The sequence below is a fragment of the Desmodus rotundus genome, chromosome 5, assembly GCF_022682495.2.
Source record: "Desmodus rotundus isolate HL8 chromosome 5, HLdesRot8A.1, whole genome shotgun sequence".
Classification (NCBI taxonomy): Eukaryota; Metazoa; Chordata; class Mammalia; order Chiroptera; family Phyllostomidae; genus Desmodus; species Desmodus rotundus.
Genome location: NC_071391.1, coordinates 37,347,399 through 37,584,347, shown reverse-complemented (window position 1 = coordinate 37,584,347; position 236,949 = coordinate 37,347,399). Strand labels below are relative to the sequence as shown.

The 236,949-nt window shown below is 43.4% G+C and overlaps 1 protein-coding gene across 2 annotated transcripts; it reads left to right on the top strand.

Moving 5' to 3' along the window:
- Positions 1-1,263: 1,263 nt before the first annotated feature.
- On the top strand, positions 1,264-156,801 carry PARVA (parvin alpha). 2 transcript variants are annotated; one of them, XM_024558837.4, is made up of 13 exons: positions 1,264-1,553; positions 100,069-100,158; positions 100,240-100,310; positions 101,822-101,924; positions 125,503-125,643; positions 129,728-129,843; positions 133,302-133,360; positions 135,540-135,559; positions 136,899-136,960; positions 137,708-137,776; positions 141,171-141,272; positions 142,046-142,118; positions 155,264-156,801. In XM_024558837.4, the coding sequence occupies exons 1-13, from the start codon at positions 1,418-1,420 to the stop codon at positions 155,338-155,340; spliced, it is 1,119 nt and encodes a 372-aa protein (XP_024414605.1). In that variant the 5' UTR covers positions 1,264-1,417; the 3' UTR covers positions 155,341-156,801. The 2 variants fall into 2 exon arrangements, with proteins under 2 accessions (XP_024414605.1, XP_045049976.1); XM_045194041.3 differs by lacking the exon at positions 1,264-1,553 and adding an exon at positions 2,005-2,294.
- Positions 156,802-236,949: the final 80,148 nt, after the last annotated feature.

The following is a 236,949-nucleotide window of genomic DNA, read 5'->3' as shown; positions in this document are numbered from 1 at the left end:
GCCAACCCAATAGTATTCTCATTAGCTCCAGTTAAGGTGGATGGTTATGAAAAAGCTTTAGGAACATGTCCTCCTAAGGACACACAGCTGGCCCTTGTGGGCAAGTAGGCACTGGGAAGAGATTCAAGGTCCAGGCAGGTACTCCCCGCAGGTTTTCATTATTCAGACCACATGGTTTCTTGAGACCACTACTTTGCTCCGTTCTTTTGGTTCTCTACTCATCAACATGCACGTGCCTAAAAATGGATACCCAGTCTGAAGTCTGCACGATCATCACTAACTTCTTAACTTCTGGCAAGTCTCTCTAGCTTAGTTCAGATTCTTTAGGGAGACGATCTTACTGGCTGCTCTCCAGTAAAGCATTAGCAGTTCTTTGGGTCAGGTCAATCAACTACTCGGAGGAAAAAACACACTCGCTAAGGGGCTGTGTGAGTGTGTGTGTGAGAGAGAGAGAAGAGCCCAAAAAAGTGGTCAAGCAAAATAAAACAGGCCTGTTAATCCTTTCCAGAACGAGTCTTTGAAATATTGTGTCAAGGACACCCTTGTTATCCCAAATGAGTCAGGACTCACTCTGTGGCTTAGACAAGGTAAGTTTGGGGAGTGGGGGCACACTGTCTCAGAGGGTCCCATGGTCATACTTTCCCATTTAAGTTTATACCAACATTTGAGATCCTCCTTTGCACAAGCCATTGAACTGCTAGAAACAGGGATGTTGCAGCCCTGTGCTCATGAACTTCAAACTTCTCAGTTTCGAACATGAGGGTGAAGAGGGGGCTGGAGTGCCCAGCTGTGGCATAGCTATGAATAAGTGAAGGAGCAGTCGGATGTGCCCAACTGGTGGGGCCTGAACACATTTTGGTTCACTCGATTTCTTTCCACAATCCCTTTTGGGCACAAGACACGGGCCTATTAACTGTGCAGGTAGAAAATCTGTGGAAAAGCCAGTGCCTCATCAAGCCGCTCAGGTGAGACACTGGGAAACACAGTAACAGGTGGGTTCGGTTCAGCAATCACTGAACCCAGGATTTGTGCAAGGATCTGTGCTGGGTGCAGAGTCAGAGGAAATGAGGCATTCAGACTGGAGCACTGCCAGGCTGGAGGGTCACTCACACACAGAAGCAGATAAGGCTGCACGCCCTCCGAGGGGCAGATTTGGGGCATCCTCTCTGCTGGGGCAGCCAAGGGGCGCAGGGAGCAGGCCTGGCCTGGCCAAGGCAAGGGCCCGAGCACACAGCTCCCTGCAGGGCGGAGGGCGGCGCGAGGGAGGGATAGAGGGAAGGGAAAGGAGAGCGTGAGCTGCCTTAAATGCTTGGAATAATTCCGCTTCCGTTTGGGAAGCCGCAGCCTCAGTCCCGACGCGCCCGCCCAGCACCAGCTCCGCGTCCCCGACCGGTCTGCGGCTGTCCGCTCCACCACCATGGCCACCTCCCCGCAAAAGTCTCCCTCTGTCCCCAAATCCCCTACTCCTAAGTCGCCCCCGTCCCGGAAGAAAGATGACTCCTTCTTGGGGAAACTCGGCGGGACTCTGGCCCGGAGGAAGAAAGCCAAAGAGGGTGAGTGTGGCCAGGCCGCATGGGCGGCAGGGGCCGGGATAGTGGGCACGGGGCTCTGGCCGGCCGGGAGCGCGCCGCGGAAGCCCGGCTAAGAGAGGGGCGCGGCGACGCGTGCGCGCGCTTCCCGGGAACGTCGTGGTGGGGGCAGGCGCCCTCCGCGGGCCTTGGCTGTCGCCCTGCCGGTGGTCTCACTGGAGCTGCTCTCCGGGGCCTGGCGGCGCCGGAGTGGAGCGGCCCTGGCCTGGGACCAGGCAACGCCCGAGGTGGGCAGGGGGCCGGGGCCGCGTGGCCAGAGGGCCCAGGACTGCGGACCGCCAGCCCCAGCCGGGAGGCGGCGTCCTCCTGTAGGCCCCAAGTCCCCGCCCTCTACGCGCCAGAAAGCTGGCATTTTCGACGTTTCTGCTGAAACTTTTCTGGGCACCGTCACTTTCACTCTTTGGCTTTCGTTGGTCTTTGAAAGCAGGTTGTTTTCTAGACCTGCTGAAGTCTAGTTGCAGGGACGGCCTCTTTGGATCTTGCCTATCCCCAGGACCCAGTGGTGCTCTATTAATGAGTAGATCAACATCCAATGTTTGTTGAATGAATGAGTGAAAAGTGACTTTCCTATTGTCGTGTAATAGTGAAGAACTCGAGCCCAAGAACACCGGAATGAGCCACGCACACTCAGCAGCATGCCGTGACCCTTCTGCGAGCTCAGGATTTGAGAGCTCTTGCAAAACCCATTTCCGTTTTCCCACTCCGGTGAGTTGAAGGGCTCATTTTTTTTCCAGGACAGTTTGCCTGTAAAATATTTTCTCTCACCGGCAGACTTCGCTTCCTGGTTTTTCGTTTGAAAATGAGATGACAGGTCTGAAGAAGCTAGTGATAGATGTGTAGACAGAAGTTGCTTGATTCAGTTTTTTGATAGAATGCTCAGTGTTGTGGGAATAACATTGTGATATTAAGATACAAAATAAATTTCGTGTTCCTGAGTTACCTTAAAGCATAAAAAAAAAGTTCATTGTTGAGAATGACCCTACTTGACCCAAAGGGCTAGACTTCCATTCTTTATCTTGAAGAGAGAAACAGCAAAACACATCCCCCCAAATATTTTCCCCAGTTTGGTTATTTTGGTAAACCACTGAGTCATGTGCAGTTGGTAGCAAATCATGAAATCCTGACTTGGAAAGTCCTTTTCTAAACTACCCCTTGTTTACCTACGGTATTGCTGAAATGGGCTCTCTAGTTTAAGACTGGGCAAGTCAGAATTTCTGGAGCTTATGACCTATCAGGAGAGCTCACCTCTCCCTTGCTGACTGTTTGGAAAAGTTTACTTCACTGTGAAAGTGAAGACTTGGTCTCTGTATTGACTGTACTACTGTCTTATTCATGGAGCCAGGAGGATGAGTCTAACAGTGGCCCTTCACTTGTTTTAGGTGGGCTCGGCCGTTTCCCGCAGTCTTCCGTCACCAGGCTGCACGTTTTCTGTTCCTGTAGCTGGTCCTCATAGACAATATTTTATGGCTCGCTGCCATCCTGTCTCTTCTGTTTTACTCAGGGTCCCTGCAAGAAACAGAAGGTCACCTTAGTTGGGATTTTGAAAATAATGTAGGGAAGGGACTATTTACAGAGGTGTAGGCAGGGTTAAGTGAACCCAAAGGGATGATGCGGAACCTAGGGGCTAGCAGCAGGCAGGGGGAAGCTGTGACCACTCCTAGACCCAAAGGGACAACAGGAGCAAACCAGAATCCATTGAGGGCTGGAACTCTGGAAGGGGGGCGGCCTGACGGGGACTGCAGCTATAGAGGGACAGAGCTACTGTCGGAAACGTGGAGATGGATGGAGCAGGGAGACATGGCACAAGGGACACCTGCATTTTCTCTTTCTCCTTGCCCTGAATCTCTCACTGGTACTTCCAACTGACTGGGTCCAGTGGGAAGTCATCAGGGCAAGGGATTCTGGGTGATGTAGGGGTCAGCTCCCTCAGGGCACAGAGCAGTGCAGACAATAAATCATGAAGGGGACAATGGAGAATAACTAGTAGACCCTCTCAAAGCAAGTTGCCCAGAAGTCAATAAAGGCAATAGTAGTCCAGTGCAGCCAGCCGGGTGTGGACCACAGCTGTCACCTCCTTTGTTCTCGCATAGACACCATGTTCTGTTAGTGCAGCCAAGTTTGCTTTTCCTTATTTTGTCAGCTATATCATACTGTTGTCTTTCATGGAGTTTGTTATCAGCTGAAAGATATTTTTACGTTTGTTTCTCGTAAATCATTCCCTTTCCTATCTCCGATTTATTCAATTGGGTTTTTGAAATCAAGTGCAAGATCTTCTTTAATCCTTGTTGTACTAAACTGTTAAGTCCTGATTCTGTCATTCAGTCTATTAGCTAACCCAGGGGGTTATAAAGGGGTAAGTTGAAGAGCATATGCTTCTCCTAAAGGGGCCAGCCTTCACCCAGCCCCAGCTGCTTGCTGCTGCATGCCGCCAGGAGCCCCGTCAGAGAAGGCAGTGGGGTTCGTCTGAAATGACGTGCTCTTGGTGAGTGTGTGCTGGGTCTTGGCGATCAGTGCTTTACCTTGCCAGGGGCCCACTAACCATCACTTCAGTAATCATAAGGTTAGATCTCGCTCTGGATCATGCATCATCTCGCGGCTCTGTGCTTTGTAGAAACCCCCTTCTTCCACTTTACCTCTAGTGTTCTAGAACCTCCCATTCTTCACGATTCCTCAAGATCACTGATGTTGGTCTATCCACAGAGTATTTCAATGCTTTGGCATAGAAGTCTCCTGACCCAGGGTCTCAGTCGTTCGTTGGATACCTGTTGTGTCCCACTGCAGGACACTAAGATTGGAAGGGCATAATACATGTACTTAGATATTTAGATCAATCATTTTATATGAAAATATGTCTTCCTATGAATACTTATCAACTACATCATAGACTGACTATAAGTCTCCAAAGAATACATTAAAACTAATCATCACTCCAGTGTTTTCATAAGAAAAAAATAGCATTAGAGAGAGGCAAGAGATAACAGAGGTTGAAAGCCTGGTCTTTGGGACTAGACACTTTTGGGTTTCATTTCTGGTCTAACTCGTTATTTATTGCAATGATTTAGGATAAGTTCCTTAATCCCTCAAAGCCTCTGTTTCTTCTTCTATAAAATGAGAATAAAACTTTCTTCCTTACATGGAAGTGGTGAGGTTAAATGAGACAAAGTACATAATATGCATAGCGTGGCACAAATAATTGTAGCTATGAAAACTGACAGCTCAATTTCACACAGTCTTTATATGTTGAAATAGTCTTTTCATTATGGACTGCAGAGGATTCTGCAGGTTCTGCAGATAGCCTAGTAGCCCATAACTGTATGAAGCCCATGTAAGCACCGCTTTGGTCTCTTCGGAAATTAGGAATCTTTTCTTGCAAGTCAGATCCTCATTTCCAAAATGTCACACTTCATCATTTAAAAATATTTGGGCCCCTTCTAGTGAGTTGTAGCTAAGAGGCTTTTGTTTTTCTCTATGGATCTTCTCTTTGGGGTTTCTAGTCCCCATTTATGCCATACATGCCCTCCTGTGTGGGTTCTTAGACTAGCCTTTCAGAGTCCACTTGCCAAAGGGCTACTTTTCACCTTTCTTCCTCCAGATCCATCCTCAAGACTTGCTCTTTCCAGGAACACCATCTTGAAAGGTGTTTGCCAGCCAAAGGCACCCTAAATGAGTTCAACAGCAATGGTTATTCCTATCATTTGCCCATTTATTTCTTATTCCTCAGTCTTTTACATTTTGCTTAGTGTCTGAAGTGTTTAATAAGGGCTTTAATAATTCTTGTAATAATCCTAAGACTTGCCACTTTGGTTCTTGTTGGCTGTCCAGTACAGCTGGGGGAAACCCCCAAACTCTGCAGCTGATTTATGGTTCCTAGAGTGACCCGAGCCCTCGGCACAGCTGAGCAAGCCTTCTTGCCATGTCAGCTCATGTTCTCATTTCCCAAAGTGCTTCCTCAAACCCTCAGCGCGCAAGCTCTTCCCCAGACCCCGAGATAGAGAACTAAGTACCAGGTATGATCTTATTCAGTTTCCCTTCAATCCCACCTTTCCCCATATTTACACCTCTCCTTCCATGCTCCCTTCCTGTCCTAGTCCCTTCTGCGGAGGTGTCCCTTCTCCCCTTGCTCAGGGGGCCAGTCATGTCCCCCTTCTTCCAGACTTGGCATAGCAGATGCCCTTTTCTCATGTCCTCAGTCTTTTCATGCCACTCTGTTCCCCTTACATTTTCTGAATCTTTGAGTCGTTCCCATTTGAAGAAAATCTGGTACTGGTTTCCTCCTAAGCTACTCATCAGGGATCTTGAAAGTGTTGAATATACTGGGTTTCCCTTTCTTGTCTCCTAGTCACTTCCTGATCCACTATTCCCATTCTTTCTGCACTTATTTGAGTGCCTTGTATATGCCAGGCACTGTGCTAGGTGCTGGGATACAGCAGGGAAAATAACAGACAAAAATCTCTGCCCTCTTGCAGCTTACATTCTAGTAGGGGAGGCGGATAATAAAGGGATAGATTCGTAAAATATGTGTATTTTGTATGAGTGGTGATAAGTGCTCTAGGGTGAAATAATGCAGGAAAAGGGAAAATGTCGTGGTATGGGATGCTTGGCAATTTAAGTAGGATGGCTAGAGAAGACCTCACTGAGAAGGGTATATTTGAGTAAAGACCTGAAGGAAGTGATAAGAGAGCCATTGGTGTATCTTGGAGAGGAGCACTGCAGGTGGAAGGAATGGCAAATTCAAAGGCCCTGTGGCAGGAGTGGACCTGGTGGACTAGAGGAGAGAGTGAACACATCTGTGGAAGGTGGTCTGGTCTCGGGGGTAATTAGTCAGGGTGGGGCAGGTTGCGTAGGACCCTGGAGGCCCTTGGAAGACTAGGGCCTTTAGTCAGAGTGAGGCAAGGAGATTTGGGAGGGTTTTGCACAGAGGGTTTTGCAAATAATATCACCACCCTTGTGTTTTAACAGGATTACTCTGATGGAGTTAAGTGACTAAGGGGCTGGGGGATTCAGGTGAGAGAGTGGTGGCCTAGAGCGGAGAGGTAGCAGTGAGGGGCTGAGCATAGAATTCTGGATATAGTTTGCAGATACAGCAGATGGGACTTACTAAAAGATTGGATGGAACATGAGAGAATAGAATGAAGATGATTGCAGGGTGTGAATGGCTGGAAAGATGGAACTGATTCTAACTGTATGGAGAATTCTGCAGAAGAGCTGGTTGGAGGAGAAAGAGCAGAAGCCCCACTTTGGCACTGTTCAGTTACAGGTTCCTGCTGGACTTCCCAGGGATGATGTGTTCGTGGTTGGGTCTAGGAGTCTCGTTCAGGGGAGAGTTTACATACACCCATCACAGTGTAGGTGTATTTAAAGCCATGAGACTGAACGCCGTCATGTAGGAGAGGAGCGCGAATGTAAAGTAGAAGTCCAAGGACTGGGCCCAAAGGCTTTCCAGTGTTTAGAAGTTGGGAGATGAGGAGGAGCCAGCAAGAGAGGCTGAAAAGGAGTGGCCAATGTGAGAGGAGGAAAACGGTGGCAGGGGAGGGGAGAGTGTGGAACCCTGGAGGCCCCTGGGGAGACCGTTCAGTTCCCACTATTTAAGCTTCCCTGGCTGAGGCTTCCAAAGCCACTCTTTTTCATCCCTGACACCACTTGGGCCCTTGGTGGCATCTGATATTATTCAACTTGGTCTTTCCCTTGAAATTATCTTCTCCCTCGAACTTACCCACACGGGATTTTCTCCCTGTGTCTCCCATGACTTTCTCAGACTTTCTCTCAGGCCTATCTGTTTGCCCCTGTGCAGCATTTCCTGTTTTTCTCTCTGTTTCTTTTTTTCCTCTATATTACCTCATCTACTGTCATAGCTTCAATGCCCTGGAATCTACCCGTTGATGATTCTCAAATCCTGATCTTCACCTGTAGTCCAGTTACATCTTTCCACCATCTCCCGGCTGTGCCATAGGGTCCTGAAACTCAGCAAGCCCTCGATGGAATGATTTGTCCCACTTGCCCAAATGGGCTTCTCCTCCAGCATCCTACCTGCTGCCCAAGGCTGAACTGTTGTGGTCATCCTTTATTTCAGAGGTCAGTGACTTTTTCTTAGTGGGCAGATAATAAATAGGATTTCCGACTTTGCTGGCTCTCTGGCCTCTCCTCAGCTCTGCCCTCGTTGCCATGGACGGTAGATAAATGAACAAGCATGGCAGCATTCCACCAAAACTTGAGTTATGGGCACTGAAATTTGAATTTCAGATAATTTTCGTGTGTCACAAAGTATCCATGTACTTTTGTTCTTTTTTCAGCCATTTAAAAATGTGAAACCTAGTCTTACCACCACCCCCAGGCTGAACAGAAATAGATGGCAGGCCGGCTGGCAGTGGGCCCCCTGCCCCCACTGTTCCGTTCATCCCTACACCCAGTCATCTCTCACGGAGCCCTGCTAATTCTGCCTTCTAAGTATCGCTGCCTTAATTCAGGCCTCATAAGTGCTCTTCGTTGTCTTTGAGATTGTTTATTTTTAAAATATTTACTGTATTTTCTACCTGAAATAACATGGTATCCACCCACTAGTCTCCCTCTCTCTGGCCCTTTTTTGTTTAGTCCATCTTTCATCCTTTTGCCAAAATGTTGTTTTTTTCAAAGATAACGTCTTCCCAGGACAGACTTCTTAGCAAGGCATTCAACACCTTCACAGTCGCTCATTAGTCTAATCTCTTCTATTTCCCTTTTAAGAACCTCCGTTTTAACCATGCCAAACCACTTTGTATTCCCCAGACACATCATGTTCTTCCACATGTTTTAACCTTTACACATGCTGTTCTGTATTTCTGGAATATCCATCTTTCCTTCTCTGTTCAACAAACTCCTATTCAGTCATTAAGACCCAAGTCAGACATCCCCTTCTGCGTGATGCTGTCAGCAGCCCTGCCAGGAGGAGTGACACGCATCCTTCTCTGTGGTGCCACACCACCTTGTCCCTACCCCTGCGGTGGCACCGGCCACACTGCATTGCAGCCACCTGTGGGCGTGTGTATCACACACTGCGGTGAAATCCCTCCTCCCGTAGCCTTCCTGCCTCCCGTAATATTGAACACATAATGATATTGGAATTTCTGTGAAATAAGTTTCCCCGTGTTTACCCTGGTGAGAATAGCCCACCACTAACTGGTTGTGTAATACTAGACAAGTCTCTTTCCTTTTGCCCACCTCTAACATCAGGGATTAGGCTAAATAACCTCAGGGGACCCTAGCCACGCTGGTATTCTGCGATTTCTGCACTCTCATTTCGCCAGGCTTCTCTCAAATTCAGTTTTATTGTCTGTGTGGGGTGGTCTGGGAATGACATCATCACAAAGACCTCTTTCTTTCCTCCACTAATGAAGGCACCTCTGTGTCGGGAGGAGGAGATGGAAGCCAGGATAAGTGGGCCCCGGCCCAAGGACACCTCCATATTAGGAATCGGTCTCCTTGTCTCATGGAATATCTCTATTTGGTTAACAAGTGCAGTTCGTAATTATGTTTTAGCCATTAGCACAGGGCGAGGGCTGAGATCCTCACGTAAACATCTGTGAGCATCCAAAGTCTCCACTCACTGTCAGGGACAAAAGAACACATTCGGGGAAAGCGCTACAACAATTTCAAGACTAAAAGACGTTTAAAAATGAAATGAAAATAAAATACTTAAAAAAAAAGTTGTAAACGTCCTGTTAAGTTCAATGTGTTCTGTAGCCTGAAATCAGTAAGAAATCCAAAGGAGGGCTTTGCCTGAGGCCCAGAGCCCCCAGGACAAGGAAGCTTCATCTGGCTTAGACCCCGGCCCTCATCCTTCCCTTCCTTTTTCCCTGTAGACTCCAGGTGGGCAGGAGTGAGTGTGTTCTGCTCACGTTTGTGTCCTGAGTGCCTAGCACAGCAGCAGGGTCTTACCAGGAGCCCTCAAAATGGTTCTTAACTAACTGCCTGAATCACCACTGGGCTTTTTATTCCTACTGAGGGGGTGCCCCGCCTCCTTCAAATTGTGTTCTAACCTCAGATGATGTTTTCAGTCCCCTGATTCCAACTGCTAGTTGTGTGTGTGTTTTATGAAACTGCCTCCTCCCTTGCCCAGGAATCATTTTACCTTTTGTGAAAAGCCATTATCACTTAGCCCTGTTGTTTTGACAAACACATGTAAGCCGCCAACACCAGAGGTTTGGCTCCTGGGTGGCAGTGAGCCTGCAAGGAGACCCGCTGGTCAAGGGTGGTGAGGAGCCCGAGTGTCCAGGCCAGCGTTCTTTGCCTTCACCCAGAAAAGCTTGCTTTGCAGAAACGGCATTGCACATAGTCATGTTAGATCGCTTGCGTGCCGAAGGGCTGAGGCGAGACAGCCTCTTTCCAGAGTGTGGAGGAGACAAGAAATGGGCAGACTGAAACTCTACTCAGCTTCGTTTACTCACTACCTACAAAGTTAGGGAAATCTGAGTCAGTTAGAGCAGGGCCACTATCAATACTCCTTAGCAAGAGAGCCCCATCTCTGCAGCTCTCCCCTGCTCATGAAAATGAACCCACTGCAAGGAGAGAATGGCTCAAGGCCACGCCTTCGCTGAGCTTTGCTGTGTTCATTGCAGCTGCTTGGTTTCTGCTCAGGCCTGGGACATGTTTGTGTGGTGTGGATTGCTATAGGACTCACCTGAAATCTGATCCTATCAGCATTTACTGAGTGATAACTCTATTTGCTTGGAATGTACCAGCCTGCCAAAGCCTTAGAGAAACCAAGCTTTGCCACCAGCATCACTGTTTTCCCTTCAACCAGAGTTAGGGAAATGTCAGGCTGTGGGAAGAAGCAGTGAATTTAATCAGAAATATTCTGAACTACGGCACACTTAGCACCTGGCTTTTTTTTACCGGCAGTTTGTTTTTCTTCCCCATTATAAAATTAGCCCATGCTTACGGAGTTTCTGGGAAAATCAAGAAACAAAACAATCTTGAAAATACCAACTCCCAAAGGCAATCACTATTAGAATTTTGGTTTATTTCTCTCTACTCTTTTTCTTTATTATAACTTTTTTCTTTTTTTATAATTGTGAGTATACCATGCATATTAAATAGATAAACATTCTGTATAATTTTTCATTTATTATAAGGTAAATATTTTCGTGTTGTACTAATCTTATCAAATATACTTCGTATAGGTGCATGGTATTCCATCGGGTGAATGTCCTATTATTTATTTAACCATTTCTTTTGGTGCCTTTTTTTTTTTTATTCTAGCAATAATACTGCCTAAAGCTTTTTTTTTTTTTCTTTTTATTCAGAATAATTTCTCATGCATGGAGCCCCAGAAGTGCTGTTATAGCATCAGAGGCTGACAGTTGACTTGCTTACTATCAATAGTTTGTAGTTGATAATGAAGGGACAATTACTGCTTTTGGTCTGAGTGGTCTTCCTGGTGGCTTCTTTGAAAGTAAAGCAACATTGTTAGGCTGAAAGTTTCTGTTTGCTCCTGGCTGGCAGGGCCACCAGGTCCCCTAAGGGGTGGGGTGGGAAGGCGAGGCCTCAGGAGAGTGCAGATTGCCGTCATGGCCAGTAACATGGTCAAAGTAAGCTCTGGGACAGGCAGGTCTTTACTTCAGAACATTATCTTATAGCCATCCTTCCATCCACATAGGCTCCGTGTATCACCCCCACGGTGCTTCCTTATAGCAGAGCCCAAGGTGTGGCCACCTTGGCAGTAGTCATCCTTGAAGCTCCCCTGGGCATCCCGGCTATCACCCCCTGTCCTACTGGAGTGGGACCCAGTGGAAGTTTGGTCAAGAAGTCCCTCTTTTCTTTGATCCCTTCCTCCTGCCTCCCAACTTAAGAATTCTTGGGCTTGCCCTACAACTTGGTAATCACAGACAAATGGGAGGGAATTGCGAGAAAGTGGGCTAAGTGCTATGTGGACAGCTGTAGGTTCACAGGGTTGAGGGACCCTTAGGAGACAAGGTTCTTGGAGCCAGAGGAAGAACCTTCAGGCTGACAAGAGAAAGGGCAGGATTTGGGGAGCCGTCTGCGTTTTAGTTGGATTTTAACAGAGTGGGTCGTTGTTGTTTGCTGTTGTTGTTTTCAAGCTGACATGGGGATTTCATTTTGTAGAAAAGCAACATCTAGAGAATGCCCCGGACAGCCCTAGTTTGTTTAAAGTCCTATGTGTAAACATAGTTGCTCATAGCGACAGCACTGACGCATGGAAAGATGCCAAAGTACTTCCTGAGTCCAGAAGTCAATCAACACTCAGTATGGTTTTAATGTCCTTATCTCAGAATTTTAATACGCTGACATTTGGTAAACCACATAACCGTCCAATCATACCTTTGTGATGCCTAAGTCTTCTGGGAATACATAAACTTACTCATACTCGTCTGGTATACCTCAGGGGCTCAGTTTTCCTCAACCTGCATTAGGAGTCAGTAGTCAGGTGTCTTATTTCATCTCCTAAGAATGGATCTGAGCCAGCTGGAGCATGTAATTATCGTGCCAAACACCCCAGGGAATGTTTCTGGGGAGTCACCCGTGGAGGCAGACACCCTCCCTGGGAGTGCCGTGTCGAGGGCGTTTGTCTCATCGCTGAATCATACACATTCCCTTCGCTCACTCCCTCATCTCCTCTAACATCTAGAGCCAGCTCCCCTTGCCTGCACTGTGAGCAACACAGCCTGACGCTGAGGAGCCATAAATGATGTTCTCCACGAAAACATAGCAGATCTCCTGGGTGAGGGTGAGGTTGGACTACAGAGGGGCAAGGCTACTGGCCTGTTTTTTTCTCTCAGTGACATAGAAGTGGGTGCCAGGGCTCCCAGTGACACCAAGGGGCAGGCTCTGCATTTGTTTCTTTCCAAGGTGCGTTCATCAGTTGAATAACTAATGTACCATTTGCAGTATTGCATTGACGTCTCAATTCAAAACAGTTGTTCCTAAAGCAGTTTTTGTCTTGGCCAATGTGGCTTTGGCTGTGGGGCAGGCTGGGAACCCCTGTGGGGAGGCAAAACGAGTCTGAAAGAGGGTCTGCAACCCCAATCACGAGTTTAGGCGCAGGGCACTCCAGGTCCGATGAGGTGGGCCCTGAGATGGCAGGGTGCAGAGACTCTTGGCATCTGTTGGGTGCCTGAATCCCGAATCAGGGAGGCTCATCTGAGTCCAGTGTGGGGTCTCAGATGCAGAACCCTGGGGACAGAAGCTGGCCTAACTTAGCAGGCATGTCAGGACCCTAGCTGAGCAGGTGAGGGGCCGTGACAGCCTACAGTCCCGGGGTAGACTCAAGATACCGTGGCCCCACTGAATGGAGGCGGGTGGGAAGGCTGCCAACGCCCACATGGGAACCTAGGTCTTGCCTCTCTCCCTCCAGCCCCATACATTCCAGGCTTGGAAATAAACTCCCTGCAAGGTGGGGAAGGGTTTTCCTGTTTACCATAAGGCTGAGTCCCTCCTGGCTCCCCACCTGGTGTGGCAGACCTGCAGAAGACAGGTAGTTTATCGTGACAGCTGGGAGAAGCAGGGGCTGCAGGAGCAGACCGTTTGCATCAAACACAATTCTGTTGAAAGCAACTCAGGCTGCATGCCCTCTGCAAGGAGTAGCAACTCTCTCTTGGCTGAGGCTTGCAAGGCCTCTCTTGGGGGGCTCAGTAGCCCCTCCAGCACCTCAAGTGCCCAGAGAACGGAACGATCCCTTCCCCTGCTTTTCCTCCATGTCTGTCATTATGGTAAATTACAGGGCTCCTGTGATGACTATGGAGAGGCAGATTGATTTGTTCCTTCTGATTGTCACTGCTGAACTGGGCCAGGGTGATGGGCACCCAGATTTCACACCTTATAATGGCCCTGCCAGGGGTGGATGTTAGCACAGTCGGGACTTGACACTTCAATAAATCAGAGACATTCTGCCGTGAAGATCAAAGTTCAGAATTGCTTAAATTGGTGTTAGGGCAGGTGGGAAACAGGAATCCAGGGCCATGAATTGGATACATGGTAATTGTCATTCAGTTGGTAGGGCCTTACTGTCAGCTTTTCAAATGATATGACATCAATTTGAGTAATTTGGGCTGCCCGTTACCTAGCCCTTTTGGTATTACTGATTCTGGGACGTATGATTCATGGTCTGGCCTGTGCTCCTTGTGGGGAAAACAGACAGGACACACGGCCTTGCTTGTGTCTCTGGTGTCAGACCATTGTGTGCGTGCAGCATTGCTATCAGTGGGTCGTCAGCTTTCGCAGGCGTGTGGATGACGATTTCACGTCCTATTTGGGTGTGCTGTTACCTCCCCAAGCCACACCTGCAGCCACGACCTCTCTCCTGAGCTTCAGACTCATTAGCATGTGCGTGTCACGGGACTGTCACTTGCACACAGAGATGTACCTGGGTTTTCACACAGGGCACCTAGTTCCCAAAGGCTTCTGATGGGTTGGGAACATGCTCTGCTTTCTGATGGCAGCTCAAGTCCAGAGAGAACATCTGATCCAAATGGAGGAGTATACACTTTAAAAAAATATTATAACTATATTGAGATACAGTTCACCCATTTAAACTGTGAAATTTAATGATTTTTTTTAGTATATTCCCGCTTATGCAACCCTTCACACAGCCAATTTTAGAACATTTTTGTCACCCCCAAAGGAAACCCTGTACCCATCAGCAGTCATTCCACCTTCTGTCCCCATTCCCTGATCCCCAAGTAACCACTAACCTATATTCTAATCTATATTCTATGTCTATAGAGTTGCCTACCCTGCACATTTCATGTAAATGGAATCGAATAATACGTGGCCTTTTGGAAGTGGCTTCTTTCACGTGCCATTGTATTTTGAAGTTGCCTCTGTGCTGTGGCCTGCATCAGTAGTTCGTTCCTTCTTATGACTGAAAAACGTTCCAGTATATGAGTACACCACGTTTTTTTATCCACTCATCGGTTGATGGGCATCTGGACTGTTTGTACCTTTTGGCCGCTAGGAATAATGTGACTGAATTCTCATGTACAGTTTTCTGTGTGGACGTATGCTTTCATTTCTCTTGGGTAGATCCCTAGGAGTGTCATTGCTGCGTCACATGGTAACTTTAGGTTCAATGTTTTGAAGAACCGGGAGGCTGTTTCCCCAGTGGCTGCACCATTTCACATTCCTGCCCGTGGTGGGTGAGGGGTCCAATGTCTCCGCAGCCTCACCAACACCTGCTGTTCTCTGTCTTTTTGATTGGAGCCATCCCAGTGGGTGTCGAGTGTGTTTCTCGTCTGCGATCCCCTGATGGCTAATGATGTTGAGTATTTTTTGGGTAGGCCATCCAGGCGTTGTTTTTTAAAATTCCATAGAGAGCAGCGTGCGTCTCCTCGGTCCTGAGCATGATGAGAGCTCTGGCCGCTAACCCAGAAAGGTGCACGCCGGGGAAGTCTCCTGCTCCCATTTTTTTTAACATTGGCTGGGAGCACCGGAGACGTGCTGCATCTTGTATTAGGTGAACTTTATTCTGCGGAATGACTGTATTCCTGAAATATTTCCTGTTAAGCAAATTGTCATAATCTTATTAGCCCACTAGCTTTCATTATTAAATTGGAAATTATTTGGCTACAATACAATTTTAGCCCCAAATTGTTAAAAAAAAATCATACCAGGAAATAACAAAGATTTAAAACTTGTATGTTTAAGTGAAATGTAGAGCCCTGGCTAGTTGGCTTTTTGGTTGGAGTGTTGTCCTGTACACCAAAAAGTTGTGGGTTTGATTCCTGGCCAGGGCACATACCTAGGTTACGAGTTCGATCTCTGGCCGGGGTATGTATGGGAGGCAACCCATCGATATTTCTCTTTTACATTGAAGTCTCCCCTTCCCCCTTCCTTTCTCTCTAAAATCAATTAAAAAATTTAAATGAAATGTAGAAATTCTTAATGATATGCTCTGACTTTTCAAATAACAATAGTAACACTGGTGATAATAATGACAGAAGGGGCAAGCCCTTGTGCTGTGCTATTGGGGGCCAGGACATGTGGCTTTATATATATCAACTTACTTGATCTTCCCAACAACCCCATGAAATAGGTTTTATGAGCATCTTTGCCCCTTTACAGATGAGGAACGTGGAGGATAGGGAGGCCACGTAACTTGCCCAAGGTCAAGGGTAATTAATGTACCAGTTAAGGTAACATTATAATTTATGTGCTATAACAGATAAGCCCCAAATTCTCAGAAGCTAAACACAATAAAAAGTTTATTTTTTGCTTATAGCAGAACTCAGTGGCATTGTTCTTGGTTGGGTTGCATTCTACCTGGTCATTCAGGGACCTAGGCCCCTTTTATCTTCTGGCTCTGCCTTCCTCCAGGTTCTGAGTCCTTGCCAGTCAGGTGGTGGGTGAGAAAGAGAACCAAACTGCAGTGGGAGGTTTTTATGGTCCAGGCATAGACATGATGGAGATCACTTCTGTCCGCTTACCCCTGGCCAGAACTCAGTTATGTGGGCACACCTGTGTGCAAGACAGGCCAAGAAACATAGCTGAGATGTCTGCCCACAGGGAAAGGAAATGAGTTTTGGAAAATACATGCATTGTTCTGCCATTACTTGCAAGTGGAAGACATGGGATTTGAACCTGGGCAGTCTGGCCCTAGCGATTTACACTTAACTAACACATTCTACTACCTCACTGTGAACAGTAGCTCAAGGTCTGAGAAAAATGTGCAGAACTGCACAGGCTTTTACTCAGTTTTCTTCCCATACGTAACTGTATTTGGTGGCCTGCATGCTGTGCCTGGGAATTTTGCTGAAGTCACCGTCTTTCAGAAAAGAGTAACCATGAGAACTAATTAATTGGGTGTTCACTTTGCACTGGTACTGTTCTAAGTTTTTTATACATTCTATTTCATTTCATTCTCACAGTAACCCCATGAGATAGGGAATTTGTACTCTTCCCATTTCTCAGCAGAGGAAGCCGAAGCAGAGAGCTTGGTTATGTGTCCAAGGCCATGGAAGCAGAGGCGTCTCTGGGCCTTGCTCGTCCTCGCACGGAGCCAGCGTGCTAGGTGGGGCATTGAAAGAGAGAGGAGGAAAGAAAGCCACCAAAGGTACAATTCACAACTGAGCCAGAGCCTTGTTTGAATTCAAACAAATCAAGTCATTTAGGACACAGGAATATGGAAACACTCACTGGAAATTTTTCAACATTCAAGAATCATTGTTAATTTACAGGGTGAGAGAATTGCAGTGTGGTTATGTTTGTAAAAAAAAAAAAAAAAAAGTCCGTATCTCCTCGAAATGGATACTGAAACATTTGCAGGTGTTGTGATAAAATGTCTAGGGTTGGCCTCACCGTGTAGGGGTGAGGTGCAGATGGGCGAACGTGGCCACGAGTTGCTTACTGTTGTCGAGTGATGGCGGGTCCAAGGAGCACTATTGCTCTAGCATCTCTACTTTGGGGCATATTTGCAAGTTTCCATAATTATAATAAAAGAGAAGACTCTGATGATGTAGACTTTAATGAATAGTCTTTCTGTAGCTGCCTAGGGAGTGCATGAAGTCATGTGGGTGGGCTCAGAGCACAGGACACGTTTGCCGAAGGACGGCCGAGCAGCCTGTTTTGTAAAGCGGGTATTTGGGCCCTCAGTTTGGGAGCCATTGTCCAGTTTTTGAATTCTCATCCTGAGGTATCCCCGGAGGCAGCACTTAGAAGAATTAAGCTTCCGAAGATGAGCCCTGGGGACTCCAAAAGGCTGGAGCACAGGCTTCCCGAGTGAGGGGGAGACCAGGCCAAAGTCTGGGCTCTGCCCTGGCCAAATGGCCTCGGCACAGGCTAGTTGTGCAACCTGCAATGAATATCTTGCTGAAAGGTACAGCACGGCCCCAGGCCCCAGCTGCACTTTAATTAAACAGTGAAAATCCATCAAAGACTTGGCCTCCTTAGCCAGCCAGTTCTTCTGAGTCCCAGGTGAAGCCGGCTCTGGGCTGGCCACCGGCCAGGAGGAAGGTGGGCTACGGGCCCTCCCGAGTCCCTGCCCAAAATCAACAGCCAACGCTCAGCAGCCCGGCTTCTGACCCGATGCAAATTAAACATGGCATTTGGAGATGGTATTAAATGTCCTAAATCAATATGCTAGAGGCAAGATCAGAACAATTAAAAACCCTGATTTCCTCCTCAGATTATTGGAGTCTACATAAATAAAAGTTTTTCAATTCACTTTTTAAATCAGCAGATTGAGAAAGATGGGCTGTGCTCCGCGCTGCTCTGAGCATAGTTTATTTTGTCCTCAACGTCTTTTCCCATTTTTACACGTTTCCAACACATGCCAAGCACCTAGGGCTTTCATATAGGATGTCACATTTAATCCCTACAGTAACCCCAGGAGGTCCTGTCATCCCCATTTTACAGGGGAGAAAACTGAGGCTTAGAGGGAAGGGACTTGCCCAAGGTCTCTCAGCTACGAAGTAGAGCAGAGGTTTCGATCCGTGTCTTCACACTAAAGTCCAGTGCTTTTCCTGCTGTAACGCAGCTGACGGTTCTGACGTGTTCATTTTCCTTTCATCAGTAATAATTAACAATGATGAATAAACAGTACAGTAGTAACTGTTTAATAATTTACTTGTTCTCTAGCCAAAAAGATACTGGTTTTCTGATCTATTTGTTCAACAAACGTTTTTTGAGAGTCAGCCTCAAGAAATGAGGAGGTCTCTGTGTTCTGGAGCCCGCCAGCCTGCCGGGTGCCATCACACATTGGCTGTGTGATCCAGGACGAGCTCATCAGTCCCTCTAGACCCTGCTTCCTTATATGCAGAATAGGATGCTCCTAAGACCAGCTCAGAGGGCCGTCATGAAGAGGAAAGGAGTTGATGCCTGCAAAGCGCTTGAGGCAGGACCTGGTCCTCAGTGGGCGTTCCGTGAGCAGACCACTGGGCAGACACAGGCCACGTCCTAGAGGAAGAACTGTGTCTTTGCTGTCACCAAACCCCCCTCTTCCATTTAGCCAGTTGAGATTGTCACTTATGTTTTTTTAACTAAAAATGCTTATGTTTATATAAAAAATTTGAAGAGGCCAGAAATATAATTTTAAAAGTAAGGGCCTCTTTCTACTTTTTACTCTCAGGTTTTAGAGATAATAGTGTGGCCTATTGTAATACAAGAATAATAGTGATAATAGAATGTATAATAGTATTACAATGGCACAGGATCATAAATGTTCAATTTTGCAAGTGTGTGTACTTGTTCTGGTTTTTTACAACTGGAATACATGGTCAAGAGCGTTCTGCTTATATTTTCCACATACCTATTCATCTTGAGTATCTTTCACACATGAATTTACCTCATTTTTTTAATGATTTTGGCTATTTATTTTTAGAGAATGGGGAAGGGAGGGAGAAAGAGAGGGAGAGAAACATCAATGTGTGGCTGCCTTTTGCGCACCCTCGACTGGAGACCTAGCTGGCAACCCAGGCATGTGCCCTGACTGGGAATCGAACCAGTGACCCTTTGGTCAGCACTCAATCCACTTAGCCACACCAGCCAGGGCTCTTTTACCTCATTTTTTAAACAACTTTATGACTTGCCTGTGTGTGCCGTAGCTAAATTTAACCAATTCTTTATCAATGAACAGTTGATTATTTTGACAGTGTTTTGCTACTCCAAACAATGCTGCATTAAACGTGCTTACAAACAAATAAAAACATTCTATACCTGTTTATCTGTCCAATAAATTCTTAGAGGTAGAATTTCTGAGTCAAAAGTTAGGTTTGAATTTTGTCAGATATTACCAAGTTGCCCTTCAAAAAGGAAATATGAAGGAAGAAAAATGCCTACCCAAACTTTAAAACTCTTATTTCTTATTAAGAATTCAGTCTTGAAAAGAGAGGGTGGAAACTAAAAGTTAGCCTGATCTTTAATTTTACTGGAAATGCTTTTTCCTTAGCCACAGATTTTTAGGCTTTGAATTCTTCAAGCATCTGGTACAGACAGCAAGTTCTGGATTTCAAGGCAAAATCCCTTGTGTTCTTAACTGCCCACTCCCAGGCCTCCTGTTCTCTGAAGGAGGACTTTTGTTTGCTCCCTTCAGACGTCAGGATACATATTTAGAGATTCTGTACTTTTCTGGAATGGGCGCTCTTTGCTGCAGAGGGCCCAGATTTCTCACTGGTGGAGAAAGTCACAGAAGAGCATCCCCAAGCAGATGTCCAAAGCCAGTGTCGCAAGTGTTCAGCCCGCCCGGCCTAGTTCTTTCTGCCTCCTTGAATTCCGACAGGCCCGGAAACAGCTGGGTCCTGCCAGTGTCCTTCCTTCTGCCTCCGGTCCCTTTGGCAGGGAGAGATGGGACTTGTTAACAGACTGACTTCCTTTTAGGGATCATTGCTCCACCAACCGCCAGCCAACCAGGAGCAGAAAACCTGGTGACGAAGATGATAAATTGTGTCCAGGACCCCGGCGAAGAGGGGGAGAGGAGTGACTCACAAACCCCTGTATCCTCTGGTTACGTTCCAAAAACTGCCTTCCTTGGGACTTAAATCACTCCCTAAGAGCAACCCCCGACCAGGCTGCGGAGGAAGGCCAGCGGCTGTTTGCTGGCTGGGTGTGGGGACCCAGTGAGGGCCCTGGCTGGAAGTGAATCCTGGAATATTTTTTTGGCCAAGTCTTTTGAATAGGCCGGTGACCCTGGCTTCCCCTGGGGACAAGACAACACATTTCTGCTCTCAAGGGGCACAGGGTCTAGTCCATGCCCTGGAGAGAAACAGACTAACAGCCTGGTGACCCTGGGCTAGTCACTTCATTTTTTCTGCATCTCAGTTTCCCTCTTTACAAAATAGGGGTGAAGAATAACTTAGTACCAGTTTCTGGGGTTATTAATAGCAATTAGAGCGAATTCATATCAAGTGCTTAGTGTGGAACCTGGCACACAGAAAGCACTTAATATTACTTGCTATTATATTACTGTTATTTCTACCATTTCTCTTGACCCATTTTGCAAATAAAAACTTGGGAAATGTGATCTGGCTGTGGCTTTGCCCTTATCCATGATTTGTAATAATGCTAGTGAACATTTATATACAGTTTACTGTGTTTCAGGGTTTTGTATATGTTGATTCATTTCATCCTGCCAAACTCTATGAGTAGCTGGGTAATAAGTTTTATTGCCCCTGTTTCATGCATGAATAAACCAGGGCACAGAGAGTTGAGCAACTAGCCCACAGTTAGTAAGTAAATGGTGGAGCCGGGATTCAAACCCAGATTGTCAGCTCTGGAATGTATTTTCCTAACCAGTATGCCATCCTGCCTCTCAGTATTTGTTTGTACGTTACTCTAGGAAAGTTTTCCAAAGATACAGTAGTCAAGTGGCATTTGTTTTCCTCGTTTTGCTTGCATTAAAAGAAAAATAAAGTATATTGGTTTTTCTTATAATAATAGCAATAATGCATTATTAAAAATTGGAAAATATAGAAGAAGAAGATAGAAGTGTGTATATAGTGCTACCACCTACATCAGTGGTCTAGATGAAAGGCCAGCTCTTTTTTATTTCTAATCCTTTGTGGGCTGTGATGTCCTCCTGTGTGTGGCTACCACACAGCTCACATAACCTGTAACTTTGCACTCAAATCTGACGGCACTGAAGCTGGTATGTACCCTGTTCAACTACACAGTTCCGTGGACACGCACTGGGATGTCACAGCAATACCAAATTGATAAAAGTTTCTGAATGCGCACCATAAAATGATTCTCTCATCTCGGCATGGTAGACAGGTGACACGCAGTTCTCGGACCAGGGCTGGTCTGTGGGTCACACCGCCAGGGGTGCTGCCTTGGCAAGCACTGTTTGCATTTTAGCATTCAGGTTTCCAGTGTCTTTCCGTTTGTGGTTCATTTTCAGTCTATTTCCACATTTCTTTTTTCCCACTGCATTTCCCGTTGCGAAGTCACTGTAAACAATTCTTGCATATAATCTTTAATGGCTATAAAATAATAATAATATTCTGTCTGAAATTGGTACCATAGATTACCAACCTGTTCTCTCTATCATGGAGTTTGGTGTATTTCCAGTTATTTGCCCTGATAAAAATACTATGATAAGCAGTTTTAGTATAATTATTTTTGTGTCTTTAATATTGTTTCCTAGAATAAAATTACTGAGTCAAACAATGTGAAGCCTTTTAAATTTCTCGATAGATGTTACCACATTTCTAAAAGAGACGGGCCGATATATGCTCCCAGCAGTAGTCTGAGAGTCCCTGTTTAACTACATCCTTTTCTGCATTCATTATTATAATTTAATTAATGGAAACAACCTTAATCGTTTTTAATTTATTTGATTACTGGTGAGGTTGAACAGTTTCCATGCATGTAGCTGTTTATATTTCCTCTTTTGCTTTAGACTCAGTTGGATACTAGAATAAAATTATCTTACCTTGAACAGATTTCAAACTACTTTAAATTGAAAGCCAAGCCAATCTGTATATAAAGTCTACATGTTGACATGTGGTATTAACATTGTCTAGGTCCCTCCCCTTTTCTTGGCTGCCACACCTGGGGAAAGCTTTTATATGACTTTGACGGTCCTCATCTTTATATTCTGCGGCAATAATGTAGCCAAGTCTATGGGACTGCTATCGTTCAAATGTTTCTATCCCCTCAAAATTCGTATGTTGAAATCCTTACCCCTAAAGCAAGGGTATTAGGAGCCAGGACCTTTAGGAGGTGACTGGGACATTAGGACCTTCATAAAAGAGGCCCCAGCGAGAGCCCTTGCCCCTTTCCACCAGGTAAGGACACCACAGCAAGGTGCTGGCTAGGACCCCGGAAGAGGGACACACTGTGCTGGTCTTGATCTTGGACTTCAACCTCCAGCGCTGTGGGAAATATATTTCTGTCCTTTGTTAGCCACCCAGGCTGAGCTGGGAGGTTGCAGCAGCCCAAACGTTTTAGGACAAGGACTTCTCCTGAGTGTTTCCAGTCATTTCTTCGGCTATATATTTCCTCTTTTTCTTTCCCTCGTTCTCATGTTTTTCTCCCTGTATGATTTGAGCCTAATGTATAAGTATTACATGCCGGCTTGAATGAATCAATTCTGGAAACTACAGATCCATTGGATTTCTGACGTGTTTTTGTGAATTATGGAGTAAGCAGGACGCATTTTTGAAATGTGGATGACTGTAGGAAATTCTAGATGCCTGAACACAAGCAGTTACCCTCATCCCCGTGCTCTGTGTACTAGTCTGGCAGTGGGGACAAAGTGCGGGCGAAGGAGTGGCGAGGGAAGTTTGGGTGGAAGTCTGGCAATAGATGTTGGCCTATATTCCCCTTAAAGGGATTTTCTGAAGACTTGTGTGCTCTTCAATAGCAATAGGAGATATTTGTCAATAGGACAATGATTTGTCAGTGTGCCCTGAAGTGCACCCCTTCAAAATGTGCGCCAATGGCAGAGTGTGGCGTTGGGGTGGGGGCAGTGATTTCTACCTTAACAAGCCTCAGGGCCCCTCCCTGGTAGCAGGTATTTTTAAGCAATGCAAAGGACCACAGTTGGAATATATAGCGACTTTATAGGCAAATAATTCTAAGTAGCTAAAATATGTGGACATTAAGGGAAATCAGAATGAACATTTATCTAATTTTGTATTTAGGAAAGCTATTAATAAGTGTCCACAAAAGGTACACTATGTTCAAATTAGTTTGGAAAAAGCTAGGTTAAAGGAGCTTCTGTTCCTGTTATTAAGGCTCAACATGCTCTCCAAACTTCCAAAGCAGCAGCAAAGTGAGATATAGTGTGCACTTTTCCTAAAACTTTTTTTTGCCTATGGGATCTTATCTTTCAAGAAGCTTCTACTAACCTCTTGCAAACAGTGTTTTGTAGCTCATAATAGACCATAGAAAATGCCGGAGCCAGCCGAGCTTCTGTGGCATTGATGTTCACATTGGTCACGAATCTTCTGAAGCTGGGGACCGCCGTGCTCCGGTACAGGCTCATCTGGGAAATGGGAATGATAGCCCATATTTATACGGGTTGGGTTTTGAAATGCAATTATTTACCACCAGCTCTCCTTTCTGCTCAGTGGTAGACCAGTAACCTCGGGGAAGAAGAGGATTGGGAAACCATGACCGCAGGTCAAGTCTTCAGTGGCCCTAGAAATGTTTCCTTCTCCTATTAAAATTGGCCAATCAATACAGCTCAGTAAGTGAAGACATTTTGCACAATTTAGGTTGGAGGGGCCATACCACACAGGAGTTAAGCAGAGTGTAGACACAGGAGTACACCTGCCTGTGTCCCACCCAGACTCTGCCATTTAATGAGCTCTGTGACTTTAGTTAGATGTGTCAACTCACCAGGACTCTCAAGGTCCCCAGCTATAGAGTAAGGGTAATAATAATGCCACCCAGGAGGGTTGAGGTAGGGATGTAGGGATTAAAAATGCCCATAAAATACTCGCACTGTCCCATATTAGTTGAGGTCCTGGCAGGCGCAGATGGCACGCTCCATGGGGCCATTGACTAGAGTAGTGAAGGGGCCAGGACGGAGGTGTGGGAGGGCCTGAAGAGAACCAAGGAAGGTGAAGCACCCCAGGGCTGACAACAGCAGGTAAAGTCACTACCCTTGGGCCTCAGGGGCAAGGAGATGGGGTGTTGACCAGCAGCCAGGGAGAAAGCTGTCAGAGAAGAGCCTCTGTCCACTCACGGCCCCGTAGGGAGGGAGTCGGGAATAAACATCCCGACCTCATCCACTGGCCAAACCATGGCAGAGCGTGGGTGTGGAGCGGCAGATGGATAGCTTGGATCACAAGGGTTCAGTATGCGTTAACTAATTTTGATGGGTTCTATGCAGTTAGTTCCCGTTTCTCCCCTTGCTCACAAGAAATCTGCAGGATCACTCTTTCTTACTCTTTATGTAACTTCTGAAAAATTGAAAATTACTTAACCTCATTGTGCTGTAGTTTCCCACTCCCTGCAAAGGTGAGGCGGGGGCACCGCTAGCGCCTGTCTTACGATGTAAGACCGTGAGTTAACACATGCCAGACACGTAGAACAGAGCCTCGCACATAATGATCTCCCAATAAATGTGAAGCGATGAGCTATTTCCCTTCTCGTAGTTTCAGAGACGCCGACGTGTGCATTCTGCTCTGTTGCGGATAATATATCTAAGAAGGAGCTTGTTTTCATCCTGAGTCTGGCCTTCTGTCTGAAGGTTTAACACCTTTTGGAGTTTGTGGCTCAGCTGTTGAATCTCCTCCATGCTGGGCCTCAGTTCAGTCCCAAAGACCCAAATCCATTTTCTGATGGTAAATTTTCTGTAACGTAATCCCTCTCTCTAACCCGTGGTTACCACCGCCCATTAAATCTTTGCGATAAAATGTGCCTTTGACCTCACTAGCCGGCATGACCCCACTAGCACACCTCTCCGCCTGCCTTCCTGCCTCTCCGCAGACGCCAGCGTAGGGCAGCTCTCCTGCCCTACTGTTTACTCTTCTCTGTTTTGTTTCCTCTCTCTGCCTCTCTTCAAGGCTTTGTTATGAAACCCCTTCTCCACTCTGCCTTCTCCTTTTCCCCCCACCCCTGTCCTCTGCCATTTCTCTCCATAATCATAATGGAGGCAAGAGAAGCAGGAGGAATCCTCTGGCTTTTCCAATTTTGCCTGAATCCTTGATTTTGAGGTCTCCAGGATGGAGAGCAGTTCCCTGATGAGTCCCCTAGAGGGAGAAGGGGCACTAGCTAACACTCAGGGGGGCTGATTCCCCGAGGAGCCCACGTGCTGATGACAGGGGTCCCATTGCCTTCCCAGTGTCCAGCCAGTGCACTGAGCATCCTGACCGTGCCTGAGGGATTCTGATGTGACACCCAGATGGTATCAGCCAAGTGCTTGAGGAGTGCGTTCCACGTCTATGCAGTGGGGCTGGGGAGAGACTGGTATTTGTGTAAATACAGCCACTAGGCCTGTTTCTTTATACTCAGAGTAAGGGATGCCAGGTATTTATTTCACGTGAGTTTCTGAACTAAGCAACATCTTGCAAAACATAGTAAAGGAGTTAAAATTCAGTTACGGTAGTATATCACTTATTCCCACTAAGTAGCTCTAATGTCTAGGGTTAGTTTGCCGTCAGTGTTTCAGCTGACGGACCTGCTGACTTCAGGGTCCCCTCAGCTGACTGGTTTCAGGGTTGGTGGCATGGCCTCTAGTTTTACCTGGCAACTTGTGCATTTGGCGAGGCAAACATGTTTGCCCAAACTGCCTTTCAGAGAGGACTGTGCCTTTTTATCCCTGCTCACCAAGTGCACTATCATCTCTGACAGAAGTGGGACCAATACACACTTCAGCAGTTGCGGAAGAAGCAGCATGTGGAAACCGGAGTTGACTGGGACTATATTTCCAACTACTCCAGGGATGTCTTAACATTTTTTTATAAACTTGTACCTCAGGCGGCTGCCCAGATGGCTCACCACTTAACATGTCTCTCTTTTTCTTTTTAATGAGTGGGAAATGCTTAGGTAGGAGACTTACCTTAACTTCTCAGTTATGGCCTATGTGCAGTACGTTTATTCATTTGTTCAGCAAACACTGGGCGGTGTTCCAGCCTAAATTGCTACTGGGTCTTAGGATTGCATGTTATAGCAGAATATTCCTTGGCACCAGTGCCTGGGGGTGAAGGGATCATGTTTTGGGGAGATCAGCCCATCGGTTGCAGGGATGCTGGTAGAGCGGGGTCCGTTTCCCTGGGGATATCAAGGAGTGTGTCAGGGCCCCAGGGAAAGCGTCCAGTTCCAGAAGGGTGGGAGAGTACTCTCAGCCTCCACAGGCCCAGGAGGAACGGACTGGGGAAGCCCTTGGTGCTGGAGTCTAAGAACTTGAAGGTGCCTGCAGTGGGAATGGCTTTTGTGACCTGATTCTTCTGCGGCGGGGCCATCCCTTCATGGGCACAGGGATGACGGCTGGCCAGGGCCATGTGCCAATAATTAGGTGAGGACTGGGGAGGCCGGTGAGAGTGGAAAGTGCTGAATTTGGCCCGCGTGGGGCAGTGCAGGTGGCCCTGCTGGCTTCCAGCTGTGGAGCTTGAATCACCGGGGGTCCTTGGCCTGCGTGCTTTGGTTATGTGACTGAGCTCAGACAGAGCCTTTTTGGTCCTGGGACCGGACCCTGGCCATCCTCATCCTCCCTAGAGTTTTGGGAGCTGCTGTCTGCATTCACTGAGGAAGGCTGTGGAAGGCCGGGCAGAAGACCTGTAATGCGATCACCACGGTTCTCACACGGTCCGTGGGGAGCATTAAAGAGACTCACTCACATGTGCCTAGTTTTATGGTCCACAGCGGAAGGGATTTGAGTCCGTTACCAGCTGCATATCTATGTACAAGCCACTTAAACTCAGCCTCACTTTCCTCATTCCAAAACAGCGATAGTAAAAGTCACTGTCGTGCCCATCTAATGGGCGTTTCATTCAAGAGAGTGAAGGAAGGGCAGGAAGCAGAATGGGACACAAAAAAGGTGGGGCTGGGCCAGATCCAGAGGAAAGACCAAGAACACGAAGTTTGACTTGCAGAGCTGGTGAGACCGTAAAGAAAGGAGTTCTGTTCTCCAGGTTGCTTAAAATTGCACAGTATACCTTTTGGTGGACATTGGAATTGCTTTGCTGAATTCAAATCATTGTAAGTATTTTTTTCCTGATTATAAATTTAACACATGCTGATAGGGAAAAAAATTAGAAAAAAAATATTAAGTATAAATAGAAACATTAAAAGAATTGTCTTTTCACTGTTGATATTTGGATGCTTCCTTCTCATTATTCATATATCTAATATTTTAATGATAACGTGAGAATCATAATATATATTCAGCTATGGGACCCAAGCTTTTTCAGTGAAATTTATGCATATTGAGACGGTCCCTGACTTACAGTTTTTCAACTTTGCAATGGTGTGAAAGTGATCCTCATCCACCCCGCGGACTCTGGATGTTGATCTTTTCCCGGGCAGTGGTGTGTGGTAGCAACTCTGTCGTGACTCGGGGCGTTGGCAGGGAGCCACAGCTCCCATTCTCCCATTTGGCGCACCCTCGCAGGGGTAAGTAGCGGACGGTCTTGCGTTAGCTGGTTTTGCCCAGCAGTAGGCTAGTGTATGAGCTAAGTGTTCTGAGCTCATTGAAGGTAGGCCGGGTTCAGCTATAATGTTTGGTAGGTCAAGTGTATTAAGTGTGTTTTTGACTTAGGATATTTTCATTTATGATAAGTTTATCTGGATGTAACCTCATTGTAAGTTGAGAAGTATCTCTGTATTTTTTTAGCTTTGTTTTTGCAAAATCTGAATCATATTTTGTATCAATCAGGGTTTTCCAGAGAAACAGAATATGTGTGTATACATATATACCCATCTATCCCATACCATATATATACATATACACACACACACATTATATATATACATATACATGTATACACACGTATACATATATACACATATTAAGCAATACACACACACACATGAAGAGATTTATTTAAAGGAGTTGGTCCCCATGATGGTGGGGGCTGGCAAGTTTGAAATCTGTAGTGCAGGTCTGCATGCTGGAAACTCAGGCAGGAGTTCATGCTGTAGTTTTGAGGCAGAATTCCTTCTTCTTAGGGAAATCTCAGTTTTTGCTCATAAGGCTTTCAACTGATTAGATGAGGTTCACCTACATTTCTGAGGGTAACCTCCTTAAAGTCCACTGATTGTAGATATTAACCGCATCTACCAAATACCTTCATAGCAGCACCTAGTGTTTGATTAAATTAACTGGGTGCTATAACCCAGCCAGGTTGACACAAAACGTCACATATGGTATACCAATTTTGTATTTTGCTTTTTTCCACGGGTCACGAATATTTTTTCATAGTATCACACATTTTATAAGAACTTGGTATGTAATGACTACATTATTTTTTCACCAAATGGGCTTTACCATGATTTATTTAGAAATTTTCCTGTTGTCAGATATTTAGGTGGTATCTAGTTTTTACTGTAGATATAATATTGTGGTAAACATCTTTGGATGCATTTTCTTTTTATGAATTTCTTGTTAGTCCCTAGAATATATCATGAACGGGAAACTACTGGGCCAAAAGTGTGGAAGATTTTAAGGTTTTTGATACACATTGCTAAATTCTCTCTAGGGCATTGCTTCTTAAGCTGTAATCCTTGCCATCTTTTGTGAGAAATGCAGATTCTTGGGTCTTACCCTAGGCCGACTGAGTGAGAATCTGAATTTTAATGGACCCGTCACATGACTTTTATGCACACTGTAGTTTGAGAGGCACTGTCCCCCCAAATGTGTGTGATTTATAATCTCATCACGCTGTGGTCTGAATGTGTGTGTCCTCCCAAAATACGTGTGTTGAATTCCTAATGTTGGGTGTGATGGTATTTGTAGGTGGGACCTTTGGGAGATGCTGCAGTTATGAAGTGGAACCCTCAGGAATAGGCTCCCTGAGAGATCCCTAGCCCCTTTCACCATATGAGACACAGCAGGAAGGGGTTAGCTATGAGTGGAAGAGGACCTGACCATGCTGGTGCCTTTACCTTGGACTTCCAGTGTCCAGGACTATGAGCAAGAAATTTCTGTTGCTTATAAGCTATCAAGACTATGGTACTTTGGTATAGCTGCCTGAATGGACTAAGATGTACCAGAATAGATAGCAATAACTGTTTCTGTTCACTCCCATCAAAACTGGGCATTATTTTGTTTTTCATTTTTGTTAATTGTTAGCCAAAATGATATTTTATTATTTTGGTTTATGTTTTATAACACATCGATTGAATAGGCTGACATCCATAGGAGTTCAGTCAGGGAAAAGCGTTTATCCCCAAGCTCTGCCTTAAAACATGCTCTGTAACATCTTAGATGGATCACACAACTTCCTGGTTGCTTCCAGCTAAAAGGGCAGTCTCGTTTTTTGGTAACCATGACTCGCTATATAGGTATGAATGTCTAGTGCAGTCTGAGATCAAGACTTCAGTTTCCCATCCAGTTCAGGCTCTTCCCCTCCTCCTCTCCCACCCTCCTGACTCAGACACCACCAGCAGCAGCAGGGCTGGGGGATGGGTGGGCCTGCTGTGGTCCTTCATTCTTTCTCCACTTTCTTCTGTTGTTTCTCTTATCTACAGCCGGGGCAGGGAGGGATATCAGGAGAAGGACAAAAGTCTCCCAATGTTGGTGCCATTGTTATAATTCTGTCCAGATTGTTGCCGTCTTGCTGGCTTGTTGCTTTTGCTCCATATTTAGTTCTTCAGAGGCCCTGCAGGAATTTTTGAAGAGCCCTTCAATGTGGTGAGCTTGGTTGGGATCTCAGTGTCCGGAATCCATGATGCAATGGCCTCCTTGTCACACAGTGAAATAATGGCACTCAGGACTGCTGTTGCTATTGCTCATAGACAAACACAATGGCACATGAGTTCCTCACAAGGGACAGCTAAGTGAAATGAAATTCTATTGTTTAAAATGTGTGTATCTGATTATTAGAATACAGAGAGATCAATTTCTTTGGAGGTTGGAACCACTTTTTTCTTTTGTAAGGCTTATTTCTGAAGCCTCCATTCTACCTTGGATATCTTCAGGAAAAATAACGAATAAGTAGTTTCTACTGCAGGTGTTCTACATAGAACTGGGGAAAAGACGTAGAAATATAGATTGTTATTCTTTGGAGTTGAAGCATAAAGGAAATAAACCATGAAGAGATATTTTTGAAGTGTTTTATTTAAAACATGCTTGGTGAATCAAAGATACTTTCCAGCCAGCTTTTCGAGTTGTTTCTCAAAATCAGGAAATTGTAAATATTCACTTTGGGGGTTGGGGAGAAGAGGGGATTGCCTAGGCTTCAGTTACAGGTCACAGTTCCCAATTTTTCTCCTCTTGGTCCCTGTTAGTACCCTCCCAGCTGCCCCATGGATCACCCCACAGAGGGAAGAAGCTGGGCATGCCCATGGCCTGGAAATGGTGGGTTTTCTCTGCATCAGCCTCTTGAAGGCCCTTAGCATGAGGGCAATGCCTAACCCACTCTGTGAACTTGGCTGTGTCACTTCATTTCCTCATTTCCATGATTGAGATTTGTTCATTAATAAATATATAATAACTATGTATTGAGTACCCACTATATGCTAAGCCCTATTTTAGGAGTTCAGGATGCAGAATGGAATGGGATAGAGATCTGAGTAATGAGGGAGGGCCAACTGTGTAAAGATACTGGGGGTGAATGTTCCAGAAAAAGGGGTCAGCAAGTGCAGCCACAGATGTTCAAGGACCTGAAAGGAGGCCCACAGGGTTGAGCATGGAGGTCAAGGGGAGGCCTGCAGGAAATGGGGCCGGGACTTGGGCCAAGGCTAATTCCACAGGACCTCACTGGGCCATCAGAAGTCTGTGAGTTTGTCCTAAGGACATATGGGAAACCACTAGGGGATTTTAGCCTGTCAGGGACACAGTCTCTGGTTTATTAACAGGGCCTGCCCCATTGAACATTAAGTACAATTAAATAAGATAATATATATAAGGTACCTAGCGGCATGCCTCGTACATAATAGGTGCATGATAAGTAATTATCATTTTCATATTTTGGGGAAAGAATGGTTATCTCCTATTGTTTGACCTTAAAAGATGAGGTTTGTAATAAACTGAATAATGGCAGCTGTGTCCTAATCCTCAGAGCCTGGAAATATGTTCCCTTACATGGCAAGGGAGGATGAAGGGTACAGATGGGGTTAAGGTCGCCAGTCAGCTGACCTTAAAATAAGGAGAGTGTCCATGAGGTCCAATGCAATCACAAGGGTCCTTAAAAGTGGAAGAGGGAGGCAGAAGGGAGTTGGGGGGGACATGACCATGGACGAAAGAAAAATGCATCCTTCCTTTGGAGATGGTGTAAGGAGCTAGGAACCAAGAAGTGCAGGTGGCCACTGGAAGCTGGAAAAGGCAAGGAAATGGATTCTCCACTAGAGCCTTCAGAAGGGGTCGCAGCCCTGCCAACACTTGTATTTTACCCCAGTGAGACCCATTCCGACTTCTGACCACCAGAATTGTGAGACAATAAATTTGTATTGTTTTAAGCCAATAAGTATGTGGTAATTTCTTACAGCCTCTGTGGGAAACGAATACAAGAATTTTGCACCAAATATTCTAAACTCCAGTTCACTACACTCCAGTGTGACCCATGACCCATGAATGTTAAACTCTGTTTAGTTCGTTATCTGTGGGTGATGCCTGCTAACTAGCACTTGCCAAGCTGCCGAACGTGGGATCTGTGCGTTAGCGGAGCTGACCAGCTCAGAGGAGACTTGCTGGTGTTTTCCGTAACTTCTAGGCCAGGGGTGTCAAACTCATTTTCACCGGGGGCCACATCAGCCTCGCGGTTGCCTTGAAAGGGTCAAAATAATTTTAGGACTGTATAAATGTAACTACTCCTTAACAGTTAAGGAGTTGAAATTACATCAGGCCCTTTGAAGGCAACCGTGAGGCTGATGTGGCCCCCAGTGAAAATGAGTTTGACACCCCTGGCCTAGGGGTACCAAATTCCTTATGTGCCTCTAGGTGGCACATTGTAGCTTCTCAAGCACACTGGTGGAGTGAGTCATGCTTGTCACTGATCTGAGAGGGCAGAAGAAGCCACAGAAGTATTGTTAAGAGATTGGGCTCTCAGCCCCAGTACCCTCTGGCTGGGAGATACAGGGACTGCAGCCCTGGGGTGGGGGATAAGGGTTGGTGGTGGGTATCGCCTTGTACTGGCCTTGGACTCTACCTAAAATGCCTCCATCTGCCCTTATCCAGTCTTCAGGGCCCAGCCCGCAGGAAGCACTGCCAGGAGACTCTGCCCCTCCCCCGGCAGGGCCTCCCAGCTGGACTACTGCACTGCTTGGGCTGAGCTTTTTCTCCTTTGCTAAGCATCCGTCCTGTCTGTGGAAGTGGCAGGCAGGGAGCACCTGGACGCAGGCCCGGGCCAGGCACACAGTTGGGGCTCAGCGTTGCCTGTGATTCAGTCGGTTGGGGCTGGACAAGAAGGGTTCCTGTGCAAGGGCTTGTGCTTTATCCTTTTAGGGAAGCTGATTCTCTCTGGTTGCTCCTCCTCCTCCTTTTGGAGGCATTGCTAGAAACACTCACTGCAGAGGCCCAGAGCCTGCACCAGTCCATCCCCACACTGTGGCTGCCAGACATTTGTTCCGACACCCAGCTCTGACCTAGTTCTCCATCCGACCCACTCCATGTACAGCTGTGGTTTCCAATGTTCAAAAGGAAAAAAAAAACCCCATCAGTACCTAACCATCTTTTTCAATGAAATATCAGTATATAAAACTGAAAGTCAGGAGGCAATAAAGTAGAATTTAGTCATCAAGCACTCCGAACCTGGTACCAGATGGACGTGGGATCAAATCCAGGCTCTGTCACTTACACTTACATAACCTCAGGCGAGTTGCCCCTGCTCGGTGCCTCACTTCCCTGTTCTGTGAAAGGAGGGTGCCGACAGAACCGGTTTGTGGGGCTGCTGCGGAGATGCTAAGCAGTAAGGTCTGCAGAGCTCTGGGAGTAGCTGGCCCAGCTCAATAAATGTCGGTACTGCTACTAGAGTATAAATTGATTTTTCTAAGTTCTCGTTGATAGTATTAATTGTCATAAAGACCCTCAGGGACAATCGTTTGACTGTTTGGATGAACACAGAATTTTTAAAATAAATTTTATTTTTTTGAACAGTTTTAGATGTCCAGAAAAACTGTGAGGATAGTATAGAGAGTTCCCATCTTATGTGCGTACGGCACATTTGTTAGAATTAATGAACTGGTATCGATATATAATCAATAACTAAGGCTCATACTTCTTCAGGTTGTCTTAGGTTTTCCCTAATAATGCCCTTTTTCTATTTCAGGATTCCGTTCAGCACAGCATATTACACTTAGCTGTCCCTGCTCCTGAGGCTCCTCTCGGCTGTGACAAGTGCTCAGACACTCCTTGTTTTTGATGACCTTGTTGGTTGTCAGGAGCTCTGGTATTTTGTAGAATGCCCCTAGACTGGAGTTTGTCTGATGTTTTTCTGCTGGTTACACTGGAGCTGAAGGCAGAAATTTGTAGTCAGTGGTCTGTGGCTGGCTGCCACAGTTTTCTCCTTGCCTCAGCATTCATGAAGTGAGACTCCAGTGTCTGCGGGAAGCCTCAAGCACAGTTTGGACAATCACAATGGGGAAGGTGAAGTACACGCTCCTTAGTGTCGCCTACCAGGTCCTTCTCGGTCTGTCCTGGGCGCTTCACCAGCCTCCTTGCCTGGCTGTGAGCACCCAGCTTCCCCGCAGACTCTGAATAGGTCTGGGCTGCGGGGCCTGTCAGCCATTCTACCTGGAATGCTGCCTTCCTTCCTCTGCCTGGCTAACTCTTTGTCTCTGGGAAGACTCTAAGATCCTCCTCCCTGATGCCTCTCCCTAAGGAGACTGCCGCTGTCCCCAAGGTTTCCGCAAATCTTGGCAAATCTCTTTGTATTGTCCGTTTTGGGTCATGTCTCTGCCTCTTTGTCTATGGCGGAAACTTCCTGAGAACAGGGACTGACCTGTTATCCTCTCTCTATTCCTCAGGCCTGACATGGGGCCGGGCACACAGTGGGTGCTAAGCAAAGCTTAGTGAATGACTCTGATATTGGAGAGATGTGCTATGCCAGCCTGAGCACAGCGCACATTGCCTTTGTTCTAAGAACATGGGGTGCCTCAGTGGATGATGGGTGGCAGTGATGAATCCGTGGCTGGATCTTTTAAAGCCCTTCCCCAAAAGGGTGTGAGAATGTGGCGTGAACATGCAAAGGGCCACCAGGGGGCTCCAGGAAGCAGTTCACCAGCCCAGCCCCACGAGACTGCTCGGGGGGGTGGCCTTTGCAGCAAGCCTTGGGCTGGGCAGAATCCACAAAGAAAGTGTGTCAAGAGAGAGGTCTGTTTTCTACTAATGTGCCGGCCTATGCAGCAAGGACAGGGTGTACCAGCCTGTTCTGAAAACACGTGTAGGCCCCAGCAGTCTCCTTCCTGCCCCACCGCCCACCCTGAGGTCTCTGCCTGCAGAAACCAGGACGAAAGATACTGATAACCAAGCAATAATATTTGCAGGACCAGATGGTCTGTTATTGGCACCTGCAGACCTTCACTTCATTCAGATTTCCCCCATTTCTGCCTCCATTTCAGCGTTAATCTCTTTGAATCATGAACTCTTAATGGATATGCCTAAAACCCAAATTATCACGAGAAGTTGGAGCCAAAATTTCAGGACCTTTTTAAAAAAATAATTCTATGAGGAGGGGAAAAAAATAGTTGAGTTAATTTGAGATAATGAAGCTCGAATTAGAAATTGCTCTCTGGGGTCAATAACATCTATTATTTTGTTCTTGCAGCTGATATTATTCACAGTAATAATAATAACAATAGATCTCATGTATTGGGTGCCTACTCCATGCCAGGTATTGGGGTGGAGATGTCTGCCTGGGCTACACATTTACCGTTGGGCATCCGAGGGGGATCAGAGCAGCCTAACCCTGCCCATTCAACCCCAGAGACATTAGCTCTACTTCACAGATAAGGAAACTGAGGCTCAGGCTCATTATGTGGTTTGTCAAGGCTGAAAATCAAATTCTATCTGGCTTCAAGACCTGAAGTCCTGTCAATCACCCAACCACACCCCAAAATGATCTAAGAGAGTTGCCAGTCATGAAACGGGACTGTGCCCCAGGGAGAAGAAGGAGATAATCACACAAGAGAGAATCTTATAGGCATTACAAGTAAACCCGCCATTACTAATAATGATGATGAAAAGAATGATAACATCTTATTCTTCTGGGGTCATGAGCTTCTTAGCATTTGTGATAGACAAGAAAATACAGAGGGCATATCTGCTAGAATTTAATACTTTGTGTATTGAAAAGACCCTAATAGTTTGCTTTAAAAGCAAAGTTTAGATAGAAACTGAAAAGTTGTACATTTTTAGGGGCAGATTCCTTCTAATGGTTGACCCAGCCGCACATGGTCCTCCTGTACCCTCCTCTGTTTTGGACCCCTCAAGTGCGACGGTGGTCAGGGGAGACGCCCATCAGACAGGCTCCAGGAAGCTGCCACTGGCGGCTCCAAGTCCCCAAGTCTCTCTCCCCTCCATTTCTAAGGATGAGAATGCTGAACGGTGGAGCCCAGAACCAAGCTTGGAGAACACTCAAGCCCCCAGCTGAAAGGCATTAATCGCCCTTGGACAGCTTTCTGAAGTAGGAGAGGGACTGTGACTGGAGAGGAAGGAGATTGCTGCAGAAAACCCTGACTGCAGGAGGACGGGCAAAACCCTTGGACCCTTGTCCCACGCAATTGCTGAAGCCCCTTTAGAGGCCACCATGGATCGCAGGAGCTGGTGTGCGGCTGTGCTTTTGGCCGGGCCCTGGGGGTCTGTAGACACACAGCGGCCACCCCTGGCACATCCTCGGCAAGTTCACTTCACTGCACTCGGGGCCTCATCCAGGGCCATCGTGGAGCTCTTACTTATTTTTCTTTGTCAAACCTTTGTCAGCAACTTCATCCCAAAAGGAGTCGTTTATTTTCCCTTTGGCAGTGTTTGTGACTCTAGTAAATAAGAGAGACTTACACTCCGGTTTTAAAATTAAAGCAAAAAAAGCTAGAGATGCCAGTGAGGAGTTATTTACATCTCACAGCAGCACACTTCCCCAGTCAAAGACTCAACAGGCTTCGCTAACCGGCTGTGCTGCGTGCAGACTCGGAGCGCCTGAGTGGCTGAGTGTTCACTTTCAGGGACCTGAGACTCTTTCTCTTTTGCTTCAAGTTAGTGTTAAATACTGCTTCTGGTTCTTTCATATTTTAGCTCCTCTGGAAAAATCCAAGGCTCACAATCCGCAATTAAATTGTAGACATTAAAGAATTGCAAGATTAAATGAGCGAATGTATGAGAGAACGCTGGAAGATGTTTTTATTGCATCATGTTCTTTCTCTGTGCATCCTGCTCGGATTTGGCAGAGGGAAAAACGATCTTGACTTATGGCTGCTGAGAATGTCTTCTTTTTTTTTTTTTTTTTTTGTCTGCTAGTTTGTGTTTAGAAAGTGAAAATACATTCAAATGCGTCCTTACAAACATTTGATCTTGTTTTCATAAGAAATGAAAGGAATTGTGAAAAGCAATTTTAAAAATGGAATTAGATTCTTAATGCTGCTTGGCCCGTGAAGCCCTCTGGGGGTGGGAGAGGAGTTCCGTGGGGAGGGACAGCCCTTGATGGATATTAACAAAACTCTCACTCGTGGGCCTGGTGAAGCTTTGCCACGTGAAGGCTTTTCGGAGGAGAGGACATCTTCCTGCTGTGTCAGAGGAACTAATACCACAGATGAAAGGGCCCTGTTCTTTTCAGAATGTAAGGCCGGACAGACAACCCCCCCCCACCCCCGGGCACTGGCAGGCGGGGTTAACCCTCTGTTTTCACCCTCATCCCCCACCCCCTGGATGAATTCAAGTGCCGAGGGCAGTAGGGCAGCACTGAGGACTTCCGGACTTGGAAAGAGAGTTTACTTCTGACAAGTGAGCTGCTAGCTGTACTTATACAGATGGGCATTTGGGCACTGGAAATACCCCCGAAACACACTATAGGGCCCATGGGAGCAAAGATGGAATGACGATTCCAACCTGGCAGAGTAGGAAGAGAGTCAAGTTTTGTGTGCAATATGTTAAGCTTTCTCCTAGGCCTTTTATTTCTATAAATCGTAAGAGAAAGTCATCTTTCAGCTTTTAAAATATACCGACCACTTTGATATTAAGTGGCAGTACCCTCCCCCCCCCACCCCAGATGTGCTTTGATAAGCCGGCAGCGCACCCTGATGTCATCAATACTTAAATTTATTTGGAAAGATGAGGAGGGTTTTAGTCCATGAGAAACAACAGCCAATGTATACTCTAAAGGGGAATCGGCCTTTACATCATCTACTCCTAACACGTTTTCTGGACTGCAATATATATTATCACAGACCTTAATTTGAGGCATAGATGTAAAATAATTTCATTTTGAAATACGGTGGTAGTAAAATTCAGCATTAACATGAGGAGTCAATAACTTTTATTTGCTCTGATATCAAAGAGATATCTTTCTGCTCCCATCAGCCACAGGGAAAAAAAGAGAGAAAATATTAACATTTTGCTGGTAATAGTACTTTTTTGGCCCCACTTAATTTTTTTCTTAAAGAAAAAGCTTTGTAATTGCTTCGTTTGGTCTCTAAAATCCACAAGACTCCTGCATAGCTCCCTGGATCTTTATGAAAACACCTAGGACCTTTTCCATGTAGCTGCTGGCGCATATCTAGGCGCGTCTTAATAGGGGCAGAAAGTTTGAAAACTTCGGAGAGCTGTTTATAATCTTCATTTGTTTGCCCTTTCTGCATCTTAATGACGTGGTGAACTGGCAAAGAGGTGTGAAGGGGAATGACTGAGGGGATTTTCCCTCCTAGTGAAACCGGTTGACTCGCCTGTGTGACTGGCTTTGGAAAAATTTTCATCCGTAGAATAATTTTGACCATTATGAACACAAGTGGTTTTGTCACCAGTTAGCAGGCAGATGGAGCATGTGTTTCACATTATTAATTCGCAGCAGTGTTAGGGCTGGTTGAAGCAACTTTTAACAAAGCAGAGTCTCCGCGACCCCATCTTGCTTCCAGTTCCACGGCAAAAGGCAGTGTGAAAATGGTCCAGGGTTGTAGAACAGCCCCTTCTGATGGGAATGCTGGGCAACACAAACCTTGCCAAAAACTAATGGATCATTTACAGGAAATAAGAAGTTAAAGAGGAGGATGAGTCAGTAGACTTCAAAGCTAACCCATTTCCAGAGAACTTAAATAATGAATACCAAAAACTGAAGATTTCACAGACAGTTTCTACAACTCCGTGCAGCTGGAGCCTTCACCCAGCTCGGGCACCATTGCTTCCAGGAAGGGGCACTACTGCTTCAGGAAGCAGGGGGAGATAAGGAGGGAGGGAGGGAGGGAGAGAGGGAGGAAGGAAGGGGAAAACTAGTTGGGAATGGAAAAGAAAGAAGGGAAGCAATTTTGAAAAGAAAGGAGAGGAAGAAGGATGGTTGGAAGGGAGGGAGGAAGGAAGGAAGGGAGGAGGAGAAGGAAAGAGGGGTAAGGGTGGAAAAGGTGGGGGGCGGATCAGAGTGGGGGTCAGACAGTGGGTGGCTCAGTCTAATTTTGCACAAATAATATTTAGCGTGGCAAGTGTCCTGGTACATCTGTCATGTGGGTCTCTGTTTAGCAGATTACTAAAGTCAAAATAAAATTGTGTATCTTTTAAACGCCACTGAGTCATTTATGAGCTCACAGACAAGGGGTTTAAGGAGTTTTATTTTGGAACTACTTATAATGAAGAACTGTGTTTGAGAAAACCAAGGGCTGGTTCAGATTATAGGCACAGAGCAAAGGTCTGTTACTTGAAGGAAATGTGTATATCATTGAAATAGCCTCGTTAGGGAGATTTATGCATATCACAAAAAACATTTTGATCCAGCAATTCCACTTTTAGGAGTTTACTCTTAAGAAATCATTGGACAAGGGTGTAAACCCTGTGTAGATAACAGGCATTGTTCATACTTGTATAAACCTTGAAATAAACTATGTGTCTAATAAGAGGCTGGTTAAATAAGTTACGATGTATCATATAACATATACTGTATAGTATAATGTATACTATAACATTATTAAAATACAAATGCAATTTTATATGGTTGACATGGAATGATATTTATAGTATATTAACTGAAACTTTAAAAAAGCATCTATACATATTTATTAAAAATACATATCTATATTTGCATTGAACAAAGTCTAGGAATGTATACCTTACCTGTTAGCAGTGATTAAATCTGGGAGGTAGGGTTTGGAGTGATATTAATTTTCTGATTTATTTTCTACCATGAGTATGTATGACTTGCCTAATATACAGAACACGTGGGAGGAGAGGAGGATTTTTCACTCTGAGAGAGGATTTATTTAAGCTTTTTCTTCACAGAGAAGAGCCCAAGTTGAAGTTTGTGTTTAAAGAGCCCCTCCCACCATCAGGAGGGGGGAAACAACTTTCCCAAATGTCAAAACTCTGGTTTTGGATTTTTTGTGCTTCTAGGACCAAGCCTTCCTTCTTGCTTAGAGCCAAACCCGCATCTTCTGGGAGGGCAGGAAGCAGCAGACACCTTCTAGATGGGCAGCTCTGGGGTGGGGGTTGGGGGGCAACAAGGCATATTGGCCCGATGATGCCCTTTCCTCCGTATTCGAGACCCCACCACTGACTGCCAGAGTCTGATGGGAAGTAAACCTAGGTCACCCAGGGCAACTTGGATGTTTTAAAAGACATAGTGGGGTGGGGGGGAGAAATCATTTATTTCAAAGAAAACAAGCTCCAAAGTACAAGTCATTGGAAGGTTCCTGCTGACACATGTATCCCTCTGGACCCTGAAGAAAGTCAGGAACTGAATTCCTGCCCCAGGCTCAGAAATTCTCCAAGGAGTTGGCACGGACCAGTGAGCATCCAAGGTGGGAGTGCAGGCTGCCTACCTGGGCTTTTGTGCTTCGTGATAGATGCTCCCCTGTCTCCCACTGGGTGGCAAGGGTGTTGCTCCCTTAGTCTGGGTACAACATGGAGCCCCAGCAGGCTACCCCTCTGGATCTTGCTGTCCCATCTGCTTGGGGGCCTGGTGACCTTGGGGACCAGCTTCCCACTTTGGTCCTGTGTTCTCTTTGTTGGATCCAGCTGGTCTCATCCCTGGGGCAGGATGGGTGTGGGAGGATTACAAAGACAGTTGGGATTCTTCAGCTGGTGGGTTGCAGGCCTGAAGCAGAGCTGAGCTTCTCAGCCATCCCTGCCACAGCCTCCCCCGCCCCTGGTTCAGTACTGGGACACAGCTCCAGTTCCGACTTGATCTGGAGCTGTACCTCACTGGGGCCAAATTTAATCTTTATCCTGCCACCCACTAGCTCTGTGACTCTGACAGTTCACTTAACCTCTCTGAGCCTCTGTTTTCTCGTCTGTCAAATTTCAGCTTTGAGTTTTCCTGGGTATGTCCCATGTACACAAGAGGTATACGTTTTATTTAACTTCTGTTTTTCTCCTGTTATGATGTCTTTTAGTACAGGAGAGGCCTCGGCCAAAAACCTGGAAGGACAGATGGAATAATTATTTTTGAAAAAATAATTTTTATAAGGAAAACACATTAAGAATTATGAATATGACTTTATAAAAATTTTTGTCTATTTTGATTCTATAATACACAATTACATTTCAATTTACATTTTAATATACATTTGCTCCCCAAACAGAAATCTAATATATACCATTTATATATTGGCAAAGCATGCTTTTTCTCACATAATTAATTGGAATTGAATAGCATTTCAGATGGGAAAATAAGGGCCTATATTTTATAAGTATGTAAGATATGCAATAAAATTAACTTAAAATTTGTAATGCAATGTTTAATAAATAAAATAAAATTTTAGCTTTATTGAGGGTTGATGGGGCTGTTGAATAAATGCCATTATACAAGAGAGTGCTTCGGATAGCACCGCACACAGGTAATAATGATTATTGCTATTACTGCTGGGATAACTGACATTGATGGAACGGTACTCTGTGCCAGGCCCTCTCATTAACAGTTCAGGTGTGATAATTTACTTAATCGTTACAGTGGCCTAAGATGGGTACTAACTAATCCCGTTTACAGATAAGGAAATTGAACCAGGGGGGAGATTGAATAACTTGCCCAGGTGAGTAAGTAAATTCGTGAAGTAACCAGGTAACCAGGCTGTGACAAAGTTCTTTTGCTTTTTTAATTGTGGTAAAATACCCATAACTTAAATTTTACCATCTTAAATGCGTTTGAACGTACAGTTCAGTAACGTTGTGCACAATCCCATTGTTGTGCGACTGATCTCCAGAAATTTTTTCCTCTTACAAAGCTGAAACTCTATACCCCACTCCCCGCCCCCCCGACTATGGAAACCACTCTTCTACCTTCTGTCCCTGTGAATTGACTACTCTCCGTACCTCATACAAGTGCAACTTTTGTCTTTTTGTGACCAGCTTATTTCACTTAGCATAATGTCCTCAAGGTTTAGCCATGCTGTCACATCTGGCAGAATTTAGTTCCTTTTTAAGGCTGAATATGCCATATTGTACTTATCTACCCATCTGTCAACGGACTCTTGAATTGCTTCCACCTTTTTTATTGTGAATAATGCTCTTATGATCATAGGTGTATTTATTCAAGTTCATACTTTTAATTCTTTTGGGTATCTACCCAGAAGTGGAATTGCTAGATCACATGATAATTCTATTTTTAATTTTTTGAGGAGCCATTACACGGTTTCCCAGAGCTACTATACCGCATTGCGTCCCCGCCAGCCGTGTGCCAGGGCTCCAGCTGCTCTGCATCCTTGCCGATACTTGTTGTCTCCCGGGGCTTTTGATAGTAGACATCCCAGTGGGTGTGAGGTGGTATCTCAGGGTGGCTTTGATTTGCATTTCCCTTAATGATTAGTGACTTAAGCATCTTTTAATATCCTTATTGGCCATCTGTGTATCTTTGGAGAAATGTTTAAATGCCTTGCCCATATTTTAGTCAGGTTGTGTGTGTTTTCGTTGTTGAACTATAGGAGTTCTTTATATATTCTGGGCGTTAACCCCTTATAAGATATACATTGGTAAATATGTTCTCCCATTCCATAGGTTACCTTTTCACTGTGCTGATTGTGTCCTTTGATGCGCAATCAACAGATTAGAATTTTAAATTTCGACACAGTCCAATTTATCTATTTTTGCTTTTATTGCCTGTGCTTTTGGTGTTGTATCCAACTAAGGGGTTCTTTTGGAGTGATCTGTAGTTGAGGTAAGATGAGGAAAGATCAAGTTCTACCCATTTTGTGTGGAAAGTAAGACACGAAGACAGAAGCAACCTCTCTGCGTGGTGTTGAGGGTGCAGAGAGACCTAATAAAAAGGAAGAGAAAGTATAACTAAGGGGAGGCAATTTGGGATTGGATCACAGCCCAAAACTGAGAGAAAAACTGAGGAATACTGTACTACCAGACACTATTTGAGGCAGAGAAAAAGAAAGGGCCCTAAAGGGCTGACAGCCAGAAAGTCCAAGTAAGAGTAAACAATTAGGAGAAGAGAGGGAAATGATGGGCTTCTGATGATCCGGGGGCGGGGGGGGCGGGGGCTACAGTGGACCTGGTGTGCATTAGGGAAGGAACTATGGGTTGAAATTTAAGAGAAGTTGAAAAATTCTCCTGGCTGGGGAAAAGGGAGGTTTTACTGACAAGTAAAATGGATTTTGCAATGGTACAGGAGAAAAAGCAGGATGGAGAGGAAGCTGAGGCTGCTAATTAAGAGAGAGAAGGGGGGTTGCTTTTTCAGAGACCCAAGGAAATGACTGCAGAGCTAAATTCTTAGTCCCTTTCAGCCTTCCCTGTAAGGGGTTCCAGTGGCAATGAATGAGCACAGCCAGAGTAGGCGAGGGAATGGAAGGGTGTGCGAAGAAATATCTGAAGCCCATGCATGTCCTGCGCTATTTATTGTAAAAAATGGACAGAACCACACCTTGGCAGGAAAAATCCCTGGCCACAATTACTGCTGCAAACCCCTGAAGGGCAGGGAAGGTCTAAATGTCTGAGGCAAGCAGACTTAAGAGCACAGCAGCACCAGGAGGAAGTGCAGCTAGAAAGAGCTCTGTGCTGGGAGTCAGAGCCCTTTGCCGCCCCCGCTTCAGGGGTTCCTCACATCTTCATCTAGAAGACAAAGGCTTTGGCTGGTTGACTTTAGTTTCACAGGCAAAGATCTTATTCAAATGATCTGAGTAATGGGGGTTTATTTTCTGAAAAAGCACAAGTCAGACCCCGGTAAGCAGGCTCCACAGGACAATTGGATCTTAAGGAGGAAGGAACAAGAAGGGTGTTGAGAACCTACAGCAGCGGGAGAGGCCATGGAGGTAGAAGTCTCTGAGCTTTCAGTTGGGTGTGCTGCCATTAAAGTGGCTTTGTTTTGTTTTCTTACTGCCCTGGGCATTCTCACCCTCCACTCCAGATCCTTTCTCTCCATCCTTGCTTCTGCTTACCCATCTTATCTACTAGAAGATACTTGAAGATATCTACTTGATTGTTCTGGGGGCTCAGATCCAGAGCCCAAGGCCTGTTCTTAGTGGATGATGAGGACTAACACTTATTAGTGCCTACTATGTGCCAGGCACTGTTCTAAGCGTTTCACAGGTCTGAAATCACTCAATCTTCTTACCAATATTGTGGGGTGAGGACCATTATTATTCCCAGTTTATCAATAGGAAAAAAGGTAAAGCAATTCAGCCCTGGTCACCCAGCTAGTAAGTGGCATAACCAGCATTCAGGTCAAGACAGAAGGCTCCAGAGCCTGTGCCCTTCACACTCCCCTACTGCCTCCCACCAAGGGTGGAAGGAGTTAGCTGTCAGAGATCTTAAATTCCTGTTTCCTTCAATGGTCCTCCAAGCAGCTGTCAGCCATCTGTTCATCTCAACCTGTATAGGACTTTTTAAAATGTTTTTTAATCTGTACCAGCTCCGAGAAGTGGTGCCATCCTGAGTTTACTATGTGTTATATCTTGACGGATGCCGGTGCTTGCCATTTTGGATTGCTTAACGTGGAATAGCCAAGGAGGTGGGCTGGCAAGGGGGCCACCAAGGATCTGACCTAGCTACAAAGGGTGGCACATCCAGCATGGTGACAGAGGGGTTTACAGACATCTCAGCCCTAAACAGGAGTTTACATTATATCCAATTAGGAAATCTAGGCAAAGACATGAGACTAGAGTTCAGGTTGGGGGCGCTAGTGGCAGCCAGTAAGCCCTGAGAAGGGATGAGCTTCCCTAGAGAGAGCGTCCAACCTGGTGACTCCCAGCTGCATTTATCGCATTCTCTCTCTGTGCGTCTGAACACCAGTGAGTCCCCCAACAGATCCTTTTCCTTTAATCTGCCTTTTTGAACCTACTTTACCAGTAATTGCAGAGCAGTTTTCCTGAAACGGACGTCACATAGTCTTAGGATATCCACCAGGGTGTATCTCAATGGCCCACCAGTGGTATCAGGCTGCTCAAGCTGTGCCCGACGACTGGCTGGTGGTGATCTCCAGGACAGTGACACATCATCAGTCTCTCGTGGGCAGTGCTTGAGTTGTAGTGCTTTTCATCCCCGAGGTATTTTGGTGGGAAACAATGGCTTAAATTCTTCAACTAGAATTGTGCAAATGTAGTTGGTACACTCCATTCCTTAATCCACAAAATAAAAGGAAAAACCAAAAGGATGCATTTGAAGAATATTGGGGCTGATCAAATCTTTTTCTGATTATGTCCTTTTGAAGTCAAACTACGCTCTAGAAATATTGGAACAGGTCAGGCCTGAAGCATTCTTGATTGAGTAGTTCAAGATCTATTGATAAATTCAAACTCTTACCAGGTGGTTGTGCGAGCCAGATGCGAGGCTTTATTTAACCTGAGTTCTTCCTGCATTTGGAGGGTTTTCCAGCCAGGTGAGGGCTTTGACTCACAATCGTCTTCGGTGTGTAGTTTGAAATGTTTGCAATGTGCTCCTATTTAGCATTTCTTACACTTTTTTTTTTAAAACTTAAAATTGTTCCGTATTTACCTTTCTATCCATAGATCTACTGACATGACCAATTGCAGTTCTTAATAACTTCATAAGACCCCATGGAATTGCTATGCAGAATTTACTTAACCTGTTTCGTGTGGTTGGTCACTTAAAACCAATTCAGTTTTGGTTCTTATTGATATGCTGTTGGAAACGTTTACATTGCTTACTGTTCTTTTTTTTTCCCAAAGGTTTTATTTATTTATTTTTAGAGTAAGGGAGGGAGAAAGAGAGGGAGAGAAATGGATAGGTTGCCTCTCATGTACCCCCAACCAGGGACCTGGCCTGCAACCCAGGCATATGCCCTGACTGGGAATCGAACTGGCAACCTTTTGGTTTGTGGGACAACACCCAACCCACTGAGCCACACCAGTCAGGTCTGTTCTTTCTTTCTGTCTCTCTTTTTCCTTTTGGGTATTTTCTTAGGAATGTAGTCCCAAAGAAGAATTAAAGATCAAAAGGTTCTGTAGTTCGTGTTCCATATTGTCGGACAGCCTACAAAAACACCGGCGTAATTCAGTGCCCAGCGATGCTTGAGCCCTACAACCCTGCCAATGTTGGTCTGTCACTGTACCTTATATTGTTTTTAAATAGGCATACAGTTATTTTGATTGGCCTTTCTTTTAATTATCAGTGAGACTGAACATCTTCCCATGTGTTGGTTTAACACTTCCCGGTGGGCGCAATGCATGTGTATAAAGTATTTGGTCCATGGTTACCCCTCATTAATGTTCCTTCTTGCTCCCTCTTTTCCATTTTCCTCTTTAGCCATTTGTCAAGTATGGTTTTGTTACTGATGATAATATGTTTATATCACAACGTAAGACTTCATGCCTAGTTTGGATTGTAAATATGTATTCATTACATTTATCAAATTTAAAACTTTCTTTTGCCTTCTGTATTTGTTTTGTTGCTTTTTATGTAGGAGACTTTAAATAGACTTTAAAATATTTGAATCTACCTTCCTCTAGCCTTATAATAAATAATATTATTTTGTGTTTCAGTTGTTATGAATATCTCTGCTACAGCTGTGATAAATACACTATCCTTCAAACAAAATGTACTCTGTGTTTAATTGGTTCATTGACTTATTTGGATAGTATTATCCTATTTGATTAGTTATAGATATAATCTACTTTTTCCATATTGATCCTGATTGTTCCACCGTCATCTACTAAATGGTGATTCTTCATTCATTATTACGATTCTTAGTTTTTGTTTGTTTGCTGAATCCTAAAGACACGTAAGTGCTTAAATCCATCTCTGGAATCACTATCTTATTAGAGTCTTTGTCCTGGTTTAGAACCAGCAAAATTCAGTTTTGATGAAGATCACTTTATAATATAACCTTGAATTTGATTATTATGTCCTCCTTCAATCTTCTTTGGTATTATAGTGTATTTGTTTTTTCTTATTAATTTTGCCAGTGATTTATTACATCCTGGTTCATCCTAGCAGGAATTTAATTGTTCTTATGTTAATCTATTTTTTTGTTTTCTGGACTAATGTTACTGATACCACTTTAACATTTCTAAATCAGGAGCAATGGCTATAACTTTGTTTATTTAGGTGTTTCTTTATTTTTTCCCATTGTGATTTTATAATTTTTACTGCACTAGATATCTAGATATATAAATTCTCAGGGGTTTGTTTGTTTGTTTGTTTCCAGGACTGGGAATAGCACCATTTTTCATTGCCTTTTCTAGCTTTATATCATCGGTATGCATTTGGTTGATCTTGCATTTTCTATTTACACTATTATATCATCTGCCAGAAAAGGTGACATTTCTATGTCTGCCTTTGCTGTCTTTATTCTCTATTTCGTGTTGCCTCCAACAGGCGTGCTATAGGAGAGGAGCATCTTTGGCTTCTGCCTGCATGTGCAAAGGGAAGCCCCTGCGCCTGTGCTGTGCTCCGTGGTGGCTACTCTCTGCTGGTGGCTGTGTAAATTTAAATTTCAATAAATTAAAAATTAAGTAGAATAAAAAGTTCAGTTTTTCAGTCACATCAGCCACATTGAAATGCACAATAGCCGCACACGACTAGTCGCTGTTACACTGGGCAGTGCAGAAATGCGTATTTCCATCCTCGCAGAAAGTGTTAATGGACAGTCCTCATCCAGGATTTCCACATTAAAAGGAATGTTGAAACTCAGATTTAAAGCTATAAAGATTTTTATCTTAAGGAGTAAATGTCTTTCCTATTTCAGAGTTCTTATAAAGAGTTAATATTGAATGTTAATGATGGCTTTTTCAGCATCCATGAAAAGAATTCTTAGATTTAAACAATATTTTTTTCTATCAAAGTGGTGAGCTATCCAAGTAATTTCCCCCATGTAGTGCTAGTTCTGTCTTTGTAGGATAGTTCATACTTGCTTGTTTTGGGAACATTTCCCCTTTCTGTTTGTAGGATATTATTTATGATTTACTAAACTATATTCTTGAATAAGATAGCCCTATAATTCACCTCTCTCTCTCTCTCTCTCTCTCTCTCTGTTGTACTTATTAGGTGTTATAATTCCAGATCGCATTTACTTCCTAGAATGAGTTAGATAACATACTATCATGTCTATATTTTGAAACCTTTCATGTAACTAGTATTTGAAAATTTGAAGATGTTCTCCTCAGAATCTATTAGGGCTTTCTTGGGAAAATGTATGGAAAAGATAGAACTTTCCCTAACAGTTCCTCCGACATGAGTCTATACACGTTTATAATTTTGCATTCAGCATAATTAGTTCATAGTTACACCACTGAATGCAAACTTCCTGTGGAATACTAGGCGACAGGCTGGATGACAAGACGAGTGTATTGTTGGGCATCAGAAAGAGTGAGGATCCCGCCCCTCCCCACTGGAGTCTTCAAGGCCCTCCTCCCCTCAGTTCCCCTGACTGCTCCCTCCAGCGTGAATCACCAAGTCAGCCTTCTCATCCTCCCCACCCCGACACTCTTCCCAGCTCTCAGTTCTCTGGCAGAGGATGCCCTTTTCCTTTTCTCCGCTCATTCATGTGGAGGGACCCGCCCAGGGTCCCCGTCGTCGTGATTCCACGGGTGATTTCTCTCCACTCTCATCTTAATGTATTTCTTGAGTGTGTCATTTCTTCTTTTCGGCAAGGACTGTTCACAGCCTTGTCACATTGTCTCGTCGCTTCTGCGTTACTATGTACGTCTCATCTGTCTAATATGCCTGTAGGGGTGGGGATGCAGAGAGAATTCAGGTTTTCTGTTTCTTTTGTTTAGTGCTAAGAAAGTGGCTGGCATTAAGAGATATTTATTGAGTGTGTTGACAAAGTAATGATTCCTACTTCATTCCAGGCAAAGTCAATACAATCTGTGGCCAACGGTAGGTTTTATTAACTTTAGTAAACTAGCCTATTTGAAGAAGAAGGTGAAAGAGTTTCTTCCGTAAAGGACCATATGCATCTCCCAAGTCTGTTAACTCAGCCACGCATTCCCACTTGTTCAACAGATAACTTCCGAGCAGCTCCCCTGTGCTCGCTGTGGACACAGTGTTCGACACAGTAAGCACAGCCCCTGGCTTTGTGGTGTTCACAGTCTACTACGGAAGGCTTGTATTCAACAAGGAAACCAACAAAAAAGTGTATACTTACAAATTGTGCTAAGTGTTATAAAGGAAAGAGAGAGCTATGGACAATTAAAGTTAGTCCGGGTGGTCAGGCAGGGCCTCAGTCACATTAGGAAGTGACATTTAAGCTGAGAGCTGGAGGACAGGTCGTTAGCCAAGTGAAACCGGGTGAAGGAGCTGGGCAAAGGGAATAGCATGTGCGAAGGCCTTGAGGGGTGAAAGAGCCTAGTGGGTTTGAGAACCAACCAAAGGCTGGTGTGTGGCTGGAACACGGCGAATAACGGGGGAATTGACAAGGGTTGAAGCAGGTCCAGATTCAAAGGGTACTTACGGTCCAGGGTTGGGTATTTGGGTTTTAAACAATCTGGGATATGTTTTAAGAGATTTTTCTAAGATAATTATGCACCCATTACTGCTCCAAGGAATACAGAGATCTTACTTAATACTGAGAGCATCCATATGACATAGGTACTCTTAATATACCCATTTTCCAGTTGAGGAAACCAAGGCCGAGAGATGTTAAGCAACTAGTCTGCGGTCACATGGTATGTTTGTCAAGGAGCCAGTATATAATCAGGTTGTCTTGAGCCTCTAGAGCCCAAGCTCTGGCCACTGATGGCCTTGCCATCAGGTCACTTGGCCACTGTGTGGCTGATAGGGTTGGCAGTAAGGAGCAGGCAGATAAATTAGGGGCTCTCTTAGCAGTCCAGGTGAGAGGTCATGGCGGTGAAGGGGTGCTGTGTAACTGAGGAGAAACCCAGTATCCCAGGGTCAGGGCAAAGGGAGAGGCAAGGAAACATGATGTAAGGGAATATATATATATATATATATATATATATATATATATATATATATGATTTATTTAGACTTTTTAAAAAAGCTTTGAAGTATTGTTTTAAAGAATTTAGAATTTAGAAAAGAAACAAAACAATCAGGGAAAGCACAGCATGAAAAGGAAATAAAAATTGGATCAGAAATGAAGTACAAATCACACTAATAAAAACAAGGTTTTGGGGGGGGCTTTAATTGATACAGTGGGAAGAAAAAACAAAGTGCAAAAGGAAATATGACAATTATTATAAAAGAAATGTGTCATTTGTAAGGAATTTCTAACTCCTTGCTAAATTAGCTCCCCAAGCTGGAACAGATAACTGCTTAACTAGAGTGAGATAATGAAATTGGTCAGAAATTTATTTTCATGAAACCCGATATGAGATCTGCCCTCGATGGGGCCTACGTTTTTCCTTCCTTTCCCCTTTCTTCCCCTGCCTGTTGAAGTCTAACCAGTCTTCATGACAACGTTCAAATCCTCTCCTAAAATAGAAAAGCAAAACCATCGACATGAATACGTGATTATGTTAGCCCAGATCAACAATTACCAGAAGTACAGTTGGGCTTGCAGGAGAGGAAGCAAAGGTTACGTTGCATTCAGCCTTTTCTGTTGAAGAGAGCAGGGACGGGTTTAATCTGCTTTAGAAATGTTTTCTACCACAACAGACACATTTTTAAAAGGCAAATTTTGCAGCATGAAGGCATAAGAATTATCTAGGATTTTCATTATGTGGATTACCGAGTGGGCTGAATAAGGCTGGACTGAAGCGTCTGTGGGCGAATTCAGGTTGTACACTTTTAGATAAAAACCTCAAACGTAGTTGCCATGTTCCTAACTTTCATTCTTTTGAGAAAAGGCAATTTACGGTGGTTAGAAGTGAATTCCCATCAGGCTCTCCAACCAGGATGCAAAGCCAACGTGCTGCCGGTTCCAGTGAGCAGGACCGTGTCCAGACTAGGTGTGTGGGCCCCAGAAGCCTCTGTAGTGACGAGGGCAGAAGAGAGTAGATCTCCAGGGTGGCTGCCAGTCCCCACCTCCCGCCCATCTTCTCCAAGCCTCCCTCATCCTGGGAGACGTCTCCCAGCACTTGGGGACAGGACTCACTACCAGCCTATGGGGGCTTCCTTACAGAGTGAGCAGATGCTTTAAATGGTACCAAGTACTTTCCATGAGGGGAAATTTGCGGAGCAATGGTGGGAGGCAGCAGAGGATCTGGCAAAGGTGGAGTCTTACGCGGTGTGCATTAGGCATTGCTATATTGCCACAGGTCTCAGGAAAGCAGTCTCACTTTCATGTATCAGGTTCAGGCCACTCCAGTTTCTTTTCCATATAGAGTCCCAGATGGGAAAGGAGGGAAGGAAAGTAAGGTAAGCGGAAGGAAGAGAAGAAACAGAAAGGATGGATAGCCGGCTGCTAATACTAGGCCGTTCAATCATCTATCATGCACACATACAGGCATTTGCCATTGCTAAGCCAGGATGGAGCAGGGTCCAGAAAACTGAGATGACCAAGGTACAGTCTCACGGTTCCTCCTTTGGATAGTCAGCCACATGTTTGCAGACACTGGCATGTCTAGATGTTATGTGCAAAGTGCCTGGCATAGCATCCAACACATATTTGGTACTGAGCAAACCCTGGTTGTCATCAAATCACCACCTCCATCACAAGGCTGTGAGATCCTGGAGGACAGATGAGCTGCTCTTGCATTTTGGGTTCCCTGGATTGGCAAGGTGTCTAGCAAAGAGGTCAGGGTCTGTGAACGTACTTTGACCCACTCACTGAATGAACACATGTTTGAGCACCCACTCCATGCGGGGACTTTTAAAAGGCACGGAGAAAGCTTCTGAGACCAACCTTTGTCCTCAAATGAAATGGGGCATAAAAAAAAATGTAGATTAAGAAGCCCATATAGGGGTAGCGTTTGCTAGGTGCCAAGTGAATAAAAACAAAAGGAGTGTCAGGAACTTGGGGGAAGAGGAAATGCTGTGGATTGGTAGGGAGAGGGTGACAAGTGTTAATCCTGGATCTAGTCAGGTTGAGAATGTTAAAAGCAGTGCTAACCCTTTAACCCTTTGGCAGTGGAATGGGGAGAGTAAGCCCCTCCCTAAGTCTTGAGTTTGCAGGCACCCTCATTTAGTTGCATGCTGGTAAATATTTAACAACCTGCTCTCCAGAAGAAAAAAAAAGTATGTGAATGAATGCGTATATTGGGTTAGCCAAAAAGTCTTTTAGTTTTTTCTGTAAAATAAAAGACACATTTTTTCATTTTCACCAATAACTTTATTGATTTGGATATTTTGAGTATGTTGGCTATCGCCGACTATAACTTCTAGTGGGTAGAGGCCAGGGGTGCTGCTAAACATCTTCGAATGCATAAGACAGCCCCACAACAAAGAAGTATTTCGCCAAAATATCAATAGTACCAAGAAACTTCACAAACCACTTTTGACAGGTTCAATCAATCACAATACCTTCTCCATACACTGCACAAATCTTTTTTCGCCTTTCAATTGCATTTTTACCTTTCTTAAACTAATAAAGCATAATGCACAAAAAAATGTTGCGTATTTTCCATCTTTAATATTAAATGGCTGCAGAAAAATTCACCAATTTTGATAAGTTTTTTTAAATGCACACAGATAGGACAACAGTCACAATACAATCCAACAAAATTGCTTCTAATGAGGTTAAACACAACTATGCACTACTAAAGCCATCATAAGGAAAAAACTAAACAAACTCTCTGACCATCCCAATATAAATTTAAATTTTACTGACAAAGGATCAGTAGCACACAATTCACTAACAATAATAAAATACCCTGTACTCGTACTTGTAAATCCCATGAGCCAGTTGATTCTCACAGGATGTTTTTGTTGAGCTGTCGTGTCCACAGTTAACCTGATGTTGCGTTTCTACAATGATTCGACCAGTAGAATTTCATCCCTGTCCGCTAACTCTTTCCCAATACGTTTTTTCTCATTAAACCCGATATATGATTCACTAAACTGTTTCTCACCTTTGTGGGTATTATGTTCATTAAGCTGAAATCTCTTTCATCTTCGGTGCTAAGTATGCCACAGCTTATTCACAAATGACATGAGCACCTTCTTGGCTGAATCAGACAATAGTTTTCTAATACAGAGAGAATATTTTCCTCTTTTTTCAATGCTATTTGCCATGTAATGACTACAGACATGACCCGCTTTCAAGTTTAATCTGCATTATTGACCATCTTAACTCTAGATAATCAACAAAACAAAAAAAATCAAGCCCCGGCTGGCGGTGTTGGTGGGTTTTCAAAGTGTAAATACACCCACCAGGTCAATTTTGTGATATCCTTGGACGTGGAATTGGGAAGAGGGATACCATTATCTAGTATTTCTGCCAGGGAGATACTGTAAATGTAAATAATCTCAGGAGTATAGATAAAATAAGTGATGAGTTTTGAGTACTTATTACCTTTGTCTTTAAGCATAATTCATTTAATTATAAGTTTATGCTTTAAATTTTAGTAATGGCTATTTTTAATAGGCAGCTTCAACACACCCGTTGCCCTCATTCCTAACGAGTGTAAGAGTCTCCCCTTTTGGGTGAGGAGCTCTGTACTTTTCCTCTCCTTGCCCCTCCCAGTCGCACAGCTCTTAGTTGCTCACGCTGCCTCCAGCAGAAAATCTCACACAGAGACTCATTTCTTTCCTGATACCAAGCATGCCCTGGGGAGTTTGACTTGGATTTTGCCTAAACTGCATTACTCACCCTGATCGTGCTGTTCCGTGCAGTCCCTACAAATGTTACATTTCACACTTATTTCCATTATATCTTTCTTTAAAGACAAAAACAAAAAAGCGGGACCTTGTGTGGCTATGACAGAGGATGACTATAAACTGAGCACTTGGGCTGGCTGTCACATTAGTCACCCCATAGTGCTCTGCGAAAGCTCCCTCCTGACTGCCTCCGACAAGAACCTAAACCTGCCTAGCAGGTCGGAGAAGTTGTCCGACCTTTAAGTCTCTCAACCAGAACAAAGAGGCCCAATTCCTAATATCAAAAACACAAACTTTTATCAGCAAAGCAAACTTTTATTGAAAGCAAGTTACCCTGGCTCCACCCTGGGCCTCCTTTCTTATGCAATATCCCTTTCACACAGATGTGAACAGTCTGCCAAGTGGGAGGCGAGCATAACCTGTCTGCCCCACTCCCTGGGGGCAGTTAATTCTCGAACTGCTTGGTAAATAGCTGACCCCCAGTCCCACCAGTGCCCCCACCCTTGCAGACAACCTCGTCCCTCCCCAGGCCCTGGCTGGGCCCTCCCACCATCCTGTGACAAGAGTCACCTCCAGACCTGCTCTGACATCTGACTGGACAGTGCCCAGGTGTTGCCCGTTGTTAAGTATTTTGACTAACACTCCTGCCTACACCCTCCTAATCATAGGGTCTGAGCCACAGTAGACCCTACGTGCCACCCCCACCTCCATATCCAAGCCAGAAGGCTCAGGACCTGGTCTGGCTGTGGGATCCATCTTTTAATAGAGAAAAACTCAACAGCTTAGAATCAAGTGAGGGTCTTCAGAATCCAAGGCTCCTTCTCTAATGTGCCTGCCCTGCATTTCCAGTCCTTGGCTGGTTCCCACGTGGCTTCGCTCATTCATCCCCACATCCCAGTTCCTTCAAAACCCCACATCCCAGTTCCTTCAAAACCCTGGTGCTTTCACCCACCCTGACAGGCCCCCATCCCATGCGGTGGCCTCCCCATTTAGAACTGGACCTTCCAAATGGTGACTTCTGCCCGGCGGGGCCTCATCATGCCTGTGTCCAGACCCTCCTAGGCTGATGCCGCATGCCCTTCCTCTCTCTCCTCCAGCTTCCCTGACTCTTGCTCCTCTCTTTGTGCCATCCATCAGTGCTTAGTTACATCACTTGCCCATGGGGACTTTATCTCATCTCCTGCTGTGAGTTTCAAACCCAAGCACTCATCCCAACCCAGCAGTTGTCGGGAGTTCCCCTGTTCTGGCTACAGCCCTGGTCCTCGCAGAAGTAAGGCTGCTAGTTTACATCGTGCTCTCCTGGCCGTTTAACCAAAGCCATAAAGGAGACGGAACCTACTTCTCCAAAGGAAAAGGGCTCTGCAAAGGACCTATATATACTGTGATCAATATCCAACCATCAAATCATAATAAAATCTTCTTTTCAGCTAATGTGAACTTTTTCCTACTTTGCTTTGGGTTGTGTAATCTCTATTACAATTGAGTAATGATTAAATTGTGGGTTTTTCCTCATTTTTTTCTTGCCTGTTGCTTTCAAAATATTACTCACAGAGTTTAAGAGTTTACATTAAAAGTGAATTCCAATAAAAGGCCTATTAATGAAATTTTTCAGCCTGCTTCCATAGCTCTTGTTCAAAATAATGTGTCTGTCCGGGACAGGAGGGTTTTCCATGTCACTTCAGGAGATAAGTGCGTTGGGTAATGAAGAGAGCATCAGAGGACATGAACGTCATTTTATCTAATTGGAGATGAATGCTGAATTTGGGGAGCTGGAGTAGACTGGAGTCCTGGTTCAGACTTGCCTTGAAAGACATTCATGATCATGGGATATGAAGCTTTGTCTCCCAAGGTCTCTCCTGGTGACCATTAACTCCCGCAGCTCGGTACCTGCATCCAGAAGAGGCAGCTTGCAAGGTGGATGGGGGGAAAGGCAGGATGTTGCAGTGTGTTTGATAAGTCAACAAAACAAAACAGAAACAACTGCTTTATTCAGGCCTCTGGAATTTAAAGTGGTTTGACAAGCTAAGAGCCGCATACTATCCTATGTACAGCATTGCCAACTGGCCTTCCCTTGGGCTTTTATGTCTTGTTTTTGTGTTTGTATCATTGAGATTTGCCAGAATGTTTTTTTAAAGGGGGAATTAGTAGTAGCTCTTGCATAGCTGGTTTTAGACATTTTTGTTCTAAAATGTCTAAATGGCCTGGCATGGCCACTGTATTTGAGCTTGTGTTGTACCTTGGCCTCTGAAACCCTTTTCCCAGAGGACGAGCAGTGGAGGTCTGCTCTGTGGGTGCACAGAAAGGACTTGGTGGCTAGAAGTGAGGCCTCTGTCATGGCTGTGACAGTGGAAGATGCTTCTCTGATGGAATACTGCATACCTGGTTTAAATATGAAAAGGTGTATTAAACTGAATTGTTGCTGGTTTTAGCACCCTTAGAGGTTGCTGGGGAAAGCTAGAGTCCTTCGTGACTGACTTAAAGAATAGAATGCACGTGGACCTCTAGGTCAAATGCTGAATTCCTTCTGCAGGTGGAAATGCTGCACCTTACAAGGGAGGCCAAGTCTCATTTTTGTGATGACCTTACCCATTTGAAACTTTCCCGGAATCTCTTATCATTAGCTCCCCACCCAAAGGATGAAAAACACCATCTGATTTCCAATGTTCCCATCTCTTATTTGAGTTTGCAATTTTCTTGACTAACAGATGGCCAGAAAATGTGTAAGCCCAAATAAAAGCAAAGCATGAGCTTGACTGTGTCCTCACTGGTGTCAGTTGCACTTTAAAATTAAAAATATGTAAACAGTCCCCCGGCTTTACGTAGGAGACATAGAAATGAAGGAAACAACCTCAGCACTGGGGAATATCTTAGTTTGGGTTGTATGTAGGCTGGCTTTCTTTCTTTTCTTTTCCTTCTTTCTCCCTTTCTTTCTTGTAAATCTTTTAATGTTCCATTTAAAGAGAAAGAGGAGAAAGGCATTTGGTAGAAGCATTTTTGTTAAGTTGCTCATTCACAAAGCTCATGGTGTTTTCAGCCTAGAATATTAGGACTTGTGGAGACCTTTGAGGTCCTTGTTTTAATTGACTTGAAAAGGGAGGAAAAGGTCCTGGAGGAAAAAAACCAAAGGAGGGCCAGGTCTCTCCAAGTTTGGCATTTTTCTTACCTCAAGGAGTTAAAAGTCAGCGGCTGAGCCTGATCAACCAGATGGTCTTTAACAGTAACATGGTTCATATTGTTTAGATTATCCTGTTGCAAGTACCGTTCCTCGTTTACCTTTTATGGAATAAAGTGTGGAAAATTGACCACAGATGTAAGTAACCAAGAATGACGGGGAAGCTGTTGTTACCAGGCCTCCTCTTTTCTCTTTAACACGCCTGATCCCACAGATAAAAATAGAGAAACGGGAGGCAGGCCAAGGAATAGCCAGCCTTACCTTGATGGCCCGGTCTGAGTGCCATCAGCCCTCTGCTTTACATTTCCATAAACCCGTGGTTGGCCTCAAGACTCACACGCAGGCTACCCTCAAATTCTGATTTTCCAAGTGCCCTCCAGGTAGAATATCATACCATGTAAGCAGTTTTTCCATCCTGTTTTGAAAGGCAAGGGGGCAAAGCCAGCAGACTGACAGGGAGGGATTTTGCAGCCCTCCCTTCCCTGGAGGAGAGAAGTGAGTGTCATTTTGCAGCCTGAGGAGCACAGATAAATTCTGCATTCCCGTTGCTTTGATTGCTATCTCAGCTGCAGACTGGGCTAGATTAATTAGAACTAGGCCCTTGTTATTTCTGAGAGTGTATTTCTGAGTTTACGAAAGAGTAGACTACCCAGAATGGGCCCAGTACAGAAAGGAGCTTGTGGAGACAGGCCTATGCTTTCCTTTACAGCAGGCTTTTCAGGATTATAAAGTCAGTTATGCCTTTTTAAACCTTCAGAGAAATACTCTGCAACCAAAGGAATAAACTGGGTTTTATGAAGTCCCTTTGTTTTCAGTCTCTCCTCTCCACTTTCCTCAGTTCTGTGCACCATTGCCAAGGCCACGCTGACTTTGGCCTCTCATCTTTCTGTGTGGCACTTGCTGCCTTTGCCTGTGGGTATAACCACAGTCAGGTGACAAGACCTCTGCTTGCAGGTCTGCTGGAGGCAGTGAGGACCAAAATTACCCATGGGCTGTTCCAAGTGTCTGAGAATTAAACACCGTTTCTCCCAGTGGTCTTCTGTGCTGCTTCCCTTTGTGTGGGGCCCAGCAGAAGATGGGGCCCACTCCTTTGGTCATATGTACTTTATGTCTTCTTATTCCCATCTAATTCAGCGCCCCTTGCTCCTGCCAGGCTGCCCTACACATCCTTCTGCCATCTTCCTTCTCTGGAGTCCTGGCTCTACAAGAATCATTGCCTTGACAGTGTGGCTTAGTTGGTTGGGCAGTATCCAGCAAAGCAAAGATCATTGGTTCAAGGTCAGGGCACATGCTTGGTTTGCAGGTTCGGTCCTTGATCAGGACACACGCCAGAGGCAATCAATTGATGTTTCTCTCTCACATCTATATTTCTCTCCCTCTGTTTCTCCCTTCCCCTCTCTAACAGTAAATTTTTTTAAAAAATTATTTATTTATTACTTTTAGAGAGAGCAGGAGGGAGAGAAACATCAATGTGTGGTTGCCTCTCTTGTGCCCCCTGCTGGGGGCCTGGCCTGTAACCCAGGCATATGCCCTGACTGGGAATCAAACTGGTGACCCTTTGGTTCACAGGTCGGCCCTCAATCCACTGAGCCATAGCAGCCAGGGCTAAATAAATAAAATTTTTTAAAAAGAAAAGAAACTGCCCAACACTGGACTTCCTAACCCATTCCTCACACATTTTCCCAGAAACCTGGGCCTGTCTCCAGGACATTGCTTTCTTCCCATGCTTCCCTGGTTTTAAGTTCACTGTCCCCTATGACCACTTTGAAACCTCTCCTTTTAAGCTGAGGCGCCTGGTTAGCTCACTCCCATCTTTCTCAAACTCCTGGTTGCTTCCTCACACTCACTGAGGACTTTGGCACTTGGAGTTGTCACACTCCTCCCTGGTGAACTCAGTAGCCTCCCTGCTGACCAGTCAGTCCACCAACCATGTAATCCCTCTGCCTTCTCTGCTCCCATGGCCGTTCCATCCACTCCACCACGTGACTTTGCCCCCATGCTCGTGTCTGGAATCATGAACATTTGCCCTGTGAACTTCCCATCCCTGATCACAGCCTTCCATTTCACCATCTCTACTACTCTGTAATTTCCACGAAGACATGCTCATCAACCTCTGGCTCCTGACCCTCTATTTTCCCAGATCCTCAGTCTGCCTGCCGTCCAGCCTGGTCAGTTCTGGATTGGTTCAGCCATCTTCTCCAGTATCAGTTCCCCCAAGTCACCCTCACACCTTTTGTTCTTTCATTTCTCCCACTGGGCAGCCCAGCCTGAATCAACTCTGCAGGCCTTCCTCCTGAGCCGGGCAGGGGCCTGCTAGGAGCTGCTGGAGATCATCCCTTAATCTGCCTAAATGACCAGGGACAAACCCCTGACTTGTAATGTTACCTCAACCCGCAGGGCCACCCCTACGGCTTCTCAAGCAGTTCCTCTTCTTCCCCGATTCACCGAATGTCTTGAAAACTCATCTCTTGTGCTGCCTTTTCACTTCCACTCATGGGCCGAACCACAGTCCGGCTTCTGCTCCCATGGAAATTGTTCCCGCAAAGGTTACCTGTGGACTCTCAATTTCCAAATTTTCTTTCTATGTCTCATGTGATCTCTGCTTCTTAGAGCACTCTTCTTCCTCAGCTGCGACACTCGTCTCTTCAGGTCCCCCTCGCTGTCCAAAAACTTGTTCCATTTTCACCAGTAACTCTTCCTTCTCTTTCTATTTAAAAATTATTACTCCCTGAACTCCTATCCCTTGCCTCTTCTCCTCTCACTCTGACCAAGACTCGGATCCTGCAATGTGGGGAAAAAAAATAAAGAGGGTTGACCCTACCAAAGGCCTCTTTTGAAAACATCTCACTCAGCACAGATGGGAAGCGGAACCCCCCAGATTACTGATGGTGCTTAGCAATCTGTTTCTGAGACGATGGACTTGAGTCCCAGGACTGAGAAGCATTTGCTTTGTAGTGACAGCAAGTGTCAGTGCCCGTGCGCTCTGGATCGGCAAGCCTGTGGCCTTAGAAGAAGGTTTGAGCTGCCGTGTTGGGTGTTCAAATTCTCATAGGTACAGTGAATAGGTCGTTCCCAGAACCTGGAGAAGAGTTTCCGTTTCAGAAGCTGGGTGTACAGTGGAAACAGTGCAAGGTTTAGAATTAGACATTATATTTTGAATCCTGCTCTTCTCTCACCAATTATGTGACCTTGGGCAATTGACTGTTCTCCTGGCTGTGTCTCAATGTTTTCAAATGCAAAATAGATAACATTATCTTCCTCTTTGGAGGATTATGGATACTGTACGTATTAGAAGGATATTATTTGCTAGACTTAATTCAGTAGGATAATTGGGCTGAATAGGGATATTCTCTTAGGTTAACTATAAACCTGACAAACCTGGCAACTCACCAAAAATTACCTAATAATCTCTTTCATGGAATTCACATCAAGAGTGGAGGAAGAGAATGAGCAGAACTGGCCCCTGCTCTCAGATTGACGGTCACGGACAACACAGTTAGGGCCCATTCAGCAACAATCTCTCCTCCAGGTGTCAGTGATGTTGGGGAGCAGAAGTTCAGGAGACGGAGAGATCGGTGTGGGCTGCAGCAGCTGAGACAGATGGCCTTGGAGAGCCTTTGGCTGCCTGGAATAAAAAGGTCATATTAGTATAAAGCAAGTATAGTCATGGGCTTCTGTTACAGTTAGGTGTGGGGATTAAAAGCTATTCCAAAGGCCCCAGGGAGCCACTGACTATTTTAGAGTGAGGATGCCGTGAAACAAATATTTTAGGAAGGTTGGTTTAGGGTCCTCATATATAAGACACTTTTGATTGGGAGGCTGGGGCCCTGGAGGACATTGGACAGACTTTTGCAGGAATCAGCTGTAAAGGAGTACAGGGATATTATGAAAATGAAAGAGAAACTTTTCTTGTGCTGAAATATACATAAGTTTTACCATTTTAACCATTTTTAAGGGCCCAGTTCAGTGGCATTAAGTACAGTACATTCACATTGTTCTACCAGTACCCCCAGAGGGGACACGCCGACAGCAGCCTGCCGTTGCTGTGACATCTGAGCGCCTGATCAGCATGCTGGTACTTTGTATGCTTTGTTGTCGGGACATTTTCTCGTAATGGATTTTATCATAGATTATAAAGTTTCAGTTGCACTGATTTGGTAATTATTAAAAAAAAAAACTGGTCCTTTTGTTCAGATGCTTGAGAAGCGTTCTGCTGAAGGAAAGAGAAGGTACAGGGTGAGTGGGAAGGAAGAGGGGAGGTATAGCACTGGCATCCTCTCCCCTCTCTGCCAGCAAGATCCTCTTCATTCTCAAAGCTCTGTCTGCTCCCAGGTCCTGAGAAGCCATCTCTTCTCTACCTCCCCCCAAACTCCCAAGCCTCACCCGAGGTTAATCAGCTTTCCTGTCGCCCCCATGCTATGGACAGATCTCTGTTGCTGCCATCATATACTGTTGGATCTGGCCATCTTAATTAGCGGTCCCCTCCCCCAGTGGCATATGAGCTCTGAAGTGGAGACCGAGGCTTTTCATCTCTATGTCTGCATTGCCTTGCACACAGTGGGTGCTCAGTGAATGTTCACATGAATAGAATCGAATTTAGAGAGCAGACTTGGAGAGTGGATGCAGAAGTGATGCTATGCGGGAGTGAAGATAAAAGAGCATCAGGTCTGGTTAGGGAAGGAGGAGGCCATTTACCTGCTATGAGTAGGACGTGTGGGGAAGACATGGAAACCGGGCAGCCTGTGTGGGGAGTGTGCTGGGGAGGCAAAGAGAGAGAATAAAAGGAAAAGACAGTAGATGGCCTCTGCCCCCCATTCACTCTTGGATCTTGTACTTCTGCTGAAGCATTCATCACAGTGTCTTCATCAGTATCCAGTCATCAAACATACTTTACACCTTGCCGTTCATTTATTCAAGAAATCCCACTAAGGGCCTAGTTGTGCCCAGCTTTGTGTTAAAGACTTTGTTTACGTTACCCCCAACCCTGGAACACCCTTTCAAGGGAGGTATTATTGTCTCCATTTCATAGAAGAGGCTCAAGAGGTTAAGTTTTTTGCCTAAACTAAGGCAGCTAGTCGGTGGCAGAGTCAAGCCTGTAATTCAGGGCTTGAATCCCTCCTGCCTTGCACAGTGTCACAGGGCTAGTGCCTAATAAATGCTTGTTGGATCAATTTCAAGAAAACTTGGACCAGGATGGGAAGAAAGAGGAGAGAAGAGGCAGTTTGGGGTTAGGGATCGGCTTGGCCAGTGCAGAGGAAGGTTGAGGAAGAACGGTATTAGTGTCGACACCATGCAGCCTAGACTTGCTGATGTTTTGGTGAAGCGGAGGCTGCAGGAGGAGACTGTGTTTGAGATGGGGAGTGGGCAAGTTTGGGGATGCCAGAGGGGACCTCGCTAGTTCTGATGGGCACTTTATAACTAGTAACTCTTTTGGAGTCTCTATTCTAATTTCTGAGTTGAATGTGACTTTGTGCATCTTCTCTCTTGGAATGCAAGGATGATGAAGAATGGGCCCACTCCTTGACCAGTGGTTCTGTTGGTTCTTCTTTAAAACTACATGGCAGAAGCAATGTAAGGAGGCCCAGCTGTCTGAGGGAGGAGCCTTTGATACAGACACCCTCACTGCATCCACCAGTGACCCATTCCTGCCTGTGGACTTCACTCCCTTCATTTACTCCTCAGACTTCCACTTTAGCAGGTGGTTGAAATACGATTGAATTAACCAACATTGGTCTTGGCTATAATGGGAACACAAAGTAAATATCTAGCATAAGTTACCCATCACCCCCGCTTTGGGAATGATGGCCCCCAGAGGCCCAGCTGAAGGGGCAGGCCAGATCTTGTTTGGATCTCTGAGCCAAGACCAGTCAACCCATGTCACTGCTTTGCAGTCAGCTCTCTAATTGTTGTCCACAGTGCGTACCATGGCCTCTCGGCCTTACTTGTGTTGGCTTATGCTCCCTTCCCTACTTCATTTCCTGCCAGCCTCCCCCTCGCTTCTTCTGTTCTAGCGCCCTCCACTGGTCTCCTTGGTCCCTTCACTTTCCGAGTAAATTTCCCCCAAAGCCTTTCACTTTCTGTTTTCTCCTTCTGGATGTTCCTTCTGCCACGTATTTGTACATCTGGCTTTTTCACTTCACTCAAATATCAGTTCAAAAGCTCCCTTGTCCCCCCAGGCCTGTGATCACCTACTTAAAAGTAACAATTCCTATTTCTCTTTACTCCACTGCTCTGTGCTATTTTCCTTGATAACCTGTCATTGCTGACATAACACGTGCTTACTTGCCTTTTCATCGTCTCTCCCCTTCACTAGAATGCAAACACCCTGTGAGCAGGAGTTTATCTTCTCCTTTCCTGTATCCCCACAGCACCCAGAACAATTTGTATCATGTAGTATGTGCTCCATTAATATTTGTGGAATGAATGAAGGACCAGTGAACAGCTTCTCTCTCAGGAATCTGAACTAAGGACACAGTGACTTTCTTAGTTGTTCTTGCCCTGCGCTGTTAGTCAGGCCAGGGGCTGACAGTCATGTTGGTCACACGGAAGCCCTGACGGGACAAAGGGTTGAGGTGTCCCCGAAAGGGGAAGAGAAGGTTTTGCTGCTGGGGGCTTCAGTCTTTCCCTTTGTGGCCTGACCTTATTTCTGTTTCTTTTGCGCATTGACTTGTCTGGGTATCTGCATGTGTTTTCGTAACAGATTATCACAAATTTAGCAGCTTCAAACAACACCCATTTATTATCTCACAGTTTTGTCTGTCAGAAGCCCTGGTGGGCTGCCTTGGGGTCTCAAGACTGAAATCAAAGTATATGGTACTGGCTTCTTATCTGGAGGCCCCGAGGAAGAATTCACGTCCAGGCTCATTCAGCTTGTTGGCAACCTTCAGATCCTTGCAGTTGTAGGACTGAGGTTCCTGGTGCCTTGCTGGCTTTTGGCAGGGTCAGCCCTCAGCTCCTTGCCATGTGGTTCATCCACGACAGCCACAAAGTGCCTCTGCACTTTGAGTCCCTCCCCCAGGCTCCCTCACTTCCTTTTCTGCTGCCAGCAGGAAAAAAACTTTTCTTTTAAAGGGATCGTATGATGAGGTCAGGATAATCTCCTATTAACTCAAAATTAACTAGCAGTAACCTTAATGCCATCTGCAGAATCCCTATTGCCTTGTAACCTAACATTGTCAGAGCATAAGATCGCAGCATACTCACAGTCCTAGCATTGGGATAGAAGAGCTTAAGGGACCATTTTGGGATTCTGCCTACCACAGTCTCTCTTTTTAAAAATCTCCTTTAATTAGTTTGAGGAGTGGGGCTTGAAAGGGGGTGGGGAAAGGGTCTGTTGCTAGCAACTAAAGAGCAATGGCCGTAATCCGTAATCCGCAGAGGCCTGGCCTTGGGGAATAGAGGGGGGAGTGGGGGTGGGGACTGGAACTGCAGTTAAAAACTTTGTCTTCGTGATTTCTGCTAAGTTTTCGTTCTTTATTTTTCCTCTGGAATAGGGTTCAGAATAGAGAGATGTGGAAGATTAGGCCATCTGCCATACTTCAGATGCCAAAAATAATGAAAATAGCCTCTTGCCTCTAAACTCTCTGGTAGAAAACTTTTTTTCTTTAAATGCTTTTCCTTGCAGATCACTCTCCAAGTGAGATCATTGGTGATCCTGAGCCTTTTCCCATGACTTAATTGATGAGGAGAGGACCGCCCAGCAAAATCTCACAGAAGAGTTCTGGGGTAATTGGCTCAAAGCCTCCAGGCTCTCGTTGAAATGAGTGATTTTGGTTAACCCACACCATGAAGCCGAAAAACTATTATGTATGTATCTTTTCATCCTGAGGTATTATCAAGAAATTCCATGGAGAATGGAATAAACTATACTTGGGAATGAAAAAAATTTTAACGAAAAAGGCAAGAAAAACTGTTTCCTACAGATATAAATCAGAGCAAGTTTTAAAGCCTTTGGTGACTCAGAGAGAGGTCACCGACCAAATCTGCTGATGGAGGCAGGGTGAAACAAAAACGGTTACATTTTTATGAGGTTTTCCTCCTGCTGCTGTTAGCTCTTCCATTTACCCAATGTAACACAGTGCTATAGGAAATCAGAGATACGGAATTGCTATCCAGTTCACTGCCTGGCTTCAAAAAATGTGTAGTAGTAATTGAGTGTCAAAACATAGCATGTGGTAAGCTGGGGCGGGTGGGGGGTTGTCACTGAGAGGGGAAGCTTACTATGTGGAAAATTGCCAGCAGGTTGAGAGATTGTGAGATTATGGAATCAGAGAGGCTCAGAGTTGCAGGGGGCCTCACCCCTCATAGCCGAGGCCAGCCCTCATTTGATGCACAGACCGACCCAATAGCACAGGACAGCAGGATAGCAGTGCAGCTGGATCCTACTCTGTCGATAGGGTGAGCAGAAACAAGGAAGCAGGAACTCTGAATGAAGATGAGGAGTCCTAGACCTTGGGTTGTGCCAGGTGCTGCTGCTGGCCGGCCTGGCACTTTTGGGCCTCGGGGTCATTTGGAGATCACAACACCTAGTTAGCAGCGTTGCTATAGCATTAAATAAGATGCTTGTGTAAACTTTGCAAATCATTAAGCAATTGTAAGTTATCATTACTATTAACAGGAAGGCACTGAGACTTTCACCTGGGATGGTGGATGGTCAGTGCCCAAAGAAAAGGGATGTGGGGGCAAAGACAGAAATGCAGAGAAAGGCATTGTTTTCAAGGCTAATAAATGTAACACTAGGAGCTTGAAGCTGCTTTTAAAAAGGGAGGAGGGAACAGCCCCTGTGCCGGGCAGAAGCCTCAGGCTCAAGACAGAAAGCCCGCACTGTTTAGGTGTCGGTAGGTACACCAGTTGAGTTCTCAGTCCTGCAGCCTGAGAGCAGAGCTCTTAGGAGCTACTCACCAGGGTCCATGAGAAACTTGATGTCAAGTCTGAGGACCTGAGGGGAGAGCCTGCCCTGAAGCTTCACGAGGGGAGAAGGCAGAGGGCTGCCACAGCCCCTAAAGGAAATGAAGGCAGTTTCAATAGGCACTGGGAAGCTGTATCCAGGGTTTCATGATGCTTGTTGACGTCTTAAAAGCATCCATCTCTGGGTGACACAGCCTCCTCTCTTGGGTGATGCTTTCCCTATGCAGATACAGGATTGAAAGATAGAAAGCTGAACTCTTGGCTTTTGGCAAAAACAGGATTGATGTATTTGTTCATTTCTGTATTCAACAAGCATGTATGGATGCCTCCTCTTGCTCAACCCTGTTCCCCTAGAATTCCCCTGGGGATTCTGAGACACAGCCTAGTGGGAGTCAGATAGGAGCACATTGGTACTGGGTTGGAAGCTGGTGTAGCTTTTTTTTTTTTTTGGCTTTCTGTCCTGAAGGCTCTCAGCCGACAGTGATTTCATACAGTCACCATTGCTGCTAATTCCCATCCCTAAGACCTTTCTCCAGATTTGCTTTCTCTCTTGTACCTTCAAGTTCTAGGTTGAGCCCTGCTTCCCCTCCAAAGCTTCACCAAATCGCATGCACCTGGGCCCCCACTTCCTTGTTGTCTGTGCCCCACATTTACTGTCTCATTATTTCATTCCTGTTTGCTTTGTCCTTTTCAGTATCTTGGGTGGTCCTGAGCCTGGCTCCGTGGGTGCCTGATGCGTTGAACCTAGATGTCATCACGTCTGGGGCTATGGGACAGCTGCAGGGAGGCAAGTTTAAACTCCTTGCTCCCTGGCTTCTCTCTGTTTGTGGCTTCCCCACAGAGTGGGCACATCATTGTCGCCACCAAGTGGTGTGGACTTGGCCGAAGTGGAATCTGGGTTGTTGATGGGAACATACATCAGGCAGTGCTGAGGGTAAGAGGTGGACTGGTAGACACTGAAAGGTACTCCAGACAGCACCGTGAGCCAGCGTTCAAAGGCCAAGAAGAAATGGGTCCCCACTGATGAAGGTGTGGGGAACCAAGAATAGGCAGCTCAGACAATTATAACCTAGTACTTGTGATGACTGAACCATTTTTTTATGTCGCATGACACTCAGCCCAGTGTATCTTAAAGGCGTTATATGGTCTCAGGCGTTCTGGTTGCCCCTGAAGAAAGAAGCCACTGGTTGTTGCCACGTGGATGAACCCGGAGGCATTCTGAGACTTAGCGCTGGCCTGGGGAAAGAGAGAGCAGCGCGTGTCGGGAAAAACCAGGACAGGAAATTCAAGATTTCAAGGTGGTAGGAGCAGTTAGATTGCAGTACCTGGTGGTCTCTCCAGGGTCGAGCGGTTCTGCAGTGAGTGGGTGGAGGTGATGGGTCCTGCCTTCCAAGGAAGGGGCTGGCAAAGTTGTCAGGTAGGCTGTGGCCTAGGGGGAGGGCACAACCTCTAAAAGAAAACTGGGTTTTTAACCATGGGTGCACAGAGCCAACTTCGCGATGGGGTCAGGGTTGGGGGAAGCCACCTGCAATCGCACGTGTTCTTGTTCACTGAAGTGGCCTGGAGCCTGGCTGTGTGGTTAGGGTCCCCACACACTCAAATTGTACAACTTGAATACAGTTTAATAAGGGGTGTATTTAAAAGAAGTAAGCTAAGTATATGCTCCATCCTTGGGCCTATAACCTTGGGGTGCTGTTACCAACTCCTAGATCCGAGTGGTCATTGAATTCCGGACATAGGCAGAGTGGTGTGAGGAGGGCCACGCAATCAACAGAGCCTTTGGTCACGGTGACTCCACAACAAGGGAATCAGGAAATCAGTACCCTAGGCTCCTCCCTCTCTTCCGTCTTCTTGGGGTCACTTTCCATTGGTCTAACTTAAGCTGAAGGCAGAAGGCAAGTGTGCTCACTGATGCTGCCACTCCTGTGCAGGGAGCAGGGTGGGGAAGGCAGAGAGATAGGCCTGCAGGAGTGAACATGGGGCTTTTGCAACGTAACTAATTCTGGACCCTTCCTTCTGGTGAGACTGACCCTATTGACATCCTGCCTGCCCTGGTGAGGTTGAGTTCAGGACTCCGGTAAGATGAGCCTCCGGCTAAGAATCTCTGTTGCTGAGAGCAGTCAGGAGCTGAGAAAAGCAGGGCCTGGAACTGTGTCTTTAAAATAACAGCTTGCTCCATGCATACGGAGGCCATATGTCCTCAATTTTCCAGGACAGTCTCAATTTCAAATATTCTGTCCCATTTTGCCCATAAGAACACTGGCACTTAGAAGATCACGTGTTCCAGTTTTTGATTCAGAAAATATGGTCACTGTACCCCTACACCACAACACATGCCATATGGTTTAAAGAGCTAATTTTTTTTAATGCTATACTTATCCCAATTGTTGAGAAAAGACAATTTTCTGCCTATTGAAGCAATTGAAGAAATTATCAGTGACAGGTTTGATGGGTTAAATTACATTTAAAATAACCCACCTCTTTTTTGTACGAAGAAAATCAACAAAACTAAAAGGTAAAAAGAAAAGCAACAGATCAGGGAACTAGTTGCAATAAACATAACAGACTAAGACCTTAATATCCAGATACTTTGGGGGAGTTTTACATAAATCCTAAAGGGTGCAGTGAAGACTTCATGGGACAGATGGTCAAAGGATATGAATAGAGAATTCGCGCAAGAGAAACATTCGCTGTAAACAAATCCCAGGGAGGCCACTGAATACATTCAAGTTAAAACAACTGTAAGGTACATATCACACCCATTACATTATCAAACATAAATAAAAGTACAAAATATAACACAGGCACGGCTTTGTGGAAATAGATATATTCATACATTGCAGAAGTCATTATAAATTATCTTTATTTTTCTCCCAGAGAACAGTATGATGATATGTAAAATAGCCCACAAAAGCAATCCTTTACTTTGACTCAGCAATTCCACTTACGGAAATATTTCCCAAGGAAATAACATTAGGAAAAAGGACTACATATAAATATAGTTTTACCTACGTTGAAACATCCCAAATTACCCATAATTGTGATGACTGAAATACATTATAATCGTCTAGGATAAATAAGAATTATATTATCATTAACGTATCATATATGTTCACGTCATAAGTCCGAGGGTAGATATTGTAGAATGTTAAGTGACAACAATGCAGTGAAACTCGATGGCAGTGATGACCGTGGTCAGGTGAAAGCTAGTTTTGTCCAATTATAAGGATCGGATAAGGGTCTAAAGTGCACAGTGCATCGCTTTCCTCTGGGGAGAGTGGGTTCGGTCGGTGGTTTCTGGTTCATTCTTTCGTTACTGTTGACTTCAGACATTGTAAATGTAGCCACGTTTTTTATAAAAGTGAGAGATGTGAGAACATGGCTCTGCCTCCTGTAGGTCTGTAGGTGTCTCAGGGCTGAGTGCTGCTTGCTTTAGACAGACCTCCGTGTGGCGTGGGTAGTTGCTTCCAGCATAGCGTCGTGTTTGCTGGCTGGGGCACCCTCTGTCCTCTGTCTCTTTTTTTTTCCTCTCCTAAATATGACCCATGAATACCCAAGCACCTGGTTCTAACAGGTGATAAGGGTCCATGTGTTACTCACATTCTCAAATGTAGCACTTTATGCTCCACCGTGAAATCATTTCATTTCCATCCACGTAAGGATCAATCTGTGGGGGAAAAGCCAATACAATCTCTAGTGTATATTTTTTGTGTGGTATTTTTAAAGCCTGAAATGCTAATCTGTTAAAAATAAAAGTGGGAGAGGGAGAGAGTTCATTGCACCTTACCCCGTGTCCCTCCTATAAACGTGCAGGATTGAGAACTGGTATGCAGCCACCTCTCAGATCTCATGTCCCCAGCAGGGAGACGGGGCCAGAGTGCATGGCCAAACCCGGAGCCCTGCAGACAGTGTCCCAGTCTGTCTGGGTGCATTACCCTCCTCTGGGAAATCCGGGTCCCACTGGTGTCGTGCTCCCTGCGGCAGCTGCTCCCAGAAAGGTATATAAGCAGCACCTGTACGCAGACCCTTGAGAGGGTTTGTGTAATTCTACATTTCATCTTCTGTGTGACCTCGGGCCAAGCACTTGACGCCTGGATTTTCATGGTAGAAAACACCTGGGAGAGCAGGCTGAGGACAGTTTGTGTGAGTGCCGAGTTCAGTCACTGGCTCTGGAAATAGATAGCTTGTGTAGTATTAAAATTTATAGAAGGAAAAGAGTAGCCAGAGAGAAAGGATAGAAACCGTGTTGGGTTCCTGGTACCCATCACAAAGGCCACTCTCAGTGTAGGGAAATGAGCATAAGTTGTTAGGTTTGGGTTTGGGGTTTTTTCCCCCCTTTAAAAAATACGCATTTATTATTTTACAGTTCTGTAGGTTAGATGTCTGATGTGGGACTCAGTGGGCTTAAATCAGTGTATCAGCCGTACTGTGTGTCTTTCCAGAGGCTGTTGGGGAGAATCCCCTCTTGCCTTTCCCATCAGAGGCTGTCGGCATTTCTTTCCCTGGGCCCTTTTCTCCATCTTCTAAACCAGCGGCATCTCTCTCTCTCTCTCTCTCTCTCTCTGTCTCTGTCTCTGTCTCTGTCTCTCTCACCCTCTCACCCTCCTTCACTTATAAGAACCCTTGTCAACCCAACTAGATAATCCAGGATACTCGCCCCCACTTTGAGATCTTTAACTTAATTATATCTGTAAAGTCCACTGTGCTGTGTAAAATTACATATTCAAAGGTCCTGGAAATTAAGACATGGACATCTTTGAGGGGCCATTATTCTGCCTACTACAGCTTTGGCACAAATCTCTTTTTTTTTTCATTTTGTTTATTCAGTTACAGTCGAGATACAACATTGTATTAGTTTCAGGGGTGCAACATAGTGATTAAGCTTTTATATAACTTACAAAGAGATCGGCCCAATAAGTCCGGTACCTACCTAACACCACGCATAGTTACTACAATATTACTGACTATGTCCCCTGTGCTGTGCTGTATAATCTCCTGACTATATTATGATTGCCAATATGTATTTCTTAATCTCTTCACCTCTTTCCCCCAGCACCCCAATCCCTTTCCCATAAGGCAACCATCAGTTTGTTCTATCTATGAGCTTGTTTCTGTTTTGTTGCTCGTTTATTTTGTTTTTTAGATTCCACACATAAGTGAAATTATATGGTATTTGACTTTCTCTGTCAGACATATTTCAAGTAGTGTAATATCCTGTAGGTCCATCCATGGATTCACAAGTGGTAACTTTCATTTTTTATGGCTGAGTAATATTTCACTGTGTATATGTACCACCTTATCTTTGTCCATTTATCCATCAGTGGACACATTGGTTGCTTCCATGTCTTGGCTCTTGCAAGCAATGCTGCCGTGAACATGGGCTGCAGAGGTGTTTTCAAATTAGTGTTTGGACCTCTTCAGATAAGGACCTCGGAGGAGGCTTGCTGGGTCATTTGTGGTTCTATTTTTAATTTCTGAGGAACCTCCATACTCATTTTCCATAGTGGCTGCACCAGTCTGCATTCCCACCAACAGTGCATGAAGGTTCCCTTTTCTTCACATCCTCCTCAGCACTTGTTGTTAGTTGATTTATTAATGATGGCCATTCTGACAGGTGTGAGGTGATATCTCATTGTGGTTTTAATTTGCATTTCCCTGATGATTAGTGATATTGAATATCTTGTCATATTCTATTGGCCATTTTTGGAGAAATGTTTATTCAGGTTCTCTGCCCATTTCTTAATTGAATTATTTGTTTTAATGATGTTAAGTTATATGAGTTCCTTATGCATTGTGGATATTAGCCCCTTGTTGGATGTATCATTGACAAATGTCTTCTCCCATTCACTAGGTTGTCTTTTCATTTTGTGGATTCTTTGCTGTGCAGAAATGTTTTAGTTTGATATAGTCCCATTTATTTATTTTTAATTTTGTTTCCCTTGCCCAAGGAGACATATCCAAAAAAAAATTATTACTAAGAGTGATGTCAAAGAGTTTATTGGTTGTGTTTTCTTCTAGGAGTTTTATGCCCATCAATATTGGTGTCATATATTTATTTCTTTTTAAAGAGGGGAAGGGAGGGAGAAAGAGAGGGAGAGAACCATCAATGTGTGGATGCCTCTCAAGCACCCCGAACAGGGAACCTGGACCGCAACCCAGGCATGTGCCCTGACTGGGAATCAAACTGGCGACCCTTTGGTTCACAGGTCAGTGCTCAATCCACTGAGCTACATCAGCCAGGGCAAGAGTTATATCCTCTTGTTAACTCAGTCCCTTTAACATTATGAAATGCCTTTCTTTGTATCTTGTTATAGCTTTTGTTTTAAAGTCGACTTGGTCTGATATAACTACTGGTACCCTGGTTTTGAAAAAATTTCCATTTTCATGAAAAATCTTTTTCTATCCCTTTACTTTCACTCTGTGTGTGTGTTGATCTGAAGTGGGTCTTTGTAGGCAGCGTGTGTGTGGATCTTGTTTTCTTTTTATTCTTGGGTAAAATACTATTTTTAAGTATATTTTATTGATTATGCTGTTACAGCTGTCCCAATTTTTTCTCCCTTTTAACCCCCCTGCCCTTCACCCCACCACCCTCCAGCATTCTACCCACCCCTTAGTTCATGTCCATTGGCCGTGCATATAGTTCTCCAGCTTCTCCATTTCCTATACTATTCTTAACCTCCCCCTGTCTATTTTGTGCCTACCATTTATGCTTCTTATTCCCTGTACCTTTTTCCCCATCCTCCCCCACCCCCTCCTCACTGATAACCCTCCATGTGATCTCCAGTTCTGTGATTCTGTTCCTGTTTTAGTTGTTTGCTTAGTTTTTGTTTTTTAGGTTCAGTTGTTAATAGTTGTGTGTTTGTTGTCATTTTACTGTTCATAGTTTTTGGTCTTCTATTTCTTAAATAAGTCCCTTTAGCATTTCATATACAGGCTTGGTGATGATGAACTCCTTTAACTTGACCTTCTTTGGGAAGCACTTTATCTGCCCTTCCATTCTAAATAATAGCTTTGCTGGATAGAGAATCTTGGATGTAGGTCCTTGCTTTTCATGACTTTGAATACTTCTTTCTAGCCCCTTCTTACCTGTAAGGTTTCTTTTGAGAAATCAGCGACAGTCTTATGGGAACTCCTTTGCAGGTAATTATCTCCTTTCCTCTTGCTGCTTTTAAGATTCTCTCCTTATCTTTAATTTCAGGTAACTTAATTATTATGTGTCTTGGTGCATTCCTGCTTGGGTCCAATTTCTTTGGGGCTCTCTGGGCTTCCTGGACTTCCTGTAAGTCTATTTCCTTTGCCAGATTGGGGAAATTTCCCTTCATTATTTTTCAAATAAGTTTTCAATTTCTTGCTCTTCCTCTTTACCTTCTGGCACCCCTATGATTTGGATGTTAGAACATTTAAAGTTGTCCCAGAGGTTCCTCAGCCTCTCTTCATTTTTGGGAATTCTTGTTTCTTCATTCTGTTCCGGTTGGATGTTTATTTCTTCCTTTTGTTCAAAATCATTGATTTAGTCCTGGTTTCCTTCCCTTCACTGTTGGTTCCCTGTATGTTTTCCTTTATTTCACTTTGTATAGCCTTCATTTCTTCCTTCATTTTGTGACCGAACTAAGTCATTTCTGTGAGCATCCTGATTACCAGTGTTTTGAACTCTGCATCTGATAGGTTGTCTATCTCCTCGTCGCTTAGTTCTTTTTTTGGAGTTTTGATCTATTCTTCTGTTTGGGCCATATTTCTTTGTCTCAGCACACTTGTTATGTTATAAGGGGCGGAGCCTTAGGTACTGGTCAGGGTAGGGCAACCCATGTTGCTGTGTCGTGGCGCCCTGTGGGGGAGGGCTCTGAGAGGGAACAATGCTGCTTGGTAGCATGCTTGGCTCTTGCTCCACTTTCCATCACTTCCCTCGCTTCCCACACGTGGATTGTGCCCTTTCAGGTGCTGATTCCCAGGTGGGTGGGCTTGTGTACATTCTAGGACCCTGTGAGTCTCTCCAATGGACTCTCCTGTAAGACTGGGAGTTTCTCCCGCTGCCACAACCCCCACCGGTTTTTACAGCCAGCGGTTTTGAGGCATTATTTCCCCATGCTGGAACCCTGGGTTGCACAATTTGTCTGCCTCCCCAATTGTTCCTTCCAGCTTATCCATATGCAAATGTGGGACTGCTCACTTCTCCAGCCACTGCCTTGCTTCCTGTCCTCTCCACCCCAGCTGCCTGCCTCCACCCCTCCAACCAGTCTGGGTGAATGTTGTTCTTTAACTCCTTGGTTGTCTGACATCCATGCAGTTTCATTTTCTGGCAGTTCTGGTTGTTTTTTGTTTTTAAATTGGTTATTATCCTTCTTTTGGTTGTGCGAGGAAGCAAAGCATTTTTACCTACACCTCCATCTTAGCCAGAGCCCTGGATCTTGTTTTCTTATCCATTCAGCCTGTCTGTTTCTTTTGATTGGAATATTTAGTCCATTTACATTTAAGGTAGTTACTGATAGGTATGGAGTTATTGCCATTTTATTGTTTTCTGATTATTTTTGTTGTATTTCCCTGTTCCTTTCTTATTCTCTTGCTCTCTTCTATTGTATGCTGATGATTTTCTGTAGTGTTGTGTTTGGATTCCTTTTTCCTTATTTCTTGTATATCTCTTGTAGATTTTTGTTTATGGTTACCATGTGCTTCCTATATACAAGCTATGTTTATAGGTCTATTTTAAGATGACAGTTGCTTAAGTTTGAACACATTCTAAAATCAGTACCATTTTACTCACCCCTTCATGTTTTTTTGTTATTCTTTTATATTTCTTTTATGTGTTGTGTGTAGCCCTTAATTTATTGTTCTAATTACACATCTTCCTATTTTTGCCTTTTAACCTTTGTACTAACTTTATCGTTGGTTGATCCACTGCTTTTATTATGTGTTTGCCTTTGTCAGTGGGAATTTTTATTTTTGTTTTATTTTCTTACTCGTATTTTTTCTTTTTCTATTCTTAAAGAAATCCCTTTAACATTTCTTATAATACTTGTTTGGCAGTGGTTAACTCCTTTAGTTTTTTTTTATCTGAGGACAGATAAAAGCTCTTTATCTGTCCTTCGATTTAAATGATAGCCTTGCTGGGTAGAGTAATCCTGGTTGTCGGTCCTTGTTTTTCATCACTTTGAATATTTCATGCCAATCTCTTCTGGCCTGAAATGTTTCCGTTGAGAAATCAGCTGACAGTCTTTTGGGAGCTCCCTTGTAGGTAACTAACTTCTTTTCTCTTGCTGCTTTTAAGATTCTCTCTTGGCTTTCATCTTTGGCATTTTAATTATGATGTGTCTTGGTGTGGGCCTCTTTAGATTTACTTTGTTTGAGACTATCTGCACTTCCTAGACTTGCATGTCTATTTCCTTGCTTGGTTAGGAAAGTTTTCAGTCATTATTTCTTCAAATGGGTTTTCAGTTCCTTACTTTTTCTCTTCTCCTTTTGGTACCCCTGTGATTCAAATGTTGGTATGCTTGATGTTGCCCCAGAGGTCCCTTAAACTATCCTCAGTTTTTTTGATTCTTTTCTTTTTGCTGCTCTGGTTACTTTTCTGCTACCTTGTCTTCCTGATCACTGATTCAATCCTGTCCTTCTTAAATCTGCTCTTGATTCCCTGTAATCTATTTTTCATTTCCATTACCATGTATTCTTCATTTCTGACTGGTTCTTTTTAATGTTTTCTATTTCTTTGTTGAAGTTTCCACTGAACTCTTCTATTCTGCCCCTTAGTTCATTGAACACCCTTATAACCTGTGGTTTAAACTGTTTCTGGTAGATAGTTTGTCTCTGTTTCATTTAGTTCTTTTTCTGGATTTTTGTCTTGTTCTTTAATTTGGGGCATGTTACTTTGTCTCCTTATTTTGGCTGTCTTCCTTTGTTTGTTTCTATGTATTAAGTAGATCTGCTACATATCCCAGTTCTGGCCAAGCAGCCTCATATAGTGGGTGTCCTGTAGGGCCTAGTGGTGCAGTCTTCCTGGTCACTTGATTGGGTGCTTCTTGGGTGTCTTTTGTTTGAGTTGTATGTGCCCTTCTGTTATAGTTGAGCTTTGATTGCTTTTGGCACATCAGTGGGTGGGGTTGTGCCTCAGGCTGACTGCTATGAGGACTTGCCGTGACTGGAGTGGACAAGCTGGTCTGCAGGAGCTGACCCCATGGAGTGAAATTTTTCTTAACAGGGTTCTGGTGCCTGCTGAGTCTGCCCTTTGGGTGTGTCATTTGTGGAGCTGGTTGGGTGGTCCTCTGCTGTTGTCTGAAGCTGTTCACCAGATGTGTTGATTCCAGGGCCTCTTGGGAGAGGCTCCAGTGCTGGTCCAGGTCAGGCACTGCCTTTGCCTGGCTCAGGGCCACCTATTAAAAGCTACAAAGTGATCTTCAGTTGGTAGCCACCTGTGCTGGGCTTGGAGGCAGCAGGGAGAGGCTATCCTGTGAGCTGAGGCCGGCTGCCACTAGTGCTGGGCTTGGAGCCACTTAGCAAGAGGACAGGGCACAGTGAGGTCACCTGCTGCTTTTTGGAAGTTTGTGGACTTTTGAGAGATTTTAGGAAAGTCTGCAGTGCAAGCTGAGGCAGGCTATCAACACAGGTTTTAAAGTTAGCAGGACTGCTGTTCAGATCTCTACCTGATGCCTCGTTGACTCTCTCCTCATCCAGGAAATGTTAATGATGAGAGCTACCTCTTGGGGTGGGTGTGAGCTAAAGTTATTATCTAGAGCATATGAATGAATAGCTGTCACAAAATAAACCTTAAGTAAGCATTAGTTCTCCTCCCCTTTCCTCATCTGACAGGGCATCTTGCATATGGGAGTGCTCCGGTTGTAACATGTATACATCACAGTTGAGTTATATGTGCAGGGCTGCCAGCTAATTCACCTATCACAAAACACAGATAATCAAACTCAATAGTGGAATTTCTGTTGGTCATATTGGGGCATGGCCAGCTGCCAACAATGGAAGGGGGAAGGCAGGGAGGGCTGGGACTTGATATGACTCTTCCTCGGGGATAGGATTGCACTCAGATTGATGGTCCACATACTAACAGTGAAGATTCAGTCTGGCCAGTATGGGGTACAACAATCTCTGATCACTGTTCCAAAAAATCAACAATAATGAGGAAGGATCCAAGATGAAATAGTAGGGTGTCCCAATGAGTGGGCAGAGCACAGCAGCAGGAACTCAGGGGATGGTGCTTAGATGTACAGAAAGGCAAGTGGCAGCCTGGGGGCAGTCTGGTGTTTTAGCCCCAGGCGCTGGGCAGGGTACTTAGGCAGGGCCCTGGGATGGGGTGCCAAGCAGATACTTGGACAGAGATTCATCAGCAGGGACCGAGGTTGAAATTCAATAGGAACCTGTGTCATAGACTGGGACTCTTTCAAGTACTGGAATGAGCGCTGTATGAGGGTGAAGTGATAATGCTGTTGAGTCCAAGACAGCCTCAGGTCAAGCTGGATCCTGTAAGCTGAGTCAGGACTGAGTTAAAGATGAGGGTCAAATGGTCTCAATTGTGGGGATGGTATGGGATGCAACATCTTGGGACCAGGGCAGGCAAGACATTGTCCCTCTTGAAAACAGACTCATTTGCTGCTTCTTGGCTAAACTTTGGATTCATCTCCACAGATGCCAGTGGACATTGCTCCAAAGTCCTTTAAGAGTAACCTGGAAGCTTCCCTGTCCTACTCCCTTCTCCCCTCTACCCAGCTTATTTAAATCAGTGTGGGGTGCCATTTAGCTAAGAAGCTCTATCAGAATTTTGGTGAGAGGCTGGAACTCTACATAATGGAAAATTATATTAAGTATCTTAAGGTTACTTTAATTTGGGTTTAGTCATGATGTTTAATTTGCTTTGAAATGTCAAACCTCAATCAAGTAATTTTTAGGTTTAGCAAAGGGACATAGATCCAACATCATCGTGAAGCACCATTGATGGCCTCTCTTCTAAGCAGCCTCCCCTGGCTGCCTGTGGAAGGACTCCCCTCACTGGCTTACTGCCGCTCTTTTTTCTCTCATGGCTGAAGATTCTAGCTCTGCATTGTCTCTCTTCTAATCAGTACATTATAATTTCCAGTAGTTCTCCATGGAGGCACTTTTGCCCCCAGGGGACATTAAGCAATGCCTGGAGACATTTTGTGTTGTCGTGATGGAGGGGTGGATGCTCTTGACATTCAGTGGGTAGAAGCCAGGGATACCACTAAATGCTCACAGTGCACAGGACAGCTCCCCACAACAAAGGCTTACCCAACCCGAAGCATTGATAGTGTCTCCGTTGAGAAATCCTGGGCTAGACTGTATGCATATTGTGAGCTGACGTGATGCCTTAAGGTTCTGGCAAAATAGTAATCACCACTAGCAACTAACATTTGTCAAACTCTTACTGTATGCCAGGCATTGTTCCAAACACTTTCTACATATTAACTCATTTAATCTTGTTCTTTAGGAATTATTGTCATCCCATTTAACAGATGGGAAACCTGAAACATGAGGAAATTAAGTAAAATTGCCCAAGGTCACACAACTAGTCACTGGTGAAGCCATTCATTAGGAGTAAGGATGGTCGTAGTCATAGCAGTCAAGTTTCTATTGCATTAATCCAAAAGCTTCGTACATACTGACTCATTTCATCGTGCCGCAACCTCACGGAATAAATGTTATTAACTCATTTCAGATATGTAGACACAAGGACTTGGTAGAGCTTGCCTTGTATCTATAAAGCTGTATATTTTGAAAACTCGTGTCTGTCTCCTCTGTGGACTGTAACCTGAAGAATGCAAGGACTTTGTTGCTCTCTTGCTCCCCACAGCGACCCCACTCTGCAGCTCAGGGTCTGACAGTGTTGCACATTCTGAAAGTGATGAAGGGACAAGGGAATGGAGAGGCAGGGTGTTAGATGCCCGTGGATGGAACTGTGGAGGCCATGGGTCAGCATGTGTACCATGTGTTTCTGCCCCGGTGCTTTCCCATGGTTCCTCCCCTCCACTGGACCTCAACGCTGCCGCACGAAAGGATTGGGTCCTTATCTCCCTATAGAGTCCCCAGGATGGTGGGGACAGGTTGAAAGCATCCACTCTCTGGCCTCTCCTGGGCTTTGTCAAAACACGCAGCACATGATTGTTGGCAGCAGTATAGGAGACCATTCTGCGTCCCCCAAATCATGACCCGTTGAACCCCAGATTTTCAGGTGCCTCTGAGAGCCTTTACGATCTGCTCTCAGAGGAGGGGTGGGTTTCCTTGTGGCTGGGTGCTCGCATCCCTACCTAATGAAATTTGATGACACGGGTGGCTAGGTAGAGATACGTCTTTCATTCTCATATCTGGATATTTTCAGAACTTACATAATTTTATCCTATTTACATCAAACGCACAGGTAACTCTAGACTTTTACATCTGTATTATTTCTGGGGAGGTATAATATGATTATGAATGACAGTAATTGACATTACATGCTTTAATTAAATTTCCTTTGCTGCGAATCAAAACCTTTCAGTCCAGTCCTGCAGTGCTATTTCTGGACTTCTCTTTAACATACTCTGATGTGTTAGGCAGCAGGTATGACATAAATTCACTTGCACAAATCCTGCCTCCCGTAGATTAAATGAGGTAATGTGTGCAAGGTCAACGTAATGCCAGCCACATAATAATTATTAATCAAAAATGTTAGCTCAATTTCTGCCTTTTCGATATTAGCTATTTGAAAAACATGGTGCTTCGTAGATGATAAGTATGAAGCTGATAACTGTGAAAAGGCCCCATCTTCAAATGGTCATGGGTAGCATAGTAATTAGATCCCAGATTTCTCCTCCCAGGATTTTTAAGTGGCTTCTGGGGCCTTAGAGTAGTGCCTTTTGAATAGGGAAAAGTGCCCCAGATAGCATCCCACTCCCGCCCCATCCCCCCCCAATCCCAACAACAGTAAAAACCTCACCTGTCACCTGTAGCCGCCAGCCTGCTGCAGGGAACTGAAAAGGAGGGTTTGGGTCAGTTCCTTGAGTGTAACCCCTCTCCCTTCATTCACATGCACACAGCACCTTGCCTGCGAAGAGGCACCTGTAGCCATTTCCAGGTGTCTGATGCTCCTGGGCTTTTGAGCATCCCCAAGCACCTCTGCAGCACTGTCTCCCAGCATGAGCCACACTTTGGTTTTGGGGGTCAGATGGAGTAGGAAGTAAGAATCCCATTTGATTTGCCATGGTGCCTCCTTCCAGCCCAGAGATTTTCCCTAGAACTCACTCTCAGCAGGGCCATCTTTGTCCCCACCCCTGGGGCAGTGTGACTTGGGCACAGGGTCCTGGAGGACTGACCACAGTGTTGGGATATCTGCCAAGGTCCCCAAGATCTGGCATCTTGGGAATCATCCTGCGTCTCCGCAGGGGTTTTCCACCAGAGCACAGATGAACTGGTCCCAGTGTCTGAGGAATGCAGTCAGCCCAGCAACGGTGCTGGGTTACCTCCCTGCTTTATCTGCAAGTGAAACAGGTGCACAGTACGAGGGCCTGCCTCCCCCGGAAGGACTTGCATTAAACCAACCAGCCAACAAATCCAAAGTGACAGATATTCAAATATGAAAAAGTTTTCTTCTTGTCCTTTACACATGCTTAAGATTATAAATTCATACTTATGATGTGCGTGTAGATGCCCTTACATCTTCATTATCTAACTGCGAGTTTAGCTTCTCTCTCCTGGATGGACACGTTCCCCCACAACAACTGAGATAAGGCTGGAGGGTACCGCATGGCTACTCTGTGTCCAGCGCTGCCTGGGGTCACATAGCTGTGCCCACAACTCGTCCCTGCCTAAGGAGATGCTTATGACCTGAGTCTGTGGGTGCACTAAGAAGTTGCAGATCCCAGATGACACTTCTCAGCCACCCCCAGAAGTTGACCCCGTGAGAATGCTCAGCCTCCACCCCTGTCCAGCTCTGAGAATAACTTGAGGTGTATACCCAGGCTGAGCAGCAACAAGCAGGCACTCCCGATTTGCAGTTGCCAAGAGGCAAGAGGCAGACTCCTGCTTGCTTCGCGGCAGGTCTATGAGTCTCCTGTGGCATCATATTAAATTATATAGGCAGCCACTTGTTCTCCACCGGAGCACTGAGCAGACAGTTGCATCGAGCAGGCAGCATTCTCCTCAGGAAACGGTTGAAAGATCCTATAGCTCTGCAGCCCTCCAGGCCTCTGAAAATTAGCCTGAAAGCAGAGGGGTGTGGGCCACCACACGGACAGGTCAGCTCTGGGCACAAGGTACCATGACTGTGGCTGAAATCCTAGACCATGGGCTGCGGGGCACTTTGCCCTAAAGGTAGGTCAGAGCCTGGACAAAGTTGGGCATGCTACTGTGGGGGCAATTCTCTGTTGGGGGTGCCCTGGCCAGCTCCTGGCTCATCGCTGGTGTTTGGGCTTCTGAGATGGCAAGAGGCAAAACCTCCTCTTGCTTCTGAAGGTTTTTAAATATCAATGTGACCTGCATTAGCCTAGTTCTGTTGTTGGAGATAGCTGTGGAGGAAGTGTGAGTGTGTGTGTGTGTGTGTGTGTGTGTGTGTGTGTGTGAGAGAGAGAGAGAGAGAGAGAGAGAGATGTTCAGGGGTAGAGGAAGGAGATGAGGATGAACAAAGAAATCAAGGGATGAAGGACTTATGAAGAAAAGCTCTGCATAATTTTACTGCTTGTTGTCCTCTGCTCCTACATAATGGTGAATCTAAGCTTGCATTCTGGAAGTGGAGACAGACGCTTTTGGCCTCTGTGAGCTATTAGCCTGCTAAATGCTTCTCCTAAGACCTAACAGCCAGCTCAACTCCATGCCGGAGTGAGAGGGTACTGTAATTCTCATTAGTGACAGCAATATGAACAGGACAAATATCTTTGTTTTAATCTTCACCCAAGAACATTTTTTCTTTGCTTTTAGGGAAGTGGGGAGAGAGAGAAACACTGTGTGAGAGAGAAACATCTGTTGGTTGCCTCCTATTTGTGCCTCTACCAGGGATCATACGCACCTGTGCCACAACCTAGATAATGTGCCTTGACTGGGAATTGAACCCACAACCCTTTGGTTATGGGACAACGCTTCAAGCAACTGAGCCACACTGGCCCAGGCCAAATATCTTCCCTTAAGAGCTCATAGTCAGTAATGCCTCATGGGACTTTCCACTTCCCCCAAATAGTTTGGAATAAATAGATTAAGACAGGATCTGAAATGGGTTTGATTGATGTCCATGCAAGTTCTTGGCAAGATTTTCTGCTCAGTTTTCACCCTGCTTAAACATGGTGTGAAAATTCACATGTTTGGGTTTGTGGCTGGGCTGCTATGCATCCCCACGGATTTTGACACAAAGGTTGCATCAGTTTGGGCTTCTTGATCCGAATTCTGAAAGGACCACAGTTAATAAAGGAGTAGAAGGACAGCCACGAGCAACTTTCAGCCCCATGGGAGCCTGAGCAACGGCCACGGTGGGCTTCGCCGTCTGCCCTGCAGATGTGAAGGGGGCTCGGCTCCTCCCTGGGGTCCACAGTGCTTTCATTGCAGATTAACAGCCCACTCCCGGTTGATGAATGAATAAGCCCCAAATTCACTCATTTGCACCCTCTGGGAAGGCATTTGTGTAGAAGGTCTCAGCTGGAGATAATAACAGTTCTAGGGGAAAACCAGGAGACTCTCAGGCATCCAGGGGTTTTGAATCCTGGAAAGCTCCCAAGCAGGGCTGGTGTTTACCCTTTGGGTGGTGGGTGGAGCATGAGGCAGAGGGAGGAAGGTGCTGAGAGGTCCTGGCTGCTGCTGATAAGCATTTCATTGTTGTTTTATTCACATCTCTGTGGAGACCAATGGAGAGGACTGTTTCCCCCAATATTTACTAGTTACTTATGTATCTTTTTCTTTATATAAATTGCCACTTAATATATTTTATTAGCTCGCCTTAGGGGCTTTGACAGGCTCTTGTTATGGATTTTTATAATGTAGTCATTACATATCAAGAATATTAGTTTATGCGTGCCGCATCGGTTGTTTTATTTTTTCCAGATCGACCTTATTCTTAGTTTCTTGCCCTGATTTGTCGCCTTAGTTTACAAAACACGCTGTGGTTTTCTTCTCCTTCCCCCCTATCCAGAACCTAGTTCTGAAGTACCATGAAAAAACCCCAAAACAACAGCAGCAAGAACTTCTCATTGCAGAAAACGTCTAACATAGGCACATAGAAAAAGCGGCGTGACACCCCCTCAGGGAACACAGCCCCACGGCAGCAACGATCACTCCGTGGCCGATCCTGTTTCATTTATACGTCCCATCTGACCCTCAGGCCCTGCCAGAAAATTCTTTTGCAGTGAATTCCAGACATATTATTTCAGTATATATGTTTTAGTTATAGCTCTTAAAGATAAGGATTCTTTCTACAAACACAATTATATGACATGCAGACAAAATTTAATAATTCCTTAACATCTTCAGCTATTTGGTCTCATAATTTTGATGGTTTCATGTATTGTTTTTACAGTTTGTTGGAATCAAGATCAAACTAAGGCCCAGACATTGCTATTGGTTGACATTCTCTCAGATCTCTTCTACTCCTGAGATACGTTTGTCGAGGGAACCTACAGAGTTTCCCACAGTCTAGATTTCCCCAGCTACGTGTTGACGGTACCAGTTAACATGTTCCTCTGACCCTGCAAAATCGGTGGGGACACCTAGTGCTGATGAGTACCTCTCTTTGGGAGTGGGGAGCAACGGAGGCGTTATGTCTGGTTTTCTGTCCTTTGTTTGGAATCATCGGTGATGGTTGCCTAGATATGTTCATTCATTAGGGGTTTCCAAATGGTTATAGTCTAATTCATTTAGCCCATCATCATTTAATAGCAAAAATGCTTTATAAAGATACACGTCCCTCATTAAGTGTTTGGTCAACCACGGGTACATTTGATTTAGAGAGATAGGGTAAATATTATTTCCCCTTTGTTTACCAGTTTTCAAAATGATTTTCTTAGCATCCTCCAGAAGTGACTATAGGTGTGTTGCTGTGTTTTGTTTTTCTAGTATCACTAACAACTCATGGGTTTAAATATATTCAGTGTGTCTCAAGCCATTACAGTTATTTGGCTTACTGGTGCTCAGATTTTTCTGTTTTCGGCCAATGAAGCCTCTTAGATATGACCCAACCCAGTAGAAATTCATAACCTACTGGTTTCTGGCAATGAGTTGTTCCAGGCTCATCTGGTATGTTTTCTGCCTCAGATCTGGAATCGGCCATTCTTCCAAGGAGTTTTGATTCCTTCCAGTGGAAAATGGCATTATTATTCAGAGTCCACAATCCAGGTGCCACGGGTACTGAGCACCACTATTTTCCACCCTGAAAATTCATCTAAACCGCAATCACCACTATCAACAGCCCCAGCGCACATTAAAACCTCCACTGCCAGTCACCCTCTGCGTCTCCACAGAAGACCCACGTTCCTGCAGTATCCACCCTCCAGCCTCTGTAACAGCCACAGTATGGTTCTTCTCCAACCTGCTGGTACTCCCAGCATGCCACTTGCTCCAAAGTGTCCTGCTTCGTAAAGCATTTTGTGGACCTTTTGCTTTTCAATCATTCACTATCCTGTCTCTTTTCATCTGTTTGAAACCCAAGACAAGGGGATAGATCATAATTTCTTAAAGTCTCCTCCAACTTTGTTTTTGAGCTCTTTTGGCTTGCTAAAGTCATTCTTGTTTCATTAGATCATCTCTGAGCAGTTCCTCCCTCTCCCCGGGCTGATACGCATTACTCAGGCACACATTGGGAAACGTGGGGAAGGACAGACTGACATACGGGAGCGTACTTAGGCATGTCCTGCTAGGCTGGGCATTGTGTGTGCGTTACATTATCAATGCTTCATTGCAAACCTGTGAGCTAAGTATTATGATTCCCATTCTAGAGGGGAAAGAAGTTAAATAAGAGGTGGGGCTGGGATTAATCCAAACTCTCCCTTGATTGGCCATAGCCCAGGCTCAAACAGCCTTATCCTGGTGTATAGCCCTTCCCAGGAAGATTTCTGCTTAGATGAGTCCAGAGGGGAACCTTTCCCCAGCCACTCTACGAACTTGCAGGATTCTGCTTTTCTTACCCTTCGTGCCTCTCCATTGCTTTCAGGATTAAATCCACACTTTGCATGTTCTGGCCCTCAGATTAACTCTCTGACATCCCACAGATGCATTACTCTACAGTGGTCTTATCGAGAATGTGCCTGTTCTCCTGTCTCTAGCTCTTTGGTATGTCTTCCTCCCAACTGAACTACTCTTTTAAGATGCAAATGAAGTATCTCCTTTGAGAAGCCCTCCCTGATTTCCACTCCCAGATGAGTTAAGCAATATTGCTTCAGCTCCCACCAGACACTATGCTGTACACTGAGGTTGGGTATCATTCATACCTTTGACCCCAGGACCCAGGACAGCGTCTGGCCCAGGAAAGTTGCTCCGCAAAGCTGTTGAATGCATGTTTAAGCAAATGAGTAAGTGTGTGCATGGTACCAACTACCCCACGCCCACTCACATGAGTAAAACGTTATCTTCTTTGAAATAGTGTGTACAGTTTCTGGTGGCCTCTTTCCCTCTCTGCTTCTGCTGTGCCCATTTATTTTTGTCCATAAGTTAAATTATACTTGGGGCCTGGAAGACACACAACTGGAAGGAGGCCCCAACGCATGGCCTCGCACATGGTCAAGACGCAACAATTATCCGTGGAGCGGAATCAGGTAGAAGGTGGTACAAAAGGAAGCCACAGTGGAAGTGTCAAGCTTGCAATCAGCAGGACGCTAGACAGACAGCATCTCTGATTTACTATGATTTCTTTTAACAGGTTATCTATACAGATTTGCTGTCAGCATAGATTGTTGGTTTACAAAAAAACAAAACAGGGAGCTGCAATGGTTCTTGTGAGGCACAACCGACAGCGTTTTGCTACTTCTAGTGCGGTGGGTAATGGATTTCCATTCTGGGACAGGACTTAGTCGTGAACGCTGAGGAGGGCTAAATGATTAGCAAAAATGCTTCCAGCTAGATGTCTCAGACTCCCACACTCAGAATCATCACATACTTGTTCTCTCTGCTCTCTCCTTCACTGCCTCCGTTTCCTAATCCTTCTCTTCTTAAAGCCCAGATCTGCCCAAGTTTAACGTCTGGCTCTGATCTAGAAGGTGGAGCTGTTCATTTGGTGGGGGGACTGCTGGAAGGGGAGGCCTGCTCGGGGTCAGCGCTGCCCCGCCGCACTGTGCACTGGGCACTGGCTGTGTGGCAGGTACTGGCTGTGCAAGGTGCGCAGGGCCGGAGCCCTCTTGGAGCACTCAGAATAATGGTGGGGACAGGTGTTCTTCAGATACGTCCACAAAAGGTTCTGGCACCACCTTCTCCGTGAAGCCCACCCTGGTCCCTCCTGATAGTGTTAGGCTAGTCTGAGGCTCCCCTGTCACCTGGTGCCATGCCTGTGTCAGCCCTCAGCCTACTGGGATGCTGGGTGTACATGACTGAGCTCCTAGGGTGAGGGTTCGTTCTTTCCTAGAATAGTGAGTGGCATACAGCAGGTGCTCAATCAGTGTTTAAGGGTGGGAGGAAGAGAAGGAGCACATGGTACAAGTCCCCATTCCATCAGATGAAGGAGTCAAAGGCTTCTTGACACACTGTGGTCATGATGGTGTGATGATGACCTAGTTCCAAATCCTCAGCTCTGTCCCCCAAAATAAGGCACCTCTTCTCCAGTAGGCCCGTAGACGATGAATAATGAACAGAAACCCTCCACACAGGGCCTGGCCTGTGGCCAGAGCTCAGCACAGGTTGCCTCCCTTCCCGTAATATCCAGAAACTTCCTCAGGATGGTGTCGTGCTCTCATGGAAGCAACCTGCCCATCCACCATTACCTGAGGTCCTCTTAGACTAGACCTGAGCAAGGTCAGGGGCAGGACTCATGTCTGGCTCATGTTCGAGTCTCCAGCACGGGCATGTCTGAGTCAGGACTACGGAATGTTTATTTTGAATGGCACTGACCTAGGGTCATAATATGAAGAATAGGATTCATGCAGCTCATCCATTCTTGTTTGCTTCTTTCTTGGTGAAGAAGAGGATGTTCCCCTCCCAGATTTGGTGCTAAAAATATACTTTAACTCCCACTACATCTCCTGGGATTTCTCTCCTAGGGGGAGATGAGGCAGGGCCCTGGCCCCCCTGAATCCTGGGTGAATGCAGCAGATACTTTTCTACTGCACGTCACATCCCCCGGCCACCTCTGGCTTCAGCCCGGCTGTGGTAGACAGTTTGGCTCACACAGCAGGCTCCCACCTGAATCTGGCACCTCCACTTTTCTGTCCAGGGCTCTGGCTTCTGAAGCCCTCTCAGCTGGCACCCAGCACAGCCTGCAAGTACGAAGATGTAGCACTTGGGGGTAACCTCAACTAACGGGAGGCCTGCTGGGGAAACTGCACAGTTCCTCAGAGAACCCTCATGGGCTTTGAGGCTCAGCTGCCCACTGGTGACCAGATCAATAACATGCACCCCTTCCACTGGCTTTCCCTATGTCTCTGTCACTCTCTGTCACTGCCCCTGCCTCTCCCCTTTCCCTGGGATTTCTTCTTGCTTACAAACTACTCCAAACAGAGACATCTGGGAAAGGAGATGGCTAACTGTCAGGATTATCTTCAAGGGAACTTTTCAGGGAAGTCTCTTAAACTTTCGGGACTACAGCTCCCTCACCCGTGAAAGAGAGAAGGTCCTTTGGCCTGGCTCTCACATAGGGCCATGCATCTCGTCCCCCAGAGGCACTGCACTCTGCACTTGCCGGTCCCGCTCCCCGAGCCCCCACTCACCCTTCATAGCTGGCGGATGACTCAACCTTCCAGACACAGCCGCCTCCCCGCAAGACTGGAAACCACCTAAATGTCCCACAGTTATGAGACCGTTAAGTAGCATATGTGTGTACCTTCAAGAAAGATTGAGAAAGCCATTTAAAGTGACATTTTGGTGGCATAAGGAAAGATAATGGGATTCTGTACTACTATAAAGGCAGGCCATATGTGTACCCAGTATGTTAGTGTGTGTGTGCATAAAACAAAAAAGCTCGCGAGAAAATATAACATGTTGCCCTGGCTGGTGGGGCTCATCCTGTTGGTTGGAGCATCATCCTGTAAACCGAAAGGTTGCAGGTTCGATTCAGGGTCAGGGCACGTGCTTACATGGTGCGTTCAGTCCCGGGTCAGGGCATCTGTGAGAGGCAACTGCTCAATGTTTCTCACACTGATGTTTCTCTCCCCTCTCTCCCTCCATTCCCCTCTCTCTAAAAAGTCAATAGCATGCCCTTGAGTGAGGATAAAAATTAAAAAATTTTTTAAAAAGAAAATATAACATGTTAATATTTTGTTTCTAAATAATAGAATTCTTTTCTCTCTTAGGTTTCTTTTTTTTTATATTTTCAAAGTTCTCTTAAATGAACATGCTTGTCTTTTCTAGCCAGAAATAAATCAACCCATTATTTAAAACAAATAAAGATATTGTTCAAATATTGTCTCCTTTTTAATCTGTCCCCGCAGAGGCTGAGCCCCCAGTGGAGTGGCCAGACAACCGGTGGGGCTCAGCATACACAAGATTATTCCCCGTGAGACCCTCTGGCTTTCCGTGGGAATGCAGTAGTGGCTGTTGTACATATTGTTCTATTTTTTGAAGAAAGCTGTTACATAAAACCGAAACGACATACAGAGTCGTGTTAAGGATGTAAACTCTAGAGCCAGCTGTCCTGGGATCGAATTTTCATTCCACTTTCTAACTGTGTGGCCTTGGGCGGGTTACATAACCTCTCTGGGCTTCAGTTTCCTCATCTGCCAAATGGGGATGATAATAGCACCTACTTGTGGGATTGTCATGAAGATTAAATGAGCTAATATATTTTTTAAGTGCCCCATCTGCGTGCCCAACGCAAAGGAAGTGCAGTGTGAGTGTGTGTGTTCTCTCACTGTCGTTGTCGTTCTTCACTCAGGAGAGTCCGAAAACTGCTCCTTCAGGACAAACCACCGACAGAACTTCAGGCAAACCCAGGCTTAACCCCCCAGTGATCTGATCCAAACAAAACACACCAGTGCCTTATTCACTCCCCAGCCACACCAGAGCCCTGGTCTCAACAGAAGCCACCACTTGGGAAGTCACGTGGACTAGTACTAGACGTGGTACTGTAAGCAGCACTGGGCCACTGCAAAAATGAATGACAGACTGTTCAGGATTAATAAGTAAGGCCGAAGGGCCAAAGAGTGTGAGGTGAAGAAACTTGACTCAGGTGATACCCAAAGATAAAAGCAGGTGAGGTGCAGAGGCAGCCTCTGCATCTCCCACACCCCCTCTGTTGCTCCCTCCACCTGGGAAGGGTGCTCTGCTCTCGGGACTCTGGTGGAGGCCCTTACCACACGCACTGCATCTCGGTTTGCACGCCAAGTCTTTCCCTCCCCTCCCTAACTGAGGCACCCTCTGAGCTCTCGTGGAATGTTCATCCTCGTGCCTGCCACTGGGCTGGCACCTACGGACCCCAGAAAGGAAGTACTCGTTTATCTTTGTAATCACTGCTCGTGGCCCGGCCCCCCGCCACCGGAGATGCCCATACATGTTTCCGAATGAAAGAGAGAAGTAATGCCGGTTCCACACTGGCTGTCCTGGGTCTCCCACTGTACCCACACTTCATGTGCAGTTAGCCCGCCTACCAGATCAAGTGCTGTGGTCTCCCCAAGGCTGGTCCAAGTGCTCAGAGTACATGCACACACACAGATACACACGCATGCACAACAGTTGTGTTTTCTGTTACAAACTCCCACAACCACATCACCCTCTGCTTTAGGAGGGGCAGGCCTTTAAAACCAGGGAAACAGTTCTGATTCTCACCCTGAAGAGATAACGGGACACGGCATGGCAAGCGAGAAAGAACGGTGGTATATTTGGTGGTGGACCCTCTGAGCTGTGCAGAGTTTTAACTAAACTCCCATGGCTTACTTAAGACCTCCTCCAATGTTTCAATTCAGACTGTTTTGACTGCCTGAAGAGCCAATGGTGCATCCGTCTCCCTCGATACTTACTTTCCATTGGAGGGCAGCTGAATTACATGCTTGCCGGTGCAATGAATAAATGTCTAGGGGCCGTTTGCTTGGCAGCCTTCCAACTCTACAGAGACTATAAAACTGACCAAGACAAAGGCGCTCATGGAAACGATAAGACTCAGGATTGTAGATCCCCCTGTCAGCTCCCATCACAACACCAGCCTCTAAGTTCCCTTTTCTGGCTGTGCTCCAAGGGCCGGATGTCAGACCCTGGTGACTAAACAGCTGCGTCAAGTAGAGGGGAGTATGGTGAGACCCTGACAGTCCGCGGAGGCCACCACGACCTGCCTGCCATGCTTACCTGATGCTTTATATTATGGCTGCTAAAACAAGTCTCCTTTTAGTTAAAAGTCATAAAGCCCCCCTGGTTTAAAGGCTGGGATGGAGAGGGTTGGGCTTTTGCATGTTCTTTTGGCAGTCTCACACGGAGGAAAAGTGAACCCACATGTTGCAGGCAAGAGTGAGTATTGAGAACAGAACCTGTCCCCTTAACCAAGAAAGCTGCTAGAGGCAGAACGGTGCCCCACCCTACCCCATAGATGTCCAGGTCCCAATCCCTGGAATCTATGAATATGTTACCTTATATGGCAAAGGCAAATTAAGGTTGCTGGTTAAATTTTTGTTGCTAATCAGCTAACTCCAAAATGGGGGGGATTATCCTGGATTACTCAGGTGGCCCAGTGTACTGATAGGGCACTTAGAAGTGGAAGAGGAGGCAAGAGTAAAGCAAAGGGAAAGGATTGGACACCCTCCCCCACCCCATTACTGGCTTGAAGCTGGAGAAAGGGGCCAAGGAATGCAGGTGGCCTCTAGAGGCTGGAAAAGGCAAGGAAATGGATCATCCCCTAGTGCTTCCAGAAAGGAACACAGCTTTGCCAACACCTTGATTTAGCCCAGCGAGACCCTTGTTGGACTTCTAACCTACAGAACCATAAGGATGATAAATCTGTGTTGTTTCAAGCCACCGAGCGTGTGGCGATTTGTTACTACAGCAATAGAGAACTAACACGAAGGCCCACCAGGGACCCTGAACACACCTCGCTTCCAGAGCGGTCACAGAGAAAATCATTCAAGAGACCTCTGTGCCTTCAGTGATTCTTATACCAGTAGGATCAGCCCCTTCCTGGGAAAGCAGAAGTGAACCTGCTAGGCATCCTTAAGTTATGAAGAAGCTCTCTCTTCTCATCCCAGCCCTGGAGTCACGCAAAACACATGCACTTCTTCCTGGAAACCTGGCCTCTCGCTTGGAAATGAGTACAGCTTGCGCTGTAGGGCCTTTAAATGGTCCTCGTGCTTTGCCTCTTCGTCTAAAGCTTCCGTGGGGCTCAGCTGATGTTGAATAAGTTACAAATGTTTCCTTAGTGGTGGGAAGAAACATGTGTGTCCCATAAAATCATGGATTTCTCCCCAGTGAGCACTATATTTGGTTGGAAACATAGAAAATTTGGGGTTGATTTAAAAAAATAGACTATTTTTGTAATAATTTTAGATTTACAGGAAAATTACAAAGATTGTAGAGCGTCACATGCCCTACACCCAGTTTTTCTTCTTATTAACACCTTCCATTAGTGCAATATAGTTGTTACAATTCGTGAACCAGTACTGATATATTAGTCACTAAACTCCATGGCTTATTCAGATTTCTTTGGTTTTCACCTGATGCTCTTTCTGTGTTCCAGCATCCTGTATCACATCGCCTTAGACTCCTCTTGGCGGTGACATTTTCTCAGCCTTTCCTTGTTTTTGATGACTGTGAAAGTTTTGAGGGCACTAATCAGTTATTTCTAAGGAGGTCCCTTTACTGGGATTTGTGATGCTTTTCTCATGAGTAGGGTAGGGTTATGGGTTTGGGGAAGGCAGAGCACAGAAGTGCCACTTTCAACATCCCATCAAATCCTATGACTAACCATGCTTGCCTGGCGGAGGTGGTGGTTGTCAGGTCTCCCCGGCGTGAAGTGACTCCTATTCCCCCTTCCCACACTGCACTCTTCAGAAGGAAGTCACTATGCAGAGCCTACGTTTGAGGAGTGAGGGGTTATGTTCTCCTCCTTTCAGGGCATGGGAGCTACATAAATTATTTGGAATTCTGCAAACAAGATTTCCCCTCTTCCCCATTTATTCCTGTATTTGATCATTTATATCAGTATGGGCTCATTTATTTTGTGGTTTGGGCTATAATTCAATACTTTATTTGGTTACTCAAAATGTTTCAGCTTCTTTACTTTCTGTTTCCAGACTCACCTTGTATATTTCCTGTATATTTTCTCTTTGACTAGAACACGCCATTTTTGCAAGGAGATCTGGTTCCTTTTGTTGGAAAATGGAAGTAGAAACCAAGATCTGGGTGCCAGGTGAATTCATTGCTACTGAAGTGTCCTTTCTTTTAGACCCTTTCAGCTAACTGAGCAAGGCAATGCGTGTGTACACTGACCCATGTACATACACGTATCTCCAAATATTTCTATATGTAATATAGAAATATTACATATAATATTGTAATATCTGTATCTACAGCAAGATGAACATGAGTTCTTACTGATATCCCCAACTCTACTCCATTACTACATGGATCATCCCAGCCTTTTCCCCTTGCTTCCTTGTAACCTCCCGCTCCAGCAGTAAGAAACCGGTCTCTACCATCCACCAACCATTTAATTAATTGTTCAGTCCCAGTATACATGTACAGCAGCATCAGAATTGTTAACCCATACCCCAGTGGGAAATAATTTTATTAACCAGAGCACGCTGCTTACGTGCAGCCCCTTGGCCTTTGGTCACAGAGACGCCACCTGTTTCCAGTGATGCTTAGGTCAGTGCTGCTCCCCAGCCCCTTCACAGAGGCCGTCTCCTCCATTGTAATACAGTTAGATTCTGTCATCACATCTGCACTCCACCCTTGGATCCCCAACCTCCTTTTCTGTTTGTTTGTTTATGTACGTTAGGATATCCACCTTACACTACGCAGTTCTATGGTTTGACAAGTGCATCCAACACATATCCACCAGTGCGGTATCTTACAGAACATTCTCACCACCTTAAATTTTTCTGTGCTTTGCCTCTTCAACCTTCCCCTTAACCCCTGGCAACCACTCGTCTTTTTACTGTCTGCGTAGTTGCACCTTTCTCAGATGTCGAATGGTCGAATCGTGTATTATGTAGCCTTTAAAGACCAGCCTTGCTGACTTAGGAATGATACATTTAAAGTTCCTCCATGTCTCTTTATGGCTTTATTGCTCATTTCTTTTTATCACTAAGGAAACATTTCTTCATATGGATGTGCCAGAATTTTATTCATTAACCTATTGAAGAATGTCTTGATTGCTTCTAGTTTGGGGCAATTACAAATAAAGCTACGATGAACATTCATGTGCCGGGTGTTATGTGAATATGTTTTCAAACGAAGTGGGTGAATATGTAGGAACATGACTGCTGGGTTATATGGTAAGCCTGTAGCTTTATAAGAAACTACCACACTGTCTTCCAAAAAAGCTATGCCATTGTGCATTTCTACGCGTGATGAAGGTTTCTGTTGCTTCACATCCTCATCAGCATTTGGTGCTGTACGTTTTTGGCACGTTAGCCATTCCAGTTAAGTGGGTAGTGGGATCTCATTGTGGTTTGACGTTGAACGTCCTTTTACATGCTTACTTGCCATCTGTACATCTTCTTTGGTGACGTGTCTGTTCAGATCTCTTGCCCATTTTGTAGTTGAGTTGTTTTCTTACCCTTCATTTTTAGAGTTCTTTGTATATTTTGCATACAAGCCATTTATCAGATATGTGTTTTGTGAATATTCTCTCCCAGTCTGTGGCTAGTCTTTTCATTCTCCTAAGAGTATCTTTGCAGAATAGGAAATTTAATGAAGTCCAGCGCATCCATTTTCCTTTCATGGATTGTCCTTTGATATTGTATGTAAAAACTCATTGCCAAACCCTAAATCACATAGATTTCTATTTTTTTCTAGAAATTTTATAGAATGGTTTTATACTTAGGTCTGTAACCATGTTGAATTAAATTGTGTGAAAAGTGTGTGGTCTCTGTCTAGATTAATTTTTTATATGGACTCCCGATTGTTCCAGCACCATATTTTGATAAGACCATCTTCTTTGCACAGAGCTGCCTTCGCTCCTTTGTCAGAGATGAGTTGAATATATTTGTATGGGCTTGTTTTTGCGTTCTCTTTCACTTTCATTGATCTATGTGTCTGTTCCTCAGCAACACGGCATCTAGATAACTGTGGCCTTTTTTCTTTTTTTTTTTTTCTTGCATAACTGTGGCTTTACAGTGAGTCTTAAGTCTGGTCGTGTTGGTCTGCCCACTTTTTCATTCTCCCTCAGTATTGTGTTGACTACTCTGGGTCTCTCGCCTTTTTGTGTAAACTTCAGAATCAGTTCATCAATACTCACAAAATGTCTTGCTGTGATTTTGACTGGGGAAGCTATAGACGAAGTTGAGAAGAATTGACATCTTAACAATATTATGTTTTCCAATCAATGAACACTGACTATCTCTCCAATTACCTAGACCTTCTTTGATTTCTTTCATCAGAGTTTTATCATTTTCTCCATATCCCTGTTTATATTTTGTTAGAGTTATATCTCAGTATGGCATTGGTTGGTGCTACTATAAATGATACTGTCTTTAATTTCTAATTCCAATTATTCATTGCTGGTATATAGGAAAACAATGGACCTTTGTACATTAAACTTTCATCCTACAACCCTGCTATAATTGTTTATTAGTTCTAGAGTTTGTGGGGGGTTCTGTTCTGTTTTGTTTTGGTCAATTCTTTGGAATTTTCTACAGAGACAGTCATTTAATCTACAAAGAAAAATGGTTTTGTTTCTTCCCTCCCAATCTGTATATTTTTTATTTCCTTCTCTTGAATTATTATAATAGCTAGAATTTTTAGTATGACTTTTAATAGGCATAGTAAGAGGAGATATTTTTGCCTTGTTTCCAGTTTTAGAGGGTAAGCATCCAGTTTCTCACCATTAATTATGTTAACTGTAGTGATTTTGTGGGTGTTCTTTCTGGTTGATTTTTCACATAAAGAGAAATTGTTGGGAGTTGCTTACCAGACAATGTAGTTGTCTCTAGCTGCCGAGATCTTCTGTGGGGGCCCTTGAGCCATTTAGAAATTAAGTGAGCTTTAGTAGCTTTCAAAAGAACCAGAAATAAATCATCTGAATCATGATAAGGATCTAGAGCAGACTAAATATCTCACTGGGGCCCACTTTCACTGAAGGAGAGAGAAGGCCCTAGCTATTCTCTTGCCCTCCCTTGGCACGCTGTTTGTTTGTGTTGTCTGTAGACCCAGGAAGCATGGTCCAGGAGTGCTGGGGAACAGATAAAGTCACAGCCGTTCACACTCTGGACACTATCTATTCATCTGCCCCCCTGTCCCTTCCCTCCCCGCTTCCCCTGTGCTCTCCCTGCATCCCCAGTGTTCAGACATAACCACCACTCCCCTAACCTTTGCCCTCTTTGGCCACACCTTGCTGTTTTTACACATCATGTGCCTTTTGTGTGGCGCCCGAGTCAGACGATAATCTACATTTTTCCGAGTTCAACTCAGATGTCCCCCTTTCTGGAGATCCTTCCTGGCCCTCCCCATCCAAAGTCAGCCTCGTTCTGCCCAAGCTCCCACAGCCCTCAGGTTACACATCTCTCACCCCTCCATGCAGTATTCTGCATGCTGTGTTCTGGGCCTGCCTCTGCCACCTGTGAGTAGACTGAGACAAGTAGGATGAGACCCAAGGCACATCCCCACACCTTATTCCCCTTGTTGACACAGGTCTGCTTTAGAGGAGGGTGCTGGTGATTGGCTGAATGAACGAACTCACTGGACTTGCATAAATGGGCCCTTTCATACTCTCAGAAACCTCCATCCATTCTTCTTTCTGTACTTGTTTTCTGCCTGGTGTTCTTTGAGTCCCTGTACATACTTCTGGAGTGGAAGAGATGCCTACACCTATTCTGTTTTTCATGGAAAAAAGGAGAGGAAAGTTATCATTCACTGCAGACCTACTGTACTCATCCGTCAACTTTACCATCCTAGTGTCTCATATTATTGACTAGGGAATGTAGGATCCAAGCCTCAGAAGACACCAACTTAACCAGCTTAAACAATAAAGGAACTTATTATTGAATATATCTCTTATAACAAGACATAAAGCTAGGGTGGCTTCAGGGATGGTGGCTTAACTGTGTCAACAAAAACCCCCTTCTTTCTATCTTTCTTCTCTGCCAACTTTAACTTACAAGCTTTTTCTTTGGGCTGACTTACCTCAAGGCAGCAAAATGGCTGCAGCAGATCCAGGCATAACATCCTGATGCAATAGTGGTTAGAAGGAGAAGGATAGCTTCTCTTCCTTCGGCCTCTCTTTAAAGTGGAGGTAAAAACTTCAAGAAGCTTCTAGAAACTTGGTCTCATAGCTCATTTACCAGAATTGGATCATATGACAATGCTTGAGCCAGTCACTGCTAAGGGAAATCAGATTGTCTTTATTAGTATAAACCAGTTAGGTTCTCACCTAGAGGCATTGGAGGGAGGAGTTTCTGCTGCAATAAAATGAGGGTCCTTTCAGCAGGGAAAGAGAATAGAATAAATGTTGGGGAAGAAATCAGCAGTGTCAGCTACACCCTTTTTCACAGAGAATTAATTTATACCGCACTTCAGGGAGGTTAAGTCACTTCCATAAGGTCCCAGAGCTGATAAACAGAAGTAGGATTCAAATCCAGGTCTTTCAAACTCCGGAGCCCAACCATGTACTTTTTCCGCTGTGCAGCTGGACGCAGGGTCAAGCTTCATTTCCCAGAAAAGCCAGTGCCCCCGTTCGCATGGTGAGCGCTTCAGGAGTTGAGGCAATCACCCTGCTTTCCCAAGCCGACCTTCAGCCGGGCATTTAATCTGTTTATTAAGTTATGACTAATGGCGCTGCGAGACACCGAGGGCTGCACATTCAGACCTAGTTTTAGATTGTTAGAGGAGGCTCAGGGGATAAACATCACATTCATATTCTATGCCGAGAAAATTCAATTGCAGCCCTTTCTCTTTCAGAGGGCAGGACTGGCAAGGGGCTTCTGCTGGGCCTTGCTTTGGTTTAATAGAAATGAAACCTCCCAAGCAGGCAGGCTGTTTTGGGAAAGTGGCCGCTAATGCGGCCCCATGGGGCGGGGGCCAGGCCTGAACCGGGCAGTTTGCATATTCACTTTTACAAACAGTTGGCTCCGAGTCAGCAGTTAATGGGATGGGAATGATGTTCCTGTACCAAATCATTTCCTGAAAAAAACATTTTCAATTGCAAACATATCTCAGCCTTTCTTCTTGGGTTTGTTTTGTCTCTGTGAGTGAATTAAAGAGGCAGGGCAGAGGGGAGTGTTTCTGACTGGGGGTTTTTTATCTGAAAACATTTTTTAACAATGATCTCCATGTCAAAGAGATCCCCTTCTGACCAACCTTTAGGAGTCCTGGCCGCAAATATTCTGTTTCCAGCCACTCTTGAGAGGTGGAAATATCTCTATATTCACAAATTGGCTCTGGCTGTACTAGTCGTGGGACACGCGGCTTTTCTCTCCTACCAACATGTGAGCTGAAAACGCTGCCCCAGCCATGTGTGCATGTTTGTGTGCGTGTGCGTGCGCGTGTGCGCACACACACACACGCACACACTCAGGGTCAGGCCAAAGGGCGACTTTCCCTTTCCCTGAGGACAGGCTGGGACCCTCCTGTGCACTCTGTACTGTTTTGGCAGATTGTACTTCAACTCATAACCTATGCAATTGAAGGGGGGTCTGAACGGGTTTTTAGTAGTTTATTTGTTATTGTATTTCTTCCATTACCATGTATCCCCATAACAGTTCTGATTATACATTTATTCGGCAAGTAGTTCTCGAGTGCTTATTGTGTATGAGGTATTATTTTAACTAATAACAATAGTGTATATTTACATAGATGTTACCAGGTACCAGGGACTCATCCAAATGTGTTACATACATTAACTAATTTGAATCTTCTCAACAAGCCCTAGGAGCTTGACAATATTATTATCATTTCCAGTTGGCACATACGCAAACTTGAGGTATAAGAGGCTGATGAACTTGCCCGAGGTCACATAGCCTAGAAAGTGATCCTGGATTTGAATCTAGGAAGTTTGGCTCCTCTTTGGGCATCTAATAGTGAATAAAAGGGAAAAGGAGCCAGTGTTCCCACAGCTTACATTTGGTGGTGAGGGGGTGGGGAGTGGAAGATGGAGAACAGACTGTAAATAATCATGATTTCGGATCATAAGGAGTGCTTGAAGAAAATGAAACAGGAGGGAGGCTGGGGGCTAATTAGAGGGTCTCTTAGGTCTTAGGAGTTGGGGTTTATTTTGAGTGTAGCTGGAAGCCACAGGAAGTCTTAGAGAAGGAGGATGTCTGATCCTATTTACATCCTTATGTATCATTCTAACTGTGTTATTGGCAGTAGCTGAGGGGTGGGGAATAAGCATCAGAAAGCGGACCAGTTAGAAGGTGGTTCTGGTTGTCCAGGTGAAAGGTAACAATGGCCGGAACCATTGGATGATGGTGGTGGTGAGGGTGAGCAGCTGTTGGAATTGGGTCCTGGTTTGGAGGCGGAGCCTGCAGAACTTGCCAATCTATTAGAGGCAAAAGGTGAGGGGGAAAAAGGTTACAGATGACTCTTTGGATTTTGGCTTAAACCATTGTATACATGGTGGGGCCACTTACTGAGGAGGCTAAAAATAGGGGAAGAGCAGTCTTGTGTCGATGTTCTGGGAGTGAGCGTGTTGAAAATCAGAGTTCTGTTGCGAATGTGTAAATCTGACACCTCTGCTAATAGACATGAGAAGACAGCAAGTGAGCCTGCAGCTCAGGGTCAAGTCTAAGCTGGAGATTTAAATGAGGGCCTTAGCGGTTAGATGTATGGGATGACCTAGGACAATGCCATCCGTTCCTGTGATGATGGAAATCTGCACCTGTGGCTATCCAGTATGGTAGTCACTAGCCACGTGTGGGCCATTGAGCACTTGAAATGTGGTAGGTGCAACTAAGAAACTACATTTTTAATTCATTTAAATTGAAAAAGCCACATGTGGCCCAATATGCTTACCATATTGGACAGCATAGACCTGGAGGAGAATGTGGGTAGAGAAGGTCCTGGCCAGGATCTAGTTTCTTCCCTGTCCAGGAAGCCCGGCCTCTCACCCACATTTATGCGTGACTTTGTCTCCTCTGCCCACTGCTTGCACAGCAGTGCTTGTTAAGTATGGAAATCTTGCTGCTTTGTGAGAAGCAGCCTGGAAAAGAAGCAAACTGCCAGTCTGAGGAGGACTATTAGAAGAAATTATAGAAGTCTAAGGAAACAATTGTTCTTCTCTGGAAAGCAAATACAATCCTATACCTACAGAATCGTGTAAGTCTTGAAGGTATCGTTTATGTTTTCCATTATGTTTTATGGGGGAGAATTATATAGAGTAGAGGGTATCTGTGAATGTGGAGATTCAAGACGGTGACTGGCTGGTATCCCATATGAATGTCAAGGGTCCACAGCCAGGGGACTAAATACCAGCTTTATAATGCAAGTTGTGTCTCTTTGGGGTAGAGTTTGTTTCACTCTTTGTTAGGCAATCGCATTCTCCATCCAACTGCAGCCATCAGTGAGTTTGCTCATATGAAAGAAATCTTTGTGAGCATTGTAAGCAGCTGCCTTGTGCTGAAGAGTTCTTGCAAGCACACACTGGCAATCAGTGAGGCCAGAGTCAATAAAAAGTGAAATAAAACGGAAAGATGGGACATTGCTTCTATGAAGGTTGATTGCAGCTGCCATGTTAGTTAAGAACCTTTTGCTGACCAACACTTTCAAAGAAAATGCTGTGTGTGTGTGTGTGTGTGTTTGTGCTTAATTGGGAAAAAGTAACTGTCCAGAGTGGACTTGAGTAGAGGTGAGAGGATTTCAGTCACTGTGTTGAAGAGAGGCGGCTCCCAGGGTCTGATCGTTTGAGCTGGAGGGACAGGCCCAGAGCTCTGGAACGAGGCTGGACTGGGGCGTTCTCCTGGGAGGAAGGGGGGAAGTAGGACAATCAGAAAAATACTCAGGGAAGCCAAATCAAGAGAAAAGTCACACAGAGGTTGAGCCAAGGAGGGAGGTGGCTTACCACATAAAGGTTGCCTTCATGTGGTGACCTCCTTCACCCAGGTGCCCAGGGTCCCAACAGCAAGCCCTTTAAAGGAGGGGTGGCAGGAGGCAGAGACTAAGATGCCACTTCACTTTCATTTATTCTGAGATCGTTTCTGAGAGGAGTCAGAGGCCTCCCTATTTCCCGAGGAAAGGGAATGAGGTGTCCATTGGAAGAGGTTCCATAAAAGGGACAGTTCAGCTTTTTTAGCAAGGTTAAGTGGGGAATTGATTGCAGGCTGAGCAACAGCTGTAATAAGCACCTTAGTGGTCTTGTTTCTCAATATCAGTATCAAACCCATCAGAGATCCACTCCCCTGTCGTCAGCGGGCTGTGACGTGACCTGTGCTTTCTTCTCCTTACAGTGTCAGAGCTTCAGGAGGAGGGCATGAACGCCATCAACCTGCCCCTCAGTCCGATCCCCTTTGAGCTGGACCCCGAGGACACGATGCTGGGTAACTGGGTCTCTTGTTCTCTGGGGTAGCCTGATGCCTGCCAGCGGAACCGCCCCCACTGACTTCCTTTTCTTTTTAAAGAGGAGAATGAAGTGCGAACAATGGTGGATCCAAACTCACGCAGTGACCCCAAACTTCAAGAACTAATGAAGGTAAGAAGAAATTAGGGGCCTCAGGTGCGTCCCAGACTCAACAGGTGTCTCTAGGCCAACCACCCTGTGCAGGCACCACATGAGCCACAGCCAAGAGAATGAAGTCACGTCAGCCCCTGCCTCCAGGCAGCTCATGGTCCAGTAAGTGGACATCTAAAATTTAACAAAAGTGGCACATGGCAAATGCCCAATGAATTATGTAGATAACAGGGATCAGAGAAGTTAGTGCAAATAAGCTCACATCTGCCAGAATCTTATAATCTACACACTCCTTTCACTGCTTTTGTTAAGGGCCCTCCGAGGTTCCCTGTGAAGTAGGAATTAGTATCAGCCCATTTTACAGATGAGGAAGCAGTCTCAGGAAAGCCAAGTGGTTTGTTTATGGTCACAGCTGAGTGAGGTGATGGAATTCAAATGGACATAAATGGGGTTAAATGAAATACTGTGCATAATACAGCTGGTGCTGGGGTTGGCATGTGGTCACCCCTTGAAAAATGTTCATTTCATACCCCCTTCTCACTCCCCATCTTGTGTTTTTCTTCTTCAACTCCTCCAAGCTTCACTTAGGACAAATGGGCACTGGATCCCAGAATGATTCATTCAGAATACAAATCTGAATATATCATTTTCCTGCTCAAAACCTGCGTGCAGTTTCCCAACTGACGCCCACACCCCTGAGGGTGGCATTTGCGGTCTCCATGCTCCAGCTGCCTCCTCAACCTCAGACATCCCCTTACTGGCAACACAGGGACACCAGGCCCATTCATGGTGCCCCCCATACCCACCGTGTTTGCTTCCAGCTCTCCCCACTGCCAAGCCTTCGCTCATGCCATCCCTTGCAACCAGATGCCCTACCTACCCTTCAGAGCAGGGGCAAAGTGGGGGTGCATCCCCCAGGGAGCCTTCTACAAACCCCACCATCACCTCAGCCCCTCTGCTTGTTGCTCTGGTCTCTGGATTTGGTTCTGTCATCGCAGTCACTTATGATACTTCTCTGTCTCCTTCACTAATGCTGAGTTTCTTTCAGTTCGACTGTTTCTTTTATTTTTATTTTTTATTGTATCCCCAGGATCCAGCACAGCGTGACATACAGGAGGTATTAATAAATGCTGGGTGGGTAAATGGAGGCAGAGAGGAAATGGGGGGAGGGAGGGAAGGAGGTACACATGGAGGGCCATACAGGTGGTGGATAAAGCCGGGTTTCAACTCCAAAGCCTGTACTCTGCTCAGCACAAAGCCCCATCCAAAGACTTAGGGTAAGGAATGGGAGGGGGCAGAAGATATTATCAGGGACACTCGTGTCACCATCACAAGAAGAGCAGGCACCTGAAGATTAACAGGGCCATTGGGGCTCACACTTGTAACTACTTGTCCACAAACTGGGCCATGTGGATAGCTCTCCTGCTTTCAAAATCTGAAGTGCATTTAGATTGTATTTGTCCAGGATTAAAAAGCCGGTCTATGAGAAAATACTTTATGACTCTTCTTTTATTTTCTCCCTCTCTCCCTAGGTATTAATTGACTGGATTAATGATGTGCTGGTTGGGGAAAGAATCATCGTGAAAGACCTGGCTGAGGATTTGTATGACGGACAAGTCCTGCAGAAGCTGTTTGGTAAGAGGAGAGCCGCCTGCTGCAGTGGGTTTTTCACAGCAGGGGATGGACTGCTCACTCCTCGTTCGAAGGAGTTGTTCTCGGTTCCCAGAGGGTCACCGGGAACGGAATATGAATGTGTACAGTGTGGAGTAACAGACCCCTGGAGCCTTTGCATGTCCCCTGGGAATCAGTTCAATATGAATGAATTGCAGAGGGAGTCTCAGTGACCAGCTGGGGCTGCTGGCCCCCCGCAGTCAAGGGACATCAGCTCAGTAGATGAGAAGACTTTACCATACACTGGAAAACGTGCCTCACCCTCTCCAGAAAATTGTGCGTTTGTGACCTCTGTAGGTGTATTTACCTGTGTCTGGGTGGGTGTGTATATCTCTAACCTATGGGAACGTGTGTGCGTGCACCTCTGCGACCCCTCTCCAGGTTGGGGGTGGTGTGTGGTGTTCAGTCTCTGTGTGTGCCACCTCCATGAAGGTGCGTATCCCTGTGTGGGTGCGTTACTCGTGTGAAAACGTAAGGCCATGGGGGAGGGAAAGGAGAATTTGGGGGTGATCCTAGTGTCGGAAAGACAAATTCAACTTGAATGAATTTGGACTTCCCCTCACTCTTGTCCATTTTTTTCTCTTGTCCAAATCTCTTCCCTAAGTTCTAGACTTTGGTGCGTAACTGCCCGCCACACACCTGCACACAGGGTTCTCTTCCACTTTAGGGGTGTGGACTAGAAAAAATAATTATTGACGCTGCGCATTGCGGGAAGAATACCACCCAGGTGATGGGACCCTCTCGTGGTAGCACATCAGGGAAGACAGGGTGCTAACCTCTGATTATTGGTGATGTTAAACTTCATCACTTGATAAAGTGGTGTCCGCCAGACTTCTTCACTGTAAAGTTAGAATTAATTTATTTGGGGGGAGATAGGTTAAGACTTGCAAATACCTTTCACTGATTTTAACTGGGGAAGCAGGCCTGCCTCAGTTATTGCTGTGGGGGTCTAGTGGAGATGTTCTGTTTTCCTCATTCCTTCCACGTGTGTTAGTTGGGATTCTTCTGTAAGGAGACATTGTCTCCTATTCCCCATTTGCTAATTTATATCAGTATGGACACATGGATACTTTTTTATACATTACATTATAATCCAATACTATCATTATCCATTTTTTGCTGATACACGTCCAGCTTTGAACCTTGGGAGCTCTTTCAGGCTGGCTCCAGTGCACTTTTGACATGTTGCCTCATTTTTTTTTTTTTTTCTCTCAGCACTTTTTTACTTCCTGGCATCATAAGATACACCAGGCTCAGCTTGTGTTTGACTTCCTCCAGCCCTGGAAGCAACCACTTCTCCAAGGAGCCCTGATTGATTTCTTTCTTTTTCTTTTTTTTTTCCTTTTCCTTCCTTCCTTCCTTCCTACCTTCCTTCCTTCCTTCCTTCCTACCTTCCTTCCTTCCTTCCTTCCTCCCTCCCTCCCTCCCTCCCTCCCTCCCTCCCTCCCTCCCTCCCTCCCTCCCTCCCTCCCTCCCTCCCTCCCTTCCTTCCTTCCTTCCTTCCTTCCTTCCTTCCTTCCTTCCTTTTTTTAGAAGTGGTATTTAGAAATCAATATCTGAGCATGTTAGTGAGTGGTGATTTTTTTCCAAGTATAGTTGTCATACAATATTATTAGTTTCAGGTGTTCAGTGTATGAAGCGATCATACCATTTGAAATCTGGTACCCACCTGACACCATATAGAGTTATTACCATATTATTGACTATGTTCCCTATGCTGTATTTATATTTCTGTTCACTGTTTTGTAACTACTGATTTGTACTTCTTAATCCCTTTTACCTTTTTGACTGAATCCCACAAACCTCCGCCCATCAGACGGTTACTAATTTGTTCTGAGTCTGCTTCTGTTTTGTTAACTTTTTTTAGATTCCACATAGAAGTGAAATCATATGCTATTTGTCTTTCTCTAACTTATTTCACTTTCCTTAATACCTCTAAGTCTATCCATGTTGTCACAAATGGTAAGATTTCATTCTTTTTATGGCTGATAATATTCCATTGGAAATATGTACTGCCTCTTCTTTCCCCCGTCGTCTATGAATGGACACTTAGGTTGCTTTCCATATCTTGACTAATGTAAATAATGCTTCGTGGAACATAGGGGTGATATCTCTTTTCAAATTAGTGTTTTGGAATTGTTTGGATAAATACCCAGGAATGGAAGTGCTGGGACATATGGTAATTCTGTTTTTAATTTTTGAAGAACCTCCATAGTGCACAGTGTTTTCCACGGTGGCTGCACCAATTTACAATCCCATTAACAGGGCACAAGGGTTCCCTTTTCTCCACATCCTTACAACGTGTTTGTTGATTTGTCAATAACTATTCTAATGGGTGTGGGGTGATAGTTCGTTGTGGTTTTAACTTGCATTTCCCTGGATCACTGATGTTGAGCATCTCTTCACATGTCTCCGAGCCATCAGTGTGTCGTCCTTGGAGAACTGTCTATTCAGGTCCTCTGCCCATTTTTAAATTGTATCCTTTGCTGGGGCTTTTTAGCGTTAATTTGTATGAGTTCCTTATATAGTTTGGATACTAAGTCCTTATGTGATGTATCACTGCAAATATCTTCTCCCATTCAGTACGTAGTCTTCCTGTTTTGTTAAAGGTTTCTTTCTCTATGCAGAAACTTTTTAGTTTCATTTAGTCCCATCTGTTTTTTCTTTTTTCTTTTGTTTCCCTTGCCAGAGACTTAGCCCATAAAATATTTTGCTAAGAGCAATGTCACAGAGTTTACTGCCCATGTTTTCTTCTGGGAGTTTTATGGTTTTGGGCCTTACATTTAAGTCTTTAATCCACTTTGAGTTTATTCTTGTATATGGTGTACAAAGTGACCTAGTTTCATTATTTTCCATGTATCTGTTCAGTTTTCCCAACACCATTTATTGAAGAGACTGTCTTTGTTCTATTGTATATTCTTTCCCCTTTTGTCATAGTTTAATCGATCATATAGGTGTGGGCTTATTTCTGGGGTCTCTAGTTTCCATTGATCTATGTGTCTGTTTTTATACCAGCACCAGGATTACTATAACCTTGTAGTATCGTTTCATATCACACAGTGTGATACCTCCAACTCAGTTTTTCTTTCTGAAGATGGTTTTCATTATTTAGAGTCTTTTGTGGTTTTTTAATCAATTTTTGAAATATTCTAGTTCTGTGAAAAATGCCATTGGTATTTTAATAGGAATTGCATTAAATCTGCAGGTTGCTTGGTGTAGTATAGACATTTTAATGATGTTAATTCTCCTCTCCATGAGCACGGTATGTGCTTCCACTTATTTTACCTTCTTCAGTTTCTGTCTTTAGTGTCTTAAAATTTTCAGAGCACAGGTCTTTTACCTCCTTGGTTAAATTTATTCTTAGGTATTTTATTCTTTTGAATGCAGTTATAAATAGCATGGTTTTATTAATTTTTCTTTCTTATAGTTGGTTATTGGTGTATAGAAATGAAACCAATTTCTGAATATTTATTTCGTATCCTGGTACTTTACTGAGTTTATCAGTTCTAACAGTTTTTTGGTGGGATCTTTAGGATTCCTTATATATATTATCACATTATCTGCAAATAATGACAGTTTTACTTCTTCCTGTCCGATTTGGATGCCTTTTATTTTTTCTTGTCTGATTGCTGTGAATAGGACTTTGAATATCATGTTGAATAAAAGTGGTGAAAATGGACATCTCTGCCTTGTTCCTGATCTTAAAGAAAAAGCTTTCAAGTTTTCATTGTTGAGTATGATAACTGTGGGTTTGTCAAATGTAGCCTTTATTATGTCAAAGTAGGTTCCATTTATCCCCAGTTTGCTGACAGTTTGTATCACGAATGGATGTTGGATTTTGCCACATGCTTTTTCTGCATCTGTTGATATGACCATGTGATTTGTATCCTTCATTTTTGTTTATGGGGTGTATCATGATAGTTGATTTGCAGATATTGACCCAACCATACATCCTGGGAAGAAATCCCACTCGGGTATGTGGGATTTAGAAAGATCAGGCATATGATCTTTTTATTGTATTGCAGAATTCCGTTTGCTAATACTTTGTTAAGGATTTTTGCATCTATGTTCATAAGGGATATTGGCCTCTGATTCTCTTTTTTTTTGTAATGTCTTTGTCTGGTTTTGGCATCAGGGTGATGCTGGCCTTGTCAAATGAGTTTGGGAGACTTTCCTCCTCTTCAGTTTTTTGGAGTAGTGTGAGAAGAATAGGTATTCATTTTTCTTTGCGTGTTTGATAAAACTCACCTGTGAAGCCCTCTGATCCAAGTCTTGTTTGTTGGGAGTTTTTTGATTAGTGACTGAATTTTGTTAGTAGTTATCAGTCTGTTCAGATTGTTTCTTTCTGATTCAATTTTGGAAGCTTGTTTATTTCTAGGATTTATCATTTTTGTCCAGGCTGTCCAATCTGTTGGCACATAATTGTTCTTTACTATTTTCTTATAATTCTTTGTGTTTCTGTGGTGTCAGTTGCTGCTTCTCATCTTTTATTTCTGGTCTTATTTATTTGGGTCCTCTCTCCTTTTTCTCCATGAGTCTAGCTAAAGGTTCACCAATGTTGCTTATCTTTTCAATGAACCACCTCCTGGTTTGATTGACCGTTTCTATTGTTTCTGTAGACTATTTTGTTTATTTCTGCTCTGATCTTTATTATTTCTTTGCTTCTACTCACTTTGGGCTTTGTCTGTTCTTTTTCTAGTGCCTGTTGGTATAACGTTAGATTGTTTGAGGGTTTTTTTGTTTCTTGAGTTAGGTCTATATTGCTGTGAATTTCCTTCTTAGAACTGCTTTCTGTGAGTCCCATAGATTTGGGGTTGTTGAATCTTCGGTTTAATTTGTCTCAAGGCATCTTTTGATATTTTTCCCCTTGACTTCATGGTTAACCTAGTGTTTATTTAGTACCATGTTATTTATGCTCCACATGTTTGCATTTTTCAATTTTCTTTTTATAATTGATTTCTAGTTTCATACTATTGTGATAGGAGAGGATGCTTGATATGATTTTAAACTTATTAAATTTATTGAGACTTATTTTGTGGCCTAACACGTAGTCCATCCTGGGAAATCTCCCATATGCACTTGAAAAGAGTTTGGTTGAAGTGTTCTAAAAATACCGATTAAATGCATCTGGTCTAATGTGTCATTTCAGTCCACTGTTTGTTGGTTTTCTTTATGGATTATCTATCCATTAATGTCCCCACTATGACTGTACTACTGTGGATCCCTCCCTGTATATCTGTCAACATTTGCTTTATAGATTTAGGTGCTCCTGCGTTGGGGACATAAATGTTTAAGAGTTCTATCTTCTTATTGGATTGATCCCTTTCTCATTATGAAATGCCCTTTTTTTCTTGTCTATTGTTATAACTTTTGTTTTAAAATCCATTTTATCTCATTTAAATTTTTCATTTCTATTTGCATGAAATATATTTTTGCATCCCTTTACTTTCGGGCTGTGTTTGCTTTCCATATAAAGTGGGTCTCTTGTAGGCAGCTTATGTACAGGTCTTATTTTTCTGTCTGTTCAGCCACCCTATCCCTTTTGATCGGAGTATTCAGCCCATTTACATTTCAAGTAATTATTGATAGGTATGTAGTTATCGCCTTTTTACTATTTCCTGATTATTTCTTGTAGTTCTCTGTTCCTTTCTTATTCTTTTGCTATCCTGTGTGTTGATGACTTTCTATAGGGTTGGGTTTAGATTTTTTCCTCTTTATGTCTAGTATGTCTCTTGTAAATTTTTAGTTTGTGGTTACCATGTGCTCCTCTTATACCACACAATGTTTACAGCAGTCTGCTTCAAGCTGATGGTTGCTTTCATTTGAAAACATTCTAAAATCACTACAATTTTTATTCACCCCTCCACACTTGGTGTTGTCATTCTTTTGTATTTCTGGGGGGTGCGTGCTGTGTGCATCCTCTAGTTTATTGTAATTACACATGGTCTTTCTACTTTCGTCTTTTAACCTTTGCACTAGCTTTCTAGATGGTTTATCCACTGTTTTGCTAAGTGTTTGTCAAAATATTTTCTCATATATTCAAATTCATATTTTTGATCTTCTTATAGAAGTCCCTTTGTTTAGTGATGATGAACTCTTTTAGCTTTTTCTTGTCTGAGAAACTCTTTGTCTTGCCTTGATTCTAAATGATAGCCTTGCTGAGTACTGATCTTGGTTGTAGGTATTTTCCTTTAACCCCCTTGCATAGTCTGTGCCATTCCCTTTAGGCCCTGCAAAGTTTCTGTTGAGAAAGCAGCAGCTGACAGTCTCATGGGAGCTCCCTTGTGGGTAACTAACTGCTTTTCTCTTGCTGCTTTTAAGATGCAATCTTTGTCATTAACCTTTGAAAATTCAATTATGTTGTGTCTTGGGGTGGACCTCTTTAGGTTCATCTTGTTCGGGACTCTGTGCTTCCTGGATTTGTATGTAATTTTCTTCACCAGGTTAGGGAAGTTTTTAGTCATTATTTCTTCAAATAGGTTTTCAGTCCTTGGCTTCCTCTCTTCTCCTTCTGGTAGCCCTGTGATGTTGTCCCAGAGGTCCTTAAGCTATCCTCATTTTTTTTTAATTCTTTTTTCTTTTGGTTGTGCCAATTGGATGTTTTCCCTACCTTTTCTTACAAATTGCTGATTTGATCCTCAGCTTCACCTAACATGCTGTTGATTCCACCTAATATCTTCTTCATTTCTGAGTGCTTTTTATGTTTACTGTCATGTTTACTATCTCCTTTTTGAAGTTCTTACTGAATTCACCAATTTTTCCCCTAGGTTCAATGAGCATCCTTATAACCAATGCTTTGGACTCTGTATCTGGTAAACTGCTTGTCTCCATCTAATTTACTTTGTTTTCTGTGGTTTCGTCCCGTTCTTTTATTTGGGACATACTTTTTGTCTCCTCCTTTTGGCTCACTCCTGCATTTGTTTTATGTATCAGGTAGATAGGTACGTCTCCTATCTTTGGCAGAGTGGCCTTATGTAGTATGCGTCCTGTGGGGCCCAGTGGTACAGTCTTTCTGGTCACCTGATCCAGGTCCCTTAAGGCTATCCCTTGTGTGCTTTCCTGTTGTATTTGAGCCTTGATTGCTGTTGTCACCTCAGTAGGTGTGATTGATCCCCAGGATTGCTGGCTGTGTGTACTAGCGATGACTGCAGTGGATGAAGTGATGTGTGGGAGGCTGACCCCACAAAGCAGGAGTCACTTTAGCAGGGCTCTTGTGCTAACCTGATAAGCCCTTCGAGTGTGTCATTTGTGGAGCTGGTTGGGTGTGCTATAATGCATTTTGAAGCCAGCCACCTGGTGCTTGGGTTCTGAAGCCTCTTGGGAGGGGCTCCAGTGTAGGCCAAGGACAGGTGCTGCTTATGCTGGCCTTGCAGGCACTTGGGAGAGGCTATGCTGCAAATCAAGGCTGGCTGCCACTTGTGCCAGGCTGGGGACCCTTTGGTGGGCATTACCACATAAGATGAGGCCATCTGCCACTTGTGCTGGGTTTGTGGCCACTTAATTGAAACTATGTCCCAAGCCAATACTGGCCACCATTACAAGGAGGAACCCCCCACAAAGAAACAGAATTTTCTTCTAGAAAGAAGACAGTTCCCAATGTAGTACAGGCTTCCCCACAAGGTGAGTGTTCTAGGTACCCATCTGTATCAGTGTACCATCTGGTGGTGTTGTGAGAGGCTGCGTTCAGCTTCAGTGAATTATTTTTGAAGACTCAATGTGTTTGCCCATTTCATGATGGGTGATTTATGAGCACGCCCACCCACACTGCACTGAGTGTTCAGCTGAGTTTTTAACCAAAAACAGCATGACCCCGTGCCCCACCCTCTGTATTCACTTGACCTCACCCTGAGTGACTTTGTTTCCCCTGATGAAAATAGTCCTCAAAGGGAAATAGTTTGCTGATATGGAAGATATGAAACAAAAAACATCAGAAGTACTAAAAGGCATCAAAATCGAGAAGTTCAAAAACTGTGTTGAGCAGTAGAAAAAACTGATAGGTGTATTGCATGAAGTGGAGAGTAATGAAGTTTAAACATGTAAAAATAAATACAATTTTTTATAAATAAATTCTGGGTTTTTTTAGGGGATCCCCCTCATATGCCTGCTTTCAGGCCATCTGATAGGAGTTGCAATGCAGGTTGAGACTGATCACTGTTTGCGCTGGGCACGGAGGAACAGGGCATCCTGAGGCCAACAGCAGCTTATTGGGGGCTTGTGGATCTTCCGGGGCATTTAGGACAAGTCTGCAGCATGAGCCAAGGCAGGCCACTGTGTGGAGGAGACACGGGAAGAAGTTTGGGCTCCACACGAGAATTTGGGGGCGGGGAGGGTGGTGGGGTCTCAGGGATTCACCCAGGCAAGCAAATGGTGTTAGCTGGGTTAATGGTGAGGTCAGATTTGGCGCCCGCCAGAACTTCCATCCCTGAAGATATGCCAAGTCACATCTAGGGAGCAGGATGTGGGTCTGGAATCCAGGAAGCCATGTTGATGACATCATGGAGCAAGGGCTCAGAACCTAGAGATGAGCAATATGCTGAGTCAGGGATCTCTTGGCAAAAGACTGTGTGTAGGTGAAAGCCTGAGTAGTTGAGCATCCCTGGGTGACAGGTGAACTGGGCTGAAAAGCACCAGCGGGCTGTTCTCTGACTGAACACTGTCTGGGCAGTATCCTCCCTGGTTCTCCTTTGTGTGGCAAGGTGTTACTTGCTCGGCATCAGTGTCTGGTCTGCCCGCCCTTTTCAGAGCCCCTGGGCATGTCTGAGAGGTCCTCCTGGCACAGCCTCTCCCCAAGGTGCCTAACCCGGGTGCCTCCTGCTGCCTCTGTTCTCTGAGTCTTCCTTCTTTCCCTAGCAACAGAGCTGACTTCAGGTTTTTCTGACAGCAGATACTGAGACAAGGACTTGGATGGAGAAGTTTATATGGAGATGATCTTAGTACAAGCAATCAAGTGGGAAATGTAAGAGTTGAAGAGAGAAATACCAGTTAATGGTGCTTTAATAAAGATGGCAGCTTCGTTTGCAGCCAGGGCTCAGTTCTGCAGGGGACAACACACCTCAAAATCACCCTTCCCAGGACAGGGAGGTAGGGGCATTTACCCTATGGCTTCCCTTCCCCTGCGGGTAAGGACTACCACCAGATTGTACCCCTGCCAGAGAAAGAGAGAGCTTCAGGGCCAGAGATGAGAATCATCAGTGTGCTGGGAGCTGTCTGCAGAGGCAGGTGGGCCTGGGACCTCTGGCAAGGGGCAGTCACCTCATCCAGCAGGACCAGGGGGTGTAACTTCTGCTTTAGGAGTGGCTTCCCCTGACCCTGGCTGTTACTCTGCATGACTCGTGATGCTGCCAGGGAAAAACCAGATGCTGGCCACCTGGCCTGCCTCTTTCTGATGCCCACCCCCATCCTCTCCCCGCAGCAGCTCCAGCCCTTCCCACAGCGCAGAACAAAAGTTTCCTGCCCCTCCCCCAGATGGGAGAGGAAATTCTTACCCTATGACAAAAACTCACCTCATCTCTTATCCCAGAATTAGCCACTTCTCAGGGTGCTAATGGAGGCATCATACTCAGTTCCCTCTGTGTATACTCTCACGCATGGCACCAACAGGAAAGTCACAGAATTTCCCAGCTCTCCGTGATGCAGTTGCGTCCCTCCCTGGTCACCTTGTCACATTTGCTTCCCCAACACCTAGATGATAGATGTACTGAGTGAGAGACACGAGATGAAGGATTCTAGGAAAATGTCTACAGCAAATAATGACTTTATCAGAACATAAGCTGCTGCCTATTTCTTACTGAGGTTTCCTGGCTTAGGGCAGCCATGTGAGTTTCCTTATGATACGTTTTATTCGATGGATTCTTATCTTTAAACCTGTGCATGTACTGGGAACAGAAAAGGCTTGCTTTGAGGGATGAAAGGCATAAGGCTCTTCCTTCTGGTTGTCCCAATAGCATGGCGGAAACAGGGTGTCTTCCTCAGGCATGAGACCAAAGGGTCCCTGGGGCCTAAAGGTTCTACAGGAGGGGTGTTTTGTTTTGTTTTGTTTTGTTTTTTGTTTTGTTTTGGGTGTGTGTGTGTGTCTTTCTCCCTAATAAACCCTCCAGGGTACATCTAATCGACTGACATTCATTAAGCAGCAGCCATGTGATTTGCCATATGCTGAATTCAGGGGTATGAATGTAAGCGTGCCGCGGAGCAGCCTTCAGTCACTCACAACATGGTAGCACGAAGGGCTGTGGTGCGCTCGCCACACGAAGCAGGAGTTTGGGAAAGGCATCGTGAAGGACGAGGCATCTTGAACGGGGCCTTGTGGAAGGAGCAGAACTTCAACCAGATGAGGCAAGAGAAGAACATTCTAGTCGGCCCCTGTTTCTTCGAAGCCCCTGTTGACTTCAGTGTGAGTGAAGGGAGAGTGCTGTAGAGATGAGGAGAGAGTGGGTAGGCGATCATCAGGCTTGGCTGAGTGGGATGTGTGGCTGACAAAGACGATGGCACCCAGCACCCAGATCTCGGTTTCTGATGCCGTCCTCCAGTGGTAGAGACCAGGGCCTCTGGAGAAGGGCAGGACACTGGGACCAGAACAGGGCGTATAGACGACGAGCCTGCAGCCTCTGGCAGCGCCACCAAGGGGAGCTGAGGAAAAGAAACTGCCTGTGGGCCAGCGTGTTGGAAATGTTTGGAATCAACCTGAAAGAGCTCCCATTGGCTAAAGATGGAATAATCTGAGCCACCAATTAAGAACAGTGTTGGATTATAAATTCAAAGTCTAAAATACTCTTAAGTCCATACTGATATAAATAAATGCTGAATAAATAAGTGAGGGTGAAGGGATAACTCTTCCAAATAATTTGTGTAGTTACAACCCCTTCGGGGAGGTAGAGGTTAACTCCCTTGAATGGACTGCGTTTAGTGACTGGCTTCCAGTGATTAAGGTACGGAATGGGGGGAGGCTTAACAGTACAGAGACTGGATTAGTATCATCAGTGATGAGTCGTGTTGGTAGCATGCACCCTTGGCATGATGCAATGAAAAGGGCACTCAACTCTGTGGTCTTCGTCCCCAAAACCCACACCACCAGTCGAGCCATGAGAAAAACATAGGAAAAAACTCAGTACTGCTTAAAACTGCCCAGGCCCTGAAAAACAGAGTGTGAAAGACTATCACAGAACAGGAGACTAAGGGGACAATGATGACTTGGTGTGAGCAGGGAAATGACATTAGGGAAAAACTAGGAAAACCCAAATAAAGGATGGAGTTTAGATAATAGTCATGTACCAGTTCAGTTCCTTAGCTGTGACAAATGCACCATATTAATACAAGATGTTAGCAATTAGGTAACACTGGATTCAGGATATGCGGGAACTGTCTGAACTGCCATTTTAGCTTCTCTGGAAACTTCATTTTAAAATAGTTTGAAGGTTTTATTTACAAAAGGAAGATGAGCTCACATCAGAGAGTACCTTGAGCTAAAAATTTTAGACGGGATTCAGTGGGCATTGGAAACTACCGATGGCTCGTGAGCAAAGTGACAAGATCAGCAATGGGGCTTTGAGACGATAACTACTGGAGGGGTGCTTAGGAGCAATGGAGGAAACTCCAGCAAAGTATCTTCCTGTGAGATAATTACTGTGTCAAACTAAAGGAGCGGCAGTGCAGACTGGAGAAGTGTTTTAATTAAGAGAACCAGTGACGTAGGGAATGAGCAGCTAAAGCACAGCAGGCTGATGACTCTAAGTGGTGGATGTCAATGGGGGTGACTCCGTGAATCCTAGGATATGCAGCACCTTAAAGGGTTTTGATCATATTGATTTCGAGAGTTGTTTTCTTACGCCCGGAAGTACTTAGGCGGAAGTAGCAGCTATGCTAAAACTGAAAGAGGAATGCAAAGAAAGACAGAAGCCGATTTCCAGTCTTGGTTCTACCACTAAAACATCTCTCTGCAGCAAAGATCACGCGTCTGTAAAACCGAGAGATTGCCTGTACAACCTTACAGCTGAGCCATCCAGTACAGTACTCACTCACATGTAGCTATTAAAAATAATTAAAATTAAAAATGCATTGACTTAGTGACACCAGCTACATTTCAAGAGCTCAATAGCCAAAAGTGTCTAGTGGCTACCTTATTGGAGAGTGCGGAAATGAACATTTCCATCTCTACAAAAACAGTAAATTCTTTTGGACAGCACTGCTCTACAGTCTCCCTGCTGTAACAGTCACTGATTCTAGGAGTTGAAGACAATGTACACTGCTACTCTTAAACTGGAGGAGGTATTTTCTGGTTGCTGAAAAACTCGAAAGCTGGATGAAAGTCTTACTATTCTGTTTATGAGTTGTAGAGAAGGTGTCTAAAATGTCTTACTAAGTAAAAAAAAAAAAGCACGGTGCAGAGCTGTGAGTACAGTACGTCACTGTGAGTGTATTAAAGGACACGTCTAATGCTTGAGTGTGTAGAGAATACGTGTCTCTGGTTAGTGGTCACAGTGAACTGTGTGGAGTGGGACCAGGGAACTGGGGACTGCAATGGGAAGAGGGGACTTCATTTTCACAGCTTGAATTTTTTCCAGGTTTGTATTTTACCAAACTTACAAAAAGCGGTAGCGTACGTATGTACATTTCAGTAGCAAAACTGAATGAATCTCATAGGTGTCAAATACTACATGATACCTTTCAACAACTATCCCAAGTAAAATAGGAAGAAAAGGAAACTACCTAAAAATGATAAAGAGCATTAACAAAAGCTAACAGTGAACATATGAAATAGTGAAATACCAAAGAAATGGTATTAGGAACAAGTCAGAGATGACGACTATCACCACCGTGATAAATGTTTTGGACAACGTACTAGTTAATATAATAAGACAGGAAAGTTAATTTTCTGTTCAATATTATATACAGCTAACTAGATGTTCAGACAAATTCTCTTGGTACTGCACACTTTAAAAATTTGGATAAGTCTTTAAAAAATATTTTTGTGTCACATGACTAAATTGGTGTGGAAGGGAAGGAAATTCTTCTAATGCCAAAAACAATAAAGTGTAAATCCAGTGAGATAAGTGTTAATTCCTAATGGCGTAGAGCCTGAGTTTAATGGATCACACGTACAGTGTCAACAGACAAAGCATGTATCGAGTCTGAGCAGGAAGGGGGGCTGGAAAAGAGACCCATGCATAAAGTCAGGCTCTCTGAAGAGCAAAGCTTTCAGAGGGCAAACTGGAAAATCTGGCCCTGGCTGGTGTGGCTCAGCGGATTGAGCGCTGGCCTGCGAACCAAAGGGTTGCTGGTTCGATTCCCGGTCAGGGAACATGTCTGGATTGTGGGCCAGGTCCCCAGTAGGGGGCATGCAAGAGGCAACCACACATTGATGTTTCTGTCCCTCTCTTCATCCTTCCCTTCCCCTCCCTCTAAAAAGAAATAAATAAAATTTAAAAGAAAAAAAAATCCGGGGCCACAAGAGAGAGGCAATAAAGATAAATGTCTATCTCAAACTTGGATATGAGTGGAAAAAGAAAAAGAAGTCTGAACTTGATAATTACTTACCAAATCTCTGTACTCACATAGATTTAGGACTAGGATTCACATTAATTATTTGTACTTAAAAGCCCCAAGCTAAAATGTAGTTAAAATGTGGCCAAGTTTTAGTGTTCTCCAAGGCAGAAGCAAAAATATGTCCTGTTAGAAGAATGAATTTTAAAACAAGGTCACAAAGAACTCCCAGAGATAAAATCCCAGAGAATATGAGCCCAGAGAAAATGAGCTTAAAATCAGAAATCACCAACCAGAAGCAAGCTACCACGAGCACGTGTCAACAGAAACAGTAAACTGTAGGTCCATCACAATTGTTATAGTTATTAGCAACTGATTAGTTACGGAATACAAAATATGTTTCCTATGTCAAAATAAAAGTTTAAAAATGCCATTGAAAGGATGGTAAAAGAACAAGTAACTATCAAAATTGGACAGGTAGATCTGAAAGAGAAACACACAGAACTTCTGGAGCTGAAAAAAAATGTAATTATGAAATTAGAAACCTCAATGGATACACAGCTGAGGAAGGAGTTGGGTAAATTAGAAAATGACACTGAAGAAATTACCCAGAATGCAATATAGAGAAACAATAGTGTGGAAAATAGAAAAACAATTAAAAAACAGATTTTTATTTTTTAGGAAGACACAACATTAAGGTTTATTGGAATTCTAGCAAAGGAGAATGATGATAGAGTATTGGCAATATTTAAAGACATAACTGAGAATTTTTTAGAATTGAGGAAAGATAGGAATTTTCAGATTCAGGGAGCTCAGGGAATCCCAAACAAGATAAATAACAAGAAATCTATACCTACATACTTCATAATGAAAATTAATGAAACCTAAAAACACTGAAGTCACATACACGATTAAAAGCAGAGAGAAACGATAGATTACCTGTGAAAGAACAACATACTGAAAGCTGTCTTTCATCAGGAACAAAAGCCAAAAAACATTTAAAAGAAATCTTCAAACTGTAGGGAACAATTGTCAACTTATAGGTTTATACCCAGAAAAAAAAAAATCTTAAAAATGCAGAGAAAATGAAGGCATTTTAAATAAACTGAGAAGCTTGACTACCAAGAGAGCTTCACTAAAAGGAATTTCGACAGGATGTGCTCCAGGAAGAGGGAAGATGAACCGAAAAGAAAGATCTGAAATGTAACAAAAAATGATCAGCAAAGATTACCATGGTGGGTAGATTGAAGCAATAATTGAATGAATATAAAATAATCACAATAATGTCTAATATGTTAATTTAAAAAAGATAGAGCCCTAGAAAATTATAGCAATTATAGCACTTAAGTCAGAGTGACATTAAAGTTAGTGTGCTCAGGTCCTTGCATTATTTAGTATGTTATAAAGATACTAATTAACTTAAGATTCTATTATATTAAATACACATGATAAATTTTCTGAGGTTGCCACCTAAATAATAAAATAGTGTGCGTTACCTCCATACTAGTCATGGGGAGAAAATTAAATGAGAAGGAATAGAAACTAGTCCAAAGAAGGCAGGGATGTAAGGGGGATAAAGGATTATAAATAAGTTGGTAGAAGGGAATCCAAGTTATAGTGATAAACCCAGTCAGTGTAAATTGACTTGATCCATTTAAAAGACAAAGATTGTCAGACTAGATAACAAAACAAAATCTTGTTACATGCTATTTACAAGAGACAGTCTTAATAATATACAAAGACACAGAAAGGTTGGAAGAAAAGCAGTGGAAATAATTATATATACTAGATGATTGCTAATTGAAAGAAAGCAGGGGTAACTATAAGTGACCGGGAAAATAAGACATTTCAAATCCAAATGCACTTTTGTGCATCAAATATTGATACACAAAAATTAAAAATGACCATCAGAATTACAAGAACTTGACAAATCTGCCATCACAGTGGTGGATTTTTAACGTGTTTCTTTTAAGAACACATGAACAAAAAAGTTCATAAGGATCGAAAAGATGTGGACACTACAATTAGCCAGCTACACCTCAAAGCTAGAGTATTCTCATTCTTTTCAACTGCACGTGGAATACTTACAAAATGTGTGTCCACAAAGTAAGTCTCAACAAACCATTACACAGACCAAATTTTCTGACCACAATGCAATAAAAAAAATTTTAACCCTCCCCATATAATTGGAAACACAAATATAGTAACTCAGGAATCACTCATACCAGAAAGAGGATTTTATGTATTCTACTTCTTCCAGGGGCAGTTACATTTATACAGTATGATTTATATGGCAACTGTGTTCATTAGAACATCTCAGTTCTTCTGCCATTCAGAGTAATGGAGTTTTTCTTCCCTGTCTTGATACTTTAGAACTTTTGAATAATACTGTTCCATTTTATCTAAAAGTAATCTCTCCAAAATCGTATTTGGATGATAACTTCAAAAACAACTGAAAGATTCACAAAATAATTCTAAAACAAAATTTCTAAAAAGCAAAATTATGCCTATTATTTTATAACAAGTGAAATTAATGATGAACAATTTTCAGAACTATGGAAACATGAGAGACACAATTTCCTGGAGGACTAAAATTTCTGCAGTAGGAAATTTTCATAGCACTAGCTAAAATTTGCCTAATAAAGAATGAAAGAGGAAAACCAGAAGCCTTGAAAAACAAATTACCTTTAAATCCTTGGCAACAGGGAGTGAAATTATTATTTAACTATAGGAATATTTGAGTGGATCTCTTAAATTTTGAGGGTTGAATATTTTAAAAATAAACTAGGGGTTAGGTATAACAGAAGAGGTTCTTAAGTAAATTTTTTAAATGTCATAAAATTGAAATAAGTGATAGAGGCTTACAAAATAGAGATGACCTTGTTTTATTTTATTTGCATACCTCCAAATGCTCAAAATTCAAGTAAACAATAATATTGGGTTGGCCAAAAAGTACATTTACTTTTTTCTGTTCAATGGCTCTAGTAGTGCTTAGCTGTCTTTAACGTTATTCAGAACAATTTTGTTAGATTGAATTGTGACAGCTCTTACATCATCATGCATTAAAAAAAACTTACCAAAATTGGTGAATTTTTGTGTGGCCATTTTAATATTGAAGATGGAAAAATATATGTGATATTTTTGGCATATTATGCTTTATTATTTCAAGAAAGGTAAAAATGCAACTGAAATGCAAAAAAAAAAAATAAAGATTTGTGCAGTATTTGGAGAAGGTGTGGTGACCAATCAAACATGTCAAAAGCGATTTGCAATGTTGCTTGGTACTATGGACATTTTAGCCAGATAATTCTTTGCTGTGGGGCTGCCTTATGCATTGGAAGATGTTTAGCTGCACCCCTGGCCTCTACCCACTACAGCCAATGGTGGGAGAGAGCTGACATACTCAAAATATCCACATCAATGAAGTTACTGATGAAAATGAAAAACATGTCTTTTATTTTATGGAAAAAACATAACAGGCTTTTTGGCCAACCCAGTAGAACTACGAAGTGGATTTGATAAGGTAGCTACATTCATCTATAAGGCAAGGCAACAGTTTTTCTTTCTACCAGCAATAACCAGTTGGTAATGCACACACATACACATACAGTGTTTATTGAAACTATTACCAATAGGAAAAGAGTCATATATAACCTGACAGGGGAATGATTGAATAAGTTCTAAGTCCTATAAAAGAATGAGTTATATTGATATCTCTTGATGCAGAAAGATACTCGTGGTATATGTTCGAGTGAGACATATAAAAAGACTAACAAGACAATAGAAAAGATCAATAAAACTAAAAGCTGGTTTTTTGAAAAGTTAAACAAAATTGACAGACCTTTAGCCAGATTCACCAGAGGGGTGTGGGGGAGGGGTACTCAAATAGGATCAGGAATGAAAGAGGGGACATTACAGCTGATACCACAGAAACACAAAGGATCATAAGAGACTACTCTGAACAGTCATATGCCAACAAATTGAACAACCTAGAAAAAATGTATACATTTCTGGAAACATACTACCTACTAGGACTGAATCATGAAGGAATAGAATATCTGAACAAACCAATTACTAGTAAGGAGATTGAATCAATTAAAAAAACCTCCTAACCAACAAAAGCTTAGGACCAGATGACTTCACAGGTGAATTCTACTAAATATTTAAAGAGGAATTAATACCAATTCTTTTTAAATTCTTCCCCAAAATAGAAGAGGGAACACTTCCAAGTTCATTTTACAAGACCAGCATTACCCTGTTACTCAAATCAGACAAAGATGCCACAAGAAAATATTAACTATACATGGTGTTATGTGGGTACTAGACTTACCAGGAATTCACATGGTGAATTATATAAATGTCTAACCACTATGCTATACACCTGAAACTAATATTGAATACCGCTGTAATTGTAAAATAAAATAAAAAAGAAAATTATTAGTCAATGCCCCTGATGAACACAAATGCACAATTTTTCAACAAAATATTAGGAAACTGAATTCAGCAATACATTAAAAGGATCACACACCATGATCAAGTGCGATTTATTCCAGGGATGCAAGATAGAAAACCATTGTTAGTATTTGCAGATGACATATTAGATATAGAATCTAAACCCTACATCTACTCTCCCAAAAACTATTTGTTACTAATCAATTCAGTAAAGTTGCAGGATACAAAATCAACATGCAGAAATCTGTTGCATTTCTCTACACTAATAACTGTCAGGAAGAGAAATTTTAAAAATGATATCATGTGCAATTGCATCAAAAGAATAAAATACCAAGGAAATTAAAGACCTGTACACTAAAAAGTATAATAAATTGATGAATGAAATTGATGAAGACACAAATAAATGGCAAGATATTTTGTGTTCATGGATTGGAAGAATTAATACTGTTAAAATGTCCATACTAACCAAATCAATCTACAGACTCAAAATTCCTATCAAAATTCCAATGGAATCTTTCATGAAAAAATAGAATAAAAATTCTAAAATTTTTATGGAACCATAAAAGACCACCAATAACAAAAGCAATCTTGAGAAAGAAGAGCAAGGCTGAAGACATCATGCTCCTGGATTTTAAACTATATTACAAAGTTATAGTAGTCAAAACAGTATGGTATTGGCATAGAAACAGACACATAGATTATTGGAACAGGACAGAAAGCCTAGAAATAAAGCCACACATATTTTATGACAAAAAGAAATGCCAAAAATATTCAGTATCTTCAATAGTGTTGGAAAAACCTGACAACCACATGTGAAAATATACACCAGGACCACTACCATACATCACACACAAGAACTAATTCAAGATATATTAAAGACTTGAACATACGATCTGGAATCATAAAACTCTGAGAAGAAAGCATACATGGCACACTTCTTGACATCAGTCTTGGCAATGATTTTTTTGGATTTGACACCAAAAGCAAAACAGCAAAAATAAACAAATGCCACACATAAAACTAAAAAACTTCTGCACAGCCATGGAGACAAAATACCATGAAAAGACTACCTACTAAAAAAGTTTTGCAAATGGTACATCTGATAGGGGGTTAATATCCAAATATATAAAAAACTCAAGCAACTGAATAGCAAAAAAACAATCAAATTTAAAAATGAGCAGAAGATCTGGATCTTCCAAAGAAGACATGCAGGTGGCTAGCAAGTACACGAAGAGGTGCTCAACATCACTAATCATCAGGAAAATGCAAATCAAAACCACAATGAGATGTCACCTCATACCTATTATAAGGTCTATTATCAAAAGACAGGAAATGTATTGGCAAAGATGTGGAGAAAAGGGAACCCTTGTGCGCTGGTGGTGGGAATGTAAATTGGTGCAGCCCCTATGGAAGATTATAGGGAGGTTCTTCAAAAAATTAAAAGTAGAACTGCCATATAACCAACCCAGTAACTCCACTTCTGGGTACTTATTTATCTAAAGAAAACAAACCACTAACTCAAAAAGAGAGACGCACCCCCACGTTCCTTGAAGCATTATTTACAATAGCCAAGACACAGAAACAACTTAAGCGCTTATCAATGGATGAACAGATAAAGAAAATGCGATTTATGTATATAATGACATTTTATTTGGCCATAAAAAAAGAATAAAATCCTGTGATTTGCAGCAACATGGATGGACCTTGAGGGCATTATGCTAAGTGAAATAATTCAAAATACTGTATGATCTCATTTATATGCCAAATTAAAAAAACAAAACGAAACAGCTCATAGATCCAGAGGACAGATTGGTGGTTGCCAGAGACACGGACATGAGGGTGAAAGTGGTCAAAAAATACAACCACAAAGATGAGTTACACCTGTATATAATGACATAGAAAGATACTCACGGCCTTGAGTGGTAAAACCTGTAGCAGAAAAATGTATATGCTATAATCTCACTTCCATGGATGAGAGAGAAAAATAGAGAAAACTCTAAGTTATATTGTGCATTAGGAGCATAAAAAGACACACCTAACACTGGTAACCAGGGTCACCTCAAGACATTCTCTCAAGTCCACACAATGCCAGTGCCTAAAATAAAATACCCAGCAATGAAAATTAAAAGCAAAAAGAAAAATCCCAAATCATAATAGAAAAAATTAAAGCAGAATTTCATTTTCTAAAAAATTAGTAATGCAAAAGAAATGAAGCAACGCCTTAAAAGCACTTCTGAATAAACAATGCCAGATGCTACAAAAATGATTCTTTTTAATTTTAGGAAGAATGCATTATAATTTTAGTATCATAGACCACTTAAAACTATTGGTGGAAACAGAAAGACAATGAGTGTTCCAGTAGGTCGTGTAAACTCCAATTTTTTAAACATGAGAACAAAATGAATCAACAGTGCAAAAAAAGGCTATTGACCTAGAAAACAAAGTTAGGGACCTAAGATACTCACTCTAAAGTCCAATGCCAGCAGGTTATGAATGTGAAAATTCATAGGCAATAATATAATACAATAAGGCTAGCAAAAAAAAGTGGCTCTCACGCTGCCACTCCTCCCCTCCTTTCCTCCCCAGTCCACTCTCAAGACCATCATTGCCTTCTGCCCCAGCAGCCTTTCCCTCTGAGCCACAATAAGCCTTCACAAGTTTTCTTAAATATGGAGAGCGGTACCAGTAAAATGGTGCTGGTCCTGTCAAGATAGGATAAGGTATAGAAAACAAAATGATGTCACTCATGTCAGCGAAGATGGCTGTCAGTCTCTCATGATACTTTGGTTCAAGAAGGAAACTACCTAAGTCACACCAGGTACCCTGCCAAATCCTGCCAGGGTGGCATGTCCAAGATATCAGCACACAGACGCATCTGCAGAGAAGAGCACACCTACTGATAGAGTGCTGGGGGCTCTTGGCCCCAAGCCACAGAATTTCCAGCTCAATCAGGTGCCAAGAATTTGGGTATAATTGAGGTGGACTTCAGACCAAACACTGAGACAGCAAATCTCCCACCACGAGATGCTGTTCCAAGCTACTCTGGACAACACACCACTGGAGGCTGTGCCCGACTGAGCTCCGGAACTTCCACAGCGCCTGAGGCACCGCACCAATTCCACTAAGACACCTGCTTGTCCTCCAGACAATTGGGCTTCAGCCTCAGGTCTAGTCAGCAGAGATCTTCCTTGGCAAGACACTGACAGCTCACCACCCACTGCGCTGGCTTCTGGGCCTGGGACTGAAACTCTGAGTTCACTAATCCCCCATTGATTGGTGTGTGTTAATTCTGTGTGATGTTACGGAGGATAGGATATTAATGTAATGTTGATGTTCTATCTTGTGTGGACCTATGTTTAGTAAAAGCTGAGTCTGAGCAACAGCTGTTGTGGCTCTCACCTGGTTCCTTGCCACTGCCGGGTATGGACTCAGCCGGGTGACCTACTTCCCCACCCCACTCCCCCCAGTCCCCAATCCCCAGAGCGAAGGTGCGCCCTGACTTACAGGAAAGACTGTTAATGGGACTGTCCTCAAGAGGTACGGCCTACAGGGTTTTACTGAGGGTGCGCGCACATTAACCTAGGTAGCACTTCGGGCAGCTTCTACCAAAATTGTGGTTGCAATGTCACTGGAAAACAGCCTGTCATTTCCTCAGCAGCAGAAGATCCCAGGTAAGAATTCACAGCCTAAAAATGAAACAGGCACACAAGGTTCTCTTCCAGATTTAACGCTCAAGAGGAAGACATTTAGATAGTATATGCTTATTAAATCCCTGAACTTTAGAAATACAGAATGATGGCCTCAGGCAACTAACGAGAAAGATACCAGTTTGGGGCATCAGAGATAAGAATGGCTCGAGATCATCCTATTACAGCGCTGAAAAGAAATCTTAAATCCACGGGAGCTGCAAAACTCCAGTGAGCCACCCCATTATCCCTGAAGAATCACCCAAGGGGCATTTGACTTGGATCAGCTAGAGCTACTTAAAAATAAAATAAATAATGCAAGCAATAGAGCAATCACTGATATATGGTAAAGTTTAATTACTTTGTATGACAGCCCTTAAAGAGGAGGATAAAATGCTTCAGATATGCTTCAGAGTGTCATTTCGATTAATCCTGAATGAGTTGTGAGGGCAATTTAGGTGAATCTAAAGAGATAATATATTTCTCATTAGGGAGTCCAGTTGTTCTTTTTAATGGATGAACATAGGAATTTAGAATGAATAAAGGCAAAACACAGTCTAATTATTTTAAATAGTAAGGGGTTATAGTATTGCATACTATAACCATTGATTTTAAAACACACCCTTATATTGAATAACAATACAAAATTAAAATTAAAAAAATAATAATAATAGAAAAAAAGAATCAAATTTTGAAAAAAGACTGTTAGAGAAGTCAGAAGCAATAATAAAGAAGTCATTGGAAAAGTAAAAAAAAACAAACAAAAAAACACACCATTATATGAGTGCCACTCAAAAAGAGAAAAATGACTATTAGAAGGCTTTCTTATTGCTTAGCACTTTTATATTCTGTTTTTCTGAAACTGCTCCCGTAAGCTTATTGAGACATGGAAGTGACCGCGTTATGCAGCGCGACGACTGACTGCACGTGTGTGGAAGCAGTGAAAATGCTCGTATCTTCCATCTGCCTGACAGCATTTGTAGGATGCCATCAATTTTAAGATACAACCTGATTTCAGGATTGTTAAAATGTAAAAAAAAGTGTGCCTTACAATTGATGAAATGGAACATGCCAAATGAGTTACTTTCCAGGTGGGTTTTAAAGGAAAAAAGGTACTTAAAACAGATAAATATGATTCAGCACGACACTTATACTATAAGGAATGTACAAAATGCCTGGAACAAGGACTTGACTGCTGCCCGGGGAAGCACAGAAGGCTTTCCCGTCGGGGCACAGGGCTATCCTTGGAGCAGGCAAAATTGAAAAGAAGAGGGAGAAATAAAAAAAGGAAGAAGAGGGAGAACCCAGAATGATAGAAAAAAAGAGTGTGAACATGATGGACTGCCCGGGCTGGTGTGGCTCAGTGGACTGATTGAGTGCTGGCTCTGTGAACCAAAAGGTTGCCAGTTCAATTCCCAGTCAGGGCACATGCCTGGGTTGCGGGCCAGGTCCCCAGTTGTGGGCGTGTGAGAGGCAACCTATCCATGTTTCTCTCACACATTGATGTTTCTTTCCCTCCTTTCCCCTCTCTCTAAAAATAAATAAATAAAATCTTTTAAAAATGAAGATAAATTTGATGGATTGGGGTAAAGGTCCCACTTGGAAGGTATAATTTGGGGATTCGGGCATGATCACAAGGTTTTCACGATACTGGCCCCACCAGTGTCCCTCATCGATGGGTGTACCTCAGAGACAGTGTGGGTTTGGTTCCAGCTCCCTGCAATAAAGTGAGTGGCAATCATTTTGCTGGGTCCTGCCTTCAATTTGTAAAAACCACAACATCTATGAAGAGCAATAAAGCCAACTGCAATGAAACAAAATATGCTTGTATGTACTTGGGTGAGTGAGTGAATGTGTGAGGACAGGCACTCGCGTCAGGGTTGTCTGTGGCCAAGAACTCAGCTATTCTTGTTTCCTTGTCCCCCCAGAGAAACTCGAGAGCGAGAAGCTGAACGTTGCTGAGGTCACCCAGTCAGAGATTGCTCAGAAGCAAAAGCTGCAGACTGTCCTGGAGAAGATCAATGAAACCCTGAAACTTCCTGCCAGAAGCATCAAGTGGAATGTGGACTGTGAGTTTTACGAAGAAAAATGGGTCTGGTAAATGATGCCTCTGGTCTCTACCGTGGTTTCCCCAAGAAGCCATCCAGCAAACTGCTGCATGGTGGGTGCAAACCCATTCACCTTCCTAAGGAAGGACACATCTCACACACAGAGAACCTGTCCTCCATACTTCTGGGGCAAGTAACAAAATGTCAAATCCAGTGTGCCTTTTCTGGGAAAGGCTTTCTGTAGAAGCTCACGTAAGCCTGGGAGAGGAAGACGACTCATACTCATTGAGCTGCTCCTGCATCCCAGCCCAACCTTCTGAGAACGCTCTTGTCTCCAGTGTGTAGGGGCCTCAGGAACCTGAGATCCCTAAGTTCAGGCAGCAGAGAAGCCGGGGAGCAAGGAAACTGGACAAAGCCCGCAGGCTTCCTCTCGCTCACTCATTTTCTGTGGGGGGGAAAGGATATGGCTGAGATTGTAGGCACTGGAACAATTTTTAAATTCAGGTTTCACAGCTAGGTACCTTGACGATCTCAAAAAGTATAAACCTTTCTTTTTTTTTCTTTTTCTTTTTTCTTTTTTTTCTGCCTCAGGGTCTGGATGTCTAATTTGGACTTAATGAGTCCATATCAGAACCAGCATTAACTCTGCAAATTGGGTGAACCCACAGTGACACTCTCTCCCATAGGGAGTCCAGAGTTGTTTCGTTCTTTGCAATAGAAAAAAATGTGAATTTAGATTGATAAAGTGATTTAGATTGTGTTCTTTGCCATTGTTTTAAGTATTAAAGGGTTTAATATTATATCTGATTGCACCCAATTTATAAAACCCAAAATGGACACATCCCCCATAAAAACACCTTTCAGACTTGGCGAAGAAAAGGGAATCTTTACCTCTCGACTTAGAGCCCCAGTAGCTGCCAGTCACAATCTCTTCAGCAGGTTTCTAACATCTGACTTTGGAGGTAAGATGCCAAGTACCTCCTTCAGCGTAATTACAGCTTTGCTTGCACAGTGCGATGAGCTGCCTCTCATCGCACTTGGAACAGGGCATCCTCTGCTGAGGGAGACAATGAGGAATGAGGGCAGGAGGAGGGGAGGCCATGTCTCTGGGCCCTAGGCGCTACCTAGCCTATGTCTCGGGAATCCTAATAGCGCTCAGTGGGAGAGAGAAAAGGAGGCTTGATCACTAGTTTGAGAAATGTATCTGCATTTTGGAAATCAACAATGTTTAGAAGCATTAAAGTGTAAAGTCATAAGCATTGAAGTCCTCCCACCAAGACCCCTGTTTAGTTTTTTTTTGTTCTATTTCTCACACCTCTGAATGTGCACCATCTCCATGCACCCTCCCTAACGAAACAAAACACCTTTTAACTTACCAGGGAACCCAATTTGGGGAAGGCTGAGATAAAAGAGTAGAATTTTTAAAAGCCTCACGAGGGCCATCATTGGCTTCGAATGATTTGTTTCACATTTACTTTCATTTCCTGTAGGAAAACGTACCTGAGTAAAGTAATCACTCACACTGCCATTCCTGTCTGGCTGTCTTCATATTTGCCCAGCACTGTCTCTATCAATGCATATTTTTACTTGATGAAGTTAGGTACATCTTGTGTTTCGTTATTTTCACATAAGAGTAAGTCATACGTATTTTCTGTATTCCCACGTGGTCTTCGTAGGTATCCTTTTTTGATAGCTGCTCTATTTCATGGGGTAGATATCCCACAGTTACCTTAAACCCTTTGTCATGGACATGGATCCTTTCAGGACATTTGGCAGCCCATTGCTAATCTCAGCTAGCGCCAAATTGAATGTCTTAGGTTGTGTCTCTCTTTGCTTCTCTTGAATTATCCCTGTCATAGATTTCCAGAACTGAGATAAATTACTAGGTTGGAGGGAAGAGTTACCTCAATGACTAGCTCCCTGGGATGTCTCCGGGCTTCAAGGACTGCTGGGCCTGTTTACCAGCCGCAGTGGTTTCTTCGGTGAGGAATGTGGCAGGCACAGCCCCTGGGGGAAGCTCTGTCCCTCCCGTCTGTTATCTCTCCGGGTGGTTTCTGAGGACATTGTGTCATTTTCCATGCGGGATAAAGGTGGTGAGGAGAAGCAGCTGTGGCGGGCTGCAGTTAGCACTCAGGAATCAGAGCAGTTACACTTTTTTTTCATCTGTTTTGCCTAACAGCTTTTAAAACAAACATTGTCTCTGCTTAATTAAAAAAAAAAAAATTGAAAACCACCGGTCTAAACCATCCTCCTGCTGTAGGACATAGTGTTCTCCAGATTTTTTTCAGTGATAATGTATTACACAATATTTAACATCTTTGTACGTGTAGTATGTGTGAGGGAAAGAGATGGAGACGATTCCCAGGAGGAGGGAGCACTCACTGGAAGAGTCTGGCCGCTGTGTGGCGCTTACGACAGAGCTCTGTCTATTGCTCACCGAGACAGGCGAGATGACGCACGATGTCACCAGGGTGCAAGAACAACCTTTCGGACCGCAGCTCCTCTAACATTATGCTTTGTCATGAAACGGGAGAGAGGTAGCGCACGTCCTACAACTCCCGGTGACTACACTGCTGGTGTGGCAGTTCTGATAGTGTCGGGGAGCACACCACGTCAGTAGGTCAGTCCCATGCTGGGAGCCTTTTTTGAGGCTATGACTATGGGTGACACTTTGACAATGGCCAGGAGCCCAGAACTGAAAACTTCTGGAAGGCAGAGTTAGAAGTAGATCATTTGTTGTTTGATGGTGGTGTTGAGCTGCTGTTCACAGTGAGTAGAAAACCTTCTTTGAAGTAGCAGTGATAACAAGAAACTCTAATGAGTTCCCAAGGAATGTCTGAATCATTTCCTTTTCTTGGTGATTTCTCAAAGCTTCTGTGGAGCAGACTCATCAATCCTAGCGCATACACCCTAATAGTGGGTCCAGTGCGTGCTAAGTACAAAAAAAAAAAAATGGGCACTTTCTGTTCTTTCCTTAAGTGCCCCTGTAATAAAGAACCATGAGGCTGGAAGGACTGTGAAGACAGGTCAAGTTTCTGGTGACTCTTCGCTTGTATGAGAAAAAAGGGGAGAAAGTCGACGTGGGTTAATTGCCTAGATGCCAGGCACTTTCTCAAATTGTAGTGAAAATTATCAGCCGTTCCTAGGCATCTGCTATGGGCTAGGAGCTTTGCCTACATTGCCTCTGGAAATTCTTCCAACCTGTATTTCTGCACCGGCACAATTATCCCCATTTGTGAAGATGAGCAGATTGAGGCTCAGAGTCCCTGAGTGACCTCCCTGAGGTCTTACAGGCATTAAATAAAGGGTAGAGTTGTTGAGTCAGAACTCAAGCTCTAACGTAACCATGTGTGCGCCTGATTACATCACGGTCTTTTTCTCCACACTTCTACTGAGAAAACTACAACCCAGAAGTTGCCCAGCTTTCTCTATGAATGGCTTAACATCCAGCACGTTGCTCAGTAGTTACAGAAGCCAACTGGGTCGTAAACATTCCCTCCCAGCGATTCCCCAAGGGGCACTGCCTACCCTGACCATACATGACACTCGAGAGCAACAAAGCCCTTTAGATATCTTTCGTGCTTTTCTCCAGGGATCTTTAAAGACCTGATCAAAGGAAGGGATCCGGTGTTCCTGAGTTAGTGTCCATTCGTTGAGAGCCTGCTGTGGGTACAGCCTTGGAACACGGGTAGTGGTGATAACCCAAAGGGTTCACTCACATTCACGTTGGAAGAGAGGAAGGGTGCAAAGCAGACATGTCCATGGTCATTAAAATAGAGTAAACAAAAACATGGATGTGTTGGATAGCTGATCTGAACTCAGAATTCAGCCGCTGTCAGTGTCTCTATGGGAACCTTGGGTTAGAGTAGAGAGGCCCTACGTTGAAAACCCATCAATAACATGTTTCAGGAAGCAACTCCTTAGGACCTGGCCAAGAATGAGGGGGCCCAGGGTGAGGTCTATGATGACTAAGGGTGTCTGTCCCCCGATCCTTTGGGTGGGGTAAAAGAACCAATGGGTGTGGTACAGCTACATTTGGACTATCTGCCTGTATCTGCCCAGAACCTAGAAGATCCTCTAATTTTTTTTATCATCTTTATTTCAGCTGTTCATGCCAAGAGCCTGGTAGCCATCCTGCATCTACTGGTTGCTCTGTCCCAGTATTTCAGGGCGCCAATCCGACTCCCAGACCACGTTTCTATCCAAGTGGTCGTGGTCCAGGTAAGACGGAAACCACTACAAACATCTGCGCCCTTAAAGAGGTGTGAAAGCTGAGTTCCCATGAGAGCTAAGGCGCGCTGGGTAGCTTGTTAGGACAGCTGAATGAATGTCAGGTGTTCTCGGGTGTGCTGTACATTGGGAAACATGTGGCTGCACTTTCTGATGCGTGTGGGCTTATTTCTGGTAAGTGTGCAAAGGGTGGAAGAGTGTGTGCTTGTATATGGGAATGCCTTGTGGGGGCATGTACCTGGGGTTTACGTGTTCTTCTCAGGAGGGTGTGTGGTGTGTCTGTTTGTGAGGTGTGTCTAGTAGGATCAGGAGGAAAGATGTGTTGATGTGTGTGCATGTGCACGTGCACCCTGCGAGCCACAGAGAATCATCATTTGGGGGGTAAAGAGTGAGGTACAAGTACTGGGAAGAGACGAATGTGAGGGCGTGGGTACGTGTGTGTTTGAGAGACCCCGACGGGCGGTGCCTGTATTGAGGGCACTGCCGCTTTTCACCCACCCAGAGAAGCACAACTGGGGTCTCTTTTCCAGATCGTTAGGTGGGATTTCCACTCACAGTTTTTTGCTGTGAGTGTAATTTGCTGTGTAATTTCCACAATGAGGGTGTGCACACTCCCTCACTCTACCCCAACCCCAATAGAGACTTAAATTCAATTTCATTTGCCAACTCTGTGCCATTTAGCAGAAGGTTGTCATTTTGTGTGCTTGTATCTGTTCTTTTCCAAATAAACATGCTGCAAGGGAGAACCCCTCTTAGAAGCAGCTCCCTGAGTCTCCAAGGTTCCGGAATAGAGCGCACTATGGAGGTTCTGCTGGCCCTTGGGAAGGAAGAGCTTTGAGGGCTGGTAAGCTTGGCTCCCCAGACCAGGCCAGTTTCAAGGACAAAAAGGTCTTTGAGCTGAGCTTTCAGGGGTCAGACATTAATGGAAGAGGACTCGGGGGTGCTGCTAGTCAGCTGCTCGGTTGAGCCCTAATGAAGAAGTATTTCTTTGACACCTTCCGGGTACTGGCCTTGCTAAGCATCAAGGGGGTATAATAGGAATATGACACCTTGGCCCTGCCTGCCAAGAGATAAGCAGCAGAGAGGGCTATCAGAAGCCCGTAGACAATCGAATGTGTGTGGTTCAGACACTAAGTGCAGCTGACTGAAAGGGACTAATTGGCCTCATTTATTGAGCACTCAACTGTGTCAAACACGGTGCTAAGCATTTTCTGTATGCTACGGATGTGTGGCCAGACCAGAGCTTCCTGGTACAAGCATCTTCCTAGTGGACCCAGGCCATCTCTACTGTGTTATTTTTACCAGTCAGTAATGTGTGAATCCATTTCATTATATTTTTTAAAATTATAATTCAAGGTCTGAGCAGGAGAGAGGGGCTCCTATTTTGAAACAGTGGTCACAACAGCCCATGCCTCCTGCCTTATTTTGAGCTCAATTAGGGACCATCTGAAGGCTGTTGTTGGTTTAATTTCTCCTGTAGGCCGTTTTGTTAGCATGAGGGAGAAAAGAGGACACATTACATAAAATGGCATCAATGTGTGTCAGGTTTGATGGGGTGTTTTGCTTTATCAAGTTAAACAGGCACAGAAGCAGGACTCAGAATTGGCTGTGAGTCACTGAACTACAGAGAGCTCCATAGGGAACAGATAATGGATCGAGCTGAATCAGGATGCAGTGTGAGGGGTTATTTAACCCAGATTTCTTTTCCATATGGTATATAAAAGCATTTAATTCTGCATGATGTTGAGGGTGAGGTTTATGTCTGTGAATGGCCTCACAAGACAAGGACACAGATTCCATCAGCCCCGTGTGAAAATTTTACATTATGTTAAAGCTGAATTTGGAAAAAGTTCTGATTTATTGTCACTGGATTTCCTTTAAATGATGTTTTTAACTTCCTCTTTTGCTTTGATAATCCGTTCTTCTTAGTCAAATCCAGATACACTTTTGGCCTTTACCCAGCTCTACCTCTCCTTCTGTCAAAGTATTTTGTAAGGACACTAGGTTCTGTGGCTGTTGAGAATGGGAAGAGAAGGTTCTGGAAGTTTTGGCAGGAGGGTCAAGAAGGCAGGCTTCTATTGAGACACCAGCACTGGAAGGGTCCTTTCTGGACACTCACCTCTGCCTTTGTGGAAAATGAATTTGCTCTGACAACTGCTTCCATGCCCAGACCACCCTCCAAGTATAGCTGACTATGAAGGAACCTGATAAAATGAATCTCCCTCCTCACGCCCATCAGGCGGCCTTCCCGAATCCGAACACTCCTTCCTTCGCCCCCATGCCCACGTGATGGGGTGTAAATGCTAAACCAGCACTCAGTGAACTCCCCATGGACTCGTGGCACCCTCCCTCCAAACTGCCTCCTGAACACAATGTGCTCTCCTCATTCTGCCTTCTTGCTCAGCGCCCCCCACTGGAATGGCCTCTCCTGTGTGTCCAGCCAAATCCGGTGTGTTCTTTCTTTAAGTTCCAGCTCAAGGACCCCTCCCCTTGGAAGGTTTCCTGACCATCTCCACTGAAAGTGCCTGCTCTCCTCTTGCATTGAGCTCTTTCTCTCTGCATAGGGTGACCACATGATTTATTATCTGTGACACTTTTGAGATCAAAAGGGGATCCTTGTGATCTTAGCTGAACTGGGTCATCAGGCAAAAACCCTGGCTGGGGGAAACCATGCTTACCTACCTGCTTCATCCATGCTATTTTACTCTTGTTCCTCGAGTCCAGAACCAATGTCGTGCATTCCATACTGTTTGCTCCAAGGTCAACACAGGGGCTTGTACATAGAAGGCACTGATTAATGAAATAAAGAAGAGTGGATGAAGAGTTGGAGGGGATGGGATAGATGTCAGATACATGGATGGGTGGGTGGATAGGTGGGTGGGTCTCCAAAGTATTTTTAACCTTTTCTCAGAAAGTAGGCTAGTTACCTGAGGACTGTACTAGTTATTTAAAGGCTCCCATATTTATCCATTACAAAAAACAAAGAACAAAAAAAAACCCCCTCTCTCTCTCTATTTGAATTCTTCAAGTTGGCCTCAGTTCCTCCACCCCAGTCCCCCAGCTAAATGTGTTTCTCAGCTTCCCTCTGCGGCCCCAGCTGGAGGGCAGACACACCCTGGCCTTCATTTCCATTTGGTTTACTGTGGATTACTCCAGGAGGCAAACAGTGTGCTTCCAGCGGAATGTCTTCCAATAAAGAAAGAAAAGATGCACCATCCAAGAAACAGCCTACTTGTTTGGACTAAACATGAACTGCACTTCAGTACAAATGGTACGGTCCAGACCCGGGAAGTCAGGGGCCTCGTTTCTCTTCTGGAAGTCTCTCAAGTCCAGACTCATTTCTTAACACCAGTAACTTTCTCAGTATCAGGAATGCTAATCAGCTTTTCATAGTTTTCTAAAGCATATTTTTCTCTTCCTCCCAACCCTTCTCCCCACCCCTGTTTCAGAAACGAGAAGGAATCCTCCAGTCTCGGCAAATCCAAGAGGAAATAACTGGTAACACAGAGTATGTCAACACCATTGTTGCCAGCGATTCTGTAATGGAACACAGATGTTTCTCCGAAATTCGTCCATTTGCTGATATTTAGTTTTCATTTATTGGGAGTGCAAGAGGGATTAGACTTCAGCCAATGATTATAGTTTAGCCTTTTCCATGCATTCAAAACATGCCTCTCAATGCTTAAGGTACAAACTTGGGTAGGGAAGTGGGGAGAGAGAATTAGCAATGATTGAAAAATTCTAATTTTGTGGCACTCCAGGAAAAAAATGTGCCCCCAAAAGCCAACCAGCGTGAAATCGCCATGCTATAAACATGAGATTGAATTTAAACTGTTAACCTTCAAAAGGACATTTTTCTTCCTTTTCTGAATCTGATTTGGTCACGTGCCATGACCCAGAAAGCCCCTCTCCACCTGAGCGTGGTGTTTTTGTTGTTTTCACTTACCTTAAGGAATCGGAGTATCAGAACATGGAAGAGGTTTGCCATGGGAAAGGCATGTTTGGGTCATGGGCAGAAAGAGCAGGACTGTGGGGGCTTGCGGGGTGAGATCCTGGTCAGGCCTGAGCCCTGGCCATAGCAAAGCCAGGTAAAGTTCGTTTTAAGCACCCCCTGCTGAAACTTTCCTCTATTTTCCCTTGAACAAGGAGAGCAAAGTGAAAAGAGCAGGGACCTCTAAGCCAACCTGACTTGAGTTCAAACCCAGGCTCTGCCACTTTACTCACCTGGGAGTTCCTTAACCTCTCTGACCTCGATTTCTTCATCTCTGAAGTGGGGAGCATTTTGCTAACCATAGAGGACTTAATGTGGTAACAGCCCTGCCCCCCTTCCCCCTCGTCCTTCACTGCTGTCTTTTCTGGCATTTCCCCATCACAGCTGACTCACAGCTGACCCATGCAAGCCTTGCCCAGACTCGAGAAAACTCAATCCCCTCCCTCATGGTGGCTGATGGGGGTCCACAGTGCTGCCTGGGTGGACCCCACTATGCATGTGCCTTAGAAAGGGCCCAGGAGTTGTGGGCATTTCAGGACCCTGGTTGGGCAGAGTTGTGGGGTGGCCCTTCCTCAGAGGCCCAGGTTATGGCCTGACTCCACGTCACTCCAGGGCCCAGTCCTGGCAGCTGAGGGGGCAGCTGCTGTACCAGGCGCACTGATTCTTGGCCTTGGATCTGTGAGGGGTGGGCAGAAAGCTGCCCTGGCTCAGTCCGGCTGTGGTGGCAGCAAAATTCCTCACCCTCCTGCCCCCACCTCCCCTATCCTTTGCCGGGCTTGTCCATGTCCACTATTTCACCTTCTGGAAAAGGGGAAGACATATCTGAGAGCAGCCTGGGAGATGCTTCCGAATCAGGGAACATGAAGTTTCAGTTTCCGGAGCAACAACCCTTCAGCTGCCCCTGTCCTTTCTATGGTCCCTCTCTGGCACCTTGCCACATAGATATGCACAGATACTCCTAAGGATGACAACACAGCACAGTTGATGAAGCACTTTTGTATCTATCGCTGTTTGTAATATGCACATGAAGCAATGATTACACCTCCTAAAGCCCCACAGCCCAAAGATGGAGAAGGAGATTATCACTGGTCCATCCCACAGTTAACTCCAAGTTCATTATTCTTTCCACTGCACTCCCCACCCATTTAATGGGTGATAGATGCACAGCTGGAATAAACTAATGAGAACCAAAAGTGTATTGAGAAAAAAGGTATTGAGCATTTACTATATGCCAGGAATTATGCTAAAATCTTTCTACATATTAAATTATTTAATGCTCACAACATGCTATTGAGGTGTGTAACATTACCCTCATTCTAGAGATAAAAGATCTGGTGCCCAGAGAGGTTTGGTAACTTGCTCAAGGTCACACAGCAAGCAAATGGCTCTGTGGGATTTAAACCTAAGTAGTCTGTCTTTAATGCTTGTGTTCTTAGTATGTTGCTGCTTCATAGCTATAAGCGCAGTTCTAGTTCCTGCCCACTTTGAGATAACTATCCTGGATCAAAGCGAGGTGCAGCTTGATGGGTATCACAGGACGAACAGGAGAGAGAAGAACTTGACCTCCCCAAGCTAATGCCCACAGCATCCTGGGCAGTGAAATTATTAAGTGCAGAATAAAATGCCAAGAGAGCTTTGGGGCTTTTCAACCAAGGGCGAGAAGATTCACACTGTTTTCTTTCTCCTTTTCCTACAGGGCTCTTTCTGGAAGGCATGGTAAGTTGCATAAAATTGTCCTATGGTGCTGGTGGCTGCCACAGGGGTCTAGTTAATTCTGCAGCAGCTGGGAAGAACAGGCACTCAGCTTGCTTCCTGCATGTGTGTCTGCCCCAGCCTGGTGACAGCCGCTTGGGAGGAAGGGTCAGCTTACTGGTGGGAAGAGGAAAACTAACCACAGCTGTCCCGTCCTTTTGCAAGTAACCAGACCGTTGGCATTGTTGGGCTTCTGGATGGGTCCTGGGCATTTGCAGGCCAGTCTTGCTTTAAGTGTATTGTGAAAGTAAAGGAAGGAGGTGTATTTCCACGCTTGGACTGCCTCCTCTCCCCACTCTACCCAGCCCTTCTAGAAGCTGCCTTCTTTCTCTTTTCTTATCACAGCTCCTATCTCTTCCAGTTCTCAGAACTCTGGGTTTCTTTATAAAGTCTGTGAATGTCAGAGATCACAGTCACCTTCCTGGAAGTCTCAGATTTGCCCATTGGTGCAAGAGGAGAAAAAGACGGACCCCCAGGACCATGAACCTTCCCTGCCCCAGGTTCCTCTTGGAGACTGTTCTCATTCGCTGCCTGAGATCCCTCCAGTACTTCACCTCTCAGTTCAGAGAACATGGGGGCTATAGCAAGGAAAGGCCCTGCAGGGGGCATGGCTTTGCTATCTCCTATAATCCTGTATTTACTATGCATATTTTGAATAATGCTAAAACAATTCAGATCAGTAGACACTCCAGCCTACACAGTACAGGCACACACATTCTCATCTGTCATCTCGTGACACACCTGGGCGGTCTGTTTCTCAGACGGCGTCTCACACAAGAGGAAGCTGAAGTGCAAAGCACTGAAGTGACTAGATCACTCAGGAGGGGGAGCTCACCTCTGGTCCTGGGCTCTGTGGTTCCCAATCTGCTTATTTATACACCCTACCAGGATGTGTTATGTGGGTATCCTGGTTTTGATAACGAGGGGGTGAAGTGATTTGATATTTGGATAACATTCTACTTCCAAAAAGCTTCAAAAATACTTTAGAACTGTGACTAAATCATGATGTAATGAACACAAAGACCAAAGAGAAACGACCAATCCCAAGTCAAAGTGCCTGACAGAGCCCCGCAACCCCAGCACAAAAGAGGGTGGACGTAGAGGGTGGACACATACACACAAAAGGCCCCTCAGGTAAGAATCAACCCCAAATCTCTGCCCCAAAACCAGCTTCCGGAGTTCCCAGTGCAGCCTCACACCCCAGAGAATTTGCATCTGTAGCCGACCGTGTGGCCAGGACTTGGGGTGGGCTTCCCACCAGGAATCAGCTCTGTGCTTCCCTGGACGTTTTTCTCTCTTTCAGAACGTGATGCCTTTGACACCTTGTTCGACCACGCACCAGATAAGCTCAACGTGGTGAAAAAGGTGGGAAAGGGGCACCTGGGAGGAAAGGAGGGGGGCCAGGGTGGAAGAAGTGAGATGCAGCAAAACTTTTTAGGAAAACCCATCCCTGCAGCTTGCAAGCATTCTGAAACTGGTTTCATCACCAGATCTCTGCAAACATGAGGCTTCTCTGCTCGATGTCCATTTTACCTGTCTTGTTCTCACTGGTTACCTCATCTAGTCCCTTCCATCTCCCATCTGATGATAGTGTCTCTCTGGGCTCTAAGACTCTGAACACGCTGTCTTCCACCCTTACTGAACCCCCAGCTGTGCCTGCCTCCTCACACAGACCTCCCTCTGTCTCCCTAGTCACAGGCACCTAGGAATGGACTGGAAGGAAGGACTCAGTGGGGTCATTTCTTCTCTGGTTCCCTTCCTAATTTTCCTTCAGCTCCCGGAGCCTGGGATCAGATGCTCCACCTCTCACTCTACCCTCTCAGGACCCCCAGCTCCTTTCACAGTTTGAATTACATAGTGTACGAGACTGCAAATCCTTGGGGGGCATCCTTTCCTGTGAACTCCAGGGGCTTTGCCGAAGAGCCTCATAGGCTGCTTGCTCATCCTCACGCAGCTTGGCACAGGGATCCAGGCCCCTTGCTCTTGGCCTGGGCCTCATCCTGTGCAATCACACTGGACCTGGTCCTCACAGAGGAGGCACAGAGGGGGCCTCGAGGGTCTGGCCCTGGGGAGATTCTCCATCTCAGTGCCCGGCCCATGCTTCTTTTTTAGACTCTCATCACTTTCGTGAACAAACACCTGAATAAACTGAATTTGGAGGTCACAGAACTGGAAACCCAGGTGGGTGACAGCCCTGAGTGGAGGGGAGGGGGCCAGGCCCTGTTCAACAGCCATCATTCCAAGTGCTCAATCCCTGCATTGCCAGGAGGGCTTCCAGGAGCAAGGGGGTTCCATTCCGTTCAGCAGGGTGACCTGCTTGGAATTTATCTTAATTTATTTTGAAAAGTTGTAAGAACATTATCATGAATACCCATATACTCTTCACCCACATACACCAGTTGTTAACATTTGGCCATATGTAGGTTTTGGGGTATTTTTCACCTCTCTCTCCAACCTGAGTACTTCAGCATACATCTCTAAATAACAAGCACATTCCCTTAGATAGCCACAATCCAATGATCGAATTCGGGTAATTTTAACATTGAGATAATACGTTAGTTAGGGTAAACCATATGAAATTGTTGATACTCGTCTACTTTTGCCACTGTCTCATGGTTCAAACAAAACACTGTATTCCAGTTTTTCCAGTCGCCCTGATACTCTCACAGGCTGTATTTAGTTAACATGTATCCTTAGTGTCTTTTTATAACAGAACAAATCCTCAGCCTTTCTTTGCATGATGTCATTTTTGAAGAGTGTGTAGGCCATTTGGGTCATAGAAAGTCTCTCAGCCTGCCCCCCACCCCTACTCACAACTAGATGCGGGTTATGCATTTTCAGTAACGGCACCACCTAAGGAATGCTGAGTTTTTCTGACACCTTGTCCATTCATTTGTTACTGGTGACGGTAACTTTGATCACTGGGGTAAGTTGGTGTCTACCAAATCCCTGTACTGTAAAGCTCTTCTCCCTCCTTTATACTAACTGATCTTTACTGGGAGATTCTTTAAGATAGAGTAATGGATCCTGTTTCCCAACCTGCTTTCGTTCGTAATGCGTTTCTAAAGTGTGGTTTTCCTTTGAGCACGTGGTCGTCTCCCGTTGTTTTTCAAAGCAATTCCCGGGTCTGTGCCTGAGCACTGAGTGTGTCTAGACTCTGTGGAATGAGTTTATATACTCTTTTGGGAGTTAGGGAATGCTCTGGAAAAGTGATATTTCCTCGAGTGAGCTAGAATGAGCTCCGGAACTTTCACTTCCGTTTTCCTGGGCAGGGAGTGCTATGAAACGGAGTCTGCCTGGCGTGTTTGGTGTCTGTCTGCAGTTTTACCATCGAGTCATCAGGAAGAGCAGTCAGGGGTGGGAGCTGCCTGTGTCCGTGGCACTCAGAGCTCTGAGGGACCTTGACCCTAACCCAAGGTCCTCCCCTGAGTTAACAGATTGGATTTTTTTAATTCTCAGCCCCTTCCAGCCACAGCCAGAATGAGGCCCAGTTCATTAGTTCCATGGGAGGACCTGGATTTTGACCCAGATGCTGGGGTCTGCTCTTGCATTGTCCACCCTGGGGTGACCTGGAGTGAGGCATGCTTAGGCCCTCCGCACTTGAGGGATAGAAGCAGCGAGGAAGCTGCTCCTACATCAAGTTCATGCTCTGGGTCATGAGCCCATAATAAAGGCTGAACCAGAGGCCCACCAGCCAGTTACCCAACAGAGCTCAGACTCTGGGCCCAGCCCACATTCTGGGCAATTCTGTCTAGTTTTTTGTTTGTTTGATTTTTTTTTTTTTTAAGTTTCCTAAGATGACTCCAAGAACTTTGGCCTTGTGCAAACTCTAGCAACTGTTGTTTATGCCCACAAACATTTGGTGGCCCGGCCTCCTTTGAAAGGTTCTAGAATACCAGATATGCATCTGACCTTTGTATCATTGCTCAGGGCCTCCTCCACACCTGGAACACCTACTCCTTCCAAATTTCCCTCAGCCCTCAGGCCCCTACTCCTCCACAAACCTGCCCCAAGTACTCAGTGCACACTTACCTTGTCCTTCCTTGAGCAGAAGACCTGAATGCCTCTACTTAGCCTAGGAATCTATTGTCCCTCAGACCAGGTTCCCAGCCTGTCCCACCTCTATTGTCCTCAGTCAGAGGGTTAGGGCTCTAAGTGTCTTACCATGGTCTTCAGGACACAGTTTTATAGGTAGTAATAGCAATACGGTACGTCCTCACTTAACATTGTCAGTAGGTTCTTGGAAACTGTGACTAAGCAAAATGACATATAACTAAACCAATTTTCTCATAGGCTAGTGGCTATAACCAAGAGTTAAGTTCCTACAGCATATTTCTGATCACAAAAATATCACCAAACTTCTAAGTAGGGACCCCAAACTCTTCTAATATTAAATGTTGAAATAAATGTGAACTACACATCCATTTAAGATTAATAAAAACAAGTAAGACAATTCTTTCCAACCTGCTTACTCCAGTTCAGGGTCACTGAACTCACGTGGCCGGAGCCTATCCCAGCAGCTCAGGGCACAAAGCGGGCACCCACCCTGGACAGGACGTCCTTCCATCTCAGGGCCACGCACACACTCACACTCACTCAGACTGGGACAATGGAGACATGCCCGTTCACCTGGCGTGCACATCTTTGGGACGTGGGAGGAAACCAGAGTACCTGGGAAAAAACCCACGCAGACATGGGGAGAACATGCCAACTCCACACAGACAGTGGCCATTTTTTCCTCATCACCATTATAATGTAATGATGTTATTTGAGGACTTGCTATAGTTAATATTTATTAAATGTTGCCTACATGTCAAAGTTCTAGGCACTTTAGACCTATTAACTGGTTTAGTCCTCATGATAACCCTGTTAAGTAGATACTATACTGTTGTCATCCCCATTTTACTGATGAGAAAAATGAGGCACAGAGAAGTTAGGTAACTTGCTCAGATCACGTAGCCAGTGAGTAGTAGAGCTAGAGGCCTAGCTCCAGAGCCCAAGTTTGCCATAGCTACACTATGTTGCCTCTCAAGCAATGATAAAGTGAGATGTGAGAAAGGGAAATGCCTAGGCCTGTATGATGCTAAAGTTCTTTGTTCATAAAGCAAGTCACTGTAGTAGCCTCATGCCATTGGCCTTGGGTATACCCCTGCCATCCTCTCTCTGCCCCACCCTAGCTGATTCCTGCTTATCCCTCAGGCCTCCATTCAGGCAGCACCTCCTCCAGAAGTCTTCCCTGGTGCCATCAGTAGGGGAGAACGAACTTTGTCACTTTCACGCTAGCCAATGTGCTTCCTTCCATCAGAGCAGCTGCTGCATTTTCTCCACATCATTCTCCCTGATGGACTATGATCTCCTCGAGGACAGGGGCCACTGACCCATGTCTCTGGTCCATGTGCCAGATAAAGGCTTAGAACGTTGTTGATGCTCAATAAATGCTGGGCCATCAGTTTGTGGCTCCAGGTCTGGGCCAGCCAGGCCAGACATGTTGACATAGAAGCTGATGAGCCCTCTGAATGTGGCTTGGCTGGGGAGCTAAGGGGTCCAGTGCCTTCACCTGGCTCTCTCCCTGCAGTTTGCAGATGGGGTGTACCTGGTGCTGCTCATGGGACTCCTGGAAGGCTACTTTGTGCCCCTGCACAGCTTCTTCCTGACCCCAGACAGCTTTGAACAGAAGGTAAGGAAGGTGATGTGAAGGGAGGCCCTAGCTCATGTGTCCTGACTCATCTGCCTACATCTGTGCTAGGGCCATCTCGGAAAAAGGAAGAGGCTTCCTGTCTACCCAGGGTCTTCAGAGGTTGGAGGTGGGGTCCATTCTGATGAGCACCAAGCAGCAGCGAAGCTACCCGCAGACCACTGAGCACCCTGAACAGCTTTCTCCCTGCTACCCACCCCCACCCCAGCCTGGCCTTGGTTGCCTAGTCATGTGCTCTGGCTGGGTGCCATAGGCCAGTCACACCTCTCCCCAGAAGTGACAGGGAAGGTATCTGCAAGGCTGGTCAGACTTGAGGAGCTGCACTCAGCCCAGTTCTGATGCCTGTCATTGGCTGCCACAGCCTATGTGCTAGACAAGGGGCATTTGGTCGAAGGCAGAAACCCTTCTCTGCCTCTTAACACGTCTTGCTGTCTGATCCTTTCAACAGTGAGCGTTAATGTCACTGAGTTGGAAATCCTGGCAGTTAACACAGGAACACAGTAGGACAGGAAGAGGAGCCTCAAATCCTCCAGAAGTGCTCACCAACAGCAGGCTGGGACTGGCCAGCTCACATTCCACATGGCCTGCCCGTTTTGGTAGTTTCATTTCTCCTTCAAATTAGGGCCTCATGTTAGCTCAGGCTCTGTCCCTCTAGCTACGGTACTGGCTCCATCACTTTCAGGAGCCGGTCTCAGGATCCACAAGCACCCAGGAATGAATGTACAACAATATGTGCACTGCATTTTTCTTTCCAGGTCTTAAATGTCTCCTTTGCCTTTGAGCTCATGCAAGATGGAGGGTTGGAAAAGCCAAAACCACGGCCAGAAGGTACTTTGCTCTTCCCCTGGGTTTGTGGCAAGATGGTGAGCCCCCCTTCCTGGATTAGTGTTCGGGGCACAGGGCTACGCTCATGTTTGATAGCAGAGGGAAGAGTTTCTTTTCTGAAGCCTTCTCTGCCTTTCGCAAGGGAAGGTGTGACAGGGCACAGCTGCCCAGTTCTGGAAATCCTTTGTGAACTGCGAGTCACACGGCCATGGAGAGACAAAACCTGAAATCTCATGCAAGGGATCACGGGGATAAGGACCCAAGCAGACATGGCACAGAGCAGAGGTGCTACAGGAACTGCCCCGTGCCCAGTTTCCAGGCGTTTCTGTCCCTGGACAGGGTGCTGACCTGCCAAAGAGCGGTGTCCCAGGCCAGGCAGGGGAAAGTTGCAGGAGTCATTGTTGGCAGCTCTGCTCTGAGTATGACTGGCTTTCCTGTCCTGTGCCCGTCCAAACTGCCCAGGGATGATTTGTCAGATTTAGGTTGAAAATGTAAGATTAAAAAAAAAAAAAGGCACAAGGAAGAAACTGCTCCACTATCCCTCCTGTGCCGGTGCTTGGAACTGTGTGTGCATTTGTGCACGTAGGAGGCACGTGTCTTCAGTAGCCTCCTTGGTACAGATGTTTGTTTCTGAAACTGACTGACTGAAATGTTCCATTTTCCAGCACTAGTGTGTCAATGCTACGTTGCAGATAATTTTCTGTTTATGTCAGTTTAGAACATTGAGAATGCTGCGTGGGGGCCCTTTTGCTTGTACTTTCCTGGCTGTTTAAAGGCAAGCGAACAAGTAGGGATTGCATGCTTTCACTCCGCATTGCTGCCTCTGTTCCAAATTCATCCACCCAAACCTCCACATAGAGGGGCTTCTTGACTGACTGCCCAGTGGGCCCGAGACCCCATGCCCAGGCCATCCCTGACCTCAAGGCACATGTAGCTAGCAAGGGAAAGAAGAGATGCACTGGGTCCCAGAACAAAAGGACAGTGGTGATAACTGCCATGAAAGAGGTGCAACTGAGAGGTTATGAGAATTGAGGAGGTGATGCTCGCTTCTCTCTGGAGTGGGGAAAGGTTTGATAGAGATGGTGATAGTTGGGCTAAACCATAAGGATCAGGATAAGGAGGGCTTTTGTTTGGAATTAGGATACAAGAGAGGCAGGTACAAGCAGAAGCTCACATTGACCTGCACTGGTTCCCCTCCTAAGGAGCTCTAGAACCAACACAGCTGGTGGGGGGCTTCAGAACACAGCAGAGCACTACCTAACAGCTCAACAAACAACACACCCAAAGGGCGTCTTTGGCTACATTAGAGCCCTGCTGAAGTGACTCCTGCTCCTTGGGTCAGCCCCAGCACAACAGCTTGTCTGCCATAGTCGTGACCTGCCCTCACAGTCACTCGGTCTGAGGATCAATCCCACCCCTGATGTGCCAACAGCAGTCATGGCTCAACTACAATAGCAGGGCACATACAAAACGCACAAGGGGCACCACTGGAGCACTCAGCTCAGGTACCCAAGGAGACTGCACCACTGAGCCCCACAGGACACCTACTACATAACGCCACTCTGCCAAGAACTGGAGATGCGGCAGATGTACTTAATACATAGAAACAAATTCAGTGAGTCAGACAAAATGAGGAGACGAAGAAACAAGTCCCAAATGAAAGAACAGGATGAAAATCCAGAATATATAACTAAACAAAATGGAGACAAGCAATCTACTGAATATAGACTTCAAAACAGTGGTTATAAGAATGTTCAATGATCTTAGTGGAACAATAGGTGAACTCAGGGAGGACTTCAACAAAGAAATAGGAAATATCTACATGGAGATAGAAAACATAAAAAATAGTCAGAAATGAATACAACAGAAATGAAGAATACATTAGAGGAATCAACAACAGATTAGATGAAACAGAGGATTAAGTAATCTGGAAGATAAGGCAATGGAAAACACCCATTGTAATACCAAAAGGAAAAATAAGTTTTGAAAATGAGGATTGTGTAAGGGACCTTTGGGACAATAGCAAGCATTCCAACATTTGCATCAGAGGGGTACCAGAAGGACAAGAGAGAGAACAAGGGATTGAAAATTTATTTGAAGAAATAATGAAAGAAAACTTTCCTAATCTGGTAAAAGAAATACATACAAATTGAGGAAGTACAGAGGCTCCCAAACGAGAAGAACCTAAAGAGGCCCACACCAAGACACATCATAATTAAAATGCCAAAGGTTAAAGACAAAGAGAGAGACCTTAAAAGCAAGAGAAAAGCAGTTAGTTACATAAAAGGGAATTCCCATAAGACTGTTAGCTGATTTCTCAACAGACACTTTGCAGCCCAAAAGGAATGGCAAGAAACATTCAAAGTGATGAAAGGCAAAGACATACAACCAAGAATGCTCTACCCACCAAGGCTATCATTTAGAATAGAAATAGAGATAAAGAGTTATCCAGAAGAGAAAAAGCTAAAAAAGTTCAATACCACAAAACCAGTATTACAATGTCAAAGGGACTTCTTTAAGAAGAAAAGATTGAAAATACAAACAAGAAAATATAGGAAAGAAAAAAGTCTCACTGACAAAGGCAAACATAATAAAAGCAGTGGATCACAGCTATAAAGCTAGTATAAAAGTTAAAAGGTAAAGTAGGAGGGGATAGTGAAAATTGTAGCAATTTTAGAATGTGTTCAAACTTAAGTGACAATCGTCTTAAAATCGACTGCTATATACATAGCTTAGTACAGGGTGGTGCAAAAGTAGGTTTATATTCTTGTATTATCATTTATTAGTTATTATATTATTTTCCATAAGAACAACTGTAAGCCTACTTTTGCCCCACCCTCTATATGAAGCACACAGTACCCACAAACCAAAAATCTATAAGTTATACAAGAAATAAAGGTAAAGGAATCTAAACATAACACTATACAAAGTCATCAACATAGAAGAGAACAAGAAAATAAGAAACACAGGTGAACCACAAAAACAATCAGAAAACAATCAAATAGCAGTAACACACACCTATCAGTAATTACTTTAAATGTAAATACATAAAATGCTCCAATCATGAGACATAGGGTGGCTGAAAAGATTAAAAAAACAACAAGACTAGTACATATGTGGCCTATAAGAAACCCACTTTAGATTGAAAGACACAAACAGACTGAAAGTAAAGGGAGGGGAAAGATATTTTATGCAAATGGATATGGGAAAAAAAGCTATACTTATATCAGACAAAATAGACAAAGTCTGTAACAAAAGACAAAAAAGTACATTTCAATGTGATAAAGGGATCAATCTAACAAGAATGCTATATAACTCTTGTAAACAACTATGCAACCAATGCAGGAGCACCTAAATACATAGATTAAATATTGATGGGCACGGAGGGAGAGGTCAGCAGTAATACAGTGACGGACAGAACATCTAAACAGAAATCAACACGCAGAGAGTGGCCTTAAGTGACACGTTAGATCAGATAGATTTGACTTTTTTTAAGAACATTTCACCTCAAAATGGCACAATATACTAGTATTTTGCCATGTATAATGTGCAATCTTTTGCCCCAATTTTTGAGGGGAAAAGTACTAGGTACTTAAAAACACAGCTTTGCTTGTTTTTGATAATTTCAAAGCCCATGTTACACAAAGTGCAAAAGCAATTGCAGTGGACTTGAAAACCCAACTTACTGTCATACCTGGTGGGCTAACCAGCCAACTGCAACCTCTTTTCGTGTCAGTAAATAAGCCCTTTAAGGCCCTAATGAAGAAAGCGTGGCTGTTATGGATGCAGTCAGCTGGTAATGATTTAACACCTACAGACTGGATCAAGAAAGTATCCATTGCCCAGGTTTGTGATTGGATCCTAAGATCGTGGAATGGTGTCAAGAAGGAAGTGGTTGTGAAATCATTTAAAAAATGTGGCGTCAGCAATGCTATGGGTGGAACTGAATAAGTTGAAATTTACTGGGATGAGGAAAGTGACTCAGAAGATGCTGGTAATGTGGAAATTGAAGAAGATGATACTTCTGATATTGACAGTGACAAAGAGCTCTTGGCCTATCTGATGCATAAATATTGTAAAATTTGCTACTGGTACATAAAATTTCTTGTACCTTATATCTGTTTTTGTGTTTTCTAATTATTTGTTACATAAAATTTCTTGTACCATAATATGTTCAAAAATAAATGCAAAAATTATAATACAAAAAAAAACAGGCTTCTAAATATAAATAAGTAAATAATTGAATTAAAAAAATTAAAAGATATTTTTCCTGAAAGTTTAGCGTAAAACCATGGGTGCATGTTATACATGGCAAAATAAAATACATTCTTTTTTACTGTACATGGAACATTTTCCAGGATAGATTACATTAGGAAATAAATCAAGTCTCGACAAATTTAGGAAGACTGAAATCATATCCAGCATCTTTTCTTATTACAACAGTATGAATTTGAAATCAATTACAAGAAGAAAACTGAAAAACACAAACACATGGAGGGTAAATAACATGATAGTAAACAATGAATTGGTTAACAATGAAATCAAAAGATACGTTGAAACAAATGAAAATGGAAACACAACAACCTAAGAAAAACAAAATCTGTGGGAGACAGCCAAAGCAGTTCTATGAGGGAAATTTATAGCAATACAGGCCTACCTCAAGAAACAAGAAAAATGTCATGTAAATAATCTATCCTTACACTTAAAGGAACTAGAAAAGAGAAGACTAAACAATACCCTAAGAAATAAGGAAGTGTAAATATTAGAATGGAGACAAATGAAATGAGTCTTTTAAAAAGCTATAGAGATACAAATAAATGGAAGCATATACCATGTTCATGGATTGGAAGAATTAATATCATTAAAATGTCCATACTACCCAAAGCAGTCTATAGATTCAACACAATCCCTATAAAATACCAATGACTCATTTCAGATATAGAATAAATATTTCAAAATTTTTTATAGAACTGTAAACAACCCTGAATAGCCCCAGCAATTCGGAGAAAGAAGAACAAAGTAGGAAGGATCACGATACCTGATATTAAACTATATTACAAGACCACTGTAATCAAAACAGTCGGATACTAGCATAAGAACAGACACATAGATCAATGGAACAGATTAGAGAGCCCAGAAATAAACCCAAGTGTCTATGGTCAATTAATATTCACCAAAGGGAACAGGAGCATAAAATGGAGTAAAACTAGCTTCTTCAATAAATTGTGCTTGGAGATCTGGACAGCTACATGAAAAAAAATGAAACTTGACTACCAACTTACACCACACACCAAAATAAACTCAAGATGAATAAAAGACTTAAATATAAATCATGACACCATAAAAGTCCTAGAGGAAAACATAGGCAGGAAAATTTCAGATATTCCACACAATATTTTCACCGACATGTCCCCTCAAGCAAGGGATATACAGGAAAGAATAAACAAATGGGACTACATCAAATTAAAAAGCTTCTGCATGGCTAAAGAAAACATCAGCAAAATAAAAAAGTAACCAACTGTATGGGAAAATGTATTTGTCAATGATACCACGGACAAGGGTTTGATCTCCAAAATATATGAAGAACTCACACAACTCCACACCAGGAAGACAAACAATCCAATTAAAAAATGGGCAAAGGACCTGAACAAACACTTCTCCCAGGAGGACATACAAAGGACCCATAGGCATATGAAAGGATGTTCAACATCACTAGCCATCATACACATGCAAATTAAAACCACAATGATACACCACTTCACACCAGTCAGAATGGCCATCATTAACAACTCAACAAACAAGTGCTGGCAAGGTTGTGGAGAAAAGGGAACACCAGTGCACTGTTTGTGGGATAGCAAACTGGTGCAGCCACTATATAAAATAGCATGGAATTTCCTCAAAAAAAACAAAAATGGAACTGCCCTTTGATCCAGAAATTCCACTGCTAGGATTATACTCTAAGAATCTTGAAACACCAATTCAAAAGAACCTATGCACCCCTATGTTCATAGCAGCATTGTTTACAATAGCCAAGTGCTGGAAACAGCCTAAGTGCCCACCAGTAAATGAGTAGATCAAAAAACTATGGTACACTGATACAGTGGAATACTATACAGCAGAAAGAAAGAAGGAACTCCTACCCTTCACAGCAGCATGGATGGAACTGGAGAGAATTATGCTAAGTGAAATAAGCCAGACAGTGAAAGACAAGTACCATATGATCTCACCTATAAGTAGAACTTAATGAACAAAACAAACAAATGAGCAAAATAGAACCAGAAACATGGAAATAAAGAACAAACTGACAGGGACCAGAGGGGAGGGGGAGAGGGATAAGAGGGGAATGAAAGGGAAGGGTCAAGCAAAGGAACATGTACGGAGGATCCATGGGCAGGGATAGTGGGGTGGGGATTGTCTTTGGGAGTGGAGGTTGGATGGGGCAGGAGAGAGTAACGGGGGAAATGGGGACAACTCTAACTGAACAATTTTAAAAAGGCAATAGAAAATATCAATGAGACCAAGAACTGGTTCACAGAAAAGATAAAATTGATAAATCTGTAGCAAAACTCTTCAAGAAAAAAAGGGGGAGGGGTGCAAATAAAATTAGAAATGAAAAAGGAGAACTGACCATTGACACAACAGAAATACAAAAGGATAAGAAAATGCTACAAACAATTATATGCCAAGAAATTGGACACCCTGGAAGAAATGTGTAGGTACCTACAAACATATAAGCTTCCAAGACTGAATGGGGATGAAATAGAAGATCTGAACAGACTGATAAGTACTAATAAAATTGAATCTGTAATCAGAAAACTCCCAACAAACAAAAGATCTGGATCTGATGACTTCACAGGTGAATTTTACCAAACATTCAAAAAAGAATTAGTACCTATTTATAAATCAAAGTATTCCAGAAATTTTAAGAGGAGGGGAGGCTCCCAATTCATTTTACAAGTTCAGCATTATACTGATACTAAAACTGGACAAACACACTACAAAAAAAAATTATAAGCCAACATCCCTTATGAATCCCTTATAGATGTAGTAATCCTTAATAAAATATGAGCAAACCAAATTCAACAATACATTAAAAAGATCATACACGATGAAGAAGTGGGATTTATTCTCAGGATGAAAGGTAGGCTCAAATTCTGCAAATCAATTAATGTTATACACGCCATAAACAAAATGAAGGATAAAAGGCATATGATCATGTCAATAAATGCAGAAAAAGCACATGACAAAATCCTATGTCCATTTATAATAAAAATTCTCAGCAGAGTGAGAATAAATGGAGCATATATCATCATAATAAAAGCTGTATATGACAAACCCACAACTAACATCATATTCAATGGTGAAAGGCTAAAAGCTTTTTCTTTAAGATCAGGAACAAGACAAAGATGTCTACTTTTGCCAATCCAAATTGGAAAAGAAAAAGTAAAACAGTAATTATTTGTAGATGACATGATACTATATAGAGAGAATCCTAAAGATTCCATACACACACAAAAAAACTATTAGATAAATGAATTCACTAAAGTAACAGACTACAAAATTAATTTTCAGAATAAGTTGAATTTTTATATACCAATAATGAACTATCAGAAAGAGAAATTAATAAAACCATCCTATTTGCATTGCATCCAAAAGAATAAAATACCTAAGAATAAATTCAACCAAGGATGCAAAAGACTATACTCTGCAAATTATAAGACAGTGAAGAAAGAAAGTTAAGAAGATACAAATAAATGGAAGGATATACCATGCTCATGGACAGGAAGAATTAATATCATTAAAATGTCCATACTACCCACAGCAATCTCCAGATTCAATGCAATCCTTATCAAAATAACAATATCATTTTTCACAGAACTGTGATAAATAATACTAAAATTTTTTGGAATCACAAAAGATCCCATAGTCAAAGCAATATTGAGAAAGAAGAACCAATTTGGAAGTAACAGGCTACCTGATTTCAAACTATACTGCAAGGCTATAGTAATCAAAACAACATGATAATCACATAAAAAAAACATATAGATCAATGGAATAAAAAGAAGACCCGAGAAATAAACCCACACCTATATGGACAATTAATATATGGCAATAGAAGCAAGAATATACAATGGGGTAAAGACAGTTTCTTCAATAAATGGTGCTGGGAAAACTGTACAGATACGTGCAAAAAAAAAAGAAACGGCCACTTTTTACACCATATACAAGAATAAACTCAAAATGGATTAAGGACTTAAATGTAAGACCCCAAACCATGAATCTCCTAGAGGAAGACATAGGCAGTGCACTCTTAGCAATATTTTTTTGGATATGTTTTCTCAAGCAAGGAAAACAAAAGAAAAAATAAAGAGATGGGATTCCATCAAACTAAATAGTTTTTTCACAGTGAAGGAAACCATTAACAAAATGAAAAGACAACCTACTGAATAGGAGAAGATATTCACCAATAATACATGCAATAAGGGGTTAACATCCAAATAAGGAATTCATACAACTTAATACCAACCCCCCCCCAAAAAACCCCCCACAATTTGATTTAAAAATGGGCAGAGGACCTGAACAGACATTTCTCCACAGAGGATATACAGACGTGTGAAAAGATACTCAACATCACTAATCATCAGGGAAGTGCAAATTAAAGCCACAATGAGATGTCACCTCACAACAATCAGAACAGCTCTCATCAATAAATCAACAAACAACAAGTGTTGAAGAGGATGTGAAGAAAAGGGAACCCTCGTGCACTGTTGGTGGGACTGCAAATTGGTGCAGCCACTGTGGAAAACAGGATGGAGGTTCCTCAAAAAAGTAAAAACAGTAATACCTTATGACCCCATAATTCTACTTCTGGGTTTTTATCCGATATCCAAAACACTAATTCAAAAAGACACGTACACCTCTGTGTTCCCTGCAGCATTATTCATCACAGCCAAGACAGGGAGGCAACCTAAGTGCCCATCGATGAGTGGATAAAGATGGTGTGAGATATTTATTTATTTATTTGGACAGGAAAAAAAGAATGAATTCTTACCATTTGCAACAATATGGATGCTAACTGGAATAAATCAGACAGAGAAAGACAAGTACCGTATGATCTCACTTATATGTGGAATCTAAAGAACAAAGTAAACAAACAAACAGAAGCAGACTCAGAGATTCAGAGAACAGACTGAGGGTTGCCAGATGGGAGGGGGTTTGAGGGCCTGGGTGAAAAAGGTGAGGAGATAAAGAAGTAAAGGTTGGGAATTATAATAGTCACGAGGCTGTAAAGTACAGCCTAGGGAATATAGTCAATAATGTAATTAACTACGTATAGTGCCATATAGACTTATCAGGGGGATCACGTGGTAAATTATATAAATGTTTAACCACTCTTCTATAAAACCAAAACTAATAGAATAGCGTGTGTCCGCTGTAATTAAAATTATTTTTAGAAAGGATAGAGCAATGGGCATCCCAGATAGGATGCTGCTACAAGCAAAAGTCCTTCCTGGGGAACAGAGAGCGGCTCAGTTACTGAGACGACAGAGCATGTAGCTAAGCCCATGCCAGCCTGGGTCTAGTCCCTACCCCACCAGCTGCGTGACCTTGGCCAGCTTACCCCCCTGAGCCTACTTTCCATGTCTATAAAAATGGAACTCCTAGAGAAATGAACATTACAGGATTACATGTGATTAGCCTGATGCACAGCACCTGGAACCTAATAATGAATGTAAGTGGTTACATTTTATTAAGAGTATGAATTGAGTAATCACTGATGAGGATGAAGTAAGCTGGTGTTAGGTTCCAAAGGGATGAGGCCAGGGCGGAAAGTTTGCACTTTTTTCTGTAGGCAGCGGGTGTCTAGACATGGTGCTTGAGCAGGTAAGTGGTGTGATCGGAGCTCTGTTCCAGAGGGAGCATTTAGAAGGCAGTGTCAAGAACAGATGTGTAGGTGTGGGGCACCATCCACAGCATTGGGGAGCCCAGGAGGGAAAACAGGCTTGGGAGGGACATGGGAACGTCAGCTTTGGAAACCTTGAGGTTGACACCTAGGCACTGACCAAGCAGAACTGGAGGTGGGGAAAACCAGGAGTGTGATTATATAATGGGAAGTCTTCCACTTGTTGGAAGCCAACACGCCCAGAGTGTGGAACACCAGGAAAGCATGTCAAGAAAAGAACTAAGGACAATGTCTTGTGAGAATTCCTTTACTTATGGAGCTGGAGAGAAAGCAGGCAGCCCAGAGGAGAGAGGTGGACTGTGAAGGTGTTGATTGGGACCCCGTTTCATGCCTCAGTCCAGACCTCAGTGCCATCATTTATTCTCATTTATTGTCACCTGTTTTCAGTGTCTGGTCACTGTTAGAGGAGGACCTCTAGCAAGGTTGGTGTCCCTTTAGGGTTTCTCTTTCTGACAAGGCCAGTCTAGCATCCTAATGCCATTAGGAATGGACCCCGAGTGTCCTCTGGCCAGATGGTGAGCACCCTACCTCTGGGTAGTGGAGAGAGTGGGGGAGCTCTGGCCAGCATTTCTACCTGTTTTCTTGAGCTGCTTCATGTGAAACTTCCTAGTTACAAACTGGAAGAACTCCTCCTGATTCTTCAGTTTTCAGGCATTTATCTCCCTCAGGACAGACAGTTTCCCAATGTCAACTAATCTATAAGGATATTATAGCATATTGATGACATTTCTTGTACAATTATCGAGCTGCTTAATATGAAACTTCCCAACCAATGTGAATGGAAAAACACATCTGTTTTATTTGTTGTTACACCGGGCATCATGCCCATGCTGAAAATTTCCAGTGCGTAAAGAGAGCTGAAATGGTGTTTTATGAAATTGTGCTTTGGGAGAGGTGTGCCCTAGCACTCCGTCTGGTTCCTGTGCTTCTCCCAGGAAAGGGAGGTTCGGCAGTAAATGCTACAGACTTCATTCAACGTGCCAATGTGGGTAATTCTTTGAGGGTGTTTCAAAATTGAATTGGCTGTGGTGGAAGCATTTTTTTAGAGCAAAATGGTTTTAAGGTCAGGAAAACACACTCTCTGCCATGCTGTTTGCTACTCAAAGCTCTAGTGTACCTTGAAATCCCCTGGAAACTTTGGGTTTGCATCCCAGATGACTTTTGCTGCCCAGGCTTCAGAACCTTTAATTCCCTGGAAACAGAACCATACCCAGAGGCGGAACAGCCCAGCTACACTGGGTAGAATGGGTTGGAGAGGGCAACAGGCTTTGAGGAGCCCAGCTAGAAGCCTTTTGCTGTGGCTCCAGTACCACCCTACCTTCCCTTCACTCACACTCACTCCCTTGATGAGCTCACTTTGTCTCCTCTCTGGCTTTCTAGCAGTTTCTTCCTGGGGTAACTTCCTAATCTTTGACTTGAGTGGAATTTAAGAAATACCAAGCCATCAGGGTGTAGAGTGAGTTGGCAAGAACAGGGCTCAGCCACCGGGTGGGCCCAGGTGGAGGCTCAGACATAGGCAGGAACCAAGGTGGGAGCAGAAAGGGAAGCTGAGTGCCGGGCCTCTCAGGTAGTCCCTGGGAGCCTCTGGTTTGTCAACAGGAGAACTTGGAGCAGAGTCCAAGCCCAACCTGGGTGGAAGGGGGTCAGCCCACAACTGGGATAAGGCCCGGGAGAGGCATACAGGAGGAGATCTAAGTGTGGAGAGGAGCCCTGAGGAGACTGCCCAGCCTTGGGCCCGTAGCATGTAGCCCTGTGGGTGCTCATCACTGGAGGACCTGGGGCCCGGGTGCACCTGGCTGTGGCACCCACGTGGGCAAGGGTTAAGGTTAAAACCTGGAAGCCACAGCTCAGCCTGATGGAGCCACTAGCCTCTCTTCTGCCTGGTCCTGAAGGATCTGTGTCCCTAGACAAGGGTGTTGCTAGAGTGCTGAAGTCTTCCCTAACCCCCCTTTTCGCAGCGGCTCAGCCCGATCTCTCTCACCTTTGAATCCCAAAGCACTTGTTTTCTTATATCATTTACCTCATCTGACCTTCTGCACAGTTAGATGTCTTTTTAGTCATTTTTACTATAAAAAATATCCCATCTACAGAAAGGTGTATCAAATATAAATGTTCAGGTTAGTGAAATATTAGCCACCGTGCAAGAGTCATCCCAGCTCCAGAGAGTTCCCTCCAACCTGCTTTTTTGGAACATAATCCTCTCCTTCCTCCCTGAAGATAACCACTCTGCCGGCTTTTATAGGCTTTTGTCTTTTTAATTCCTTTCTTTTTTTTTTTGCTTTTTCTTATGATTTTTATTACCTTAGTGTGCATTCCTGAATAGTAGGCTGAGTTCCTTTTTTCATTTATGTTTTCTCTACTCTGGTTGTTCAGAGGAAGGCCAGCAAGGGAGCAAGTGCAGGACCTGAGCATAGGGGCCTTGGAGCGGGGAGGTGGCGGAAGGGCTGCATCCAGAGAAGAAGACCACTAAATAAAAGGAAGAGAGGAAAGGAGGGCACAGGAGAAATAGTTGTATAAAAGCTTGGGAACCCATGGTGGAACTCGCCTGAAAATACTGTCCAACTCCCGGCCTCAAGCCCAGCTGCCTTGCTCTCTATCCTGAATGTGAAACTCACTGTCCCCTGAGGACGCGTGCTTACTGAGTACTCTCTGCCAGTGGGCCTCTGTGTCCTCCAGGGCCCTCCCCATAGTCCCAGCTGACCGCCTCACCCCACTGTAGCCTCAGGCCCTGCCCTGCTTCCCACCACTCATGGCTGGACCTGTGGTGAAGAGGCCCTGGGGCCTGAGACTTAGGGCAAAGTCAGGGCCGCGGGGCAGCACCCCTGTCACTGGGAGATGGTATTTCCAGGGTGAAGGCTGCATGATCTGGGGTCTGCTTCATTTTACTGAGCGGTGATACACCACGCCCAAAACCTCTGCTCATCACTCTTCCCCTGCTCTGAATTCTCAGTGCTCACCTCAACACCCACCCTCCAACACCCACTGGCCTTCGGTCATCCTATGGGGGATGCTCCTCTTTCCCAGCAGGTCAGGGAGCTCTTCTGGGGCACAGAAGGATGTTCTGTGGCTGAGGGGGACACCCACACAGGACCATCCTTGGCACTCAAAGTGGATGGTGGATGGATGCCAACTTTAGGCCACATAGCCCTACTGAAGCATAGCATGTTTTTTGTTTTCTATACAGACATTGTCAACTGTGACCTGAAGTCCACACTACGAGTGTTGTACAACCTCTTTACCAAGTACCGGAACGTGGAGTGAGGGGCAAGCGGGACTGTCCTCCAAACCACTTTGACCTGCTTATCCCTGTTTTCTGCTCTGCGCTCTCCCACAAGTCCAGCTCCAACCCAGAGATAGTGGGAACCGAATTAGAAAGGAAGTGCTCAGTGGGCTGACCCACACCTCTCAGGCCCTGTGGTCTGACCCAGCAATGGCCTAGGAGGGTCGTCCCCATCCTGGCGCTGGGTCCGGCTCTCCCTCAGTGTGATTTGGGAACTAGCCTAGGCCCAAGAGATCCCCACAGAAGATGACAATAAAGATAATAGTTACCATTTCACAGGTGTAAACTATGTGCCAGACACCGCGCTCAGTGCTCTGATGTACTCAGACTCAATAGTCCTCAGGACTTCCATGGACGCAGGGGTTATGCTCCCCTTTTACAGACAAGGATCACAGAGGTGAAGTGACTTGCCAGAAGGTGGCGTTTGCTTCTCCTCTTTGAACAACATATTTGTTAATAACAAGCCAATTACGTCACATTCTTTGCATGTCCTATAGTTGTGTGTCTGTGTGTGCACCTGCACCCACAAAAAACACAGGAGCCCCTGACCTTACCACCATGCAGGCCAGATCAGGGCTTAGTGATACCACTAAAATAGGCAAATCAAATTTAACCCAATTAATTGTGTGTGTGTGTGTGCGCGTGCGTGCGTGCGAGGAGTCAGTCCCTCAACACCTTTGTACAAATGAAAATTACTCTTAATTCCTTCAGATTTGTAATAACCCCATGCTCTGTCTGGTTTCAGGGTAACATTTGGGAAGGATTCTTTTAAAATTAATGGAGTGGCACATTTTACAGCTTTTTTTGCTTGATTGCATGTAATGGAAGTGCCCTATATTTTCCTGCAAAATAAGCACTCAATTCATTATCATTAGGCAAATGTACAGTACACTCCTGCACCCCAGACAGCCGGGCACAGGCCCACGTGAGCAAGCCTGGCTTGGGAAGTAGGGCTCTTCACCGGAGACCCTTGAACTTTAAAGAAAGGAACTCCTTTTTGCCTTCTAATTGATCATTTAGGCCGTTTCTGGCTAAGTCTGCCCACACGCAATTACCGGCTCATTCAGGCGAGGAAAAATGTAAGTCATTCAGACCCAAGCCGAGTGGTTTCCTTGCGTGGGCTACTTGCGGGCTTGTGGTGACTTGCATCCCTGCTCTGCGAACCCAACTTGGAAATACAAGGCTCTAGTTGTCCCAGCTGCCAGGCCCTGTGCGAATAGGAAAGGGGCTCAAGTCGCAGGGTGACTAGGAGGACAAGAAGCACAGGGAAAATATTTGCACACTGAACAATAAGGAAATACCCTCAGACAGAGGGACAGGGCTTGTGGGGTTCACAGTCTTTGTAAACTGACCAAGGTCTTGGGATAATTAATAACTCCTCCTGATGGATCTTCGCTATAGAACCTTCCCAAATATGCCAGGTGGACCCAGCCTGTGTGCCCGCCTCCAGAAGTCTGTGCCGGATTCGTCACCACGTTAGGCCCACTGCACAAAGCCCGCTTCTAGTCTGAGGAATTCATTTTGATCTCTGTCTGCACCACCCAGAGTTAGGCCTCCTATACTGTCCAGAACGTTTCCTTCCGGTTTCTAAACATTTCTTTCTTACTCAGAACCCATGAAATTTAGAGATACTATGTATTTCTTTGGAAATTTTGCTCTAAGAAAGAATTGTTACTCAGCATACCAAGCACTTAAGATATAAAGACAATGTACTCTTATGTCAATTTATGGAAGAGGATCCAATTATTTTTTACATAATTAATGAAACATTATGTTTTTCTTTAGGAAACACTAAATAGTGTAATATTTGTCTGCTCTCTTTTAAGTTCCTGATTGTAAGTCAGAATATGCCACTGCTTTGTCTCCTTGAGCAATACTGAAGCGGGCTAAAGAAGAGCAATGCATACACTTAAACATGTTTCCCTCCAATAATTTTCTCTCTGGTGTTGCCTTTTTCCCCCCCCTCAAATGTACAGTGTAACAAGCACCCTTCTTAAGAGCACTCCTTTTATGTTCTACATATACATGGTATGAAAACACCTCAGAACACTTGGGAAGTTTAATAACAGGTCTAATTTATCAGAACATTGTGTTTCAAGACGGAGGCCTTAGCCTCAGTCCAGAATCCCTGGGCCCGGGCCTGCTTCTATCACCCTGTCTTCTCATTTAGAGGTTTTCCTTTAGATTCCCCTGCTCAATCCTCAACTGTGGTTTGGAGGGGGAAGAGGCATCAGAACAATAAATAAGCCAAACTTAACCCTCATCTCTTAAAAGAAAAAAAAAAAAAAAAAACCCTGACCAGGTAGCTCAGTTGGTTAGAGCATCCTCCCCATTTGCCAGGGTTGCAGGTTTGATCTCCAGCCAGGGCACATACGAGAAGCAACTAGTAAATGCACAAATAAATGGAATAACAAATCGATGTTTTTCTCCCCCTTTCTCTAAAATCAATAAATAAAGAAAATAAAAATAAAAAAGACAAAAGTCAAGTCTTTAATAGGCTTTTTTTCTTTACTAAATTTAAGTTGATATTTTTACTACTTAATACATAAATGGTACAAAATTCAAGAAGCATGAATGAGTATCTTGGGGAAAAACTAAATTTTCCTCCCTCCTCTCCCCCAGCAGCCAATACCTCTCCCCAGAGGCAACTATTTTGATCCATTTCTTATATTCACTTCCAGAGATAATCCAGCCATAAAAAACATCAACATACACATAAAATTGGGGGTTTTTGGTTTTTGGTTTTTTTACATAAGTAGCATATTTACTGGCAGGCACATTGTTTTTTTTCACTTACTGTTATATCTTGGAGATTATTTTACACTGAGTATTAAAACCTTTCACATGTAAAAAGTGAGAATCTGAGCACATGGTAAATCCAAAGGCCTATCTCCGGTCTGCGTGAGCTGGAAATGAGAGCCTCAGCCAAGGGCGGTAATGCCGCCTAGAAGGTGATTTCAGTGGCAGAGCCTGAGGCCGGCTGGGGTGGGGAGTGGGTCTCAGGGCAGTGTCACCAGGGACATGCCAGTGTGTGCTGAACTGAAACTTTCTTCCAAGTCCTCTTTGGACTGTGATGTTGAGTGGTGTGCAGCTTGCTCGCGCTTTCATTTGTACATTAATACTGGGGCTACTAATGTGGAACCCCCTAAGCACCCCACAGTATTCTGGTACAAGCCCAGCAAGCCAGGCGCGGCTCCTCTATGTGGTCACAAGGCTCCAATTTCATGTGTGTAGGCACAGACTTGACATTTCCAAAATCTGGGAGGAGGACTCTACCAAGGACTCCATCGTCAGAGATGCCTGAGTTGGTTACAATTTGCATTTGCTATGCTGGGTACTTTTTAATTATGAAATACTGTTAGCTTAGCTTTATCATGATCAATGTATTTTGTTGTGCGTTGCTTGGTTAACCCTACAGAGTATATTGAAGCTTATTTGCATCAGTAGTATCCTGAGGCTGTAATTTTCCAACAGCTGGAACTCTAAAATGTATACATTGTGGTTTAAATACGAATTACCCATACTCCAGTGCTAGAGCAAAGGTATACATAATCCACTGCCCGCAAATGATCACTGATTTATTTTTCCCCTGGAAAATGGAACCAGACAAGGTTGGTAGGTCAGGCAGTTTTGCCCTGCCTACGCAGGGGCTGGCCAGCAGCAGTTTCAGGTCCACTGCCTTTAATACAGTCCCACCTCGGGAACCCTACCTACATAGAACACCCCAGATACGCAAAGGGGTCATGTCCTAAAATCTTCACTCATGTTAGCGTTACGTGAAATCTCCCCCCATTAAGTTCACTTAGGTGTCTTGGAAGATTCAAAAGTGTTCCTGTGGATACAGAGAACAAGAGAGCTGCCTTGAGATGCAAATGCTGAGCGGTAGCTGCACTCACCAACCCGCTAAGGGACCTGCATTTACACACCAGCTTCCCAACACTCGCAGGTTCAGGTCTCAGCAAAAGACAAGTTAGTGTGTATGAATGGCTCACTGTCGTGCCTACGAAGATTATATCTGCAAACACCGAGTTTCTACATGTTCTTCCCTCCCTTTCCCCTGTGTGGCTCAGTGGACTACTGGCCTGTGAACCAAAAGGTCGCTGGTTCAATTTCCAGCCAGGGCACATGCCTGGGTTGCGGGCCAAGTCCCCAGTTGTGAGGTGCGTGAGAGGCAACTAATTGAAGTTTCTCTTCCATTCTTTCTTCCAACTTTCCCCTCTCTCTAAAGATAAATAAATAAAATCTTTTAAAAGGAAAAATATGAGCCCAGGCTAGCTCCAGATTTTTTCACAGTTTGCTCACACTCCTGCTTCACTGTGGTGGTGGTGACTGCACATGTGAGTGTGTGACTGTGTTCATGGGGACCACAGGAACCGTGAGGATGCTCCGTGCAGGACACGCAGCCCCCACCGCGCCTGCCGATCTTGAGAGTCTCAGGCTTCCTGGGCAGAAAGCCACCAGTGATGCGTCTCAAAGTCCGTTCCGTAGGATATTAATAGATGTTCAGTGAAAACAAATGCCATATTCAAATAAGTTTGGGGAACAGGCTAAAGAAAATTAAACTCACTGTCTACAGTTTGGGTTTTCTTTTTTACTCTTTGTTTTCTAATTGGAGCCCAGAAGTTTCCTACACTAATGTGTATTAGGGCTCCCCCAGGGGCAGCAGAACAGGGTATGTGCCAATCGTGTTTGATCACGGGGCCTCTTTGCCTTCTGAGGATTGCGGGGTGGGCACCCTGTGGAACTCAGTCACTCATTTAGTCATGCAGCCATGGCGTCAACAAGTATGCGCTGCGTGTCTACCGCGTGTCAGCTGGGCTGTGTCCAGTGGCAAGTGAGGTGCTCATCTAGCTCAGTCTAACGGGGGAAATGCAGGAAAAACAATCTCAAAACAATGACACAGTAATTTCTCACTTAGTGTCTTTGATAGTCTTGGACACTGCAACGTTAAATAAAATGACATGACAAAATCAATTTTGCCATAGGCTAATTGATCTATATAAGAGTTAAGTTCCTACAGCGTATTTCTTGTCACAAAAACATCACTAAACTTCTAAAGACCCCAAACACTCCAAATATTAAACACTGGGATAAATCTGGGCTATCCAGACATACAGTTAAGAAAGATTAATAAAAAATATGTAGGAGAATTCCATCCCACTTATTCCAGTTCAGGGTCACAGGTGGCTGGAGCCTATCCCAGCAGCTCAGGGCAAAAGGCAGGAACCAACCCAGGACAGGACACCCTTCCATCGCAGGGCCATGCACACACCCCCACACTCACTCAAGACTGGGACACATCAATTCACATGATGTGAACATCTTTGGGATGTGAGAGGAAACCGGAGTCCCTGGAGAAAACCCACTCAGATGTGGAAGAACACGCCAACTCCACACAGACAGTGGCCCCCTCCAGAAACTGTTTTTTTCTATCTACATTAGAATGAAACCACATAGAATGACACCACATTATTCAAGGACCTATTCTACTATACTTACAACTTGTGATTACCACTGTAGAGAAGTACAAGAAACTGCGAAAGAGGTCTGATATAGATTTTGAAGTCAAGAGGGTCTCTGGCAAAGTCTCATTTTAAATCCTTGGGCTATTCAAGTGAAGAGCTTGCCTTTCAAGGGAACAGCATGGGTGAGGATCCTGAGTCAGGAGAAGTCTCGGGCCCCTGGAGCAGCGAGCAGAGACCCAGGATGGCTAGAGTACAAAGAGGGAGGGGGTAGAAGAGGTATCAGAGTATTGCAGATTTTATCATAAGAAAAATGGAAAGCAGTGTATGTTAAACAAAAAACCGTCTAAACCATTGGGACTCAAATGTGGGATATAAACCTGAAAGCAACAAATGAGCAAACAAGATAAACAATAACTCATAGACACAGACAACAGTAGAGTGGTTACCAAATGGGAGAGGGCTGGTTGGGGGAGGGGTAGTAAAGGGCGAAGGGGAGGTCAAAAGAATGGTGACAGAAGACGACTTGACTTTGGGTGGTGGGCACACAACACAATATACAGATCATGTATCATAGAATTGTACACTTGAAACCTGTACAATTTTATCAACCAATGTCACTTCAATGAACTTTAATTAAAAAATACTTAAAAAAAAAAAGCCTTCTGGCCACTGTGTAGGAAAACTTTGGAAAGCTATGCCAGCAACGGGAGTCTCAGACCTCCCCTTCCCATCTGCATGCCGTGGTAGCGGCTGGAGAGCTAAGAGACCAGGACAGACAGCCCCTGCTCTCCCCCAGGCTGGACTCAAGCATACACCAGAAGCCTGCATGGGCTTCCAAAGGGCGGTCCTAACCCTCCACTTCCCTGGGGCTCCAGGGAGGGCAGGAGCTCCTACACCACCTCCAACCTCTCCACAGTGTGGTCCTCTGGGGAGAGCTAAGGGAGCCCGAAGACTGGATGAGGCTGCGTATGTGAAGCAAAGGAAAAGAGAGGACTAGCAGCCAGAAAGCTGATCCCTGGAGACCAGTGCTTCCAACCTTCTCACTAAGAAGGACTTCTGCTATTTTATCCTTGTGTGGATTTGATGGGGGTGAGGGCGGAGATGAGGAGGAGAAATACTGTCATCCAGCCTGGGGTCAGGGCATGGTATGGGCTTCCTGGAAGTAGAAGAATAATTTCATTTTCCCAATTCACATAATTACAATGAATTGGTATTGTTATGATGCCTACCTCATTATAAAGCCTACCCCAAGTGGACCACTGTTGCTTCACAGTGTCTTGAGAAAACGCTTTCACAGGAAGGTAGAGTACTTTCACGGGGAGTTTTGAAATACCAGAAGTATGCCTGGAAAGCCCCACTTGGGTGATCCTTGGTTGGAAACCAGTCCAGTAAGCAACTGCTGCAGAAAGATGCTTCTCCTTAGCAAGCTGTGTCCTCAGCTGCCTGTCTTCTTGCCCTGCCCTCCTAGGTCTTCCACATATACGTGGGCACTAGCTTTGATGCTGACATTTAAAAGGACACTCAGGAAATTCTGAAACGCTCCAATGATTAAGATAAATGATGTTTTATCAGTGAAACGGACTTTTCATTTCTTGTTATCGATTTTCATGTTTTCACATCTTCAGATACGATTTGTTAGTCCAAGGCGGCATTCCAAGACACACAAACGTCATTAAGGCAACTGCTTTAAAGAGTGCCGTGTTTTATTGAGTTGGACAGGACAATAGATATTTAATCTGCTATACTTTTGCTCGGTATGGGAGCTAGGGCTGGCACTGCACAACTCTCGGGCTCTTACTGTCTTCCTGGAAACCCTGACAATGGCCTCACTACCTCATTGTAGAAACATTACCTGCCCTTGGCAAACATTTGCCCATGTTTCTGAAAAGCAGCTTCCAGAAGGAAGACTTCTCCCACTCGAGCTTCAGAGTTTTTCCAATCGCCTTATCTGTCATGGTATTGGGGAATATAAACTCTCATGGAACTGGGGACATTTGGCTTAAAGTAAGGAACAATTGGGGGTAGGGGAAAGTATTGGGTTGGCCAAAAAGTCTGTTACATTTTTTTCCCATAAAATGAAACACACATTTTTCATTTTCACTAATCACTTTATTGATTTGGATATTTTGAGTATGTCGACTCTCTCCCACTGTTGGCTTCAAGCGGGTAGAGGCCAGGGGTGCTGCTAAACATCTTGCAATGCATCAGACAGCCCCACAGCAAAGGATTGTTTGGCCAAAATGTCCATAGTACCAAGAAACTTCTCAAACCACTTTTGACATGTTCAGTCAGTCACAGAACCTTCTCCATACACTGAAGAAATCTTTTGTGTGTGTGTTTCAGTTGCATTTTTACTTTTCTTGAAATAATAAAGCATAATGTGCCAAAAATGTTACATATCTTCTTCCCTCTTTAATATTAAAATGGCTGCGCAAAAATTCACCAATTCTGGTAAGTTGTTTTAAATGCATGCTAACATGGGAGTTGTCACAATACAATCTAACAAAATTGTTTTGAATGGTGTTAAGGACAACTAGGCACTGCTAGAGCCATCATACGGAAAAAACATAACAGACTTTTTGGTCAACCCAATAGAAGAGGGTAAAAAGGGTATAAATGGTGATGGAAGGAGATCTGGCTTTGGGTGGTGAACACACAATATAATATACAGATGAAATATTATAGAATTGTATACCTGAAGCCCATATAATTTTACTAACTAATGTCACCCCACTAAATTCAACTTTAAAAAAGGTGGTGACCAATGAGCATGCACTAAGCTAGGTCACCAAGGCCATAGACCCCTCATCTCTTCCCCATTTGGAGTCTGGTTGATGTGGTGCACTTGGCAGGTGGGAGGTACATTCTCTGTGCAGCGTCTGAGCCTGTACCTCTGTCATCATTGGTTTTCCCCACTAATTCCCATAACAGCCTACTCTCCTGCATTGCAAATGTGTGTTGTCCAGACCCAGGACCAAATCTGTCTTTGTCTGGGAGAGACCAAGCTCTCCAGCAACCACTCTAAGTGGAGGGGCTACAAAATGCACCCATCCACACATTTTAATTCCCAATTAAATGATGTTCTGAGCTGCATGCCCTCAGTGTGATGTGTCAGTAAGACACATCCTGTAAGACAGGATGATCCCAATCCCTACATGGAGTGTTCTTGCCCATGGTGGCATGGGCCTGCCCTAGCATTGATGGCTGGGACCCCAAACACCATAGGACAAGAAGAATCCTCACCAACATCTTGGGTGGGGCCCCCAACTGAGCATGATCAGAATGTAGTCAAGTCAGGGAATGTTGGGGAATGCCTGCTCTGGGTTCAGCACCATTCTGAGCACAAAATGGGTTCAGAAAGTGCAGAGTCCCTTCTCAAATGGATTCTTCCATCCTAATGAGGGTGACAGATGTAGCTCATTTGAAATAAGTCAGTGACATGAGATAGCACCAGATGCCTTTGAAGGTCCTTGTTAGATTCCCCCAGAAAGTATTCCAGCCCCAGTTGCCTGTCATCTTTAGGGGCATTTATCTCCAGGATCAGCAACATCATGTTCTATACTGACTTGGTGCTTCAAAAACCACACAACTCACCCTAAAGCCAAATGGAGACTTGGGATCATTTTTCTAAAGTCTTACTTGTTGCTGGGAAATCACTGTCTTTTTTCCACAGATTCCAAATAGTCCTCAAGAACCCCAAGTCCAGCCTGGTCTCTACTGTCAGCCGTCTGACTCTGTCCTCACATTCAAAGTCTTCTCGCTTCTCCAAATCACCTGTTGGTCAATCGCACTAGAGTAGATGTCTCTACTAGAGTAGGTGTCTCAACTCTGGTTCCCCAGCATGAATTTCTGCAGAAAAATCACAGAATGGACACATACCAGCTAACTGCTCAATCATCCTCAGCCGCCCTTGGGTGCTCCCTAACTTCTGCAGATCCTCTCTCATCTCTCATGGATTGCCTTCATCTCCACAAACACCCATTCCCTACCTTCTTGCCATGCCCCTCCTCCCACTCTCTCCACTCTATGTCTTTACCTCTACTTTCACCGAGAAATCAAAGCTGTTTGTCTCATGTTCTTTCCAGAGCATCTCAACATCTCTTCTCACTGCCTCTCACTTCTTCCCACTTCAATTCTCATGCTGCCTCCTCCTCCACCTGCCTCCTCCAGGACCAGCTTCCTTCTCCTCCAAGTCATGCAAATTTCTAGGATGAAAAGACTTGCCCTTGAGCCAGTTCTCCCTGCATTCCATCTTCTGCCTTGGCTCACTTTTTCCTTAAGACACTCTCCTGGAAGTATACAGATCCATGCTGATTCCATTTTCTCCCTTTCTCCTTTCTTTTGCAGACCCCCCAAAACACACCCCTAGTTCTCCACAAACTGAAATTGTTTTCTGAGTGGTCAGCATCTATTGGGCTGACCTCCTTCCAGGACCTCGACTGCCAAGTTTCAGAGATACTATGTTCTTCTGCTTCTCTTCCAGCCCCTAGCTGTTGCTCTGTTGGCTCTCAGGTGGCCTCTTTTCCTCTGTCCAGTCCCCAAATGCAATGCTTCCATACTTCTTTCCATCGCTCCCTGGCTTCCACCACCACCTGCTCTCCCTCCAGCCCTACACCTCACCCATCCAGTTGAGCATGCCCAGCTTTACAACATCTCCCCTTGAATGAGCTACCCCAAGTCCGATTTGGCACACTCCAAACTGAATTTTTATCTTCTCTATACCTGTTTTTTTGACAGTCTTTGTCTCATTCAGAGGTGCCATCGCCTTCCCAGGTGCCCTTCCTTTCAGATGCATGAGGAAGCTCTGAATTTTCTGCTCCTCATCTGCGATCTCCCCCTCCAACACAGCCAATCAGTTCTATTGATTGCTTCTTCACGAACCATCTGCTTTGCATTGATCTCCAGCTCTTCAGGCCCCCAATTATTCCCCTATTTAGTCATCAACCTCTCATGCCTGGATATTATAATGGCCTCTTAACTAGTTTCCCTTTGGGTTAACCCATTCAGCATACGCTCACTGCTTAAATTTCTTGAAGAACAGCTCAGATAATCTCACACCCATCTCAAATAACACTAACGGTGGTGCTAATTGAGCACTTACACTGTGCGCTTTATACAAATAATCTCATTTAATCATCTCAACAACCTTATAAGATAGGTGCTATTTTCATCTTCATTTTACATATAACAAAATGAGGTCTCAGAGATTCAGAGACTTGACACAGGTCACATGTCTTGTGTCAGGGCTGGGCTTTGAGCTCAGGCAGCCCAGCTCCAGAGCTCAGGTTCTAGCCTCCTGAATTCCGTCTTTCCCACAACCTTTAGTGGCTTCCACTGCCTGCGGACCAGAATCCCTTGGTCTGCTCAAAGTCACTAGGATCCAGTTCTGTTCTCCCTGACCAGTCACTAAGTCTTTGCATCCAGACAGACCCATCTGTTTGCCAAAGAACCTTTGCTTCCTGCCAGCAGCTGCTCTCCTTTGCCTTGTTTTTAAATGGAATTCCTGAAACAATCAGGCTCTGACAGATAAGGTTGTCATTCATTCATTTATTCTTCTTTCGTTCAATAAATATTTAAACATTGCCTATGGGGCCAGACACTGTGCTAGGTGCAGGAGAATACTGCAGAGAACAAAATAAACATGGTCTTGTCCCCATGTGTGAGTGCTCTAGTGACTTCTGAACCCTGCTACTTCTCCCTGACCCCCAGTTCAGACCCCACATGGAACTGGGCCTCATCTCCTCCCATGCTGCTTCTGCTTGGTCTTGACCCCGTCCAACACAATCCCGGCTATGATCCCACTAAAGCCCTTGTCTCTGGGATCAGACCGTCTTCAGTTATGTCAAATGTAACCCATGCTTTGCAAGAGGATGAATGCTCCCTCTCAGGAAAGCTCAGCTCCAAGCCCATATCTTCGTAGGAGGCTGTGATTCAGTGATGAGCTCTAGCTGTAAAGGAAAAATGTTAGGCAAACATTGTTGGACTCACCAGCTATCAGAACAGGCTGGGCTCCTACAGACACCTCAGCAACCCCTCGGGTAGGTGCAATTATTATCTCTATTTTACAGAAGAGAAAACAGATGTACAAAGAAGCGCCAGCTGGGACTCAGAAGTCTCGATTCTCTCCACAGTTCCCTGCTGCCCCTGTGCTCCTATAATCCTGGCTCTCCCAGGCCACATGGGCTGGAGGCAGGAGCCAAGAGCATGCTAATGGGGTTTGACTGCAAAGGCAGATTGGGGTTTCTTTTAACATCTTAAATACTGTGTTCCTGCTTGACTTTATCTATTTATGTATTTAGTTAGTTGGCAGAGGGGGAGTGGTGGGGCTTTCCTTAACTGACTGCAAGAAACTGAAATAGAATGAAGAAACAAGGAACAAAACTCCAAAGATGTTCTTTTGAGGGTATATTATGCATCATTTCCTGCCAAACACTTGGTTAATTGGGGTGCTCTGGGAAGAAGCACAGGTATGAACACCCAGGGAAGTTTCACTTCCTCTCCAGCAAAGAAATGGCCTGTCATCATCCTGGACTGGGAAGGTGAGGGGCTGTCCAGCTTTGGGCAGAGAGCAGGAGACAGGCTGAGCACAGGCATGCGGCTGGAGGTAGAGAAAGGGGCTTATGTAGGCTGGGGGCTGGGACAGCTGACTGGTGGTGGACCAAGGAGAGCAGCCAGAACTGCTGAGATGTCACAGGGAGGAAGTGGGGGAGAGGAGGACTCCAGCAGGTGGAGCTAAGCCCAGACAGCAAGCAGAACTTGAGATCTGGGAGGCGGCACCCTTCACAGAGTGGGCTGACTGGTCTGATAGGCCTGGAAAGGGGACTGGCCAGACCAGCCCTTTGAGCCCACCAGCAAATTGCAGTGCAGGGCAGGGGCTAAGATAGGAGGCCTGCGCACTGGATAAGAGCCAGGGAAGAGGTGCTACCATCAAAGTGCCCAGGTGCTCCAGCTGGACTCTGGGTCTTTAATACCCAAACCTTTCCAGGGCCGCTGAGCTGCTTCCTGAGATGAATCCTACCTCCACCTTCCCCAATCTTCCTCTCCTACCACCCCGGTCTCCCAGTCAGGGGCCCGGCACCTGGATCTGCGGCTGGGAACATCAGAGTACCCTGCGTGGGGAACTGCAGGACCGTGACAGCAGTCCTGACTCACAGCCCAGGCCCCGCCCAGCCGCCTGAGGAGAGCACGCGGCCCCACTGGCATGGCCCACAACCGTGCTGGAATGAACTCCAGAAAAAGTCTGTTTCCTCCATTCGCCACCCAGATAACCCACATTGGCCTCTGCACACATGCTCTTTGAAAAGTTAAAGGTGCCACGTTATGTGTATTTACAGTAACTCAATGAGATCACATTTCAAAATGGCTTTCCCTAGGAGAAAAGAAACCAAGCCACACACAGCAATGATCTTCTCTTAGATTTTCTTGATATGTTAGAGTCAAGTTACACACCCAGGACAGGCCAAGAGAAGAGGGCACAAGCACATTTTTTAGGAACAGCCAGAAGCCCTGAGAACTTCTATTTAGAGGAAAGGACCTAGGTTCAAGCCCTGGCACTCACTAACTGTGTTATTGGGCACAGCCCTTTACCTCTCTGAGTCTCTTTGTCTGTGGTGAGATGTAAGAGGGGCCTGTCTCAGGCTGAGTACCGAGCTTGGCTCGGCTTGCCTGACACAGACAGCATCTCCTTCCCACCTCACCCTCAGCAGGCCTCCCTTCTGAAACTGCTCTGACCACGACAGTAACCATCCCAGACCGAGCGGGACCATTCTACAACCCAGTGCTTGTCACGAGAACTGAATGAGAGTGTGGCTGTGGACATTCAGTGAAGCCGAAAGCTCCATGGCAGATGTGAGTTCTTTCTGCTATTGTCATTCTTACAAGCATAAGGCCAGGGTTGACAAATAGCCTCATGCTTACCCTGTTCCTCACATACCTTTGGCAGACATTACTAATCAATCCAGCACCCTGCTCCCTTACATAGACCAGTGATGTCTGCAGTGGAGTGGGAAGGCGGCAGGAATACAAAAAGGGAAGCTATTTGTCATTGTGTCACTGCACAGGATTTATAGCCTAGGAACCAACACAAAGCTCCAAATAAGTGCCTAATAATGTTAATCACTGACCTTGTTTGGGTCAGAGACCCACTCCTGGGCCAGTTAGCTACAATGGGGTAAGGAAAGGAGGCAGAATCTATCAGAAGATAGTAGCTACCATTCAAACTTGAGAGAAGAAAACTACTATAAGAAAGCATGCTGTTCTGCTCAGGTAGAGCTGTTGTCCTCTAGAAAAGCCACTACCCTAGGTTCCGAGGGTAGTACCAAGCCATGTGGGAGATGAGCAAGCAAACCCAGAGATATTACTGTAAGTGGTGTGGCCAAGATGACCCTCTAGAAAGGGTGAGAACCCCCCAACTCCAGCCTCTGTACTTCTCACCTTTGGGCTGGCAGCAAGGTTTCTGAACACCCACACATTACCCAGCCAACCTCACAGAGGCCCCCAGGCCCTGCAGCCAGAGGGTGGCCCTGAAAAGTGAGACCCAGAGAGTCCCTGGCCAGGACCCAAGAGCCAGAGCAACCACAATAAACTCCAGAAGGCTCTTTAGAGAAGCTTGCAGTTTGGGAGCAATCCTGCTAAGTCATAAATGCTTTGAATTCCTCAGCTTTTGCTTCAGAATTTCTGGCAGCCCCAGGCAGAGGGCGAGTACTCATGGATAGACACTGGTTCTCCTCGGCTGGGGAAGGGCAGCCCAGGCCAGCCCCAGAAGCCAGCAGACCAAGTCTCTCCTCTAGAAAAGTCCAGAGGTGAGGTGGGCTTTTGCTGTGGGTGCTACGGTACCCACCCAGAATCCCTTAGGACTCAAGCGCTCATTTCTGCCCCTCTCCACCCTCACCCTCACAGCTGCCTCTCACGCTGACCTCACCCTCAGCCAAGGAAGCTGCCAGGTTCCAGTCTACATGATCTCTTCTGGGGACCAATGACTGGCCTGGATGGACACAAAGGCTTCCTTCCAGGATGTCCCTGAAGGGCCGTCCGCACCTCGGAGCTCCAAGCCAGAGTGTGGCAGCCACTCTCGCAGTTGCCTCATAATTTAGTTTCTCTCCCTGCCTGCTCCTAGTCCCTCATAACTATTGTCCATCACAGCTGTTGGTCCACTGACCTGTGCTCCAGACAGGTGTGTCTTGTTCCCTCACAGGTGTTCCTACAATGGCTCCCCACCCCGGACCCCTTCCCTCCATGCCTCATGTTAGCAAGCAAACTTCTTTCAGAGCCTGTTTCCCTGGAACCCCATCTGTGGCTGCTTGGAAAGGGAAGACACACTCATGAGGTCTAGATGCTTAGGGCACTGAGGATAATCTCATCAGCCACACCAGCTTACAGGTAGAAACAGGTTGCCCAAGGTCACAGAGCTGACTGGTGGCAGAGTGCCCGGGGGGGGTCTTGGACCCCAGTGCCCTACCACTTTTGTGGAATAATATTAAAATTGCTGAGCCCTGGCTGCTGTGGCTCATGAATTGAGCACCAGCCTGCGAACCAAAGGGTCGCCGGTTTAATTCCCAGTCAGGGCACATGCCTGGGTTTCTGGTGAGGTCCCCAGTAGGGGGCGTGCAAGAAGCAACCACACATTGATGTTTCTCTTCCTCTCTTTCTCCCTTCCCCTCTGTCTAAAAATAAGTAGATAAAATATTTTTAAAAATAAAATAGCTGAAATGTTTGAACACCTACTTTGTATATAAGCATTTCCCCTGATCTTCACAACAACTCTGATTTTTACATTTTATACATGTGAGAAATGAGTTGCCCAGTTTGCACAGCTTGCAAGGATTGGAGGCAAATTTCAGCCCAGGTCTGCGTGAGTCCCGAGCCAATTCCTTGCACCAGCCGCAGTGCCTCTGGAGCTTTGGCGAAAATGAGGTCTTCAGATTGTTCGTGACACACAGGAGACCCGTGAGGGTCCTGTCATCTGCTACTTCTGGGGAAGGCTCCCCTGGAAAGTCCTCTGTGGAAGAGGCAGGTACCCCCCGGCCTCAGCCCCTGTGTAGAGTTGCTCCTTTTACAGACCAAGTTCGCCCTCATTCCTCAGGGCAGCCTGGGAGTGCCAGAGGTTGTCCAGCCAGGATCTAAACCAAATGCCCTGCCACTCCCCCAGGGATGCTCCCAAAGGTGACAGGAATGTGTCAGACTCATGCTCTAGACACCAGATTGGGTCAGAATTGCTGTGACTCAAGATGTGGCTCATTGAGGAGGCAGTAGGAGCCTTCCAGGATGAGGTACAATGCAGGAGAGGTGAGTATAAAAGCCTCGTGATACACCAGCCAGGAGAGAGAAGGAAAGAGTTACTTCCACAGAGGTGAGAAAGAGAAATGGCCAAAAACCAGGAATGCAGGTTTACCGGCCCCTGTGGGCCCTCTTGAGCTGCTCCCACTTGAGCTGCTCCCACTTGAGCACACCCCCACCCCCACCCCGTGTGCCCCAGGCAATGAGGCTTCTACCTGTAAGTTCAGCCTCCTGCAGGCCCGGAGCCCACAAGGGGGCTCTCAGTGGCCCTGTGACATTATTTTACTCACTCCTAGTGGCTGAGTCCTAAGAGGCTGTGGATCTGAGCAGTGGCCTGTTGCTGTTCCCCCAACACACCTGAGTGTCTGCCTCAGTTTCCTTGCCTGGCACTCTTGTTTCTCAAAGGAAGTATTGCTGATCATGAGTCCACATTGCTTGGCTGAGGTTCTGACATCGTGACCAGCCTTAGCTTCCTTCCCCAGGCGCGGGATTGATGGAGGGATGGGAGGTCAGCATCTGTGCTCCGAATATGGCCACTGGTAATGGTCCCCCTCAAATGGATAGAGTTCCCAGAACTCAGCCACTGTTGATGGCGGAGGCCAGGGATCAGCAACCCAGTCATGGAGAGTAGTCGGGGGCAGCAGCACTTGAATGGTTTCTGAAGGTCAGACCAGGTTTAGATGGGGCAGACCTGGGAAGAGACAACCCCATAGGCAGACACGGTGTCCACTATCCACCATCAGGCAGCAGGGGCTGGTTGTAGTCACCTGCCCAGCTAGTGACCAGGAGCTTGGCAGATTCAAAGCTTCAGAGAAATCCCTGGAATGCAGGGATGAGCCCCAAGGCAGAAAAGGTCTCAAGGGCTGGGCTTTGGCCCCTGGACAGAAGGACTAAACTGCATCTGGACCAGCAGTGACAGCCCTGGAGAAGGTGGGGCCAGCCAGGACAAAAAGTGCAGGGTCTAGACCCAGGGGTATTCATACATTCAGTAATATTGGCCTCTGAAGAGCCAAGGAAAAGTCCCTCAAAAGTGACCCAGGGTGGATAATGGTGTACCCAAGAATGTGTGCGAGAGACAAATTGTAAGGTGCTTGGTCGTGGACAGAAGCATTTGGGCTGGAAAGCAGGGTGGCCCAAGTAGCACTGTGAGGTGCATTGTAAGACAATGCAGACAAGGAGCCCTGAGACCTGTGTTCAAGAACCAGCTCCACCCCTGAGTTTCTGAGAGACCTTGGGCAAGTCACTTCACCTCTGTCTCAGGTGAGTCTCTGTAGGAAATGGATGGACCCATCTAAAGGGGTGAAAAGATGAGCCATGGTACTATTAGTGAGAATTTAACAAAGGGACTATTTTCAAAGCTGGGGGCAGGGCTGAGGGAAGCAACGAGGGAAAACCACCAGTACTGGACAGCTGGGACCACGCCAGGGGCAGGGCTTTTACTGGGGGGGTGAGGGGAGACCCAACAAGATCAGAGCTACAAGAAAGGACTGCCAAATGGGAGCCAGGACTTCCGGTGGAGGAATCGACTCACTACTGCCCTACTGAGACCAGGCAGGGAGGGAGCTGCGGGGTCAACAGCCCCTCTTTCTCCTCAGGCCCTCCCTCAAGTCTCCTGCCAGTGCCTCCCAGCAGGAAGCCAGAGGCCAGGGTGGCCCAGCTGCTGCAGCCTCCCCGGACATGGGGACATGGAGAAGGGTGGAGAAAGCCTAAAAGCGGGCCTGGGGGAGTAAACAGAATATCCAGCACACCCTCTCTGAAAACATTTCCTCATCCAAAACAGAAGAAGCAATCTACGTCCTGTTTACCTCCATGGGGGCTGCGAGGGTCAGGCAGGAGGTACACGCTCCAGAGGACAGGGACTGGGTGACTTCTGAAGTCCCTTTCACTCTCAGAGCCTAGGATCCTCAGCAAATACAATCACCAGAAAGGAGGACTGAGCAGGGCACCTGGGGCAGAAGAGACAAGTCTAGGGAAGCTCCACACAACCAGCCTGGAGACACAGCAGAGTTCAAGCACGAGTTTAAGTGGCCACCACGGTTGGAACCTACTTCCTTGGGGGACAGTGGGCACATGGGAAGGGTGTGGTTAGAAGGCCCAGCTTCAAATTCTGGCTTTGCCATTTACTGGGTACAGAGGGTATTAAACCCTTCTGTCTTACCACCCTGAACTGTAAAAATGGGAATACAGTCTCACAGGCTTGTTATAAGGATTAAATTCAAGGAGATGCTGTATCAGTGCCTGGCATACAATGTGTTCTCACTAACTAGGGCTCTTTCCTTTGTTAGACACAAGACAGGGAAAGAAATGACACGGACTTGAGAAGTGAAAATAAAAGGGAAAGAGCAGATGAGCTCAGGGTGTTTCATGAGACTTGTTTTTAGCCAACAAGTCTCCTTAACGAAGGGCTGGGGAAGGTCCCCAAGAAACTCAGAAATGCTGTAAGACAAGTAACATGAGGCCACGGAGTGACCCAACCTGAATGTCCAGAGATGACTCAGCCTCAGGGCAGAACAGGGCTTTGTGTGGTCCGAGGCACGCACAGCCAAAGCCCCAGGTGCTCCTGGCCTGGCTGGGCAAGGCTTGGTGAGCTCATACTTCCTCAAAGGGCACCCAGGGGCTTCCAAGTGCCCGGTGGTTGGGATGGGCATGCAGGGCCAACCCTTGAGCGTGTGCTCTCCACGGGGTGAGGGGCAGCTTCTTGTCAGCTGACTGAGGCACATGAATTGGATACTGAGGAAGAAGCTCTGGACGCAGAGCCAGTCATTCTGGATCCAATTCCAGCTCTGCCACTGGTTGCAGCTTCTCTCTGAGTCTCCTTTCATCTGCAGGAGTGAAGATAATCTCCACTTCAAAGAGTTTCCATGAGGACTCAGAATGTGGAAAAGCATACGCACCCAAGGGTGCGGTGTGATCAAACAGCAGAGCCGCATGAATGCTCACGGCTCTCTCCCCGGCTATGGCTGCACCGCAGAGAAGCGGCAGAAGAGAAAGGACTTCCCATCAAAGACAGGGAAGGGCTGACTCTTACCAGCCCCAGAGTAGGAAGGAGCATATGCTGACTGGGGTTGAAAACACATATCCGGGCCCCAAAACCCCGAGTGCTGAGGTCATGGGGTTTGGGGTAGCACTAGTGGGCAGATTGATTGGACAGAAGTGACCTCCATGGTGACTAATTCATGGAGGCTGTGCTCACAGCAGACTGGATCACTGCAGACACTGACGCTTCCCGCAGGCCCCTGGGAGGGCCGTCCCAGTGAAACTCGGCAGTGAGATCCAAGACTGGGAATGACAGAAGCTAGAAGGAGAAGAATCTTGCCCGAGTCCTGTGGAGATAACTCCCCCTGTAACTCTCAGATCTCTCGCCTCCCGTGGTGCACTGGAGTGCAGTACAAACTGGGTAAGATTCTTACTGCCGAGTGTGGGTCCTGCCACTCCCAGCAAATCTTTCTGTGACCCTTTTAAGAGCTCCAGGTATTGGTGATGAGGGTTGCCAATCTATGTAGACTCTAATCTATAAACTTAATGATACAATTTTACAGGATAGACCAACCAAAACAGCTCCCCACTTCCTATTCTTTGTCGGGGAAAAAATATGACATCTTAGATAAATTGGTTCCTCTCTGGAGGTGCTTCCCGGGACAAGAGCTGCTGGCACCCTTCCTGGCCCCATGCCAGCACTCAGTGAGCGTCCATGCTGTCGTTCCTTCCTGGGGTGCACTGCCATCCAGACCTAGGAAGACTGACTCTCACAGTCTAATATTAGGGCCTAACCCATTGGAGAAGGACTCCTGAAAGCAGCCTGGATCCAGGCCCCAGCACACCTTAAAGGAGAGAAGGCCAAGCATCCCTGACCCAGTGTCTCTGGAACTCAGCCCTGTAGTCAGACGGCACAGTCTGGGCCCTCCTCCGCGGACTCCTGGCCCCATCCCATGCCCCATCCCTCCTATGCCGGCTCTCTGGACCCAGTTGACAAGGGTGATAGCTCTCCCTGCAGTTCCTGAGCATCACAGCTGCTCTAGATGCTAGACCAGACTCTGGGGGCCCAAAAAGGCCGAAGACACGATCCTTGCTCTCAAAACAGCTCTCCTCAGACCTGTACATAGGTCTGCATGGAAACAGAAGATGCAGAGCAAGGTACGTTTTGAAAGAGGGACCGGAGGTGGGTTGTGAAGGACCTTGGATGACAAGCTAAGGGACTGTCTTTGTCCTGCATTCAGGAACCAGGAAGGGTCTGTAAGGTTCTGTAAGCTTGGAAGCGACAAGGTCAGATGTAGCCATGCAAAGACAGAGAAAGAAGGGCCCTGCCTGAGCCCACAGCTCCGTAGCCACCAGAGCAGTGCCGATGGGCATGTCAACTCCTCTGACCCAGACTCCAGGTGCCAGGCTGGCTTTGTCCTTGCTCTCTCTCTTGCTCACTTTACCCTAAGCCCCTTACTCTTCTTACCAGCATGAGAAGGGATTTGGATGGTCTTGTTGAAGGCCCAGATGTCTCCCAGTCTTCAAAATGAAACACAAATGTAAGAGCACTGACTTGGAGACAGATGGGTTGGGCTCTAGAACCAAACATTCCTTTCAGCGAACAGGTCTGGACCCCTCTCTGAGCTGGGCTGTTCCCTGCAATGGCTTTGCTCAGTGCTGTGAGAGTGCAACGAGACCACGAGTGTCGAGGCAGCCAGTGTGTGGCCCGTGGACCCAGAAAGAGGTCAATTCATGTTTGCAGAATGTAAGCCTGCCCAGCGGTCCAGGCTGGGGCCCTGCAGGAGGAAGCCCAGCCAGGCCCACCCAGCCTAGCAGGAAAAAATGTTCCCTAACTGAGAGAACTTCCATGGGGGGGGTCCTGGGGGGGCAGGTCACCATTATTCTGAGACCATGTCAGACAGTGCTCTGACCCCTCTGCTATCCCCTGGGTGGGAGGGGCTGGGGTTCCCTCCATGGGTTTACAAGCTATTAATAGTTCATGGCTGCAGAGACGCAGGCCACTGTCCAGGGGGCTCCTCTTTTCCCTCTGCTCTCAGCCACATTGCTCTATATAACCACTTAGAGAGAGTTGTGCTGTTTGGGCAAGCGGGTAAGGCAGCAGGCATGAAATCTTCCTTGGGGGAGGCCACCACTTCCCCCAAATCGTTGGTTTCCCAGCGCAACAATGTATCTCATTTCTCTGCTTCCACTAGTAGGGGTGTCCAATCTGCAGCCCGCGGGCCACGTGGGGCTCAGGATGGCTGTGAATGTGGCCCAACACAAAATCATAAATTTACTTAAAACATTATGAAATTTTTTTGTGATTGCATGTTGCAATGTATTTAACGTGTGGCCCAAGATAACTCTTCTTCTTCCAGTGTGGCTCAGACACGCCAAAAGTTTGGACACCCCTGCAAGGGAAATGAAACCCTTCCTTTTCTGCTCTGTTTTGGGTTTTTCTTTAGAGTAATTGTCTATAAGTATTGACACTGTAAGGCACTTTGGTATTTTCTCATTTAATCTTTATCTTGAGTTAGGGGCTACTTTTATCCCCCTTTTGCAGGTAAGAAAACTGAGGTTATAAGAGCTCATGTGATTCAGCCAGAGCTGCAGGGCCAGCAATGGAATCTCCCCGGGGCAAAGCTAGGGCTTCAGCCTCCTCTTCCCTTCTAGTGCCTACCCTGCCTCCTGTTTCCCTAAGGAACTCCTTCTAGTGGCTTCTCAGCGAGTTCCTCCCTGAAGTGCACAGGAGTGGAGAATTCCAGAGTTTGAAAGGAACTACCGAATTTCCCTCCTACAATAATCCTGGCAGACAGAGGTCCTATTTTCCAGAAGGGGAGGTGAGGACAACTGACATCAACACGCCCATGAAGAAGTGTATTATCTAGCTGCCTTCGCTAACAAAAAAAAGTGTTAAGTTCTGACTTGACTGGCCTAAACCATAAGGAAAATTCATCTAGTAACAAGAATTCCAGGGCTGATGAATTCAGTGGCTCCATGATGTCATCGAGGACCCAGGTTCTTTCCAGCACTCAGCTCTGCCATCCTCAGGGGGTCGGCATTTCTCCACTTGGGCTTAAGATAGCTCCCTCCGTTCCAGGCTTCACAGGTGGCCCCAACAATAGCCAGTAGGAAAGAAACGGGGTTTTGATTTGGTTTATTTTGTCTTTCCCTGTGTCTCCTTCCTCTTTTTTAAAAGCAAAGAAACCTTTCTTGGCATCTTTTAGTGACATTCTCTCAAGTCTCCTTGGCCAGGACCGAGCCTCATGGCCAACCCTTAAACCAATCCCAGGCAAAAGGAATGAGATCACCAGAATGACTAGCCTGAAATACTGAAGATTTATTATGCCTCCCTGAGTCACAGAGAGGCGGCATAAAACCCTAAATACAACCAGGGATTTGTCGGCAAGAAAAAAAGGGGAGAATGGTTTGAGAGGGAGCTGACCTACCATTTCTGATCCTGGTAGATGCTATTTTCTCTGACTTACAAGTGAAAAAAAAAACTGAGATTGAGAACGAGGTGACTTGAATCCTAGTCTGCTGGACTCTACCCAGCATCTCACTCACTTCTACAATTTCAAGAGTATCTAGAACAGTGCTTTACATATGGGTGCTAAACAAACCAGCTCAGTTTAATGCAACAGACATTTAGGGGTTGCCTACTATATGCCAAGCAGTTTGTCGGGAGCTGGGGGTACAAAGAAGAGTAAGACAGTCTCTACCTTTGAGCTTACAATCTGGTGTATTTGGTTATTATTTGTACATATTATTGCTGCTGTTATTATTAACTAACATTTACTTAGCACACGTGATGTGCTAGGCATTGGGGAATATATAATATTCGTGTCAAGAGTCTTTATATATTTTTTGTATCCCATTTGGCAGACAAGTAAGTGACACTGAGGGACAAGTTGCCCAAAGTCTCGTGGCCCATGTGTGTCAGAACCAAGAACAAACTCAGGTCACCAAACTCAGAGTCCATCATCTCTGTCCATCTCATTCTCTGTGCCTCTCACCCTACTGAATGTGCTATCCTACCAATTAAAAAAGAAAAAAAACCCATATAATGTCAAGCCAGTATGTGGATATGCAGGTCTCAAAAGTTATTGTCATAATGTTACCGGACAGGGGCCTGGCCCTGAGCGGGTCTGCCTAGGGCCAGCAGTAGTGGGTGGGTTTTTGACTTCATGTAGGAAAGATTTCACAACATGAGTCCAGGTGACTAGGAGGATCCATTTATTAACTCTGGGGACAGTAAAACAAGGAAGCACTCATCACAGAAGAAGCAACAGGAGAGTCTAGGCCGAGCTGCCTTAGCCTCCTGGGAATTCAGAGAAAAAGGGGCCTTGCAGACAGGTTCAGGGGATTAGCCTGGGACAAGCTGCCAGCTACCGATTGTCTTAGAGTTTAGGAGAAGGAAGTGGGAGAAGAAGAAGGGAAAGGGAATGGAGTGGGCTGCCCCCCAGAGGGAGAGGTCAAGCTGGGTCCTTTGTCTTGAGGCTTTTATCTCTCCCTTGCAGGCAGGAATCTTAGCCTGGAGGTCACAGGGGAGGGTTTTTCAGTAGAATATTCCTCAGTTCTCTACGTTTGCTCTTTCAGGGTGTCTTTAGTCATTGCAGTTGGTCTTGGTGTCGCCCACCCGGTTTTGCTGCTTTTCTGGGCCTGGAGCGGAAATGTAACTGAGGCCCAGGTGCTAGTTAGCTCTAGGGAGGTGACCTTTTGTATCTGCTTGTAAATTGCTCCACCATTGTGCTCAGCTATCTGTTTCCCTATTCCACTTGCCAAGGAATTTTCCTAGCTTCTTACTGCCCCGTCTCAGTAAGACTAGTTTTATTTGTCTCTCCTTGTCTTTTTTGCTCTACTTGATGGAGTTTGCCCTTCCTCTATAGCCAAGAGATGCAAAGTTGAACAGCTTCATCATTTTCTGCTGGCTTTTTACATCTCACGTTAAGCCTCCAACAAAACAATAAAAGATTAAAATGTCTCCCCCCACGGCCCCCTCAGCTGGAGACTTATGCTGGGTGAGAACTCAGAGTCAGGGAAGTGGAATGCTTCTTTTCTCTTTATTTTTTAGATAGGAAATTTCCCTCAGGTGGGAATCACTGGTGAGTCATTTCTGAAATCCAGCAGTTCCTCCATTCTGAATGTCAGACCTTTGGTACCACCAGCCTTCTGGTACCTCTGGGCTTTGGGGAGCTGCCTCAGAATGATCCGAAGAACACACTGTAAGATGCCACAGGTGAAAATGAGAGACATATTAATGGGGGGCTCAAATGTTGGGAAAATTTTAGTTTCAGGTAACAGCTAATAAGCTCAGTAATCAATGTATGTAAAAAGCTATTGTTCCAGGAACTGAAGGTATGGCCCACCCTGATTCCAGGAGACCATAACCAGTTCCACCTCTGTGCCTCAGGAGGACTCAAGCCATCAAGATGGGATCTGAGCCATTGTCCTTCAGAGTAAGATGCCCATCGCCCAGGGCACAGATAAAGACCACGCCCAGGACACAGGTGAAAGGATGCTGCAGCTTTTTTATCTGATTAACTTTTTCCCTGAATTCCAATCCCCTTACCTACACTTTTCTTCTCTTTATAAAAAGGGTCCATTGAAAATGGAGTTTAAGACTGTCTGTTAGGGGATGAACCCGCCATCCCCTCAGATCTCCGGCCATCTGAACGAAGCGCCCATGAAGATTCAATCCCTGTCTCTGCTTCCTAGGTCTGGTGGGTGACAGGCAGCAGGAACGCTGGCTTTTCCAGTTTCAGTTTGTTGGCCAGCTTTGCACAGAAGTGTCCTTCTCAGTATGTTGCGTGGTTCAGGATCCTGCTGGCTCCACTAAGAACCCCTGCGACCCGTCTTCACCAACACAAGCTGCTGGATGCTGCTGAGGTGTGCTCTCCTCAGAGTCCATCTTCCTCTCCAGCTCAGGATACTCTGTGTCCTAAAGCAGACCTGCTGCCATCCTCTTGGAAGCCCAGAATCCAGGGGATAGGCAGTGAGCCACCCGTCTGGCCCAGGAAGCCAAGACTTCTTTAAAGAAATTGTAAGAAACTCAATAAACATCCCTTTCTGAACCCCAACGAGTCACACTGCAGGTCTCTCAGGGCCCTGGGCCCTCACGCCTGGAACTAAACCCCTTGGAGCACATGCTACTTCTACACTGAAGGCTCTCAGGAAGCTTTCCTTTCTCCATTGGGGGAAAAGCGTGATGAGCAACTTCTCAGAACACCCTAGTCTCTGTTAGTTGCTGGAAGATCTGAAATCACCATGTTCTGGGGGACATAAGAAACGTCCCAACCTGAAGATAATTTTTATGAGTTTATTTGGGCCCAAACTGATGACAATGGCTGGGAAGAAAGGTTTAAAATGCTCCAGAGAATAAAAATTTGCAGTTTCTTCAATGCATTTGGAAGTAAGGAGGGAACTTAAGGAATATTACATGAGGGTGGGAGAAAGCAAGCAGGAGTGAGATACGGGATAGTAAACAAGATTATGTGCTCTCTTGAAGGGAGGCACACTTTGGAAGGAGCGGTCTGAAAATGGCATTTCAGAGGTGAGTTAACCTAAATGCACAGACAGAAATGGACAGGGCTTGCTACGGCAAAGATAAGCCTTTACGGCAGAAGTTACGTGCCTGGGGCATGACTATCCACCATGACCTGCCCAGTTAGGAATTTATGATCAGATCACCCTGTGAGGTTACTTTCCATAGAACCCCCTTTTCACCTACAACCTCCCACTGGGTTCCCAGGACGCACAAGGTCTTCAGCAGTTGTGCTCAGAGTGAGTACACTCTAGCCACCTACCTCTCCCTTCTCTCATCTGGGTCTCCGTTTCCTCCCTTTTGTTTGCCTTAGTTTTTTCTTATCACAATCTCTTTTCCTGGACTTTAAACAAGGCCTTCTTGCTTATGGCCAGTGCTGTAGCCTAGTGAGAACAAGCAGAGGCATGAGATTCAGGCCACAGCCAGATTCAAACACCAGCTGTGAGTCCTAGTAAGAGACTCAGCCTTCCTGAGACCAAACATTAACAAGCCCATTCATTTCTCTTTTGAAAAATAGGAATAATAATCTCTCCTTCACAGTGTCATTGGTGGATTAACTGAGATCTTTCGTGTAGGAAGCCAGATGTCTAGCCTGGCATATTGTAGGATCCATAACCCACGTTCGTCATTGTCACACCAGGTAGCCTGTCTAAATAGACTCACTAGTGCTCCATGTAGGTTTCCTGAATTAACCTGAAATAAACAATTTTCACATTTCTGGGCTGTCCTAGAAAAGTTTCTTCCACCAGCTCTTTCTCAGTTAAAAAAAAAAAAAAATCAGAAGCTTAAAAGTTGAGGAAGGACTGGAGAGAGGCAATGAAGTCAGCCGGATGCTAGAAGCCCAGATTGCCTTTGGCTCAGTCTGGATTTGAGGGAAACCTGGAATTACTGCGATTTCATCACAGCAGCTGGTCCAAGATAAACCTGCCAGAACTGCTCCGAGGCCAGATCTGGATTGCAGTGATAGCTGGGGCCTGCTGAGAAGCAAGGAGAAACTATTTATCTGACATTTTTTTCAACCCCGACCAAGAATTTTCCTTGGCTCAAGATGCCATTGGGACCGGTTTTCATTTGCATGGAGCTCATTTAAGGATCCGCGTGCGCCTGTGACAGAGGAGACTTCTTAGAAAGACTTCCATTCGCCTGCCTCCTGTTCACTCACGTGTGCCCTTCTCATGATTCAGAAATAATTATTCATCCAGGAAGGCTAATCCCCAGGTTTTATTTGTGCTTGGATTGTGCCAGAACCTCACATATAGGTTCTCTGTGATTCAACTCCACACACTGCCGGTGCAGGCCCGGACATCCGCAAAGATGGCCACCAAGGAACACTTGTCCCCTTTCCAAATTGGCAGCTTTCATCTAATTGAGCCCATGTTAACTGATGTGGCACATTTTAATACATTTCACTGTTTCAAGCTGAGGCAGCAAATTGGGGTATAAATCTTCCTAACAGCTGTTTCTAGAGTGGCTGTCTGGAATCTCTGCATCCTTGGCTTTGGTGCCAACCACAGAAAAATGTGTCCATTTTTTATACGTCTTGGAGGGGTTTTAAGAGAGTTGTGTCTGAGCTAAAATGCCACCATTCTTTTTTTAAAAAATTTATTGGGGTGACACTGGTTAATAAAATTAGATAGGTTTCAGCCCTGGGTGGTGTGGCTCAGTGAATTGAGATCCAGCCTGTAAACCTAAAGGTCGCTGGTTCAATTCCCAGTCAGGGCACATGCCTGGGTTTCAGGCCAGGTCCCCAGTTGGGGGTGTGCAAGAAGCAACCAGGTATCTCTCACACATTGATGTTTCTCTCCCTCACTTTCTCCCTCTCTTCTCCCCTCTCTAAAAAAAAGTAAATAAAATCTTCAAAAAAATTATATAGGTTTCAGGTGAGTGCCACCATTTTTGTAATATTATTATATAGACACTGCACTTTTCCAATAAGTAGTATTTGAAGAGTAGTTTGAATTTTCCAGGAATAGAGGAGTAAGATGTATTTTGAGAAAACAATCCCAAATGTATCCAATCGGATCATCATTATCTGTTTCCAACCAGTCACCTTATTCCAATGATATTGTCTGAAGCTGGTTTAGGAGCCTATTGTATGTCTTTGGTTTTATTACTCTTAGTCAAAACTACACACAAGGGGGGTGTTTGCTGAACTATTGTCATGGCCAAAGATTAGGGACAAATGTTAATCAATAGGAGACTGGTAAAATAAACTATGATATATCAAGTTAATGGAATGCCATGTAATCATTAACAAACTGATGCAGCAGGAATCAACATGTGTTGTTATGAATCTATCTCCAAGAAACATAGTTAAATCTGGAAATACACAAGGTCCCAATCATACTGGCTGTCTCTGGGGAGGAACTCGAGTGGCAGAGGGGCAAGGGAAGAAAGCAGTGTTCTTTTCCATCACCTAATTTTTGTGCACTTGGAATTTGGTGCCTTGTATTTCCCATATACACAATAACAAAATGTTTGATTTTTCCAAAAGTGCATTCAGAGTCTAGTCCAAAAAAAAAAAAAAGAAAAAACGGTTGAACAAGCTATGTAATTCAAACAATTATAATCACAAGAACTCTCATCTGCTGAGCAATTACTCTGTATCAGCCTCTGCTGAGGCTAGTTATTACACATTTTATCTGATTTTCTCCTCAAAGCAATCCTATGAAGTTTATTTTACCATCTTCATTGTAGAAATGAGGACACTGTGACTAAAGGGTTTAGGAAAATTGCCTGAGGTTACGTAACCCACTGGCTAAACTGGGATTCAAACCGAGATTGGGCTAACTTTTTCCACTGGCCCCTGGGGGCCCCTACGTCAAACGCACAATGAGATTGCATCTCCCTCGTCACTCTGTCCCCTGGGCCTGGCAGAGTGCTCAGCACACAGGAGGTGCCTAATACATGGTGAATGAATGATCAACAGAAAGCAAAACAGTGAGAGCAACCCTTGGCCAGCAATTCCCTAAAAGGATTTTTACACATGTTTGAACATCTTGGAATTGCAGGATAACATCCCACTGTGATTACTTGGAAGACAACAACCTTCATTTGGATGGCTGTATTCTGCTGTGTTTGTTTTAAAAAAAATCAGTCACATTGTTTTTAGTCTCACCTCACAAAGCCTCATTACTTCAAAATGCCTTTCTGATGGAAGATGATTTCACAACAAGGAGAACCAGAGAATGTGGGTTTCATTAGGCTACCTTTAAAAATAGCTGTTTTTCAAATGGGATCATATGAATAAGTAAGTACTTTTTTTGTTTCATCTTCTGTTTTTCTTCGTGATTGTTGGAAAAGTCCAACAAGCTTGACCATTCATTTCAGTGTGCATTTGGGACCCAAACAGTTAAACAACCAGCCCATTTGGCTTTCTTGCTGCCTCCCAGCCAAGGAGATGAATGGAATGTTCATGAGGTCGCTTGGCAGGCGTCCACATTCCTATGGGAACGTAGCAGCAGTGGGAGCTTTGGGACACGAAGAGGCAAATGTGTGGGAGTTGTGGGGCAAATTGCAAATGATCCCAAGTCTCAGAAAAATGTGCGGAGCGCTGTTGGAGCAAGGATGCTTTGTGGAGGACCAGCGAGGTCTGGGCTCTTGCCCAGACACAGGAATTGGTACTGTCCAGGTCTTTCCTCCAGCTGCCCAGGCCTTGAATTCGACGGGCCACTTGTAGCATCATAGAGATATGAGTTCATTACAAGAATCTTATCAAGGAGTCCCACTTCTTCAGCTGATCTTTATAATCGTTCTGCTTCTCTGATACTCAAGAAAAAATGACTTCAGAGGAATTTACCCAACCCCCTCTTCCTCTCACTTTCCCCACAAAAGAGAACTCAAACCCAACGCATTTCCATTTTCCTCAAGTACTTCCTTGTATTGTTTAAAATGCGCTCTAGAGATCAGGTGAATTCACTAGCAACCCACATTATGACTCCCTCCAGTTTTCAGGAAAGGCTGCATCCGATCGATGATGATGTTGGAAATTGAATTTTCTGTTTAAAATTAGAAACCATGGTATTCACGTTTTCCCCTAAAGAGAAACTCAAAAAAAATTTCTTGTTGCAACACTAAAAAAGAAGCTTGAACCTAAAGCTGTCCAAGCTTCAACTTCTGCGTGTACCCCAAGTATCTACTGTGTCAGTAATCCTGAGAAATTCTCCCTGTTTGAGCAGCGAGCCTGTATTCCCTGTATACTCGGCAGCATTGGTACCAGGGAATGGGGAGCACTGGAGAAGAATTCTCTGCAATGTCGATGTAAGAAATGTCCAAACCTGCAAAGAAGTTTATTTGAGCCAAGCTGACCACATAAGCCAGGGAGCAAGATCTCAATGCTCCTGTGAATGATTAAGTTCTGCAGTTTCTTTTATGTATTTGGAATTGAGGAGGGAATTTAAAGAAGATTACATGCAGGTGGCAGAAAGCAACGTGGGACTGGCCTACAGGATAGTTAAGATTATTTGGTCTCTTGAGGGTGGTCCTGTTTTAGAAGTAGGGGTCTGAAAAGAGGCGTTTCAAATGACTGTTAACCTAGATGCACAGAAACAATGAACAGGTCTTGCTTAAATCAAAGATAAGCCTTATACTAAAAAGTCATATGCCTGGGAAGTGACTACCCACCGTGACCCACCCAGTTAGGAATTTATGATTTGTTACAGCACCTCTTTTCCACGCACTGGAGAGACTCCGATGGTTAAGGCTGTTTTATCCTAGCTCCCTTAAGGCCACCATACATAAGGAATGGAGACACTGGGAGCTACTGAGTTGAATTTTCTCTTTGATTTATCTTATGCCTACTGTCTGCAAAAAAAAAAAAAAGACACTTTTCCAGTCATCCCCAAAGGCTAAGAGATAAACTAGTGTATCACTGGCTTTGTTAGTGAGGCCTTCTCTACCTACTGTTCCCGCAGGCAAAACTAGCAGTCCCTCCCGAGGCCAGCAAGCCAGGCTAAAAAGTTTACAAGACAGCAACCATTTCGGTGAGAAACAACTGCTTCCTGAGAGGGAAATGCATCCTGGCTTTGTTGGTGCCGTAGGGCCTCAAAACCTTAGAAGACTTTAACACCAGGATGAAAAGAATAAGGGAATAAGATGGCTTGGAAATGACATTAATGAGTTACAGTGATGAAGTCCTCTGTCCAGCCCATAATCTGCCTTCCAGAGAAGCTGCATTCATTTAGCCACAAAAGTAGCAATATCTGAACCTATGCCTTGCCCCTTGTCCCCCAGCTAATTGACCCAAACTGAACAAGTCAGATTCTCCCAGGAGTCTAGATTTGGGATCCAGGGACGCTGTTGTCCCTTGACCTGGCTGGTCACTTGAATTGAAAAGGTGTAATTTGGTAGCAGTGGGGTAGCCACCTTTCACACTGTCAGGAGAAGCCTGAAACCACCTCTGAAGGAGAGGAAGTAACTGACCAGGTGAACCAAAGCAGAGAGAGAGAGAGAGAGAGAGACCACATAGGGCCAGACGGTTCCGGAGAGACCCTGACCCTGGCTCCTAAGGGCATCTCTGCTCAGACTTGGTCACATCCTTGGCTTTTGCAACACCCGTCTATTCTTGTGTGGATGAAAGCAGGGATTACATGGAAGGTAACCTCACGTGGTGATCTGCTCATAAATTCCTAACTGGGCAGGTCATGGTAGGTAGTCACTCCTCAGGTATGTAACTCTTAACTAAAGGGTTTATTTTTGTCTTAAGCAAGCCCTGTCCATTGTGCCTGCGCATCTAGGTTAACACACTAACACACTTTTGAAATAAGCCGCAACCACGGTCCAGAGAGCACGCCATCTTGCAAACTACCCTGTGACCCAATCCCAATCTTGCTTTCTCACACCTGCATGTAATATTCCTCATATCCCCTCCTTAATTTCAAAGCTAATACGTGAGTGGGATTCTGTTACTCATACCCAAAAGAGCATTGCCTATGACAGAAGCACAGGAAGGTTCCATAGGCCAAGGGAGGAGCAGAGGGAGTTCAAAGATTTGTAAGGTGAAGACGTCTACCTGGGCGTCAGGATGAGACCACTACTGTCCTCGCCTGGTTGGACTGCCCTCCTCCACAAACTCGGAAGGGTTTTTGTTGCTTTCTTACACAAGTAAGTCGTATTTATATTCTCTTAGTAAAGTTTCAAGCAATGTAAAACCATGTAGAATAAATACAGAAGTCTCTCATCATACCTACTCAATCACAGATCCCGCCTTCAGGATGATCCTTGCCTGTGGCGGGGCTTTATGCAGCCTGAGACACCACCCCCTACAGAGATGTTAAAGATAAAATGAGACGTGGCAGTGTGTTGGGTATCTTCCCAAATATTTTTCTCATCATTCCACATACCTGTAGATTTTTGTAGGGTTATCAGTTTTTGTCCTCAGTAGACTCATTCTAAGTACACTGTTCTGCAAATGCCGTCTGAACAACGTTTCATGGAGCTTTTTTCTTTTCGGTAAAGGATTTTGTGTCCATGGCTGTATCTCCTGTGCTAGTGGCACATAGTAGGAAGTCAACAGAGAAAGTCTGAACTAACGAATGGCCAGTCTCCTTTGTTCTTCTAACGTCTGCATGGTCTTCAGTAGTGCTTATTCAACCTTTCCCCATGACAGTAACCATTTTGGTGACTTCCGTGTCGTTGTTGCTGTTTTTCCCTTTACAATTATACAGCAGTGAACCTCCAGCTCAGTTCTCAGGAGTGTTTGTGTATCAGAAGGAGTTATCATCGAGGGGCCTTTGAAACCTTGCTCCCTGGCACATGGCCTCAGTTTGGCTCAAATAAACTCCTAAAAATGTTTTTACAAAGTCATCATCACTGAGTTTTCACTATGTTATAAATGCTAAGATAAGTATTTTACATGTATTAACTTATTTAATATTCACAACAGACATCTAAGGCTGGTGCTGTTATTATCATTTCCATTTTTCATTTTTCTGACAAAACCTAGAAACAGACAGGTTAAATGACTTGCCCCAAAAGTCAGCAGCGAATATGTTAACAGGCAAGGCTTTACACTGGAGGCAATCTTGCTCCAAAGGCCAAACTCCTATCACTGTGACCCTCTGGGTAGTTATGTCGAGGTTGAATTGTTAAGTCTGAGGAAAAGAACATTTCACTCCAAAAATGCTATCATTGTTTGAGAGTATCATTCTTTGAGAGTATCTGTTTTCTAATACCTCTGCCAATAATAGATGTTTTCAGTTTTTAAGTGATTTAAAAATATAGGCAAAAAATAATATATTATTGTTCATTTAATTTGTATTTCCTGGCATCCTGGAACACTGAGCTTTTTGCAGTGGTAATTGGCCATTTGTATTTTTCCTATGACTTGTCTTCTTATTTTCTTTGCCTATATTTTTCTATGGGTTCTTTGTCTTTTAGTTATTGAGTTTTAGGAACACTGAATATTATTGCAAATGTGGCAAAAAGTTTCACCTAGTTTGCTTCTATGGTATATTTGTCACTCAAAAGTTTTAAAAATTTGATGTAATTTAATTCATCAGTTTCCTTCTACATATGGCTCCTGAATTTTGTGTCCTTTTCCACTCACTATAAGATATTCTATTTTTCTTCTAACATTTTATTATGTTTAACTTTATATTACATCTGGAGCCTATTTTGGGATTTAACTTAGGCTCTAACTCTTTAAGTGGAGACCCAGTATTCCTATCACTATTCTTTGATGTGCTATGTATGTCGTATATTAAATTTCCATAAATACAAGAGTCCCTTTCTAGGCTTTCCATTATTTTCCTTGTTTTAATGCTCTATTCCTGAGCCGCAACATGTATGTGAACTATGGAGGCACAGTTGACACATAATTAATATCAATTATCTCATTCATCTCTTCTAACCCACCGGTAGTCTTTCTTTTCCACAGTTTCAAATCTATATGTTTTTGCCTATGTTATTTTTTTATCCACTTGAAATCTTTCACCCTGAATTTTAGGTTACACGTCTGACTACCCTCATCTCTAATGAAATGAGATGATGTGGTCACTTAATCAAATCACTTTTATAGTTTTATAACTATATATAACATAGCTTCCTCCCAGTCCTACCAAACCAGCTGATCTCTCTTCCCTGATTAGAATAAGAAACAGTAGAATTTCTTCAGGTTGCTTCTTAGGGTTCCTGGAGATAAAATCTTGCAAAATCTGCTTGTCTTTTAGTAAAATTATGAAACTAACTATTAAAATGAAAACTAAATCTAACTATAAAATTTTTTTCTTTTAAAACACGCACACTTCTATATCTAACATACAATAACCTAAAAGTCCAGCCTCACTTTCGTCATCCTACCAGCCCCACCAGGCTCTGGGAAGACGAGGATGGCTCCAAAAGTCGGTGCAATAATATAATTATGTTTATGAAAAGCTCCCTGGCCAACAGCAACAGTGCTGAGCTTCTCTTTGCAGTCAGACTGCGATAAGGCGGGGGGGGGGGCAGAGAAGGCCGCTTTATTTTCTCTCGTCTCTGGCGCTCCGAGAGTTGCCATCCAGATTCTCTCCACTTGACCCACACAGCCTCTGAGAGTTCCCAGAGTTCAGCGGAAGCCTTGGTTTGTGGATATATTTATGTGATTATAGCATTTCATCATGCAATAGACTCAAGAGCAGGGGTCAGCCCATGGCCTGTTTTTGTAAATAAAATTTAATTAAAACACGGGATACCCATTCATTTATGTATTGTTTATAGCTGCTTTCATGCTGGAACAGCAGAGTTGAGTAGTTGCAGCAAGAGAACATATGGCCCACAAAGCCAGAAATATTTACTGTTAAACCCTTCACAGAAACACTCGGCTGAACCCTGCTCACGAGCACTCAGCCCTGGCATCCAGCTGGTTCCCACTGACAAAATCAGACAGGCCTGAGAGCACGTGCAGCCTGAATAACCACTAAAAATCCTGCCTTGGAGATACAGATATACGTAAAATTACCACATTATCATATGAAAGTATATTTGTATACGTATATGTACATGTGTAATATATATATATATATATATATATATATATATATATATATATATATGTATTGGGTTGGCCAAAAAGTCCATTCTGTTTTTCCAGTAAAATAAAAGACACATTTTAAAAAAAATTTTATCTATTTATTTTTAGGGAGAGGGGAGGGAAGGGAGAAAGAGAGGGAAAGAAATATCGATGTCCAAGAGATACATTGATCCGTTGCCTCTCACACACCCCTCACTGGGGACCTGGCCTGAAACCCAAGCATGTGCCCTGACTGGGAATCAAACCAGTGACCTTTCAGTTCACAGGCAGGCATTCAGTCCACTGAGCCACACCATCCAGGGCAAAAGACACATTTTCCATTTTCACCAATAACTTTATTGATTTGGATATTTGGAGAATGTTGGCTATTGTCTGTGTAGTATAAAATTGATTGTTCTCAATTAATGTCTCAATTTGATCGCTAGCAACTTCAACTAGTTTACCCAATCGTGGAGCATCGCCCAGCGAGAAATCTCCAGCTCAAAACTTCCCAAACCACTTTTGACACATTTGATCAGACACCGCACCTTCTCCATGCACTGCACAAATCTTTTTGTGTGTGTGTTTCAATTGTGTTTTTACCTTTCTTGAAATAATAAGGCATAGTATGCCAAAAAAATTGCTTATTTTCTTCCATCTTCAATATTAAAATGGCTACACAAAATTTCACCAATTTTGATAAGTTTTTTAATGCATGCTGATATGACAGCTGTCACAATATAATTGAACAAAATGGTTTCAAACAAAGTTAAAGACAACTAAGCACTACTAGAGCCATCTTATGGAAAAAACAAACGAACTTTTTTGGCCAACCCAATATTATGTGTGTATGTATGTATAGTAGCACACTCTTGCTACAAAGTAACACTAAGATCAGGAACAAAATGTTCATTCAAAGAGTCATCTTAGCCTTGTTCTTCTTTCTTACAAAAATCCAATGTGTTCTACACACCTAAGGGAGGCAGGGCAGTTTAGTGGAAAGAGTAGGTAGATCCAATTTAAATCACCCCTCTTACACTCTGGTTCCTGAGCTCTGCTTCCCTTCTCTGCACCATGGGGATGCTATTCCTTCCTTAAAGGGAGGATCACTGAAACACCACATGTAAAGTGCCCTGCATGTAGTCAGCACCCAATAAAAGGTGACTATTAGCTGTACTATACTGATCCCCATCTGCCTGGATCCTACTCTTCTTTTCTTGCTTTTTTTATTCCCTAGGGGCAACCGTCTTTGCTGCGTTGTGGCGCTGTCAGTGGGGGGAGGGGTCCAAGAGGGAACAATGCCGCTTGCTTGGCTCTAGCCCCACTTTCCAATGAACTCCATTGTGTGAGACCAGGAGTTTCTCCTGCCATCACAACCCCACAGTAGCTTGAGTCTTTAGTTTCCCGTTCAGCCAGCCCCGCCTTGCCCATGTAGTCCCCTGCCATGCCATGCGTCCTCTCCACCTACCCGGCTGCCCGTTTCCGTCCCTCCTAACTGTCTGGGTGAATGTTTCTTTAACTCCTTGGTTGTCAGAGTTCCATGCAGTTTGATTCTCTGGCACTTCTGGTTGTTTATTGTTTTTAGGCTGGTTGTTATCCTCCTTTTGGTTGTGTGAGGAAGCAAAGGGTTTCTACCTACACCTCCATCTTGGCTGGAACCTAGGTACTTGTTTTTTAACTCCAAATTACTGAAGGCTAGATGCCTCACTAAGTTGCCATTAACTAGTAATCAAAAAGAAAACATGTAACACATACACCCTTAAAGTTAACATCACAGTAATAAAGAAGAGACTGAAAATCAGAACAACAAATATGGGGACTGACTCTGAAGATCCTAGCAGAAAGGAAGAGATGCTACTTTCAGTAATCTAGAGATTTGGGTTTCAACACCATGTGAGGACAGAAAAGCCCCATGTAATGCTAGGGTTAGAAATGAGACATCTACACAAAGCTTGACACCTTCCAGGGAGAAAATACTATCCATCAGTATACAAAGATCATAAGACAGTCGTCAGTCTTCTCTTAGGCTCTGGAGTGAAAAAAACATAAACAGGAAAAGGAAATGTCTCTCTTGACACCATGAAAATGTGGGCCTCTTACCTTACATGGGTTTAGACTTTGAATTAACACTCCCCATATGATCTGAAGACACCACTCCCCATGTGATCTGAAGACACCAAAGATGTCCAGTGTCTGAAAGCAATTATATTTTCTAAGCTCATCTCCAGTGGGTTCTTATCTGTGGGAATATGGTGCCACTGAGAAGTTAGCATAATTTCATAGAAGGACACACGAAACTTCTCTGGAGGGACATGCCTTCAACATGAGCTGCACAGGATCCGATAGAACAACAACAACAAAAATACCTGAAGGTGAGCTCATTATAAAAAACAACGTTAAACATGTGAAAACATAATTCACCATGAGTGAACAACAGTATGCATCACAAAAACAATGTAATCACCAAGAATCTTAGTCTGCATCCGTGAAACAGATGCTTTTAAAGTTATTAAAGATGAGAATTTCCACTTTTGGCCAATATGATGTAACAGATTGGATTCTCCCTCACCCCCACTAACACCCCCACCCCCACCTGAAACAACCACGACAACAACAACTAAAGGACAAAACACATGAAACAATAGTTTTTCAGATATTGGACATCAGGCAGTTCTGGACAATGACACCTGAGATAGAGGGAACATGGAAGGTGAGCCCAAAATTGCCTCAGCCCACTGTTTGGAGGGACTTTCCAGGCAAAACACAGGGAAGGAGAAGGGAAGCAGCTGCTTGCAGTCTCTCCGAGTTGAGAAGAGAGAGCTGGGAGACCGGGAGGATGAGGTGTGTAGAGCTCACAGGACATAGAACTAGAAAAGAGAAAAACACCTGAAGAGGGAGTTCTGGGGGTCATCAGAGCATCTTGGGTTTTCAGCTAAAAACAGACCAGAACGTGTTTGTGAGGAAAGTACCGAAGGATAGGGAAAGAAACAACAAAAAGGGCAGAAGGAGCAATCCCCAAAGCTCACACAAGGCCAGGGATACTTCATTTTCCCACCAGCCAGCATGATAACCCACATAATTCAAGGGCATTAGGTAGAATACTTAAAAGATGTGACCTCATTAATAGTATCAAGATTTGAAAGGAAGAACATTGTGAGGGATAAAGAGAGACAGTTAATAAGAATAAAGAGGTCAATTTAAGTCAATTACTTCCAAAAAAGGAAGTAATCCTTTAAAAAAAAAAAGATTTTATTTATTTATTTTTAGACAGAGGGGAAAAGAGGGAGAGAGGGAGACAAACATCAATGTGTGGTTGCCTCTTGTACACCCCCTACTGAGGAACTGGCCTGAAATCAGGCATGTGCCCTGACTGGGAATCGAACCAGTGACCCTTTGGTTCACAGGCCAGTGCTCAATCCACTGAGTCACACCAGCCAAGGCTAAAAGGAAGTAATCCTTGATTTGAGTAGATATAGCTGGGGGGACCAAGGTGAGTAACATTTGCAGGACAGAGTACAAGAGAAGACTGAGTACCACAGAATGAGAACTCCAGGGATCTGCAGGGGGCCCTCTGAGTATTCAGCTGAGTATGACAAGCACATGTGTGTGAGGAAACTAGCCAAGGCTGGGGAAAGGACCATCCAAAAAATTTATAAGTAATTGTGTCCAGTGCTCACACAAAGCTAGGAATGGTGCCTGTTCCCACCAGCCAAGCTGGGAAACCTTGTGATTCTCAGAGTGTGAGGGACAGTACACAGAAGACTCTTGTGTCAGTACTGGGGAGTAATTAGTCCTCTACTGAGCACAGCTCCAGTTTTCCCTAATAAATCTTAAAAGCAAAACCTGAAAGCATAAAACTATTTCAAGTAACTTAACTGTGGCCTAGAAAAAAGGGCAACAACAAAAATGTACAGCACTCATCAAAGAAAAATTCAGCATGTCTGGGATCCAATAAAAAATTCCTAGATACAAAAGAGGAGGAAAATATGACCCATAATGAGAAAAATAAATAAGTAAATTGAAACCAATCCATAACTGACACAGATATTAGAGTTAGCAAATATAGTCATTAAAAATTACTATAACTATATTGTACCTGTTTTAAAAAAAGTTGAGTGGAGATATTTAAGTATAAAAAAAGAAACAAATAAAATTTCTAGAGAAGAACACTACAATGTGTGAGATGGAAAATGGCAAATTAGATTTTGCAAAAGGAAAAGTTAATGAATTTGAAGGTGGAAAAATAGAAACACATCCGAAAAAAAAAAATAGAACACAGAAAGAAAGGAGAGTTGTCTTAAAAATGAGCATGGCATTAGTGAGCTATAGAAAAACTTCACGTAGGATTTCCTGAAAGAAAGGAAACATGGAAGCAGAAAAAATACTTCAAGAAATAATTATCATAATTTTTAAAAAATGATGAAACATATATATTCAAGAACTTCTGCAAACCCAAATTCAAGAAATATTATATAAGTTATATGAAGGTCCATCATAATGAAATAGTTTAGAGCCAGTGATTAAAAGAAAATAAAGCAGCCATATTAAAAAAAAACCCCGAAAACAAAACAATATGTTGCATCTCACTTCCAGATTTCAAATTATATTACAAACCTATAGTTATCAAAAGAGTATGGTATTGGCACAGAAATAGACACATAGATCAACGGAACTGAATAAAGAGCCCTGAAATAAATCGAAATATATATGGTCAATTAATTTCTGAAAAAGGAGCCAACAGCATACAATTGTGAAAGGGCCCCTCCTCAATAAATGGTGTTGGAAAACTGGACGGCCACATGCAAAAGAATGAAACTGGACCATTATATTAAACCATACACAAAAGTCAACTTAAAATGGATTTAAGGCTTAAATGTAAGACCTGAAACCGTAAAACTCCCAGAAGACACATAGGGAGTAAGCTTCCTATGGAACTATTATCAATTTTTTTTCAAATTAAAAAGCTTCTGTACAGCAAAGGAAACCATCAACAAAATGACAAGGGAACCTGTGAAATGGGAAAAAATTTGTAAATCTTATATCTGATATTTAATACCTAAAGTATACAAAGAACCCATAAAAAGATATGTGTATATATATAAATAATTCAATTAAAAGATATATATAAACAATAAATTGAATATAAATTGAAACAATTTATTTGTATTGAACACAGAGAGCAGAGAAAAAATGGGCAGTGAAACTGAATAGACCTTTGTTTCCCAAAAAAACATACAAATGATCAGTAGGTACACAGAAAGGTGTTCAACATCACTAATCATCAGGGAAACCCAAGTCAGAACCACAGAGAGAGATTACCTCCCATCTGTTAGAATAGTCACCATGGAAAAGTCAACAAATAAGAAGTGCTGGAGAGGATGCGGAGAAGAGGGAACCCTTGTGCACTGTTGGTGGGAATGTAAGTTGGTGCCGCCACTGTGGAAAACAGTATGGAGACATTTCCTCAAATAATTAAAAATAGAATTACTATATAATCCAGCTATCCCACTTCTGGATATAAACCCAAAGAAAATGAAAACAGGAAATCAAAGAAATATTTGTACTCTCATGTTTATTGCAGCATTATTCACAATGTCCTAGATATGTAAACAGCCTAAGTATCCATCACTGGATGAATGGATGAAGGTGTGGAAATATGATGTGGACACACACAAGTGTATACACACACAATGGAGTATTATTCAGCTATGAGAAAGAAGGACATCCTGCCATTTGCAACGATAGGGACAGACCCTGAGGGCTTTATACTAAGCGAAACAAGCCAGACAGAGAAAGACAAATATTGTACGGTATCACTTACAAGTGCATCTAAAAAAGAAAAAACAAAAACCCTGGCTGGTGTGGGTCAGTGGATTGAGTGCCAGCCTGAGAACCGAATGTTCACCAGTTTGATTCCCAGTCAGGGCACATGCCTGGGTTGCGGGCCAGGTCCCCAGCTGGGGGCATGTGAGAAGCAACCAACTGATATATCTTTCGTACATTGATGTTTCTCTCCCTCTCTTTCTCCCTCCCTTCCTCTCTCTCTAAAAATAAATAAATAAGATTAAAAAAAAAAGTGAAACTCAGAAACGGAGAGTAGAAAAGTGGTTGCCAGGGGCTGAGGCTGGGGAAAGTAGGGAGAGGTTGGCGAAAGGATACAAACCTTCAGCTACAAAACGTCTGAGCATGTGATGTAAACCGCGGGTACTGTAGTTGACAGCATGCTATTATATAACTGAAATGTATGTGTGTGTGTGTATACATATATATATGTATGTGTGTATATATGTGAGACAATACATGTGTTAATTAACTAGATGGTAGGAATCCCTTCACAATGTATAAACATACATATATCAAGTCACCACAATGAATACTGTAAATATCTTGCAATTTTATTTATCAATTATTTCTCAATTAAGCTGAAAAAAACCCAACATGTAACATGTGGGGGAGTAAAGATCATTTGACAGAAACAATGCAAGTGAGCAGATAATAGACATCTTTAAAATGCTGAAGGAAAATAAACTGTCAGACAGCCTAGGATTCTACATGCAGCAAAAATATCATTCAAAAATGAAGGTGAAATAGATTCTTTTCAAACACTCAAAAACTGAAAGAATTCACCACCAGCAGACCCACACTGAAAGAAATATTAAAATAAGTTCTTAGACAAGACAAAAGTAAAAGATATCATGAAAATATGGATCTACCAAAAAAAAAAAAAAGAAAAAAAACTATACAAAGGAAGAAAGGGCACTGCAAATTGTAACTACATATACCCTTTGCAACTGCATGGATGAAACTGGAGAGCATTATGCTAAGTGAAATAAGCCAGGAGGTGAGGGACAAATACCATATGATCTCACCTTTAACTGGAACATAATCAACAAAAGAAAAAAGGAAACAAAATATAACCAGAGACATTGAAGTTAAGAACAATCTAACAATAGCCGGGGGGGGGGGGGGGGGGGGCGGGGACAGTGGGTAGAGGGGATTACAGGAACTACTATAAAGGACACATGGACAAAACCAAGGGGGAGGGTGGAGAGGGGGGAGGGAGGTGGGTTCACCTGGGGTGGGGTAGAGGGATGGGGAGAAAAGGCATACAACTGTAATTGAATAACAATAAAAATTTTTTAAAAAAATCTAAAAAAAAAAAAAAATTGTAACTACATACATTAACATGTAAGATGTTTCTCTTATATGAATGCATGGAAAGGTAATTGCTCTTTAAACAAAAGCAATAACTAGGTAATGTAGGTTTTTTAAACATATGTAAGACATATTACAACAAACAAAGTTTAGGTGGAAAGTAATGGAAGTGTACTATTGAAAAGTTCTTACATTAACACTGTATATGAAGTAGTACAATACCACTCAAAGGCGGAAAGTAATAAGTTAAAGATGTATATTATAAACCCTAATGTAGGAGGTAAAGTGAAATCACAAAATATATTCAATCAATTAAATAGAATGTACAAAGAAAAATAGGGAACAAAGAATAGATGAGACAGAAAAAGAAGGAAGATGATATATTTAAACCTAACCATATCAATAATCATATTATATGGTCTAATTGTCCTGATTAAAAAGCAAAAGTTTTCAGATAAGATATAAAAAAATGTGAGGCCCAAGATACTCACTTCAAATATAACGAGCGGAGATCCCCCTCTCTGGTTTTCTTGCGGGAAGGAGAAGGCTTCCTCCGAGTTTCTGATGTCTGTACCTGGTCTAGTGCTACAACCTGGGCCACCCTTGGGGTGAAGCTGGCAGACAAAAGAGGGAACGAAACCAGGAAATTCATTCCCATATTAATTGTTCTTCCAGACCTGACTTCCCTTCCCAATCTGAATACTATTGTTTATTTTTCAGAGTCTTCATGTAAGGGTTTTTTGTTTGTTTGTTTAATTAATTAATTTATTTTTATTCAGTTACAATTATCTGCATTTTCTCCCCATCCCTCCACCCCACCCCAGCCAGTCCCACCTCCCTCCCCCACCTCTACCTTCCCTCTTGATTTTGTCCTTGTGTCCTTTATAGTAGCTCCTATAGACCCCTCTCCCCACTATCCCCTCCCCACTCCCCTCTGGCTATTGTTACAATGTTCTTAGTTTCAATGTCTCTGGTTATATTTTGTTTCCTTTTTTCTTTTGTTGATTATGTTCCAGTTAAAGGTGAGATCATATGGTATTTGTCCCTCACCACCTGGCTTGGTTTTGTTTGTTTGTTTTTAATTTCATTCAGAATTATTAGCTGTGATGTGTGGAAAATACAGGCTGTAGTGGACTTACTCCATCTCAGACAGCACTGGAAGTCACAAATAAGTTTAAAAAAATAAGTTTTTAAGGTGAAGGTTATGAAAATATATTCAGCAGTGGTAGAGAACCATAAACTGATAGACTGATAAACACATGAAAAAATATTGATGTTCATTTATAGCCGGAAAAATGGAAGTTAATATGATAATATTTATATACAACAATTTGGCAATTTTTAAAAATCATTTGATAGCATCAAGTAGGTATAAAAAAACAGTTCCTGTTTTAGATAGATTAATAAATTGGTACAACCAATTTCTAACCAGAGACATAATAGAGATTTAAAGAATTAAGAAAGAATATCATATGAAAACTCCATATCCACAAATTGAAAATCCATAGGAAACAGAATTTCCTAACAAGACAAAAATTGTCAACATTAGCTCTGGCCAGGTAGCTCTGTTGGTTAGAACATTGTCCTCTTAGGCCAAGGCTGCGGGTTGGAACCCCAGTCGGGGCACACAGAGGGGTCAACCAGTGAGTACTTGGAGAAGTAGAACAACAAATCAATGTTTCTCTCTCTCTTTCTCTCTCTCTCTCTCTCTCTCTCAAATCAATAAATAAATTTTTTAAAAAACATTTTTAAAAATTGCCAACCTTAACCCCCCAAAAGTAAAAAAGTTAAATAGACCAATTAAAAAGTAGCTGAAAAATGACAAGAAATCTACAATTAAAAATGGCACTAAGTCCAAAGAGATTTACAACTGAGCTTCATCTAGGCTACAGAATAAATTACTGTAATTCTATTTAAATAACTTAAGCCACATAAAAATATAGAAAACTCTCTAACTCATTTTAGAAGCATACATTTTAATAATCAAAATGGTTAAAGGTAGTGTGACACAAAAAAGATTCAGGTCACACATTTATCTAGAGAGAATATTCTACACAAAGTGTTAGCAAATAAAAGGTGGCCATATATGAAATTATAATACTAGACGGCCAATAAGGGTTTATCTTAGAGATTCAAAGAAGGTGAAATATTGGTACAAAAGATTGATCAATATAATCACTGCATAAAGAAACGAAAGGAGAAAAACTGTATCATCATTCAGCATCTATCATGTATCAAGATGTTCAAGACTAAAAGGATTTTAAGAAGCATAGCTGAGAGAACCCTCCTGATTATCTCTTAAGTCCCCGAATTGTAGCTGTATATGAGCGAGCATTTCATTTGTCCTTCTTAATTACATATGCCAATACATTTTTCTTTTTTTCTTCACTACTTCGAGTTGGAATGCTGTCATTTGCAATACCTAAGGACTAATCCAAGCATCAATAGAAAAACGATTAAAAATAAAAGATTATTCAATAAGATAGTCACATACAAAATAAATATTTCTAAAGTCAATAGAGAACCTTCATACATGGCTGGTGGGAATATAAAATAACGTAGCCCCTTTGGAAAACGTTTGGCAGTTTCTCAAAACGTTAAACGTACAATTACCATACAACCCAGCAATTTCACTCCTACCTATCTACCCAAGAGAAATAAAACCATATGTCCACACAACGACTTCATGCGAATATTCATAGCTGTAGTGTTCATAACCGTCCAAAACTGAAGAACAGCCGAAATGTCCATCGCTGGTGAGTGCATAGATCACCGATGAACTTTGAAAAACATCATGCTAAATCAAAGACAGACACAAGAGATGACATAGTGTGTGATTCATTCATACGAATTGTCCAGAAAATGTATAGGGACAGAAGGTAGACTAGTATTCACCTGGGGCTGGGGCTGGGAACTGGATTAACTATAAACAGGCGTGAGAGATCTTATTGGAGGAGGAAAAGTATTCTAAAATTAATTGATGGTGATAGTTGCACTACTCAGCAACACTACTAAAAACTACCCAAATGCACACTTGAATGGGTGAGTTGTATGACACTGTAAAACCTACCTCGGTAAAGCTGTTAAAAATTTAAAAAATAAAGGTAATAGATTTCTGATATATAAACAATAATCAAGTAAATTGTAGGATAGGAGAAAACATTCCATTTACTACCATAGAAAATTATAAATTATCTAGGAATAATGGCACAAGAAATATTTGGAACTTGTTGGAAGCTTCAAAGTTCTAAGAACATTAAATATTGAATAAATAAGGAGAGATATCTTGTTTTTTGCAAGTAAATTTCACCATCATAATCTTTTCCTAACGTAAACCATAAATTCAATGTACTCACAATCAAAATCCAAGCAGAAGTTTTTTAAAGGAAGGAATTTGAAAAACTGATTTTTAACTTCATCTAAAATTATAAACGTGAAAATACCCAGGAAAATCTTTTTTTAAAAAAAGAACAAGAAATTGGAACATGTCATACAATACATTATTATCAAAGCTACAATTCTTAAAATAGTACAATAGAATTTACAGATACATCAATGGAACAGAATAAAAGTTAGTAAATTAGCAAGTAAATATGTAAATTTAATATATTATAAATCAAATTTCAAAGCAAAGGGAGAAAATATGGAATATTCAATACATGGTGTTTGGACGGGTGTCAAGTCATTTGGAAAAGCATAAAGCGTGAGTCTGACCTCACTTTGTATGCCAAAATAAAATCCAGATGGATGCTATTTTTATAATAGCTGAGCAGAGAAGACTTTTCGAAGCATTTTATAAAGATTAGTGTGTATAGAGAAAAATATGATAAATTGGATTGCATTTTAGCTAATACTGTATTTGAGAGCACACTCTGTCCCACCAGGCACTTTTCTAAGGATTTTACATTTAGTAACGTATTTAACCCACACAACAACCCTATGATGTAGGTACTAGCAGTAGCAGCCCCATAAACTGACCTGTTTTATGCAAGTTCTCAGAGTCTTTCAGCTTCATCTGTCTCCTGGACTCCTAGCCATTTGCTCAGCTCCACTCACCACCTAAGCCAAAGGACTTCACGCAGGCTCTTGTAGTTCTGCTGCCTAAAGCTGGACAGCCACTGACCGGGAGTCTATGGCTCTTCCCATAACCTCCAGGCTCAGATGAAATGCCCTTCCACAGGGTTTGGGATCTGGCCGCCCACAGCTGCCAAAAAGTCTGATATTGCAACCCAGAAATGAGGGAAAGTTAACACCCCATGAGCCAAATGTTGACCCTCAAGAAAAGACAGGAAGCTGGAGGATACAATCTCTCACTCTACTCCTCCCTAGTGACTCTTCTGAGAACCAAGTTGTCATTCAGCCTCTCTGTAGGCATCTTACCTGGCTGAGTACTCATCTCTGTGCCAATGTCATGAGACAGTGGCAGGGGTAGTAAGACATTAGCTTGCATTGCTTCCCATACTTCCCTGACTCATTTCCCATTTCATTCATTCTTACTATCCTGGGATTACACCTTTCATATAAAGCATTAGCCCTTAATTTATCCCAGTCTTTGTTTATTAGGGAATTTAGAGGAAGAAATCCCTTTTTCCTTTTTCCACATGAGAAAGATCATCCAGCTAGTTATTCATGAAGCTTGGCTTTGAACCCTAGGAAATTCATTAATTTTATACAATATAACTACAAAACAACAACAATAGCAAACAATAGAAACCAGCAAATCTCATTCTTCCTGTTGAACTATGGAACAGTATTTGGGGATAGGGAATAAGACAAGACTGCCCACCATTACTATCTCTATTCAGTATCATACTAAAAATCCTAGATTATGCATTATGGCAAGCAAAATAAAAAACGAAAGGGAAACAGAATTGGTATTACTCACAGGTGTTATGATTATACATGTAGGAAAAAATTTAAATGTAGAAACAAATGATTAGGATTATACTGAATTACAAACATAATATACAAACCTCAAATCTATTTATTTATTTATAAATATATATAATTTATATATAAATATGTAAATATAATAAAATTTATATTTTATATAACATATATTTATATATACATTCATGTATAGCAACAAAACACAAATGTTGCTTTAATAGTATAAAAATACCCAGGAATAAATCTTATAGCAAATGTGCAAGATAACCCAAAAACCATAAAACATATCAAGAGAAATTAATAAAGACTACTCAAAAATGGTGATACATAATTACAATGATGTCATTTCTTTTCAAATTTATCTATAAATTCAAAGCAATCTTTTTTTAAAATTTTATTTATTGATTTTCACGAGAGAGTGGGAAAGGGGGGAAGGGGATGAGAGAGAGATTTGTTGTTCCACTCACTTATGTATTCATTAGTTGATTCTTGTTTGTGTGCTGACCAGAGATCGAAAATGCAACCTTGGTGTATCAGGACAATGTTCTAACCAACTGAGCTACCTGGCAAATCTCAATGCAGTCTTAAAGTTCTAACAATTTTTTCTTTGGGAGGTATTTTGGGGGCGTATGAAAAATGTGTATAAAGTGTCAAGAATAACCAAAATGCCCTGATAGAAGAACAAAGGGAGAATAACTTGCTCTAACAGAGTTAAGCTACAGGAAATTCAATACAGTATTGACATAAAGGTTGACAAATAATGGAAGAGAACAGAAGCCAGTTTCAAACTCACTCATAAGGGAACAGGCCACACGTAAAATTTACACTACTGGACCCTTACTTCACACTATACCTACAATTCATTTAGGTAGATCAAAGAGGAAATGAGAAAGATAAAACTATAGAAAAAAAGCATAGGGGAAAAAAAGTAGGTAAGTTTGACTTCATTAAAACTTTAGTTAATCAAAGGGACCATAAAGAGAAGGGAAACCAAGCCGTAAATTAGGAGAAGCTATTTGCAACATCTATAATGGACAAAGTTATATTACTCAGAATACTATTCTTTTTGTTTCTAAAGCATACAGTTTTCCACATTTTATCATCATGGATATTTGGGTGTATATCACGATATTGATAATGTTCTTTTTTTCTTAATGCAACAAAATAGTAGTGCATTTTAAAATGAAAGGCATCTTAGATTTCATGAAAAAGGTAAAGAATAATTAAGAATCACCCTGACCAGTGTGGCTCAGTTGGTTGGGCATCATCCCACAAAGTGAAGGGTCACTGGTTCCATTCTTGGTCAGGCACGGGCCTGGTTTGCAGGTTCAGTCCCTGGATGGGATATGTGTGGGAAGCAGCCCATCAATGTTTCTCTTTCACATTGATGTTTCTCTCCCTCTCTTTCTCCCTCCCTTCTCCTCTCTCTAAAAATAAATAAATGAAATCTTACAAAATACTTAAGAACTATTAAATAAAATGAACAACTCAATGGAAAAATATTCAAATGACTTGAATAGACACTTGATGAAGAGAAAACTAAAATGGTCAACAATCATGTGAAAAGAAATGTAGTCTCATTAGGCATCAGGTAAATGCAAATTAATACCACAGTATAGGCAAAAAAAATTTAAGCCTGACAATACCAAGTGTTGACAAAGTTGTGACAACACAGAGCCTCTTATCCACTGCTGGTCAGAGAGTAAACTGACAACCACTTTGGAATATAACTTGGATTTCCTAGTAAAGACAAACACGTGCAAACTCTGTGATCCAACAATCTGTCTCCTAGGTAATACTCATAGGAACGTATATATAATGTAATCATAATGTAATCATGAACTCATAATGTAACAATAAGAAAACTTTAATACCCGTATACCAAAAGATGTATCTAAAACACTTATGATAGCATTATTCATAATATCAAAACAAATCCTGCTGGGTAGCTCAGCTAGTTAGAGTGTTGTCCTAATACACCAAAGTTGCAGGTTTGATCCCTGGTCAGGGCACATGGAAGAATCCACCAATGAATGCATAAATAAGCAGAACAATAAATCTCTCTCTCTCTCTCTGTCTCTCTCTCTACTCCCCTTCCTATCTCTCTCTAAAATCAATAAATAAAAATTTAAAAAATATATCAAAACACCAGAAACAACACAAACATTTATCAACAGTCCAATGATTTATATCTATGCTATGGAATATTATACATCAATGAAAATAAATGAACTTCATCCACAGGCATCAACATGAATGAATCTCATCAACAATACTGAATAAAAGAAAGAAGTCACAGAAAAATACATTCAGTATGATTCCTTTCATATAATGTTCAAAATAGTCAAAACTAAACAAAATACTATTTAGGGATACATAGATATGAAATGCAAGTATGAAGAAAAGCAGAAGAATGATTGTTACAAAAATCAAGGTCATGGTTTCTATAAAAGACTGAGAAGTGCTTGAGATCATGAAGGGACACAGAATGTGTAGAAGGTGCAAGAAATTCCCATTTTTCTAACTGTGGAAGTTGCGCTGGTGTACATTTAGTTGTGATTCGTTGAATGTGCCCAGCCATTTATATAATCATCTGTATGTATGACACATACCATATTTTTTTGAGAATACATTTTCTTTTTTTGATATATTTATTGATTATGCTATTACAGTTGTCCCATTTCCGCCCCTTCACTCAACTCCATCCTGCCCCCCCCACATTCCCCCCCTATAGTTCATGTCCATGGGTCATACTTATAAGTTCTTTGGCTTCTACATTTCCTACACTATTCTTACCCTCCCCCTGTCTATTTTCCACCTATCATTTATGCTATTTATTCTCTGTACCTTTCCCCCCTCTCTCCCCTCCCACTCCCCTATTGATAACCCTCCATGTGATCTCCATTTCTGTGGTTCTGTTTCTGTTCTAGTTGTTTGCTTAGTTTTCTTTTGTTTTGGTTTTAGGTGTGTTTGTTAATAACTGTGAGTTTGCTGTCATTTTTACTGTTCATATTTTTTATCTTCTTTTTCTTAGATAAGTCCCTTTAACATTTCATATAATAATACATACCACATTTTTTAAAAAAGAAGGAACAAAAAAGGCAGATCTCAGAGCAATATGATCTTATTTAATTTTCACACTTACATGTTAGGTACTAAGGAATAAAAAAAACTTTGGAATACTACAAGACCTGCTTAACTCATGGGGTCTGCCCTGCAGGGTTCTAGGTTGTGAGTTTGTAAGATCTTCATAGTTTATCTTAGCTGAATTTTTAGAGTTAAGAACAGATTACTTGTGATTAATTACTTTATAAGTAAGTCTTTTAAATAACCAAGGAGATCATGACAGGAAAAAAATATACCAAGTATTGAGGTAGGTAACTTTCACCCAAATACTTCAAATTGGATATTTCCATAAACGTTCACATCCTTCACCATGTTGCCTGGGCTGTTAAGACTGAGATGTCAAAGGCCAATGTAAAGCCCTTATGAAAAACCTATCACACAAGTACGGCCAAAATCCCGCTGCTGACAATAACTGTCTAACCGCAATCCTACCTTCACACGACTTCACAGTAGGTTTACTCGTTAGAAATAATCCTCAACTTCTTTAGACTCATCCCAGAGCCCTTGGCAAATATAACAAGAGCCAAGGAAATTCCAAAATTTACCCAAACATTTTATAGCTTTCCAGAGCCGCAAAAAACGGGGCAGGGGCAGAACCGTGGCAGGGTGTAAAACTGGCAACTATAGATTAAACCTCACACATCACCTGCAAGTTTAATTGACTTTAAAATAAAAAAGAAGTCCATCATCTTGTTTATAACTTTTACTATAAGGGGATTTTCTAGCCCCTAAAATATTTTACCAATCGAGTTTCTATTAATGATGTCTAGTTTTTACTCTGTAACTAATATTCTCATCAGCATTTTCCATTTCTTCGGTAAAGAACACCTGTGTCAAACATTTTGGTTTGTAAATCCCCAGACCCCATTCCTCAGCCCGCCAGTGCTGGCTATCTGAAATAACAGAGGGAGCAACCAGTTTCAATCATTACCGTGCTTTTTGCTTTTAACACTGGCACTGAATCCTGCTCTTTGCCCAAGGATTAAGCCAATGGTGTCCTGATTAACGTTAAGCAACCGGGGTAGAGGCTGATTTGTAGCATTTGCCAATTTCCATGGTATAAATACATCACAGTGGACCATTTCAAGCTACCTACCTGACGTCACTGAACACAGAATTAGGAAGAGATGCACATATAGGCATATCATTACACAGTATTTGCATTATTCCATTGCACTAGATATAAACAATAGAGAGCATTAGGTACTAATAAAATAATTAGGAAGTGATGAGTATTGAGCTTGTATTATTTTGGCTTTTAATATAATTTCAATGATAAGCTTATAAAATTTAATTTTTAATAATGGCTACATCTAATCACCAGCTAGCAAAATTCTGAAAATTTAACAACCAGCTCTTGTGAGTGGCCACACCACTGGATTCAGCTTGCCAAACTTTCACGTGTTTGCAATGCTAACCAAAGTTCCCACAAAGACCTCTCTTGGCTTTTTGCAGCGAGGAGATCTGCACATATCCACACTGGATTATGGGGCTGGTACACCTCTGCACAGACAGGTGTCCCTGCTTTACTTACTTTTCGCCCAGGCACGATGTCCCCGAAGACTGTATGCTATTCACAGCTTAGGTCATTTCCCTCCTTTCTTTTGGTTTAAATAGAAAAAGAGGGAAATGCCTAAGTTAAACTGAATACAAGTTATTTAGAAGTTATAAACATTAGTTACCTTGGTTGGTAAAGATAAGCAGACATGAATCAATCCTTATTCTGCTACCTATGAGCTGTAGGACACCCTTCGACCACTCTGAGTTTCAAAATCCTCATCAGAAAAAATGGGAATAATAACAACCTCATGGGTGGCTGTGAAGATTAAATGCAATAATGTCTACAAAACAGCAGCGTCTGGCATTAATGATTCAACAAATGGTAACTATTGTATTGCTATTATTAGTTTTTAAAGGCCAGCTTTATGTGGGTACACATATGATACAAATTACAGAAGTTTAAAATAATATCAACTCCTGATTAACTAGCTCATTACCAAAGCAAAATGCCTACCAAAAATCACCGTATTTCAAATATTAAAATTGTGAATATGTTCTTCAGTCACCAAAACGTCCAACCTGCTTTTTCACACTGATGTGATGGAGAGATGCATCCATCTGTGTGTCTGGTTTTACAAGCAGGGGAAATACACTATTGAACAAAGTCAACACAATTTTTGCCCTTATGGAACTTAGGGCCTAGTGGGGGACACAGAACCAATCACACAAATGTATAGTTTCACACTGAAGTTGAAGAGCAAGGAAAAGATGTTATGAGAAATTATTTCAGGCAGATCTTACCTTGTCTGAAGTGTTAGAGGAGCTATTTGTTAACAAGAGACGTTTAAGCTGAGATCTAAATTACAACCAGCCACAGATTATGGGGGAAAGCATTCAATGGTAAGAGATTAGCTTTTGCTGAAGCCTTGAAGTGGGAGAGAGCTTGGTGTGTTTAAGGCAATGAAAAGTAAGAGCTACATGGGTAATAAGCATGAAAGAAAAATGACATTAATTATTTTTTGAAGACTTTATTTTACTTTTGGAGAGAGGGGAAGGGAGGGAGAAAGAGAGGGAAACATTGATGTACCAGAGATACCTCTCGCACACCCTCAACTGGGAACCTGGCCCACAACCCAGGCATGGGCTCTGACTGCGGATCAAACCAGTGACCTTTTAGTTCACAGTTCGGCACTTAATCCACTGAGCCACGCCAGTCAGGGCAAAACTGCATTAATTATGAATATAAACTCTATTTATTATTTCCCCCTCACTCGAGTTTTACCACAGCTCTCCAGCTCTTTCTAAGCAGGTAGAGCCTATGCCTAGAGAGCCCTTTGTGATATGTTGGAGCTAGAAGTTAGAATCAAGTTGAGATCAATCTTCATTGCTCAGCATATAAAGGAGTGAGACGTTAGCAGTGATTTGGAGGGAGAAGCTGAGGGCCCAACAGGCTGCATTGCTGTTGGGGAAGCCAGTTTCAGCGGGTAGGAAAAGCTTGCAGAAGATCAGAGGCTGGAAGGAGAGTAGAAGCCAGGGGACCCACTCCCTATCTCTTGGCCCCCAGCTGAGTCCCCAGCAGCAGCTGCATCTCCACTGTAACTTCAGCTGCTGCCAGACAGCCCCTCCCCCGGTTCCAGTCTCCATCAGGAGGGCCTGGCCACATTGCCCCTGGATGGGGGCTGACTGTGGGAACAGCAGCTCCTCTCAGTGTTCTCTCAACTACTAATTTCTGGTTGCCTTAACTTTCCCTATTTCCTTACTATTCAAAAAGTAGTTCATGGACCAGCAGCACTGGCTTTATTTGGGAGCTTCTTAAAAGTGCAGAATCTCAGGCACCCCCCCAAACTTACTGAAATTGAATCTACATTTTTAAAAAAATCTGAGGTGATTTGAATAGATATAAAGTTTGAAAAGCAAGGGCCTGTTTGTGTCTTCAGGAAGACCATTGCCTAAGTAACAGGGAGCCCGCATTACTTCCCTCTGTCTGAAATGTCTAGTGGGTTTCAACTGACACAGTTAACTTTTTATGTGAAGGCGCTCACTGGTTTTCGGTGCTCATCACCTATCTTATTGAACTACAATTTAACCTTCTTGAGTTATTTTAGATTCATCTCTCACTTTGTTTCTCTGACCAACACTTGGTTCACATTGTATTCTTTAAAACTATGCAGGCTTTGGCCCTGACCAGTGTGGCTCAGTTGGGTTGGGTGTGGTCGCACAAAGCAAAATGTTGCCAGTTTGATTCCCGGTCAGAGCACATGTCTAGGTTGTGGGTTTGGTCCTCAGTTGGGGCGCATACAAGAGGCATCTGATTGATGTTTCTCTCTCACACTAATGTTTCTCTCACTCGCTTCCCCTCTCTTTAAAAATAAATAAAAGCTTTTTAAAAAACTATGTACACTTTGCTCTGTTTTCTTTCTCTCTCTCTTTCTTTTTGATTTTGACAGTGAAACAAAGAAGGGCTTAGGACAGAAGAAACAACAGGAGAGCCTGGGTGGGGCTGCTTTGGCTCACTGGAAACAGAGAAGTGTGGCCTTGGAAACAGGTTCAGCGGTGAGCCCAGGACGAGCTGCCACTGCCCATTGCTCCCCTGGTTGCAAGTCTCATGGGGACCCTTAGAGTTTAGGAGATGTGCCCCTAAAAGGGAACTAAGGCACCGGTGTGCTCCTGAGAGGGAGAGTGCACCTCTACTTTCTTAATATTTTCAATATAGAAGTTTAAGTTTTGTTCATTTATAGATAATCTAGAGTTTTATGCAGGTTCTTTTTTAGTTTTCCTTATTTTTTTTTTATTTTTTAAATATATTTTATTGATTATGGTATTACAGTTGTCCCATTTTCTCCCCTCCACTCCCCTCTGCCCTGCACACCCCCTCCCTCCCACATTCCTCCCTTATAGTTCATGTCCATGGGTCATACGTATAAGTTCTTTGGCTTCTACATTTCCTATACTATTCTTATCTATTTTCTACCTACCATTTATGCTACTTATTCTCTGTACCTTTCCCCCCTCTCTCCCCCTCCCACTCCCCTGTTGATAACTTTCCATGTGATCTCCATTTCTGTGGTTCTGTTCCTGTTCTAGTTGTTTGCTTAATTTGCTTTTGTTTTTGTTTTAGGTCCTTGGTTGTTAATAACTGTGAGTTTGCTGTCATTTTTACTGTTCATAGTTTTCATCTTCTTTTTCTTAGATAAATCCCTTTAACATTTCATATAATAAGGGCTTGGTGATGATGAACTTCTTTAACTTGACCTTATCTGAGAAGCACTTTATCTTCCCTTCCATTCTAAATGATAGCTTTGCTGGATACAGTAATCTTGGATGTAGGTCCTTGCCTTTCATGACTTCAAATACTTCTTGCCAGCCCCTTCTTGCCTGTAAGGTCTCTTTGGAGAAATCAGCTGACAGTCTTATGGGAACTCCTTTGTAGGTAACTGTCTCCTTTTCTCTTGCTGCTTCTAAGATTCTCTCCTTATCTTTAATCTTGAGTAATGTAATTATGATGTGCCTTGGTGTGTTCCTCCTTGGGTCCAGCTTCTTTGGGACTCTCTGAGCTTCTTGGACTTCCTGGAAGTCTATTTCCTTGGCCAGATTAGGGAAGTTCTCCTTCATTATTTGTTCAAATAAGTTTTCAATTTTTTGTTCTTCCTCTTCTCCTTCTGGCACCCCTATAATTCAGATGTTGGAACATTTCAAGATGTCCTGGAGGTTCCTAAGCCTCTCCTCATTTTTCTGAATTCTTGTTTCTTCCTTCTTTTCTGGTTGGATGTTTCTTTCTTCCTTCTGGTGCACACCGTTGCTTTGAGTCCCAGTTTCCTTTGCATCACTATTGGTTCCCTGTACATTTTCCTTTGTTTCTCTTAGCATAGGCTTCATTTTTTCATCTGGTTTTCAAACAAATTCAACCAATTCTGTGAGCGTCTTGATAACCAGCATTTTGAACTGTGCATCTGATAGGTTGGCTATCTCTTCATTGCTTAGTTGTATTTTTTCTGGAGCTTTGATCTGTTCTTTCATTTGGGCCATTTTTTTTTTTTTTGTCTTGGCATGCCTGTTACGTAAAGGGGTGGAGCCTTAGGTGTTCACCAGGGTGGGGCAAGCCATGTTGCTGTACTGAGAGGCTGTATGTGGGGGAGGGGTCCGAGAGGGAACAGTGGTGCTTGCTCCCGTCTCTGCTAGTTTTTAGTCACTCCCTTCGCTACCCACAATCAAATTGGGCCCTTCCGGTGCTGCTTCCTGGCTGGGTGGGTTTGTGTACATTCTAGGACCCTGTGGGTCTCTCCGAACTCTCCTGTGAGGCTGGGATTTTCTCCTACTGCCGCCTCAACTCCCACAGGTGTTTTCAATCAATGACTTGAGGCTTTATTTCCCCACGCTGGAACTCTGGGGTGTACGGTCTGTTACCCGGTCCACCAGCTGCAGCTTTGCCCACCCCGCTCCACAATCTGCCACCTCACTGGGTCCGCCAGCTGCAGCCTTGCCATGAGTCCTCTCCACCTGGCTGCCTGTCTCCGCCCCTCCTACTGGTCTGGATGAATGTTTCTTCTTTATCTCCTTGATTGTCAGACTTCCATACAGTCAATTTTCTATCAGTTCTGGTTGGTTTTTGTTTTTAAATTGTTCTTGTCCTTCGTTTGGTTGTGCGAGGAGGTGCAGTGTGTCTACCTATGCCTCCATCTTGGCTGGAAGTTAGTTTTCCTTAAAATTAAAAAAATATCATCAGAAATATTTATTAATGTTAACTAGAACAAACCAACCATATTCATCTCCAAACACTGGCTTTTTCTTCCACTAAAGAATCATTTCTTTCATGAAAACTTAGATTGGTTTTATGTGTGTTCTATTTCCTGTAATCTTTTCTTCAGGAACAATTCAATTGTATGAAACCCTGTGCAACATTGATATTACTAGTATTGCTTTGGGAGTTGACTTGCAAGCTCCCTTTTATCTCAAACCATTGCTGGTAAAGTTCATCCTTTTTCAGAGAGACCGTGACTCCTTGCATCTTATTGAAAATAATAAGCAAATGTCTTCCAAAAACTTTTCTGACTTCTATAGTCAGAACCTAGAACCTAATCTTTCACTTTTTAGGCTATAATAATTTGTATAGGGCTCCTTTTTTTTCACTGTTGACTTATCCTTAAACAAGGTCCAATCTTTGCCAACAGGTAGAGGCCGTGGGATCTCCTTGGTATCTCTCCCTGTGCACTTGGACGCTGGAGGAGTCATAAAGATCTCAATCTAGAATAGGAGTGAATATGCATGGCCCCTAGTCCTTGGCTGGGCAGGACATCGTCTCACTTGACTGAGCAGGACTGAGGTAAGCTCTCCTCTCCCTCTGACTTTTGGGTCAGAAGTATTCATTAGTTCTTTTGTCAAAGCATAAAGACCACATCCTAGCCTTGGCTGGTGTAGCTCAGTGAATTGAGCATGGGCCTGCGAACCAAAGGGTTGCTGGTTCGATTCCCCATTAGGGCACATGCCTGTGTTGCAGGCCAGGTCCCCAGTAGGGGGCACACAAAAGGCAACCACACATTAATGTTTCCCTCTTCTCTTTCTCCCTCCCTTTCCCTCTCTCCAAAAAGAAATAAAATCTTAAAAACAAAAAGACCACATCCTTTGCCCTGCCTCTTCCTCTGTCACTATCCCATCTCTACCTATTGCACTGTTCGTAGAACTCTATGATTTCTACCAGAATGTTTTCCCTTGTCTAGCTACTCATTTTAAGAAGCCATATATCACTTGTCCTGAGAATCGTTGCTTCTAGATACATGTGGAGTGGAATTTATGGAAATGAGAGGATAGGATTATTTCTATCAAGCTCAATAGAGAATTCCCAGTGTAGGAAAGGATGTAGTTGCATAGTGTTTGCTGATATTTTGGATCAGTTGAGGCTCCTGCCAAAAAGGAGGTACCATGCTTTCTAAAGGAGAATGTAGTACAAGATGTGTATCTTTTATCAACGGTACAACTGGAAGAAATTACTTCTTCAACTTTGGCCTTCTCTTTACCTTCAGTGTTTGCCTTTTTGCATATTTTCACGGATATTTTATGTGAGGATATTAGACAATATTGCATTCTGCTAATTTGCTACCATAACAACAACAACAACAAAAGGCTGACATTTGTTGAGTGTTTACTATGTGCCAGTCACTGTGCTTAGTATTTTGTATACATTACCTCCTCCTTCATCCTCACAACCATACTTTACTGTAAACATTGAAAACAACCTCCCCTCCTCTGGCTTCTTTTCTCATGTGGAAGGATCTCCATCAGAGTAAAAGTCTTGGCCTCTTGCTCTCCCCCTCGTGCTCTCTGGGGTGGGTCACACACTTCATTGGTTGCTTGGGAAAAAGGAACTAGACACTCTTGGCTCAGCCATAGCTAGAATGACTCTTTCATCTGCACACCTAGAGAAAGAATGTGTTTTGGTCTGCTTGTTGATTCTCACAGTAAGTGTAGTGAGAGAAGCCTGTAGTTCCCATTTCTGCCTGTGCCTAGTGAGTGTGTTTAATGTTAGGGTATAGGAATAGGAAACCATCATTTCTAAGCATCCAAGTTTTCTAACAGAGTTTTGTTCATAGTAAAGTGATATTTTCATACCCATCTATCTAATTTTAGCATTTTCAATTACTTCAAATTTATATAAGGAAGTTGGGAAATTATTTGTTGGTCCCTTAAAATCCCCAAAGTAGGTATTGTTAGTGTCTCCAGTTTAGTGTGACTCAACACAAACATTGAGCCACTTATTCAAGGTTCCCGAGCCCATTAATAAAAGCTTGGATTCTCACTCAGTTCTGTCTCACTCTAGAACAACCTGACCTGATGCCAAGCTAATCCCTGTGACTCTACTGCTTCGCATGAAACATCTTCACAAAATCTCATCTCATCAGTGATGGCACCAGCTGAGGCAAACCCAACCTATCCTTCAAGACTCTTCTGTGGAGCCTTTCCCAGTCCTCCTGAAGAGAGTCAGTGAGTCCATCCTCTGTGCTCTTTGTACAGCCTTCTGGTGGAGAACAAAGAGTCATTCAGTTACTGACTTACTCATTTATCTCTCTAACCTTGGTACCTAGCTCGAGCAGGTGCCCGTTCAATTTTTGTTAAATTATACTTATAGAAACAGATGAACAAGTATAAAATTCTCCAAAGCAATCATATTAAGCACAAAGTCTACACAGATTCCAGGATGGATTTTGTTACACTCCAGTGTTATTTATGTTACAGGGCCTCCCTTTGTGCCAGTTAGTTTGGGAAGAAGGGTTTTTGGTTTGTTTATTTAAGTTCCTTTTTTTCTTGTCCTTGGAAGTTGTGTGGCATATATCATATGCAGTAGCATTGTTTTATTGCACCTGGTTTAATCTCACCCTGAGTTGCTACAAGAGACCAAAATAATTACATTTACAGAACATAAAAATGATAATAATAACTACCATTTAGCAAGCACTTATGATGTGCCAAACACCATGCCACATGGGTTATACATATTAGCTCTAACCATCATAAGAAGCCTATGAGATAAATATAATTATCTACAATTTATAAGTGAGAAAACCAAGGTTATGCAAGATAAAGATATTTGCCCACCTCTGCACATCAGTGGCAGGGCAGAAATGGAGTCGGTGCTGCTGGCTCCAGAGCTGGATCTCTTTCCTTTATACAGTGCCCTCTGGAACACAGAGCAGCTGTTGTGATGATTAGAAAAGATAATGGGTGGGAAAGTGCTTGGAAAACTCCATGGAGAACTAAGCATGTAAGAGATTACGAAGACTTGTTGAGAGCTTTGGCAAGGGCACTGTGATAATAGCCCTGGGGAGGGGGAACAAATTGATCTGGCTGGAGTTTAGGGACACTTCCTGTTATGTAATTGCTCTGAATTCAGTATTTCTGAAACAGTGGAGATGCAGACCCTCTTTTCTTTGTGAAACAGTTCTCATCTCTGGGAGCAAAGACAGAAGAGGCTAGTTTGGTTTAAATCAGTTATTTTCTTTCAAGACAAAGGAAACGGTGGTGGGGGGAGTGGCGATGTTGTCCACTCGCTGTTGGGTTCTAGACATTGATTGATTCCGGACTCTACCCAGTGTGAAAGCAGTAACTTACAACACATGCTGAAGGTTTTTCCATTCAACACGCATTTCAAAAATACAATAGGTCTGCACGTTTACTCTGAAATACAACACAACAGAACGCACAGAGTGTTACATATGTTCTGAATGTTTCCCCAGACTCCAGAGGCAGAGAAAGGCCTTTTGTTCTCTCATTCACCCAACGAACACTTATCGAATGATTTCTATAGGCCAGGCATTATGCTAGCCATGGAGGAACAAGACACAGCCCCTGTTGTCAAAAAACTAAGACTAGCATAGGAGAGACAGACCTATAGACTAACTTTCAATTATTATGATACAACGTCAGTGCAACAATAGGAATACATGAAAGATAAAGAAAATTGAATGACACACATGTGGTGTCATATGGGCACTAGACGTGTCCGGGTGATTACGACCTAAGTTACGTAAATGTCTAATCACTATGTTGTACACCTGAAATTAGTGTAATAGTATATGCCAACTGTTATTGAAAAACTAAAAAGGAATTGTTTTAAAAAATTGAATGAGAGCAATTCTTTCTACCAGTAAGACTCCTTATAAGAAGACATGATGTCTGACCTGAATTTTGATGACAAAATAGGAATATTAAGCCCAACCTGTTTTACGTGCATTGTTCCCCACTCTCTATCTATATCTGGTGCTTGGAAACACATGAAAATATTAGTTGTTATTTTAATAATTATTTATTAAGTACCTGCTATATATAGAACACTGTTAATATTTATGCAGGATGCAAAGAGGAATAAGACAAGGTTCTATCAATCAAATATATCAAAATAGTTATTTTAGAGTAGACAAAATATAAACTCTGAATCAACAGGAAAAGAATGAGGTCAATGATCTAAGGTTTCACCTTAAGAAGATAGAAAAAGAAAATTAAATTAATCCAATGTCATGTAGAAGGAGAAAAATAGTAATAGTAAAAACCAAAAGCAAAAAGCAATAAAATAAAAAAACCAAACAGATAAACAGTAGACAAAAATAATGAAAGTAAAAACTATTGACATGATCAATAAAATGAAAAAAACTCTAGCTAGACTTTTCAAGAGAGTAGCCACAAAGTGTCAATTCAGGAATGAATGGGAAAGCATCATTATATTAATAGATACTGCAGACACTAAAAGGATAATAAAGAAACATTATGAGTAACATAATGTCAATAAATTCGACAACTTTGATGAGATGAACGAATTACCCAGAAGAATGTAACTTACCAAAATTGACTCAAGAAGAAATAGAAAATCTGAATAGACCTATATCCTATTAAATAAATTGAATGTGTGTGTCCTCCCTACCCCCAAATTCATGTGGAAGCCTAATCTCAGTGTGATGTTATTCGGAGGAGGGGCCTTTGGGAGGTTATTGGCTCATGAGGGTGAGGTCTTCATGAATGGCATTAGTGCCCTGAAAAGAGGCTGTAGAGACCAGAATTCTGCCTTTCCGCCATGCGAGGACAAAGTAAAAAGACAATCATCGATGCACCAGGAAGCAGGCCCTCCCCAGACACCAAACCTGTCAGCATCTTGTTCTTGGACTTCCCAGCTTTCAAAACTGTGAAAAATAACCATTTCTTATTTAAGACAGCCAGTTTATGGTATTTTAATTATAGCAGCTGAACTGTCTAAAATAAATACCTCCACACAAAGAAATCTCTGTGGTCAGATGGCTTCCTTGGTAATTCTACATTCAACACTCAAATATTTCAGGATGGAGTAACACAAATTCTATACAAGCTCTTTAGAAAATAGGAAATGAGGCCAGCATTTCCTATTACCAAAACCCGACAATGATGTTACAAGAAAAGAAAATTACAGATTGCTATCCTTTATGAATATGGATACAAGTTTCTTCAGAACCAATTAGCAAATTATATCCAGGAATATTTTTAAAGGATAGCCAATCAGAATCAACAAGGCTTATTTCTGGAATTCTTAGCAGCATTTTTATAATAGTTCAAAACTGAAAGCCACACAAATATCTACCAAGAGAAACAGTAAATAAATAAGGACATTTTTATATATTGACACAACAGAATACTACTCAGGAATTCAAAAAGAACCATCTACTGACATATGCAACAACATGCTGGGGTGGATGAAAGTAGGTTTACATAATACAAGTAAATGATACAATAAACAATAAACAAATAAACAAAACACAAGAATAAACTGTAAACCTACTTTTGCCCCACCCCTGTAGATAAGTCACAAAATCATTAGACTGAGCTAAAGAGCTCAGACCTAAAAGTGTACATATTGTATGATTCCATTTATATGAAGTTCTAGAAAAGGCAAAACTAATCTCTAGCAAGAGAAAGCAGGTGAGTGGTTACCTGGGCTGGGGTGAAATTGACTACAAAGGGGCACATTGGAAATTTTAAGATAATGGAAATATTTCACATGTTGATTGTGATGATGGTTACAAGGGTACATACATTTGTCAGAATTCATCAAACTATACACTTAAAATGAGGAAATTTTACTATAACTTAATTATATCTAATAAGAGTTGACTTAAGATGAAAAAAATGTTTTTAACAAGAAGGAAGTGAGGTATGAGCCATAGATCATAGACTGGTAGTCAGACAGATTGGGTTCAAATCTCAGCTCTTGTATCCCAGAGATGTGACCTTGGACAGAACACTTTACCTCTCAGATGCACAGTTTCCTCATCTATATAGGGAGAGTACTGGAACCTACATCAAAAAGCTGTGGTGAAGAACACAGTTATATATATGTAAATTGTTATATATTTTTTCAGAATATATATGATACTTAATAGTGCTCCAATAATGGTAGTCCTCTTCTATTTAACATCCACCAAGGAGATGAGAGAACCGGATGGCTGTGGCATCTCTTTGAGACGCTGAGCCAGCCTTTGGACCCAAACAGTCCAGGAGTGATTATGGCTACGAGTCGCAGATCAGGCTAGCAGACTCCACTTTCTTCCATGGGTAAAAGACAAAACACAGTAATGTGTGACTTGGTCGTGGTTCTTAGATAAAAGGGAGGCATGTAGAACAAGCCAGAGGGAGGAAGATGGGTAAGACGCAGGGAAAGGAGATACAAGTAGAATTGTGGTGAGAAGGCTTTTCCTCTCTGCTGTGATTCCAAGTTTTTCCTTCAGTTCTATGATTGATGGTGTCTGTAGGTAACAAACAATGACAGTGTTTGGTGCAGGGTAGCCTGGTGAAAAGAAAACAGCCTTTGAAGTTCTCGGCCTTGGGGTTGAATGCCAACTTTTCCATTCCATGGGTGTGTGATCCTTGGCAGCAGAGGTAGGGTCTCTGAATCCTCATCTCTAAGACCGGGATGATAAAAGAATCAAGCTCACAGGGCATCTTGAGGATTAAATAACACTGGCTTCCACCAAGATGTGTTAAAGATAGGCTGATAGAGACAGGAGTTCATGTATATGTGGGACTGAGAATCAGCACAGGGGCACAGAGCTCTGGAGCTGGTTCCCCAGAAGCAGGTCCAGATTGAACAAGAATGTTCCATCAGTCAGTGGGCCAGGCATTGTGGCCCAGAGAGACACGGCTATGAGGACTTCATGGGGTCCTAAAGGCTTTATCATCCTGTACCCTGGTCTTCAGTCACTCCTCCTGGAGGGCCTCAGCTCCATCCCCCACCACTGTTTATCCTTTTAGCCCCAGAATCCCAGAGCAGACTGTGAGTGTGCTCTCTCCCTGGGGAAACATTGCATCACATCTGGGTACTTCTGTGAAGTGTTTGTCTTGCCTGGGCTTGGTAAATGACCCCTCTCCTCCGCAGGTGCCAAGGCTTCCTGGCCCAGTTGGCACTGGGCACGCCCTACAGTGGCCGCCAGGGGGAGCCTGGGCTGGAGCTCTGGGAAGTTGGACCACTGTTGAGGTCTTTCTTGCAGTAGGAAATCTTGGGGTTGGCCTTAGGTCACTGCCAGTGAGGATCTCATTCTAAGTAGACCAGTGTTCAGAGAATGTTTGAGAAAGGAAAACTATCCGACACTAAAGGAAAAAGGAGTTACAGAACATCATATTATCTCCACACTCTCCTTCACTGGCTGAGAGGCTAGTCATTTCAGAAGCTGTAATAGCACAGTGGAAAGAACAGGAGTCAGAAGTCATGGTATCAAGACTGTTCTGGACTGTCCCTAGTTCTGAGAACTTGGACATGTCTCTACTTTTCTGAGCCTTTGTTTACTAATAATGTCTATGACCATTCATTGGTTCTGTTCCATGTGTCACTCTGCCAAAAATAATCTCATTTAATCCTCACAACAATTATAACGAGGGAAGTGTTTGTTACCCAGATTGTGTAAATTAAAAACGGAGTCATAAGAAGTAACCTACCTGAGGTTTTAATCCAGCAGAGATGTTGAGATCTTTCTGACTCAAGTTGATGCTGAAACACTCTTCTATTTCCAAAATACTCTCTCACTTTTCTGTTTTCTTGTTTTTTAAAGATTTTATTTATTTACTTTTAGAGACAGGGGAAGGGAGGAAGAAAGAGAGGGAGAGAGACATCAATGTGCAAGAGGTACATCCATCACTTGCCTCTCGCACACCCCCAACTGGGGACCTGGCCCAAAACCCAGGCATGCGCCCTGACTGGGAATCGAACCAGTGACCTTTCAGTTCACAGACTGGCTCTCAATCCACTGAGCCACACAAGCCAGGACCTTTCTCACTTTTTAAATGAGTCTTAAATATCATCATCCCCCCTTTGCACACATTTTGAATTTCAAACTTTAAAGTTAATCTAATAATTATTTATAGTCAAGATTTATATTCGAGATTATTTTCAAGGTCACAGAAGGACCTTGTGTCTCAGGGTCTACAAGTCACCTCCACAGAGGGCTACGTATGAGCAGGAAGACATGTGTGGACAGGGCTGGAACTGCGACCAGTGATGTGAGCATGGCAAGGGCCTGATCAGAGCTCAGCTCAGAGGAGCACACAATGGCAGCAGCCTTTTCCCCATCTCCTGCTGGCCACTCCTTTGCCTTTGGGCAGAGGTCTGATAAAACAGTCCCCTCAGCTATGCAGGCTCCTAGTAGCCCATTGCTGACTTCATTCTTCTTTTGAAATTCAGTGCACTTCCCTCAAAACATAACCCTTCTGTTTATCTAAAATCCGTCTCCTCCTCACCTCAGCCCCTGGGGCTGCAAGGCTTATAAGAGCTAAAACTTAGAGCACTTTAATGTCCAGCCATACAAGACTGCTTAAATAAGTCAAGCCACATCCTCACTTTGTCCATTAGTCATGCTACATTCGATTACAGTTGAAATAAATATAACTCAAACTCCAAAATAGGGGCTTATTGGCTCCTATACTGGAAAGGCTCAAGGATATATGGCTTGAGGTCCAATGGGATCCAGGTATTCCAACAATGTCAGGAACGTGCCTCTTTCTGTCTCTTGTCTCTGCTTTCTTCTGCATAGATTCCGTTCTCAGGCAACACAGATAGCCAGCAACAGCCCAGGCCTACCTCACAGAAGTCACCACTCTGAAAGGTAAAGAGAATCTCTGCACTAGTTTGAGCTATGGCCACACATTTTTTGTACAAATTTCTGGTGATTCAGACCAGGCCAAGTTTAATCGAGAGACAGATACAACATAAAGGCTACACCATTTAACTTCTAAAGGAAAACAGGATAAAATCTTTACAGCCTTGGAATAGGTGAAGGAATAAAACACCAAAAAATAAATAAACAAAATAAAATAAAAAGCACTAATCATAAAAGGGGAAAAAGTTATAAACTGGATTTAATCAAAGTTAAAAACTTGCTTGAAAGACACTATTTGAAATGAAAAGGCCAGACTCAGACTTAGAGAAAACAATAAATGTCCTGTAAACTGTAAATTAATTTTGTCACTGTTAAAAATAAGTGACATGTATCAATATGAAAAGATTTGGCGGGAGAAGGATTTCTGTTTTATTCACTACTACATCTCTAGCACCTGAAATAGTACTCATTCAATATCTGTTCATTGAATGAACTGCCAAAATACATTTTAAATAAAAAATAATGCTATGTATGGATTGATCTCATTTATGTAAAAACAAGTATTTCTATATATGTATAAATGCATATATTATGTTTGTATTATATTTGGGAAGAGAGAGGTGGGCCTTCACTTTTATTCTTTTTCCTAAATCTTATTTTTTGACTTTTAGAGAGAGGGAAAGGAGGGAGAATAAGAGGGAGAAAAATATCAATAAGGAAGAGAAACACAGACTGGCTGCTTGGCTGCCTTGTGCAGGCACCCCAACTGGGCACTGAACCCACAACGCAGGCATGTGCCCTGACCAGGAATGGAAGCAGCCACCTTTCAGTTTGCAGGACTGTGCCCAAGCAACTGAGCCACACTGACCAGGACATGGGCCTTTTCTTTTCACTCCTTATACTCACGTAGATGTTAGATATTTTACTGAAACACACACACACACACGCACACACAAAGTAAAAATCATAAGATTATCTTATTTCAGGGCCTGGCCTTGAAGTCGTCAGGCCATGCCTTGCCTTGAGCAGAGGAGCCGTACCTAGTGATTCTGGGCATTACTCCAGACTCTGCATCCCAAGCCCACTTCAAAGTTATAGTCATCATTGATTTTTCAGGTTTTAGTCTAATTTGTACACAACCGAGCTTCTCACTTTTGACCCAGCTCCTTTGAATTGACAAATTGACTGTCTTGCTTTTAATTTACTTTTTTTTTTTTTTTTTTACAAAATGCTGTTTCTCTAGTCTTTTTTCTCAGATCATCCATTTCAGCTCTTGTATGAACAATGTTCCGATGTGTTACTGGTCCAGGTCCCTTGGACACTCTATCCTTATCCAGGATGTCTTTGCTTTCCCTCCGGGGGGAAAATTTTACAAGATGCCTTCAAGCCACTGTAATTATGTAAGATATAGGAGTGTAAGGAAAAACTACCACGTGTTTAGCACAGTTACTGTTTCCACAGAATTCAGCAGAACCAGGTTTCTTTATTCTCCCATTTTAAAGACAGGGAAACTGAACCCCCTAGTTTGAATAATGTGCCCTAGGCCACACAACTACTGAGTGGCTCTGGTTCGAATTAAATCTCTCTGACTAAATTTGATTCTCTCTTGTTTAACTGTACCAAGTGGATACTGGGGATATGCACACACAGCAGGACCCTGCTTGTCCACAAGTCTCCCCCTGGAAATTTGAAACTAACAGAATTCACCTAAAGACTGAAGGACGTTTCTAATCTGATCTTATTGTGCCTGCCTTTCCCACAGATGATGATGTTTTCAGAGAGCCCAAGTACTAACCATGATGTGCAGATAAAAAGACATTCCACTGGCTGGAATGTGTCCCTGGTTGGCTTTATAAAGAATTCTAAGTCTGCAAAGAGAAAAAGCTGATTTTCCAAGAAAGCTTGAAGATTTTCCTACTCACCCACATCAAGAGGAGAAGTTTCTCAGGATATACAAAGATCTCAGCACTTTCCGAAGTGCTACAAAGAAAGCAAGTCAAGATGTAAAAAAGAAAGAAAGATAAAAATGTGCCTTATGAAAAGTAGACTCATGTCCTCCCATTCAATATCTTCTAGTAAAAATATCCTAGCCTTAGTACAAAAGTGGCAGCTTCATACACTATGCAACCAGGTCCCTGGATCCCAGTTGATAAGGCCAGCAATTGAGCTGGTCAGACTCTACCCTCTAGCTGAGATGATCTCAACTCAGGAAACAACTCAAGGAAGTGGGGAAGCAATGGCCTGAATACTGAACAAGTGAAAAGTCATTAGACTGAGTGGTGAGAATTCCCAGAACGCTGAAAGCCAGGTATAGACCCTGCTCAAGAGAAAGGACCTACATATATGGACATTCAATGTCTTCTCAAGGAAATGGTCAGGTTACCCCTAATCAGTGAAGTCTACTAATTCTCTCTCTTTCACCTTAATCAGCATTTAGCACCTTGTTTTAAAAACATGTATTTTAAAAAACAAGGCACAGCCGTGTTTGGTGTGGCTCAGGGGATTGAGTGCCAGGCTGGAAAACAAAGGGTCACTGGTTCGATTCCCAGTCAGGGCACATGCCTGGGTTGCAGGCCAGGTCCTCAGGGGGGTTGTGTGACAGTCAATCACACATTGATGTTTCTCACCTTCTCTTTCTCCCACCCTTCCCCTCTCTCTAAAATAAATAAATAAAATCTTAAAAAAAATAAAAACAAGGCACCACAGACATTTGGAGAAAGCTTGTATTTTAACATAACAGACTGAGACAAAATGAAGAAACAGGAGAAAGAAGAGAAGAGAGAGTAATGTAGAGAAATTAGAAATAATTCAGTGCACAGCAAAGGAGACCATCAACAAAATAAAAAGATAACCTGTAGAATGGGAGAACATATTTTCCAATACATCTGATAAAGGTTTAATATCCAAAATTTATAAAGCATTTATGAAACTCAACACCAAAACCACAAACAACTCCATTAAAAAATAGGCAAAGAATCTGAATAGACACTTCTCCAAAAAGGACATACAGATGACCAATAGACATATGAAAAGATGCTCAATGTCACTCACTAATCATTAGGGAAATGCACATTAAAACCACAATGAGATATCACCTCACACCTGTCAGAATGGTTATGAACAATAAATCAACAAACAGCAAGCGTTGGAGAGGATGTGGAGAAAAGGGAACCCTTGTGCACTGCTGGTGGGAATGCAGACTGGTGCAACCATTGTGGAAAGCAATATGGAGATACCTCATAAAATTAAAAATGGATCTGCCTTTTGACCCAGTGATCCCACTTCTGGTAATATATCTGAAGAACCCCAAAACACTAATTTGAAAGAACCTAAGCACCCTATGTTCATTGCTGCGTTATTTACAATCACCAAGAAATATGGAAGCAGCCCAAGTGTCTATCAGTAGATGAGTGGATAAAACAACTATGGGACATTTACACAATGGAATACTACTCATCCATAAAGAAGAAGAAAATTTTACCCTTTGCGACAGCGTGTATGACGTAGAGAACTTTATGCTAAGTGAAATGAGCCAGTCAGAGAAAGACATATACCATATGATTTCACTTATATGTGGAATCTAATGAACAAACTGAACTAACACGCAAAACAGAGACAAACTCATAGATGGAGAGCCGGCTGACAGCTATTTGCGGGGAGGTTAGGGAGTGGAGGGATCAAGCAAAAAGGAAAAAGGACTCATGGACATGGGCAACATTGTGGTGACTTCAGGGAGGGGGGTATAAGAGGACTAAATAGCACTGAAAAAATACAATAAAAAATAAAAGAAATAATTCAGGAAATGAATAAATTAAAAAAAATTATAATACACTCAAGAAAATGACAGGTGAGGTTATTGAGTAACATGAAACTGGATAATAAAACCACCCTTCTGCTGAGAACATCTATAAAAGTCAGATTAAAAAAAATTAAATCTGCTTAGAGTCACGGAAGCACCCAAAAGATAGTGAAGCATTGCTGGACCAAGATGGAGAAAACAGAAATATGGAAGTACCAAGGAACTTGGGACCTCTTTAACCTAGAGACACTTGTCAATTCCAGAAGAACTGTCTTAAAACAACACAGGTTTATTGTCTCACAGTTCTGGAGGCCTAAAGTTCAAAACCAACTTCACGGGGACAAAAATGAAGCAGTACCACATTCTTTCCAGAAGCTCTAGGAGGGAATCTGTTCTTGCCTCTTCCAGTTTCTGGAGGCTATTGGTATTTTTAGACTCATGGTGATATCATTCCAACCGTTAACACCAGCATCTTCAAATCTCGTTCTGCTCCATCCTCCTATGGCCTTCTCCCTTTGTGTCTCGTCAAACATCCCTCTGCCTCTCTTAAAAGAATACCTACAGCGCATTCCTGACCCACTCAGAAAATCCGGGACAACCTCCCTATCTCAAGATCATTAATCTAATCACACCTCAAAGACTCTTTTCAAAGAAGGTCACATTTACAGGTTTTAAGAATCAGGACCAAACATCATTGGGGGAACATTACCAAAAGTGCATAAAAAATGTCAAGTATCTAGTACTAAATATCAGGGAAGATGTGCAAGACCTTGACAATGAAAACCACAAGACATTATTGAGAGAAATTAAAATAAATTTAAATAAATGGAAGGATGTATCATTTTCATGAATGAAAGATAATATTTTAAAGATAACAATAGCCTCCAAATTGACCTATAAATTGCATGCACTTCTGATCAAAGGGCCAGGAATGTTTCTTTGGGGGAAATTTGACAAGGTTTTCTAACATTTACATGAAAATGCAAAAGTTGAGAAAATTCGTCACAAACTTGATAAAAGAAGAAAATTGCAGAAATTAAACAACTAGATATTAATAAAAAATTTTAAATATACTTGAAGTTATATGGCAATTGGATTCTAAAGCAGCATTTTAAAAATGTTAATGTGTACAAGAGGACCAGATAAGCATATACTTAAATTATACCTTTTCCACTCACTTCCCCACCCCACTTTCCAAACTAAGCACATTCATTGCTGTGAGGGCTTTTGTTTATAATAAATGGGAAAGGTAGTTGGTCAGGAAATATTTGCTGAGTTGACTTACATAACTTAGTTGTCTTGGCATTTTTTTTCAATAATATTATATCAACAAATGGACTAATACCTTCCCAGACATGTCCATTAGTGGTTCTGGGAAATGATAAGTGATCACATACTAAACCTGGATATTAGATATTGAACACTCGATGAGTCTGTTTTCTGTGAAGGCTTTTCCCCAATCTCATATCCTACAGACCAAGAAGACAGTGGGACCAATTCTGTACTTTGGCTGATATCTAGGAAGCACCCGGCTCACTCTGTAATTCCCTCAAGTTAGGTGTGTATTTTACATCAGTACCTTTTTATCTACACAAACAGCCCAGACCTCACTCTATTGTGCTTCAGCAAACAGCACTAGCTAATGATCTAAAATCAGCAGCCTATACAAATAATGGCTCCATTGGACCTTATCTTTCTATTGTGGCTCTTAAAATTAGTATTTCTTTCCATTATAATGAAAAAAAATTGTCTCCATTGACTGCAAAAAGCAAAGCCTGATATTACAGCATGATTACTTTCAGAATAAATTGAATACTGTATTGTCCAGCAAAAATTATCATGTTAAAGAGATTTTAGTCTGCAAGATAGGAAGAAATCCTGTCAATTAGATAATGTCCAATAAACCGATAACCAAACTATCAGTGAATTAAACATAATTAGCCTTAGATATTTAAAAAGTATTCCAAGTCCAAGTCAAGTCATTCCCTGGGAAGATGTTATGATTGCCCAGTGACTGTAGATACCATAGTCACCTCTGTGTCTAAGGCTGGCTGAGGCCTAATGAAGAACTGATGTTTAAGAGCACACAGCATGGACATTCTTTTACTTTTTACGGTTCCTCTGTTCCCACTAGAGTAAGCCCAGCTCAGGCCCTTGTCACTTAACATTTGTGTCTTAGTCCATTCAAGCTGCTATAACAAAATACCACAGGCTAGGTGGTTTCTACACAGAGAAATCTATTTCTCACAGTTCTGGAGGCCGGATGCTTGAAACCACATGGTCAAGTTCTTTTGTCTGGTGAGGGTCCACTTCATGTTTCATGAACAACCATCTTTTCACTATGTCCTCATATAGCAGAAGGGACTAGGGGCTCTGTGGGCTCTATTTATAATAGTACTAATCCCATTCATGAGGGTTCCACCCTCAGGACCTAAGGTTTCACCTCCTGGTACCAACACATTAGGCACTGGGTTTAAACATATGAATTTTGGGGGAACTCAGATATTCAGTCTATAGTAATATGTTCCTATCTCCAGCCAGTGCATCAATGTACATGGTACACACTACAAACAAATCATCTTTTTAAAAAATAAACCCACTAAAGAGTTGTCCTTTCAACCTGACATTCCTTGCATCAGTTAGGTGTGGTAAGGTTGTGGGGGGGCAGTGAACATCTCTAGGTCTTAGGGGCAAAGTTTCCTCCCTGTTTATGCTGCATCCTCAGTACTGATTGGCAGTGAGACTGTATTTTTTTCTTTTAATTTATTTGAGAGAGAGAGAGAAACATCAATTTGTTGTTTCACTTATTTATGCACTCATTGTTTGCTTCTTGTATGTGCCCTGACCAGGGATCAAACCTGAAACCTTGGTGTATCGGGACAACACTCTAACAAATTGAGCTAGCTGGCCAGGGGAGACTGTATTCTTTGTAGACACTTGGAACCCAGTGGAGGAAGGCTGTAATGGGTCATAATACCCACAGCTGAAGGAAGGGAACATGGCAAATCACACACTGACACTTAAATCTTCTGCCTGAAAGTGACATCCATGAGAGTCACTCACATTTTTTTAGCCAAGGCAAGTCACGTGGCTATGCCTGACTTCGAAAGACAGCAGGGAAATGCAAACCTAGCACGTGCCTGCAGAGACAAATAGAGTACTGTGACCAGCCCCCCAAACTCCTACTGCTATAACAGGAGAATTTAAATGGGAGAAATATACAACCTAATGGGGAAAAATAGAGTCAGGACCATTGAAGTATCTTGTTATTATCTTTAAACTTTCAATAAAAAAACAACTACTTCAGCAGATCAAATGGTATTCATTTTTTCACATATATTAAATTTAAATAAAGATTTTATATAATTAATTTCCTATTATTATGGTTTTATCTCTGGAAAATTAAAAATTTCTTCAGTAGTTCCAGTGTTATTTGTCTCTTAATTTTGCTTAGTATATATAATGTATGTGAGATCTAAAATATACAAGTTATGTAAATATAGCGAATATGAAAAGGCACTTTTCTATGATTTTGTATTCCAGCCAGGATCCTGTTTGGTTTTATTTTTAACTCCTCATAACAATTCTCAATTAAACATGGTCATAGTCTAGAATATTGTATATAACTTTATCTTTAAGAACTTAAATTTTATCTGGAGTGGTTTGTTCTTACTATTTCACCTCTGTTCAAAATCTTTAAAATTTTCCATTACCTATCTGTTCAGACCCAAATTTTAGTATTTTCTTTGGCAAAGATGGCTAGCTCTCTACCGAAAATTCAAAAATCTCCCTTTCCCTTTCCAGAGTGTGAAGTTGTCACTGGGAAATATCTGCTTAGCTCTCCTTGAAGCCAAGTATAGCTAATGAAATGTGAGCAGGAGTTATTTTTTATGTTATTATTATATAGAAAACCCTTATAAAACACATAATATGTGCCAGGTGTAGATAGGTGTTAGACAAACATGAACTCATTTACTGCACATAATAATTCTGTATTGTAAGTTCTATTATTGTCCCCATTTTACAGTTAAAAAACCCTGAAGATCAGAGTAGTGGAGTAATACAGAGGAAAATAGCCAGTAAGTCACAAAGATGGAATTCCAGCCCCAAAATTCTAATTCCAGATTTCATACTTTTAACCACTTGCTTCCTCTTGGGTCAGGGCCTTTAAAAAGCAAGCGGGGCTGCCCTGACCGGTGTGGCTCATTTGGATGGGAGTCATTCAGCAAAGCATAAGGTCAGCGGTTTGATTCCTGGTCAGGGGACATGCCTGGGTTGCAGGTTCAGTCCTGGTAGGGGTGCGAACGAGAGGCAACCAATCGATGTTTCTCTCTCACATCAGTGTTTCTCTCCTTTTATTTCTTCCTCCTTTCCCCTCTTTCTAAAAATAAAATGAATAAAATCTTTAAAAAAAAACAACAAGCAGGGCTTCTCTCTTTTCTCTGTAGCCCAGGAGATGGCCGAGGCACACAATTATAGGATCCCATTAGCCACAGAGAGGCAAGGTACCCACTGACCACGAACTCTTACAATGGACTACCACATAAATGAAAAACAAACTTCTGCTGAGCCAAGACTGATATTTCGGCCTTGTTTGGTTACAGCGTCAAGTGTTTCCCCAGCTGACATGCATGGCAACCAAGGCTCACCCCAGTTTATCCTGGTCCAGAGCCGAGATTTTAGCCCCAACATAGTCTTTGACTTGATGTATGACCTTGAGGAAGCACTTCTTCCCTCAAGGCCACATTTGAAAGGTTAAGGTGTTGGATTAGGTCCACATTTTTCCACCTGTATTTCATGGAACAACTGATTTTAGCTACGTTGCTTGAATGTTCTTGAAAACAGGACCTCGTGGCCAAATATTGCAGGGAAAATTTAGATACCACAACCTCCTTAGGAAATTCACAATAGTATTCACTTAATGAAGGCTTTTGGACATCCTTCCATAAAAACTTTAACAGTATTCACCAAATGGATCTTACTTTTTTTTAATTAGGGGACTTTTTTTAATATTTAAAGGGTGACTATAGTTAATAATACTGTATTGTATATTTAAAAGTTGCTAAGAGAGTAAGTCTTCTCATCACAAGAAAAAAAGATTTTGTAACTATATATGGTGACAGATGTTAACTAGAAGTATTGTGATCATTTCACAATATATACAAATATAAAATCTTTATTGTACACCTGAAATTGATATAATGTTACATATCAATTCCATCTCAATAAAAAATACTTAGAGGGATACCAGTGTGCTAAGAAATGTAGTTTGGGGAATGGTGAACTAGAATCCTACCACTATTCCAAGTTCTAAAACCGCCCTGCATGTTTGTCTGACTTACCAGATTTCACATATGCAGCTCCAATCAGGTTTCTTCTTCACTGCTGCACAAGTGCAGCCTAAGTCTTGACTTAGGGCTGCGGACCTTTTACCTTGTTTCCTAAAGCTGGAATGACCTCTCTCTCCTCTGCACTGCAAGTCTTTCCTGTCCTTCAAGGCTCAACTTAACTCCGTCTTGTCCATGAAGACCTCATGTGTGATCCAGCACACACCTTCCTTCTCCCTTAGTCAACACACATTAAACTGTCTGGACCCTCTGCAGACATTTAGGCTAGGACCCCCCTGAAAAGTCTCCTGAAAGAGGACATTTATAGGGCAAAAGATAACTAGATGATGAGTTCCTTGAGCTATTTTGACATGCTTTGCTTGAACAGAGATAAAATCAGACCGGAAATAATCACAAATAAGAAAGATGTGTGTTGACTCAAAGAGGGGGGAAATGAGAGAACAAGTATTGTGGTTCTTAGCCAAGAGAATCCATGAGGATCAGACAAAGAGTGGGATGCAGTTTCAAAGATGGTCTGTAAACAAGAGAAGGTTGTGTGTTGGGATTCTCTTATACGTAGTTGCTACAAGATGGGTTTTTCTGTTGACACCAGGCTGAACGTGCATTGACTGTAAGGGATTGGCTACGTACTCCATTTACTTACTCTACATTATGATAGCATTTTCTTTGGCACTTTGGGGTCTGACAGCCAGCATATACCTCTGGGTGCCAGTTATATCTCATGTATTGACCCACCATAGCCCAAAATAAACTTCTGTTTTTAATGTAGTAAATGTCAAAGGGTACATGGTTAATTTTATAAGAATAAAAATATACCTTAGAAGGAACCATTTATAAGAAATCAAGATGAGTTTATACCTGAAAGATGTATAGTCTGTCCAGAAGAAGTCCAGCCATTGTTAATATAACGAGAACAGTCTGTGCAACCTCAATGTAACCTGGCAGCCAAGGAGAGTGGACTGGAATGTGCATGTACGACCAATGGCAACTTCACTGTACTAGTCAGTGGGAGTGGTAGACATCGTTGAGGGAGCATGTGTACTGTGTGGCCATTGCATTCAAAATGCCTGAAAGAGTAGAGCAACAAATCTGCATCCAATTTTGTGTTAAGCTTGAACATTCCTCCACAGAAACCATTCGGATGATTCAGAAGGCTGCAGCTATGGGCAACGGGTGACTGGCAGCTTCTTTATGACAATGCATTCACTTGTGCATCACGTCTCGGGCAGTTTTTTGGTGCAACAGCAAATCACTCAGATGACTCAGACCCCCTACAGCTCATAGTTGGTGTCCTGCAACTTCTGGCTTTTCCCAAAACTAAAGTTACCTTTGAAAGGGAAGAGATTTCAGACCATTGATGAGATTCAGGAAGATACAATGGGGCAGGTGATGGTGATGAGCAGAATTGTGTGAAGTCCCAAAGTGCTTACTTTGCAGGGGACTAAGGTGTCATTGTCTTGTGTACAATGCTTCTTGTATCTCACATTTTCTTCAATAAATGTCTCTTTTTTTTTACATGGCTGGATACTTTCTGGACAGACCATACCTATACATATCCACATATCTATATCTATATCTATATATATCTGTATATCAAAATATCTGATCTACGTGGTGGGATTTGGGCTTTAGAAATATCTCTGACATTTGGTAAGGAGGATAGATGAGAGCTCAAGATTGCAGGTAAAGACCACTTAAGAACCAGTTGAGGTTACAAAGAGATTTTGACTAAGGCAGAGGAATGAAAAGGAGAGAAAAGAGAGATATTCAGGCCTATTGGATTTATGAAGGTATGGAGAAGGAAAGAGAGAAGGAAGAATAAAAATATTAGAAGAGGAAGAAAGAAAGGAAAAGGGAGACAGGAAAGGAGAGGATGAAGATGATGCTCAGCTCTCTTACTATTAAACCGGGTGGATTTTAGGATTCCTAGATGACTCCTCCATTTTCCCATATTACCTATCTGGAGAGCCACCTGAGTGGGCATCAGAGAAGGAGAGTCCCCTTTCTCCATATTATTCTGTAAAATTGTCTCAATCTATACTTTCAGCAGGGCCAGTATATTTATTTTCCATTATTCCAAACCTGGTTTGGTCTTTGGGAATCCATGAAGCAAGGGGACCTTCCAAAAGGCTTGAAGAAGCACATCCAGAACAGACTTGGACTGACTTACAACTTCAGTTGACTTGGCTTCTCATCCAGTCCCAGTGAGGCAGCTCTCCTCACCTGCCTCATTCCTCACCTTACCCCACCACAAGCTTCTTCATCAAGGAGCTAAGTCACTGTAAAAGAGGTTCTGTGGAGAATTGGGGGAAATGGTAAAAAGAGACTTTGGAATCAGATTGAGTCCATAGACTTTGGAGTCTGATTGATCTGGACCTGAACCTAACCTCTTGGTCACAAGCGCCCAGACTTCAAAAGAAAGGACTGGACTGAAAGTGAAGATTTTCAGTCCCAGGGGTCCTAGGGAGCCATGGAATTTGAGATTGCTCCAGGAGAGTGAAGGAGAAACAGGAACTCTTTCTGCATCTATTTGCTTTGGACCCGTCATGTTCAAGCAGGCAATGTGAGAGCCCTGTCAGCTTGTACGCACCTACACTGAGCAGGAATTTCCCTCATGCACCCCCTCTACTCTGTCTTACTGCCACCCTCCCATGTGGAGGGATGGGGGTGGAAAAGAATGAAGAAAAACAAAAAGAGCCTCAGAGACCTACGGGGCACCATCAAGTGTGCCAATATATTAATCACAGGAGTCCCAGAAGGAGGAGAAAGAAATGGGTAGAAAGAATATCTTTTAAAAAATGGCCCCAAACTTCCCAAATTTGATGAAAAAACATTAATATATACAACAAATTCCAGTAAAGTCAAAGAGATCCATACCTGGATACATCACAATAAAACTGTTAAAAGACAAAAAGAAAATCTTGAAAACAAAGAGAAAAACAAAGTATGATTTATAAGGGATCTGCAATAAAATTAACAGCTATTTCTTCTCAGAAACCATGGAAGCCAAAAGGCAGTGAGATGGCATATTCAAAGGGCTGAAAGAAAATGACTCATCCTAGGATTCTATTTATAGCAAAACTATGCCTTAAAAATGAAGGAGAAATTAAGGCACTCTAATACAAACAAGACTGAGAGAATTTGTTACTATCGGACCTGCTGTACCAAAAATAATAACAGAGAACTTCAAACTGAAGTGAAAGGATATCAGTCAATAACTTGAATCCACATAAGGAAATATAGATCTCTGGAAAAGATAACTAACTACATAATTAAATATCAAAGACAGCAGTGTTTTTGTTTGTAACTCCCCTCCAATCTAAGAGACAATCACATAAAGCAATAATTAAGAGTCAGTGTTGATGGGTGTGCAATGTAGAATAATTAATATGAAAATAACAGGACAAATAAGAGACTAGGTAATCTAACCACATACAAGTTTTTGTATATTATTTTAATGAAGTTGTTATTAATGCAAACTAGGTTGTTATAAGGTAAGGTGTTAATTATAATACCTATAGCAACCACTGAAAAAATGCAAAAAAAACTAAGTAAAAGAAACTGAGTAAAAGAAACTATAACCTAGTAGGTAAGGAGAGAATCTTAAAAGCAGCAAGAGAAAAGGGGACAGTTACCTACAAAGGAGTTCCTATTAGACTGTCAGCTGATTTCTTGAAAGAAACCTTGCCGGCAAGAAGGGGCTAGAAAGGAGTATTCAAAGTAATGAAAGGCAAGGACCTACATCCAAGAATACTCTATCCAGAAAAACTACCATTTAGAATGGAAGGGCAGATAAAGTGCTTCCCAGATGGTGTCAAGTTAAAGGAGTTCATCATCACCAAGCCCTTATATGAAATGTTAAAGGGATTTATCTAAGGAAAAGAAGTTGATGAAAACTATGAACAGTAAAATGACAACTAACTCATGACTATCAACAACTGAACCTAAAAAAGGAAAAACAAAAACAAACTAAGCAAACAACTAGAACAGGAACAGAATCACAGAAATGGAGATCACATGGAAGGTTATCAGCAGGCAGGGGGAAGGGGGAATGGAGGAAAAGGTACAGGGAATAAGAAGCATAACTGGTAGGTACAAAATAGACAGAGGAGGTTAAGAATAGTACAGGAAATGGAGAATCAAAGAACTTATATGTATGACTTAGGGACATGAACTAAGGGAGGGAATCCTGGTGGGAGGGGGTTGCAGGGCAGAGGTGGATAAAGGGGAGAAAAAAATGGGAGAACTGTAATAGCATAATCAATCAAATATACTTTAAAAAATATAAAGAAGTTCAGTGGTTTCCAGTGTCTGAGAAAGGGAGTAATGAGGAGTGACTTTTAATAAGTATGGAGATTCTCTTTGGGGTGATGAAATACTCTGGAGTTAGAGAGTTATATAGTGGTGATGGTTGCACTTCTTTGCAAATATACTAAAAACCACTAACTGCACACTTCAAAGGGTAAATTTCATGGTATATGAATTCTATCTCACTAAAAAAATAAATCATAGTTGACGTGTTCACCCCCTTGAGAGAATCACAGTAACATGACTTAGGGCCAGGTACAAAGCCCTTTGGGGCATCATTTCCTCACTTGGCCATTAGACACAATATTACCAAATCTGAGAGCTGGTGGCCAAGTCAGTGTATTTGTGGTTCTAAGTTGTGTCCTTCATTCTGTTAGTGCTCTTAGTTGAATCCGAATCCTTCTTGTGCTCCATCCAATCTAGCTTCATCCAAGCCACGGGATGTTTCTCAGGTTCTTTGGTTTGGTTTGGTTTGATTTGCTTTGCTTTGCTTTTTTACATGTCCTTTCTCTTCCTGAAAGCTCTGGGCAGGGAGAAAAAGTAATACCCATTGAGGACCTCTTATGTGCCATATTCTGGTCTAAAATACCACATTTAATTTAGACCTCCAGACCAGGCCCTGGGCTAGGTATGTTTATTTGCACTTCAAAGGAAAGGATACAGAGGCCCAGCTTTAACAACTCTCTCCAAATCACACCATTAAGCAGAGTAGTTACATTGAATTTTGAGGAGGCTCAGTTCAAATCTGCTTCTTAGAAAATTTTTATGAGATCTCCCACAAATTTCCTAAGCCTTCTAAACTTCAGTTTCCTCATCTATAAAACAAGGACAGTAGAACATTTTCGGTGGAGTGGTTTTGAAACTTAAGGGAGATACAGAAGATATACTTATACTTAGCACAGATGCTGAAACTCACGTGAGCTACTGTTGCACGTATGTGAAGGTAATTGGTGGCTAAATTTGGACTAGTAGCTGGAGTGGTGACATTCCAAAGCTTTCTCTCCCACTTCCTCATGTTGCCTCTTCTCCTCTCTAATCCTGTCCAGCCTACTTACCCTATCAGCAGTGGACATGTGGAGTACGAGATGAAATGTAAGTCAGCAGGGAGAAGGTCCAAGAACAAATTATCAAAAGGCACATACCTCAGTTTCCCTCAAGTTTGTCAATCACAGCATTTCCTTCATTTATGCTCACACACACACGCATTCTCACACACATGCAGTCTTCTTGCTGTTTCTGAGTAGCCAGTGCTAATGACGTGATGGGAAAATGGATGCAGCTCGATCCAGTTTCACTGTAACATCCCTCAAAAGTATCGCTTCCTTGACCTTTCATAATAACTCCAAGACACAATCAGAAAGCTTGCACAAACCTCTCCACTCCCTCTGCGACTTCTTGTAAACTGGCTTCTGGCTCTCCCAGCTACATCTGGTCTCAGTGGAATGTGCTTATCAATCTTACTCCAGGGGAATGAGGCCAAACAGCCTGGTGCCCTGGTGGCTGAGGCGGCTTGTACAAGCTTGTGACATGTCATCAAGTGAGTTGACAAAGGATTTCAATTTTTTTTTTATCTTCTGGCAACTTCTATCATATTCAGAATTCCTCCCCACCCTTATAGACTCATTTTCTTTTTTCTGTCTCAATCCTACTTTCTTTTCTGATCAGCCTGTTAGCGTAAGTTGAGAATTAGCGCATACTAAGAGATAGCTTACTCACTGGTCCAGTTGGACTGCCTGATACAGCTCAGTAAAAGGACTTGCATTCCTTGGGAAACAGCATGAAGAGGGGCAGAGGGCTTTGGTGATGGACAGACCTAACTTTGAATATAGGTCTCCTTGGAGAGAACTCGAGTAAGGCCCTTCATTTGAACCTGTCTTCTTGTTTGTAAAAGCTGCTAGCTATGAGTACTCTGAACCAGGATTTTGGTGGGAAATAAATGAAGTGATATAACAGATACCATGGTGATTATTAACATTGTTCTGGCTCTCAGGATGCCAAGAACCACCTGATAGGAGATCATTTTAAAGAATGCTCTGTGTGCAAATTGTTATGTGGTTGTTAAAAAAATTAACCGTGAGTTGTCTAAATCTCAAAAGTGTACACATCCTTCCATTTCAGACATTCAACTTCTAAAACTTGAATGTAAAGAAGTAGTCATGGATGTGGGGTAAAGATTTAGCTACAAGGATGACATTATTGAAAAAACTAGAAACAATCTAAACATAAAAAAATGAGTTTTTATGTAGACAATTGAACTCTAATTCAGGGGATAACTAGCAGCCCTTCAAATGTGATAAAAGAACGGGAATGGCATGGAAAGATATTTACAATGTGTATAGTTGAATATATATGTGAAGTTGTCAGAAGCTGTTACAAACTAACACCTAGAATATGGTCCTGATTTTATTTGAAGGAGGGGCTGGAGAGGATTTCTGAGTATATAGAGAAAAGGCCAAATGGATAATGATTAAAACGTTCAAAGTGAGTAGTCTTGTTGCAAATTTTTTTCTATTCTGTATTTATAAAAATTTTGATAACAAAAATACGTTTAAAATAAACTTTTCTGGTCAATTTTTTTGAAACAAAACATGCATACAGAAGAGTTGCACAAATCCTAGCACATCTTGATGAATTTTGTTAAAGTGAGCACACCTGTGAATTCACACTCAGATCATGAAACATAACTTGCCAGCACCCCAAAAGCCACCCTTTTGCCCACCCTCACTCTCCAAACAGAACCACTATTAGATTTCTAACAGTCTAGACTAATTTTGTTTGATTGGAAGCACTCGACAATTAGAACTATGTTATTACTTGCTTTTGGTGAATGAGTAATGCCTCTATGGACAGCCCTGTTCCATCTTTTGTGAAGTTATGTACACATTGAATTGTTGGCCATAGGAAATGTGTATGTACCGTTTAGTAGAAACTATCAAATGGTTTTCCAAAATAGTTATCCTAACATACACTTCCCCTAACAGAGTGTAAGAGTTCTGGCGACTCAACACCAATTACTTGTCAACCTTTGGTATTCTCTGGTGTTTTTATTTTGGCCATTTCTAGTAGCATCACACTGAGGCTTTGATTTGCATTTCCCAGATAATTAGTGGAGTTTAACACCTTTTCAGATGTTTATTGGCCATTTGGATATTATCTTTTGTGAAATGCCTGCTCAAGTCCTTTGTGCATTTTTCTTTTGTTTTTTTGTTTGTTTTAGTTTCTTTGTTTTTTAAATCATTCAAAATTTTCCTATTACAGTTCACATACATTATTATATTAGTTTCAGGTATACACCCTATTAATTAGACATTACAAAATTTATTAAGTGATCACCCCAATAAATCTCACACTTATTTGACACCATACACAGTTATTAGAATATTACTGACTTCACAACCCCATGACTATTCTGCAACAACAGAGTTGAACTTGTTAATTCCTTCACCTTTTTCACCCATCACCTCAACCTCCCTCCCATTTGGCAACTGTCAAAATGTTCTCTAAATCTATGAGTTTGTTTCTGTTCTGTTTGTGTATTTTGTTTTTTTAAGATGCAATTGTTCATAGATATGTATTTATTGCCACTTTAGTGTTCATATCATTAATCTTTGTTTTTCTTCTTTCTCTTAAAGAAGACC

What these genes read in the sequence shown, in the direction of transcription:
- PARVA (XM_024558837.4), top strand. Translation starts at nt 1,418, where the DNA reads ATGGCCACCTCCCCGCAAAAGTCTCCCTCTGTCCCCAAATCCCCTACT. An exon ending in CATCAAGTGGAATGTGGACT is followed by an intron (nt 125,644 to 129,727) that starts GTGAGTTTTACG and finishes TCTTTATTTCAG; the next exon opens with CTGTTCATGCCAAGAGCCTG. An exon ending in AGCTCAACGTGGTGAAAAAG is followed by an intron (nt 136,961 to 137,707) that starts GTGGGAAAGGGG and finishes CTTCTTTTTTAG; the next exon opens with ACTCTCATCACTTTCGTGAA.